Below are 268,409 nucleotides of genomic sequence, written 5' to 3' on the forward strand. Positions count from 1 at the left end.
ACCACATCTGGCCTTTTCTGTTTATGTGGTACTGAGTAATCGAACCTAGTGCTTCATGCATGCTAGGCAAGCACTACCACTAAGCAACATTCCCAGCCTGGAAAGCTGCCTTAACTCTGGGTCTGTCTGCTCTCTCCATACCTGAAACCATGGATCTTCATGGCTGCGGGTTTAGACAGGCCTGGCACTAAGGGGTTATAAAGTTGGGGAAAGAGCAATAGCCCGTGGGCCTGTGCGCTGCAGCTGTTGTGGTCCTCCTGGCATCGAGGGTACCCATTATGCTACCTTGCATGTCCAGACTTTACCCAGGATGAGGCTGAGGCCCCAAGGGTCATCAGCTGCCCCTGTGCCAATCCCACAATCCATCCTTCCTCACCCACCTGGGCTGGAAACTGGGCCTCAGCCCAAACCTGTAGCTCTAGGACAGGAACTGGGCTAGAGTTTGAAGTACAGCAATTTTTATCAGTCCCCTGGCCAGGTTCCCCAGCAGCTAGAAGGGGCACCTTACAAATGTTTTTGGAAAAGGGAGGAGGGAGCTCCCTGGGAGCCAAGGAGACTGGAGAGAGGGCCATTTCCTCCTGGCTCTGTTCTCCTGGTTCTTCTGTCTAGCCTCCATCCCAACACCCATCCACTTCACCACAGGTGGTCAGGAGCTCCTGTCTCCCTCCTTACCTAGGGCCAGGCACACACAGTCAAACAGGAGTTATTTCTGATTTTATTTATAATATAAAAATGTTCAAGTGTCAACAGTCAGGTGTTCGGACATTTCAGGGCAGAGTTCCCGTTTGTTTTTGTTTGGGATATATAGGTTTTTGTTTTTGTTTTAACAATTGCCTTTTTTTGTGTGTGACAAATTAGCATTGGATCCAGTTTTGGGGATGGGAAGGGGAAGGTTGGAGAGGGAGTGAAGTCATAGGTGGCCTGGGGGGTTGCAGGTGGGCTGTGAGAAGGAAATGGTGTTACTTTATTGCTAAAAGGGGGATCGAATACACTGTCCAGTGGCTCTTCTCGGTCCCAGCGTGACCATGCATCCAATCTAAAGAATCTGAAATGCAAAGGACATGCAGGCATAAAATAGAAAAGACGACCTGTAACTGTAAACGAAGGTGCTGCAGAGGACAGAGGGCGTCCTGGAGGCCGTAGGGGAGGAGGAGCCATAAACATTGGGCCCCTGGTAGAGCTGCCCCCTCCCTGGGCTGGGGCTGGTGGGGAGACCTTTTTCTCCGTGCTCCTCCCTTAGCAGCTGTGAGGGACAGGGGGAGTCTCTCCTCCTTCTGGTTGCCATGGGGAAGTCCTTTGCCTCCCCACTTCTCCCTGCCTGAAGTTACCTAAGCTCCCAAATCTGGCCCTAAGCCTAGGATCCTGCCTTTCCACTCCAGGTAAGGGCCAAGGACACCAGGTCTGGCCCAGGGACAAAGCTACACCTGCCATCATTTTCTTCCTCCCCAGCACCCTCGGCCTGACAAGAAGGGCCCCCTCCCGCCCCCCACCCCCACCAACCCCGGCTCTTCTTTGCCATTCCCCATCCCTACCAGTTCAGGATCCCGCAGACCCCCCCTCCCCCAACACACCCTGCAACCCAGTGTCTCTCCAGGAGCCCCAGATTAGCGTTACAGCAAAAGGCACCACAATATAGGTTTCTATTAAAGAGTCAAAAAATTGGCCCATCTCTCTTTTTTTTTGTTGTTTCTTTTTTTTTTTCCCGAAGCTGTAAATCAGGATGTTACATATAAATAGTTTCCCTATAAAAACGTCTTTGCCGTTAGCTATTATAAGACAATTTTTGCTAAAATGAAAATAAAACATTTTGTTATACTTTTTTTTCCTTTTATAGAAAATAAAAATATTTTTATTTCCCCCCCTCCTCTCTCCAGTCGGCAGTCTCTGTTCTCCTTGAAGACAGCGGGGCGGGCGAGGCGGAGGGGGCCCTAGAGGGGCGCTGAGTCCTGCTTGGCCCGCGGGGACGGCCCGCGGCTGTGTCTGCTGCTGGCCCGCGTGCTGTGGCTGTCCAGGGAGTAGTAAGTCCTGCTGTCGGCCGCCGGGCACAGCGGCGGCGAGTCCGAGCGCAGCGCGTCGTGCGCCGCGCGCAGCCCGAGGAACGGCGTGCTCTCGGCCGCCAGCGCCCCGTCCGCGTCGTCCGCGTCGTCGTCCGAGGCGGAGGCCGAGCCGCAGCCCGAGCCGCTGCTCAGCGACAGCGAGTCCCGCGCCGCGCGTGCGCGCTGCGCCGCTAGCCCGTTAAGCCGCGAGCGGCGCCAGCGCCGGGGCCCCGCCGACGTCCTGCGGGACGTGCCGCGCGCGCGCGGCCGCGGCGGCGGCGGGGGCGCGCACTCCTGCGTGGTCTCATACTCGTCGTCCTCCGGGATGCGAAAAGGACTGGCGGGCAGGCTGCCCAGGCTGCCTCCGAGCGCGCACGCTCCGCGCCGCGGCCCGGGCCCCGTCGCGGGGTAGTAGTAGCTGTCGTAGCTGCGCTGCATGTCCGCGCCAGGTCCTGGTCCCGGCCCGGGGCCCGGGGGCGCTGGGTGCCGCAGGAGCGGCTGCTGCTCCGCCAGGCGGTAGCTGATGGGCGCGGCAGGCGGCAGCGACACGGCGTGCGCGGAGTTGGGAGACGTGATCTCGAACGTGGGCACCTGCGTGGCCAGCGAGTAGTGGAAGTCCACGGGCGAGAGGCGCGCAGGCGTGGTCAGGGCGGACACGTACCTGCGGGGAGAGGCGGGAGGCGTGGGTCAGGGCGTGAGGAGGGGCGTGGGGAGATCCCTACCGCAAAGGAACTTCTTTTCGAGGGACCCTGTCCTCTGGAACGGTGCGGTTATTCTGACCTGGTGCCATTCCCTTCATCCCGCCCCGCTTGTATTCTTATGTTAGTGGGGATAAGCGTGGGGTTCACTGCAGTGCCACGTTGGGACCCTTCCAGGGAGGTATCAGGACCACACCACGTGTCCTACCCCCCCACCCGACATGATCTTTTGCCCGGGGGGGGGGCGGGTGATGCTCATAGTGCGGTCATTATGCACAGGAGACTGGCTAGGAATATCCAAGCGCCTTACTCAAAGTTCATGTATGGCCAGGAGATGTCAGAACTGGGGTTTGAACCCAGACCAGGAAGAACCAGGATGCAGACACCCAATTCCTAAAGCCAGTAGCTCCATTCAGATAACCTGTCACTTGGACTCACTGCCTCTGCAGGCATAGCCCATTCATGGCCTGATGGCGTCAGTGAGGGAGGCATTCCTTTTTATGCTATAGCCAAGAGCTGCTTCAGGAAAGTGACCATTTACATCAAGGGAAGTGTCTTCATTAGGACAGGGACCACCAACTTCCATGCTTTTCTTCCAGACTGAGGGGGCAGACTTAGACCACCCAAGAACCTGTTACATTCTGAATCACATGTGGATCTAACTACTGAATCCTACTTATTCCCCTCTCCTGGGATATGTCTTCATGCTGTTGTGCACTGCTATAGAGCCTCTCCCTCACTCCACTAAGTGAGTTCCAAGAACTTTTTTTTTTTAACTGGAGTTTGAACTCAGGGCCTCATTCTTACTAGGCAGGTGCTCTACACTTGAGGCATGCCCCTAACCCTTTTTTGCTTTAGCTATATTTCAGATAGGGGCTTGCATTTTTTTTTTTTCCAAGGCTGACTTCAAACCAAGATCCTCCCAAATAGTTGGGATTATAAGCAGGAACCATGGGCTGGGAAGGTGGCTCAGTGGTAGAGCGCTTGCCTTGCATGCCTGAGGCCCTGGGTTCGATTCCTCAGCACCACATAAGCAAAAAGAAAAAAGCCGGAAGTGGCGCTGTGGACCAAGTGGTAGAGCGCTAAGCCTTGAGCTGAAGAGCTGAGGGACAGTGCCCAGGCCCAGAGTTCAGGCCCCACAACCGGACCAAAAAAAAAAAAAAAAAAAAAAAGCAGGAACCATTGCTTCTGGTCTCCGGAGTATGTTTTCAAGTTGCAGCACTACTCAAGAGTCCCTTGATCCTTACCCACCCAGTCCTTACCACCCACCCAATTCTTACCACCCACCCCGCTCCATACCACCTTCCCAGACTGTTTGGGCCCAGTGCCACTGCTCCTTCTGGTCTCTCCTGCTCCTGGCACCTCACTCAGCTGCCATTGTCTTAAGTGCTTATGTTGGAACAGCTCCATTAGTTCATCACGTCTGTAGGCTTTCCTATAGTGAGAGTACCTCTCACTTTCCTACCACTCAAAGGGAACTTTGTGCTGGAGTCGTGATTGATGCCAGCAGGGGGAGACATGAGCTCTGCACATGTGTTCTCAGGCGGCCTTCACTGAACCATGAGTCTGGTTATTGTTCACCTTGATGTACTGAAGGAACAAAGTTCAAGGTAAGTAACCTGCTCCAGATCACATAAGTGTGGAATGGTCTTTGAAAGGTTGGTTTTAATAAAGCTAATCGCCTCCTGAAACTGGTAGTCAGTCTGTGTTTTTCTGTCTCTGGGTCTTCTCTCGTGCTTTGCTTTTTCCATAGGCAACTGTGACTTCTGGCTTGTCTCCAGGCTGTCTCCTCAGGAGCAGGAGCTCCTAGGGCCATTGCTGGCTCCCAGTCAAGCCTCTCCAGGCCTCGCCCAGAGTAGGCTGAGGGGAAAGGAGCAAAGTTTTCTCCTTCTCTCCAGTCTAGAGCTCCTCCTACAGTGCACCTTCCTTTGCTTTCCTCCCCGAGGCTGAGGGGCCACCGGAGGGCTAAGCAGAGTGGGAGGCTAGTCACCATGACTCCTAAGTTGGAGTCAGGGAAGAAGGGGCTTTCTTGGTTTCTTACTGCATCTGTTGCTTAGGAGCCTGACAACAACTTGAATACTGGGACCTTAATGCTGGTGCTGCCAGGGCCTGTGATCAGTGATCACTCTTGACTCATACCTTTCCTGTCTAGTTAGGAATATTGAGAACAAACTTCTGTCCTACCCTCTAAGCTACTTGGTCTTGGTGTCTTTCTGTCTCTGCTGGGATGTGGGCTCCCTGGTGCACTGGGCCAGGGCCCCCATAGGTCCAGGTTGCCTAGAACAGCACTCATGTCTAATATTTCAGTGCAATTATTCATATCCTCTTCTGTTCTGAAAAGTATCCAAGTAGAACAAGTAGATTAGGTGATTACTCCATGCCAGGTCCACTGGCCTAGCTGTAATCCCAGTCCCAATAGACCATTTAGCCTTTCTGGGACCTTGTTTGACCACTTGGACAAGAAGAGGATGCTATTTGCAGTACCTTTGAAGGGACCTGAGGGTCCCCTTGGATCAGTGGCACCAGCTTTCTGGTAGAGCCCAGGTCAGGGGGTAGGAACTGACCTCTCGCTGTGTGGGGAGTCACGCAGGGAGTCTATGGAGTCGTGGTAGGGTGGCATGGCAGCCCTGCGCCGCTCCTCCAGGCTGTAGGCTGCTGCCCGCCGGGCCCGGGCCTCCACACACGCTGGGCTGTTGCACTTGCTGGTGCCCACGGACGATAGCATGATGCCTGACTGGGAGTCAGAGGTCAGGCTCTCAGAACGTTCCAGGCTCCATGTGTGGCTCTCATGTCTGGGAGAAAGTCAGATGGGGGAGGGTAAGGCAAAGGTTCAGAAAAGGGACAAGATGTGGTCCTATGGCCACCAGTTCCCTGGTTCTTCATTCTATCTGTGGCTCCTTTAGTCATCGTCTTCTGGTGTAGAGTATCACAAATGTCCAACTCCCATGTAAGGAGGACTGGAGTCCCCGCAAGGTGTGAACTGTAACATGCAGAGAGCTCCCCTTCCGCACTAGGATTCTTCCACCCTGCAGTTCTTAGTCACCTAGCTCGGCAGCCCAGCCCTAGGGGTCCCAACTTTTCTATAGTGCTCGGGTCCAACCATGTTATCTATAGGCTGTGTGGATGGGCCATACTGGTTCTGGTGAGAAGACCATGCAAACTGTGTATGATTTGTATGGCAAACTCAGGAGAGAGTGTCAGATAGCTGTGGAGTATTGAATGAGATAAAGTACTGGAGTCTACAAGGTCCTGTAGGCTTTGGTGCTGCCCACCTGTGGCTGGAGGTGGGCGTGGCTGAGGAGCAGTGGTGAGAAGGAGAACAGGAGTGGCTCCCGGAGAAGGTGGTCTCAGTTTCCCTTCGGATGACGTGGTCGGTGGCTGGCACATTCTTGGAGATGTACTGGGACAGACAAAGAGTTGGGGGAGTTAGTGATGGGGACCGAGTTGACATTCTTTCTGGTTAGGGACAGACATGTACTGAGTGCTGAGTAGGGGTGATCCACTGGATGAGATAGATTTGGTGATGGATCAGTAATGATGGACCCAGCCATTCCACCCATCACTCTTCCTTATGGCAGGGGGCAAAGAAGATTCCAGAGAAGGCCAGCTGTCTAGTGAGAGCTCTGAGGGGGCCTGGGAACACCACTCACATCTGCCATCTGGATCTCTTCGGGGTCCAGCCGGGGATGGCTAGGCCCATTGGCCAAGCTCCGGTTCTGGTGTGCTGGGCACATGTTCTGGCGGAGGTGGTTGTGCATCTGCTTCCGCTGTTTTCTATACAGGGGGAAAGATGGGTGAGCCTGGCACCTTCCCTCTCAGAGCATGAACTTCCCAGGGGACCTAGGGTAAGGGAATGCATGGAACCCACTGCTTTCTAGCTGTGCCACTCTGGCAATTCTCAGAAGCTCTGCATGTCATATCACTCCTTTGTCTAACCCCCGTCCCCCCACTAGCTCTCAGTGCCCTATTTCTACCTCAGCCATATCTCTGCCCACCCTCCCACCACATTCAGCAACAGCTTATTTCTGATGCTCCATGATGCCCTGCATCTCTGGGCCAGAGGCTTGTGCCTGTGTGCTTACTAGTCCATTTATCTGAACACTTTCCCTGCTTCTACACCTATAACTTTCCTTCCTCCCTCCTCTTCTCTCTCCTTCCCTTCCCTTCTTCCCTTCTTTCTTCCTTCCTTCCCTCCTTCCATTCTTCCTTCCTTCCTTCCTTCCTTCCTTCCTTCTTTCCTTCCTTCCTTCCTTCCCCTTGTCTCCTCTCCTCTTCCCCCCCCCCCCCCCCGCTCTCTTCCAGTCCTGGGGCTTGAACTCAGGGCTTGGGTGCTGCCTCTGAGCTTTCTTGCTCAAGGCTAACTGTCTACCACTTGAGCCACATCTACTTCTGGCTTTTTGGTGGTCAACAGGAGATAAGAATATCACAGACTTCCCTGCCTGAGCTGGCTTTGAACTGTGAGCCTCACATCTCAGCCTCCTGAGTACTTAGAATTACAGTTGTGAACCACCCACATGCTTGGCTCACCTAGAACTTTTGCTGGCTTCTCAGGCCCTAGCCTAACTGCTCTTACCTCAAAGAAACCCCTTCCACCCTCCAGCTGAGCCTCGGTGCCTTTAAACTGTCCTATGACATTGAACCTCTTGCTTAGAGCACTGGCCACATGCCTGGGGGTAGGGTGTGGTATTTAGTAATATTTTAGCACTGAATGAGTATTTGGTGAAGAAATGAGTAAATGCAATGGGGGTCAGAGCAGTGGCTTGCTTCCTGCCCAATTTATGGCTTCAATTTTCCCTCTTGGACCTAATTTTCTCCCGCAGGCTTCCTGAGCTTCCACTCTCTTCTTAGTCTTGGCCAACTTTTCTGGTTCATTCAACATGAAGTTAGAAAGACACTAGGTCCCACTGATACTTCAGGAGTTCAGACTCAGGGGCTCAGTCCCTGAAATGGCTATTCCCAGACCCTTGATCTCCAGAGAGGAACATTTTTCTGTATTACACTACTCTACAGCCTTCATTAGTGCTCATTGTCTGCAGGACAAACACAGACCCTCTAGTTTGCAGTAAAACCCTGTGGTGGCCTCTGAGTCCCAGTTACCCCTTAGCTCCTCTGACTCCAGCCCTTTGTATCATGCAGTCTAGGTTGCAGTGCGGCGGGCTGCAGTTGCTGTATCTGCTCTTGCCTTTCAGTTTGTACTCCTCCATTTGACCTGTCCACTTCCCAAGCTTATACCCCTCCTGTCCTTGGTCCAGAGGTAGCCTACCCCTCCTCCTCTGTGCTTTTGTCTCAAGCACTCCCGGGGCAGGGGGTAAGGCAGTGCTTCTGTGGCATCTGCACTTGTTTGTTTTCTATCTTCTGCCTGTGTCTCCCACCAGACAGACCAGAGCCTGTGGGGTTCACTGTGCACTCCTCACGGTGTCTTCTGAGGTACACACTAGGCTTATTTCCATGTCAGCTTGGAGAGGTTCCTCAGTATGTTCAAAGCTCCATAAGAAATCTCAGATCTGGGTTTGAGACTTGTCTTCTTTCAAAGCCTGTGTCTGTGAGCCCCTTCCTTCATTCACCTGGGGCTGCTCGTCCCCTCCTTCCACCTCTGCTTTCCTAGCCAGCACCTTGGCTCCATAGAGAGGAGGCTGGAGTTGGGGGAGGGGCACAGTGGGGTGCTGGTGTCCTCACAGAAACATCTTGGAGGCCATCCTCTGGCTTGGCCTGGCCCCAGCCTGAGAGTTTGACACTTACTTGGTCTTGCAGTAAGCAACCACGCAGACGATGCCCACGACTAGCAGAGCCACGCAGATGCCAGTGATGGTCAGGACCCTCTTCTGGTACAGCTCCTCTGCCTCTGTAGGATCAGAGTATATGTGAACGGTGTAGATGTCCCCTGTCCCCAGCCTCAGGCTCCCTCAGGTCCTGCCATCTCATGCCTGTTTCCCCTGGTCCTGCCCACCCAAGGACCTGGCCACCCTTCCCCAAACTACATGCCTGCTCAGAACACATGAGTGGAAAATGCAGGGGAGAAATGGAAGACAATGGAGTGGAGGCAATGTCTCAAGGTCATAGAGAAGAAAGGCAAAGGCAGGACCACTGGCCAGCATTGAGCCCTGTTCCACAGTGGCCTGACAGGTCTTTTGGCCAGGGAATATGGACATCTTGGCCAAAGACCTGACTCAGCCACCTCTGTTTCCCTAAGAAGGGCTGGTGACAGGACATCAGACCCACACTTAGCAGGGAGGCTAGGGTCAGAAGCAAGGATAGAGAAGACTTGGGTGCAGGGGTGTGAGGAGAGAGGCCTTTACCCTCACAGCCTGGTCAGGATTCTGGCCTGGCCCATTAGCCCTTCCTGTCTGCTGGGAGAAGCTCAGAGGTGCAGCATATCCCTCTGGCATCTCAGGCTGTCTTTGGGCACCAGCAGCAGCGTCTACCCTCGCTGGCAAATTGAGACAGGGCCACCAATCTCTCAGAAAGGCCTGTCTTTTCTACCTCCTTGTCTTGTGAGGCAACCCTGCCCCTCTAGAATAGAAATAGGAGGCCCCTCTGCCTTGTTCCTGTCCCCCCCCCCTTAGCTCAGTGACAAATAGTGGCAGGACCATCACACTTGATGAAGCCCAGGGAAGCATCCCCAGCTCTTTGGCACTGAGGCATCTCCTCAATGTAGAGACATCACACCAGCACTCTACACTCATACACAGACTTGTATGTGTTCCACGAACGGACATCACTTTTCCCAGGTGTCCTGACCCATACTCAGGTAGAATCTTAGCTAAATATCCCTTGCAGCTCTGTCTCTATTCCTCATCCCCCTTTCACCCCTCAATCCTGTCCAGTCAGACATCATCGGTGTCTACTACTTTTGGTCATGATTATAAACGAATCCTATGGTGACTCCCTCCTGGCCCACTGTGCCAGGCCTTTGAATGGTGGCTCTCTCCTGGCCTCCTTCTACCTCACAGGCTGATCTTTCAGCCTCAGGACTGTTTCCTTTTCTCCTACTTGGGCTGAAAGTGGGAAGGGCTCAGGGCTCTCAGACATCTTTCTCTATATCACCTGCCTTCTCTCCCTTAAGGATATCATCCAGACAGACTGTACTATCCATATGCGTTTGCTATTTCTTTTTTTTTGGGTCCAGTCGTGGGGCCTGAACTCTGGGCCTGGGCACTGTCCCTCAGCTCTTCAGCTCAAGGCTAGTGCTCTACCACTTGAGCCATAGTGCCACTTCCGGCTTTTTTCTTTTTGCTTATGTGGTGCTGAGGAATCGAACCCAGGGCCTCAGGCATGCAAGGCAAGCGCTCTACACTGAGCCACCTTCCCATCCCTGCGTTTGCTATTTCTATCTCCTCCTCTGATGCCCTCTTGGTTCCGGACTCAGGTATCCGAAGGCCATGGCTGCCAGAATCACTAGTTACCCAGCTCTTTCCACACTCACTCTGCTACTTTTCTCTTCTTCTTAGTGTGACACCTCTTCTCCCGTGGTTCAGATTCCACGCCATAGACTCATTCTTCTTCACGCCTATCTTCTTACCTTGCCTAATATATGACCCATTACAAGTCCTTCCAGCTCTACCTTCTAAGCAGGTCTTAGAACTGATCACAACAGGAATGTTTACCACTCTCAACATGGTCCAGGATGATGGCTTCCCTCACCTGATGATGTTACCTTCTGACAGGTCTTTTTGCTTCCACCTACCCTGACCCTACTGCCAGCCCCAGGCTCTACCAGCAACAGTAATGGAGAAGATCTCACTTTAGTCCCCTGTTAGAAACTCATCCCATCAATTCAGATAAAATCCAAAGCCATGGTCTCCAAGGTCTCTGACTACCAAGTCCCTATCTTCCTTTTTGGTATCATCTGTCCTCGCCCCTATGTCCATGTTGCTCTGAGTCACTGACCACTGAACAAGCCTGCTCCAACACTGACACTATTCCCCAATTGTTTGCCAGATGTCCCCATGTGGGGTGAGACTTTTCTGATCACCAGTCCCAATAACTCCCCCAACTCCCACTCAGACACAGACACACATCCACATATACCCGCACTCACCTACATATACTCCATATTCCATCAGCCAACATTCAACTGCCTAACACAAGGCCTTGGTACTTCCCCTTTGTGCCCTCACATCTTGCCCTGGGAAATCTAGCAGTTTCCCCCTCCCCAACAATATCCATGTATTCATACCTGCTGGTTTCCTCCTGTGCCTGCCACAGTGCCCCACAGCTTCCACCCCTTCTCTCTACCCCAGCATAGCTCAAAAGCACAGACTCTGACTTGCAGACTCAGAGTTCTGTCTTTTACTGAGAACAGTTGATAGGAACTAACCAGGTGGTGGAGGCAGTAGGGCCTCCCAAACCTGGCAGGAGACTAGGTCTTTCCATATCTGCAGGCTGGAAGCTCTACCTTCTGAGCACCTGAAGGCCTTTGGCTATCATATATCTGGATGCTCGAGGCCAGAGTGGAGCCTCCAGGCCCAAAGCGAGAGACCTAGAATCGTGGATCTCCAAAGTCCCTTATATCCCAAAGAGTCTTCCAGGGTCCAGACAGAGAGCAGTTGCAGTGGGTTGTGAGGTAGGAGAGCACATGTAAGATTCGGAGCTGGAGGACAAGTAGCAGGCACCACAGGGCAACTCAAACTCTTGCTGAACTTACTGGCAGACATTCTCTGTCTGTCTGTCTGTTTCTGTCTGTTTCTCTCTCCCTGTCTCTCTCTTTCTCCCTCTGTCTCTTTGTCTGTCTGTGTCTCTCTCATACACACACATACACACACGCACACACACACACACACACACACACAAACACTTCATCTTGGGGACAGATCTTGGAGAGAGTGACAGTTTTAAGCAAGCCATGGAGACATACAGGGCAGGGACAGAAGCAAAGAGGAAGTTTTCAGCTACTATCCTGGTGCAGAATGAAAAAGCAATGGAAACGGATGAAAGGGAAGGAAGGAGTCAGATGGAAAGGGCTGGCTCTCTGCACAGCTCCCCAAGCCAGGCTTGTGTGATTTCCCGCCACTGGGTTTGAGGGAGCATGTCTTTTGTCTGGCCTGTGCACTTGTCCGCACAGCTCTGGAGGGACCCTCCCCTCTGAGACCTCTTAGCCATAGGTCTTCACCTCACACACCATGCACCAGGTCCCTACTGTTCATGAGCTTTGATTCTGTCCCCAAATCAACATAGTTTATGTTAAGACATCTTGACAGGGCCAGAGGAGATTTCTGGAATCATCCTGTTTCTATTTTTTGGAAAGGAAACCAAACATTCAGCACTCTGGTGTCAGATGCTGTGGAGAGGGATTGTGAAGATGGTACAGAGAAATACATAGAGGTTCCGTACCCTTTAATTCAAATCCAAGGTGCTCTGGCAGTGCAGAAGAGAGGGTGAGGGGCAGGAGCCGAGGGAAAGAGTAGAGAGAGAGAGAGATGGAAGAGGGAGAGGGTGGGGGAAAGAGAGAGAAAAAAGTTGGTTAGAACTCTTCAGACACCGGGCAGCCAGCCTGTGAGGTGAATGCGGGTTAGTAGTGAACCTCCCAGCTTCCTGAGCCTTTCCCCTGGTGCCAGTCCCCAAGAACCCCAAGAGGACTAGAGAGAGGCAGTTAGAATTGGTAGGCAGGGCAGGTTCTTAGGGGGAAGCAGTGGGGTTAGTACCTGGTTGGGGAGGCACAGGCACAAGAGTCAGTTGGCAAATGTTCCCTGGGAGAAAAGGGCAAGGAGGGCGGACTTCAAGAAGTCCCCCGTCCCCTTCCCAGTGCCCATTGTTCAGCACTCTCAAGCCCTCCTGGAGACAGCCTGCCCACCTTCTGACTCATACATAGGAAAACTTTCTTCTGTTCCGCACAGGCCTCTAGTCCCCAGACTGGACCCACATCCCTAGCTTACTCATCTCCTAGGAACCTAGTCTGGGGGACCAGGAGTAGGAGGCTCCAAGCATAGTCAATCCTCCCCTTGATATTCCCTCATACCCTGCATTGGAGGGGCCCCAGGGCCCTCCCGATCTCTACTTAGAGGAGCAACTGTAACTGTGAGAATGAGGAGGTTGGGTTCACGTGTGCGAGAGTGAGCTCCTTGCATGGTGAACAAATTGCAGTCTTGGATGTGAGGTCCTGATAGGAATGTGTGATTTAGAGTCCTGTGAGATGGCCATTCACACCATTGGGAGGTTAGATAAAGGGTCCTGATCCAAGGGTCAGCTCTACCAATGATGCTTAGCCTGTCCAGATCTCAGTCTCCTAGCTGTTAAGCGGGGATCAGGCCTGGCTAGGGGGGATCCTGGAGGTTTGCAAACCTGGCTGAGCTTCAGAAAATCATTCAGACTAATGCGATCAGGCTTGGGTGGGAGCCCAGAAATTTCAATAGCATTTTTTTTAAAAGCTCACTTCTCATTCTAAGTTGTAGCCAGCACTGGTATACAGGCCTCATTCTCATTTTTTTTGTCCCTAACTTGCTGCATGGATGTGGGTAAATCATGGTCTCAGTGTCCTCATCTGTCAAAAGCACCTCTGCACAGTCAGAGGCAGATATGAGCAGAGCTGGCCAGCAGGAGGCTCAGTGCACACATGGCATGTGGGAGCCCCTCTTCTGTGGCCCAGGCTCCCTCCTTCCCTGACTTTCACATCAGTAGGGTCAGCTTCTGAGACCCATGAAATAGCACGTGATGTTCCCATCTGCTGCAGAGGTAAGCAGCATGAGCAACCAGCAGGGAGTCCTGAGCATTATCCCTCCCTGGAGCTCTCTGTGTCCTAAAAGGGGTTCCAGAGGGTTCTGCATTTGGGAAAAAAAAACAGCAGGAAAACTGGGTGGCTCTGAGCTAGAGATCAAGATGGCTCTGACCCAAAGAGCCATGAAGAAAGTCCTGGGGCTTGGGCCCCTCCATTCTGTGTGGAGATCATACCAACAAAGCACTGATCCGAGCCTTTCAAGCATGAGTCCTTTGTGTTCTCCTGCTAACCTGAGGCCAGGGGATGACCTTCAGATTTTGGCTTCTTTGAGATTTTGCTCTGTTTGGAAGTAGAAGAAAGTTGCCACAAGTACAGCCTGTCCACTCCTCTCCAGGTCCTTCCAGGGCTGGCCAGCCATGCTGAGTAGATGTACAAAGTGGAATCAAAGGGTTTCAGGGCAGCGCATTGAATAGTTAGTCCTGGAGCCCAGGGACACTTTAGGCAGCTGGAGAGCACTCCCATTGTCTGGGTGTCCAGCCATGCTCCTCTAGGGAGAACAGACCAGCTTGGCCTCAGCACCTTGGAAACTAAGAGCTGGTTGTTATATTATGTGAGACAGCTGGGGCTCAGTGGTGCTAGGACACTTTCTCAAGGTCACTTTGAGAATCAGAAAGGAAACTGGGAAGGCTGGGTCTCTGGTCATTTGGGGCTAAGACATGGTTATTCCTGACAATTACGTCTCAATATAAGCATGTCTTGCCCCCTCCTCCACAAAGCTATTTAAGAGTTTTCTTTTGTGTCACTCTACTAGAGACTAAATTGTAGCAGCAGCAGCTTACAGGGCTCTTGATGTCATGCATTTTGAGTCAAAGGTTAGTACTGTTTAGGGTGGTCCAGTGGTGGATCCATAACATGGCTGGTGAGGTCACTGAGGGCCTGGCTAATGACTAGATAGGCACTCTTCTCCCTGGGAAGCATGTTGACAGATTCTGAGGGACCTATGGCTGCATCAGTCCCAGAGAAGAAAACAAATCTCTCACTTAGCTTTATTGCTTGCTTTTCAGCCAGGATGAGGCAGCACTCATTGAGCCACGGGAAAATCCTATTGGCCAGAAATTTGCATATTGTCTAGTAACCATGGCAACTGAATGCTGGACACCCAACAGGGCTAGGCTTCTCAGGCAATTTGTAAATTCTTCACCCTGGACATATCCTATGATGCAGTTATAGGGTGCCTGAACCAGGCGGCGGTGATGTGTGCACGGAAATAAGCACACACTCATCTTGTGTGTGCAAATGTGAGTGAATACTTGTGTGTTTGCTTCTGTGTGTCAATGTGTGTTTGTGAGTGTGCATGTGTATAAGCACTGCTCCTGTGTTTACATGTCTGTGGTGCTGGTGTTAGTAGATGCTTGTGTGTTTGTTCAGGTTTGCAGCATGTGTTTATGTGTTCATGCATATGTGTGTGTGGATACTCATGAATACATGAGGGATAGAGATGGACAAGCTTTGACTGCTGGGAGGGTAGGGGCTGTCAGTGGAAGTAGGAGAAGCTTCTGCAGACCACAGGCTCTGTTTCCTTGGTCTCTCCAAAAGGTAACCTGGTTTTGAGGTAGTCTGGGCATGCTGCCAGGGTCAGATTCTTTAACTCAGGAATCCCTTCTTCATGCCAGCTATAGCTGGGATGAAATACTAAATTTTCCTCCAATGAAAATGGCAGGCTGTGTGATGAACCCTTCGTACATCTTCTTCCATCTGCACAGCAAACCCTACAAGCCTCAATGTCTTCATCCCTACTTTGCAAATGAGAAAACAAACTCAGATGGGTTAGATGAGGCCCCAGAGCTGTCTTTTATACCCTGGTCTGTTGGCATGGGCAATTGAAGGTTTGTGAGCATAGTCAACTGTCTTTGTGGTCATTGTCTGCTGGAGCAGCACATGAAGGGCTTTCTTGAAAAGCATTGGAGAGCCCAAGTCCTTCACAGAGAGGTAACAGTAATGACACCAATGACACAGGTGGGCAGGCCCAGGGCTACATTTGTAGGCTCTTTTTTGGGTTTCTGGCTCCCTGTTGACCCTCTAAATATAAATGAATTGAAAGCTGAAACAGCACAGCTAGCCAAGAGGCCTTGGATATCAGCCTGAGTCCCAGAGCTTTACTGTTTTGATTCAGGATGGCCTGGACTATCTGTCCAGAACAGTTCCCCAAGCCAGGAAGGCTTTCTGCCAAAGGGTAGAAAGGAATATGACCCCACTGTCGCTCTTACCTGGCTCCCACTCTGCTTGCCTGGTCTGCCTCCATCCCTAGAGTTTCCTACCCAGGCTGTATCTGACTTTAAATTTCTTATCCTCACAGCCTTCTTCCATGGTCTTCCTGGGTGGGCCTGGAGAGAACACTGTCTCCCATACTGTGAAGATGGTTGAACAACTGGACCTACTAGTCTCCACAAGCTGTGGCACCTACACTCCTGCTGGGTTAGGCTAGATTTCTGGGCTTTTTCGCTGTGGTCTGAGGATAATGGAGAAGGCCCATTTCACTATACTGAGACTCAAACTCCAAAACTCCTTTTTTTCTATGAGCTATCTACATGGCTCCCTGGGTCCCACCTTTGGCATCTTAGAGTTCTATTTCCCAACCTTTAGGTACCATCTGAAAGTTTTGTTTCCTAACACCGCATAGGACTCAGCTGGCCTTCCTTGAGAGGAGAATGGGGTGGGGGTGGGGTGATAGGGCCTAGTCTGCTTTGTAGAATGGGATGACTAATGTGGTTTGGGCATCATAGGCAAAAGAACAGTCCAAGCTGGCCAGCCAGTGGCTTTTTTGCTCTGCTCCACCTCCACCTGGTGGTGCTTGAAGGAACTGCTCCAGGTTGTAAATGCATTCTTGGGATACAGAGCTTCTATTCCCCCCCCCCCCCCCCCAATTCCTTCAGACACAGTGGAGTTGTAGTGTAAAGACAAAGCTCTGACTTCAGAAGTTGAAGAAAGGAAGAGGATGAAATCTTGGTTGGGAATTCAGAATAGATTGGTCCTGGGGAGTCACCAATCACTGTATGCATTCTTTATCCCCTCTATCTTTTAGCATCTGTAGTAGCCCCTAGCCTATCTCCATCCTGAAGTCATCAAATGCCTTTGCATCTACAGAAACTGTTGTCCTGGGTCCTGATCTTCCTCAACCTCTACTCCTCCCACCCAGTCCCTGAACCCCAAGCCAAACACATTCTGGTCAGGCTTTTGAGACTGTTTTCTCTCTCACAAACACATCCGCATACACCAGCACACACTCATTGCTGGGCCCGCCAGCAGTTTGACACTCTCAAGCAGCTGTCAGGCAGGAGAAGGCTCTGCAGTTCCCTCTTCCCATTTGTGCCAGGATGCCTGGAGGGGGAAGAGGCCTGGGTGTGGTCTGCTGCAGAGAGAATCCAGCATTGCTGTATATATATCCAGGCAGTATAGCCCGACATGTTAGGGGGCAAGGGATGTATCGTTCTCCTCTGCACAGGCTTCTGGTGAGCATGAAAACTAAGAGGAGCTCAGGGCATTCCTGCTCCCCTTCCCAACCCCAATCTTGGCCCCATCCCTCCCACAGGGGGAGACTGCCAGTCATCAGGGAAGAGAAGAAATAGAAGAAAGAGACATACTGGAGAAGTTGACCATTGCGAACTGCTGACACCTGTCCCCGGTGTATCCCACAGGACACCTACCAAAAGAAAGAAAACCAGAAAGAGAGAGCCAGGATAGCAAGACACAGGCATTGCAACACCCCAGCATAGGCTCCTGCCAATGCCAGCTGGGTTCCTTGCCACCGTTACCATTTGTACTGGCCTTGCCATTCTGCCCCTTACCTGTAGCCCTGAACTTTAAACCCAAGGATTAGGCCAAAAAATGAATAACAAAGCAAAACAAAACAAAACAAAAAAAGAACTAACAAACCAAAATACAAAAAAAAAGAAAAGAGAAACAAAACAAAACAGCCAAAGATCAAAACAACCAACACCCCTGGTCCTATGCCCTACATTGGGATGGGGGGGACTGCACCCAGAAGCTTTCTAAGGAGCGGGGACTTGTGTTTGTATCTTCAAACATACTTTGCTTAGGATCTGGCATGTACAATCGCAAAGGCAGTTTCTCCAAACATCTCTGTCCGAAGAATCCGTTTGGACATCTGGAGAAGGAAAAGGGGAAAAATCACAGAACAAACTGGCATCATCCGCGAGGCTAAGGTTAGAAATCAAAGTGCACAGTGATGAATGAGAAAAACCAAGTCAGGCACTTGGGGGGGGGCGGTCACACTTGTAGCTGAAGGGGCTGGAGTTGGGGCTGGGTGGAGGGCTCTGAAATCTCCTTCCAAATCTCTCTAACAGATGTGGCTCCGTGGGTGGTGGGCAGGTGGGTTAGGGTGGGGAGGAGGATGATTTAGGGAAGTGGGGGTGGGGAGGGTGGGAGGTTATTGCCTAGTTGTCCTGCTGGTTGTGGAGCTTTCCTTCTTACTTGCCTGGTGCCCTGTGAAGCCACGCTGTAGTCCCTTGGCAGTCAGTCCTAAGGGATCCCAAGTTCTTGGGAGCCGCGCCTGGGCCCTGAAGGATTCTCTCCGGCCCTGGGCAGGTTTTTCTCCTCCATGGAGTAGTCCCCAGAAAGCTCAGAGCACAGAGCTCTGCTAAGCTGTTCCCACCACTGGGTATCCATGACAAAAGTGACCTAAGAGGTGTTGAATCTGTTCTCTTAAAGAAGGTTCTGTGGCCAAATAAGTTTAGAGAATCCTTTCCCAGTGTTCTTATAAAGCTACAGTCTCCTTTAGCATAGGAAGGGTTAGGAAAAGTTTTGGAAAGAAATAGCAGAAAGTTTAGTATGCTCTAAACTTATTTGACCATGGAAGACGTTCTTTTTAGAACACACTTTGGGAGAAGCTACCTAGAGCCACAGAGGTTGGAAAATCTTAGTAAGACAAGGGGAGCTGGAGAGGAGGTGGAATTACCAGCGTCTCAAAGCTGGCTTCCTGATGCCAGGAACGGGAGGAGGTTGGAGCAGACTCACTAGGGTGCCCTCCCTGAAGCCTGTTCTTCACCAAAGGCATGCTGGTAGCCAGCCTTGGCATGCCTGCCTTTTCTCCATGACCTGCTCTTCCATGGCAGCCTGGCTCTGCCCTGCATCTATTCTTCCATCTTGCCTTCCCTGAAGCTCTTGGGCAACACCCACTCCCTTCTCCCTGACCTTGCCCTTACCCCCACGGTACAGCTCCTTCTGTTCTCAGGCTGCCACAGCTCCCTTCCAACAAGTCTGTCTTTCAGATTTCTGGACATGTCCAGCCTTGTACTCTTTTTAGAATTCCCTCCCCCTGGCTGAAGTTGGTTACTTAAGCTTATGGACTAGGCTGGACCCTTCCCTGTGTCTCCCTATTCAGAGACTGGTTTATGTTGCCTTGGTCTGCTCATCCTTAGGAAGTCAGGTAAACCCATCACCACTATGCCCTCAAAACAGGCTACGGCTCAACTCAAACTTAAACTTCCTCAAAAGCTTAAGCAAGCATACACTACTTCTTATATCCAATAGTCAATCCATCAGCTCCTTGGGCTTAGAGTGGGCAGTGACAATTGGCTGTACTAGATTCTCATGAGAAGCCTACGGCCTCACATCTAGAGAAGTGGGGAACAGGAGTGTGTGTGTGGGCAGAGACCTAGAGTTTCTGTAGCTCAGATGGCATCTCCCTTGGGAGAGGAGGACGTTGTCACTTAGGTGGTGGGATATGCATTTAGGTGAGCCAGGCCAGGGGTGGGCACAGATGGCTGGAAAGTGGTGGGTCTGGGTAGGGTGGTGTGTGCTTATCCTGTTGCACAGGGAGATTTGGAGGAGTAAATCCCCTTTCACATCCTTTGCACATCCCTGGATCTTGTCCCTAATCCTTTCAGCCCAGAAAGATGGAGGCTGCCCAAGAGTTTCAACCAGGCTCAGTTCTTCCTCAGTTCAAGGACACTGATCTGGGGCAAGGGTTCTAGAGAGGGCAAAGTGAGTTTTTTAACAGAAGTACCTTTGGAGGATAAAGACCCATGAAGTTGCCAAAATGACTCTTGGACTTCACGAAGGAACAAGAAAGAAATAGATTAGTCTGTGTCCAAAGTCTGAGAGCATGTATATATATGCCATTGTGCGTGCACGCGTGTGTGTGCACGTGTGTGTGTGTGTGTGTGTGTGTGTGTGTGTGTGTGTGTGTGTGTGTGTGCATGTGAGAGAATGGGGAGAATGCAGGGGCAGGAAGGGACAGAAGGGAAATTTATTCCTTCCCATTACTGACAAGCAGGGCTGCTGTGCTGTAACTTTTGCAGACCAGTAACAGCTAAATACCTCCCTGCATGCCTGCTCCCACACCCTGCCTATACTCTGATTGCTAAGATCTGTCATGGCCACTGGGCCACACAACTCTGGCATGGTCTACAACGTGAATGTGCCCCCTGGAATGGCGTGACCTTCTGGTGCTAGCCTTGTGCCTGTCTTTGAGGGTGTGCCCATACCCCAACAAAGTGAAGTCCTGGGGGAGGGGTGTAGTAAGGGATGAGGAAGACTGATAGCTCATCTGTTCTTGGGGAGGGGGGTGGCACCAGTGTCTTCAGGGGCTCTCAGACACTCCTGTTCCTTTCCTTGACCTTGCTTGTTGAGGTGGGGGCTTCCCTAGCGGAGGCTCTGGGTGTGGGGCTGGGCTTACAGCCTAGTTAACCTGCTTCCAAGACTAGGGGAGCAGGGTCCAGAAAGCATCCACCTATCAATGAGATGGGGCACTAGGTGTGGCTGGCTGGTGGCTGTCAGTTCCCACTCAGATAGGGACCAACCCTCTGATGTTCAGGGCCATCAGGGACAGAAGGAGCGGTAGGTAGCAGTCCTTCCCAGCCCTTCCGGAAGTCATCAGCTGTGACTCTGGGCAGGTCTGTACCTGGGGCTGGAGAAGAGCAGGGGTAAGAGAGGGACATTGAGGAGAGCCCATGGGCTGCATCTGGGGGAACAGATAGGTCAGGACCTCTGTTGTCCCCTTTTCCCACCTGCCTCCTGGGCCTCAGTTTCTCCTTTTGGTAGCCTGGGGATAATGCCATGTGTGCTGCCCTCACCTGGAGGAGGAAGGATGAAGAATGAAGGTGTGCCCCAGGCACCAGAGGGAGTGAGGGTCTTGGAGTTCATGAAGGGCAGGTGGAGATGGGGCGAGGATGAGCAAGCAGATGGGGTGGGATGGGGGAGTTGCCTGAACATGAGTGGCTGGGGAAGCAGAGGGATGGGGGATGGGCTGATGGAAGAGGAAAGCATGCCACTGGTATGTGCACAGGGCTGGAAAGAGAGTCTTGTTCTGTCATCATCCCCTGAACCAGTCCCCAAGAGTCACGCACCAACCGTGCTCAACAAACACACGGAGAGAAGAGGAGAAAGCAGCAAGAGGAAGTGTGGAGGCCCCTGTCTAGCCCAGATAGAGACAATCACCTGGATTTGGCCCCCTCCCCATTTTCAAATCCCCTTAAGTTGTCTCTCTTTTTTTCTTTTTTTTTAAAAAAAACAAACAAACAAAATTCAGTATCAGTGACACGGTTTCTTTTGGCACTGAATTCCAGAAGAAAAAAAAAAGAAAAAGAAAAAGAAAAAGAAAAAGAGTTACGGAGTGCGCCTGCTTTTCCAACACTCCCTGCAGGGCCCTGAACCAATACACAACAACAAGTGTAAGAAAACCAGGAAGGAAAACTGATTTTTATCGAAACTGGAATGAAACTGACCAGTGTAGTTTCATTATCCAAGCTAAGCGGAAATGCAAAAAAATCAAAATAAAAAGTAAACAAACAGCACAAATGGTAAGACGTGAGTTCCGTTTCCTAAGTTCTTTCCTTTTTTTTTTTTTATTCCATTCAGGTGTCATCAGGAACCCCAAGAGGCCTACCCCCCTTCCCTCCCAGATCACCCACCCCCAGAATGGCCTCTGGGCTCTGCCCGGCCTCCCTCCCCCCTGCCCTTCTCCAGCACAGCGTCAAGGACCGCAGTCCAGCCAGGGTTGACCTTCTCCCCTGCAGGCTGACAGAGGGAGTTAGGGATGTGGGTTCCAGGAGCCCTGACTGGGGGCTGATCCAAGGGGCAAAGATGGGGAGGGGGTACCTAGTCACATTCTAAACAGGAAAGCCCAGTTGCCCTGGTGGGGAGGGGAGAGAGGGAACCCACCATGTTCATAAGGGCTCAGGCTCCTCCCTCTGTCCTCTGCTTCAGCAGGGCAGGCTCCCAAGCTCAAGGAATGCAGCCATGTTGGCAGGTTCCTTTGGAGGCCCATATAGCTAGCTCATCCCTCCCTTTCCCACAGTGGACCTGACACTGGAGCCTAGGTTCCAGGACTCCTCCTCATCCTGTCCTGGGAACCAAACCTTCCCTGCCCGGAGCCAGGGCTGATTTCAAAGACAATGCTGAATCTTTATGAAGGCCAGGGAAGAGGAAGGGCCTGTTGTGAAGGACAAGGAAAGGGGGAGTGGGGTCGGGCCATCCCTATGAGGAATTCTAGGACCCTCCTGAGTTTGTTCCAAAGAGCTCAGAGCATTTCAAGGCTGTAACACTGATGTGGCTGCCTGGTAGATGCAGAAAGTGGGAAGAATGAGAATGGAGGGCAGACCCAAAACTTCCCTGGAGGACAGGATGTTGCTTTTGGGACTGTTCCCTGAGGTTTAGGAGGGGAAGAGAGTGGGAAGGGGTGACAGCAGGTGAAGGGTGTGACTAGGGAGGAAGCCAGCAAGGAGGCCAGCCGGGGCCAGAGCCACAGGCCTTGCCTGGCAGTGCAGTCAAGCTACCTTACACAGGGTCACCAGCTTTGTGGCCTCCTCACTAGGTGGAGGGGACTTTAAAAGTGCTGGCTTCCTTGCCAGGCCTATGTTTCTAGAAAAGGCTGGAGCCAGGAACGGGGGTACAGATGTGGTCTGACAGGCCAGAGGCAGGAGAGCCAGAAGTATGAGTCTGCTTTGCCTAGGTGGAAGTCATCTCCCTTTCTCTGAATCACCATGAATACTTGGCTGGCCTTTGACCAGATGCCATGGGAATGGGACATCTTTGGCACCTTGCCAGGGCCCTAGGCCCCTTTTTCACGCCTCCCTAAGATCTAGCCAGAGCCTGTACTCCTTGTCAAGCTCCCATCACCATCCCCACACACTCACCAGAAAATCTGCCCAGAAGACTCTGGGGGCTCAACAGATTGGTCTGGGTGTTAATACATCCTCCTGGCCTGCCTCACTCCCACCTTCCCTATTTGCTAGAGGGAGCTGGTGCTTCTGAGCTCCTTGGAGTTCCTGCTGGGGCTACCTTGACTCCTCCAATGGGCCACACCCAGAATGGTGCCCTTAGGGAATCCCCATACCCCAGAGAGAGGGACTAGGTTTACAGGGGCATAGGCAGCACCCAGGCCATTCTTGGACATTGGGGGCCTTCACGGCAAGAAGAACAACAAGATCTGAGGTGAGCGCTAGGTTCTGGGCAGACACTTCCTGTACCCTCCAAACTTCAGGAGTGGGAGCCTCAGTTGCCAAGAGCTCTGGAGCCTGTGCCCTACCTGAGCTTGCCAGGCCCCTCACTGCTGGGGACATGTTCTTCCAGAACAAATATGGAGAGTTGCTGAGAGATGGGGAAGGAGGAGGAGGAAGAGAAGGAAAAGGAGACAGAGAGAGAGAGAGAGAGAGAGAGAGAGAGAGAGAGAGAGAGAGAGAGAGAGAGAGAGAGAGAGAGAGAGAGAGAGAGAGAGAGAGAGGCAGGCAGACAGACAGACAGACAGACAGATGGACAGAGAGATACAGTGAGAGAGAGAGAGAGAGAGAGAGAGAGAGAGAGAGAGAGAGAGAGAGAGGCAGGCAGACAGACAGACAGACAGACAGACAGATTGACAGAGAGATACAGTAAGAGAGAGAGAGAGAGAGAGAGAGAGAGAGAGAGAGAGAGAGAGAGAGAGAGAGAGAGAGAGAGAGAGAGAGAGAGAGAGAGAACTAGCCCAATGCCTAGACTGGCATTCCCATATCCCTAAGGGGTATTGGTAAGAGGTAGACATCAGAAGACAAAGTGTTAGGGGTCTAGGAAACTGGGACTGGAGGAATCTCTTTGCCCCTTAGAGCTTTTATCTTCTATTTCAGAAAGGACTAGGAAGTGGGCAAACTTCCCTGTCTAACCCTTGGGGGCCCCTTCCCAGTGGCTTGAAGCCTGCTCTTCCTAGAGCCCTCCACACCTGCCCCAGCTTCTCCTCCCCTGCTCTTGGCCCTGTGCCCGCCCCCAGTGGTCACTTACTTGCAGGACAGCTGGTTGATACCCTCGATGTAGTAGCACACGCCTCCATTGACACAATAGGACTTGGCTGTCTCGTTGCACTTCCGGGCGTGCCCGGACCAGGATGACAGGGTGGTGCTCACTGGAGGTACGAGAGACACGTGCTAGTGACCCACTGAGACCACCTCTGGGCCCCAGGGATCACATCTTCCATGACCCTTCATGTTCATCTCAAAGCTGGAAGATCTCAGATCCTGCAGGACTTGCCTGGGGAGGGAAGGTCTGTGGGTCCCTCTTGGTTGACCACAGGGAAATGAGCAGCCACTAGCAGCTCTGACCATCTGCCCATTATCATTATTAGCCTGGACCTACACTCTTGGCAAACCTCTAAAAGCCTTGGCAAACCTCTAAAAGCCTTGGCAAACCTCTAAAATTCTGCTTTACTGGAAGTGACTAGAATCAGAGTTACCTTCTGCCTGGTTCCTCCTGCCTTGCTGGGGGTCCATAGCAGGTAGGCGAGATGCTGATGGTTAGTGTGGGAAGTTAGGCAGAGAAGAGCACCTGCATCCATCTTTATTTTGAGTTCTCATGGTGGGCTTGGGGTGTGTGTGTGTGTGTGTGTGTGTGTGTGTGTGTGCGCGCACGCATGTGTGCACGCATGCGCGTGTGTGTGTAGCTGGAAGGGAACGAGGACTTCAGAGGGGTAGTACCTTTAACATACTGTGATTTTCTAATATCTCAAAGATGTTAGGGAACACTAGTTTCTGCTCTTCTCCCTTTACTCCAGAGTTGGGCCGGAATGCTATCAAAGTCACCAGGCTTTGCAGGATCTCTTCTAATGTCCCCTCATGCCAGGTAGCCTCCACCTTCCCAATCTTATCGGCTATTGTCTCTAGCCTGGGACAGCACAAGCTATAAATCATGGGTTTCCAGTTGGTGGGAAAGAAACAGGACTGGGGACAAGCACAGGGAAGGGGGCAGCTGGGATATGAAACAGAGTGAGAGAGAGCCTAAGCCTGGGTGCTTAGGCAGCTAACTCAAGACTACACAGCTTATTGATCAGACTCATTTGAAAAACTAAACAAATGAAAAGCCTTGCTCCCCCATCAGGGGGCAGCATCCAGATAGCTGATGTGGAGGGAAGATTCTTGCCCAGAAGGTCAGTTTTCATCCATAAGAGGATGCCCTTTGCTGTGTATCCAGACTGGGCCTTCAAAAAGGAATCCCTGCCTTTTCCCCACCTCCTAACTCCCAGGGGCTCCGAGGGTGGCCTTCAGACAGATGCGGCCCATCTCACTTTGGTGGAGCCTATCTCCTTAGGAAAATGAGTATCTATCTACTCTCCCCTCAGTAATGGGGAGGAGGTGGGAGGAGAAGGAAGGAACAGAGTAGGCACTCGGTGCCCTCAGTGTTTAGACATGTAGGGAGACGGATGGAGCGTGGGAGACTGGGAGTGTACACACAGCGCTGCCTCTGTATATGTCTGAGGAGCTCACTGATAAAACCCTCGTGGGCAGGGCCAGTTCCCAGCCTCCTCTGCACCCCATGCCTGCTGCTGAGCTGGCATCTGGAGCCCCACCCCCATGTCTCCAAGCAGGAGGCTCCTCCGAGCCTCCACCACAAACCCAGCTGGGACCCACATGCTGGCCTGGGAGAGGAGGCTGCTTGCTGCTGGTCTCTGCACCCCCACCCCGCCCCTTTCTGGGTCAGTGAGACCCAGGAAACCAAGAAAGGGACAAAGTTATATATATGCCTGCAAGTTATGAAGTCTCTGGCTAGATCCTAGAGGTTGTCTTGCCCTTTACTTCCCCTGGGAAGGAGGAGAGAGCAAAGAGAAGGGTGAAGGCCTGTCCAGAGTCACTATGTGTTGTGACAAGGTCTCCTGACTCCTAGTTGTGCATTCTTGTCAGCTACCCAACCTCTTGAGAAAGAACACGTCAGCAGCACCAAGGCTTGACATGAGCAGATGAATGCCAACAGCATGTGGACCACAGCCTGGGACCTCCTGTGGGCCTGGGCCAACCCAGAGAAATCTCAGCCTGGACCTTTGTGGCTCCCTTTACAATCATGGTGGAAGAGGCTACCCGCTGTGGTGCCCATATTGGGATTCTACCCACATTGGTTAAGCAGTGCACATCAGTGAGGAGGCTGGCATGGCTGAGACCATCGTGGCACATTTGGGCTTGCCACACATGTGTCTGTGCTCACCAAGGTAGGGTGGGCAGGGTGGGGAGGGGGAGGCAGGGGACAAGTGAAGAAAGAGAGAGACTGAAGACTCTCCTTCCCTTTGGCTGTGGTCTTTGGCTATAGTACAGTGAGTCTGGGCTGCTAATACCACAGCAGCATGAGAATGAGGCCAGGGGCTCAGAAAGGCCAGCCTTCTATATCCTTCCAGCCCAGGTCTGCAGGGAAATTTGCACAGGCAGAGGGGTGTTCACACCATGATATCATGCATGTGGGTCCAAAAGCAATCTGTCTACACCTCCTTGTCAGCAGGTCTGTATGTCTTCACTATGTTCCCTGTGTTTGGAGAAGCAGGGTGGCACAGATTCTAAGTGCAGGGTCTGACTATGCCTTTGAACCTTCCATTCATAGGGCTCATAGCTACTCCAAACCCAACATGTCCAAAACATGGCTCCAAGTCATCTACCCTAACCGTTGTCTTCTCCAGTCTTTCCTATGCCAGTGGCCACATGGAACCTGCCAAAGTCCCAGAGGGCATGGCTTGTTTCTCCTCAATTCCATTGTCATCTATCTCCAAGGGTTGCTACTGGTACCCTAAGAGACTTCAGCCACATCTACTTCCTCCCCTGGTCCAGGTCATGGTGGTTTCTTCCTTGGGTGATGACAGAAGCCTCCTTAAAGTCTTCCTGTGCTGACTTGTGTTTCTACTCTGACCTTTTGGATTGACAGCTGCTAGAGAAGTCTTTAAATATGTGAATTGGGTCAGTCCTTTCCTAGAGCAAAGTGCTGTCCCTTGGCTTCCCAACTCCTCACTATGTCTCCTCACCTTCCCTCATCCTCTCCTCTCCTCCCTTGCAGTATGTTACAGTCAGCTTGGCTTCTCCGGAAGCCTGGAGTCTTGCATAGTATATCCCAAATATCAGTGCCCTACAGCAGCCTCCTCCAGCTGCTCCAGTGGATCACACCCCTCCCTTACGCCTGCTCTTCACCTACATACCGTGCTTGTCATGCGTATTCTAACCTAAAATGACTACATGTGTTATAATAGCTCCCTGCTAGAAGTAAGTCCCCTTAGTGGGCCACATCTGTCATGTCTCACTGAACTCCAAAGTCTTAGCAGAAGGCCTGGAAAATGGTTGCCTGAGCAAATAAATATTTGGTTCTTCAGGGAAAAAGTGTCTCCTGCTGCCATCCCAGGACTAGTCTGGTGACTTTGGCTGATGGTGATATCTCTTCTATAGGGTAAAACATTGTCTCCTATTTTATGTAAGTATTCTTGTTAGAGTGTTAGGAACCTGAAACGAAACTCACAATGAGATAATACTTTACATCTGCTAGAATGGCTAAATAATAATAATAATAATAATAATAATAATAATAATAATAATAATAATAATAATAACACTAAAAGGATACTAATAACTGTTGGTGAGAGTGTGAAGAAATCAGAGGGCTTGTACATTGCTAGTGGGACTATAAAATGGTGCAGCTACATTGGAAAATACTCAGGTGGTTCTTGAAAAGAATAAACATGGGTTGAGAATATGGCTGAGTGGTAGAGTGCTTGTCTAGCATTCATGAAACCCTGGGTTCAATTCCTTGGTACCCATATAAACAAAAAATGAACTGATCTTAAAAATAATAGAAACATAGAACTACCATATTTCTACTCCTAGTTACATCTCCAAGAGATTGAGAAGCGATGTGCATACAAAACTTCTAGATAAATGTTCACAGCAGCATTATTCATAATAGCCAAAATGGAGCAACAAATGGCCCACTAACCCAAACTGAGAAATGATTAAGTAATATATGGTACATTCATTTGGGGGAATATTATTTTGCCATCAGAAGGAATGATGCTTGCTTGTAGCAGGAGATGCAGGAGCTCCTGCTATAGGAGATACCTGCTACAAATGGATAAGCCTTACAAACATGTTAAGTAAAAGAATCCAGCCACATACTGCATGACTGTTTTTATATAGAATTTCTACTATAAGTAAATTCCCAGGAGGAGAAAGATTAGTTGTTATTAGGGGCTGGAGAGAGGGGGCAATGGGGAGTGACTGCTAATTCATGTGGGGCTTCTTTTTGAGGGGATGAAAATGTTCTGGGATTAGTGGTGATCACAAAACTTAGTGACTAAACTAAAATCCACTGACGCATATGTTCCAATGGTGAATCCTATGGTATGTAAATTATATCTGAACTTAATTACAAATGTTAATTGATCAGGGCCTTGGTGAGTAGGAATGGAGCAAGATGGGCTCTGAGCAGGTGCTGCACAGCTGAGCTGCCTACTGCTGTACTTGATTTTTCTCTCTTGCCCACAGGCAAAAACCTCTACTTTTTTCAAGGCCTAGATCCTCAGTTTCCTGCTTCCTTACGACTCTGTCTCCTGGGCAGAATCCCCTTTTCCTTTGGTATGTGTGCCTTCCTACTTCTGTCTGTTAGGAGAGGCAATTATTTTCAAAATCCTATTTGTGGGACTTTGCTGGGGGGGGGGGCAAGACTCTGACTCCCCAGGGCTCAGAGCAGGGTCACACTGAAAAAGGTTTGCGGTGTGTGTGTGTGAGTTCATGTGTGCGCCCATGTGAATGCAGATTATGTTCACCCAGGTGGCCTTTTAAATCCCTGACTAGGGGACAGGCTTGCAGGACTCTCTGGGACTTCTATGGTCCTTTGACATTTCAGGGCAAACCTGCCTGTCCTCTGCCTGGTGCCTGGGATATCCCTGTGTGGCCAGCCACCTCAGCCAGGCCTGATTTTGCTAATGCAGAAGTGGGTCAGACTAAGCCAACTGTTTTATTACAAGCTCCACAAACTTCTGGGCTCCTCCTTCTAGGCAAGGCAGGGAGACTGGAGGCTTCTTGTGAGCTGCAGTGTGATGACAGCCAGGAAGGCCTGCTCTGATGTGGAGGACCAGACACCCCTCAAATTCAGTGGGAGCTACTGGAGAGCTGGGTGATACCACTAGAGCAGCTGGCTGCTCCTTGACCCTCCCCCCTCTCCCATGGCCCTGGCTCCCCTGAGGCCTGGGCGGGCCATACCAACCCACCTAGGGATGAGTCAGAGGGGGTAGGCCCAGATGCCCGCTGCCCGCCCTCCGCCCCCTCCTCAGGGTGTGGTTGCTGCAGGTCTCCTGGTTTCTGAAGGTAAACAAGGAACTCAGGCATCTCAGCCTGGGAAAATGTCACCAGGAGGGGCTTTCTGGCTTCCTGTCCCCTTTTTGGTCCATTTCTCACATCAGAAGTAGGTTCTTGCCTGCCATGGGCTGAAGAGGACACAGAAGAGGCATAGAATCGTGGTGTGTGTGTGTGTGTGTGTGTGTGTTTGTGGTGTGGTGTGTGTGTGTGTGTGTGTGTGTGTGTGTGTGTGTGTGTGTGTACATGTATATATGTGTGTTGGTGAGGCATACAGGATGTAGCCTCAACATTGAACTCAGAATCCCAGAATTTTAGGGAAAGGGGCCTAAGATCATAGCTCAGCCTATGAGAGGAATACTGAAGGTCAGGGAGATGGAATGAGGTGGGATTGCATGACCTACAGTTGAGCCTAGACTATATCACTGAAATCTTTCCACTAGCTTGTCGGCTACTCTCCTGTCGGGCTGTAGAAGCAAGAGGCAAGGAGCCCTATGGGTAGCTAGGATTCCAGCCAAAAGTTCTCCTGTCTGGCTCCTAAGCTGATCACAACCTGGCTTGCTGCTGCCTGAGTGAGCTGTGTATGGGATGGGACTGAAGCTTATCCCATGGGCCTGTGGTCCTAAGCTCTGTATGGCAGAAAGGGAACAGTTTGGCTTTCTGGGTGGCAACCATCTTCCCCTACTAATAGGCTCCTGTAGGAATGTTTCTCCATGTAATTCCAGTAGGCCATGGCTTAGGGATCTCTGTCTTGCAGGAGCTCCTCTACTTACAGACAAGCTGGCAAAGATGGCACTCCACCCTTCCAAGCACTTACAGGGGCAGGTGGGTACATAACCTTAGCAGGATCCTCAGTTTCTATCCTTATGACTAGATGGATGGTCACGGGGTAGAAGTAGCAGGCTGGGGTGACATGACCCTGGAGCTGTCTAAGCCATAACCTCTTCTCCTTTGCCCCTGGTCTCCCAAATGGGAGAAACTGCTTCATGGGAGAAAAGAACCAGTCCAGCACACAGTGGGGAAAAGTGCCCTGATCTATGCTCTCGTTATTGAATTGTCATGTCTAGTGCCACTCTGACCTCTGGACTTGTAAGTTTTGTGTTCTTGTCATTTCTTGACTAATATGAAAGGATCTCCAGATCCATGATGGATCAGAGAACATCTGCCAACCAGGACAAAGGTGGCAGGTGCTAGATCCCAGGATCATCTCACTTTTTCAGTCTTGGAGCAGGTAGAAAGATCCAGATATGCCTTCCGTATCATGCCCAGGAAGAGCAGGTAGTAACAAGGGCTTGGAGCTAGGATTATAGGCATAAGCAATAGGCTCATCACCTCTCTGAGCCTCTTCTAACTAATAAAATACATTCTGATCCTGGATAGGTATTCATGAGCTTATGCAGAGCCTGGCACAACAAATAATAGCTAGGGTCACAACTCCCAGGGAGAGGCATTGTCTCTGTGCCCCCCACGCTTGAGGCTCACCATCTACTGGATTGGTCAGACCCACAGAAAAAGTTCTGCAACAGCATGAAGTTGAAAATAATCTCAGGCTGGAAGTCAAGAGATGCCACCAGACTATGGTAGGCCAAGGAGTGGCCCCAGATGAAGGTAGGCATTGTGATGGGCTGAGTAGTGAGAGAGAGGAAGAATAAGGATGGGGTAACGAGGGGAGCAAATGCAGTTTGGGCCACTGTGGTGAGGACCAAGTCCTTGTCCTGTGGCTCCACAGCATGGGCATGCCTGGACTAATGGTGTAGGCTTGGCCAGATGAATGTGCTTTAAAAAGCCATTCCTTAGATATGTGAGTGAGTAGGGATGAAACCTGAGCCAGGGATACCCTTGAGATGGAAGGGATAAGTGTGAGAAAAATCCAGAAAGACTAACCAGAACAAGACTCAGACTTCTTAGACATAATGGCAAGGTAGCCCAAGGAGCCCAGAGAGCCGTGGAGATGGTCCCTTGCCAGTTCAAGAGCAGCAGGGTCTGGGCTGACTGTTCAGCCGAGGGTCTCGGGGCAGGAATGTTCTCTTTTAGATAGTGTTGGCTTTGGGAGTATGGCCAGGCTGTCGGGTGGAAATCCAGGCAGGTGATGACAGACATAGGATTAGATTCTGTTGGGGGCAGGACTGAAAGTGAATCTGGGTACCTCGGTAAATGGTGTGTTCCATCTGTGGGTGCTGGGAGGAGAAGGATTGGAGGTATATGTAGGGTATGGGGATGAGTGAAGGGATACTGCCTGGGGACGGGCAGCTTTGGCACAGAAGAGAGGTGAAAGGATGTTGCTAGTCTTAGTGTGTAAGTCTTCAAGGGAGGAGGACCAGTGGGGAAGTCTGATATCCCTAAGCAGGGGCTGCCCCAGCTCCCACCCTTCACCCCAACCCTGTCCGTGCCACAGGCCGGTGCTCAGGTGCCCTGCAATGCAGCAGACAGCTCTCCCCAGCCCCAGGCCTGTCTCTCCCCCAGCCCTGCTCCTGGCAGCCCAGCCTTCCATAATTGCCTTCTAAAAATATCCTTCCCTCCACCCCCACCTCTTGATTTCAAAATATTTAGTTTTCAGGGTATTTAAAATGAGAGCTGGCGGCTCTTCCAGGCCCAGATAACAAAGCTAAACATTTATGCTTCGACTGCATTTCTCTGAATTGCCTGAGATCTGGGGCCTGATATGGCAGCCGCAGGAGGGAGGAGAGTGACTGCAAGATGGATCATGTGCCGGCCTCTCTCCATGGGGCTGGGGTAACCGGTCTACCCTGCCCCCCCATACATCCCCCCCCTCCCCAGGACCAATCCCTTCCTTAAGGGGCCACCTACCGCTGTTGACATGGAGCCGGCCTCGGACAGTGTCCTTCCCCAGAATGTTCTCAGCCTCGCACACATACTCCCCAGCGTCTTCCACTTTCACCTTGTTGAACTGTAGCCGTGAGTTCTTTCTGGTTAGGGAGGGGAGAGAGTGGGAGAGGCATGAGCCAGGACACGTGGCTACTCAGCACTAATCAGCCACTCACCTCTCCCCACAGAGCCAAATGGCTGTGCAGGTGGGATGGGAAGGAGATTCTCTTTGCTGGGGTTCAGGTGGAATATGGTGAGCTGTGGAGCTGGAGGGAGACTTAGGTCTTTAGGCTAGCACAGGGTGGGGCCAATGGCTGCACACATGTTCTAAATCTATGAATTTTCACATCTCTCCTTTCCTAGGGCTGAGCTTTCTTTCTCACATTTTTCTAAGGAAGGAATAGCAGGTCCCTTAAGAAGTCACGTGTCCACATCCTTCATTCCAGCTGTCTCTGCTTTCCTTAGAGGTTGTGGCTTATTACTCTGGAAATAACCTATATTCGGTGTTATGGTTTGAATGTGTCTCCCAAAGCTCATTGATCTCCACTGAAATAGTGTTGGGGGGGGTGGGCTCTATATGCAAGATGTTTTGGTCATGACAGTTCCAACTCCCCGAATGGATTAATGTTATCACTAGAGTCATTATTGGGTTTGTTGTTCTGAACCCCTTTCCCCCACTTCGCTCTCTTTCATGCAAGTGTGCATGCATATGCACACCCCCTCTAGCTCCCTCCTGCTCTCTCACTCTCTTACTATGTGATGCCTTCTTCCATGCTATGATGCAGCAATGCAGCAAGAAGGTCCAAACCAGATGTCGCTCCTTGATCTCAAACTTCCCACTCTCTACAGACTGAGAACTCATGCACTCCCATTATTTATAAATAACCTGGTTCATGTATGTACTCTGTTATAAGAGCAAAGAATGGCACAAACATCCAAGTACTTGGGACAGCCATTGTTCTATCAGGTTCAGGTAGCAACTTGTGGCTCTCCCCTCAGCTCTGCTACCAAGGGGGCACTCTGTGACCTCTCTAAGGGGGTTTATTCATTCAACAGATGTTTCCTGAGTACCTTCTGTGTGAGGAGCAGGAGGGGTGCATAAAAAGATCCTGATTGGATCCTCAGGGCCAATATGGGTTCTCTCTTTTTCCAAATGGGAAAATTGAGTTCCTGCAGGGTTCCTGGCTTGCCCAAGGACACTTAGTTGTAGTTGGTGAGGGCATGGGCTGTCTTTGGGGATTTGAAGCTGGGGCTAGCCTCTTCTTCATCTAGTCCCTACATGTTGAGAGTTGTAGATCAGGCCTGGGCAGGACAGAATCCCCCAAGTGCTGTGACTGTAGGGCACCTGGCCCTGCTTCCTCTCTTCTTTCTGAAATCCTGGACAGACTATTCCTTCCTTTTCATAGCTTCCATGCACTTACCTCCGGTGCCTAGACTCTGCAAAGGGTTGTTTGTCACTCCAACCTTCCCTCTGCCCAGTGTTCTCTGCAATCAGCAAGAGCCTTATATGAAGCCCAGGATCTAGCCTGGCATTTATTGGGGAAGAAACATGGAAATGTCTTTTCATGTTCTAAGATTTCCCTTTTCAGTAAGAAATTTAAAAACCACAGTTTCCTGACTAGGCACAGTGGGAGAAGGGGTGATTTTTAGCAGAATTGTCAGGGTCCTGAGTCCCAAGGGGCTGTTGGCATAAGGAGGACAGGGGCGGTGAAGGAAGAGGTTGGACCAGGATTGAGGAAATGCAAACTAGACCACCATCCCTACTGGTGGCTTTATGCTTTATGAACCTCTCTCTTGGACTGGCCTCTGCCCCGACCCCTTCACCCCAACCCCTCCCTAAAAGAAGAGTTGTAATTATTGTGTCCATAGATCATCTTGCTTTCGTGATGTCCTCACTAATATGACAGCTGCTTGACTATTCCATACCCTTTCTGGCTCAAGCTGGTCTCTCTCCTTGGCCTGGTGCCTTCCCACAACTCTCCTCTGTCAATTAAAGTTTGTTCCCTTCATTAAGCAGAGCCCTGGAGGCCCCTCTGACGGAGACAGCATCTCCTTCCCTGCTGTAGCCTAATTAGATGCCACAAAGCCAGCTTCTCTGTGCACTGTGTGAACAGGGCAGGAAATCACCCGAGGGTCACAGAACTTGTGTGTGTGTGTGTGTGTGTGTGTGTGTGTGTGTGTGTGTGTGAGAGAGAGAGAGAGAGAGAGGGAGAGAGAGAGAGAGAGAGAGAGAGAGAGAGAGAGAGAGAGAGAGAGAGAGAGAGAGAGAGAGAGAGAGCGCCAGGCTCTCCTTTCACTTACAGCTACATTCAAAGTTATCATATGCAACAGGACAAGTCTGAGTAAGGCATGCAGAATATCAGAAAGGCAAAGCTGGAATTTGAAGGAAGGGCTCCTATATGAAGGTCTTCTAGACCTGGGCCTCTAAGGGAGTACCCCTTCATGGAGGAATAAAAAGAAGTGACAAAGTCCCTGTCAAGTGCAAGAGTCTTGGTTGGCCAGGGTGTGTGTGTGTGTGTGTGTGTGTGTGTGTGTGTGTGTGTGTGTGTGTGTGTGTGTGTGTGTGTGTGTGTGTGTGTGTGTGTGTGTGTGTGTGTGTGTGTGTGTGTGTGTGTTTCCCTTAAGGCTAGTGCTCTACAACTTGAGCCACAGCTCCATTTCTGGCTTGTTGCTGCTTGATTAGAGATAATATTCTCATAGACTTTTCCTGCATAGCCTGGTCTCAAACTGTGAGTTTTAGATTTTAGCCTCCTGAATAGCTAGGATTACAGGTGTGATAGCAGTGCTCAGCTTGACAAAGGTCTTATGGATCTCACTGAGGTAAGTTCAGAGACATCAAGGCTCTGGGGTGTAGCTGAGGAAGGGCCCAGTAGGTTTCTCGATTCTCAAAGTTACTGTCCCACTTTTTCTAGCTCCAGCTGGAAGCCCTAGTGATCTGAGCCTCTTTTGTAACTTCCCAGCAGGCATGATGCTGGGCTCCTGGTACCCCATCACTGGGTGACCCAGCTCTGCCCTGTGAAAGGTACTGTCCCTGCCTTCCCCCACTGCTTCTCTGCTTGCAGCAACGGGATCTAGGCGGCCACACAGTTTCCTCCCTGATCTGTCTCCTGAGGGGCCTGTCCTAGCCTGCCCCTCATAAATAAGGGAACATACGGTTCTTCAGGGGAGGGCTTGTGCCCAGGGCTCTGGGGGTAGCAGTTTTCTCCTGGCACAGGAAGTCCTGAGTAAGAAACCACAGTGTGTTGGAAGTGGCGCTGTGGCTCAAGTGGTAGAGAACTAGCCTTGAGCTGAAGAACTGGGGGACAGTGCCCAGGCCCAGAGTTCAACCAACCATCCAACCAACAAAGCAAACAAACAAACAAAAAAAAAACCCTACAGTGTGGTGGGCATGGGACAGCTAGCACCCTGCAGAGGTGTGTGTGTGTGTGTGTGTGTGTGTGTGTGTGTGTGTGACTCCGCAGGCCAACAGAGAGTCCAAGACCAAGGGCAACTTGGGCAGACAGAGCATGAAGGGGGCCATGGAGCATGCTGCATGGTAGGCAGGGAGGCCAGAGAAGGGTTGGCCAGAAAAGAAGCTTCTGGCCCAGGCCCCAGTGCTCAGAGAGTATGTTCTTACCATATAGACATCCTCACCATGGCCCATTCCTCCACCACTAGCAAGTTACTGCTGGAGCCTAGGGGCAGGATAGGAAGGACAAGGAGATCTCTGCAAGCAGGGCTCTGATTGGTAGGTAGGTAGGTACCAGAGACTCATTTCAGACTAAGGCTCACCACCCATGTCCTGTGTCTGGACTGGGCTACTTATTTGTCAGGTGAAACTAAAGCTTAAGCAGAAAGTACCTTGTTCCGAAGTCTGGACAATGCATAGGGCCTCCTGCCTAGCCTCTCTGTAACCTTGTACCCAGGACATGAGTGCTAGCCCTGCAAAATTTTTATCAATTCCATACAGGCAGTGGCTCTCTTCTCTGCTAGGCCTTCAGGGGAGAAGAGGGTGGATGGGAGAAGAGAGTAACTTTTGAAGCTCTTAGGAGTAACAGATCTACTAACAGTACCATAAAGCTATGTCTAACATATTATTGGAGGGGCAAGAGTGGTCTAGAGGGCTTGGCCTGGTGTTCACCCAAGCCTTGGAAGGTTTTGCCAGAGACAAATGGGATAAGCTACCCAGGGTAGGGAACAGCTTGGGCTCAAGTCCAAGGTCATGAAGAGGAAGATGAGGGGTCAGGCAAGCAGCAGGGTTAGGGAACAGCAGGGCACTGATCTATATCCCAAGAAGAGTTGGATGAGCCCAAAAGGTTGTGCCAGGTAGGTTTTCTAGATCAGTTAGGTAAGGAATGAATGATCACATGGTCCATGTTAGAAATCATCCCAGGCTACAGACATAGCCCAAATAGTAGAGACTTCACTAGTATGTGGGAGCCCTGGGTTCAATGCCCAGTACTGAAATATAAACAGACAAGCAAGCAATCCAGGAGTGGTGGCATATGCCTACAATCCAGCTACCCTAGCGGCAGAAGCAGAGGCAGAGGCAGAAGGAATTCAAGTGAGAGGCTAGCTGAGAACAGTTGAGATCTTCAAGTGAATTTGAAAATCTTAACTTGTGAGACCCTATGGCTCTGGTGAGGCTAAAAAAAAAATGGAAGAGCTGAGACCAGGGCTCAAGCAAGAAGTCCTAGGTTCAATCTCCTGTACCACAGAGAAGAAATCAGCCTCTGCAGGTACTTCTGGGGGTCAGTGGACCTCCAGAATTATAAAAACTGGGTGTAAAATGCCACTTTTCTGAAGAAACAGCCAGAATTTCACCAGATTCCGCACTGGAAGCTGACCTAGAGACTTGAGAAGGTACATGTCACAGTTGTTTTGTTCACTGATGTGTCCCAGCCTCTAGCAAGACCACCTGGAACATAGTTGATATTCAATATGTAAAGGGTAGATAGAGCTATGAATTCACAAAAGAAGCTGATTCCTAGAAAGATGGCCAAGAGTGGGACAGTGGAGGCGGGGAGGTCAAGGAAGAAACACGCAGAGCAAGAACGGTGCGTTCTGCCAGAGCTATGGTGTTACCTGAAGAGATGGCACGGGGGAGGGTAGTGCCACTCCTTTTGGGGTCAGGGACAGGTGCTGGGAGCAGGGAGGCTGGGGACAAAGGGAGGGAGATAGTAGGGAGACGCAATGTCAGGAGTTTGGCTTGGGGCATTTTGAATCCCAAAAGCTTGTTTCCAGACCAGTGACTGGCACTCAGCTGGTAGCATACATCTGGACCTAAGGTGACAAAGTCATTAAATCAGCCAAGAAGGAAAGTGTTCTGGATAAAAGTGGCAAGAGCAATGTTGCCAGGGGCTGGACTTTGTGGCTCAATAGTGGAGTATCTGCCTAGCAAAATGTGGAGATCTGGAGTTTCTAGCGCTACCAGAAAGTTAAAAAAAAAAAAAAAAAGAATGAGTTTGCTGAGATGAACAGGCTTAAGTTAGCAGCCAAATGATGGAGTTGGGGAGGGGGGTGCCAGGCCCTAGGAGAGGGATGTATATATGTGTGTCAGGAAGTGGGAGGTGAGTGTGGTGGGGATGGGAGGGTGTGTGTAGGTTGCTTGGGAATATTTGGACAGCACGGGTAAATTTCTCTCCTGGCTTCTTGGTTTTGGAAGTAGTGGAGAGGTCATTTTCTAAGACCGAGAACAAGAACCCCGTGAGCTCCAGCTCCAATAACCCATCACCCCTCCTTAGCCTGGAGCAGGTCTTCAAGGGGCAACAGGAAGGTGGCCTCCTGTGAGCCAGGTGGGCAGCCTGAACTTTCTGCCAGTGTTATAGAATGGGAACACACGGGACTCTCCCCCTACTCTCTACCTTCTGACAGCTACAAACCTTTCATCGAGACCAAACCCTCCCTAAATTATTTTCTGCTTTTGCTGCATACAGAGGTGCTTAGTTCTGTCTTTTTCCCAAAGTCAGAGGCTAAGAGAATCAGAACTAGTCTCTAACCTCCACACCTTCTTCCACGTAGTAAGGTGCAGAGGCAGGGCGTGCATATCAGACATACAGCCAGCAGGGGAGGCCTGTGTTGGCTCTCTTTCCATCACTTTCTGTTGTGGGGCAGACTGGAAATCCTCTAAAAGTGCCTTCATTTGCATTTTGGGGGGATGAAGAGAAAAAAAAGACATACTAGAAGGTGTGGTTGCAAGTTACCCTAGGGGGTGGGGGCAGAAAAGTCAGGGTGCACTTCCTCAGAGAGGGGTGCCACTTAGGCCCAACGGTTGACAGAGCAAGGCCAGGTAGAATATCTGCTTAGCAGGCAGAGAGAGGTGGGGAGGGCACAGGGGCTGCTCTTGAACTCCTGGCTTCCCTGGTGCCTGAAGCCCCTGCCTGACCAATCCAAGATGGACATGTGTGGCCATTGTCCCAGCCTGGAGACTCAAGGGTCACTACCTAGGAGCACAGGTTCACGGTGAAAGGATATACTCAGGATGGGCACTGGTGGCTCACACTTGTAATCCTAGCTACTTAGGAGATGGAGGTCTAAGGATCTCAGAGGCTCAAAACCAGATCATGAGATTCATCAAAAAGCCAGAAGTGGAGCTGTGGCTCAAGTGGTAGAGCAAAGACAGCCTTGAGCTAAGGGATAGTGCCTAGGGTCTGATAAGGCTGATAAAGGTCCCCCCCCCCCCCCCCCCCGCCGCATACATACACTTACACACAATTCTCAAGTCATAGGAGGAAACTGTCCGAGGTACTGACTCCCCTAACACCAATCAAGCCCATGTTCCCTGTCCCTTTCGCGTGCTCTGTCAAGTGTCAACTCCAAAGGTTTCTGGAGGCTGGGCCTTTTGCCAAAATTGGCAGTTGAAGGGGCTTCTAGATACCACATTAGGTCTTTCTGAGGAAAAGTTTTAGGGACAAGCAAGGACTTCGATTGGTAAAGCAGAACTTGACAATCAATTGCTTCCAACCGTTTGAAGATGTGAATTGCTTAATTCTTGTCTATGGTCCTCAATGCCTGGAGCTCACATAACCAGTGGAAGCCAGGCAGCCAGGATGGGGTTGGCGTGGCAAGGAAGGGGAGGGTGGAGAAGTGTGGAGCCAGTTCCACATTGATTCTGGGGCACAGCCCTGTGCGCTGCCAGCTCAGGCCTCTCTTCCAAAGAGAGGGCTCTGGGTGAGATGGAGGACATCACTCACCTGCCATTGCCATACTTGATTCGAATGTCACGGCTTCGATTCAGTTCCTTGCCATCCTTGAACCAGCGGTAAGAAGGCTGGGGGTTCCCTGCTGCTGCCTCACACTTCAGCGATTGTTTCTCACCCACCTGTCCTGTCTGGCTCTTCATCTTCTTCAGCTTGGGCCGAGTGGCTGTGGGTACAAGGCAAGTGGGTGAGTGTGGCAGCGGTGCAGGTAGCACAGACCAAACATGAACAACAGGGTCTCTGGTAGGCCCAGGAGTCGCACTCCTGGTGACTATTCTTTGTTTAATACAACCAGCATTTATAGAAAATCCAGCAAGATCAATGCACTGCTTATTTTTTTTTTTGTACCTGGAATGGTATTTGGAGCTTTATATTAACTTGTGAGTGTGTGTGTGTGTGTGTGCGCGTGCGCTCACATGCGTGCATGTGCCAGTAATACGGTTTGAACTCAGGGCCTGAGCAATGCCCCATGGGCTTTTTGCTCAAGCCACATCTCTACCTTCATATTTTTTGAGATAAGAATCTCATGGACTTTCCTGCCTGAGCTGTGATCCTCAGCTCTCACTCTCTTAGTAGCTAGGACCACAGGCATAAACCACTGGCTCCTGGTTACATTAACTTCTAAAACCTTCACAATAACCTGGTAAATTCACTGAGGTGTATAAATCCATTTTATCCATGGAGAGATTAAAGCTCAGAAGGTGAAGCTTCTTTCCTAAGGGGAAGTTCTTGCTCATGACCTCAATATTCAGGACCTAATTTTTGTCCCAAGTCCCTAGGCCTGTGCTGGGTGCAGAGGAAATGGGAGGCCCAACATGGTGGACTGAGCTACCACTCTCAGAAAGTGCAGCCCAGCTGGGGAGCTGTAACCATGAATTACCATCATAGCACAGCTCATAGATGACTAGCAATTTGGGAACCCAAAGGAGCCACCTTAGACCTAGGGTCACTCAGCTCAGAGCTAAAGGATGGAGCTAGAAGGGGTAGGAGATGTGCCAGGTAGCAGTTTAGGAAAATCACATATGGTCCAGAGCACCGAGTTGTCCAATGGGTGAGGTGAAGAGGCACAGGCTGTGCCTAGCATGGCACAAAGCTGTGAGTCCCAAGCTAAGAGGCTTTCCCCATTTTTTTTTTTTTCTAGTTCTGGGGCTAGAACTCTGGGCCTGGGGACTGTTCCTGAGCTATTTTTGCTTAAGGCTAGCACTCTCCCACTTGAGCCACAGCGCTACTTCTGGCTTTTTCTGTGATTTAATTGGAGACAAGAGACTAACAAACTTTCCTTCTTCAGATCTCAGCCCTCTGAGCTAGGTTACAGGCACGAGCCACAGATATCTGCCTCGTTTCCTATACATATATTTTTTGTAAGCACTATTCTGATTCCATTACCCAGGCTCCAACACACCCTGTGTTCCAACTCCTCACTCTTCTCCCCACCAATTAAAAAAAAAAAAAAGGAAAAGGAAGAGATCCGCTGCTGTGAGGAAGATGACGGCAAGTCAGGGTGAGCTGCTGAGGTACACACAGTTGACCCTAGTACTGCCCTTTATAGGTCACATAATGCTTTCATCCACACTCTCTTTTGGTCCTTGAACTCTGTGAGGCAAGTGTCACGCTCACATTGACTGCAAAAATGAGCCTCAGTGTTCAGAAACTTGACTGAAGCCATTTAACCAGGCAGCCGCAGGGCTGGGACCAAAGCCCAGATGTCTGGATTTGCAAGGTGTCCGACTGCATCCTGAGGACTGCTTTTACAACCACACCTCTCTCTGAAGGCTGGAGCCCCTGTACACATCTTCCAGTAGCAGAAGGCAGGGTCTGCTGGGCCAAGGAGGAGCTAGGGGCTCTGGGTCCTGTCTAAGCCATTGGTCCTTCTTTTGGTAGCCCAAAGACTGGCAGTGAGCTAGAAATGGCTCTGAAGGCCATTCAGGGTCTGGCTAGAGACAAAGGGATCTACTTTATACCCTGACAGTTGCTTGCAAGTAGGGAGGAGGGGAAGGGAAGTGCCAGGAACAGAGGGAGCATCACAAGAAAATCTTATTTAAAAAGATACGGTTTTATATGAAATAACAAAAAAATAGAAATGAGTAGAAAGAAGTAAACAAAATCATGCATTATTTCAGTAGTCAGAAATATCACACACACACACACACACACACACACACACACACACACACACACACACACACACACACACACACACACACACACCATTTTAAAAATATAGCTGGGTGCTGGTGGCTCATGTCTGTAATCCCAGCTACTCAGGAGGCTGAAATCTGATGATCACAGTTTGAAGCCAATCCTGGCAAGAAAGTCCATAAGACTCTTATTTTCAATAAAATAGTCAGAAAAAGCCAGAAGTGGTGCTGTGACCAAGTGGTAGCAAAAGGAACTTAGGGACAGTGCTTAGGCCTTGAGTTCAAGCCCCAGGACCAGAAAACAACAACAACAATAACAACAACAACAACAAAAACTGAAATGGGAACCAATAATATGTTTCTTTCATCTTCGTGTTAAATATTAATACCACAATTTTCCAAACTGAATTCTGTAAGACATGAGAATCTCAAGACATGAATATAGGTATTAGCAATGTAAAGGGTTTCCTGAGGAAATTGGTTTGAAGAACATGTAGATGAACACTGTTAATGAAGAATCTACATTATGAAGATACCTAGATAAATGAATCTCTAAGTAAAGACTCTAAGGATTTTTTTAGAATGTTTAATAGCATTTCAGGTGCTGTATGGAAAAAGTTTTATAACATAACATGTATATATATATATAAATGCATTTCATATATATGCATTTCATATATATATATGTTAATAGGTAATATCTTCACATTGGTGGTTTAGCACTTTCTAGGCAAGTGGTCTATGTCTGAGCCGCTCTTCTAGCCCTTTTATGTATGAATTATTTCTGAGATAAAATCTTGCTTTTTTTCCAGGGCCTGTGTCTGTGGTACGTGGGATGATAGAGGCATGTTGCTATGTCTGAACTTCTGTTGAGATGGAGACTTGTAAATGATTTTTGCCCAAGCTGGCCTGGAACTACACCCCTCCTGAGTGGCTGAGATGAGAAGCATGTGCCATTGTGCCCAGCTATCAGTTGAGAAGGGGGTCTCAGAACTGTGATCCTTCAGATATCAACTCCCTGAGTTAGGCTTATGAGTATGAGCCACCATGCCCAGCTTCTCTCTAATTTTTGGGCACAGCCATTCTGTTGCATTCTAGAAGACAACAGGATTAAAAAAAAATCAGCTTCTTTACTATCCTTTCAGAGATCTTCTATGCATACACAAAACCCCCTGGCATTCAGGCACATATTTTTCCAAAGAATCTTTTTTCATACTTGCATAATATTCCTGTGTAGGTGTATCATGATTTATGTAACTGATTGCGTTAGGAAGCACTCACTCTGGCTGCTGTTACAAACAACCCTAGGGGACCACTGTAGTATGGGTAGTCTGACTCTGGACTCAGACTGCACATGTTCAAATTCACATTTTGCAACTTGCTAGTTTGATTATCATCATGCCATGCTCTTCATTCTTTTGTGCCTTCACTGATGCATCTGTGAAATACAGATGATAAATAATAGCTCCCGCCTTGTGGGATGAGGGCTGCAAGGATTATATGAGATAATGCATGTGAAGCCTGGCACCCAGAGAGTATTTAATAAAGGTTAGCTCTTATTATTATTATGATCCACAATTATTTCCTAAGGCGATCTTCCTCAAAGTGGAATCACAACGTCAAAGAGTGTCCAATCTTCGGAGCTTCGCATGCTGCCAAATTGCCCTCTGGAAAGGCTGCACCAACTCACACTCCCCCTTAGTGAATGACAGGACCTGTTTTTTCCACACCCTCACCATCAGTGAGGTGTTTATCATGTGTTTAATCTCTGCCAATTAGGTAGGCAAAAGATAACGTCTCTTTGTTGTTGTCATTTGCATTTTATTTGATTACTGGTGAGGCTGAACATTTCTCTTAAGTGTATTGGCCCATTGTATTTCTTCCTTTGGAATTGCCTGTTCATGTCTGCAATCTGTTTTTCTATTGAGTGCTCATCTTAGTGATTTGTAAGAGCTCTTTATAAATATGAAGGCTATTGACCTTTTGCTAGTATGTTTTCTTCCCCCAAGTTATTGGCTTCTCATAGTTTCAAATGCTGCTTGCTTGCTTGCTTCCTTCCTTCCTCCCTTCCTCCTTCCTTTCCCTCCCTTCCTTTCCTCCCTCCTTCCCCTACCCCTTTCACCCACGGCCCCACACAGCTAGGTTATATGTGGTTGTATATGGAGGGCTGTGTGACTGGAGTCTTACCCCAGCACCCTTCCTGCACCTTCATCTGCTCTAGAGTCCCAGTAATGCCTTATCACCTTTCTCAGCCCAAGATGCTGGTGGTAATCACCAGGGAGCTCCAGAAGCTGGATAGGGACCTAAAATATAGCCATGAAGTTGTCAGACGTGTGGGTTTCAGACTCCTCAGATTTTTTTTTTTTTTTAACCTATGAAGTGCAGCAATGTGCATCTGTTATTAGTATACATCCCGGTGACTGATGACAAATGGGATGCGTCTGCACATCTGGCTTTGTTCTAAGGTTGGTGATCTCCTGGACAGTCCACTGGTGACCTCCAGCTATTTCCCTTCTTTGTCTTGATAAATGCAGACACAGACAGCTCTTCTCAGGTTTCAGAACACTCGGTCTCCTCACTGGGGTATGTTGCTCTTTTCTTTCTCATTCTTTTTTCTCTTTCCTTTGTGCGGCAAGATTGGGTCTTGAGCTTGGTACCTGACACTTTGGTAATTGGCTGGCATTCTACCAACTGATCTGAGCCTCCAACCCCAGTGTTGCTCTTTTTTTTTTTTTGGGTCCGGTTGTGGGGCCTGAACTCTGGGCCTGGGCGCTGTCCCCCAGCTCTTCAGCTCAAGGCTAGCGCTCTACTACTTGAGCCACAGTACCACTTCCGGCTTTTTTTTTTCTTTTTGCTTATGTGGTGCTGAGGAATCGAACCCAGGGCCTCGAGCATGCAAGGCAAGTGCTCTACCACTGAGCCACCTTCCCAGCCCAGTGTTGCTCTTTTTTATGGTTCTAACACAGGGACCCTCCTGTACCCCTCACCATGGCCACTGGGCTCTCAGTGAACAGGGCTGGGGAATGCCTGTTGGAGGACAGCAGTGCTCATTCAGGAGGCCTGGCAAACGATGGCACACTGAGCCAGTAGCCTCTGCTTCATGGCTGTGGTGATGGGCTGGGCGTGTCCCCCACAGAGACAGCCAGCAAGTAAGTCTGTCACTCAGAAGGCCAGAGGCTGTCGGAGGATCTGGGGTCACAGTCATTCTCTTTCCTCACGGTAAAGAGGATCAAATTTCAGACCACAACGAGCCCGCCTTATCTAGCAGGAACGCCTAGCCACTTTAGATAGTTTGCTTTCCTAAAGGATCACTTGTTTGCCATTCATTTCTTTCCAGTGAATGAATAGATTCAACTACTACATGCCAGGCACAGTTTTTGAACTGAGTAGAGAGAAATGAGCAGGACAGACAACATTCTGTTCTTTTGTAAGGCGCATAGACAATCAACAGGTAATCAACAAGGAAGACAAGGTAGTAATATACATTGGATAAATGCCCTAAGGTAGGAGTGAACTTGGTGAATTCATGGGCCAAAGGAGGACTATGTGGTTAAAGGTGAGTGGAAGATGAGAGTGGGGCAAGAGGAGAGGCAAGCAGACCCCAGATAGGGGGCTGTGAAAGCCAGGGTGAGAAGTCTGAATTGGCCTTACTCCCTTCCCTTCCCTTCCCTTCCCTTCCCCTCCCCTCCCCTCCCTTCCCCTTCCCCTATCCCCCTCCCCTCCACTCCCCTCTTTTTATGTGTCTGCTAGAAAAATCTCAGATTGTATATGTAGATCAGATTATATTTCCATGGGATAACCTTAAAAGATGACAAAATAAAAGTAATTATACAGAGCCAGGTGCCGGTGGCTCACGTCTGTAATCCTAAATCCTAGCTACTCCGGAGGCTGAGATCTGAGGATTACAATTCAAAGCCAGCTTGGGTGGAAAAGTCCATGAGACTCTTATCCCCAATTAACCAATAGAGAGCTGGCCTTGAGCTGAAGTTCTGAAGGACAGCGCCCAGGCCCAGAGTTCAAGCCCCATGGCCAAAAAAAAAAAAAAAGTATTTATACATTTGAAGCATGCCATGTTCCTTATAAATAAGAGTTTTCTTTTATAGCTCTTAAAGCTTTCTCACAAGTGTCAAGAAAGCCAGGGCCCAGCAAACCTTGTAAATTGCATTTTTCTTTTTCTTTCTTTCTTTCTCTTCCTTCCTTCCTTCCTTCCTTCCTTCCTTCCTTTCTTTCTTTCTTTCTTTCTTTCTTTCTTTCTTTCTTTCTTTCTTTCTCTCTCTTTCTCTTTCCTTTCTTTCTTTCTTTCTTTCTTTCTTTCTTTCTTTCTTTCTTTCTTTCTTTCTTTCTTTTTTTCTTTCTTTCTCTTTCTTTCTTTCTCTCTTTCTCTCTTTCTCTTTTTCTTTTTGCATGGAGGAAGTTCCTTGGTGGGAGCAATGGCAGCAGCATAATGGAAGGAAAGAGGAATCTCCACCAGCAATGCCCTGGACCTCTGCCCTGTCACTTGTGGGCCCAGAGCCTTGCCAAGAATTGTGTGGCAAGGACTGGAATGACCTTCTCAAGATGGTCCTGGATTCATTCTTTAGGTGTGATGGGAGGACCTTAGAAGCTTACAGATTGGGGAATGACCTGTCTTACCATCTGTATTTAAGTCCTTTTTCTATCTGAGCCCTTGTTACTCCTCCTTCTGTGACTTCTAGTACTGGGTCCAGCACCAGGCCCTGGGAGCCCCTGGAGACAGCTTTCATTTGGGCCTTATCTATGACTGGGATAGCTCTAGTTCCCTGCCAGGGTATGAGCTGGGTTCAGTATTATCTGTGTCTCTCTTATAGACCCCAAGCCCATATGCCATGTTACTGTATGGGAATGGGGACCATCTTATCAGGTTCTATGAGGGTCTTATGGCCAGAGCTGAGAAAGCAGAGGAGAAAAGCCCCCTTACCTCAACACAGAGGAGTTATGTTAGGGCGAGAGCCAAAGCCACACAGTGGGCGGCCACTTACCTCTCTTCTGTCACTGAGCATTTACCAAGTGCCTATGCCAGGTTCTGTGCTTTGTCTTAGACAGAAATGATTAGCTTTATAGGGAAGAACCAACCCCTACCCTCCAGAGTTCAGCTTGTTTCCCTCTGTCATTATTTTATTACATAAGAAACAATTTTTTTTTGCTTTAGAAAAATTATACAATACAAATAAGGAAAAAGAAAAAAAACCATATTTAAATCATTCAATTACCACCAGAGAGAAAACTACTGTTCATATTTTCAAATATCTCCTATAAAACATGTCTCTAAAATGCTTTAGATCTTATTTTTTCTAGTTAAAGCATTGTAAAATCATTCTTCTGAGACTGGAAAATACAGCTGTAAATCATTTTAATGGCTGCCTAATGTTCCATTGTTCAGATGAATTTGTTAAGCTGTCTCTAGTGTTCTACTAATATCAACAATATTGTGGTAAACTTCTCCATCAATCCAGCTTTGAAGCCAAAGGGACAAGTAGATCCCATGAGGGATATATGCATTTCCCCACAAAGAGGGGAGCCTCCCAAAGGCCCCGCAATCAGGAGACCAAGGGAAACTGTCACAGAGACTTTCCAGTACCCTGCCCTCTGTTGTTCACTGGTATGTCTTCCCTTTTGGCAGGAGAAGCAGCAGGTGGCAAATCAATGGCCTAAGTGAGCTGAGCCCTTGGCTCTTGAGCAGTGCATCCTTCCCTTCAGGTCTCCTCCTCAGACCAAGTCCTCTCTGCTGATCCCCCACACTCTTTAGGTTTAGCGGGGGGATTGCTTGGTCTGGCTCCCTTCCTCTTGGAGCGATGCTTACCTAAACAGCAGGAGCAGGGCTGTCTGTACTGGGAGCAAGGGACTTGGGGAGTTTGCCTTTGGAAACTCTGTAAGGACAGCAAGGATTCTTTAGGTGGAAAAATTTCCCTCCACGATGTGCTCCATAAAAACTCAGGATACATCCCATAATCCTGGGAGTGGGATATGTGGTGCTTCCGCTTCCTGCCCCCTAGTGCCAAACCAGGGCATCTGGCCTGCATTGTCTGTTTGACAGACAATCCCCAGAAAGCACCTCATTAAAGATAGCAACACAGCACAACAACTAAGTTGCTCCTTCTCCACATCCCAGCCCCGAGGCCAGGAGGTGCCGCTGTGCCAGCGCCTTGACCTCATTCCTCTCAGCAGTGGGCGGTGGGTGCGGAACCTACAGAGATCTGAGAGCAAGACAGACGCCCAGGCCGCCCAGGCCGTGGCCAGGCAACCCGGCCCCTCGGGAAGACCTGGCCCTGCCTCCCTCCCAGCAACCAGGGACAGGGGCAGCAGGCTCTTAAAAGGGTTAATGATTCTCACCTCATGACTAAGACTGAGCAGGCTCCTTGGCAGGCAACACCTGGAGACAAGTTGGCCAGTTTGCCTGGCATCAAAGTCTCCTACTGTCCTGCTGCTGGCGGGCTGTGGGCCAGCCCCCTCCCCATCCCCACCCCTCCCCCACCTACAAAGGGACTGCAACCCATTGGAGCTTAATTACAGACTCCAAGTTCAAATGAGAAAGGAAAAAAAAAAAAGTAAATGAAAAACACAACTGATTTAAGTGGGCCCAGAGGTCTGCTCTTGCAAATTGGGCAGTCAGGTGTCCTCTCATGGCTAGCAGAAGGGTGACTGGATGCTTATAGAACAGGCCTTACTAAAGGAATGTGTGCCCAGCTGGGCTTTTGATACCTCTGGGTCACATGTCCTTGGCCAACCAGGTTCAGGCTGGTGCCTAGACTTGCCCTGCCCTCTTCTTATAGACACCTAACAAATATTCTCATCCACAGGCCTGTGATGTGCCAAGCGTCCACTAGGCCTGAGGAATAGGAGTCTTTTATTTAGGGCTTCCACTGAGGCTGGGATGGGAGAATGCCTCAAAGAGAGATGCTTTCCTCAGGCAAGTGAGCGCCAACTAGACGCCTGGCGCCTCAGCTACAAGCAGCACTGCGGGGATGAAGCTCAAGAGGACAAACAGATGCTAGCCATGAGTGCAACAGGAGAGGGGTAACACCAAGGCTAACAGAAATGGTTCTAGTTGGGAGCCAGTAACACCACCCACTGACTGACACACAACCTGACCACCAGGGCCAGCCCTAGTTGTCTCCCTGATCCCTTTGCCTGGAGCCAGACATCATGAGGAAAGCATAGGTCCTAGATGCAGATGCGGTGCCCAGTTCAGGGGACCAGGAGTTGCAGAGGTAATGGGGACATGCTGTAGTCTGGGTCCTCAGAGCAGGGCACCGGTTGCTGAGTTGGGCTCTCAGGTGGTCCCCTGTGCTCAGGGCACAGGCATAGGTAATCAAGAGCTGCACAGCTGGAACTCTGAGGAAGCAGTACAGGTGCAGAGGAGAGAGTAACCCTGAGGACAAGACAGCTGCAGGGTCAGGAGGACAAGAGGCTTGATGGACATCAGATGGACCCAAGTTTGGGGAGAGTTAAGATAGACACAGCACTGACAGGTGTTGTATGCCAGGGTGACTATGAGGACACCCTAGTCTTTACACCAGTCTCCCAGTTTTTCAGTTGTCTCCCCTTAGGTGGGTGGGTCAGCCTCTTTGGGATTCAGTTGGCTCCTCTGTTAACCATGTCCTGACTAGTTTAGGGGAGAAAATAAGAGGAAACTTTCCATAGAGGTATCGAAGCTTCTGACCTTAACTGTCGCTTCTGCTGCTGGGGGCTGAGGTCTGGGACAAAGTGAAGATGACATCTCTCGAAGGCCACTACTACCCAGACCCAATCCCATGGAGCAAGGCTGGGCTTGGGGCAAAGTCTAGGCCAAGGAGAGCCCAGTATGCAGGGGGCTGGCCGAAGGTGGGCTAGGCCAGCTCTGGCCAGGGCCTGCTTCCTGTTTCCTCAGCTTGCCTGGGGAAAGTTGTTTCCGAACCTCTAGGTTTAGGGAATACCGTGGGAGGTAGTACCTTGTCTACCCAGACAAACAAGATTAGCTCTTCTGCTGGCATATAAGAACAGCCATAGGACAGTGTGGAGGCCTACAGTGCCTGTGGCTCATTAGTAAAGAAAAGCAGCATCCTGCATTCAAATAGCCAGAGGGTAGAGCAGCATGTCATGTTCATGGGGATTTTTAAGATAAAACAAGATCAGAAGACTTCAAATCAGTATTTGGCTTCAGAGAAAGGTCATTGCAGGCCTGACCCAGGGGAACGATGGCCATGTGCTTCCCAGTCTGTCTCTCCGAAGCTACCTACGAGTACAGGGAGCCAGGCACTCTGGGGTGCTGTGGTCTAGGCTGGGGAAAGTGAGTCAATGGCAACTCAGACATGACAGCTTCTCCACCTCCTCTCCCAAGGCTGCTCTTCCTCCTGGTGCCTTCTTTCAGTCACCTTGGCATGGCTGGGTACTTCTCTTGACTTTCCCCAAAGGTCAAATTTGTTCAACTTCCACGGTCTTGCCCTCCTAACCTTCTGTTGACCACCAAGCCCTGGTTGGAGTCACTGTCCCAGTACCCCAGGTCCACCACACCAGCAGAATACCCCTGGCCCACTACTTGCCACCATTTGGAAGTCTTCTTCAGTTCCTTGATGTCTAGAAAGGATGCTGCCTTTTGTGACTGGCAGCCGGGCCCCTCAGGGGACACCGGCTGGGTCTGCTGATGCCCCTTCTCAGGAATGACAGGCAACTACGTCATTGTTTGTTCTCCGGAGATGTACATTCTGCCCTACCTCTGTGCCCTCTGCTCATGCTTTCCTCAAATGCCTCTCCCCACCCAGAACACAGAATAGTGAGGGTCACCATGTAGGCTGGGGGAGGGGGTGTCACACCACAGCGTGACTTGTACAACCAGTCAAGTTACTTCGTCTGTCCGAGCCTTTAGCTCCATGTCTGGGAAACAGGGACCATCCCATTCACCTGTGACAAGAATCAAATGAAGGCAATAGATGTCAGAAACTTTGCCCAGCACCTGGAATGGAGAGATAGCAAATGACTGACAGCCCTTCTTAATCTAAATCCCTCAAGATCCCCTCAGATGCCACCGCCTTCTCTAATCCACCCAGCAGTCTCTGCCCCATGTAGATCTCTCCTCTTTCATCTGTTCGTCCCAAAGCTTCTTACAATTGCCTGGGTTCTTATGTTTCTAGTCTGTGGGGAACTTGGGGAGGGGATGTGTTGGGGTACAGTGATGTTCTTGGTGGCTGGCCAGAGTAGATGCTGTCCACATGCAAGCTGAACAAATCAGTGATGTAAGGCTGGACTGTGATGGACGGGTGCCTAGAGCAGCCCAGATGGAGACTCCTTGCAAATGCTAGGCGAGGGTGGGGCCCCCTGACATCTAATCCCCCCATCACTCTTCCCCATCTCATCCCTCAACCCAAGCAGGCCTGTGCCCTGGAAGAGCACAGGGGAGATGATGAAATCGAAGGCCTCATAAAAAGACTACCTTGGTTTAAGCAACCGCTGGCCCTAGCCCAGACACAGCAGCACATTTCTGGAAGACTGGCCCCCTTCAAAGAGGGGAGGGGGACAGGTAACTCTCCACATGCAGAAGGAAGCGGTTCCAGGATGTTCTTTTAAGTCAAGTATGGATCTGGTGTGTAACACATTTGTAACACACATGTGCAACACACAGTTGATGTGTGCTTGAAGCTGGTGGCGGGGATGCTGACATAGTGGGATGAGGTCTACGCTGTGGTGCCAGTCTCTGTGGAGTACAGGGGGGTCCATCCTTCCTCCTCACTCAAGAGAGTGGCAGGGAGTGCTCAGTGGGGCAAGTGAAGTTTATGCTGGGTTTGATGAATGAGCGATATTTGGTTAAGAGACAGAAGAGGGGGCCAAGTGCCTATAACCATAGCTCCTCACAAGGTTGAGATTTGAGGATTGCAGTTCAAAGCCAGCCTAGGCAGGAAAGTCCAAGAGATGCTTATCTGCAACTAACGCAAGGGGTAGAGTGGCAGCCTTGAGCAAAGGGACAATGTACAGATTGTGAGTTCAAACCCTGGGACTGGAGAGAGGGAGAGAGAGAGAGAGAGAAGAGAGAGAGAGAGAGAGAGAGAGAGAGAGAGAGAGAGAGAGAGAGAGAGAGACAGACAGACAGACAGACAGACAGACAGACAGACAGACAGACAGACAGAGAGAGAGAGAGAGAGAGAGAGAGAGAGAGAGAGAGAGAGAGAGAGAGAGAGAGAGAGAGAATAAGGAAAAGTTCTTACAGGAATAGGAATAGGCTCTAAAGGCACTAATAGAAATTTCCATCCAATTGGTGAGGCTGCAGTGGCTGGTGAGAGAACAGGCCTCAAGAGGCTGCTGTGCTCATTCTTGCAATGTATTTGTCAAGCCTTTTGTCTGGTTGGAGTGTGCACTTCCCTCTCTGGGCCTTAGTTTTCCCATCTATACAGTAAGCTAGTGAATTAGTAGCTCAGAGCCATTACTTGACTCACTCAGACCTCTGGCCAGGCTGAAACTTCTAGAAGTCCTTACAGAATGTTTCCAGTTTGGGGGGGGTATGTGGGATGATCCTGAGACACAGCCCATGGCTTTTAGCCACTCACTACTACACACATGTGCCAACTAGCCAGCAGGGACAACCAAGGGGCTTCTGCTAGCCCTTCCCAGCCCATCTTCTACAGACAGGGGGTGGTGGTGGAGTAGGTGGCTGGGGGATGCCTAAGGGCTCCAGATACCTCTGCTCCAGACCCTCACTCCTTCATGGTTCAGAGGAGACCAAGCTTCACTGTGGGGCTCTGTGGCCTCTCCCTTGAGCAGGTGGTATCAAGTGGCACAGGTTCAGTGCCTCTCTTTATTTCCCAAGCCCCTGGGCTCTCAACCTGCACACTTTGCTCAAGTCTGCCTCCTTCCCCAGTCCTTCCTACTCATTTAAGTCCTCTCTACCCCATCTCCTTCTTCTGGAGGCCTCTTCAGATGCTTCACATTGAAAAATAGTCTCTCCTCCCTCCTTTCCATGTCAACACTTTCTGGGGTCAACTTTGCCACTGGTATGATGCCCTCTGTGTCTCTCTTGTTAAACAAGGTGACAAGCCTATCTCTTAGCGACAAGGTTTCTTTCAGCACAAAGACCCTTGATTGTGGTGCACTGTACTTGCCAGGAAAATACATGTTGAAATGACTCCCCCTCACCCTCTTACCTTCCCTCCCCGCCATGGGGGCTCAACCAGGGATTCTCAAACTGGAGCATGCGTCCTAATGGACTGGATACACAGTTTCAGATCCAGTGGGTCAGGGTTTGGGCTCAAGAAATTTTTCATTTCAAGGAATTTTCCAGTTTATATGTTAAGTCAGGGCCACACCAACTTTTAACATTTATCTTTTGCACAAGGGACTCCACAGAATCAGCTAACTACCCATAATGGTAACTTAATCTGGCTGGACTTTGGATCTCCAGATTGCTTTCTGGCCAGGCTAACTTCTATCTTCCCGGGAACTCTTTCTTTCTTGTTGGTGCAAGTTCAGGGCCTAGGGCTGCCCTCCTGTGTCAGTGTCCATGGTTCCTGTTCATACCTGACTGCAGCCTTCATGCTGCAAGCTCCTTGTGAGGGCAGGGACTCAACCTGCTCATCTCTGTATCCGCTTTGTATCCACCCAAGGGCCCAGGAAACAAATACCTGACTGGTTGATCGGATGGGGAAGGCCTGCTCCAACAAGTGGACCAAAAAGGAGCCTCGGCCTCTTGCTGCTTTGTCATGAGGGGCACAGAAGGCAGAAGGCCCTGCGCAGACTTCAGTTCAACCTGCCCCACCACAAATTCATGGCTGATTGTATGAACTACCTCTGCCTCAGTTTCTCCATTTGGAAAGTGGGGATCATAAAATAATCTCTGTACTAGGTGTTACATGCAGAAATGCCTTGTAACTGGTAGCTGCCTCCCCTGCTTTCCTTGCATGTTGGCATGGTCATGATCCAACTTCTCACAGGGCTTGTTCTTTGTCTGATGTACTCCTAGTTATCATCCAGGCTGAGCTCAGATGCCACCTCCTCTGTGAAGTCCACCTTACTCTCTCCTAAAGAACAGGCTATCCCTCGCCACATCACACACTGCACATTTACATTCAATTCCAGTCACAGGTATTTGGGGGAAGGTTCTATTTCTCTGAGCTTCCTGAAGGCAAGGGATGTGGTTTATTCACACAGCAGAAGCTCAATTAATTTTTGCAGAACTGAATCTACAAAAGGGAGTGAAAGTGTCTTGTCATTTGCGTGATTACCGTGTGACTGGGGCACCGGGAACCTTGATGAATGGAGGGTGAGGCTGGGGGAAGGCTGGGAAGAGGGGCTATAACCTGCCTGCTGCTGCAAGGTGAAAGGTGTGCTATCAACTCAGAAATGGTAGGAACACAGGACAAGAGCATGGTTCAAATGGGGTCTGAATCTCACGTTTTGGCAAGCTTTTGTCAGAAGTTTAAAAATAGAAAAGCCTCCTTTCATCAACTGTCCTAAAAGCTAGCCTGCTGGCTAAAGCAGAGGAGTAAAGGGGAATAGGCCAGGGTAGCCATATGCAAAGCCAACTCTGTGGCCAGGGCTGGGGGCTTCCCACACAGGGACCACAGCATTTCCTCCATGGGCTTGTGGCTTTGCAGTTTGGGGCTGCCTTGACTTTGCCCTGAAGCTCCCAACACCTAAGGCAAAAGACAATGACAAGGATTGCTCTGGGATATGCCCATCTTTCAGTCCAAGGGACTTCCACCAAACTGCTGCTTCTGTCTCTAGCATCTTCCAGAGGGGCCCCCCCCCCCGCACCTGACCTGTGTGTGTGTGTGTGTGTGGCTGGTGCTCTACCATTTGAACCACAGCTCTACTTCCAGATTTTTGCTGGATAGTTTAGTTGGAGATAAGAGTCTATAGGATTTGTCTATGTGGGCTGGCTTAGAACCCAATCCTCAGATCTCAGCTTCCTAAGTAGCTAGGATTATAGCTATAAGCCACTGGTGCCTGGCTAAAAATCCCCTTAATTCCTCTTTTTCAAACAGTATTTGATGAGTTTCATAATGTTTTGGTACTTTGATCTTTTTACTCTAGCATTCTCTCTTTTCCTACTCTCACTCATTGCTCCCTCCAGAGTCCCTTTGTTACATTCATGTCCCCATTAACATCATCATCATCATCATCATCATCATCATCATCATCACCATCATCACTACCACCACTACCACCACCACCACCATCATCAATCATCAATCATCATCATCATCATCATCATCATCATCATCATCATCATCATCATCATCATCATTTCAGGTCTGGATTCTGTACATGAGAGAAAACATGATACTTGGCTTTTCGGAGCTTCTACTATTAAGCTATCCCCTCTGTTCGGAACCTGAAGCTAACATGTTCTACTTTACTTCTATCCCAGTCCTATTGGCCACCCCATTTGCCCATCCCAGGTGACTCACTGCCCTATCCCAGCTTCATTGCTGTGGCAATCTGGAAAGATGAGGGCTCTCTGTCCCCTCTTCACCCCGCCAAATGCCTGAGACCTGGGCTGAGGAACGATGAGTCCTGGTCTGTAAACTTCTTTGAGCTCCCGGGATGAAAGACTGCTGGGAAGTACAAAGTCACTCCCTGCTTGTTGTTATTGTTCCTCATGAACCTCGAGGTGCCAGGGAGCCAGAGCAGTATGTGAGGTGCAGACTGCACCCAAAGTAGCAGGAGGACCATTCCAGGTGCCAAGCTCGGCAGGGTTAGCCAGGGGTCAAGGCCAGAGAGTCTGCCAGCCCCCAGATGTGGCTCAGACACGTGCATTGAAGCACATCCCATCTCTGATCCAGATCCGGAAAACCAGTAGAAAAGAGTTTGTTCTACAAGTCCATACATTAGCTTTGCTACGTGAAGGGGATGAGAAATAAAGACCTTGCAAAGATTTCTTTGTGCCCAGGAAATTCAAATGAGAGGTGTTCAAGACCCTGAGATTAGGACAGCTCATCTACCTTCACCCTATAGGATACCTGGTGAAGTCCAAAACCCTCTGTGTTTTCCCACGGGAAATGCAGTCCCCAATCGCAAGGGAATTTTGGCAGTGGAGACATGTCCATCAAACTATGGCTGCTCTTTCAAAGGTTAGATAGAGAGAGTGAGTAACTTAGAACCAGATCCTAGAGTATCTCTTTAAAGCAACTCAGCACAGCATTAGCATTTTCTTTGAGGTCTATCCTTTATCTTCCCAGTTTCACAGTTCTCTTATGGTGTTGGTGGGGTTCTTGGGGAAACAGGGCCTGAAGGCTGGGGCTCCCTCACCACACAGAAGGTAAGAGCTGAGAGCTGAGAGCTGAGATCAGCCTCTATTTCTAGACAGCCAGAGAAGGGAAGCAGTGCTTAGGTCACACACAGCACAGCTGGGGTAACTGCCTGGTTTCCAACGGTGGCATCTTATGATGCTATCAGTGGACCCATAACCAACCCCCAACATGGATGCCAAGACTGCCCCTGGGGAAAAATGGGAGGTGGGGGGCGCCCCAGGTAGGGATACCAGGAGTCAGCCCCACAAAATCTCTGTGAGTCATGGAGCAGAGCGCACACACCTGCAGCTCAGGGCCCCACCCAGCCCTCCTGTGCTGAGGCAGGGGAAAAGTCCATTTCCCCATACTGCCTGGGGGAATGGGGATGGAGGGTACACCTTCTAGGACTAGCTAAGGAAGAGTTGGGGTATTGTTAGGTGTGTAGCCAAGAGCCAGGGGGTACTCAATGGATTGATGTCCTCTTCTCTTCTGCTTTCTCCCTCCCACACTCCAGATTCCCTCCTCACATTAAGCTGAAGGGTCTCCTGAATAAGTAGTCCACACTCTCCATATCTACATCTCTCCGTCACGCAACTAAGTATGGTGTAGTCTGGCTACGTCCCCTCGTCAATTGCCCAGTGCTCATGTTCTCCCCAGATGAGAATGCAATGAGGATCCTGGCAGTCTCAGTTGGCCTAGGCAGCTCTTGAGAGGAGAAGCCTCCAGCTCTGCAGACCACTGTCATCTAATCATTCATCCTGTTGGGCTTGCATTAGGATGCTCTAGTTACATACCAGGGGTTTAAGACTTGGTTCTCATTGCCATGGTTACTTTCTTTTTGCTATCTTGTTTTGAAGCATGATCCTCCCCCAATGCCTTCCACGTTATAGAATGTTCCAAACACCCTAAATTCCTCTAGCTCAGGCCTTAGGTTAGTTTGGTATCTTCCTTGAAAGAAAGCATTTTGAAGATCTGGATGGCCACTGGAAAACAAGGAACAAGAAGAGGCGGGAGTGGGGGGAACACAGCAGGAAAGATTATAGTGAGACATTAAGAAGAACTTTCTCACGGGGTAGAAGATGCTGAACAGATATTGAGAGGCCTATGGTATCTTCCTTCCCTCTCCACTTACAACCCATTCCCCTGATCTACTCTACCCTTGGCTACAGGCACACTCATTTTTTTTTGCCAGCTGAAGCCCACCAGTGGCTTGCTACTATCTCAGTTCTTAACATCCTTGATATTGGGAGTGTGCATTACCTAGCCAGCCTTTCTAGGTGCTCAAGTTAGGATGTGTATGTGGTGGGAGGGAGGAGGGGAGAACTAGGAATAGTTCCCTGAGTCAAATCTATGCATTGTTGCTTCTGCAGAGAGGAAGCCTTCATTCCCTCCGGTCACAGATTGGCACAGACTAGAAACCAATCCCACGCTAAGGCTGCCTATTGTGAGCTGACCACATCCCATTCACAGCCAACCAACAGCCCTTAGGGAGAACTTCTAGACACCTGCCCAGTAGAAAAGGGCAAGGAGGCACCTGGCCTTTAAATGTTCTTAGCTGCCAACGGGGCTGAAGACACCCTTTGATTCCTAGGCTTTTCCTAATAAAGACACCATAGCCTTACCACTTTCCTCCCTCACCCCATTCTACAGAAATTCAGGACAGGAAGAGATTTGGCTAGACTGTCAACAGCAATGGAAGCTTTTCAACTTGAATCAAGTGTTCTTTTGAAGCCAGTGTTCAAATGTTGCAGCCCAGGGTGGGATCTCCACAGAAGGAAAGCCATCCAGCAAGCTGGGCATGATTGCCCGGAGTGTGCTAACTTGCAGCCCAAAGTTTTAGTTCTGAAAAGTACTTTATGAGGACAGAACCACCTGCAACTCAGGACTGTGAAAAGGACAAAAAGGAGATGGAGCATTCAAACATGCCTAGTCTACTGGCCAGCCCGAAGGAGACATCACTAAAATGTTTGCCTGAAGAAGAAGAAAAAAGAAGAGAGAAGCCAGGTTTTCCTCAGACTGGGCCTTGAGTCAAGCCTGGGTCCACAGGGAGGAGGTGCATGCTCTAGGCCCATGCTTGGGAAAGCCCAAGACCCGGGCTCATTCCTTCACTCTGCAGGTGCCCAGGAGGGCATCCAAGTGGGTCTCAGCAGGTTGTCCTGCTCACACGGGGACGGATGCAAGAGTGTAAGGACCCAAGGGTGCTGAGAGGCACACCTATCCCAGGCTTGCTCCAGTTCCGAGGGGGAATAACTCACATCCAGTTCCCAGGGGCTCGCCTGCCACCTTCAAACCTTCAGGGGTGTCGGAGTGGAACCGAGGGAGGTGTGGCACAGGGGTCGGGGCACCTGGCGAGCACACGGGGGCTCTGCCCCTGAGCGCTGTACAGCGCAGGCCACCCTCCACCTCCCTACCCCCCGCCCCGTGCCCGTCGGTGGTCTCTGTCCGTGTGATCACCTGTGCCCGGTGCCCGCGGGGACTGGGCACCCCGGGAGAGGCGCGCGCTGCCACCCCGGCTCTGGGGGCGTGCGCAGTAGTCTTTGCCCACCCGTCGTGCCAACCCCATTGACCCACGCGCGCGCACACACACACACACGCACACGCACACGCACACACGCACACACACACACACACACACACACACACACACACGCCCGGTGCCCGGCACCCAGGCGCAGCTCGCTCAGCCCCAGACTCACCCGCGCGGCGCCGGGGGCGGGTGAGCGGGCGACAGGTTTCTCCCAGCGAAACGGGGTTTCTGGGCGCGCCGAGGTGCCCTACCTTTCTCCCCAAGATCGGGCTCTCGCTCCCGCTTCCTCCCCTCTCGTGGCTTCTTGCCGCGGCCGCGGCCCCTCTTTCTGGGCTCGGACATTCTGTCCCCGGTCCCCGGGACCCCGGCGGTGGGACGGCCTCGGTTCTCCGCTGCCGCGCTGCGCCCCCGCCGCTAGCAGCCCCAGTGCCCGAGCGCGGCGCCTTTCTTATAGGCGGTCACACCCTCCGGGGGAGGGGAGCGGCGAGCCTTAACTCTTCCCCTCCCGCGCCCGCCGCCCGCGTCCCCCCTCCCCACCCGCTCAGGCCTCCCGGGGACCGGGGGCGGCCGCTGTGCGCCCCGAGCCCCTTCCCCAGGCCCTCCGAGGTGAGCAGGTCAGACGCCCCAGCAGAGCGCCACAGATGTCCTCACCAGAGGACGGAGAGGGGGGGAAGGGGGGCTCAAGCGGGGTTGGGGGCCTAAATATGATTAGAGAGGGGTGGGAGTAAGAGATCCCCCAGCGAGGGCCAGGCTAAGGACAAAATGGGGGTGGGGAGAGAGGGAGAGAAGGGCCCAGGAAGGGACTAGAATGAGCCCGCTGGCCAGCCCAGCCGGGAAAGGCACCCTGGCTGCCTGCTGTTACTCTCCACAGCCTTGCTGGGGCAGCGAGCGCGCCCGCCGCGCCCCCCCTCCACCCCCCAATCTCCTGAAGGTCTGGCCGCAAGCCCCAGGGCCTGCCAGGATCTGGGAATACCCTTAGTGCACCTCCACTTGTGCCTGGTAGGAGGAGGGGCCCCTTCCAGCGGGGCTGGGCTGTGGGGGAGCCTGGGCACTCCAGGTGGCTTGGAGCCCCCTCCCACACACCCTCGCCTGCACTCCCTGCCCGGCCCGGAGCATGGCAGCTCCAGCTGGATCCTCTCTGCAGGGCCTTCGAGGTGAACTGCACAGCCTGCAGTCTCCCCCTCCCCTCTCATCCCACAAACCACAGGAGAAGGGCTGTGGGTAAAGACACCCTGGCTCCCGCCTCCTGGCTGGGTGTGGTACCGAAAGGGTTACACAGCAAAGGCTCTCCCTCTCCTGGCTCCCAGAAAGCCTGGGCCTGCGGTTTGCCTGCCTGGCTCTGCCTGAGGTGTCCCCTTACAGCCATCCCTACCAGAATCCCAGTCAAAGATCATCTCAGCCACTCCTCTGCCTCCTCAGCACAGGGTCCCATGGCCTCTCTGGACAAGGTCCTCAGGAGAATCTGCAAGACGTTAGGGCTGTGTGGGTCAAGGCCAGGGATTCTGGGGCTTTAGGACTTTTTCTGGATCCTGGCTTGAACGGGAGGCCAAACTTGGGTGTGTGTGTGGGAGGGTCGGAGCATAGAAAGAGAAGGTAGAGGTGATGTCCACACCGAGGGCCTATCTCTGGGGTTCTTGAGGCCTCAAGACCATCTGATCAGGGGCCAGCAACGCAGAGACCAAGTGTAAGAGACATCTGTGCTCAGCTAAGGTGGCTTTGCTGTCTGTGAGAGGGCAGCAAAAGAGCTGGGCAGAGCCAAGTCTCATTCCATCCCCTTTCTCTGGAGGTGCTGGGGATTACACTCAGGGTCTCATACATGCAAGTATTCTACTACTGAGCTACACCACCAGCCCCCAGGCCTCATTCCTCTAATCCCCAGACCATTCAGTTTTCAAAATGACACTCATAACCATCCCTCCCCAGCCATTGGCCGGTGTCTGGGTCCACTCCCTCCTCCTCTCTCCCAGTCTCTGGTCTCCCAGCTTAAAGTATTGACCTCTTAGTCTAACCTTTCCAAGACCATCAGAGCGTGCTTTCTGAAACCCAAACCAGATCCCTTCGCTCACTGTTATCCACAGGTTAAATCCAGACTCTTCACAGTTAGACAAAGTCCTTTTCTGCCAAATTCTAGCTCATAACCTCTAGCCCCCAAGCTCGCGCCTCAGCCACACCTGCCCAGGCCACACACAGCATGTGCTTACTCCTCTCCATAGCTTGCACTCATTACACCAAGCTCTTTGCCCAAAATGGCCTTCCTCCCTTCTTGCCTAGCCGAGTCCTCTGCTAATTCCTTTTGCAAATACGCAGGAAGACTCTCAGTGCTTCAGGCACAGTAATAGGTGTTAGGGCCATGCAGTGAACAAGACATGTGGTTACATGTCGTGGTGAGGATGGACAAACAACTAATTAAACAAATAATGGATTAAAACGGTGTCAAATTAAGAAGACATTTATTCAATAAGCATGACACACACACACATATGCAGGTTGAGAGGAAACATACTGCTTTCCCTAGGAAACATTTAAATAGGGATTTGCAGAATATCCAGGAGTTAGCCAGATAAAAGGTCTGCTGAGATGAGCATACCTGGCAGAAGCACAGTATGTGCAATGGCCCTGAGGCAGGAAGGACTTTTTGTGTCTTTGCAAAATCAAAAGAAAGTCATTGTGCCAAAGTGTGTATGAATACATGGGCATCTGTATTTCAGGCATGTTTGTGTGTGTGCATATGGGGTGTAGGGGGTGTAGAGGATTATACACATATTCTAAAAGGAGTTGGAGAAAGAGGAAAGCGTTGATCAAATCCACCAGGGAACTGCAGATCAGTAAAAACTTTTTTTTTTTTAATCTTTTGATGTTAGTCCTGGGGCTTGAACTGAGGGCTTGGGTGTTTTCCCTGAGTTTTTTTGTTTTTTTTTTTTGTTCAAGACCAGTGCTCTGGCTCTTGAGCCACAGTTCCATTTTTAGCTTTTTGCTGGTTAATTGGATATCAGAGTCTCATGGATTTTCCTGCCAGGGCTGGGTTTGAACAGTGATTCTCAGACCTCAGTCTCCTAAGTAGGTAGGATTACAGGCATGAGTCACTGATGCCCAGCCCTGGGTTTGCTTTATTTTTAAGACCAATGCTCTGCTTTTTGCATACAGTGTAGTGGAGGGGTGGGAGAGTGCAATGGTTAGAGCCTTTGCTTTCTGAATGCTTTTTGTGTTCTATATGTGTACTTTTGCTTCCTACTGTGGGTTGTTTCTGCCTCTATCTCTCCATTAGCTATGACCCCTTTAGGGCTGTGACCCCAGCACCTGACATGGGTAGGTGGTGGGTACCTGCCTATAGAAAAGGTAAGTAATTCCCTCCTTGACCCTCATACTAGTAATGTCTAAGGGCAGTATCTCGGCAAGCAGCTCTAAGTAGGGGCCTGCAGAGAAGACCCTAGGAACAGCTCTCCCTGAGGGAGGTGGGTCTAGAAAAAAGATCTGGAAGCATGGACAGGATTTTAGTGGGGATAGGTGAGGGGCTCGAGCTGGAAAAAAATGGCAGCCAGAACAGTTGTAGGCAAGGAAACCAAGCTCGGATTAGCTCAGTTCCTCAGCCCTCTGTGAAGCTGTTCTGGGCTCTTCATTTTGCAGATGTGAAGTCAGTCTATTATCCCTGTATTTTGCAGATAAGGACTCCAAAGCGCAGACAGATAAAATCAGTTATTTGTTAAGTCAATAATTGCTAAGTGGCAGAGCAGGGTTACAAACCCATGTATTTGGGTATCCACGGTCCATTCTTTCTTATGTACAGCCCTGTGGTTTAGCTAGAAAAGCAAGAAGACTGGCTTCTAGATCTGCATAGCACTTGCTGCTCTGGGGCCGATATTCAGTGCCCAGGTTGAACTGGTAGTCAGAGAAAAGCTGTGGCATGGGAGGGGAGCTAACAGGACTCTTAGTGCCGGGCCTTCCTACTCCCAGAGAAATACTGGGAGTAAGGATAAAAGGAAGACAACCACTCCCCCTCCCCCCCTACCCTCTCCGCCCCCTCCATGGGACCAGAACTCCTGTTGGGAGCTTAAATGACTTTATGGCCAGGCACTGTTGGTTCAGGCTTATAATCCTAGCTACTCAGGTGGCTGAGATCTGAGGATCATGGTTCAAGGCTAGCCTAGACAGGAAAGACCATGAGACTTTTATCTCCAATTAACCACCAGAAAGCCAGAAGTGGCACTGTGGCTCAAAGTGGTAGAGCACTAACCTGAGCAAAAGAGCTCAGGAACAGGGCTCTGACCCTGAGTTCAGGCCCCACAACTGACAAAAAAAAAGAAAAAAGAAAAAAGAAAAAGACTATATAGCATGCTTGTTGCCATGGGAAAGCCTTCCCCTAACCACAGTCTGTGGGATGTCTCTGCAGAGCCAGGGGAGAGCGGAGACCACATCACCCAGAAAAGAATCCTCCTCCTGCCTGTTGCACAACGGGACACTAATAGTAACACAAGTTAATTCAATTCCTTTAAGGAGCAAAAAACACAATGCTTCACTGGCTTACAAACTTTTTTTTTTCCTTTTTAACATTTTCCCTTCCACTTTGAGGCCGTGCCATGGGCAAACTTTGAAGTTTAGGAAAGTTTAGACTTGTTTAAGTCATGTGCAAAAATACCTTTGAGTGAAAAGAGGAAGGGAAAAAAAACTCACACTGTCCCTTCCCCCACCTAAGATTTGGGGCTCCGGAAGGGGCGTTCCTGTAAAATTGTCTTGCACTGGGGTCCTGAGAACCAAGATGGGATCTGACGATTGTCAAATCCCCTAGGCCTTACTGCCCCATGGGACTGAATCCTCAGGGAGAGCCTTAAGTAGCCCTTCCTACCCCAAATCCCCTAGGCCTTACTGCCCCATGGGACTGAATCCTCAGGGAGAGCCTTAAGTAGCCCTTCCTACCCCAGGAGAGGGCACTCTGAGGCAGCCCTGTCCCCCTACATGCTCCCCTGAGGGTTGCAGTTCCTGAGAGAAGATAAGGCCAGTATTACCCATTCAGTGCCTCCAAGTCATGAGGCTCCTCTCCCTTACTCCCTGCCCAATGAGGCTACCAGGGAGGGGACAGAGCACAATGCTATCCCCACAAGACCATACACATTTCCACTTACCCAGGGGAATAAGAACAACCTGGGAAAAGGATCAGAAGGACTTGGGATCCCCAGGATGAAGTGGTCCCTGGCTGGAGCCAGGCATGTATGGAGAAGTTTGTGGAAGCTAGGCCTGCCTTCTGGGCAAGGAGGTCCCCTTCCTCATCAGAGTTGAGGGACAGGCTTCTTCCCACACCTGGACCCTGGCCTGTAGCTTCAGTGTATGATAAACTACAATGGGTATCTTCTCTCACAGCTAGATTGTCTTGGGATGCATCCCTTGGCCAGAGGATTGGGCAGTCATGAAGGAGTCTATATGATCTGGATTAAAAAAAAAAAAAGACAGGCTGCGTGTTCAGACAGCAGGGCTTAGACCTAGGGTGACCCTGAGACTTGGTTCATTTTCAACACCAAGGACCCAGGGTATACCCAGGGAGATAAGGCTCTAGGAACATGGGTAGCTGAAGGAGTATGTGTGTGTGTGTGAGGGGCGGGGGGGAGTGAGGAGGTGGGGAGGCTGTAGAAAAGTATGAAAAAGCTCTTGATGACAGGTCAACAGGCTACTGGAGCCACACAGAGGCCTATAAACCCTGGCTCATCCCCTTTAAATGCCTGCCCACTCAACACACACACACACACACACACACACACACACACACACACACACACTCACACTCATGAGAGTATACAAACTCTATTGAGCCCAGAAACAGCAGAGATGATATCAGTTGGCTTATCATCAGGAGCTGAGGTTCTTTCCTTCATTTCAGACCCTCTGGAGAGAGGAGGTGGAAGGGAAGGGGCAGGCCCATCTCAGCAGCAGGCAGGGAGGGGCCAGGACAGAGAAGAAAGCATTGGCCAAAGACCGAGTGGGGAGCCTCCCCTGGCTCCAGGGGCCGGGAGAAGAAAGCCTTGCAGCAATGGGAGAGAAGATGAGGGGAGAGGTGAGGTGACAGGCAGGCCTGGGCAGGGCTGGGAGCAGGGCTGGAGAGGAAATGAGAAACTGGAGCGGGCCCCAACAATGGGCAAGGGTGGTGGTGGTATGTGAGCAAGGACAAAGGAAGAAAGCAGAATAGAGGCCAGGAAGGCAGAAGAAAGGCCCTTGGGCCTGCTGTGTGCCCTTGAACTGATCACTTTCCCTCTCTGGCCTGCCTCCTTGCCAGGAGATGTGGAAATGTGAGGTTGGAATAGATCATTAAGTACCTTCCATGAAAGAAATCTAAGAAATTTGGACAGGTGAGGAAGAACTCTTACCAGCCTCCAGGCCTTCCTCCCAGCCCCATGCTCTTCCTTGGCCCCTTCTTCTGTGGTTTCTTGGCCTGGCAGGAGCCCTTAGTTGTCAGCAATTGGAGTGTCTCCGTGAGACTGGGGGAGGCACCCAGGAGCTGGCAGAAAGCCTAAGGCCTGGTATCAGGCCTGGCTGCAGGTGAGTGAGTGCCTAAGTCCTGCTTCCAGCCTCTTCGGGGGCAAAGCCTTGACAGTACATTGTTGCATCTGAATGGAGACATCGGAGGGACACCAGCACTTGACTGGTGTGACCCAGATCCACTGTTCTCATTGTGGTGAGAAGTGGGGCCCCCCCCCTATTTTCTTCAGAGACAGTGTGTGTGTGTGTGTGTGTGTGTGTGTGTGTGTGTGTGTGTGTGATGTGTTTCAACCCTTTTGCCTGCCTTGCTCCACAGACTAACTGCATAATTACACAGCAATAATACTAAACTGGCACCTACATCCCAAGTCCCGGTGTAAGTACATAATTTATTTGTGTAACAACATAATGACTTCTTTGCTGGCCTGAGGGCTCTTGGGACCATACACAAGAGGATGGTATGGATTAGTTACCTTGGGGCAGACCCATGGTTCCAGAAGCAAATGTCTACTGCCCTGCAGTCCCCTCTTGTTCTTACTCAGATAAAGAAAGGCCAGCCCTCTCAGGTAGAATTTGCTTACATCTGTTCATCAGGTCGGTCTGGAGAAGCCAGCACCCATCTCTGTCCCCTTGAGGATTGTGGAGGCTCCTCCAGAAGAGTGCAATCCCTTTCCAGACAGAAGGAGACAATTCAAGCCTGGCTGGCAAATTTGGAAAGGCTCCTGGTCACCGCCCCAGGAAACCAAGAGGCCTTGCCCAATATAGGCATTTATGAACCTGCAGGGAAAAAATTCTCTCTCTCTCTCTCTCTCTCTCTCTCTCTCTCTCTCTCTCTCTCTCTCTCTCTCTCTCTCTCTCTCTCTCTCTCTCTGTCTGTCTCTCTGTCTCTCTGTCTCTCTGTCTCTGTCTCTGTTTCTCTCTCTCTCTTAGCCCTGCCCAGCCTAGCCCTACCCAACCCAGCCTTGCCTGACACCACAGTCTGGCTTCCCTGGCCTGGTCTGGGTTCTGGATTCTGGTTCCTGTGTTATCATCAGCTCTCTTAAGAATTCTCAGTGGACAACTGCACAGGTGCTAAGAGCTGTGGCTGTGACAGGTCTGGAGGATATTAGAGGCCCAACGTGGAGTCTGACCTCCTTCTTCCTTTCCTTCCCTCAGAGCTCCCACTCTGTTTATGAAAAGAGTCAGTCTAGCCATAAAGCACATAGTACTTGAACTTGGAGGCTGCTGGCTCTGGAAACCCCTGCGGCTGTGAATGTCACAACTCACCCAGAGCAGGATCTACCATGTCCAAGCAGATGTGACGACGCACGCTCAGGAAACTTGAGTTCCAGGAGAATTTCAGCTCGCTCAGGCTTATCCTGGTGCTTCTTGGGGGAAGTCATGTTTCCCCTTTGCGCCTCAATGGCTGCTTCCCTGACAACCAAAGGGAAATGGAAAAACTCTCCTAGGGAAATTCTAGCAATAAATCTTCAAAAAAAAATGCTGCATCTTCTAAGGCTGGTGCTCTGGGGTCCCTCTCCTGCAAGGCCTGTTTGTGGTGACCACAGGGAGTGTATGCGTGTACCTGGTCTCAAGAGATCTGAACATCTCCATCAGACCATACTGACCTTAATGTTCCTCTTGGACTGATACTCATCCCCTTGTCCTCAAATCTGCCTTCTCTACCCTCCTCCATCACCCTCTCCACTACTGGGGAACAGTGGCTTCTCAACACTGTGGTCAACGGGAGAGCCTACGGCAAGCCTTTGTCTAATTGCTTGCATTGTTTTGAGGTTCTGACTGATTGTCAGCTAAGTGTCTCTCTGATGTAATTTTATACATTTTTCCCTCCTAAAAGGTCCTGCAGCTCCAATGCCACCAGCCCACTCCCTAGCTAGTTCCTTTGAGGCTTTCCCCTGACTTGCATTTGCTTGCTCCTTCAGTCCTTGGGCTCCATGCAAGACAATACCTGCTCAGCACCTGTCCTCAAGGAGCATAAATACAAGAAGAAAGATGACACACACCACAATTTAGGATAGCAAAAGCTGAAAATTATGAATAATTTTCTAGGAGAGGATCAAGTTCAGTATCCTGGAAGTTCCTTGGAGGGAGTCAGGTGTAACCTGGGTGATCCATCAAGGTGGGCTTCCTGTAGAAGGCAGTAGAAGATTCCAATGAGCAGAAAGAGCTGGAGTTAGGATGAGAGCTGAGGATGGGAGTATGAAGGGGTGAATGTGTGTGTGTGTGTGTGTGTGTGTGTGTGTGTGTGTGTGTGCCTGCGCATGCGCGTGCTGTCTTTTAAAGGAGACTGGCACCCCAATCTTCACACTGCTGCCTGCTAGCCTATTCTTATCCCATGTCAGTACTGGGGAGCTCACACAGTGGCATATTTGCTGTTTTCCAGGGTTGCATATAGATGAATGACCCCTACCCCTGTGAGAGATCACACACACACACACATACACACAAACACGTGTGCACGCGAGCGATGATTCTTCATGCGCTGCTCTGCCAAATTCCCCATGTTCCTCCCACTCCATTCTCAATCTTGCTCTCTCACTCATTCACTCAAACCTGCGCACACTCCATGGCCTCATCCTCCCGCCCATTATATAACTTTGTTTGGGATTATTTTTGCCCAGAGGTATGAGCCACATTTCTGCATATTTAAGCTGTCCTTGATTCATTCCTGCCAGTTTCTTAGTTCTGTTTGCCCAGGTGCCCGCCCCACCCACTAGCTCTGAGGCCCCTGGGAACGTGCCCACATAGGGCTCAGCTTGCCCTGTAACTACCAGTTACAACCAAGGCAATGGACACAGGGCCACAGAGCTCCCCTTTGAGGGGGGGACCCCCGGCTGTGGCAGGTTGGTAGACCCCCCTCCCTCAACTCCAGGGGTGGTTCTCCTGGGACCTCCCACTGCTCTCCACTGCCATTTACTGGCTTATGGAGCTCCTGTCTTTTCCTTCCTGGGTGCACCCCAGCTGTATGGCCTAAGGGTGTGGCCCCCATAATTTCAGGGAAAGGGGCAGTGGGAGGAAATACAAAATACTAATTAATGGTTTGTTTCCTATTAGTGGCTTACAAATAGAAAAACCTTAATGTAATTACTGAAGTGGTTGCAGGGGGCTCTTGGTACATTGTGAGATAATTATCTGACAATCATTATTTTATTTTTAAGAGCTCATTAACAAATAAGCTATGAATGGCTTTCTCGCCTTCTCTCCTGCTGCGGTAATGGGGGTGATTCAGCGAGTAGAGGACAATGGCAGGGAGAAAGCCTTTCTGTCCGAGGTCACCAGTTGAAATGAGGATTCAGCTCATTTCAGTTTTCAGCCTCTGTGAGGAGCTGGCGCCAGCTGAGCTGCCAAGGCTTGACAGGCTTGGTGGTGGCCATGGCCCCCCGGGGTCCTGCCCACATTCCAGTGGTATCTGATGCAGGCCTCAGATCCCTGGTTCCCCAGGGAAGATGCTGACCTCCTTAAAAAGACTGTCACTAGAACTTTGCTCCTGGCATGCCAGCAGGACCATGGACACAAGCACATCCTGTGCATAGAAGGCTCTGTTTAAGTGCGACCTGAGCAGTTCCTGCATTCTGGCCAGGTACCAGGCTGCAAGGACGATCTACAGGCAAACTCTCCCAGCAACTCTGGGCATTGCTAGATCAACTGCAAGCAGTAGGATTGCATAGCTTCGGAGATGATGAAGCCCAGTGCCAGTGGCTCATCCCTGTAAGCCTAGCTACTCAGGAGGCTAAGATCTGAAGATCCGCATTCCAAGCCACCCCAGGCAAGAAATTCCATGAGACGTATCTCCAATTAACTAGCAAAAGGCTGAAAGTGGAGTTGTGGCTCAGGTGGTAGAGCACTAGCTTTGGAAAACACTAAGGAACAGTGCCTAGGCTGTAAATTCAAGCCCCAGCATTGGCACGTACACACAAAAATTTTATGGGATGGGTGAGTTTAGGAGGGATCAGGGAGAATGATGAAAGGGAGTGGTATTGATCAAGATGCATTGTACTCATAAACTGACATGTTGAATGGTAACCCCTTTGCACAACTACTTAAAATAATAACAATATATAGTTTCAAAAAGATTATAGGAGTCTGAAATAATCTCTAGAAGATTGGAAAGGATCATGGTGACATCCGTATTGCAAAGGAAAGGCTCGGAAGGAAAGGGCATGCTTTCCTGTAGTATTTGTGTGACAGCCTACAAGATTAGAGAATCACAAAGGAAGGCTCAGAGAGGAAGCTTCTAGCTTGATGGACATAAAGACACATGTAGGAATTATGGGAGGTAAGGCTGGGAAAAGTGTGTGGACAGCAGGCTGTATTGAGTGCTTGGAGCTTACCCCAAAGACATGGGGCGCTTTGAAGGGTTTTGGCACAGAGGTGAGTCAACCCAAGTTCTACACAAGGCGGTTCATCTGGTAGCAAAAAATAGGCAGAATGAAGCCAGAGGACTCTATTTTCCACAAGCAGCCCCCTGCTCTCCCCTCACTGGGGTGCTTGTCTACACATTTGAGTGCCAATCCCATCTGGAACACTCTGAATTAAAATCTCTTGGGTGGTGTCAGGATGCATGATGTGTTGCTATTTGGAAGCAAATGGTATATTTGATACCCATTTGAGAAAACTGGCTCTAGCTTGGCATTCAAAGCTTTCTGTAGCATCTCCCTGCAACAATTGCATTTTCAAGTTAATGGAGATAGAATCCACATACCACACAAATGACTCCTTTAAAGTATATGATTCAATTGTTTTTGGTCTGTTCATAGAATTGTGTAACATTACTACAATAAATCTTAGGATATTTCCATTACCCTAAAAGAACTCTGCGTGTTTGAGCACCCTTTCCTTCCACCCTAGACAATCACTGATCAACTTTCTGTCACCGTACATTTACCTGTTCTAGATATTTCATAAAAATGGAATTGTACAGCGTGTAGCCTTTTGTAACTGACTTCTTTCACTTAGCATAATATTTTCAAGAATCATCCATGTCGCAATACTCCATTTCTTTTCATGGATAAATAATATTTCATGTATATGGAATATAACATATATGATTTATATCACATAAGTACTGTGGTATTTATATACCATACCATATATGATTTACATATTTATTAATTGATAGACATTTAGGTCATTTCTATGTTTGGGGTTTTTGTAGGGGCATATGTTTTCATTTCTTTTGCACATATATAATATGTAAAATTCACACATATATGATGTACAATATATGAAATCCCACCTAGAAGAGGAATTTTTAGGTGATGACGTGGTAACTCAGTGTTTAATCCATTGAAGCACTGACAGTTTTCTAAAGCAGCGCACAATTGTACAGTTCTGTCTGCAATTTATAGCATTTCTAGTCTTTCTACATCTTTGCTTTGCTATTGTCTGATTTTTAAAGTCTAGCTCCCTTTGGGGACGTAAAGAACTATCCTGTAGATTTTCAAAAGGCAGCTATGATATAACTCAAACATCATACAATGCACTCATTTAAAGTCTACAACTAAATATTTTTGAATATTACATTATTTTATTGTGGTTTTATTTTGCATTTCTCTGATGACTGATGATGTTGAACATCTTAAAAATTTTTTGATGCGTATTGGCTATGGGCTTTGGAAATGTTTATTCAGATTCATGGCCTACTTTCCTTTCCAACTTTACTGAGGTATAATGAACAAATAAAAATTGTCTGTATCCATTTTTAATTGGGCCATTTATCTTCTATAGCTGAGTTTTAAGAGTTCTTTACCTATTGTAGGTACAAGTCTCTTGTCAGACACATGTATGATTTGCAAGCATTTTCTCCAATCTTTGAGTTGCTTTCTCTTTTCTTCTTTTTTTATCTTTTACTTTTTGTTAGTACTGAGGCTTTAACTCAAGGGCCTTGTACTTTTGTATGGCTTTCTTGCTGGTGCTCTACCACTTGAGCCACACCTCCAGTCTGTCTTTTTGTTGACTAATTGGAGAAAGAGTCTCAAGGAATTTTCTGTCTAGGATGGCTTTGAACCATGATTCTCCAGGTTTTAGCCTCCCGAGAAGCTAGGATTATAGGTCTGAGCCACTAGTACCCACTTTTTATTTTCTTGATAGTATCTTTTGAATCACAGATATTTATAATTTTGATGTGTGCTTATGGTGTCACATCTTAGAACTCATTGCCTCATCCAATGACACTAAGATTTCCAACTACTCTTTTTTCCTAAGAGCTTTTTTTTTTTAACATTAAGCTCAATGTTAAGCATTTGATTCACATTGAATTAATTTTTATAGATGATATGAGGTATTTTTATTTTTTATTTTGGTATTTTGATGTTTTGTTGTCTCAGCAACACTGCTAAAGTGACTACAGTTACATTTAAAAAATAAATTCCTCCTAATTATTACGTGGACTTCATTCTGGGAACTGGAGTTAGAGGATATAGAGCTAGACAAGGGAATGGGTGAAAAGGTTTGAACTCTAGTGGTCATATGAGGAACTGAGATACAAAGGTTGAGCACTGAAGGCTCACGGCTGTAATCTAGGCTACTTAGGAGGTGGAGATTGGGAAGACTAAGGTTCAAGGCCAAGGGAATGAAGAAATTCATGAGGTCCCATCTCAACGGAAGTTTGGTGTTGCAGTGTATCTGTCTTCCCAGCTATGCAGGGAGAATACATAGGGGATCACAGTCCAGGATGACTCTGATAAAGAATGAGATCTTATCTCAAAAACAACCAGAGCAGAAAGAGCTAAAGGCGTGGCTCAGTGGTAGAGAGCCCACCTAGCAAGTAGGAAGCCCTGAGTTAAAATTCCAGTGCTGACAATAAATAAATAAATAAATCTCGAGTGAGATACAGAGATGAAGGACACAGAAATATGAGGTGATGGAGTCTGTGGTGTCCCACAGACAGCCAAAGCTGATATAGCACAGCAATCATACCTATTTTCTGTGTGCCTTGCTATGGAAAAGCACACATCCATTTATCGTGTGCTATTCAGTGTTCTTGTGAAGTGGAAAAGGGCATTAGTATCTTCCTACAACAGAGGAGGAAACCAAGGAGGCCCTAGGTGGTTAGTAAGTTTCCCAGATAAGCCCCTGGGACTGGAACACTCATAGAAGTTGGTCAGAGGGGAATCTATTGAAGCTGATTAGAAAGGGTGGGCTTAGGGTTGCCAGCAGGACATGTCTAGCAGTCATCTGAAAATGTTGAAGATGGGGTTTGAGGGTGCCATTAAATCACCAGGGCAGGCAAAGCTGCCAGGAGAAAGAAGACAGAGGAAGGACCATGGGATGAGCCAGAGAAGCCCAACAGTGAGTGTGGGAAAAAGCTAAGGAGGCAAATTTTCTGAGAATAGAGTAAGTCAACTAGTATCATATACTAAATAAACAGCCAGTTCCAAAAGATAAGCAGTGGCTGACGGCAGAGGGTACGGGTATTGCAGATCTCTGCTCTGGCCATCATCCACTGGATGGGATCATATAACTTGGAGGAAATCCTTCCTCAGTTGTTTTGTAAAAAAGATGTTAACTCTCCATTGGAGGAAATCCTTCCTCAGTTGTTTTGTAAAAAAGATGTTAACTCTCCAAACTCTTGCAGAATTTTCACATCAAGGTTTTGCTCCCATGTAGCTGGGCCTGCCTGCAGAAGTGGCTATGATACGTTTCACAAATAACCAGCCTCCCTTGCTGGGAGCTACTGGCTCACACCTGTAATCCTAGCCCTTCAGAAGGCTGAGATCTAGGGATCAAAGTTCAAAGCCAGCTGGGTCAGGAAAGTTTGTGAGACTTATCTCCAATTCATTACCAAAATAAACCAGAAATAGAGCTCTACCCTTGAGCAAAAAAGCTCAGGGACAGTGCCCAGGCCCTGAGTTCAAGCCCAGTGCCCGTCCCCCCCCCCTTCCCCCCCCCTCCCCCCACACACAGTCAGGCTCCCAAAGGCCAGGCTCTGCCATCTGAGCTCAAACCAAAAACCAACAAATGCCTCGAGTTCAGAGCCTACTCTCAAAGTCAGGGAAGTGACAGATATGGGTCACTGACCCTTCTCACCCTTGGGTCTCCATATGGCCCAGTGGTACTGAAAGCAAGAAGCTCTTATCAGCGATTGGGTCCTATGTTATTTTGTGAGTGTTAGTGACTTCAGAGAATGATCTTCAAGGTTCTCTGAATCTCAGCAGATAAGTGGTGCTCTGGAAAGAGGAGGGTCTGGGGAAGGCAGCATGGTGTGTGCTGATGCAGCTGGAGAAAGTTCTGGACCCTCTCTCCTTCCATATTTTGGTCCTTAAGAGCTTAGTTTGGATCAGAGAAGAGGTGTATGTTTGCATGTGGGGTGAGTTTGATGGCTAAATGTCTGGCTTTGTGATCATTTGGATCAAAGGAGCAGGCAAGCTGGGATTGATGTGGGATATGGCGATATGGAAAACAGTCCTATCTAGAGAATCCTCCAGCCTAGAGGATCTCACAGACAAACAGATGAGAGGCATAGTGGTCTCTTACACAAATATTTGGGAGGGGCTGGGAAGGTGGCTCAGTGGTAGAGCGCTTGCCTTGTATGCCTGAGGCCCTGGGTTCGATTCCTCAGCACCACATAAGCAAAAAGAAAAAAGCCAGAAGTGGCGCTGTGGCTCAAGTGGTAGAGCGCTAGCCTTGAGCTGAAGAGCTGAGGGACAGCGCACAGGCCCAGAGTTCAGGCCCCATGATCGGACCCCCCCCCTAAAAAAAAAAAGAAATCACAACTATTTGGGAATATAAAATTGATTCAGAACACCTATATAGGGCTCTAATAGAGCAACAGTGGGCCTAGTACTGGTGGCTCATATCTATTATCCTAGCTACTCAGAAAAGTGAGATCTGAGGATTGTGGTTTGAAGCCAGACCAGCAGGAAAATCTGTGAGATTCTTACCTCTAATTAAACACCAGAAGCTGAAAGAGGATCTGTGGCTCAAGGAATAGAGCACTAGCTCAGGACAGTGCCCAGGTCCTGAGTTCAAGCCTCAGTGTCAGCACAAGAGACAGAGAGGGAGAAAAAAAAAACAAAACAGAAAGAGAGAGAAACAGATATAGAAACAGCTTGCCACAGGAGGTAGTAACCTCTTCAATGATGAATATATTGCCCCTGCCAGTGTTTGAAGAGTGTGAATAGAAGATAGCAGTCAAACAAGGCAGAGATCACATGAGAGAGAGCGGGCAAGGCTCTCAACCCAAACCTGAGACCGTGGAAGGTGGGAAGGACTTACTTGTTTACCTTAAGTTTTCATCTATAAATTTGCTTAAGTTCATGACAAAAATGCATGTCTAGAAAGCCTGTGCTGGAGATGCATGGAGGGCCCTGGAGGAATGAGGCTGCAGGGATACCCCAAACAGGAGACCAGCACGTGCAGAGTTCACAGGTCAGGCTGTGTAGGCTGGGATGAGACAGAGTAAGCAAACCAACTGGAGAAGTAGACACAGCCTGTTGTGACAGTCTGGAGGTTAATTAGGGTGCCTGGGTTCTATTTTATGGATTAGACCAGGAATTCTCATCAATTGTCACACCTGCAAGGATTAAATGAGTTAGTCCAGGTTAAATTCTTAGAGCTAAGTACTTACCATCATCATCACTGTCACCACTACCACCACCACCACCACCATCAACATCATAATTATCGTTATGGTTTGTCTCTCAAATGAGCTATAGGTTGCTCGAGGACAGAGACTGCATCCTTTATAGAGGCAAGAAAGAGAAAGCAGTCAGCTAACCTAAACATGTATATGAAAGAAGACTTCTCAGTGATGGCTCCCTTGAGTCCTGAAGATATTCAGGCTTCAAGAAGAGGGTATTTGGAGTGAAGATCGAGGAGAAGGAAAGGAGAATGTTTTAAAGAAAAGAGTGTCTAGGAAAGCCAGTAGGGACAGAAAGTGTGGTAACTTAATTACCATCCTTGGAGGGGATGTAGCAATCACACAGCAAGGTTGCATAGACAAGAGACATAGTGGTCTCTTGGACAGATATTTGGGAAAATAAAAATGAATTAGAATACGAATACAGGGCTCTAAAAGAGAAGTAGTGGGGCTGGTGGCTTACACCTGTAATCCCAGTATACTTGTCAGTATACAAGTCAACTGCCTTTCTATGTCAGCCATGAAATTTGAAATTAAAACATTATAATTTTGCATCAGCACCGTCCTCCTAGGATCCCCCAGAATACTCAGGTATATGTACAAGATCTATAGTAGGAAAACTATACAACTCTGATGAATAACATCAAAGAATTCAATAAATGGAGAGATAGATCATATTCAAGGGCAAGAAGGTTCATTATTGTCAATTCTTTCTAGGTTAATCTATAGAGATTCAATGCAATCTTAGTCAAAATCTTATGAAGTTATTTTGTAGATAGCAATACTGATTTTAAACTTTATATGATTTTATTCTAATTTTAAAATTTATATGGAGAGGAAAAGACTGAGAATAGCCAACTCAATACTGTTTTTGTTCTTTTTTTTGTGCCATTTACTGGCGCTTGAACTCAAGCTTGCTCAGCTTTCTCACTTATGGCTGGTGCTTTACCACTTGAGTCACACCTCTGCTTTCAGCCTTTTGCTGGTTAATTGGAGATAAGAGTTTCAGACTTATCTGCCAGGGCTGGCTTTGAGCGATGATCCTCAGATCTTATTCTCCTGAGTAGCTAGGATTATGGGCTGGTCATCAGTGCCTAGCCACCAACTCAGTATGGAAGGAGAAAAACCAAAGACAGAGGACTGTTACTACCTGACTTTAAGACTTAGTAAAAAGCCACAGTCATCAAGTCAGGTGATATTGTTGTAACAACATAGCAGTAGATCAGTACAATAGTGCTGAGAGTTCAGAATAGACCCATATAAATACACCTAGTTGATATTTGATAAAGGAGCAAAGGTGGTCATTGCCTGCCCCCACAAAGGTACTAAAATGACCATATTCACCTCCAAAAACTGAATGTCGATACAGATCTTATACTCTTCATAAAAATTAACCCAAAATCAATCAGTGTCATAGCTGTAAAATTCCAAACTGTACAACTCTTAGCAGATAGCATAGGAAAAAATCTAGATGACATTAGGTTTGGCAATGACTTTCTAGGTTCAATGCCAAAGGTATGATCTATGAAACAAATAGTGGAAAAGCTGGAATTCATTGAAATTAAAAACTTCTGCTTTAAAAAAAAGAAATGTCAACAACAAGTCAAGCTAAATCACCAATTTGGGGAAAATATTTGTGAATTACATCTAATAGGGGTTGGGGGTAAGTAGTCCAGTGTGCATGTGCACATGTCCTGGGTTGAATCCCCAGCACTGAAAAAAATGTGATAACAGAATGAACTCTTAAAACTCAATAAACAAGAAATAACCTTTTAAAAACTTGGCAAAATACATGAAAAGACACTTAACCAAAGAGGATACACAGGAGGCAAAGAGGCATACAAAAATGGCTCATATCATATGTTATTACAGAATTGCAACAATAAAATATCATTACATATTGATTAGAATAGCCAACACTTAAAAATTTGAAACAGCCAATGTTGACAAGGTCATGGAGTAATAGGAACGCTCCCTCATTGCTGATAGTAATCCAAAATGGGAGAGTCACTTTGTAGGATAGTTTGGTGTTTTATTTTCTTTCTCTTTCTCTTTCTCTCATTTTTTCTCTCTCTCTCTCTTTCTTTCTTTCTTTCTTTCTTTTCTTTCTTTCTCCTCCCTCTCTCCCTCTCTCTCCCTCTCTCCCCCTCTCTCTCCCTTCCTTCCTTCCTTCCTTCCTTCCTTCCTTCCTTCCTTCCTTCCTTCCTTCCTTCCTTCCTTCCTTCCTTCTTTTTGTGCTAGTCCTGGGGCTTTAACTCGGGGCCTGGGTGTTGTCCTTGAGCTTTTTTGGTCAAGGCTAGCACATTACCACTTGAGCCACAGTTCTTCTTCTGCTTTTTGCTGATGAATTGGACCTTGCTACCTGGGCTGGCTTTAAACTGTGATCCTCAAGTCTCAGTCTCTTGAATAGGATTACAGGTATGAGCCACCAAGTGCCTGGCTGGTAATTTTTTATTAAACGAAATATACTTCTACTATATATGTAGCAATCATGTTCTTTTCCTTGTTACTTTTCCAAATGAGTAAAAAATACTTCTCCAAAATCTTGCACACAGATGCTTACAACAACAATCTTTGCAAAAATTGAACGTGACCAAGATAGCCTTCAGGAGGTGAATGAATCATGCAGACAATCGAATAGTATTCAGCACTAATGAGCTATCAAGACATGAGAACACCAGCATACCTTAAATGCCTATTATGAGGTGAAATAAGCTAATCTTATCTCATAATGTGCAGTTATAAATATATGACATTCTAGAGAAGGCAAAAACTTTGGTCAGTGATGGTTAAAAAGTTGGGAAAGGACGAATGAATAGATGGAGCATAGGGGACCTTTAGAACAGTGAAATTGCCTTGCATGCTACCACAATAGTAAATACATGTCATTAAACACTTGTGTAAATCATAGCATATATACCCTCCAAAGTGAACCCTGGTGTAAATTATAGTCTTTGGGTGACAGTGATATGTCCACATAGGTTCTTCAGTTACCACAAATGTACTATTGTGGTGGGAAGGGCATGCTTGTGCGTGGGAGTGACATAGGAGAACTTTCTTACTTTCTACCCAATTTTGCTTTGAACCTAGAAAAAAGGTTTTTAAAAATTAAAAGCAATGATCAACAATGCTCTAAGTCCACATGCTCTAAATCCTATTAAAATATTCTTGTTCTTTAGGATCTTCTAGATGGACAGGCCAGAAACAGACCCACTGCTGAATGCAGGGTGGAAATAAGCTAGAAAGTCTTGTGGCAGAGCCTTGGCTCCAGCCCTGCTTGCTGCTAATTTTTTCTGTGGCCTCAAAAAGTTTCTGACTCTTCCTCTGTCCAGGCTTCTCCTTATCAACAAAAGGTTTAGAGGGATGGGGCACTGGTAATCCTAGCTAGTAATCTTAGCTACTCAAGAGGCTGAGATCTGAGGAACACAGTTCAAAGCTAGCCAGGGCAGGAAAGTCCATGAGGCTTTCATCTCCAATTAACTACTAAAAAAGCTGGAAGTAGAAATGTGGCATTAGTGGTAGCCTTGAGAAAAAAAAGCTAAGGGAGTGTGCCTAGGCCCTGAGTTCAAGCCCGAGAACTGGCACTAAGTAAGTAAGAAAATAAATAAATAAATAAAATGGGTTGGAGGCAAGGCTTATTCTATATTTGGGACCTGAAATCACAGAACTTAGAAACTCTAGCTTTCTTGTATCTTAACTTTCAAAGTAGCCTTTGATGGACAACTTCTAACAGCCCTCTTAATCCCAGAGCCTCCATTGTAATTTATAAGGTTTGACAAACAGGTCAGCAAAATCCTAAGAGCTGACAGGATCTGTTTGGCCTGTTGGGGACTGTCACACTTGGGATGTCTTGGTGCCTTGAAGAAAATAATTCCCTCTAAACCAAAGGAGTGGAGGCCCTTGGTGCAGTCATCCTGTTGTCTATTTGCCTCTTGTACTAGTTGCCAACAGAGCTGTGTAGGAGGATCATATCTGATGATTTCAGGGACTATTTGTAGTGCCAAGGGGTTCCCAACTTCAATAGGGCATAAGAGATTGGGAGGGGAAGGTGGCTAGCAAAATCCTCTAGGCCCAGCCCTCCTCAGGGAAGCCTACCCCACCTTGCATTGCCATTCTTTCTAACGCTGCAGTCTGGGTGCTGAAGGGTCTGACCTTTGAGGTTCTGGTCCCAGGAAAAGAAGCAACCTTGTCTGGGCTCAAGAATCTTCAGTGAATTTCCATGTCTTCTGATCAGAATTGAACTCTCTTTAACAGAACATATTGGTACTAACTAAATCAATTAGGTTTTGACAAGATTACATCTTTTTGGTTTGGGAGAAAATATCAAAAGTGCAGAATTTCTGGTAAATGAGAGAAAGAAAAAAAAAAAACCCTGGACATTTCTCTTAAGGGCAATGAATTATGCCTTCCTTGTTGTGTTCTACAGGCTGAATTACTCAACTGGCTTGTTCTGTTTTAATTAACCCAGCTAATAACTTCCCCGCTGGATTCCCTTGTTCATAACTTCTTGGTTTCACATAATAATGTGTTTGTTTCTTCCTTTGTGTTCTAATGAAATGATAATAACCTTCCCTGGCATTCATTTCATCCTCAATATCCGGAGATTTCATTAATCTAAACCCTCTTTCCATGTGCTCTTGCTCCCTTTTAAAGGAAATATTTCTGTGTTCTCTTCCCTTGTCTTCTTTGGGGAGGCTTAGCTAATCTCTTTCCTCTAGAAAGAATCTTTCTGTATAGCTTCCCTGAGCTGACAGGGCTTGGCACAGGCTTCTGGGGCCACTTCCCTTCCTGGGCCTTGCTGAGGTCTCTGCATTGCTGATTTTGGGACAAAGCCCATTGCGCACTTGAAGCCTGCCTCTGTGCGATCACCTGGGCATTAGGTTGCTAACACATTCTGCAGGTGAGGTCAGGGGACAAGGGGAGAAATGCCACTGGCATCAGCATCTTGAGAAGAGTTTCCTGTCCAGTGTCTTGAGAAGAGGTTCCTGTCCTGTCTCAGGATGGAAGGGCCTGTCTAAATCAGAGCTTGGAGGGGCAGGAGCAGGGGCTGACTTTGAGCTGAAGGAAGATGGGAAGTTAGTGAAAGGATTTGGATAAAGTAGGGCCATGGAGTCTATCAGCTCATCAGTTAATATCCTCTGTCTGTTTTCCTTTTTTTTTTCTTGATCTGGAGCAAAATCTTAACTACCAACTGGTGTCAAGGTAGAATATTCCTGCACAGTGATGGTCTGCATTCAAAATGACCCCTCACTGAAGACTCACTAGGCAGCTATGTGCTACACAAGTTCAGCCTTACTTTGAGGCTATCTTCTGTTCCTCAGTGGCACGAGGCCCCGAGCCTGTGCCCAGCTCTGTCCTCAGACAGTTCCACTCTGGGAAGCTGAGATGATCTTCCCCAAACACTGAGTTCCCACAGCCCAAGGGCATGCATTGAATGTGTCACGCCTGCCTGTGACAAGAAGGGAAACCTGCCACTCAGTGGCCAGAGATTTCAGTGACTTCCTGGTGAACATCTTCTTTGATTTCTACTGTTACAATAGACCACAGAACCTTCTGGGACCCTGTAATTCGGTAGTAGCCTAGCCCCCATAGGTAGTATTAGATGCCCTAGAGACAACAGAACAAGGGAACAAGCAACCACTCAGTGGCCCTGCCAAGACAAAGGAAGTATGCATGTGCTGGCAGAAGAGGTGGGTAGGGGCCTGTAGGTCAGGACTTCTCAAGGAATCGAGATCTTAAGAGAAGGCGGCAGGAACCTTTTCTGGTCCATCTTCTTTATCTGACTAATACTGCTCATCAGGAAGGCCTACCTCTCTTTCTACTCTATCTGTGGATGCAGGGAAGAGGCTCCCGCCAACTTCCAGGTCCCCTTCGGGTTGCCCAGGGCACCTTCCCCTTACTTCTTTCCACCTCAGCCCCTGCCACAGCACTCAGCACCTAGCAGCAGGTGTAGCAAGTACAGGCTTCGAGCCTCTGGGTCTCATTGCTCTGACCATGGCATGAGGGTATGGAGAAGACCAGTAATTATCCTCTGACTTAGGAATCTGTTATCATCCCTAATAGCTTTTCTGCTTCTGGTCCTCACATGCCACACATGCTCTGGCTGCTTTGGCAACATTGCTTTGGGATGGGTCTAGGCATCTTGGCTCCTTACATTTAGCACTCGACTCTATACTTTGTGAGCTTGGTATGGATGTTAGCCAGGGAAGATGATCCTACAGAGGCAGCCGGGGAGCATTGTTCAGAGAGGGTGCACACATAGGCAGATGTGTTTAGTCACCTATGGCCCTATTACTTGGCACTTGGTAGGCTGCCAGAGTAGCCACTCCTTTCTGATTCTCACCAATGCAATGAGTGATATTCTATGCAAATGGCCTCAGTAGTCTGTCCCCTGCTCCATGGTGAGTCAGAGGATATAGGCTCAACTCATATAAAAAATATGATGAAATGCAGGGTCCCTGTGTGGGGTACCTGTAGGTAGGAAGCTGCTCCCCTGTTATTGTTTTGGTTTTTGTTGGTTGTGGTGCTTGAATTCTGGTCTGGGCACTGTCCCCAAGCTCTTCAGCTCAAGACTAATGTTCTACCACTTGAGCCACAGTGCCACTTCTGGTTTTCTGGTGGTTAATTAATAAGAGTCTCATGGACATTGCTGCCTGGGCTGGCTTTGAACCACAATCCTCAGATCTCAGCCTCCTGAATAGCTACGATTACAGGCATGAGCCAACTGCTGCCCGGTTGCTCCCCTGTTTTTATCAGCCTCCAGGGTCCTGACTCAGGCAAGGCCTCTAACCCAAGGGTGACTTATGAATGCTCAGGAAATGTCTCTAGGATCAAAATCCCTACTTCTCTTTTGGGAGGGCTGATGAGGTATGGGATTTTTTTTTTGGTGCTAGTTCTGGGGCTTGATTTAAGACCTGGGTGCTGTCCCAGAGCCTTTTTACTCAAAGTTAGTGCTTCACCACTTGGGCCACAGTTCCACTTCCAGCTTTTTGGTGGTTAAATGGAGTAAGAGTCTTATAGACTTTCCTGTTGGAGCTAGCTTCAAACTGTGATCCATAGACCTCTGCCTTCTGAGTAGCTAGGATTATAGGCATGAGCACCTGGCTCTGGTGACTTTCTTGTAATTCTCTTTCCATTCTAAAAATGGCGCAATGGACCCTATCCATGAAATATATCACCTGACCTCACCTTGCAAGCACATTCCAAACAGACCTTCCTCCAGGCAGTTGAACATAGCACCCTCTGTGACCATGGAAGGAAGAAAAGCTTCCTGGCTCCTGTGGAGCCCAGGGCCTCATGCCAACCACCCACTACTAGTAAGTAAAGTACTCCCAGTAAGTACTCCACGGAGGAGACAGAGCTACTGTAACCAGGCTTTGGTTTTTTCTGCAGAGTCCAGTTTTTCATTGAGTCCTGGTCAAAAAGGCAAAGAAGAACTAAATAAAATGATGGGTACCTGGCAAGAGTTTCAGCTGGCTCCGGGAGACATGCTGGGAGGGTGTGTGAGTGGGAGTAGCAGGTCTTCCCTTCACCCCCCCCCCCTTTGTGGTTATTCTTGGCACATTCCAGGCCAAGATGCCTCACTCCTGCCCTATTGCCTCATTCTAGTTGGAACCTTCCCTGAAGTGAGTTCCAGGCAGCTATTTCCTCTCCATCCCCTCTGCTCCACCTTTCATCTCCCTCCTATTCCCAAAGAATTCTACTACCTGCTCAGAGGCTATGGATAGTTACTCAAAGACTACATATATATATATGAAAAAGTCTAAAAAGAAAGTTTGGTAAACCTACAGGACAAGTGTTGGCTCTGTTTGCCCCTTGTTCCATTTTCAAAGGAACAGGCTTTGGATTTTTCATGTTTCACTGGTTTTGGATGAATGGCCAGATGTGCATAGCTTGTTCTATACTCTCTCTTGGGAAACCAATATAGGGTCTTTGTAGAGATGGAGTACTATGTTCCTGATGCTGCTCCTTACCCCAGGTAGGGCTCTCTTGTCTTAGAAAGCCTGAACTCCTATTCCAATCCTTCCTTCTCCATCACCTTATTGCCTACATTCCAGTCTCTAAACACTGACCAAAGACAAGAGAAAGAAATTCCCTGGTCAGCTCTTTCTCACCAATACTTTTATAGCCATGATGACAAAACAGGAAAGATGACACAAGAGCATGGATGTTCAGAGACTGAGTCCCATCACATGACCTGCCCATTTCAGAGCAATGAAGCCAGTTATCCCAATGGTCTCCTCGGGATCTCCATTTTTCCAAATAGCATTGGACACGGTGTGCTACTTCCTGGTTGAAATAGTCCTTCCCTCTCCCTCTTCTCCTAGAGCCACACTCTTAGTTCTCCCTGCTTCTTTTCTGCTTCACTAATGATGGCTTGGCAAAGGTAAGTACTCTTCAGGATTCTGACCTTCACTGATTCATCCACTCATGTATTCCTCTCTTCTGTAAGCTTATGGACTCTGCTCTTGGCTAGGTATTAGACTACTGGCTGTTTATTTTACACTTTCCCCTCAAGGACTTCCACAACTCCCACAGAACAATCATTGCTAAGTCTGTCTCTAACCCTATCTTTTCCTGATGGACAACCTTGTGTTCATGACTAGATACTCAACTACCAATGGAGCGTGTCTTCTTCCTGAGACTGCTCTTCTGCTCTTGACTTTTATTTTTTACCAGTCCTGGGGCTTGAATTCAGGGCCTGGGCTCTGTCTCTAAGCCTCTCTGTGCTCAAGGCTAGTGTTTTACCACAGCATCACTTGAGCTGAAAATCAGGAGTAAAGTATCCCATTCAGTTCCTGGTTGTGTCTGGATAATTCTGCCTGCACAATGTTTGTCTCTTTGTGTCTTTTTTCTCTCCATTCATTCTCATGACTAACCTCACAAACAAGTCTTCTCTAACAGTTCCCAACTTTTCCCTTTCATCCTGGCTCTGTATTCTACTACCCTCACCCCCACCCCCCAAAAAAGATCCACACGAAGTTGCTGGATTAATCTCTCAAAACAACTTTTATCTTGCCATTCTTCAGTTTAAAAGCCTTGCTGAGCCCTTTATCAACTCTCCAATAGTGTCCAAATCCCCAGGCCTGTCACTCAGAAACCTACCTTGCAAGTCTATTCTCCAGCCACTTGGTTCTTCAACATAGGCTGCTTACTTATATTGCCTATTTTGGCTCTTTTTTTTTCCTCCCCACACATTGTATTTTATTATTTTCTAAAAGCAGCCTCTGCCCCTTTTTGGAAAATGAAATAAGAGAAGACAGTACACTGTGGTTTTTTTTTTTAACTAGAAGAAGTTCCCTGCCAGAAACAGGGCTGTTAACTTCTGCTTTGCAGAAGAGAAATCTGAATTTGATCATCTTGGAGGTCTTTTGAGCTTTATCAGGTGACAGCGAAAAAGTGTGGCTCTGGTTCACAGCTGTGGGTGGCTTTTAAGGTGTCAGATTTTGGGGGGAAAGAGGAGACAGAGCGCTGCAGAAGTTTATCACTATTCCCATCACATCCCGAGCCTACCTTCTGGTAGAGCCTTAGATCCTTTTTCTAGGGAGGCATTCATTTAGAAATGGTAAATGCCAAAAAAAAAAAAAAAAAAAAAAAAAAAAGAAATGGCAAATGCCACATGTAAGGCATTGCCATAATGCATGTTGAGCAAATAGATAGCAAACCTGCCATTTCGAAACCTATCCACATTGCTTCTCTCCAATGAAGTGTTCACTAAGCATGCCATAATGTCTCCTACAATTCTTGAGGTCTAGTTGCCTCCACTAGACCATAATCTTAACTGACAATGACCTCTCATTCCTGATTGGACTTGGCAGAGCCTAATGTAGCACTTGTCAGATGAATAAAATTGTAATTTTACAATAAAATTACAATTCCAGGCTGGGAAGGTGGCTCAGTGGTCAAATGCTTGCCTTGCCTGCACGAGGTCCTGGGTTCTATTCCTCAGCACCACATAAGCAGAAAAAGCCAGAAGTGGTGCTGTGGCTCAAGTGGTAGAGTGCTAGCTTTGAGCTGAAAAGCTGAGGGACAGCACCCAGGCCCAGAGTTCAGGCTCCATGACCGACAAAAAAAATACAATTCCCATTTCTGGGCTCCAGTGGCTCAAGTACCTATAATCCTAGCTACTCAGGAGACTGAGTCATGAGGATTGAGGTTAGAAGCCAGAAAAATCCATGATACTCTTATCTCCAGTCAACTGGCATAAAGCTAGAAGTGGAAGGTGCTAGCCCTGAGTGAAAAAGCTAAGAGAAAATGTCCTTGGCCCCTCTGCCTGGGGCCTGACACACAAGTTATTCATGTTAGGTCTCCCATCCGCTGCTGTGTCACCATATCAGTGAGAAGACCCATTGTAACTGACTGCAATTGCAGTCAATTCTGACTCTAGTTGGGTGGGGGGTGGGAGGGTGGGAGGCTGGGGGGGAGTATAGTTGTGGAGGTGGAGGGAAGGGATGTTAGGGGAAAAACAAAGGAGGAGGCAACAATGCTTGATAAGAAATGTACTCATTACCTTGCTCATGTAACTGTAACCCCTCTGTACAGTATTTTCACAATAAAAAACATAAAAATTCTGATTCTACATTGAGGAAAAAGGAAGAAAATCACTAACTAGAAGAGTATATTCCAAAGTGGGATGATCACTTCTCATTTGTCTGAATTCATAATGGTATTTGGCATATGCCACTTCAACATGATTAACCAAGACATTCCATTTAGCATGGTTGGTTGTGGGACAAATAAGAATTTCAGTATTTTCTCATGAATTCATCTCAATCCAAGTCAGGACTGAGTTTATTTCCTCTCAAGCGTAAGCAAAGGCCAGCCTAATGCAGAACTACCCTCTTTCTCCAAAGTGCCTGTTTCACACTTTCTCTAGGGTAAAGAAAGTACCTGAATTAGAGAAGGGGCGGGTGGGGGTGGTTCTCTTCCATTCTGCAGATGTTAGAATAAACCAAGGAATTTGGCTAGGCAGTAAGGAGCTGCTCATGTCTTTAAAGGCATTGAAAGAAAGATGTGTCCAGAAGAATTCCTGCATCAAGATGGTTTACATTTTATCTGTTTTAGCCACAATTCAACAAAGAGAACTAAACTCCTCCAGGTCTCAAAAGCAGAAAAAAAACAGGATTCAATTTAAACTTTCAGACAGGTACCCTTTGGTCTGTGATTCCTCTTCTGGCAGGAGGTCTGCTTTCCATCTGCAGAACACGCTTCTGCTTCTAAGGATAAAGAACATGCTCACTGGCTTCTAGTGTCTGCTGCTGTCCTAGCTCAGGGCTCCATTTGGCAAAAACCCACCAGAGGGAAGACAAAGGCCATGTGGGATGCTACTAAGCAGGGGTTCAGGAAACAGTAGCCCATGAATGGATCCCAGTGAAAAAACAACCTGGGCTAAAGCAGATAATGATGAAAAATCTACCATAGGCTGCAGCCTTCAGTGACAAGAAGTTGTATAGATCATGCTGAACCACCAGATACAATTCTTAGTTAAACAGTGTTATCTGAGTCTGTCCCACATGATGATAGATTGGTGGCCAGTAAGAGCACCAGGTTACAGGTCCAAGGAGAAAATAACATGAATAGGATATGTGCTATGATTCAGATGGCTTTGAGTTTGAACGTTCGTCTCATCAATTACTCTTCTTGGTGGTAACTTTAGATTCATCATTTGACCTTTCTAAACCTTAGTTTCCTCATAAATTTGCAAGGTGTTACAAAGATATCATGAAATAGTGTTTCAAAGTGCTCAGGCTAAGACACAAAACAGGAGGAATTCAATTTGCTGCAAGTCCAGAGAAAAGAGATACACACAGTCATTAGGAAAGTCAGTCTGGGAAAGATGGGATGACAAGGAGTCTCCAAGAGTAGAATGTGAGGAGAAGAAATAGAAGGAAGGCTTCTCCTCTGTTTCTAGGTCATAGGAAATGCTGGGGCACATTTAAAGAGTGAAACCCAAGGCTCCAGTGCAACCAAATAAATTTTAAAAAGAAAAAAAAACACCCAACAAACCAAAACCTTCCAAATGGACCCAGCTGTTAGAAGTTAGAATTGTTAGAGTTAACAGAGAATACAATGGATTCATTATAAATATGTTCCTATAATAATAGGAAAATATCAGTATCAATGAATGAACAGATAGGAATGTAAAAGGATTAGAATTTTTTTAATGAATTGTAGAGTTAAAAATTATAATAGTGGGGGAAAAAACATTGTGAGTGGAAGTATGGTTTAGTGGTATAGAGTTTGCCTAATGTGCCTTAAATTTGATTCCTCGCATTACACACACACACACACACACACACACACACACACACACACACACACACACACACACACACACACACACACACACACCATGATGGATTCAATAGAAAACGAAAGATGGCAGAAGAAATAATTGAAGATAGATTAACAGGAACTGTCTAATCTGATAAACAGAGAGGGGGGGGAATGAATAAAAATGAGAGGGTTAGGGCTGGGAAGTTGGCTCAGGGCCTTGCATGCATGAGGCCCTAGGTTCTATTCCTCAGCACCACATAAGCAGAAAAAAGCTGGAAGTGGTGCTGTGGCTCAAGTGGTAGAGCACTAGCCTTAAGCTGAAGAGCTGAAGGACAGCGCCCAGGCCCAGAGTTCAGGCCCCACAACCGACAAAAAAAAAAAAAAAAAAGAAGTGGAACTTCAGATCTATGAGACAATATGAAGCAAGTTATTAGACATGTAATTGAAATCCAAAAGACAGAGAGAAAAAGAAGAGACAATAATATATTTATTGAAATAATAGATAAATATCCCCTAAATTCAGTGGGGAAATATTAACTTAGAGAGCTAAAGAACTCGACATACTCTAAGGATAAACACAAAGAAAGCACTCCTAGTGACATTATAGTTGAACTGCTGAAAGCTAATGAGAAAAATAAAATCTTTATAGCAGTGAGAGGAAAATGACCTGCTACATACAGGGAACAATGATACCATCAATGGTTGTCATTGCATTGGACACTAAGGACACCAAAACATTTCTAAATAAAATGTACCAAAAAACAAAAACCTGTCAGCCATCACTTTGATATCCAATAAAGCTAGTCTTAAAAATTAAGAAAATATGTTTTTAGAAAACAAAAAATATTGTTGCCTGTGTTGGAGAAATACTGAAGTTCTTCTGTCTAAAATAAACTGATAAAGTATAGCAATGTAGACCTAAAGAAAAAAAAGAATGATATGCACAAAACAAAGTGCACACACATATGCAGATATATTTCCAATTTCTTTTAAATATTATAAATATTTAAAGCAAAATTTACAGTGCTGTATCATTAGGTTTATAATGTTTATGAATGTAATATATATGACCACAATAGCACTAAAGCCTGGGGGATTGAGGAACAGTAAGTAATTTATATTTTACCAGGCATCTGAATTTCACATGAGGTAATTCAGTATCACTTTTAAATAGAATGAGTCAGAATTTTAGCATGTACATTATAATCTCTAAAAATAAAGGAGAAAGACATTCTTTCTGATATTCCAAAATATATGATAAATGCAAAGAAAGCAGAGAAGAATGAAAGAATGAATACAGATGAGAAAAACTAAAGATCTAACTGCAAAAGGGAAGACCTAAATACACTCATGACAAGTTACAATAAATTCAACTGGGCAAAGCACTCTAATCAAAAGGCAAAGATTATCATTGAAAATCAAGAACAAACTATATGCTGTTTAGAAAAGGCCTACTTTAAGTACAAAAACACAAGTAGACTAGTACTACAAAGCTGTAAATTATACAAATCTTTAGGATGAGAAAATGTAATGGCTCTTAATATAAGCCAGGCAGTGGCCTAGCAAGCCCAAAGCCCTGAGTAAGTACTTCAGTACCACCAAAGGAAAGAAAGAGAGAGAAAGGCAGAAAGACAGAAAGAGAGAAAGAAAGGCTGTAGTAGGAATAAAGGATGCTTAATAATGATTAAAAAGGCCAAGAAAAATATATAAGAAATATAGAACATTTGAATATATAAAATATACATATACACATCAATAAATATAGAAACCAAAATGTATGAAGTAAGCTGTTACGGATTTAAAGGGAAAAGCAGAAAAATCCACAATTATAGCTGGGGATCTTAATATATGGTAATTGATAGACTAACAAGTTAAAACTCAGTAAGATGTAAAATAAGTGGATGGCATCATTCCATTACCTTAACCTAACTTATATGTAGAGAAAATTATATGCAAAAATTATAAAACAAATCTTTAAGCATACATAAAATGTTCACCAAGATTGATAACATGGTCGGTCACAAAACAAAATCATAGATTTCAAAATATATCTTATCTTGACCATGATAAAATTTACTTTAAAATTAAAGGAAACATTAAAAAACCCTTAAATACATTGTCTTATGTGTAAATATCTTTACAAGATAACAAAAAATAACAACGTATTGTAGAGTTTATAGACATATATAGAAATAAAACATTTGACAACAATAGCAAGGAGACTAAGAGGAGAAATCAAAGCATGTGATTGTGAAGTTTTTATATTTATCTGAAATGACATTGAAGCAGGATAGGTAAATAGATAGGGAAATTGTATTATTTTAAACAAATATAATAAGAGCCAGACTCAGAAGTTAAAAGTGAAAAAGCAGATAAGTTCTCCCTCCCATCATGCATTCTTTTCAATGTTAAATTGTAATATTAAGAGATCTAGGGGAAGTGGTACTGTGGCTCAAGTAGTAGAGTGCACACCTTGAGCTGAAGAGCTCAGGGACAGTGCCCAAGGCCTGGAGTTCAAGCCTCATGATCGACCAAAAGGAAAAAAAAAGATATAGGAAGAGCTATCAAAATCTGTCTTCTTTAAAATATTGGATAAACTAGCCATGCAAAATATTGAAGCAACTAATCATGTGTGGGTGGCTCATGTTTGTGATCCTAGCTGTGCAGGAATCTGAGAGCTGAGGATGGTGGTTTGAAGCCAGCTCTGGAAGGAAATTAATGACCCCAAAAGCTGGAAGTGGAGCAGCGGCTCAAGTGGTAGAGTGCTAGCCTTGAACAAAAATGCCCAGGGACATGAGTTCAAGCCCCAAGATGAGCACACATACACACACACACACACACACACACACACACACACACACACACACACACACACACACATTTAAAAAAACTAAAAACAAAAATGCCCAGGGACATGAGTTCAAGCCCCAAGATGAGCACACACACACACACACACACACACACACACACACACACACACACACACACACACACACACACACACACACACACACACACACACACACACACACCTATATTTAAAAAAACTAAAAAACTACCCCAAACCTAAACTATCTAAAACAACAATGGAGGAAAAAAAATCCCTATCTTTCTGAAATAGTAAAAGTCTGTGAATTCTTAATGACAGATACAGGAAGAATAAAAGGAGGTTGTCTGGCAAAAATAAGTGTTGAGGATTATCTATGTTTTGGGTGAGCCTCACACATTTTATGCCAAAACCATTGCTAAGTCATGGATTCCCCTAGCTCAAGAAATATAAAAGCTACAGAAAGGAGCTGCCATTTTGCATCTTGTCGGTCATGGGGCTTGAACTCTGGGCCTGGGTACTGTCCCTTAGCTCTTCAGCTCAAGGTTAGTGCTCTACCACTTGAGCTACAGTGCCACTTCCAGCTTTTTCTGCTTATGTGGTACTGAGGCATCAAACCCAGGGTCTCATGCATGCAAAGCAAGTACTCTGCCACTGGGCCACCTTCCCAGTCTGTGAATCTCCTTTTGTGAGACACTCTGAAATATTTTTCATGAGAGGATCTCAAGGCTCTGTGATTTGGGGCAGGAACTAAGAAGCAGAGGGATTCTCCTCATCCATTCTCCAGTGACATATTATTTTAAGATAAATTGTGATAAAGATATACACCATAAATCCTAAGGCAATCAGGAAAATAAATAAACAAAACAAAGAAGTATAGCTAATAAGTGAACAAGAAATATAAACTGAAATCATTTTAAAAGACAGAGAAGAGGGCAAAGTACAGGTGGACCAAACAGAAAATATATACTAAAAGTACAAATGTAAATTCATCTATACCAACAGTCACATTAAATGCAAATAGTGTAAAGATTCCAATTTTACAGGCAGTGATTTCAAACTGAATTACTCAGAGATATAGTTAAAAGATGGAAAAGGATATTAACATTAGTCAAAAGAAGGCTTGAATGGCTATATTTGTTCTAGACAAAATTCAGATCAAATATTACCAGGGATAAGGTAGGTCATTTTGACACAGGGGTCAATTCAATAATAAGACATAGCAATTTTAATAATAATTTTAAAGCACACAATGCAAAAGTTAGTAGAACTGAAGGATAAATAGAAAAATTCAGAACTAGAATTGAAATTTTAACACTTTCTCTCAATAATTGACAGATATAGCAGGCAAGAAATCAATTAGAATATAGAGGACCTGAACTGTCTTGAATCAATTAACATTCATATGATACTTCAGTGACCAAACCCAGAACATATTTGTGTCTAGTACATAGAGAACATTTACCTTGCTAGGTCATACAAAACACAAAATATTTTAAAAAGTTCAAATCATAGCAAGCCATGTCCTCTAATCACAACAAAATTGCATTATAAATCAATAATAGAAGGATGGAAAATGACCATGTACCTATTAAAATACAATTACAAATCAAGTACAATTAAAAATGCATTTCTGAATAACTAATGTGTCAAAGAAGAAATCACAAAACAAACCAGCATATACTTTGAACCAAGTAATACCCAGAGAAAAACTTATGGAACATAACCCTTATGTGAGAAAATAAGAAACATTTCAATCAGTGAAACAAATCCCCATTTTAAGAGAAAGAAGAGCAAATTACAACCAGCGTATAGAGAAAAGGGAAATAAGCAATAAAATCAATGATACAAAATAATAGAGAAGATCAATGAAACTAAAAGCAGACTTCTTAAAAAGATTAGTAAAACTGATAAGCTTGTCAGATCAATCAGGTTTAAAAAACGATGAACACTAAAGGGTAAAATAAGCAATGTAAAAAAGACTGTCACAGTTTACCCTGCTGACATCAAAAGGATGATAAGGGAATACCTTGAGCAATGTTAGTAACTTGAATAATGGAAAAACCTTGAAGCGAAGAGACCACCAGACTCAAAGAAAGGCAGATAAGCTAAACAGCTCTCTATCTGGCAGTGGAGTCTGTTATTAAAATCTTTCCCAGAAACAAAACCCCAGGCTCAGAAGCTTCTGTGATGAAATCAAACCAAAGAAAGAAATCAAACTAATTTTGGACACTCTTGCAGAAAATAGAAGACAAGGAAATACTTTCTAACTCATTGCCCTGATACTAAGACTAAAGATATAAGAAAACTATGAATTAATATCCTTCATGAATAGAGCCATAAAAATGATTAATTTTAGAAAATTCAACAATATTTTGAAAGGTAATGTATTAGGAACAAATGGAGGAAATTCCAGGATTATAAGATTGATTTAACATTTGAAAATGCATATTTATTCTATTAATGAATGTATAGACCACCTTTATAGAAGTAGAAATGCATTTGATAAAATGTAACATCTATTCATGACAAAAATAACCTCTTAGGATCAAAAGGGAACCTCTTCAATCTAATAAGGAGAAGCCATAAAAACCCTACAGTTACAGCAGCCTCAACGGCTTAAATGTAAGAGTTTTCCCCCCTTAAGATCAGACATAAGATTGGAAATCTAGTCTAACATTGTATTGGATGTATTGTTAGGACGAAAAAAAAGGATGAGGGAAAATGAATACAGTCTGAGAAATGAAGATGATATCACAGATGATATGCTTAGTAGGTAGACACTCTTACACAATCTACAAATAGCTGCTACACAATTAGTAAGTGGGTTTAGAAAGGTTGTAGGACATATATGGTCATTACACAAAAACAAAATGTGCTTCTGTATATACATACATACATACATACATAAAATTATGATTTGTATATAGCATCAAACATATGAAACCTAGGAAAAAGTGAACAGAAAGTATATAAAACACACTGAAAACTATGAAACATTGTTGAGAAAATTAAGTTGATCTTCAATTTTCCCATTAACAAGTGAATCACAATATGTTTATATTGTGATATGCCAAACAATAGAATACTACTTAGCAATGAAGATGAACTATTGATGTGTGCAAAATGGGGATGCAGTTACAATAGGTAATATACTTATAATACACTCTGTGATTCTTTTGTTTCTTTTGTATGTTCTTCCCCCATGGTATAACTCCTGGTTTCTCTGTATTTGATTCCAGTGTCTTGCCTCTTGTATATACATTTTTTATAATTTATGGAGGTGAAGGGATATAACAAACTGCTTAAATAAGGATACAGTTTGAACAATTGTACAATGAGATGTGCAAGACACTATGTTGAAAACAAACTTTTTAATTTGAAGGGAGGCAGGGAGTTGGGGAGGTGGGGAAGGAAGGAAGGGATGGTAGGAGAAAAACAAATGAGGGGGTAACAATGCTCGATAGGAAATGTACTCATTACCTTACTCATGTAACCCCTCTGTACAGTATTTTTACAATAAAAAAATGTGAAAAAAAGAGGCAGATCGTGGTCCAGCATGAAGCGGGAAAGAGGCAAGACCTTGTACCCCAGATAACCAGTATAAATAAAGGCAGAAAGTTGAGTGATAGACTGCCTGCCTAGAAAGTGTGAGGCTCAGAGTCCAAATGATACCATCACCAAAAAGAAACAAACAACATAAAATCCCCAACACCCTCTCCCCTCAAAAAAACCACTCATGGAATTGTACCCTAACCATGGATGAAGTTTTGCGTGTGTACGTAATGAAAAGCCAGTGGCTAATGCCTGTGATCCTAGCTACTTAGGAGACTGAGATAGGAGGATCATGATCTGAAGCTGGTCTGAGCAGAAAAGTCTGTGAGAATCCATCTTCAAAATAACCAGTAGAAAGCTGGGCTGGAGGCTCAAATGGGAGAATGCCAGCCATGAGCAGGCAAGCCAATCAAGAGTGCAAGGCACTGAGTTCAAGTCAATGTACTGGCAAAAAACCACCAATACCACCCAAACAAAAAACTCAGAGGGGGAGAGAGAGAGAGAATGAGACAAAGAACATATGAAATGAACTCTAAAGTTTATAGTAAAGTGAAAAAAAAAAAAGAAACTAGATGCAGAGCTATTTATATACAGCCATTCCCTCCTTATCTGCAGTTATACTTTCCATGGTTTCAGCAATCTAGTCACCTACAGTGAAAAATCCTTCAACAGAAAATTCCAGACATAATTTGCAAGTTTTAAATCGTGTACTGAGTATCATGATAAGAGGTTGCACCCCCCTGCTCTGTCCTAAGCAGGGCTTGAACCATTCCTCTGTCCATCATGTCCATGCCATGCAAACTGCTCTCCTGTTAGTCACCTAAAGGCCAACTCAGTTATTGGATCAACTGTCAAGGTAGCATTTTGTAATCTACGGGTGAGCCGAGTTTTCCTGTAATGAACAGCCAATAGGATAAATTTAGACTTTGGGAGTCAAGAGAAATAGATCAAGGAAATTTTTTTGCTTTTGAGAAAATAAATTTCTTGCTTTTTTAAACAATAAAAATGGTGGTACTGAGGTTTGAATTCAGGGCTTCACACTTGCTACATAAGTTTTCTACCACTTGAACCATGATCCCAGCCTTGTTACCGTTAGTTATTATTTTCCAGATAAGGTCCTGTGCTTTTGCCCTGGCTGGCCTTGAATGTAAATATCCCATTTCTCCTTCCCACAGAACTTGTATTATAGTGAGAGCCACTGTGCCCAGACCAATTTCTAATGTTTTTATTATCAAAATTCAAGATCTCATAATTACAATTTTTTTTACAATGAACCTATTAATGAGATCATGGAATCCTTTTTGCGAGAAATAGTGTTTTACTTTCCTGGGAGGACAAAGTCAATGTACTGGCTATCAAACTCTGTTGCAAATACCTCTAAATTTGGATCTGCAATGAGCTCTTAGGTATCATATCTTTGAAAATGTCTTTTTCACATGAATAGATAATGGCAAATATTGATATCAATCAATGAGCCTATGTTTTTAATTAAGCCTATTCAACACTTGGGTAGTATTTTTAGAATTCTATTTGATTCTGCCTTTTTGATCTTTGACTTTTTTTTGTCGAGGATTGGGACTCAAATTTAGTATCTGATGATTTCAATCATTGGCTGGCACTCTATCACCTAAGCCACATTTCCAACTTTTTGATCTTTGCCTTTAGCTTATCATTACATTGGAGATTAATCCTTTCCAATGGAAGGTTGGGGGGAAGCTCCTCAGATATACAGTTGAATGACTTTGGAGAACAGATATTTCATTTGCACACTGGGAAGAATAGTGCTAGATAATACACTTTGAGCTCTGTACATGTTTTGAAAATCCATACATTCTAAACTTGGTAACCACACGAACAATGATATACATTATATGTATAGACTTTTGGTACATTTTTGTAGCTCAAACTGTACATTCTAAAATGCATAGATTTGTGTGGAAAGGAGGCCTTGCTTATCATTTCAACTTGTGGTAGCAGGAGAAGTACATAAAGAAGCTTGCCATTGCTTGTGATGCAAACATTAATTGTACTAAAAATGTTTCAACTACAATAGAAATTTCACAATTATCCTGTCTTATGAGTTTAAGTTCAATTAATTAAGAAACATCAAGTCTGTAGCAAAAAAAAATCTCAACAAAACACTAATTTCTAAAGCTATTCAGTATTTGATAATAGTTGTTGAGGAAGGTTTTTATTAGAAAAATTTCAATCTGAAAATCTCAACACTGAGTTAAAAAAAATCACACTAAGCCAAGTACTGGTGGCTCACATCTGTCATCCTAGCTACTTAGGAGGCTGAGATTTGAAGTTCAAAGCCAGCCCAGGTAGGAAAGTCTGTGAGAGTCTTATCTTCAATTAACCAAAAAAAGCTGAAAGTGGAGCTGTGACTTAACAGGTAAAGCCTAAGCATTGAGCAAAAGTGCCAAAGGAGAGCACACAACCCTGAGTTCAAGCCCCAAAACCAGCATGCATGTGTGTGTGTGTGCGCACACACACACACACACACATCACATCACATCACATTAAAGTTTTACTACTATTAAGCCACCAAAGTACTATGTGAACAGACAAATGAATACCTTCAGTTACTCTGTGTGTGTGTGTGTGTGTGTGTGTGTGTGTGTGTGTGCGCACGCGCTTGTGCCAGGCCTGGGTATTGTCCCAGGCCTTTTAAGCTTTTTTGCTCAAGGATAGCATACTACCTCTTGAGACATAGCTCCATATCTAGCTTTTTGGTGGTTAATTGGAGATAAGATGTTCACAGAGTTTCCTGCTTGGGCTGGCTTTGAGCCATGATCCTGAGAGTTCAGTCTCTTGAGTAGTTAGGATTACAGGTGTGATCCACCAGTGCCCGGCTTCACCTATTATAGCTAACAAAAGTTCACAGAGATGTCAGTGTTGAAGTTCCCAGGAGTGAGTGGAATTCATTCTTGACTGCTGTTCATTACTGTAGACTAAGCTATTTTTCTCAAATCACCTATGGAAGAATAAAATCACAAATAACTCTGTGACATCTTTTCACAAGTTTGGTAGATATGCCCAAACTAAATCTTTCCTGCTCTGCACACATTTGTGTCATCATGAGTTATTCTGCATCTTAGTAGAGTCCACTTCCGGTTGTACTGACTGAGGGTTTTCTTAACTGTTCTCACCTGTGGTGGTCCTATCTCGCCTATCCATAGAAGCTAATTATTGAGTCGCTTCAAATTTGGGATTGCTTCCTCAAATAAACAATAAAACTAACCAAGATTGTTAACATCTGTTGACTCATCAAGCGCCAAGGAAAACCACTTGAAATCATTTGTCTTTAAATTTACTATTTATGTTGCTCCCAATGTCCTCAGCTTTTTGAACAACTATTCTTGCTGAAAGGCTAATAATCTGAAGTGAGTTTATTTTCTTTGGACACATTCTTCAGCTGCTACAATCAAACATGATTTAATTAACTCATCGTTTGTAAAACAGCTTTCCTTGCTTTGCAAACAAATGGGCTTCTTGGAAACTAACTTCAGTTGCAGTATGATTTTCATTTTTTTTCTTTGTGAAGAAATTCTGCTGTTAATGAGACATTCAACATAAAATTTTCTAGTATTCCTAACCATCACTATTCTGTGAGTTGAGGATATTGTGATGAAGTGTTAATTTAGTTAACTATTGATATATATTATGTTCTTCTAGTGCAGATGTGGTGTCATCATGCAATGAACATAATTAGTTGTTACCTAATTAAGTAATGAAGGAATTTTAATTCATTGTACCTCAAAAGTGTGATATTCAAGGTTCACTTCTTTTTTTGCTTGTTCTTACCTGCTGAGTATGCACTGATGACTAAAATAGCTGGTTGCTGGTGGCTCATGCTTGTAATCCTTCTCAGATCTCAGGACGCTGAGATCTGAGGATTATGGTGCAAAGTCAGTTTGGGTAGGAAAACTGTGAGATACTTATTTCCAATTAACCACCAAAGAGCTGAGAGTGGAGCTTGTGGCTCAAGTGGTAGAGTGCTAGCCAACACAGCCCAGGCCCTGAGTTCAAGCCCCAGGACCAGGACACACACACACATACAAAATAGTTTATTTTGAGCACAGTATGATACACGAATCATTATATATGCATGCTATTTATAGTACTATCGGGTTCTGTCACTGGGACTTGTAGTAAATCCGTGCAGTGATGACAGCAATAATACAGTCCTTATAGTAACCACTGTGACTAGAATAATGGGCATAGCTATGCATTCCAATAGAACTTTATACATACTGAATTTTTATTCTATATCATTTTCCAATGTCACAAATATTGTTCTTTAATATTTTTAACTAAAATGTATAGGCAAGAAAATGAAGTAAAAGAGATTCAGATTGGAAAGGAAGATGTAAAATGATTCACTATTCAGAGTGAGTGCGAGCACGTGTGCGCACACGCGCGCACACGCGTGTGTATATGTGTGTGTGTGTATGTGTGTTGGTCCTGGGGCTTGAACTCAAGGCCTGGACACTGTCCCTGAGCTTTTGTGCTCAAGACTAGCGGCACTCTACCACTTTGAGCACAGTACCCTTTTTGGCTTTTTGGTAGTTAATTGGAGATAAGAGTTCCACAGACTTTCCTGCCCATGTTGACTTTGAACCACAATCCTCAGATCTCAACCTCCTGAGTAGCTAGGATTATAGGTGTGAGCCGCTGATGCCCTGCATGACATGATTTTGAATACAGAAAAACTTAAGGGTAAAAACTTCTAGAATTAGTAAGTGAATTCAACAAGGCTGCAGGATACATGATAGATAAAAAATACATAAATTTGAGGGAATGATTTAGAAATTAAAGTAAGAAAATAATTTCATTTATAATAGTATCAACACATTTAGGAATAACTTTAACAAATGAATATAAAACTTAAATTTTGAAAACTACAAAATATACTGTCAAGGAAATAAATGGAAAGCTATTCTATAATGAATCAGAAGACTCAATATTGCTAAGACATCAAAGTTCTCCAACTTGATCTATAAATCTTATGAAATCTTGATTGAAATTCCTTCTGGCATCTTTGCAGAAATTTGACAAGTTGATTTTAAAATCCAGGAAGCCAAGTTGTCCAGAACAGCCAACACCATTTTGAATTTAATGAAAAATAAAAATAGAAGCCACAAATGCAGCAGTGGAATTCATTAGACACTAGCATTGAAAATGAACTGCACATCTCGTGGTGGGGACAGGAGGGAAAAATTGGGAGAGAGTGAGGGAAGGGGTGACATTGTCTAAAAAGAAACATACTCTTTACCTGATTTATGTAACTGTAACCACTCTGTACATCAGCTTTATAATAACATTTTAAAGAAAAGAGCAGAATCAACAAAAAATAGAACACTAATACTTGTCAACTTTAAAATATACTATAAAGCCATATTAATCAAGAGTGGATACTAGAATAAGAAAAGGAATATAGATAACTAGAATAGAATTGAGAATCTAGAAATAAAACCTTGGATTTACAGTTAATTGAATTTTCAACTGGGGCCTAAGATAATATAGTAATACTCAAAGAAGTTTTATTCTCTCAGTACTGAGGTTTCAATTTAGTGCCTTATGCCTGCTCAGCCTTCTCAGTTGGCCAGTGCTTCACCAAGCTTTCTGCTGATTATTTTGGATTTGGAAGTGAAGTCTTGTAGACTTTCCTGCTTCCTCCTGAAATCCTCCAGATCTCAGCTGCTTCTTGCTTTCTTGCTTTCTTGCTTCTTCCTCTTCCTCTTCCTCTTCCTCTTCCTCTTCCTCTTCTTCTTCTTCCTCTTCTTCCTCTTCTTCCTCTTCTTCCTCTTCTTCCTCTTCTTCCTCTTCTTCCTCTTCTTCTTCTTCTTCTTCTTCTTCTTCTTCTTCTTCTTCTTCTTCTTCTTCTTCTTCTTCTTCTGTTGATTGTGGGGCTTAAACTCAGGGCTTGGGTGCTTCTTCGTACTCAAAGCTAGCACTCTACCAATTGAGCCACAGCACCACTACTATTTTTTGGTCAGTCATGGGACTTGAACTCGGTCTGGGCGCTGTCCCTCAGCTCTTCAGCTCAAGGCAAACATTCTACATCTTGAGCCACAGTGCCACTTCTGGTTTTCTGGTGGTTTATTAGAGATAAGAGTCTCACGGACTTTCTTACCTGGCTGGGCTTTGAACCACGACCCTAAGATCTCCGCCTCCTGAGTAGCTAGGATTACAGGCATGAGGGCCTGGCTCACTTCTAGTTTTTGAGTGGTTAATTGGAGATAGGAGCCTCCCCAGGCTTTTTCTGCCCAGGCTGGCTTCAAACCAAGATCCTCAGATCTCAACTTCCTGCGTAGCTAGAATTACAGGAGTGAGCCACTAACACCAGCTGAATAGGTGTGTGTGTGTGTGTGTGTGTGTGTGTGTGTGTGTGTGTGTGTGTGTGTGTGTGTGTGTGTGTGTGTGTGTGTGTGCTGATCCTAGGGTTTAAACTCAGGGCCTGGGCACTGTCTCTGAGCTTTTCTGCCCAAGGCTAGTGCTCTTGATCCACTTGATCCACAAGCTCCATTTCTAGCATATTGGTGATTAATTGGAGATGAGTCTTACAGACTTTTCTGCCTGGGTGAACATCAAATTGCCCAGCTTGGATAACTTGTTTTTAAACAAATGATCCTCTAGGTGAAAAAGAATAAAATTAGATACCCATTTCACATCAGATACAAAAATAACTTACGCTAGGCATCAGTAGCTCACACCTGTAATCTAATCACAATGCTAAGATCTGAGAATCAAGTTCAAAGCCAGACCAGGCAGGAAAGTCCTTGAAACTCCTATTTCCATTGTACCACCAAAAAGCTGAAAGTGAGGCTGTAGCATAAGAGGTAGGGTGCTAGCTCTGAGCAAAAAAGCTTAGGGACTGTATCCAGGCCCTGAGTTCAAGCCCTAGGACTGAAAAGCCCTGCCCTAACCCCCTAAATTAACTTCAAATGGATCAAAGACTTAATAATAAAAACTAAAACTATAAAACTCTTGGAAGAAAACATAAGCGTATATCTTTGTGACAGTGGATTAGGCAATAATTTTTTTGGATATGACACCAAAAGCATGAGTAACAGAAGAAAAACGATAAATTGGACTTCATCAAAATTAAAAAATTTGTCCTTCAAAGGATACCATTAAGCCAGGGCACAATGGTATGCTCCCACAATCCCAGCACTCAGGAGGCTGAGGCAGCAGGTTTGTGAGTTCATCGCCAGCCTTGGGCTACAGCATGGGGAGACTCTGTCTCAAGATAAAACATGAAGAGGAGTTGTGTGTACCTAGGGGTTGTGTGTACCTAGTATGCTGAATGAGACCCTGAGTTTATTCCCAGTAGTGCACGTGCACATACACACACACCCAGAAAAGATTAAACATTTTCAAATAAGAAACTTGTATCTGTAATATATAAAGAATATAGATAACTCCATAACAACACGGAGGGGAACAAAATAGGGGCTGGAGTCAGTATTTTCCCAGCACAAACAAGTCCAGCTCCTATTCTCTAGTAAGGCCTCCAGACCAGATCATTCAACTCCCTGTCAGTAGATACCCAATATAGGCATTTCACAGAACACAACTGATGACTGACTAATTTGATCTCTGTAGAAATGTTCTCTTTCCTTTCCTCTCCCTTTAAGGGAAAATGAAGCTGTATATGGAAGGACCTTCAGGAAACCCCATCTTTCCTCTACCAGATTTCTTTCACTTCTACTTCTCTATCAGTCCTAAAAAATCAACTGCTCAATCTTCTGACTCTACAGCTATTCCATAGTGGTCCTCTGGGTACCACGTGTGACCGCACTATTTTGGGTTTAAGGACTCAGAAACGATCTTCCCTCCAGCAAATTGTGCTCGTAGGAAAAGAGCCAAGACTCACTTTTACTGAAGCACACACGTGATGTCCTTCATGTGAGCTTTCTGTAAGGGGACTCTGAAGTCATACATTATTCTTATTTCAAAAGTGATCTACAAGTAATTGCAGGTAAGATAGAAACATCAGTAGACTTACTACCCGAAGTTACTCTTTGAAAACCTGATTTATATCTTGTCAGACTTGAATGCGATTCTTTTCTTCTATGCATCGTCTATTTCTGCCGGGGAATTTACAGTTTACATAAGTAAAATATCTCAAGCTAAGGAATAAGTCAAGTATGGCTGCTGTTTGGTGTAGAGAACATTCTTTGAGCCTCAGGTTTACACATGGGGGTGGCCTCTGAGTCAGGCCCTGCTGAGTATCTGGCTAGGTGTTCACACGTACCAGTTTCCACCATATAAGTTCTGTTCACTTCTGTATTGGAATTAGATAGGAGAACTTACAGACACCCTGGAAGCCTGGATTATGGGTTGCTCAAGGAGTGAGGTCTCCCCAAAGGCAGCTAGAATTGCTGCATTCTTTGAGTGGCTCCTGCCTCTGTCTAAATAGCAAAAATCTGCGGAGACCAAAGTATCTGTGACAAAGAGACAAGTGAAAATTTGTTGAATGAGTGATGTTCCAGACCCTTTCTAAGGGAAAACTGATTAAAAGGACTATTTCAAAGGATTATTAGTAGAAGAGCTTCAAGCTTCCTAGAGTAGAGCTGCCTTTGAGTCAAGTTCAGTTTCAACACTTTTAATATGATCCCTAAAAGGTCAGCTTGAGTGAGCCACACACCAAGGACCCAGAGGCTCAATGTTGGCTCATTCTGTGACTGGCAGAGTCATCTCAATTCACTCCAGGGGAGAGCTGGAGGATTTTCCTATCCCAGAGAAGCTAGAATATGGTGCTGGGCACTAGCCACATCCAGAGGCAAGACTTCTATAGAACACTTAGCACTGTGTGTGTGTGTGTGTGTGTGTGTGTGTGTGTGTGTGTGTGTGTGTGTGTATGTGTGTGTGTTGCTGGGAGTTGGACTTAGGGTCTTCGGTCTCCTGCAGGCTAGGTAAATATTCCGCTGCTGGGCTCCATCTCCACCCTTAGCTTCTAGAAAACTTCCTGGTGGCTAGGAGAGTTATTGTCTTCCCTTTGTCCTGGAATGGAAGGAGCGCCTTCCCATTCCTCTCTTTAGGAAGATGGTATGACCTAATTTTTTGTGGAGAGCCGTTCTTGGGCTGACCATCCCTCTGGCAGATGCTTGTAATCACAGTTGGCCTGTATCCTGGAACAAATCCTCTCCATGTGCTACAAGTGAGGCTGGGTCCACACTCATAGCACCTGACATCTAGTTACAACTGGCTTCAGGACTCCTAATGCCAACTTTTCTTCCTTTCTTTGCCAGTCCTGGGGCTTGAACTCAGGGCCTGAGCACTGTCCTTGAGCTTCTTTTGCTCAAGGCTAGCACTGTACCGTTTGAGCCAAAGCACTACTTCTGGCTTTTTCTGTTCATGTGGTACTGAGGAATCGAACCCAGGGCTTCATGCCTGCAGGTAAGCACTCTACCACTAAGCCACATTCCCAACCCCTAATGCCAACTTTTCTTTGTGTAAAAGAAGGCCAGCTCTAGATTTCCTGGTAGCTCTAATATTTGTTACCATTACTTAGATGATCATTGCCATTATTCCAGTCTACCATGTCAGCCCCGCCTTATCCCTGAACCCTTGCCCAGCTGGCATCCTGGCCACCTCTGCCAACAACAGTTCCCATTTATTGAATACTTGCTAAACTGTCTCTAGTCCTCATTGCCAACCCCACAACTTCTCAGAGGAAATCATGGCTCCAAGATGCCAAGGGGTTGGGACTGAAAGATGGAGCTGGCTTTCAATAGAGTCTAGAGACTTCCAAGTCTTATCTGTACCATCCTCCTTCCCTTCTACCACTTTCCATTATGATCCAAGCTCTGGCAGCAGCAGCAGCAGAATAAGAAATGACTCTTCTGCCTTTGTGACCTTGGATGAGTCTCTTAACCTCTGTACTTCGGTAAGATGACAATGTGGGTTAAGACACCCACTGTATCTGTGGATGACTGTGCATTTCTGCAGCTTGGTATCAAGTGGTAGGGGTAGGCCATCCGCTGTTCCTGCTTTCCAGCCCAAGGCAGACAAATGCTGGAGCCGCCATGGAGAACCTGATCAGTCATGGCCAGGCTAGAGGACGCCTCTGGACGCCTCTCCATCCCCTGCTGCGTCTCTCGAGTACCATATTCTGTGGTCAGAAAAATGGCCCTTGGAGGGCTCTTGGAATATTCCATCTGCTGTGAGCCCTTTGGAGGGCTGATGGCATGATAAGGTAACAATAGGAGCTGGGGCTCTGTGGCTCCCTTCTTTCCCTCTAATGAGGTTCCTTCTGTTGCAGAGTCATGGAAAGCTCCCAGCACACCCCCGCCCCCCGCCATGCCTTCTTGGACCGTACGCCTGCCTTTCATCCTACACCACCCAGCTTTCTCAACTCCTAATTGTGTTTTTGAGACCTCAGTCCCCAGGCTCTTCAACAACCATGTAGAAAACCCAACTAGTTACAACACTGCAACCTCAGCTTCTTGTACCGCCTCCCCCTAGCTTGTCCCCCACAAGGCTTTCTCAGGCAGCCCTGCCTGATCTGGCCTGGCTGGAAGGACAAAACTCATAGCCCCATTGTCTTAGCCCTGGAAGACCCAGAGTAAACAGAGGCCAGGAAGGAGGATGTATGGATGGACAGAGGCATTTAGTAGCTCTGTTGCCAGGGAAACAGCATAGTACAAGGGCCTATTATTTGTAGTCAAGTAGAATGGGTTTGAGGTCCTGGTTCTGCTCCTTCTGGGACATGTGACCTAAGTTAGGGGAGAGAGGTAACCTTGCCGAGCCACACAAGAGAAAAATATCTACCTTGCAGGGAGGTTACAAGGATTAGTTGAGATCGATAATATATTTAAAGCACCTTGCTCAGTGCCTGACACATACTTGGCACACAATAAATGTGGTTTCCTTTTCCTCCCCCGCTTCCCCTGCCCAGCCTCTGCCAACACCAATGGGCAAACACACTTGGCAGCTCATGTCTCAATTATTTGAGGGTCCAGGGCCAGCCTCTGTACTTTCTGTCCTTTACACTGCACGATCTGTGGAGTATAGAAGGTGGGAAAAGAGAAAGAGGAAAATGAGGCAAGAGTGAGAAGAAGGTGGGTGGGCAGAAGGAAGGTGTGGAGGGGAGTCTCAGCATAAGACAGGAGAGCTCCGGGCCCCAGAGCAACCCCCCAAATAAGTGCAAGAGGAATTTGCTGACAACAGCCGGCCCCTGGATGGGGTGGGGATGGGCTCCAGATTCAGAGCCTGCTTTCCAGCACTCCTTCCCACTAGCCTGTCTGGGCTGGAAGCAGGGAACCTGATATTTACATACCTCTGCAGATGTGTCCCAACAGCCTGCCTGCCCTACCACGGTGGAGGAGGAATAATCACGCCAAGGCCAGGCTCTCCCCTCCCCCTCCCCCTCAGAAGGCCAGATGACCTCAGTGATTCAGTGCTCCAAATGGGGAGTGTGTGTGTGTGTGTGTGTGTGTGTGTGTGTGTGTGTGTGTGTGTGTGTGTGTGTGTGTGTGTGTGTGTAGCTCTAGTCCCTAGCAGAGGACTGGGTTCTGCAGGATGCAACATCTGGCCAGCTGTGAGCATGAGCCAGATGTGCGCCGGCAGATGGAGGGCAAGCTCCCCTGGGTGGGGGCTGCACAGGAGGGAGTCATAACCTCATTGTGCGGCCTAATCCTGAACATATTACTTTGGAATATGTGCACCATCAACAACATTGTCATAAAAAAAAAACCCAATAAAGAGAGAAGACAGAGCAAGGCCCCAAGAGTTGTCAGTGGGCCTCTGACACATTCTGGGCTGGTGGGAGGGGGCTCTGGGGAAGGAGTCTGGGCTAGCACTTGACCCTGGGCTCCAGCAACCCACGTGCTTCTGAGATGTGGGGGTTGAGCTGGGAGGTGTGTCCCCTGCTCTGCTGTGAGAGCTACTGGAGCCTCAAAGCCACGGACATAGCCCCAAAGAGCCTCTGTGAGCCAGGTACAAGGGCTAATGGACCTGGGAGGGCTCCTGTGTCTGGAAGCAGCTTCTTCCCTCTGCCCTGCTGAAACCAGGTATCCTTCATGCTTCCAGAGGGAAAGCACTAAACTGTCTTGTCTGTCTGCTGACCTTCCACTGTCCTCCATCCCATTCCCACACTGCCTCCAGCCCTACAAGAGAAGGAGCCACACAAGCCACAGAGATGCGAAGCAAGGATCTCAGAGACAGCTTGTCTTAGAGACAGCTTGTCTTACCGCCCGGGGCCACTGGGCAAGGGCCCAGCTGGGCTTTTTTTATTGTGGGGGGAACTCTCAGGTGAGGGGTCACAGCAGGCCTCAGGAGGGTGTGTGTTTGGAGGAGGGGAGTCTCAAAAGATGATGGGGATTTGGCTGAATGATGAGAAGAGAAAGGACAATGTTCTGTTGAGTCTCGGAGGGTCCCTGGGTCCTGAGAAGCTGAGGAGGAAAGGAGAAAACAGAAAAGATGGATGAGAGAAAAATCACCCAAGAATCTCAGAGCGCATGTGGTCCAAGCACTTCTGGAAATAAGAAGGAGAAACTGGAGGTGTGGTGAAGGAAGCTGTGGAAAAGACTTAACAGTGGACTCTACCTCCACCTTCGGCAGTTTCTCAGCTCTGGAAACCCAAAGAGAGGCAGGCAGAGTGGGCCACAGTTGAGGACTGGAGGATGGAAGGTTGGGGTGGGGCTATGTTAAAGCAGCTGAGAAAACCCTGGGGAGGGTTGGGAGACACAGAGCAGGCTGGGGGCTAGGCTAGTGGTTCTCTCCCCTCGCCTCCTACATGTTCGTGGCAAACACAACTGCTTCTCATTAAAGTGACCGCAGAGGAGAAATCCAGCCAGCCTAGGTCATGGTCAGCCCTGAGCAGTCAGCCTCAGCCAAGCCAGAGAGGAACAGGCTGGGGCCCCCGTGAGAGCTGCAGCTGCTGTCCAGCCCCAGGGTCCTGAGGTCACCCGTGTCAGTACCCATTGAGGGCAGTGATGAGAGGGTGGAGCAAGGAAGGAGGGAGACCATGCCTACACCCTCCTGGCAGTTCTGCCTGTTTTCTCTCTCCTAATTCATCTAGCACGCATGGCCAGATCCCAGCCCCACCAGTTTCTGCTCAGAAACTGGCAATGGCTTCTTCACATTTCAATCAAGATGTACATTAAAATCTAAGTCCTCAGTGACTTAGCAACCTGGATGTCATCATTTCCCACTCCCGTGGCTCTCTAAACAGAGTCCTCTGCCCCAGCTACTCCCCACAAATGTCCCTACAGGAAGCCAGCCACAGCCTTCTGCATCTTTGCTCATGTAGTTTTCTCAACCCAGAATGTCTTGTGTGTGTGTGTGTGTGTGTGTGTGTGTGTGTGTGTGTGTGTGTGTGTGTGTGTGTGTGTGTGTGTGTGTGTGTGTGTGTACCAACTCATTGTGATCTCTCTCTTACGTTTCACTCATCTGTGAAATTGGAACAGGAATAATGCCTGCTTCATAGAGGTTTTGTGAGGATAAAATTAGAAAGTGTTTGGAACCCAGCCTGGCACCCCATCAACCCTTGCTCCTAGGATTGTTATTATTGTTCCATTCATTACCTGTCTTGTCGGAGACCAGGTTCTACCTGACCTGCTCATTGTAATCGTCACTACCATCATCTTCCTTCTTACATTTACCACCTTAAAAATATTGTTCTATTCAAACAATCAGGCACCCTAGCCTTTGCTAGGCAGCAGGAAGGAAATGATGAATGAGTTATATCCCACCCTCGAAGAACTTACAGTCTGGCACAAGCCACAGTAAAAGGCAGGGGTAAGAGAGTGTGCCAAGGGCTGGGCTTAGAACACAGAGGGAGGCCAGCACTGAGGGCTAAGGAAGGCTTCTTGGAGGAGGCAAGGGACATGCAGGGACTTGAAGGCTGAAGAGGAGGCTGGAGGGAGGGAGAGGAGAGGTATTACAAAGAAGAGGGGTAGCATGGGCCCAGATGGGAGGGATGGAGAATGCATGTGCAAACATTCACTAGTCCAAGGGAGTTAAGAATGGACTGAGAGAGGAATGGGAAGCTGAGGCTGGAGAGGCTTGGCAGTAGCCCCATTGGAAAGGCTTTGTGAGCTGGGCTAAGATGTTGAGCCAAGTCCTGTGGGCAATGGGGAATCATGGGATGGGGATAGGAGAGGGAGGGCTCTAGCACTCACTTTGTCCCATAACACATTACCTTGGACTGTTGTTAACTGTTCGATGCCTGCCAGACTTGTCTTTCAGATGATCGCTCACCTCCCGCTTTGTGAGGTTAGACAGAAAGGAATTCTACCTGTTGGGACACTCTGGGAAGAAGACCATGGGCTGTACTGAGTGGTATACAGAGCAGGAGCCAGCCCATGTCTGAGGAAGTGGGGGAGAGAAGACCTGTACAATGTGGGAGGGGCCTGGAGGCGTAAGAAGAATGTGCTGCTTCCCGCCAGTGCTGCTGGAAGAGCTGCTGAAGTGCCTCATCCTCCGGAAAGTGAGAATCAGATGCTCTGTCTACCTGTTTGCTACACAGTACAGCCCAGGCGCCCATTCTGCCAAGGTGAGCTGTGACCAAAGGAGGAAGTGGGCATGGAGGCAGAGAGAAGACAAAACTGATGAAGGAAGAAGAAAAGGAAAGAAATGCAGAGCTCTCAGCAGCAGATCCACACCCGCACTATCCACCCATGGCCCATCTGTCCAACCCTCTCTCCACCTTGGAGAAATCCCTGTCAGCCATCAGCGATGTCCAGGTCCCTTCCTGACACACTCTATGATATGGGCACCTGAGCCAGGTGAGGAAGCTTCAGACTGTCCCTGTCCTAACTTGTGATCATCTCCCCAGGAAACCTTCCCTGACTTCTGACCCACAGAATTCCTCCCTCTGACTCTTTAACACTGCTCAGCAAAAGCACAGTTCTGACTTTAAGGGCTCTCAGGCCCTTGGGGCCCCAGCTCAGCCTCACAATGCTGAGGTCCTTAAGAACAGGGTCCAGTTGGTGTCTCTCCAGACCTTCCACGGCCCCCAGAACAGCCTTCCCCAAGGTTTTAGGTAGCTGGTTTCTGTTCCTTTCTCGCTGTAGGTATGAAGAGGACATAAGCTCTAGCTGGGCAACAGCTGGATCCCAGGGATAAAGGGTGGGAGAAGAGTGGCTTCTTGACATACTCCAATCCAGATGCCCCAGGCAAGGGCCATTGGCTGAGAGCTGTAGCCATGTGGCTGTCAGATGCAAAGGCTATGGCAGCTGGGCAACAAGTGCTGCAAGCCCAACAGACAGGACATGGAAATTCCAGAAGACCGGGCAGGGAGGCTAGCAGGAACTGTGAATGGACTGCAGATTCTAGTGCCTGACAAAGGTTCTGAACGAGGCCTCACCCTAGGGCAGTTGCCCTTCATCCATCCCGAACCCCATGGTACAGTGGGTGTGACCAGAGCAGCAGAGCTGAAAAAAATGGGCCACCATCTGGAGCAGATGACAGGGCTTGGAAGACCGTGTCACCAAATGGCTTTCTCCCTGAAGCAATCAAGGCAGGACTCATCAGCACTTTGAAATAAGCATCCTGGCTATTTCCAGATGTGGCAGCAGATGTGAGAAAATGACATCTTGGCGTTTGATAGGTAAGTAAGTTCAGGGTCCATCCTCAACCTTCTCAGCTAGCAAGGCCTTCTCTAGACCTTGCTGTCCATGTCTCTGCTTGCACACCTCTCATGGTTCTGTAGCTCCAGGCTGCAGGGCTCTTGCAATCAGCCAAGTACTTTCTCATGTCTGACTTGTTCTCTTGCTCAGTGGAGGTAGTAACTAGCTAGTTACCAACTCCAGTTTAAAAAAATGTGGGATGTTTGAGTGTTTGTTTTGACTTGTATATACACAAGGGTCCAAGAGCCAGAGGCAAGTCAGACCCATAACCTTTAGAAGGGCAGTGGAGAGGAGACATCCCACTTTCTTGCTACATAGGCAAGTCAGCCAAGAAGGAAAGGAGGGGAGGAGAGGATGTAAGCCTAGAGATAGAGAAAAAAAGGCTCCTCTCGTCTTGAAGGTGAGGGTAGTAGACTCCCATCAAGCACAGTCACTATGTTCCTGCCCCAGGACCCCCTAGCATGCCTCTCCTCCCTCTCCCCAGCCAAGGGAGGGAGGGAGTAGTACCTCCAGCAGGCCCAGAGCTCAGGCAGTAGGATGCCAGTGTTTCTTTTGCAAATCATTCTATTCACTCCAATTCCACTCAGATCCAGTGTCTGCCTTGACTTGCAATGTGAAGAATTCTCTTTCTTGGGCTGAGTGTACCTACCAAGAGCTGTAGGAAGAGGGATTGGAAAATGACAGAAGAAGCCGGGCGCTGGTGGCTCATGCCTGTAATCCTAGCTACTCAGGAGGCTGAGATCTGAGGATTGCGGTTCAAAGCCAGCCCGGGCAGGAAAATCCGTGAGACTCTTACCTCTAATAAACCACCAGAAAACCAGAAGTGGCTCTGTGGCTCAAATAGTAGAGTGCTTACTTTGAGCTGAAGAGCGCAGGGACAGTGCCCAGGCCCAGAGTTCAAGCCCCATGACCGACAGAAAAATAAAAAGGAAAATGACAGAAGAGAGGCCTCACACATGGGTCTCTGAAGGATATCACCCAGAGCAGGTGGCCTGAAGGAGGAAGGGCACTTTGCTCACCCAAGGGAGAGTGCCACGTTCTGTGTGCTCTTGAGCCATTGTGGCTTCATTCCTCAAGGGTCGGCCTTTCTGGATTCTCCCCTTGCTAGGTCCTGGACTCCATAACCAGGGATTTCCCTGGACTCTTGAGATAGTGTTAAGGCACTTCCTGAAAGTTTCCCAGGACAAGGTCCCAGATGTAAGCTTTCCAGAGCCCAGTTGAATTCACCTTATAAAGCAGCGCCAGGCTTGACTCCATGTTTATCCAACCTCAGTCTCTCAGTCTGGGAAACAGGCAAAGGTCACTGGAGGGGAAAGAAAAAGCGAGTATCTTCAAGCAGCATAGCCACCCAGCTCTCTTAGTCATTCTATACAAGCTACAGCCTTGGGTCTGGGAGACTGCCTCTGGCTTCCTAGGAAGGGGCTGCTGTATTGGGGTTAGGACCAGCAAGAAAGAAAAGAATGCAGAGCTTTATCATGCATTTTTGAATTTGAAACCTTTTCTTTTCCAAACTTTGCAGAGCACACGCTGTCCAGTTCCCTTCATTAAGGATTAATTACTAGCCAAAAGTCTTTGGAGTTGTTTGGGAGTCATTTGAGCTGAAAAGGAAAACATAACTATGTTGTTATTTCTTTTAACTGGAAAAAGGATATTTTTTGTGGGTGTTTGCACTGCTTACAAACAGCTGAAAGGGGGTTTCACTCTATCTTTCCAAAAATCATTGCTGTAGGCCACGACCAAATATGGAAAAAATGACCAAAATGTCAAAACCATGAACTTTTCCAGAAAATTACAAATAGCTGAAACAGAAGCATGTCATAGAAATGGCCAATGATCTTGCTTAGTACAGTTTCCCATTATTCCTGCCACCTGCCCACCACTGGAGGCTGTGATGTCTCAAGACATCTCTCAGGAACCTTTCTTTCTAGGCATCCTGGAGCCAGAATTGCTGGGGAGACCTCAGCCCTGGATTCACCTCCTCACTGTTCAGGCCAGGAAATTCAGGCCCACTCATGGCATAGATGATTTGCCTGGGGCCCTATAACAAGCTTTACCACAACGGATTCCTGGTCTAGCTCTTACCAGGCTGTGGCTTCCATCCCCATGAATGCTGAAGGTCTCGGAAGTCAGGATAACTAGCCCTCTGTTACTGAGATGAAGGTGGATATTGTGGAGGGGAGGAGTCCAGAGACAAACGTTTCTCCCCTGTCTTGGAAGGTAAAAGTGGTAAGCTCCCATAAAGCACAATCATTGTGTACTGCTACTGGTCACCCCAGAATGCCCCCCCCGACTTCAGCTCTTAGCTGACATTGAATGAAAGTTAGTAGGAGCTGGATGCTGTTCCTAGGTCCCGGCTCTGGTGCATCAGAACTGTCACACCAGGAATCTCACAATGGCCCTTATTCCCCAGATCAACTTCTTACAAATGAGGAAATAATAATGAAAAACAATAGTAAATAATAATAGTAAATAATATTGTGGCTAAAATGATGGCACCAAGTAGGGGTATGCCTATAATCTCAGCACTTGTGTCCCCATCTCCCCTCAAAATTAAAAAAAACCACAACAAAGCACTATGGTACCATACTTGCAAGTGTGAACCCCGACTCTCACTGACTCGCTTCCTTGATGAAGAAATGAGCATTGTTAGCACCAACATTTTCAGCCCCAAAGTAAGTGCAATATAAGACAGTGGAATTCTATGCCTCTATCAGAAAGAATGGCACAGCCCCATTTGTTAGGAAATGGAAAGACTTGGAAAAAATTATTCTAAATGAAGTAAGCCAGGCCCAAAGAAACATAGGTCCCATGAGTTCCCTTATTTGCAATAACTAGTTTATGTCTAGGCTAATCTTACCATACAAGTAGGAAAGGTCAAAAGCTATGCACATATGACCAACCCTGTAAGATGGTGCTAAGCAAAATGAACCCCAAAATAGGGACACAAGAGATTTTTTTCTCTGTTGCTGTTGTTTTTAAAGTACTTATATAATGTACTATGTGATTTCTTTTGCTTCTTTTATGTGTTCTTCCCCCATGGTATAACCCCTGTTTTCACTGTATTTGATTCCCGGACCCTGCATCTTGTATATACATTTTTCTAATTTGGAGAAGTGAAGGGAAATAACAAAAGGTTGAAACAAGGATACAGGTTGACCCATTGTAACAATGAGATATACAAGATACTATGTCGAAAATGAACTTTACAGCTTAAGGGAAGGGGAGGGAAGAGTTGGGGAGGTAGGGAGGGAAGGGATGGTAGGGGAAAAACAAAAGAAGGGGTAACAAGGGCTGGGAAGGTGGCTCAGTGGTAAAGTGTTTGCCTTGCATGTATGAGGCCCTGGGTTCGAGTCTTCAGCACCACATAAGCAGAAAAAGCTGGAAGTGGTGCTGTGGCTCAAATGGTAGAGTGCTAGCCTTGGGCTGGGGAGCTCAGGGACAGCACCCAGGCCCAGAGTTCAGGCCCCACGACTGACCCCCCCCCAAAAAAAGGGTTAACAATACTCAAGAGGAAGTGCATTCATTACCTAACTCATGTAACTGTAACCCCTCTGTACAATATCTTTACAATAAAAAATATTTTAAAAAAAGACTACTGCTGTGATTTGCTCAATATTGTCCAATTAGAAAAGATAAACAAGTAGCTACTTAGGAATCCAGGGCCTGACTCCTAAGTTGGACAGAGCCTCCCCAAACCACTGGGATGCAAATCTTCCCTACAAGTCAACATTGTCAGGAATGTGGGAGGAGAGGCCAAGGAGCCCAGGACCCCACAGCCTGCCCATCTCCAGCCTCCTGCAGTCTCCTCTGTAAGCCCGGAAAAAGTTGCCAGGCTCGTCCAGGCCTTGGTTTCTCCATTAGTAATAAGAAGATAATAGAACCTTTGCTACTCTGTCAAGCTCTTTGAGGGACCCGGATGAAAGGCACCAACAGCCTAGTGTGATGCTGCTATTACAGCTAATGACAGAACCTACAAGCTCGTAAGCTGCCACCCAGCTCTGAGTCAGGCTGTTTACAGTTCTGGGCCCTCATCTGGGGAAGTGGGAGAACTGAATGGGTTTTAAGGGAGAAGGGGTTCTGCCATCTCCCTCCTCTGCCCTCGTCTGGCACGACCTAGGTTTCCCTAACGCTTTCTCTTCCTGGTCCCATGGCTGCCTCTTCTCCAGTCCTCGCATTCCCTCCCACGGGGACTCAGGCTCCAGCCCTGTGTGTAACACATATGCCAAAAGACAATCAAGTTTGTTTGGAAACATGTGGAAGCCATGGTCTTAAGTTGCTGAAGCCAGAGGAATAAAACATTTCTCAAGGCCAGGCCCTCCTTCCCCTCCAGCCCAGGGACAGCAACCCAGAAGGGGCTGACTAGCACGGGACTGGACTCCTCTGTGACCTCCACATCTGCTTAGATGCTGCAGGTCCCCCTCCCCTGGGGACATCTAATGGGAGGCCATGCAGGGAAGGGAGTCTTTTACAAACAAGCCCCATCCAGAAGGCCCCACCTGGCCATCCCTGTTATGTATAACCAGTTCAGTTTCAGACTGTGCTTAGCTCCTATGCCCTTTGGTGAAAGGAGGGAGGAGGGCTGGCAAAGCAAGCAAGGCTTAGCTGATATCAGGCCATCCCAGACATCTAGTTCAATCAAGGAGGCCTCTGCAATGATGCCTGACCTGACCTTGGCACTGGCTTAGGGACATACAAACCCATCCAGCCTAGATACCAGCACCATGAAGTCCAAGACATCTCTAATCAAATGCTTCTTGGCCTACTGAAGTGTCTCTCCTTCACCCCAAGGACTCTTGTTCCCTTGACAACACAAAGAGGATGAATGACAGTCCAAGGCACTAGCACAAGGGACACCAACTTACCTTCCTTCCTTCCTCCCTCCCTTCCTCCCTCTCTCCCTTCCTTCCCTTTCCTTCCTTCCTTCCTTCCTTCCTTCTTTCCTTCCTTCCTTCTTTCCTTGTCTGTCCTTCCTTTCCTTGTCCTTCCTTCCTCCCTCCCTCCCTTCCTTCCTTCCTCCCTCCCTTGTCTTTCTTTCCTTCAGTGCTCCAAACCTTTGGTAGACACTGAGGACCAGAAATGGGAGTGCCTAGAGGAAAAATAGTCAAAGGAAAACTGTGGTAGAGAAATTATGGAAGGCAAGAAGGAGAGAAATCCAAATCTCTAATGAGAAAAGGACTGGCAGCATAGGATGGAATAGGATTCGCTTGGAAAAGTTAGGGGGAGAACATTCTAGATAGCAAGAAAGTACATGCAAGAAATAAGGGAGGAAAGGAGCTTGGCATCTTCAAGGGAATCAACTCCTGTGTGCATCTGAGGCTGGGAACAATGACAAGCAGCCCCAGCCTGTGCTTTGGGACACTGTGCAGAGGAAGAAACACACAGCCTCAGGGCAAGAGTGTGGGGAAGACCTGGGAACTTCACTCACACAATCATACAGGAGTTCCCTGAAGTTCAAGGGCAAGACCTCTTCCTCAAAGGTTGAAACAACCCTCCAGAGATGGGCACCTTCGTCCTTTCCAAGCTCTAGAAGCCAGGGAGGAACTGCAAGGAAACACTCTCATCACTGTTTAACAGAGAGGGAAACTGAGGCTCATTAGTGATTAGTCATCTAGGCAATGTCTTAGAATAAGCCAGCAACCAAGCCAATGGAGTATTCCAGACGCCCGGGTGTGGAGGGGTCCTTAAGAGGTCACCTGCTCCACCTCTTGCCCCAGGCAGGCTGGATCCCAACAAATGGGGCTTTTGACTATGTCCAACCATGTCAGGAAGCTTTTTTGGTTTCACAGCTAGTGCTGAATATTAACTGAATTTATATCTAGCCTGAGTCCTTCCTTCTGTGCTTTAAACTCACAATGTCTATGGGTTATAGACAAGATAGAGTAATAGCACAGCCCTTTCTCTACTTGATGGTCCTTCCCCATCTTCTGATTTCTCTTCTTCAGGTTCAGCCTCAACAGTTTCTTTCTCTCCCAAACCCAAACCTTCCATGGCTGATGTGGCACACATGGTAGGTATACCATATGCATCAAATAAGTGGATGAATGGTGATTAAATGAACAGATAATTTCCAGACAATTCATTAACCTCCATGAGTAGCTAGAACCCCTCTCTACCCAGCATGCCTAACTTCATGAAAAAAACATGTAGCCAGTATTCAGGGTGATATTCTTTGGCTACATTGTTACTTTAAAAACATGGAATGATTATCTCCTCATCTAGCCTTCCAGACATGAAATAAATGTATATTTGAATGTTCCTAATGCAAGCACCAGTACCCATAAGAAAACTCAGCCCCATCTCTGCTAAGATATTTGGTATACAGGGTAACTTCTGCTGACAACCAAGACTTTACTTAGTTCCCTGGGCCATCTTGTTATCGTCACCCCTGTAGTGCTCATTAGGAAAAGGACTGAGTCCTTCACACCGAGTCATTATCTCTGCATACTGTGAGGGCATACACTGTACCAAATGTGTTAGATGTGTGTGTGTGTGTGTGTGTGTGTGTGTGTGTGTGTAAGCGTGTGTAAGTGTTAGTACTGTGGTTTTAACTCAGGGCCTCATGCTCTTGCTTGGCTTTTTTGTTCAAGCCGGTGATCTACCACTTGAGCTACACCTTCACTTCTGGCTTTTTGCTGCTTAATAAAATTCTATGAATTTTTCTGCATAGGCTGGCTTCAATCCATGATCTTTAGATCTCATCCACCTGAGCAACTAGGATTATAGACATAAGCCAACAGCACCTGGCTTAGATGTATTTTTAAATCTGGTGCTCACAACCACCCTATCAGTGGAAGAAGAAGCAGAACCAAGGAGGAGTATTCTGGCTAGTAAACGGCTCAGACCCTGCTCTGCCTGACTATTGAGGCCATTCCTTCACCTACTCTTGCTGCCCTGACTTTCCCTAGGCCTAGTGGCCTTGAATGTCCCACAGCTCCCGCCCCACCCACCCCAGCATGCCTAACCCCATCTAGGTAAGAACATTTGGTTGCAAAGGGGGGCAGGTGTTCATGTCCAGCAGCTTGTCTTTGTTCAAACTGGTTCCTTTTCTGTTGTTTCCTTTTCTCCTAATCTCAGATTGAAGACCTATTATTTCCAAGCCAGGAAAAAAGAACAAGGGGAAAAAAGGGAGCTCTGTTCCAGGAACTGGCACATCTCTCTCTGAGCTGCCCGCTTCTTATTTCTTTGACACTTGGACAAGTCCAGCCGTGCCTGGCCCCCAAATTTGGCAGGACCATTGGTCACACAACCTCTTTAGGGTCCTCTCTTCTCTCCTGTACCTCCAGATCAAGGTTAGGGTGAGAGAATGAGGATTTATGGGGGGAAAAAAGCAGACCCAGGAAAGGTCCTAGAAAATGATCATAGATTCTAGTACCCGGCTTGGCCCTATAATGTGAGCCTCACTTTCTGTGGTCCTAGATATTCTCTTTCTGGCCTAGAGAAGAGACCTCAGGGAGAATGTGGTGGTTAGTCTCTGTCTCTCTGTCTCTCTGTCTCTCTCTCACACACACACATAATCACAGCCTGTCATAAACACACTGTCCAGCTTGTGTGATTCTCAGTCTCATTCACAGAGGCCTCAAGGACACAAACCCCCTGAAGCAAAGACATAATCATGAGCACATGCACTCACAATCACATGTTTCCAAACACTGCAAAACATACCCTTTCTCATAGGCACAAACATTATCACATGCACGCTCAAGGAGTGTGTGGCTGGATTTCTGGGAAGATGCATCTGTTGACAGGCCCAATGAACAAAGGATGCTGAGTGTTAGGGACCCCCTAAAAAAGGGGTTTAACAAAGCTCACTGGGCATCTTACTTCAGGGCCCCCTGCTCCACTCAATCTCTGCAATTCATGAGTTTATTGAGTCCTGTCTAGTCCAGGGAGGAGGTTAGGTCCTTCCCAACTCTTCCCATGGCCCCTGCTCTGACGTACAGTCTGCTCTGCCCTGAGTCACAGGAGGCTAAGCTTGTGTCAGGTGAGATGGATTGTGTCCAATTGTCTCCACAGACTCTCCCTGGGACAGAGTAGGGTTTCTGGCCTTAAGCCATCAGGAGACTCTAACCTGGGGCTGGCATCCATTCTCCCAGCTGAAGGGGAAACAAAGGTGCCTTGATACAAGGGCAACTAGAATCGTTGGTGGCAGTAGACACGTCAGCACTACCTCAGGGAGGGAACTCTGCCACTACCCTGTTAACCCCACATGGTCAGGCTGGCCATCTAGCTGCTTACCCAGACCCACCCAGCAACCTGCCCCGCCCCTGGGCACTGGTTAGCACACGCTTCCCTCTTGGACCTCCAGGAGCCTCATGAGTAGCCTGGGGTGGGTGGGTGGGGGGTGATGGGGCGAGCTGGGGAAGACAGGAGTATCTGGGTGGCTCACTATGACCCATCTTGTCAGGAAGAGATCACTCCAACTCCCTCAAGTTTATCCAAACTAAAGCCACAGAATGTAACAGCACCCCATACTAGTTTGCATTCTCCAGTTCCAGAGCACACCAAAGAGAATGGCAGTCTTCTCAGATAGAGGTGGTGGCGGCAGCAGCTCCAGTTGTAGCTTTGAGGACACCTCACATCAATATTGTTGATGCTCAATATAAAATGGGGGGGGCTGAAGATTCACCCAGATAGGCTCCTGGACAGAAGGACTGTCACCGCTGCCTATAGCTCCTGGTCCTGCCAAAAGCTTCTCCAAGGAACTATGCTCTTTCTCTGCCCAAGCCAATAGAGCTCATTACCTCAGACCTACACAGTGGTAAAAGGAAAAGCTGTGAGGAAAGCTCCTGCCAAGGTCAGGATATGGACTGAGGTACAGCAAGCAGAGATATGAATATGGGGACTCAAGGCTTGTGCAAAGACAGATGTGTGCTAGCCATAAGACAAGAGTGTCCAGGGACAAGGCCCCACCCAGTGTTTTGTCACATCATCCTTTACAGCTTAGTCTCTTCCTTTCTTGGACTTTTCAGTTTGTAATTAATTATGCCCTCATATTTGCATATTTCTTTCTTTCCTCCACTAGCCCAGCTCCATTAGTTTAGGGACCATGTTTATCTCATTTGCTACTGGAGTCCCGGCATCAGCGCAGTGTTTGGCACATAGGAGGGACTGGGCAATATGTTTTTTTGGGGTCCGGTCGTGGGGCCTGAACTCTGGGCCTGGGCGCTGTCCCTCAGCTCTTCAGCTCAAGGCTAGTGCTCTACCACTTGAGCCACAGTGCCACTTCAGGCTTTTTTCCTTTTGCTTATGTGGTGAACCCAGGGCCTCAGGCATGCAAGGCAAGCGCTCTACCACTGAGCCACCTTCCTAGCCCCTGGGCAATATTTGTTGAATGAATGAAAGGTCACCGGTTATAGAACCCTATACACTGTGCTCCATTACCCCCAGAAACACAGGAGTGACACACTGAAAGACCTAGAGAACCCAGGTCAGAAACGGCAGGAAATTCTTCAAGAAAGAACACTTCCCCTTCCCTGCTCTGCTGTCTTCCATCCAATACCTTCTGCCTCACAGATCTATCCTGAGCTCTCATTATGTGACAAGGAATTGAGAGGATATCTCCATGAAGTAAACAGATTGGTTCACTCCCTCGAGAAGATGCCCATTTGGAAAGGAAGGACTATCAACAAACACCTGGGACTCAAATTGACCAATAATCACTAGAAGGATAAGGCCATACAACATATTGGGAAGTCTTCCTGGGACTGGGGCACCTAAGATAAGCTCTAAGGGACAGTATGAATTAGCCATCAAAATAGAAGTAGAAAAGAAGAAAGAGAAGCGGGTTTCTTAAAAGTGAGATACTAACAATTAAAGAGCATGTTGCCTAACTAATGAGAGAAGGAGGAAGTCCAGAGTGATCAGAGCAGGTGAGAAAATGCTGAGGGGGACTGGGGCAGGCTGAGGCTCCAGAACACTGTGCTGAGCCATTGAAGGGCTATGAGCAGAAACAGAGAGCTAGGCCTATAAGTCCAAAACTGTCCCCGGTGCTAGGAAAAGCTGGGCCACTTGCTATGGCAGAAAGCAAGTGACCCTTCATCTTTAATGCAGGGGAAGGATATGGGAAATACTCCACAGAGGCTGGGAAGAGACAGGAATGGGGTAGTGACCTCAGTCATCCCCAGTGGTTTGAGGATAACCCGCTTACCCTCCACCCAGTGGGTGTTATCTATCCGACTCAGGTAGACACTTGAGGATGCCGGTCATGTGGGAACAGTCACCATACTGTATGGCCAACCATGTAACAGGAATCCATGGAGAGGAAGAGGAAGAAAGGGCAATGGTGGGGCTGAGAAATGAAAGAACTAGACAAGCCAGGGAGAATCAACCTCATCCCTCAGTTCCAAGGATCTTCATTCCAGGATCATTTCTATTTTTCTCTTATTTCCTGCTCAATCCTGGCATAAGGCAAGTACCCAGAAAATGTTCTTCCTGGGCAAACAGGATGCAGAATACAAATCCATTTCCCATCTTCATCTTCCTAATTAAAACCATGTTCCTTTTCCTTCGTTCCAAACTCTGCAACTCCCTAAATATGGCAAGAAGTGACCAAATTCCTTTGCCATCAGTTCAGAGAGCAAAAGTTGATAGCACACACTGCTGTGGGCCCAGAGGAGGGCAGTTAGTGACCAGTAAAGAGAGAAGAAGAGACACTTGTAAAGTGAGGCTAGTCACCTCAGGCTGGGACCAAGAAGGCCTGAGCACTGCTCAGAGTTGTGCATGTAGTTTTGGAACCTCATTCAACCTGGGCCTTAATTTCTTCCTTATGAAAGGAGAACAAGATCACTCAGGCCCTTTCCAGGAGAGAAGGGCCTGCCAGTTCCCAAGGCCTCTGAAGAGATGGCTTCTGCTTTTCTGGAGGACATTGGTAGCCCTGTGCCTGGCCTTTCTCTCTTGTAGCCCTTTCCCAATGACATATCAGATTTGGTCCCAGAATCACACGTGCATAGACCATCTGAACAAAATTCAAAAGGAAAAGGACTCCACGGTGGGGCCCTGCCCTGAGAGGGCCTCATGCAGGAACAGAGCAGCATTTGAACAACCTCCCCACAGAAAGGAGCCCTACAGACCTTGAATTTTTGTCTTCACCTGCTAGCTGGCCCAGGGCTGTCTTGACTCCAGTTGTGTGAGGGAAAGACCCTGGTAGAAAGGTTCATGCTAAAGGGTGAGGGCCAGAGAAACAGCAGTAGCCTCCTTCCAAGATCTGCAGGGGTTTGGAAGGAGGAAGAAAGGCTAGGAGGGCAGGAAAGCTGATGTACCAATCAGCTGTCTATCCCAGGGAGACCTTCATCCAACTTTATTCACTTTGGGCCTGTTCCTGTCAAGTTGTCTACGTACTGCTCTCAAGAGGCACATGGCAAAATCTCTGACAGGCAGGACAGGATTCAGACTGCCGGTTCGTCAAGAGCCTGACTCCATCCCTGCCACAAAGCAACAGTGGCTTCAGTTAGCCCTTGCTAGAGAGGAAGCAGGAACCACCTACTAGCCTGTAAAGCCTGGTAGGCTTTCCTGCCAGGAGGAGGGGCTCCCAGGAGGAGAGCTGGAGCTTATATATAGCCTGCCCTGCCACCTGGTGGGGTGAGAGTGAAGTGCTGGAGACCAAGCTTGAGCAGGAAATGGCCTGCCACCTGGTGGCAATTTAAATCAGAGGGTTCTGGAGCTCACAATCAGCTCCAGAGTGATGACCTGATGGCGTCTGTTCTAGGTGAAAATAAGAAGATCTAGCATTCTAGAGCCTGATTCTCGTCCTTAAGGACTTACAGTTCCTTGGGAGGAACTGAGACAATACAATTGCCTGTGTTAAGTCATGTGTGATTCACCTATCCACAGCCACACATCTACTCTACCAGGTACCTGGAAGCATTTGTTATATGTAAGGTGCTGTGAGTATCATGAGGGGGAAAAAAGTTACCAGACTTGATCCTATCCCTCAGAGAGCTAAAGCTTGATCCTTACCCGAATCAATCTCTCTCCCCTCTCTCCTCTTTATCAAGGACTTTCACACATATCATCTCCCTTAATCTTTACAAAATGTAGAGAAGTATATGTCATTATTCTCACCTTACACATGAAAAACATTCAAACTCCAAGAAGTTAGGTTAAATAATGACTTGCCACAATCTCACAGCTACTAATGGCAGAGCCTAAATATAAACTCAGGGCTTCTCTTTTCCTTACTTCTTTCCTCCCCTCCTTTCCCTTCCTTTTCTTCTCCTTTTCTCCTTCTCTCATTCTTCCTCCTTCTAGTCCTTTCTTCCCTCCCTTTCTCCTTTCCTTTTTTATGCTACTATGGATTAAACTCAGGACTTCCTCTTATGTTCTACTGCTTAGCTACCCTCCCCTCCACACACACACATACTCCTTTTGCTTTTAGGATTTTTTTCTCTCCCTAGAAAGAGTCTTGGGATAATTTTTCCAAGGCTAGCCTCAAACCTTAATCCTCTCTATTGCCTGATATATGTCAGGCACTGTGGCAACAAAAATGATTGAGAACTGATCAGGCATAGCCAGGTGAAGGACAACAAAAACTCTAATAATTACACAAAGGGTACTGGGCAGAGTTAAGGTACAGCACAGCACAAAAGAATAGCTACACTTTTAATAATGATGAAAATCAACATTTTAGAGTGTTTACTATATGTGAATGCTCAGTGTTATTATGAGTAAAACTAATTTAAATCCCTAAGAGGTATTTAGAGTTTAGTAGTTAGCCTCCAGCCTCTAGCCCCATCCCAGATAATGTATATTGACCGTTGGCTGCATTATTTCTCAAACTGGAAGGACAAAAGGAAATGTTGAGTAATTTTAAATCCTTTTGGAACCAGTTCCAAATATCAAATTAACATGTAAAACTAAATAATATTGCAAACTTTATGTGCCATCAAAATAATAATAAATAACAAAACATAACGATATAAGTAATATCAATAAAAAAAAATCTAACCTGGGATGGAGGTGTGGCTCAACTGGTAGAGCAAAATCCTTGAGTGAAAAAGCCAACCAAGAGCATGAGACCTTGAATTCAAGCTCCAGTACTAGCACCCCCCCCCAAAAACAAACAAACAAACAAACAAAACCCAAATCCAAACAACCAAACATAACCTCATGTTACTATTTGCCAGGCACTGTGACCCTCACTTTACAAGTACAATTTTTATCTAATTGTTCTGTCAAAACTTCAAAGCCAATACTAATACTCTTTAAATGCCCTACAGGGACACACACACACACACACACACACACACACACACACACACACACACACACACACACACAAAGAGGTGTCTTAATGTTCTCCTCTGTCTCTAATTCATGTCATAAGATAATGGTTTTATATCACAAGAGGACTAAGACAACTATAAAATAGAACATTCTGAGAACATGATGATCCAAAACCTTGGAATAAAATATCAACCAAGACTGTGATGTCTCCTTGTATGGGAGACTTCACAACCAGCATGGATTTCCATTTGCGCCAGTATGAAAAGAGAGCAGTGGGGTGAACAGGTTTGGACACAGTTTGGACAGTGAGAGATGGCAGTGTCCTGAGTAGGATGTGTAAAACCTAGCTTCTTAGCACAAAACTTTATCCAACATGGCTCGCTTCAGACTTGACAATGAGCCTGGTCCTCACTGAACTTTTGGGGACACATTCAAAAGCACTGCAGCAATTATTTGGAAGGACTACATTTGTGCTGTGTAACTCCAAGGGCAGACAAAAAGATAAAGAGATGGTGTCTTTTTAATTTTTTTTTCTCCCTGGGGATTGTGAAGGGTAATGAATGCCCATTCTTCCTGAAAGGGGCTGCCATTCTGGAGTCCATTGTATTTGCTCAACCTCAGGCTCTCTAACATAGACGAGAAATTGATTTAGCCCTGGCTTTGGGCCACACTGAAGACCACACCAGATGCCTTCATCTACTCCAGAGACTAAGCTGTGACATTTATAGGCCTTTTAGGGTTCCCTTAAAGCTCCTGGATTAGCACCAAATTTCACCTAAACAGCTACTTCCTCGGTGATCATTTGCCTGCCTCAGAATTGATTCATGCCCCCACTTTTCACTATCCTGGCATTGGGATAGGGCAAGAACTAGGTGGGCATTTGATTCATAACATACATATCCTTAGGAGGCAGCTAACAAGGGCTTGACTATGCTGCCCACCTTTCTCTAAACTCTTTTTACAGCGACAGGGAATGACAGGGAGGAGCCACAGCCCAGAACCAGAGGATAGTAAATGGCCTCAAATTAGGTCAAACCTGCCCTTGGCACAAACACACAGAAGGAGAAACCAGAAGAGAGCTCATTTGCCTTCCAGAGACAAAATCAACATATAAAACCATCAACAACTCTTATGTACATGAACAATACACAATAGAAAATATAAAAAAATATGATACCATTAAGGATGCCAATAAAAACATGAACGATAGGAATAATATTGCTCTACTAAATGCTCTAAGCTCTATGAAAGGAAACAAATAAAAAGATATACTGGGCAGAAAAATGAATAACTTTACAACAGAAATTTTTTCTCAAGCTAACCTCTAAATGTAACACTACACTGAGAGAAATCTCAAGGGCATAACTGATTCACAAATTCATCTAGAAGAATAAACATAAGAGAATAGCCAAGAAAAATGTTGATAAAGAAAAGCTGGACGCTGAGAAATGTGGCTTAGTGGTAGAGCACTTGCCTGGCATCTGTGAGGACCCCGGTTCCTCTCCAGCATGACCAAAACCAAAGTCTCTAGCAGAGGTGGTAGTGTACATATGTAGTTCCCTATACCAGGGAAACTGAGGCAGACGGATCACTTGAGTAAGTTTGTGGCCAGCCTGGACAGCATACTGAGACCCAGTTCCAAAAGATAAAGTGAATAGATCCATCAGTGGAATGAGGTATTAAACAGAGAAACAATCGGAAGTATTTAACAAAGGCTTCATTAACAGTGACAGTGTTTATATAAAATGTAATATAATAGATCCGTATAGGATGTTAAGTGACATTTCATATTACAAAAAAAAAAACATGAGTTATCTAATAATGTTACTGGAGCAAGAAGTTAACTACTGAAAGGCCAGACCTGCAATATATAAAAATAAATTGTTCATGGTTAAAAGACTTAAATATAACAATAGAACATTTAATTGGCTGCTTCTGTAACATAGGGATAGAAAAGTTTGTCTAAATATAGATAAAAAGGGAAGCCAAAACAAAATATTGATCTGATTACTGCATTAAAAATAAATATTTAGCCAGGCACTGGTTGTTCATGCCTATAATCTTAGCTATTCAGGAGCATGAGATCTGAGGATTATTGTCCAAAGCCAGCCAGGGCAGAAAAGTCCTTGTGAGACTATCTCCAATTAGCCACTCAAAAACCAGAAGTGGTGCTGTGGCTCAAAGTGGTAGAGCACTAGCCTTGAGTAAAAGAGTTCAGGGACAGAGACCAGGCCTTGAGTTCAAGCCCTACAACCAACAACAACCACCACCATCACGGCAAACAGTAAGCTGTAAAAGCTACATACAGCATTTATGAAAATAACTGTTAACAGCTTTTCTTTGTGAACAAATTTGTGAAATGATAACAAAGACAAATAAAAGTGGGTGAAAACATAAAAGAAATGTAAAATGCTAATCAGCAGGCATATTAAAGTGTTCAACCTAAATAACAATCAAAATAAATTAAGATGAAATAACATTTTGTGTTTCAGACTCGTAAAAGTGAGAAGGTGGTAGGGTTGCAGAAATTAGTGCTCATTGCCTGGAGATGAAGGGTAAATTGATACCATCTATTTGAACTGTAATTTAGCAATAGGTATCAAAAGCTTTCAAATAAACATGCCTTTAGTTCCTGTAATTCCATCTGGAAATTCTTCCTAAAGAAATAACAACATGTAAAGAACACATCCAGTACAACAAAAATCAAAAGGAAAAGAAACTAAATTTGTAATACTAAATAACTGAGAAGTTACAGATATATTCATACAATGAAATGCCATATTACCTTTTAAAATGATGGGATAAAAATCCAGCCATTATCACAGAAAGATGTTCCGTGTGTGTGTGTGTGTGTGTGTGTGTGTGTGTGTGTGTGTGTGTGTGTGTGTGTGTGTGTGTGTGTGTGTGTGTGTGTGGCTTGCACTCAGGGCCTGGCTACTGCCCCTGAACATTTTTTGCTTAAGACTAGTGCTCTGCCACTAGAACCACAGCTCTACTTCTGGCTTTTTGGTAGTTTATTGGAGAGGTAGTCTTATGAGCTTTCCTGCCTGGACTGGCTTTGTACCATGATCCTCAAATTTCAGCTACTTGAGTTGCTAGGATTATAGGTGTGAGCCACTGGCACCTGGCTTACACATGTTTTTTTTAATGAAAAAAAAAGAGCAGATATAATAGATATAGAATAATCTTTTATAATTACTATTATTGGTAGTGGAGTTTGAACTCAGGGCTTACAAGTGAGCCATACCTACAGTCCTTTTATATTTAGTTTTATTTTCAGATAGGGTCTTGTGATTTTGCCTAGATTGGCCTGGGAGAGTAATTCTACCACCTCCACCTCCCAACTAACTGAGACTAGAGGCATGTATCACGATACCTGCAGCTTCTTAACGTTTTGTCCCGTGGCTGGTCTCAAACCTTGATCCTCTTCCCTTGACCTTCCAAGTAGCTGCTATTGTGTACCACTATGTCTAGTTTACAACCCCATTTTGAAACCAATTTTTTTAATGTTTATATAAACACGTAGCAAAAGGTGTGGACATTTTTACTACAAAATGTTTAAAAACTTTGCTGCTAGATGATGAGATGACGAGTGTTCTTGCCTTTCTCTCTCTCTCTCCCTCTCTCTCCCTCTCTCTCTCTCTCTCTCTCTCTTTTTTGTCAGTCATGGGGCCTGAACTCTGGGCCTGGCCTATCCCTCAGCTCTTCAGCTCAAGGCTAGCACTCTACTATTTGAGCCACAGCGCCACTTCCGGCTTTTTCTTTTTTTGCTTATGTGGTGCTGAGGAATCAAACCCAGGGCCTCATGCATGCAAGGCAAGCACTCTACCACTGAGCAACCTTCCCAGCCCCTTGTTCTTGTCTTTTGATCATCCTTTTTCTAACTTGCCTATATTATAATATAATTTTTAAACTTTAAAAAAAGAAGGAGCTACTTGCAACTCCTAGATAGCCAGTTGTCTCAGCCTTGTTTGCTCTGAGATCTAAAAAGTCTTCAAAATGATCCCATGGTTTAGAAATGTATATCCCTCTAATTCCTTAGTAGTTTCATTCCAATTCCTTACTTGGTTCTTTCACTTTCACCCAGAAAATCTGTTGCAACATGACAAGGGGTCCAAGCTTGTCTTCCTTCCCTTTCTCTAGCTCCAGGAAAGAATACGAGTCCCTGGCTAACCGGGGAATGCTGGAGAGTGGTAGGGTACTTGCTGTCACATAGAGATGGCATGAGTGCCCAAAAGTTTACGTGCTGGGAGGAAGCTCGGACCCCAGTGTTGCAATGAAGTTTAGGTGGAAAGATCATGAGGAGTTAGGACTTAGCAGAAGGTGATCAGGTCCCCCGTCAGGGCCCAGCCCTGAGAAGAGATTAATTCAGCGCTCAAGGGACCCTTGTTAGTTCTGGACAGTGAATTATGAAAGAGCAGGACTGGACCTTCTTCCTTACTCTCTGGCCTTCTGTCTTACCATGTGCTGTTTCTCTTTTCCTTCCCTCTCACCTTCCTTCCTTTCTCAGAATTTCACTGAGTAGACAAGACTTGTCTCAAACATAGAATCCTCCCTCCTTAGCGTCCTGAGTGCTGAGATTACAGGTACAAGCCACCATACCCCTCAAGTATGCTCCCACTATGATGCTCTCTGCCACATTATAATGTGGGCCTTCAGAGAATGTTGGTGCCATGTTCTTAGATTTCCAAGGCTGTAGGTTGAGCTTTTCTATGAGCCTCAGATACAGGGGATAGCTTGCAATTGCGATTTGCTCCGGTTTTTGTTTTTGTTGTTGTTGCTGCTGACACTTTGGGCCAGGGGAAGGGGACAAGGTTCTGGGCTAGGAAAGATAGGCACGTGGGAAAGTCATTGATATGAATCTAAGTATCACAAGCTGCCACCTAGATGATGAAATAGCACATAGTGGGTCATAGGACCAAGCATAAGAATAGACAATCACAGATTCAACTAGAGTCATAATGATACAGTTTTTCCCCCCTGCAATTTAGAAACTAAATCACTTTTTAAAAAAATTCTAGCCCCCATACCTCCCTAGCTATAATCAGCCCTGACTTCTTTTCCCTGTGGACCCCAGAAAATAGCTAAGCCTCCTCCCTGATCTCAGGACTGGGACTGGACATAGTCTCAAGTGTCACTTGGGCTGCTTCTGCCTTTAGGGTCCTCCACTTCCAGTCCATAGCTTTAGGACACTTCCTCCCTAAACCCAGAGGAGGGCAGGCGGCCGGTAAGATGCTACGAGTGCTCTCTGGATGTGGAAAACCCATTTCCTGGTCTGTATGTGGGCCACAGCCACGGTGAGGGCCGGCTGCCAGCCCGCCTCTGGAAAAGAGGTTTTGTGACTACTGATACACGAGTGCCTCATGTGTGTTATAAACGTCTACTCGCCGTGCGCACCACATGTGTCCGACTGTCCAGGCCACCCCCAGTAATGTCCCTGGCGCCTCCGCATTCTTGAATCGCTTACAATCACTCAGCCAACTCCAGACTCTAGACAGCAAAGGATTTGGAATGAAAATCAAGTCCAGTTTTTGTGCTGCCATGACTTCGGGTGAAAGAGTGAGGAAAAAGCAATCTAACCAACCAACCGAACAACAAACAACAACAAAAACAGTCCAGACACCTTTACCAGCTCCATGAGCACTCAGATCAGACAGCTCTGTCCCCAGGGTCTGCCCGGCTCCAATGAGAACTTCCTGCTGGAAGAGTGGGTTGAGCTGTGTGGCTCAGCCAGGCCGAGGCCTTCCCCTCACTCAGGTCCTCTTATCCTGCAGGACCTGGACTTACCACATCTTCCCAAGCTTGAATCCAGCATCCCAGCTTTACTGGGTACCTAGTACTAAGCCAGAAAGGGCAGACACAAGGCCAGGTGACAAGTCTGGAAGGTACCCTTCTGAGAACACTGGGACAATCCAGCTCACTTCATTAGATGGGTGGGTGGCCTTCTGGAACTCTCGGGCCATCTGGAGAATATCAGCAGCACCATGGCAAGCTGAATAGGGCAGTCAGGGCTGGGCTGGGACTGTCCTGTCAAGACCATGAGCCTTCTCTGCAGCTGGCAGAGATCTGTGGGACCTGACCCACAGATCTTTACCTTGGTCCATGGGAAATAAGCCCTGAGTGTGAATCCTAGGGCTGAATGGCCTCCCAGACAGGCCTGTTCTCCAACAACTTGGGACTTTAATAGAAGTGGTCAGAGTCAAAGAAAGAATAATTTTCAGAACTGGAATTAAAACTGTCCTATTATTCAAATGGGTTCTAAAACTATCTGCCATTTATTGAGCATTTATTATGGGTTCAATTAAAATATGAAACAAATCCTTAGGACACCCCCATGGGGTGGCATCCTTGAGTTTTCCTTGTATTATTGATGTAGAAACTGAGGCAGAGAGAGGCTGAGAGATGGTCTGAGGTTGCCATTCTGTAAGTGACAAGCCAGAACTGGATGGCCCTCAAGTCCAAGTTTCCCTTCACTGCAGGACACTTTGGAGAGTCCTGCTTCTGACAAGCCAGAGTCACCAGAGATTCTCCGTCATTTATATGGGGAGAAAAATTCTTGCTATAATGCCTGTGCTCCTCAAAGACCAGGGTTCTGTCATGGTCCAGGAAAAAAAACATTGCTCAGAGTACCTACTTCAGACACCTTGTTTCTGGTGTCATTTACATCATTGTGGGTAATAACCTCCAACATTGAGCCAAGTCTTGGGACTCTTAATTTGATAGGGCTGTAAATTAATTCAGTCCAACCCTACAATTGATCTATTACTTTGTTCTGCAAAAGAAACTAGTGAGCTGGGTGATGGTGGCTCATGCCTTGTAATCCTACCTACTCAGGGAGCTGAGACCTGAGGATCATGGTTCAAAGCCAGCCCAGGCAGAAAAGTCCATGAGCCTCTTCAATAAACTACTCAGAAAAAGCAGGAAATGGTGCTTTGGCTCAAGTGGTAGAGCACTATACTTGAACATAAAGAGGCTCAGGGACAGCACTTAGACTCTGAGTTCAAGCTCCAAAGCTGCCAGAACTGGCACACACACACACACACACACACACACACACACACACACACACACACACACACACACACACACACACACACACACACACACACACAAGCTAGGGAGCTGGATGAGACAGGCTCATTCTCAAGGTAGCAATGAATCCCTCATCATGTGGAAGCAACACATACCTTTTCCCCAACTTTCCCAACCAGCAGCCCCCCGAATTGCCTGGACAAGAGCTCTGGGATAGCCTTGTAGAGTTGCAGAAAGTCAGAACCAGAGCCAGGGGAGAGCCAGGGCCCAGTAACCTAATCCTATGGGCTCATAGATGAGAGGCTGGGCTGAAGGAGGAGGTACTAAACTGTCAGTCTCTGGCATGTGCTTATCTTTTCCATAAGCTTAGACCCCAGGGGTAGAGCCAGATGTCGGATTAGTGCTGTGTGCTTCCTTTCCCTAAGCAGGACTCAGGGATGTGAGGGGATGAGAAGTATAAATAGTTAAGAGAGCTGCATGGGAGCGAGAGACCGTCATTCAAATGCTTGCTGTGCTTCTACAAGCTCTGTGATCTTGCCAAGTTATCTTAACCTCTTCATGCCTCACTTTTCTCTTCTGCAAAATAGAGATGATTACAGTCATAACCTCAAAGGCCTGGCCTAAGAACTAGTCAAAATAATGCCAGGCCTAGTGCCTGATATATTTTGTTAAACTTTACAAAGCACTGATAGGGAGATCCAAACAAAGTATAGACTTCAGTTCATAATCCTATATTGATATTGGCCCACTAATTTTTGACCATATTAACATCAGATGTTCCCAATAGATAAAAATGAGTTGGGAGAGATGGCAATTCTCTGGACTATCTTTGGGCAAACTTTTCTGTAGGTTTGAAATGCCTAAAATTAAAAGTTGATTAAAAATAAGTTTAAAAGTTGTTCTTGTTATAAAGTGGAATGATTCTGAGCTATGTCCTCAAGAATGGGGGTAGGGAGAGGGGAGGGGAGGGAGCCCACAGGGGAAAGGCAGAAAGGATCAAGTCAGCATCAAATAGTCAGCCAGCATCAAAGGCTCTCATGTTCAGTCCATAAGTCAGCTATGAATACCATCAGGCAGTAGGTTTTACAGGCATCCAGGCATCAGAGAGAGACTATAAAGCCTGAAATCAGACAGACACCCACATCCAAATCCTAAATTGACCACTTCACATCTTTGTTGTCCTAAGCACAAACCCTGACCTCTCCAGAACCCCCTTCCTCCTTACCTGTTGCTATGGTTTGCATGTGTGTCCCCAAAGGGTTCATGTATTGATGTTTGGTCCCCAGGGAGATCTTAAGAGGTCATGAGATCTTTAAAAGAAGGAAGGTATAGCCGGGAGCTCATAGCTCCTGTCTGTAAATCCTAGGTACTCAGGATGCTGAGATCTGAGGATCATGGTTCGAAACCAGCCCAGGCAGAAGAGTTTGTGAGACTCTTACCTCCAATTAAGAATCAAATAAGGTGGAAATGGAACTGTGGCTCAAGTGGTAGAGAGCTTGAGCAAAAAATGTTCAGGCCTTGAGTTTAAGCCCCAGGACAAGAAGAAGAAGAAGGAGGAGGAGGAGGAGGAGGAGGAGGAGGAGGAGGAGGAGGAGGAGGAGGAGGAGGAGGAGGAGGAGGAGGAGGAGGAGGAGGAGAAGAAGGAGAAGAAGAAGAAGAAGAAGAAGAAGAAGAAGAAGAAGAAGAAGAAGAAGAAGAAGAAGAAGAAGAAGAAGAAGAAGAAGAAGAGAGGAAGAGGAAGAGAGGAAGAGGAAGAGGAAGAAGAAGAAGAGGAAGAAGAAGAAGAAGAAGAAGAAGAAGAAGAAGAAGAAGAAGAAGAAGAAGAAGAAGAAGAAGAAGAAGAAGAAGAAGAAGAAGAAGAGGAAGAAGAAGAGAGGAAGAGGAAGAAGAAGAGAGGAAGAGGAAGAAGAAGAGAGGAAGAGGAAGAGGAAGAAGAAGAAGAAGAAGAAGAAGAAGAAGAAGAAGAAGAAGAAGAAGAAGAAGAAGAAGAAGAAGAAGAAGAAGAAGAAGAAGAAAGAGGAGGAGGAGGAGGAGGAGGAGGAGGAGGAGGAGGAGGGAAGAAGAAAGAAGTAGTAGTAGTAGTAGTAGTGACGACACCCACTAAAATGGGTGGCAGCCATTAAAACTTTATTTTTAGAGAACCTAGCCTTTGGTATTTTGTTACAGTAGTGGAAAACTACTATACCGGTGGACTTTTCTCTTTGTCTAAAGTATGTATTTGTTATGAAGCTAAAAGGAGAGATGCAGTTGGCAGGCTCTAAGAGAGCCCCTAATCATCTTCTCTCTTGGTATGTATATCTTGTGTAATCCTCTCCTTTGAGTGTGGGCTGGACTTACTGACTCACTTCTAACACAGAGAAAATGGTGAATGGTGAAATGTCATATCTGATATTGGGATGGGGGACTGGCATCCATCTTGGATTGTTTATTCCAGGAAAGCTAGCTGCCATGTATAAGCGAGCCCTGTAGGGAGGCTGCTGCCAGAGAGCTTGGAAGCATATTTGAGAGCTGCCAACAAATGTAGATGCCGGGAAGTTGTGCCTTTAGCCTCAGTTGAGATGACTGCAGTGCTGGATGACAACGTGATCGCCACCGCAATGAGATCTTGAGCCAAAGCATCCAGCCAAGTGGCACCTGGATTCCTGACACACTGAGACTGGGAGATAACAATGGTTTGTTGTTTTAAGCCGCTAAGCTTTGACGTGATTTTTTTTAATGCAGAAATATAGAACTAAACAAAAGACTATCCGTGAAAATAGTTCGTTGGAAACTTAAGACATTTAATAGAGCCAGAAACAAAATAAGATTCCGTGAAGGCCTCTCTATGGAGTCACATCTATGATATTTGTCTTCCTTCTTTTCTCTCCCTGAACATCTGGAGACAGCTGGGTTTGGTGATGACAGCCCATGTGATTCTCCCTCACACTGGGGGCCGGGGACACTCAGGTGAGGCAGTTTAGCTCTCCTCTGAAAGGCAGGGGCCCCACTTCAGACCAAGCCAAACGGTTTTCCTAAGATATATTTAGCCTCAGCTCTTTGGGGGACTTTAACTCACAGACTGTTCTCTGCATCATCAACAACAAACTATCCGCATTGTGTCCCTGTTTTGTTCCTTCTGAGGCTGTCTTCAGGACAGACAGAACTTCTCAAAATTACACTTTAAGCCTTCGCTCGTGGAATGTCCAGGCAAACCATCTCTGTTTTCAGCACAAGTGTAGATTTAGTGTGTCCTCTCCAGGATGAACACCCTACCCCACACCCACTCCTCAAGGGGGTGGTGTGGCGGGCAGGAGGCTATCCATCTCTGACTGGCATTGGGCATCTCCAAGCCTACTGATATTGGCGGAAGATGAGGGGAACAGGAGGAGGGTGGAGGGAGATGTCTATCCAGACAAGATGGGCTCTGCCTGAACACCAACATCCATCTTAGCAAGCATTTGGTTCCAACACAGAATATTCTCTCTCTCTCCCTCCCTCCCCCCTTCTCTCTTTCCCTCCCTCCCTCCCTCCCTCTCTCCTTTCCTCCCTCTTTCCCTCCCTCCCCTCCCCTCTCTGTCTCTGTCTCTGTCTCTCTTTCTGTTTCTTTCCATGTGCCTTTCTCCCATTACAAATCCTCCTCCCAAACTTTTCTGAGCTCTCCAGGCAGCTCCTGTTCCCAGGGGAATCTCCTTACTTCCTTGTGTTAAATCTCTATCTCTTGACTTGATCACCCCCTATAAGGAGCCTGGGAGGAGAGGTTTCTGTAAACACCCGTGGGAGGGGTTAGGCAGAGGGATGCAGATGAGAAGCCTTAGTTCCTGGGGTGCAGCTGTGGCTGCGAAGAGTTGGCGAAAGCATCCCCAGTAGCAGCAGCTCCCCAGGAAGGGCTTCCTGTGGTGTGACTGATGCAAAAAATGAGTGCCCAGAATAGAGGCAGAAGCATTCAGGCTGAGCTGCTGAACAGGCTCTGTCTGCAGCCAGGCAGCCAAAGCTGCTGCTGAACATAGACCACTGCTAACACTGGACACAGCCAGAAAGACCTGCTGATTGGGGATGAGGTGCTGTTCCTTTGCCATCTGTGCCCCCCCATGATCCCCTCCTCACTGCGGTGCCTTGGACTCCTAGAGGTGGCTGAAGTTCACCGGCAGGGAAATGGAACCCACTCACTGTGAACAGTCTTGAGGGGAGAAGTCTACCCAGAAGCCATTGCTCTCCCTGCTCGGCTCTCCCTCTTGTGGGACCCATGAAGCCCTAACCCACAGCTGTCTTGCCTTCCTTAATGAGGAGGCTAAGCTGGAAACAGTCTAGATGGCTGTGGAGAGGAGGCTGGCTGATGGTCTGGTTTTATCCTGTGCACAAAACACCTGGGATTCCTGTAGAAAAAAAGAAGTGAGTGGTCAAGGGACAGACCCTAGAGCTCCCAGAATGCCATCTTGACCTCCATAGTTCCAGGGGCATTGTGGGAAGACCTAGAGTTTAGCATTAGAGGCTGTAGACTGCCAGGAAGAGAGATGCTTGGTATGTGCCATTTAATCTGACTTTATTAGGCTATGAGCTTGGAATACAGACTAGATTTTGTTCATGTCTGGGCCCAGCATGGAGCAAGCTCCCAGTGTGTCTTTCTCTTTTGGCTACCCTGTTCCTCTAGACAGGATCCTGGTAAACTGAAGAAGGAAGAGGTGTCTAGTGGAAAATCAAGAAAGACACAGAGCTTGTTTGGGGCTCTAAGTAGAGCCCTAACGTGGCTCTGGACTTAGGCAACTTCACTGAGGGCAAAAGGAAGTGAGAGCCAACGGTAAAGGCTGTTTCCCACACTTCCCTCCCTCTGGGGCTTCTTTCTACTTCCTATTCACTTCGGAGTCAAGACTAAAGTCTGCCTGGAATTCAAGACAGTCTCCAGTCTGGCTCTCCCTCTGCCCCTCTATCTCCTCACACCACAGCTATCTGGGGTGGTTTCATCATTGTGTGAGTACATTCTCGTCTTTCCTAAAGTTGCTCCACATTACTGCCTCTCTTGGAACCTTCAGGGTTAGGTCGTGGCCTGTTTTCAGAACAGCTTGTTCTAATCACTTCAGCCCACACCAACTTCCAATGGCACCTTGGTCTGCCCCATACTACCCAGCATGCTTGTAGTTGGTCTGTGTTCCCCTGGCATGGAGTAGGCTGAGAAAATGACGGTAATGATTTCTTTATAAGTTTCAGGCCTGTCCTCTTCCCATCATCCCTTTGTAAGGTTCATTGCTATCTGTTGATGCAGACTGAGCAGGGGATAGTCTAGGAAGACCCGACTTTCTGCACAGAAGCCTGGGAGGAGTCTTGTTTGGAGCAGAGATCTGAGGTGCCTGCTTCATCTCTGCAGTTCCTCTTTCATGAGGCTTCCCATTATCAGCTCTTATCAGCCAAGCTCCCATCTCTACCAGACCAAACCCTGACATCTGGGGGATTAGCTCTTTCTGACTTCTTGGTACCACAGCTACTGTTTATAATGCAATGCTTCTGGCTGTGGGGGTAGGGGTGTTGGACATTCCTGTGGACTGGGAAGAACTGTTCATAAGGTTATTTCTTCTTGGTTCTCACAATCACACCACTGGAGGTAGACAGATGGCTGAGTGGCTTCCCTGTTCCCTCCCCCATTCCCACAGTTCAAGAGCCAGTCTGTCTTCAGATTTGGAAGAGTTTGACCAGATTTCCAGACAACTGGGTAGGCTGGCCCACAAGAGACCTCTGCCAAACGCCTTATGGTGTGAGACTCACCAACGCTGATGATGCCTCAGCCCACTTTCCCCAGTCCCTTGGACTCCTCCCTTCATGGCCTCCCTTTTCTGTGATTCCCGTTACCAAGGGAAGATGCAGGAATCTTGACCTGAAATGTTTCTTCTATCTATACGCAACTTCATTCATCCTCAGAAAGCCAGATAGGCCAAAATTAGCTTCCTTGTTTTATAGGGGAGTTCGCAAAAGTCAGAGAAATAATATGATCCATACATGTTCTCTCAAGATTAACAATATAGGGTTATATAAGGTTTGGGAAGGAATCCAGACTTTGAAGTATTTAGGCATGGCTTGTCTTTTCTTTCTAATTTTTAGTTTTCATTTTTATTATAAAGGTGATGTCTAGAGGGTACATTATAAAGGTGATATAGAAATGTACAGTTCTCAGAATACCATTTTGTTACATAAGTCAGGTAATGAGTACATTTCTTTTTGGACAATGTAGCTTGTCTTTTTGTGAATCTTCTTTTTTGTTGGGGGGGGGTGTCCAGTCGTGGGGCCTGAACTCTGGGCCTAGGCACTGTCCCTCAGCTCATCAGCTCAAGGCTAGCACTCTACAACTTGAGCCACAGTGCCACTTCCGGCTTTTTTTTCTGCTTATGTGGTGCTGAGGAATCGAACCCAGGGCCTCATGAATACAAGGCAAGCTCTCTACCACTGAGCCACCTTCCCAGCCCTGAATCTTCTTTTTGAGGATTAAACTCGGGCTCTTGAAAATACTAAGTGCATTCTGTATTCCTAAACTACACCCCCAGCTCTAGATTTGTTCTTTTCAAATGATACCTGCATAAACTCTCTGTGACCCCATACTGAAACTTTCTCCTCACAAGTGCTTTTTTTCCCCCCAGAACAGGACAATTCCAAAGGACAGAAACAGATACAATTCTATTGTACTAATGGAATGCAACTCCTTGCCCCAGAAAGATGGAAAATCCCGGCTTATACCCAGAATGTCTCAACTGCAGCAAGCATGGAAGATTTCTATTCATAATGAATGGGTCTTCATCATATGTGTTGTGTGTGTGTGTGTGTGTGTGTGTGTGTGAGAGAGAGAGAGAGAGAGAGAGAGAGAGAGAGAGAGAGAGAGAGAGAGAGAGAGAGAGAACGAGGGAGAGAGAGGGAGGGAGGGAGGAAGAGAAAGTATTTGTATTTAACTATAACATCTTTATTCTTTGGCCCAGAAATCTCAGTTCTAATAATTTATTTTAAAAAATTTATTTTAAAGCCAGGTGCTGGTGGCTCACACCTGTAATCCTAGCTACTCAGGAAACTCAGATATGAGGATCAAGGTTCAAAGCTACCCTGGGCAGGGAAGTCCGTGAGATTCTTATCTCCAATTAACCACCAGAAAACCGGAAGTGGCGCTGTGGCTCAAGTGGTAGAGCACTAGCCTTGAGCTGAAGAGCTCAGTGACAGCAACCGGGCCCCAGGGTTCAAGCCCCATGACCAACAAAATAAAAATAAAAAATATATATATTTAAGGCAGGAGAAATGAATACGAAGATTTATACAAGATTGTTCATCATAGCATTATATACAGTAGTAAATTTTTTGAAACAATCACTTCAGGATTTATTCTGGCATCTTTAAATTTGGTACTTTCAAATGATGGGACATCAGCCGTATATCAGGGATTTGTGTTATTGTTGTTGTTTTGTTTTGCCAGCCTGAAATGCAGGCTGTCTTGGCCTCCCAAGTGCTGGGATTACAAGTGTATATGACTATGCCCTGCTAAAACTCAGGTTTCTGAAGCACAATTAATGATACAGATAAATGGTAACCAAAATATTAGGTGAGAAAAGTAATATGTAAAATTAAATAGACATTAAGATCTAATAAGGAGAAAAATATATGTATGGGAAAATATTTAGAGAGAAAATTACCAAAACTTTTAAAGAGGATTACTTCAGCATGGTGAAATTATAAATGACTTTGCTTGTTTTCATGTTTCCAGATATTTTATATTTTCCATAATGAGTATTTGTTGACTTAAAAATAGATAACACAAGTCCAATGGTGTAGTTCAAGTGGTAGAATGCTTGCCTAGCAAGCAAAGGCCCTGAGTTCAAACTCTAGTGCTGCCTAAATAAATAAGGAAACCATCAGCCATGCTTATTTTTGCACAAAGAATCTAAGTGATCACCCAGGCTACGAAGTGATTTCAGGTCAAGGATATCAGGATATGGACACAGGTGTCTGGATACTCCCACCTCCACAGAGGACTGCTTTCCTATTCCTTAGTCATGATTTTCTTTCAGCCCAGGGACTCACGGAGTATACCACACACAGGCTTTTGCACTCCTCTTGTCTTCTGGGCTGTGCCCACACAGAATCTGACCTCACTTAAGGCCAAAAACATCTGGAGGATCAGACTCCAGGGGTAGAGAATGGGAGAGGTAGATGACTCAAAAAACCATTTACTTTCTACCCCAAGGGTCTAACTCAGTGCCAGGAAGTTGGTAGGAGAATCATTCAATATTTGCTGGACAGGTACTTATGCAAGGGTTCTAAACATTGTCCTTAGATCAACTGCCTCGTGACTCCCTGGACAAGCCTGCCCTTTGCTTTCCTTCCCTAGCATAAGCAGGTTCCCCTCTCCTTAGAATCCCAGGCATCCAAGGAATCAAACCTTCTAAGATAACGATTCAGAATCTTTTGGGGGTTATTTAACTTCTGAGAATCTCATGAAATAGGCCCTCCCCAGAAAAATGCATAAAGATTTATGCCCAAGCCCTCCATCCATAATTCCAGGACCTTCTAAAGCAGGCCTAGATACCAGTAGACAATGTGGTGTATCCAGGCCACCAAGTGGGAAAGCAGACCCCTCTTGGCTCTTCCCGGGAGTTGCTTCCTCATCGCCCTTTTAGCGTTCACCTCTTTGTCTCAGTCATCCCTAATTAGCTTCTTTCTTGGAGGTGACTCAGGGCCATTATCCTCCCTCTACTCTTGATGACCCATTGGGAGGAGAAGGGAAGTGACTTTCATACAGTCATACAATGAGTCAGTGTACAAGCCAGGACTAGAATGTGGCATCTGGGGCTCCTGGCACTATATTTAAGTCACTGACAAGCGCTGCTTCTCACTGCAGGGTCTGGACACAGGCAGACTATAAACACAGGTAATTGCTGACCCCAGCTTTGGGGTTAGCAGGGAGAATACAAAATCTGCAGCATAATTACCCCCAAACACTTTCTACAATTACATCATATTGCTCAAAAAATACACAATGGGAAAGAAGGAAAGTCTTTGAATTTCTAGATCCAAGCTAACATATATATATATATATATAAACATATATATAAAACATATATATATATAAAACATATATATATGTATATATAGCTAGAGGAAAATTGCTTTGGCTTATGTTGGGCTATGATGTGAACTGGAGATTAGCCTTCTCTTATAAAACACATATATGAAATATATTATGCCTATGTATAAAGATGGTATTAGAAATGTCACTGATAGCTATTAAACAGTAAGAGGTAGTGTGGAGAAAGAGAGCAATAGAGAGGTTATTCTGATTAACACACAATATATGCAAATGTGAAATACCATGGTAAAACGGGCTCTGTTGGAAGGTGGTATCAGTGAGAGGGGAAGGGGGAATGAGAAGGTGAATGGAGTGAATGTGGTTGAAGCATTTTGTATGCATGTATAAAAACAGAACAGTGAAACCAGTTGAAATTGATTTATGTAGGGGGAAGGGGGAACAAGAGAGATTGATAGTGTATATGAGATTGATGGGGGAAGTATATTATATACACGTATGGGAATATCACAATGAAGTCCCCCTTGTATAACTGATATACACTACTATCTCTCTCTCTCTCTCTCTCTCTCTCTCTCTCTCTCTCTCTCTCTCTCTCTCTCTCTCTCTCTCTCTCTCTCTCTCACACACACACACACACACACACACACACACACAGAGCTATAGTCCTTAAGATCCAAATGTCACAGAACCAGAGTCCCTTACTTGAGATCAGAGAAGAAGATGCTGGCTACACATCCACCACACTCTCTCCTCTACATCTGGTGAGTGACTTCCCTCCCCTCTAAGTCTGGTGAATAACTAGGAGCCCTCTCCTCTCTGTCTAGATCCCGTTTTGAGGATGCCTAAATTGGGGGATCTGACCCTCACTCTGGAAGAGGCACTGTATGTGAATAGGGATGCCTTCTTTCCATTTATAACCTCTTAACACTCACCAAACTCCTCCCTCCTACATTGCCCCCCTTCCCCCCCCCCACATCCTCATCAGATCTAAACGATCTTTTCACTAAAGAACTGAAAACACCGTATACTTTCTGCTAATGCAATGGTAAATGGTCAGAAGTTCTGTATGGCCAGGCATTCCTTACTCTCTGCATTTCTCTCTCTCCCTGCAAATCTTGTATAACTTTCCCTACCCCCCTGGCATGTGGGCAGCCCATCCCTGCCAAGTCACCAGAGAGCCTGGAGATTACCCAGGGACCCAATCACAGTGGAGAAGTCCAGGGTGTTTTTTTCAAGTCACTCATCTCTGCTGGTGGCCTCCCAGTCATCTCCTAGAATCTCCTCCTCTTTTCATCTCTCTACTTCTTTCTGTCTCTCCCTCCCTCCCTCTCCACCCCCCCCCAGTCTTGTCTGCTTGCTTGTTTACTCTGTACAACTCCACCTAGTCTTACCATCTCAATTTGTTTTCTGCCATCTTGGCTACATGGTAGGTTAAGGGTTTGGCCTCACCTGACCCTCATCCTTCCACCAAGCTTACTACTCCCACACCCATTTATTCTAATGTGCCTTGCTAACAAAGTTGCTGCTTCTTCACAGGCTCTGGAAACTAACCTGGCCATCCAATGTGCTTTGTTAGCAAAGATGTCTAACAATATTCTGTTGTCAAAAATTTTGAGTTCTGAGTTTTCCCTTGTTTTTTGTTTGGTATTCCCTGTTTTTCTGGCATTGACCATGTGGTTCTATCATACGATGGACAAAAATGTATTTTGTCACTGGAATTCCAGAAAATTTATGGCCAATTTTCATTTTTAAAAAATCTAAGTGTGCCTTAAAACTTGTGCACAATTGTGTATGTGTGTGTGCATGACCCTACATGTGTGTAAGTCTGAGTAAACTTGTTCAAGGTAATCTGGCACTGTAATCAAGTTATTTGGCTTAGCAAAATGTAAGTTTCTTGAGGACATAGGGTTTTATTTTCAATACTCCCCCTTATTAAAGGTTTATTTTCATCATCAAAAAAAGTTAATCTTGGTGTAATGTAATTGAGTTTCAATGTAAGTTAACATGTACCGTGGCCTAACATGGAACTTTAAATTTCAATACTATGTTGCAATTAGATGCATTTTGTAAAAAGCAAACAATGGTCTGAGATTGCTCGTTTGCTAAATATAGATCCTTAGTACAGTGACATCTTCATGTAATTCTCCTATTCTCCCTATTTTAAATGGGAAATATTAGCCTACAAGAAATGTATCTAAAGGTTATTACTAATCATTTAAGTTCCAAAGTTTTCTATAAAATAAGAGTAAAGTTGGTATGTAGCTAAGTCAACTGTGATTTAAATAAGGTCAAGATTAATACATTGATGTAGAATCAGCATCACATTCTTTATGTCCATCTATAAAAGTAATTATATAACTAAATGAACTGTGATTTTGATGTAAAATCAACATCTCATTCTTTATGTCCATCTATGAAAGTAATGTTCATTATTAAGTTTGTCAAGTTTTTAATATGTGTTTCCGGGATTGTAAGCCACCTTGGATACAGAGCTGACAATGGTTTTAATCTTAAGTAGTATCCTTAAGTGGCATATTCAGTTAATAAGTTGCTGTTTGAAAACTCATCATGTCTACTGAGTTTTGCATTGCAAATCAGCATTTCATTCTTTATGTCATCTATGAAATAACCATTGTGCAAGTGTTAGTATGTGTTTCCAAGTACACAGAGCTGACAATGGTTTCAGTACTCTCATCATATCTATTGAGTTCTGTTGTTACAGAGTGCAGATTTCACCTTCTGTAGTATTTGGCCTGACACACAGAAAAATAACTCTGGCAAGTATTTGTTGGGCAATTCTTGACAAGATGCAGATAAGCTATCATTATTTCTATTGGTCGCCTTGTTGCTTTAATTGGAAATAAAAAGTTTTTGTGGCAAAGACTTGTTTGATCTGAAGATTTCAGTTCAAGGCCAGCCTGGGCAGAAAAATCCCTCTGAGACTCCTTCTCCCAACTAACCAGCCAGGCGGGAAGCATGGCTCAAAAAGACTCCTATTTCTAATTAACTAGGCACATGCAAGAAGTGGCACTGTGGCTCCAAGTGGTGAGTGCTAGCCTTGAGCAAAAGAGCTCAGGGACAGTGCTCAGGCCAATGAGTAAAAATACCAACTGAGCCAAAGCCATCCCGGCAATGAGCACCAAGACCCCCAGGAGAGGAGTAAGAGAAGATGCTGTCACATCCTACATCTACATCTACACTTGCCCTTTCAAAATCAACCAGAACCAGGTGATCAACAGAAGTAGTTGATAAGCATGCCTAATGTTCACACCTGCCTTCTAACTGAACAGGAACATAAAGTGTGTCTTAGACTCAGGATAATTAGTCCTGGAAGCTTCCTGGGTCCCCTACATATACTCCATAGCCAAGACATCTACCAAAGCTTCCTGTAAGGCCCTTAACCACTCCGATCCAGCCCAGTTTCTGACTGCTTATTCTTAACCAGTCTAACATACTGTCCTCTACCTAGTTGCTAGATTTCAGAAGTAGTAGCTAGGGGCATTTTCCACCAATTCCAGGACCTCCTGGAATGCAGGAGATAGGAACTAGCTGAACTAGCCAAATCATCCAATTTTTAATTTTCTCCCCTGATCCCTTCCTTTTGCTGTATGTGTATCCTCTAATATTTGTTCTTATTGCTCACCCCTGGCTTGCAAGGTTTTTTTCAGACTTTATCGAAGGACACATACCACCAAAGGAACAGTTGCAGCTGCCTTCTTCTGTATTGGACCAGACATCTCTGCCTCCTACCCCTAATGTCAACACCTGTCTACATCCCTTCCATAATTATTTTAAAAGCCCAGAATGTTAGGTCTGCCTGAGTCTGTCTGTGTGTGTTCCCTCTCCCCCACTCCCCCCATTTTCCATGCAGGAAGTCTCTGCCCAGCACCTGCCTTGCCTCCCCTTTCTCTGAGGTCACATCCTGGACTGCCCTGGTCATGCTTCCTTCAGACTATGGGAGGTCCTCAGACTCCGAGGTCACATCTGCATCAGCTGTGGCCACTCCTCCCCCCTCACCCCTTCCTACTTAACTTAACCCAGCTCGGGGTCGGCCCTTTTTCTGTGGACCTCACTATGGGACAGGCAGGCAGTTTGCTGTTTTGTTAATAAACTCTTTTCTGCCTAAACCATGTGGTGGTTTCCTTTACAAACCTTACATGGTAAAGGCATAAACTTGAGTAATTGCTTAACTATTTTATAGGTTTGCTTCACATTTGCCCAACTGAGTCAGGAAAACAACAACAAATAACCCAACCAGAAGTTTGTTAGAAATCCCTAAAGCTCCTGGAGTTTGAGGATAGGATGAGTCTAAGTGAAAAAAAAAAAGTATAAGATCTCAGATTCATGTGTTTAGGAAACTTTTCTAAGGAAAAGATCATATTATCACATGTCTTGGACTGTGTAAAGAATACAATGTGGGGTCTAGCACTCTAAGGGAAATCCTGTCTGAAGACAAATGTACCAAGGCCAAATTAGATGCATATATACTTTGATATCAACAAAATCATTTCTGAAAGTTAACTTTAGGAAATAAATTTCCCAGTGCTTGTGTGCATTCCTGTAATCCTAACTACTTAGGAAGCTGAGAAAAGGAAGGTGGAAGTTATAGGCCAACCTGGGCAAAAGATGAAGGGAAACCAGATGTAGTTCTGCATGACTGATCTCAGCAACTACAGGAAGCTTAAAGCAGGCGGATTGTCATTGAGACCTCATTTCAAAAATAACCAGAAAACAGGACTGGAGGTATAGCTCATCAGTAGAATGCCTTCCTAGTTGTGTGAGGCTTTAACTGCAAATACAAGTACTGTCAAAAAATAAAGAAATTACTTCAAGATGTATTCATTCAAGATGTGTGTCTATTAGAACTATGAAAATCCAGAACCTTAACAATGTCAACTATAGCAACAAGAAGGCTTATTCATTGCTGGTTGTGTTGCAAAATGGCATAGTTATTTAGAAGGTAGTTTGGTAGTTTCTTACAAAACTAAATATAGTCTTACCATATGATCCAGCAATTATGCTCTTTGGTATTTATCTGAAGGTATAATCCTATCTACTCAAGAGGCTGTGATCTAAGGATTTTGGTTGGAAGCTAGCCTGGGCAGGAAATTCCATGAGACTCTTATCTCCAATTAACCACCAAAAAAAGCGGAGGTAGAATTTGGCTCAAGTGGTAAAGTACTAGCCTTAAGAAAGAAAAAAAAAAAGATCAGAGACAGTGTGTACAGGTCCTGAGTTCAAGCCCCGAAAAGGTGCGCGTGCACATGCACGCACGCACGCGCGCATGCACGCGCGCGCGCGCACACACACACACACACACACACACATGAACCCAAGCCAACACAACAACAACAAAACTACTAAACAAAATCATGTACATGGGTGATATTAATTGCCTAAAACCTGGAAATAAGCAAGATGTTCATCAACAGATAAACTCTGGAACAGCTAGACAATGAGATACTATTCAGTGTTAAAAAGAAATGAGCTATCAAGCTATCAATGAAAAGACACAGAAGAAACAACCTAAGTGCATATTACCAAGAGAAAAAGTTAATTTGAAGAGGTTAGATACTGTAGTATTTCAACAATGTGCCATTCTGAGAAAGGCAGAACTATGGAGATCATAAAAAGTTTAGCAGCTGCTAGAGACTGGAGAGAGGAAAGAGTGAATAGGCAGAGCTCAGACAACTGTTAGGTCGGTGAAAATACTTTATATATTACAGTGATGGGTGCATGCAGCTATATTTGTCTAAACAGTGAGCCCTATGTAAACTATGGACTTTGGATTCCTCCCTTTTTTATTTCTGGTCCTGCAGCTTGAACTAAGGGCCCAGGTACTGTCCCTAAGTCTCTTTGTGTTCAAGACTAGTGCTCCACCACTTGAACCATAGCACCACTTCTGGCTTTTTCTGAGTAGTTTACTGGAGCTAAGAGTCTCTTAGACTTTCTTGTCTAGTCTGGCTTCAAACCATGATCCTCAGATCTTAGCCTCCTGAGTAGCTGGGGTTACAGATGCCTTGTCTTCAGATTCCTTTGATGTGTCAGTTGGGGGTCATCACTTGTAACACATATACCACTCCTGTGGAGAAATGTTGAATACAGGGTAGGGACAGAGAATATACAAAAATTTGTACCAGCCTCTCAATTTTGCTGTGAACTTGAAACTGCTCTAAAAAGGAAGTCTAATAAAAAAAAACAAAACCTCAAGTCTCATACCATAAAAAGACAAGAAATTAATTCAAGTCATATGAAGATTAAGCTATAAAGGATGTTCATTTCAGACCTCTTGATGAAGCAAAAAATATTGTAAACAATCTGGATATACAGTAAGAGCATATTGTTAAATAAATTATGGTAGCTTCACAAAATAGAACATTTCTTACCTCCCACATGTAAGCTATCAGAACAAGTTCCCTACTGCCTCCAACGTATATTTTGATCCTGTACGTTACTCTTTATCTGAACTGCCACCACCTAAGTACAAAGCACCAGCCTCCCTTGCACCCAGATTACTAAACAGCCTCCTGAGAGATCACCCTGCTTCCATTTTTACCTTATCTACCCATTTTCCTCTAAATAGCCTAAGCTGTCTACTTGGCTGACTGGCTGGCTGTTAAAGTATAATCAGCACCCACAAACTCATCACCTGTAAAAGCTGAGATCTTGACTATCATCTCCATCTAACCATTTGGACTCCTACCCACACCAGCTCACCTTCTCCTAGCCCAGGCAGCTGTTACCTTGAACACTCAATGCCTTGTTTTCTTTTTATATACTGTTATTGTACCAATAATGATTCTCAAATAGGGATATTTTTATTAAAGCTATTTTTAATATAAGAATACTAAATCACATGGCATGCAATACTTTTTTCATCAATGGCCATTTTAACTATTATGCTGCCATGAGAATCTTGGTTCATATCCCTTAGAGGGTTTGTCTATAAAGAGGAGGAGTGAAATTTCTACGTTAGGATATGTCAGTGTTGAACTGCGTTTTTCCAACTTAGTTGCCACTTCTATCCCTCCTATTCTATTCATGGATCCACTCTCTTTACAACAGTTGATGCTATCAAACTTTAAGTTTTACCAATCAAATAGGGTCTCCAAGTTATCTAACTTTAGCCTTAATTTCCATTTCCTTGATCACTAATGGTGCTTGAAAATCTCTTTTTTTGTTGTTAATCTTTCTGTTCTTTGACATTCTTGTTGTACCATTTGCTTATTTTTTTCTCAATTGGATTGTGTATTTCTTATGTTTGTTAATGTATTCCTAACACTAATTTTTTGTGGGCTGAGTGCAAAACTCCTTCCTCAGTCTGTAAATTATTTTTTCATGTTCTCTAAAGTATCTCTCAGCATATAAAAATCCTTAATATCAGTATGGTCAGGTTTATCAGCTTTTCTTTTGTAGTCAACACTTTTGCAACAACTAATATTTTAAATAATATGTTAGATGTGTCTTTTTATGTCTTCTAACTTGCTGTTGGTATATAGAATGTAAATTATTTTAACATATCCATCTTATTCTGCCCTAAATTACTAAACTCTCTTATTATTTCTAATATGTTTGGGGGGTTTCCTACACTAATGCAGTAGTTTTACCATTTATCTCTGGGAGATGTGTTCTAAGACTCTTGGCAGATGTTTAAAACTGCAGATTATATATATATATACACACACACATATGTATGTATATATACAATGTGTGTGTTCTATGCTTTTCTATACATATATACCTGTGATAAGGTTGCATTTATAAACTAGTACAGTAAAAGGCTAATAATAAGCAATAACAAAAATCGAATAATTATAACAATATACTTTAATAAAAGAGATTTTTCATATTATTTAGAACAGCTTGCAGTTTTAAAATGAGTGGTTCCCCCCGGCCTGCCAGAATTTTCTATTTAATATTTTCACACTGCCGTTGGCTGTGAATAATAGAAATCGTAGAAAACAAAATTGTGGAAAAGGCAGAAGTAATCTAAAAACTAAGAATGGCCATTCTACTTTGCCTTTTCTGATTCTTATGCCTGCCTTCCTTCCTGTCTTCCTTCCTTCCTTCTTTCCTTCCATCCTTCTCTTACTATTCCCTTGTCTCTCTCCTGTCTCTTGCCTTTCTTCCCTCCCATCCCCGTACTGGTAGTAAGGGACATTTTTATTTTATTCCTGGTTTTAAAATGAATACTTCTGGGCTGGGAAGGTGGCTCAGTGGTAGAGAGCTTGCCTTGCATGCATGAGGCCCTGGGTTCGATTCCTCAGCACCACATAAGCAAAAAGAAAAAAGCTGGAAGTGGCACTGTGGCTCAAGTGGTAGAGCGCTAGCCTTAAGCTAAAGAGCTGAGGGACAGCGCCCAGGCCCAGAGTTCAGGCCCCACAACCAGACCCCCCCAAAACTAAAATGAATACTTCCTACATATTCCAATTTAGGAAGATGTTTGCTCTAGAATTTGTATAGTGATTCTGATCTGATTAGGAAGTTTCCTATCATTCCATTTTCTCAGAAATAGATATTGATTTTGAAAAGCCTTTTTTCATCAGTTGTGGAACTTGAACTGGGCACTGTCCCTGAACTCTTTTGCTCGAGGCTAGCACTCTACCTCTTTGAGCCACAGCTCCACTTCTGGTTTTTGATTGGCTAACTGGAGATAAGAGTATCATATCACATGGGCTTTTCAGCCTCCTAAGTAGCTAGGATTACAGGCAGAAACCACCAGTGCCTGGCTTGAAAATACATTTTCTTTTAAATAGATAAAAGGGCAGAAATTCAGAAACAACATAAAACAGAAGTTAATTATTATAAGACAACCACTTTGATGCCAGCAGCAATGAAAGGAAACAAAGTTAGCCATCTTAGAATCTCATGTATCCTCTGTTCCCAGCCCCTTCTCATCCCACCCAATAGAACTCACTTGCCTAATTGGCAATTGCCTCCTTACCATGTTTTTGTAGTTTTATCAACAAAACATGAAGCCCTAAACACTATGGCTTGGTTTAATCTAATTCTGCACATTCCTGCTGGATTTGTTTTGATCTATGGTTGCCTTTCTATCTCTTTCTCCCTCTCCTAAAGTCCATAAAGACATCAGATCATTTGTTTTGTGATGCTTTTTTTAGTAGGACATTTATAAATCTAATTAGGTGGTTGTGTGTGTGTGTGTGTGTCTGTTAATTAGTTGATAGAGATCAATGTTACTAAGACAGATCAGATTATGTCACTTCCTTTTTGCATCTCACAGACAGGATGAAATCCAAAGCTTTGGCTTTTGTCTCTAAGACTTAAAGAAGCCCTACATCTACCTCTGGGACTTAATTAAGTACCATCTACAATTTCCCCTTTTCTTTGCTTTTTTTTGTTGTTGTTGTTTTTTTGTTTTGTTTTGTGTTTTGCCTCAGTGGCTTTCCTACAATTTCTCAAACACACCAAGTTTATTCCCAAGCTTTGGTGATTGCACTCAGATTCTTTCTTCCTGGAATGTATTTCTAGTCTGTACACGAGAGTTCTATACTCTTATCAAAGCCCTGGGTAGAGATTTCTTTCCTCACATAGAACATCCAGAGTAACCCACTAGGCTCTCCTCAGAACTTGTTTTTACAAGCCTTATTTCAGTCACATCATTTCACATCAACCCATGCAAGCCTTTCTCATTGCTTTCTTCTTAATACCTAAATTGGTGCCTGGCACAGTTGCAGACCCTCAATAAATGTTTGTTCTATCAAAATTATAGGAACAAACATATCTATTGAGAGATAAATACATTCAAAGCATGTTAACCTGATAAAACTATGGAATGGTTTTGTTTTGTTAAAAAATTTATCTTTGTATATACATGTCTGAGTCTATATAGCTGATATCTAAAAAGAGAGAGAAAGAATAAATAGCAGTAATCTCTGAATGAGCCGGACAGCTACTACTGCTTTTCCTGTTCTTTTGCTTGTACATTTTTTTTCTGGCTTGTTTCTTTTTACTTTGACAAGCACATACTATATTTTATTATTTTAAAAATATAATAGAAGTAATATCATGATGAAAAAGTAATTTCTTTTTAAAATGCATGATCTAGTTGAGGCAACACAAAGACTCCTCACATACCCCCAGCACACATTTACATCAGCATACGAAATTATCACACAACACATAGTAATCATATGCTCATCCCTATCCTCGTGTCACAGGGAACACAGTCTGCCTTCATTTAATCTTTTCTTCCCTGTTCCAAAAGAGGAGATTGTGGCACCTAAGAATCATTCTCATCTATTTAAAGACATGAGACATGCACAAATAAAATGACAAACCCTTATCAAATAACACTTGTCATCTTTTCCCATTTGGTGAATGCGGCTTATCCAGTCTCATTTTTTCCCCAGAAACCTTCCCATAACTTACCTGGAACACTGATGCTCTCTGAATATTACCTCTGAATATTAAACAACATAGTCCTTAGTAAAATGCCAAATAAAGTGAAAGTCATTTAATGGGTATAGAGTTTTAATTTTGCAAGATGAAAAAGTTTTGGAGATCTGTTGTGTAACAATGTGAATATATTTAAAACTACTAAGCTGTATACCTAAAAATGATTAAGATGGTAAATATTATGTGCTGCCATAAATATTTCTTGGGAGTGTTGGGATTTGAACTCATGAGCTTGTATTTGTTAGGTAGGTGTTCTACCATTCAGCCACATTTCTAGCCAGAATTTTTGCTGATTATTTCTGAGATAGGATCTTGAAAACTATTCTTCCCATGATGTCGCTGCTCTCAGCCTTCCAAGTGGGCATGATACAGGTGTGAGCTACCTGTATCCAGCCATAATTCATTTTAAATGCAAAATAAAGGGTTAGACATGGTGTGTCATTCCTGGAACCCCAGCTACTCGGAGCTGAGGATAAAGAGGACAGAGGTTTGTGACCAACCTAGGCAAGACATTTGTGAGACTTGAATTTCAATCAATCTCTACATCTAATGGCACATACCTGTCATCCCAGTTGAATGCATGAGAAGTGTAAATAGGAGGATCATAGTCTAGGATCTCCAGAGCAAAAACATAAGATCCTGTCCAAAAAACAACTAAAGCAAAAAAGATTGGAGTGTGGCTCAGATATTAGAGCATCTGTTTAGCAAGTGTGAGGCTTTGAGTTCAAATGTAAAGTGGTACAGGGTGTTTTAGCTCATAGTCCTGGGATATTAGCTCCTGAGAAATCACTGTAACTAAAGAAGTCTGGGAAGAGTTTGGGATACTGTAACTGGCCAGGGAAAGGAGAATAAAATTGGGTTACATTCCAGGAAGGAGGGCAATTTGGGTGTGTATGGGGGGGGGGGCTCAGAAGCCAACAGGCAGGTGTATCTGGGGCCAGTGAGCAAACTGCGCAAGGTTTAAGGTGAGTGGCTTGCTAAGGTGTAGGGGGTCAAGTCAGAGAGTAAAAGGCTTAGATGTGGGCAGAGGACTCTGGACATGTGCCTAGAGGCAAAGAGAAGAGACAGAAGATTTTAGATACAGGAAATGTATGATAAGGGGGTATTCTAAAAATACTAATGAGCACTCAAACTAGAATATAGTACACATCAATCTCAACCTTGCTGAAAGGGACAGAAAAGGAAGCACCCAAATGTCCTAATGCGACATTCGTATGATGGCAATTGCTGAGGACAGACTCAGAGTCTAGACCAAGAAGTCATCTGAAGAGGCTTTTCGGGGAGCAGTCTGTCCCCCACACTAATGAGGAAGAAGGGACTCCATCACTCTGGTCTTGTAACATTTCCCAAAGACGCTCAGGCTCACGAATGCACTGTTTTCTTCCCAGAACTGTAATTAGATAGAGAGTTGACAGCAGTGACACCCTGACTAAAATACAAAGGATGAAGACTACATGTAAAAGAAAGGGTTCGAACATGTTCAGTGGGACTATCGAACCCTGACTTATGCGTACCCAGGAAACACAGATTCTCACAATTAGAAGGGCACACCACCCAGCCCTGCTTATAGGTCCTCCAGGCCTCCATCTCCAGCCAAATGATTGTCTTTCCAAAAACCAAGGACCAGAGTGAGTCCCAGGTGATAGATGCACAAAATAAGGTCCATGTGACTCTACTGGAGCTGACTGCCTGCAAGTACTGTGGGGGCACACCACAATTCTCTTGTATTGAGAAGAAAACACCAGGAGTCATTTGATTTCAAGCTAGTGCCAAAGTAACCAAAATTTTAAAATGGGAAACTAGAAAGATTTTATACTGCCATGCTACTGCATGCTACTATGTTAATCAACATAAATAAACACATTGTGCTACTTTAGAACCTGATTTTTTTAAAGTGGACAATCTATTGTAAATACTTTAAATTCGGGTCAATAAATAAACAACTACGAAAAAGAGATGTGGTGGTTGGATGGTATTCTACACTATGACAAATGTGGTCCACATATATCTAGTGAAGCACAATTGAGTTAACCAATGTTCCATTGTTGGCTATTTGAGACTCTATTGGAGTCTTGTGGAGTTGTGATCAATGCAGTGATGGACATCTAGGAAACAAATAATCCTGTTCTCAGCATCCTGATGTTTTTGTCAGCAAATGTGCAATAAATTTTCACCAAGAAGAAGACTGTTACACCTATCATCAGGAAGGGCCTCACTCATGCCATTTCTTCTTCCAGGAAGGCATCTCTGTACTAGACCAAATGACAGTGGTTTCTCAAAGCCCAACTACTCTGATGCCTATCTGAGCGGCCACGCTCTTCCTCTGCAACTGAAATCCACTTGGTCTTCTCATAGGTGTCTCCTTACTCTCTAATTATAGCAGAAAATCTTTGAAGGCAGAGATCACCCTGAGTACTTCTCTTGATGGCATATATGATTTGCATTCAATAAATATTATCCAACTTATTTCCTTTAGAAGCTTGAGAGGAAACGTGGCAGGGGAGGGGTGGATTGAAATTCTCTACTTTCATTTAAAATTTGGAGTTAGTCATTGGGATGGAATCATTGAAAATAAGAAAGTAGAAAAACAGCCACTTTGTTTTGCCCAACCCAAGGCGCCACTAATGCCCAGCACTCTGCTTTTGTCCCAGCCTCGTCTCTTTCACCCTAAACCATCAAAGCTCTGACTAATAATACTAGAACAGCAGGAACAAAGGGGATGATCTTATGGAGACATTTGACATATGTCTGCCAACGCTGGCTCTAAGGGTTTGCAGTAAACTGACTCTATCTCCAAACACTGCTTCAAATGCTCTTTAGAGAAAAAAGGGAAGAACAGAGGTCAGCCAAGCAGACCTAACCCCATGGGATAGGGGAAGATCCCACTGTCTAATCCTGGGATAAGGACAGACACGGTAAAGCCAACTCTGCCATATGGGATGTCATCTGCCAATACACAGAAATAGAAACAGCCGCCCCCCACCCCCAACCGAGACAAGGGTTCAGTAGTCAGTGAAGATACCCTCCCTTAGTCCTCAACCAGCCCAAGGATGTAGCAAATTCCCAGAAACAAGGAGCATGCAAATCCTGCTTATCAAGAAGGCAGAACTGCCGGGCACTGGTGGGTAATCCTATCTACTGTAATCCTATCTACTCAAAAGGCTGAGATCTGAGGATCAAGGTTCAAAGCCTGCCTGGGAAGGAAAGTCAGTGAGACTCATATCTCTAATTAATCACCAAAATTCCAAGAAATGAAGCTGTGGCTCAAGTGGTAGAGTGCTAGCCTTGAGCAAATAAGCTCAAAGACAGCACCCAGGTCTTGAAGTTGAGCCCTAAACACATCCCCCCCTCCTTCTCACACACACACACACACACACACACACACACAAAGCCTGCTACCCACAGGCTAAGACTTTTCATAGATAGACATTGTTCTTCTCTATTTGGAGTCTAGTCTAAGGAAGTTCCATGGCTCAGATTCCACCAGCAAGAGGGGTCAAAATTAGCTGGAGGGTTGAACTCCAGGTAAAGCAGGAACCTTTGTTAAACACCTGTCCTACTAGGCAGGAGATGAAGTATGGGCTTCCTCTTTATAGAGTGTTCGTCTGGTTAAACATTCCAAGTTAAGACAGAATCAAGAACAAGGGTGCTCTGTTATTAAGTTGTTGAGAGGGGGTGAAGAGGATGGAGAGTCAAAAGTTAAGAAATCTTGAAGAGTGGAAGTCAGAAAATGTAGGCTCTTCTTCTCTCCATAGCAGTGAACAATGACACAGCCTGTGTTAGTCACTAGCCTCCTTGGCTCTCAAGTTTCTACACTGGGGGGAAAAAGGCTAGTCTCAATATTGACCACAGAAGTTACCAGGTCAAAACATGATTCTGAAAATCTCTAGAGACCTGAAAAAAGCCTCTATTCTATGTGGAAGGGTCTATTGCATATTAAGACCAAACCTGGTATATGCAAGGGAGAATTCAAATAGTGTAATCCCTTAGAAAAACATCATAGTCCGACCAAATGGATATCAGCAAGTTGATGTTTGCAATGAGTAGGAATGCAAGTCAAGAAGGGGGGGGGGCGTGTAAACAAATGAAAAGAGGAAGGGTGAGATGCAGTCATAATATTGAATGTATATCCTGGTAAAACTAGGAAAATTAAGAGTTGGGTTGGGTGGGGAGGGAGGGATGGAGGAGAATGATGAAAAGGGTAATATCAGTCAAGATGCACTTTACTTGGAAACTGATTTGTTGAATGGCAATGTTAATCCCTTTGTACAACTAGATAGGTATGTGTGTATGTATACACACATATATTTATATACATACATATTTATACATATATATGTATGTATACCTGTGGATATATATGCATACATACACACACTCACACATGCATGCATGCACACATGTGCACACACCTGAAGCCAAAAAAGCTCTAGAAGACCAGACATCCACCAATCTCAGGTAGTCAGAAAACCTGTGTGAGGGTCTCCTGGCAGATTATCCATCGGATCTGGAGAAACACACTATTTATTCTGCTCCAATTCCAACCTGGAGCCTAATCCAGCTGGGAATTCAAAATACCCTGCCTCATCCCTCCTTCTTATCCCTCTAACCTTCCACAGGTGTTCTCCACTGTGGATGCCCAGGAAGTGCAGGACTTCACATCACCTAAGGTAGAGACTCTTAGTCCTCAGGGGGCCCAGAACTTGTTTCCAAGGCCGAAAAAAGCATCATAAAAGGTAAGAATCATGAGCTGAAGTTGTGGAGTAGTCTGGTAACAAAAGCTATATCTGCCATCCAAAGTCAAAGAAACATACTGTCACATGACACATGGGGTAAGACCAGAGAATTACAGGAATGGGAAAAGGAAGAACAGTTAAGACATTCCCTTGTCTTAACTGTTTAAATCAGAGAAACCAGGAAGGTCTCTAAATTACCTAAGTTATAACAGAAACCTCTGAGTCCTGTGCCATAACCCTTGGTCCCCTGCATCAGCCCTGGTGTCTGCTGTGAATGCAGATCCCTCTCTTGCCTGGGGCTTACACTTAAAGCACACAAGCTCTGAGCTTTCCCTGACACCCAAAGAAAGCAGGCAGCCAGAGGGAGAGAGAGCCTGCTTGCAGGTTGAGGGGCCTTATGCTGTCATCCAGACGATAGACAGTTCCACAAGATGTTACACATGACTACTAGAAAGTTCTTCTGGAAGCCAGAAGAGCTCTAATGGCTCACACCTATAATCCTAGCTACTCAGGAGGCTGAGATCTGAGGATCATGGTTCAAAACCAGCCAAAGCAGAAAAGTTCATGAGACTCTCTTATCTCCAAGTAACCATCAGTGCTATGGCTCAAAGTGGTAAAGTGCTAGCCTTGAGTGAAAAAGCTCAGGAACAGTGACCAGGCCTGAGTTCAAGCCACATGACCAACACACGCAAAAAAGTCCTGCTGGAATTGAATCCTCATTGCACATGGTAGGGACTTTAATAATAGTTCTCCTATCCCTGCTTCGTGCAATTGCCTGTCAATAAAGTCTCCACCTAAGTCTCACATCACATTCTGCTTTCAGCTGAACCTAAACCAAAATCTTAGTAGAATACCTGATACTTGCATATTGAGAGTTTGATGGTGACTTGGCCTGTGTTTCCAAGGGATGCTTAGTTGCTTTGAAAATTGTTTTCAATAATGCCCTCACTCTCCATTTACTGCCTAGTCTGGTTACCCAACTCAGTGGCAAAACTAGCCTGCATCATCCTACCCCAGAATTGTGTGAGGACAGGGAAGGGACTAGAGTTCATTATTAGTGTCTATAGCTCTTTGAAATCACTGTTCAGGAGGAAAGATTATTATACAACTTCAATCTTGTCTTTTCCACTGCATAGAGTCCCATGGTGAGCTCTTCCAAACATCATCTCCCCATGGCAGAACCAATAGCCTTTACAAGGACTGTGATTCCCCCCCTGCCAAAAGAAGAGAGTCACAGGAACACAGCCATCCAGACTACATGGGGGAGCATGCTCTTCCAGACCTAAAGGCACCCAGAGAAAGCCTGGGGAAGGATGATATACATGCATTCTCCACACAAACCTACACAGGACAATTCACACACATGTGCCCAGCAAAGAAAAAAGGCAGGAAGAAACAGTAAACTACCAGCCAGAATTTCTTTATTCTATACTCCCATGTACAGGCTGTAATGAACATATAATACTCTAATACACACACTCTCTTCTCTCTGCCCCCCCCCTTTCTCTCTCTCTCTCTTCCCAGTCCTGGAGCTTGAACCCTAGGCCTGGGATTGAACTCTGGGTCTGAGCTTTTGTGTTCAAGGCTAGCATTCAATCACTTGAGTCACAGCTTCACTTCTGACTTGTTTGGTAGCTAACTGGAGATAAGAGTCTCTGGGCTTTCCTGCCCTGGCTGACTTCAAACTGCTATCCTCAGATCTCAGGCTCCTTAGCAGTTAAGATTACAGACATGAGCTACTGGCTGAATGTGTCGTTCTTTTAAGTTTTTAATTCTAAGAGTGTCAGTGGCTTCTTCCGCACTATACTATCTGCAGAATCCTATCTATGGCCCACCCATAATGTCCCAAGATTCAGCTAATGGAGTTATCTGGGACAAAGAGCAGTGTGCCAAAAGGTTCTTAGACAGGGATGTAGAAACACAAAATATTATCATTATCAAGTATTTTCTCCCTCAGTAACTTGGGCTTTCAGAGGAAGTGAAGCACAGAAACACAAGTCAATTGCCCACACACCTCTGCGTCTGAACTCTGACATTCACCATCCCTGCCCCCATTGCTGCTACTTCTTAGCTACTCCTTCAGCCTCCCCTGCCAAAAAGCCACCCATGCAGAGGGGGCAATCTTCACACTCTGGCCACCCATCCCAGCAGGGGCTTGGGCCTCCTAGTGAATAGTGGGGGTGGGGCAGGGCTGAAGGGCAGCCATCAGTGAGCTGGGGAGCCCCTGAACCAAGCCAGTTGTTAAGTAGGCGTGAGAACCCATCAGCTGGAAACACCGAAGGCGGGCAGGCAGGCGGAATGATTCTGGGTGAAGGAACATTGTAAATGTTGTCACCCAAAATAGAGCTGAGCTGAACTTGGCTCCCAGGCACTGCAAATCTCCTTCCTGCTCCCTGTGGGCTCTTCGGAGCCCTCAGAGAGGCTCCCCAGGCACCACACCTCCTCCTGCTGCTGCCAGGATTGACTTGGTCTGTTCTGCCTCTCAAAAAACTGGGGTGTGTATGGTGGCGGGAGGGTGGGGGGCAGAGGGCAGAGGCAGAAGTTCATCTGGAACATCAGGAGTCAGCCCTAGGCATAGTTTGGAGCCCTTCTGGCCTAGAAGTCACACAGTGATGTAACCAAACACCAGGGGGGTGCAGAGTTCAAAGACACTCAATTGGGATGATGATATGGACCCTTGTTCTTACTATCTATCACTTTCTGCCCACCCTGCTGCTGCCACCCCAGGCCCCAGCCTCTCTCTTCTATGGTCCCAGAACTATCTGGTCAGGCAGATCAGTGATCAGAGAGCTGGTCAAACAGATCAGCATTGTCTTCAATTAAGCATTCTCTTACCCACAGGAAATAACTCACTTCTTCTGCATTTTCTCCAGCCCACTACATTCTTCCTTTCCTTATAGCTGCTGTTGTACTTCAGGCCTTCTGAATCTTTCCCCTGGACCACTACAAGGACTTCCAAACTGCTCTCCTGCTTCAGTGCTTTCTAAGCCTTCTCCACCAGCACTAAATGTGATCACTTCAATTCCCTCTTCAAATACTTTCAATCACCACCTAGAGAGAAGTCCAAACTCTAAGATGGCACTCAAAGCCCTTGACTATCTCTTTTGCTACTCTTGTCTTCTATCTTCCCTCCTTCTTCATGCCCCTCTTTGTGCAGGCCTCTCGGATGACCCTACAGTTTCCAGGCCCCATGCAGATGTGACCTTGGACAGGAAGCCTGTCCTGCTGCTGGCTCTGATGATGAGTCCCTGTCCTTCCAACTATGTCTGCATCCACATCACCTATTTGTCACTTGGCCCCAGTTAGTAGGTAGAACTTGTCTTCCTTTGTGCCATCACAATGAGCCTAAAAGAGCTAGAAAGAATGAATTAATATATTTGTCTCTGGTACCTATGGCTGTGTGTAAGAATCACAGCATGATGCATGTATAGCTTAGAATGATGTCATTAGTTAATTTTTACACATGGGTATCTCAGAATTCTAATAAAATTACAAACAACTTGAAGATACAGGTAATGTCTTGGATTTTTTTCTATCTCCTAACTATATAGCAGTGTAGCATGTGGTGAGCACTTGAGGTTGTATCTGGAAACAATTAGTCCAACTTAAGATGTTCCTTCACTCCACAAATACTTGCAAAGCACCTGCTATTTTCCAAGCACTACTCTAATACTAGAGATGTAGGAAGGGAAATAAAAAGACACTTCAGGGGCTAAGAAGGTGGCTCAGTGGTAGAGCATTTGCCTTGCATGTCTGAGGCCCTGGGTTCAATTCCTCAGCACCACATAAGCAAAAAGAAGAAAGCCAGAAGTGGTGCTGTGGCTCAAGTAGTAGAGTGCTAGCCTTGAGCTGAAGAGCTGAGGGACAGCGCCCAGGCCCAGAGTTCAGGCCCCACGACCGGACCCCCCCCCCAAAAAAAAAGGACACTTCAGAAAAAGGAGATGCTAAATATACAGTTGTTAGATGATGACTTGCGAAAGAAATAGAGACAGAGGAAATGACATGGGGCAGCATTTACAAAAGTGTTTTCCCCTCTTTTGGGCACTGGTGGCTCAGGCTTGTAATCCTAGATACTCAGGGAGTTGAGATCTGAGGATCATTGTTTGAAGCCAGCCCCAGAAGGAAAATCTTGAGACTCTTATCTCCAACTAACAATCAAAAAGCCAGAAGTGGGTGGTGTGGCTCAAGGGCTAGAGTGCCAGCTTTGCTGACAAAAGCTAAGGGACAGTGCCCAAGACTTAAGTTCAAGCTCCAGTACCAGTACACACACACACACACACACACACACAAGTTTCTGAACTTTAAAAGGTTGTAATATAAGGAGGTTACAATTAAATATGCCCATCTAAGTGTCCAGGGCTTTTTGATAAAAAAAAAAAAAAATCACACCCTTTCCATCATTCCCCTCCAATGGGATTGCATTTTAAGACAAGACAACCTCACTGGGGATCTAGGAGTGGAAGAGATGAAGGAAGGAAGGAAGGAAACAAGCCATGAAGATTTCTAAATGAAACATATTTCAAGCATCATGAAAAACAAATACAAAATCTGGAGACAGGGATGTGTCTGGCTGATTCAGAAAATAATAAGAAATGACAAATGGATAAAGTGGAGCGAAAATGGACCTGGGGTGAGAGAGGAAGCCACGGAGAATATGACAGTGAGTCCTTAGTCATCTTAATCTGAGGGTGAAAGAAAGCTACATGAGGCTTGGAGTGAAAGAAATTCATGAGCTCATTTATTTCTGATTGTTCAGTCTATCTTGCTGCTGTGAACTATGATGTAAGCAGAGAGACACATTTGAAGGCTACTAAAACAACAAGGCAAAAACCAGGTGCCTGTGGCTCACAACTGTAATCCTAGCTACTTAGGAGGCTGAGACTTGGAGAATCTCAGTTTGAAGCTAGCCCAGGCAGAAAAGTCTGCAAGACTCCATTTCTAATAACCAGAAAAAAGCCAGGCATAGATCTGGGTCAAGTGGAAGAGGGCCAGCCATGAGCAAGGGAAATCAAGCAAGGGCTTGCAGCCTTGAATTCAGACCCCAGGACTAGCAAGATACCATAGTAACTTGGACTAAATAGATAATTAAGGAAGTGATAGGGATAAGAGGCACTTGGATTCTGAATATACTTTGAAGGTAGAATTTATAGGATTGGTGAGTATGGAGTTAAAGAAGAGACAGGGAGTTGCAAGATGGTTCCAAGATATTTGATTTGAGCAACAACTCTGTTTTTTGAATTGGGGAAGCTCATAGGAAACAATGGAAAATAAACGATATTGCCATGAACCGACACACTTCCCTTTCAGCCATCGTGTCTGGCAACATGAGAGGAGCTAAATGTGTTGCTTCATAAACTGATTGATAGATAGTCAAAGGCAAATAGTTATTTCCTGACTAAAGAATGCGGGCAACATTAAGATATAATTATATAAAGAATGCAGTGGGCACTGGTGGCTAATGCTTGTAATCCTAGCTACTCAAGAGGCTGAGATCTGAGGATCGCAGTTCAAAGCCAGCTCAGGCAGGAAAGTCTATGAGGCTCTTATCTCCAATTAATTACTAAAAAGCCAGAAGTGGAGCTGTGGCTCAAGTGGTAGGGCACTAGCGTTAGCAAAAACACTCAGGAACAGCGCCTATGCCTGAGTTCAAGCTGTTGTGCTAGCATGCCTGCTCCCAAAAGCACATGCAGGAGTGAGCATGCACATGAGCACGTGTGTATACACACACACACACACACACACACACACACACACACACACACACACACACCTAAATTACCTGGTTGTCTCCACTGTAATCACAAAGTCTTTGTAAGAGGGAAGGAAAAGAGTGAGCATTAGAAAGAATGAGTAGCTGGACATGGTGGCTTGAGAGTTGGAAGATAAAAACAAAGGATTCAGAAAACCTCTAGGAAAGGCAAGGGAATAAATTACCAAAGTCTCCAGAAGGAATTCAGCCCTGTCCACACCTTTATTTCAGCACTAACTCTGATTTTGGACTTCTTGCTTTTAGAATTATCAGATAATAAATAAATGATGTTTAAATTGTAGTCTTTGGTTGTAGAAGTTTGTTTCAACATTGGCTGAAAAGGGAGTTGGTCAGTTAATGGAGAAAAATACTAGAGGCTTCATAACCTTCCCCAATTAAAAAAATGGCAAGACCAGTTGTTTAAGTCAAAAATCTTGGTGCCATCTTGGATTTTTCCTCCTTTCCCACTCCACAATTTAGTCCTGTTATAAACCCTGTAAAATTTCCCTTCACTTATATTCTAATTACTCCTCATTACCTCCCCCAAGTACCCACTTTGTCTAAATCACCATTATCTCTTGCTTAATTGTTACAGTAGTCTTCAAATAAGCCATGGATTACTATAACATGGTTATGTAATATGTTAATATTAGGAAGTTGGATGAAGGGTACTATTGTACCCTCTATCCTATTTTTGCAGGGTTTTTGTGAGCACTAGGAGTAATATATGAAGATATGAGATAAAGAGAGCTCATTTTGGAAAGAGCTATTGCTCCTAAATAAAGATCTAATCAAGTATTAATATCCTTTATGAAGATGATGGCTCTAGCTCTATCCTTCAGCATTTTACAATTCATAAATGTGGAAGGTCCACAGGGAGTAGAAAATTACCACCAGGCAGATACCACATTAACTGTTGCCAACAGGATTCACTAAAGGATGCTCCAATCAGTGGCCAAATGTCAGAAGAGTAAAAGGGTTTTTCACAGTTTTAAAGTATGTCCTCTAAGTTATTTTTAACTATAAAAGGAAAGGTAGTCCACTTTTCTATGGAGAAACTCGGCAGACACCACTTAACCAGGTGACCATGTTTGTCATCAAGATTGTATGATATCTGGAAAAGCACACAGCCTCATTTCTGTTAAAATCTTGTCAAAAGGCATAACCTCAATTTACTAATGAGTAACCAGTAGACAAACATAAACGGCCATTCTTTACATGTGTCAAGATCATAGAAAACAAGGAAAGACAAAAAAAACTGCTACAAAGTAGAAGAGGCTAAGGGGAATTACTCTAAATGGGGTCCTTAGAAGATACATAAGACACAAAATCCATGAGTGCAAGCCTGCTAAAATGCAAATCAGCTTCTAGTTCAGTTACTAGTGCGGTTCCCATGGTAGTTCCCTAGCTTCCATAATTGTACTATGGTTATGTAAGGTGGTAATATTAGGGAAGTTGGGTTGGGGGGTGCACAGAAGCTTGAACTATTTTTGTAACTTTCCTGTGAGTCTAAAATTAGTTCAAAATGAAAAGTTAAAAAAGAAAGATTATGTCTCCAGATCTACTGTTGATTAAACATCACCCTACAATTTAGGCACCTGTCCTTCAGTTTTACCTGTCAAACAGGATGAATGTGACATCCTCTCAGAGATTGTTTCCCCAAAACAATATCTATTAGGCCTTGAACTTCCCTTTGAAAGGGCTGACCTCACAGTGTAAAATACGTCTGTCCCCACACAAGAGTATAGAGCATCAAAGGACCCCATGATCGACCTGAAATCGCCAGTAATGACACCAGTTCGTTCACCAAGTGAAGTCTTTGCCTTTGATACCACTAGCTAAAGAAAAAACAGCTAGAGACTAGAAATCTATGTTCCTCCCAACGTGGTCCCCAACAAGGTGATCCTTGATCTTTTTCCCAGCACTCAGCTTAGTCTGGCTCACCTCTACTCACAGAGCTCCACTTTGCCTGGCAATGTCTGCTCCTCAAGAAAGCAGAAAGTTCTTGGTCTCCAAACCTGCCTCTCTGGCTGCATCCCTGCCTGCGTCCGTAAACACCTTCCAGTCCCCATAACATCCCTGATAGAGACAGCCATAGTAAGAGTGCTCCTGATTGCCAAATTCTCTTCAGGGCCCTCAAAATTGTATCCACATGGCCTAGGAATAGCATGTAGGTGCCATAAGCACCCACCGTGCTGCCTGGGCTAACCTCAGCTCTGCAGGATCCAGGCTCATGACTAGGCCCATAGGAAGGTACTGTATCCAACGATTGCCAGGAGAACCTAGAATACATCCGTGAGGGGTAGAGAAGAAGAGAGGGAACAAGGAATGATACACTGACACTAGCAGTAACTCCTGGCTGACTCCACCCCAGATGTGATCGTGTTCACCTTCCACAGTAGCTGGTAGATTTCTACATACCAAAGATGTCTGAGTCAAAGGCTCTGGAAATCAGTTAGAAAGGGGCAATTGGTACGTGTTTCATTCCTGGAGCCAACTCAAACAGAAAAGATTATCATATGGTGTGTGTCCTGAAGAGGGTTTTAGCTTTGGGTCTTCTGCAATAATACTAAAACATGGGCTGAGATGGTAGAACACTTGCCTAACACACAGGAAACAATGGGTTCTACTCCCAGTACTATAAAGAATGAAATGAAATGAAATGAAAATGTGTCATCTATCATTCAAGCTGGTCAGAACTTGTTTTGAAAACAGACCACCATTTGCTTGATAGGGCTCTTGTGTGGTGTTGCAAACAAAATGGAAGCTGTCTGGCTTCAGAAGATGGCCAAACTATCAAAATTGTGAAGCCCACACTGCCCGGATCTGCCTCTCATCCCCTGTAGCTGTGAAATGGCACAGTTATTCTGGAGGGCAACTGAGTAGCACGTGCCACAATACCTTGAAAATATTCTGGTCTTTTGACCTAGCAATCCTGTCTTGAGGAATTATCCCAAGGAAATCAAAGACGTACACAAGAACTATTTAACATACAGAGCTGGGCACTGGTGGCTCACTCCTATAGTATTAGCTATTCATGATCTCAGTCCAGTCAAGAAAGTCCATGAGACTCTTATCCCCAATTAACTACCAAAAAAACCCCAAACTGGAAGTAGAATTATGGCTCGAGTGGTGGAGCACTAACCTTGAACAAAAGAGATCAGGGACAATGCCAAGCCCTGAATTCAAGCTTCACGACCGGTGCATATTTGTGTGTGTGTGTGTGTGTGTGTGTGTGTGTGTGTGCCCACGTGTGTACACACACACACACACGCACACACACACACACACACACACACACACCATTAACTTACCAAGTTGTCATCTTGATTTTATCTTTAGCAGTATGAAAAGTATAGTGTCAATCAAATAAAGCACAAGACAATCTTTAGATGGTCCAATATATACCTATTAAAAATAATATTTTTAGCCAGGTACCAGTGGCTTAAGCCTGTAATCCTAGATACTCAGGAGGCTGAGATCTGAGGATCAGAGTTTGAGGGTAGTCCAGGCAGAAAAATATGAACTATTCTACCTCCACTTAGCTAGCAACAACTTGGAAGTGGAGGTGTGACTTAAGTGACAGAGCCTTGGTCATGAAAGGAAAACCTCAAAGCCCTGAGTTAAAGCTCTAGTGTCAACACACAAAAATTTATATTTTAAGAATAGATTGCTGTCTAGTAAGATATAATATTGATTTGGTGGGCATGTGGTGAGGGAGAAAAGACATGCTAGTAAAAGATGCAGGAAGAAAATGCACTACACGCGTAGTTATTTCTAGGTGGTTGAAATATTGACAGATGCTTTACATTTCTCTTTATATTTTCTTGTTGCTTTAAATGTTCTCTGGCAAACATATGTTACTTTTCTAATAAGGAAAACATAGAGCCCTCATTTATAAAATTTCATGAACTTGCCCTAGGGTCTTCATGAGTCAGAAGTGAAATGAAAAGCAAACACCAGGTCATCACAAGCCTAGCTGGGCTCCCAAGCTGCCTAAGTGTGTTGTGGCCTGGGGCAGAGGTTCTTAACTGGGGCGATGCTGTCCCCCAGGGACAGGTGGCATGTCTGGAGACACTTTTATTTGTAGTAACTGGGGGAATGGTGTTGCTGCAAGTGTCTAGTAGAGAGAGGCCAGGGATGCTGCTAAACACCCCACAATGCCTAAGATGCTGCAGCTAAATGCCCCATGACAAAGATATATTAGACTGCAAATGCAGAGTACTGTTGTGGAGAACCCTTGCATTCAGAGAGGGAAACCATGAATCTCTCCTGTCTTCTGGATCTTGCCAAGGCTCAGGTGCCTGGAAGGTAGAAACGGAAGCTCCAACGTGCCTCACATCCTATGTGAGCCGTAGTGCCTTCTGCTTCAAACAGGATCTGACTTGGCAGTTAATGGGCCCTGGGGCATAGAGCACAGAGGACTTTATTGCTTACATTAAGCAACCTTCCATTTCCAACTGAAGAAAAATAAATTGCTCATTTCATATCAGAGCTATAACAGATACAAACAGAACATGGCTTAGGACGGAGATCTCCACTAGAGGAGATGAGTGGGGAGCAAGTGGGGAGAAAAGCCAGAGCCTAAGGAAGGTAGAGAGAGGACAGAGCCCAAGTAACAGTGGCAATAAAGGAGCAAGAGGACTGTCTGTGTGTCCCTCTTGTTCATCTTCATTCCAACACCTCGTGATGACCATGCTAGGCTTCAGTTTCAAGTATCTTTCAGGTAACAGAAAAGGGAAGAGCCTCACCAAATTCTGAGAATGATTCTTCCTTTCAGCAACTCCTCCATCAAAGGGCTACATGTGTGGATATGTCCAGAAGCATGGAGGGGGTCATGATTCTGAGGCTCTAATTCTTCTTTCCCTGTGACCTTGGGCCCAATTTAGCAACTCACGAAGCACCAGAGCTGGAAAGAACCTTGACCTAATCTGCTCCCCTTCACAGAATTCTTAGGAGACCAGGTCCCAGAGAAATTAAGCATCAGTTCCACATCACATAGCACTGGCTGAGCCAGCACCTGAATCTAGATCTTCCATTCTAGCTGTTGTTGAATAACATCCTAGTCACTAAAAAGTCCACTGCTGTGGGATCCACAGGCACCAGGCCTGTTAGAGGCCAGCTGGCTCTCTCCAGTGGCATTCCATAAAAAAACAAACAAACAAAACAGATGTGAGGAAAACCATGCAGGCTGACATTTGTATGTCTCTACTGGCTGCAACCAGAAAGCAAACTCCAGTCGATGTAGAAGATACACTTAGAAAGCAGAGATATCTTCACAGGGGTGGAAAAGAAAGGAAACCTTATTTCGGCCAAATAAAAGGGTTGTTACTGGTCCTTTTATTAGATAGATGACCATACAACTACTTTCTGTATTGATTCAACAAACATTTATTTAACACCTGTTACATAGTCAAAACAGAGTTAAACAAAGGCCAGTTGAGTCTGATCTAGTCACCCAACCCTCCTCCGACTGCTTCAAAATCCCTATAACTCCTTACTCCTCTAAGTTTCCCTAAGGTAAGCTCATCTTTACCTGAGCTAGCTTGGAAAAAAACTGGCTGTTACCAAAAAGACCAAATTAAAACCAAATGCAATGTATATGCAATAAAATGAATTCCAAATGAGCATTCTATGTGAACTTAAAACCTAGAAGGAAAGAGAATCTGGACTATTTGCCAAAGTCTAGATTATTCAGACTAACAAATGATACAATCAGAGATAAGATGGATTAAACAACAACAACTACAACCATAAAGCCAGGCACTGGTAGTTCAGGCCTGTAATCCTAGTCACTCAAGAGGCTGAGATCTGAGGATCAAGGTTTGAAGCCAACCCAAGCATAAAAGTCTGTGAGACTCTTATATCCAATTAACCAGCAAAAACCTGGAAGTAGAGGTGTGGCTTAAGTGGTAGAGTTCCTGCCGTAAGCAGAAAAAGCTAAAACTTAGTACCCACACTCTAAGTTCAAGTCCCAGTACTGGCACAAAAAATAAAACAACAACAAAAGTGAATCCTGAGAGGTATAGTAGTAAGTTAGAATATGGGTTGCCTGTTCCTCTAATTGAACGGTTTATTTTTATTTTTATTTTTTGTCAGCTGTCGGGCTTGAACTCTGGACCTAGGTGCAGTCTCTCAGCTCCCAGCTCAAGGCAAGCATTCTACTACTTGGGCCACAGTGCCACTTCCAGTTTTCTGGAAGATAAAAGTCTTATGGAGGGGAAGGAAGGGATGGTAGGGGAAAAACAAGGTGGGGGTAACAATGCTCAATAGGAAATGTATTCACTACTTTACTCATATAACTGTAGCCCCTCTGTTCAGTATCTTTACAATAAAAATATATTAAAATAAAAAAAATAGTTTCATGGACTTTCCTGCCTGAGCTGGCTTTGAACCACAATCCTCAGATCTCAGCCTCCTGAGTAGCTAGGATTACAGGCGTGAGCCACCTGCACCCAACCTGATGGTATGGCTTTGCATAAGTTACTTAATCTTTCTGAATCTCCATTTCCTATATGAAACATGGGGTAATGGCAACAGCATGTGCAAAATGATCACATAGTATTAGTGCAATTCAGGATTATTATTTCTGGCATGTAGGACAATGCAATACTTGTCCTCCAATCTGATCCTACCTTTTCCCAAAAGATCCCACACAAATGGCACCATGAACTTCCCTGGGCTCATAGCTCACTGTGCCATGGATTTATAGCACTGGGTCTCTTTATCTTTCAGGCACAGAAATCCCTGTATTCATAAAAGGGCAACTGATGAACTCAGCAATTCTGGGTAACTGGTCTGATCTGTGTAAGGGGAAGATGGTAGCCCTTACTTAGTCAAGAGAAGCGGAGCTCAGCAGCCTATGAGGATTCACTACTCTTCAGAGCCCAAGGGAAGACCAGTGGCCTCAGGTTGCTGTAGCTGCAGAACTGGACCATGTAGTGTCTATTTCTGTTTCACTCAAAGAGAAAATGCCTGGGAGCCCAGGTCCTCAACCTAGGAACTCCACCTCTTCTTCTCTGCAATCAAGCTAAAAGCACTTGAAAAGTGGTGCCTTCTTTCTATTCTATGTTCCTCAGAACACTTTGAATGGGATCCTACACATGGAAGACTTTAAATAGAGCTGCTATAAATATTCTTGTACAGGTTTTTATGTGGATGTAAGTGTTTCTTTGGGTAAATACCAAAGAGCACAGTTACTGGACTGATTGTGTATTAAAAGGGAATTCGTTTTATAAGAAACTGTCCTTCTGTCTTCCAAAGCGGTTGTACCATTTTGCATTCCCACTGAGCATGAATGAAAGTTCCTGTGGCTCTACATCCTTACCAGCATTTTTACATCATCAGTACTTCTTTATATTTGCCAAATCTCGGAAAAGCAATCAATAGGTCCTTCAGTAAGGGAAAGGATAAAACAAACTGTGGAATATCTGGACAATGGGATACTATTCAGCATTAAAAACAAGTGGGGTTCAAGCCAAGGAAACATTGCTATGGTTTGGAAGTGGTTTGAATAACCCTCTTTTGTTGAAATTTAATCTCCAGTTTGAAATATTAAGAGAGTAGAAGCTGAGGACCAATGGCTCACACCTCTAATTGCTGCTACTTAGGAGGCTGAGACTTGGAGGATCAAGGTTTAAAACCAACCTGGGAAGAAAAGTACAAGAGATTCTATCTCCAAATAATCAGTAAAATGCTAGCCTGAAGGCATGGCTCAAGTAGAAGAGCATCATCTGTGAGCAAGAAAGCTGAGCAACAGTTTGAGGCCCTGAGATAAGCCCTGGAAAAATAAAGAACTTAAAATAACTTTTGGTATTTAAAAGTTGGACTTTTGAGAACAGATAAGGTAACTAGGATGGAGCTCCCATGGATGAAACTTGGTGGCTTTATAAAAAGAGGAAAGAGATCAGACACATATGGACCAGATACCTTATACTACCTCAGACTCTGCTACCAGAAAGGTCATCACCAAATGTGGCCCATAGACTTTGAATCTTTGGAATAAAAAGGCAAAACAAACCTCTTTTCCTGCCTCTGGTAGTTCATGATAGTAATGAGAATGGACTAATGAAAACATAGAGAACACTTAAGTGAATGTTCCTTAGTGAAAGAAGCCAATCCGAAAAAAGATGCCTATTACATGACTTCCAAGCACATGGCATACAAAAGGCAAAACCACAAAGATGCTGAAAAGATCAGTGGTTGCCAGGGTTTGTAAAGAACAACGGATGAACAGAAGGAGTGCAGAGGATTGTTAGAACAGTAAAAATACTCTTACAATAAGAAGGACTATATGTGTGTATACATAAATATATATCCTTATACACTTGTCCAAATCCATAAATTTTTACAACAGCAAGAGTAAACCCCAATGTAAAGTAGAACTTTGGGTGAAAATGATGTTTCAATGTAGGCTTACCAATAGAAACAAATGTACCACTCTGGTGGAAAAGCTTACACAGGGGGCCTGGAAGACTGTACATATATTGAGTCATATGGGATGTCTCTGACCCTCCTCTTCATTTTGCTATAAACCAACTAAATAAAGCAAAAAAAACCTAAAATACCCACATGGGAAAATGCTCTAAACTTTTCTTTTTCAGTAGTATTGTTTGAACTCAGAGTCTCATGCTTCTTAGATAAGTGCTCTTAAGCCTAGACCATATCTCTCGTCCTTTCTTGTGCAGCTTATTATCAAGATAAGGTCCAGCCTTCCCATCATAGTTAGAAAAACAGGCATGGATTAACATGGGTTACCAGCTGCACCCAGATATGGTTTGAGGTCTTGAGAATTATCTTTCCCTCTCCCCTTGCTGGCCTCAGACCACAATCCTCCCAACCTCAGCCTCCCAAGTAACTAGGATAATAGGGTTGAAGGGCGGGCATGCTTCCCACTCTCCTACCTTCCAGCTTATGTCCTGGATTTGGATGCTAGTGAGCCTCATATCATAATGGAATTACTATATCTTAAATAAAACCATCTCTTATTTTTTTCCTGGTTCTCATAATCAATACTATATTCTTTCTTTTGTGATCATGTCTTGATTACAGTCATAATCAATCCACTGCCAGGCACAGTGGATCAAGCCCATTAACCTAGATACTCAGGACGCAGAGATCAAGGATTGCAGCTAGAGGCCAGCCCAGGGGGTGGGGGATAGGGGAACAAAAGACAAAAAACTCAAAGAAACAAAAGCTAACACCCCACAAGACACCATCTAAAGTAATGGCTGGATGCAGTAGCATGTGCCTATCATCCTAATGATATGGAGAAATGCTAATAGGAGGATCAAAGTCCAGACCTAACCAGGCATAAAAAAAAACCAACTACCTGGGCACTGTTGGCTCATACCTGTAATCCTAGCTACTTAGAAGGCTGCAATCTGAGGATCATGGTTCAAAGCCAGTCTGTGCAGGAAAGTCTGTGAGACTCTTATCTCCAATTAACTACCAAAAAGGCCAGAAGTGGAGTTGTGGCTCAAGTGGTAGAACACTATCCTTGTGTGGAAAAGGTTATAGACAGCACCCAGACCCTGAGCTCAAGCATGCATACACACACACACACACACACACACACACACACACACACACACACACACACACACACACACACACATATCACCTAAAAACCTAATTCAAAAAGTGCTGGTAGAGTAGCTCACATATTAGGGCATCTACCTAGCAAGTGCAAGGCCCTTGAGTTCAAACTCCAGTACTGCCAAAATATATGTGTGTGGTTTTTGTTTGTGTATTTAAAAAAGAAAAATTCCCTTTCTTCACTTGGCACAATCACAATCCTAATTAGAGTCAACCCAGTACTTACATCCACGCAGTAGCTGGAGAAAACTGCATGACCATGTGGACTGGTCTCACTTTAAATTCCTGACCATGAGCCAAAGATAGCCCTTATTGTGCCTGTCAATCATACTCATCCCTAGTTTATTCTATTCATCCACTAACTCTCCAAGATGACTATTTTCACACCCTATTTCTCCTCAAACTTCAAGCAACTCCTCCCCTATACTCTCAGCTGATGACCTTGTTTCATACTTCACTGAGAAGCTGAAACAGTCAGAAGAGAATTTTACGACTCCCATCACATTGGTGTGCCCACCAGTATCCTACATGCAACGTGCTGTTCCTTCTATTGCTGTCCATTCATGGCCCAAGAGCCACTCCCTCTCTTCATGTACCAGCATTCACCCCTCCCCTGGTTCAGAAGAACAATTGGACAATCTCCCTCCCTTCTCCTACATCACTGATTTCCCCTCACCTTGATAACCCCACCAACATATACACATGTGATGCCTATCCCTGCATTAAAAAAATAATAGATTTTCATCTTGAGTAGATGAAAAAGCTCTAGAGCTGAATATTGGGGATGATTGTGCCAAAATGTGAGCTGTACAGTTCAAGTGGTTAAATGGGAAGTTTTGTATTAGGTGGGTTTTACCACAATACGAAAACATAATAAAATAAACTCTACTGATTGCATGTTCCCTAAAAGCTATCATCCTGTTAATCTCTTCCTATGTGTAGCAAATTTGTAAGTCATTCTTTTCTCTCCCCTTCCATACTCTGGTAAAGCCTCCCGCTACATGGGAACTGCTCTAGTGCATCCATCTTGCTCGATCTAGTGGTTAATAAGGTTATAGCACTTGTTGCTTGGTTCCCCAGCAGCCCAGGAACCAGTCCATCTCTCCCTCTCCTCACGCCTTTCTTCATGGGATTTCCAGATCTCCACATTCTCAGCTTTCTTCCTTACCAGTTAGCTGTCAGTCTTCTTTGTGGGCTTCTCCCCTTTGATATTCTAGCACACAGGGCTTAGTCTTTGCTAGTCTTTTCTGCTCTCCCGCCTATTCTCATTCTTTTGAAGATCTCAACCACTTTCAGAATTTTCATAGCTTTCAATATCATCTACATGCTAATGATCTTACCCCATATCTTACTTTCCACTTAACAGATCCAAACTATCCAAAATCAGAACCTTTAATGTCTCCCCAATTTGATCCACCCAGTCTTTCCCATCTCTTATGACAATATCATGTATCCAGTCACTCAGGTCAAAAGACCTGGGTTCATTTTTTAATTCTTTTTTTTCTCTCACTTCATACTTTATCTACCAGGAAATCATGTGAACGCTATCTTTTTTATGATGGTATATGTGTTCTTTATTTAACAAAGGAGTAATGATTAAACATTTAGCATTGACCATTTCATTGCAGTTGTAATGTTTATCTTTTTGGTAATTTTTAAGGAGTTCTACAAAGGGGTTATAATTTCATAAGTCAGATTGTGAACACAGTGCTTCTTGTGCAATTTTTCCCCTTCCTTTGCTTTCCCCCATTTTCCTCCTCCTTTCACTACTCACAAGTTACATAGTACATTTTTTTTTACAAAGTATATATTGAATACAATGCTTGCATTTGTTCACCCTTCTTCCCTCTATTCCTATGCCTTTCCCCTTAGCACACCATCAAAAAAAACCCAAAAACCAAAAATCATGTTTCCATTTCTTGGAATTTGTTTTGATAAATAGTACTTCAGATGTTCAGAGGTGTTATGCCTTTGAGTTCCTGCCCTATGTATAACCTCCTTAAGTCTGTGTGCAAATGCATAGAGCCCCATATAACTTATCATGTTTGATTGTACTGTAGATTTAGTTTCCATATATGAGAGAGAATATGTGCCATTTTGCCTCTCTGAGCTTGGCTTACCTCATGTAACATGATTTGTTCTAGGTCCATCCATTTCCTTGCAAATGGTATAATATTATTCTTTCTGATAGATAAGTAATATTCTACTTTCTGATAGATAAGTAATATTCTACTTTCTACTGAAGGGCATCTGAGCTGCATCCATAACTTAGCTGTTGTGAATAGTGCAACAAAGAACATGGATGAGCAAGTGTCTTTACCATATCTCAACTTGTAATGTTCTGGATAGATGCCCAAGAATAGTATCACTGGATCATAGGGAAGTTCTATATTTAGTTTTTTGAAGAACGTTCACACTGCTTTCCAGAGTGGTTGTATTAGTTTACATTCCTACCAGCAATGCAATAGGGTTCCTTTTCCCCACATTCTACATCCTAGCTCTATATTTTTTAAATATCTAAGATCCAGCCTCTTTCATTTATTCTTTCCAATCACAATACAACAAGCCTCTCTATCTCTCACCCAGGTTTCTGAAATGGCTTCCCAATTGATTTCCTGCTTCCATCTTGTTCCTGAAAGTCTACTCCCAAATCATGGGTTGTGTGGTCCCTGACAAATAAGGCAGCCTGTATTACTCTTCATCTCAAAAGAAAAAGATCTTGTGGATCTTTTTCTATCTAAAAGAAAGGCTAAATCTTCACAATGACTTATACGTCTCTGTATGTCTACCACCCAATTCACTCTCCTCCAGCTATGTGAGTGTTTATGCTGTGCCCCAGGCATGTCAAGCATGCCTCCATCCTAGGTAGAACCTTCCTTGACAGAAATTGATTTTTGCAAGTTATTCATGAATCTAACTTCCTCACCTCTTTCAAGACTCTGCTCTGATGTCACTTTATAAATAGGTGTACTGAGGCCACTCTATTTCAAATTATAACACACCACTTCTTGCTCTCATTCCTTTTTTCCATCCATAATGACAACTTCCTAAAACTGTTGATTTGCTCATTTATTATGCTCTTCTATATCATTGGTCTCTCCTCACCAGAAAGAAAATTCATGAGGGTGCAGACTATTGTCTGTTCAATATTCCAAATACCTGAAAGCAAATTTGAGGAGAGACTCAAATACCGCTGAATGCATAAATAATCCCAGTGTAATGCCTCACATAGAACGGATGCTACCTAATATTTTATAAAGGGATGAGTACATAAATGAATGGTCTAGCTATCACTAGACTTTGAGATTCTCATGAGTAAAGATGTGATGTCCTGAAAGATGTGATTCCCCAAATATTCAGGACATTAATTAGAATTCAAAGAATGTTGGTTAGATTGAAAAGGAAATGGAAAAGGAGTGATGTGAGACTGAAAACTGAGGTGCTAGCATTCTGGGGTTCCTACTATTAGTATCCTGTGTCTTCCATGGCACTCCTAGCCTGGCTTTCTGTTTCTGGCTCTTTTAGGATGTAAGTGTCAGTTACTAGAGATGAAGTGGTCAGGTTGGCACAGTAGAGGAAGGGACAACTTCCTGAAGAACGCTTAATTGAGGTGTCATCATCAGACCATCCAGACCATGGCTCCAGGTGGGCACACGTGATCTCTTAAGTACAGACACAAAAGAGATCTCCCTCATAAGCTTTAGCATCTATGTCAAATCTCCAGGTACCAAACTTTGATAACTCAGAAACTGGAAAATCAAGTTATTTTAAACAAACACATCCCTTGTGTTTCTCCTTTCAGGGCTCCACATCTCAATAGGTGGGGCTGGCACAGGCTCAGAGCCTTTATAGTCTGTCATTTACACTGACCCTGGGAGAGGGGAGTGAGGGGACTCCTTCTGCTATGGGATAGGCTGGCTTCAAATTCATGAGGAAGCAATCAGCCGCGCTGATTGTAAAGCCCTGCTTTCAACTTAGAGGCATAGAGGAGAGGCAGAACAGCGTGGTGGTGCAGGAGAGTTGATGTGAATCTGAACACCAGGCAAAAAAAGTTACAACTGGGGCTGGGAAGGTGGCTCAGCGGTAGAGCACTTGCCTTGCATGCCTGAGGCCCTGGGTTCGATTCCTCAGCACCACATAAGCAAAAAGAAAAAAGCCGGAAGTGGCGCTGTGGCTCAAGTGGTAGAGTGCTAGCCTTGAGCTGAAGAGCTGAGGGACAGCGCCCAGGCCCAGAGTTCAGGCCCCACGACTGGACCCCAAAAAAAAAAGTTACAACTGTACTGTTACTCTTTCTCTGAAAATTAATTTCCCCATTAATTAAAGTCCAAATTCTGGCATTGAGTATGGTGTCACACGTCTGTAAACTCAGCCCTTAGGAGGCTGAGGCAAAAGGATTTCAAGTTTGAAGCTGGCCTGGAATACATAGTAAGACCCTGTTTCTTTTTGCTTGAACTCAAGGTCTTGTCATTGTCCCTGAGCTTCTTTTGCTCAAGGCTAGCACTCTACCACTTGAGCCACAGCACCATGGCCTTTTTTGTTTATGTGGTACTAAGGACTCGAACCCAGGGCTTCATGCGTATTAGGTGAGCACTCTACCACTAAGCCACATTCCCAGCCCAAGAGACCCTGTTTCAAAAGGAAAAAATATTTAAAAATCTAGATCAGATAGTGTAACTCTAGGATTATTATTGGATTCTGTAAATTGATAGTTTAGGAGAACAGTACAGGCTGCATCTACTTCCATGAAGATTGATCTTGATTCCTTCTTCCCCAGCTCCACTGTCATTCACTCACAAAATTAAATGTATCTTGGGGCCAACTGTGTGCCAGGCATAGTGCTAGAGATGGCATACAGCAATGGCTATGGCCTCTGCCTTTGGGAACTACTGAACAACAGCATCAAATGAGCTTTTACTTACAGATGTGGAAAGCCTAAAGGCCCCATATGAACAAATGTAGCACATCTAAGGCCTAGTCCAGGACTCCAAAAGCCTTCCTTCTGGAAATAAAATCTGAGCTGAGCTCAGAACAGACAAGAATGACCTAGGGGACACAGAGGAAGGACATTTTGAAAGAACATATACAAATATCCTGAGGTAACAGTCATGTCCTGTCATGTCATATTGAAGTCAGAGTGGTCAAGGACAGAGACTTAAAGAACTATCACATTTTAAAACTTGAGTCATTATATTTAATGTTCACTTTATAAAAATTGAATCATATGCTGGGTGCCAGTGGCTCACACCTATAATCCTAGCTACTTAGGAAGCTGAGATCTGAAGATTACAGTTTGAAGACAGCCCAGGCAGGAAATCTACTGAGACTCTTATCTTCACTTAACTACCCAAAAAGCCGGAACTGGAACTATGGCTCATGTGGTAAGAGTGCTAGCCTTGAGAAAAGAAGCTTGGGGACAGTATTGAAACCCCAGGATGGGCCCAAAAAGAAAAAAAGTGAACCTTCTTAACTTGAGGATGGGAATGAGATAGAGAAAGGTGGGAAAGATGAAAGGGGTAACACTGATCAAGATGCATTATACTTACAGCTTGACTTCTGGAATAAAAACCCCTTTATACAATTAGTTAAGAAATAATAATTGTTCAAAATGAGTGAAGAGAAAAAAGCCAAAAAGCAGAAATGTGGAAAAAAAATGACTGGAGAGATGCAAGTTAAGCAACACTTAGATTAGTCCAAACTCCAAAATGATCCAAAAGTGGAAACTTCTTGAGGGCCACTATGATGCCATAAGTGGAAAATTCCTCACCTGACTTTATGTAATCAGCTCCAGTCAAAATACAATTTATACAAACTTACACAAATTGTATAGATTACCTTCGGGTTAGGTTTTAAGATATATATACATCAAATGGAATTGTGTGCTTAGACTTCGGGCCCATTTCCAAGTTACTTTATGATATATTCATAAATATACAACAATCTAAAAAAATGATATAAAATATGAAACGCTCCTTGTCCCAAGTATTTTGTTTAAGAGACACTAATAGGGAGCAAACATGAGGCCCAAGTTCATATTCTCCTCCTGCCCCCAAAATAAAAGTCAAAGGAACAATCCATCTCTAGTGCAGGGAGGTGAGATAAGATGTATTGAAACTTATCTATTCAGGTTAGGGACTGGAAGCTCACTTTGAAAAGTTTTGATGAAGTGAGAGATGGAAAAGAAGACAAACGGGTATAAGATGACATAGAAACAGAAATAGATGGTCTATTCTTTCAAGAAGTTTGGCTGCTAAAGAGAAGATAAAGATAGGTGGTAATTAAGATGGAAGAGACTTGAGTATGTTGAAAATGGATACAAAGGACTGTGTAGAGATGAAAAAAGAGAAAAGACAATAAAGAGCAAGGAACATTAGGTCTGGTGGTGTGAAGGCCAGAAGATCACTAGGCCAAGGCAATCGATAACACATAGTGAAATGCTGTCTCAGAAAAATAGGGCAAGAGAGCCGAGCGCCGGTGGCTCAGCCTGTAATCCTAGCTACTCAGGAGGCTGAGATCTGAGGATCATGGTTCAAAGGCTGCCCGGACAGGAAAGTCCGAGAGACTCTTATCTCCAATAAACCACCAGAAAACTGGAAGTGGCGCTGTAGCTCAAGTGGTAGAGTGCTAGCCTTGAGCTGAAGAGCTGAGGGACAGTGCTCAGGCCCAGAGTTCAAGCCCCATGACTAACAAAAAATATATATATAGGGCAAGAGGAAAGTCAATGGTGTCAGGTTCCCAAGAAGGTAGAAAGAAATGGACTATAAGAATGGAGAGGGAGGACTAGCTTCATACTCCGAGGCGCAGAAATTACATGAGAGAGGACGAAGAGGAAAGGATCAGTCAGTTTTTATTCAGTCCTCCAAATATGCAAAATCATAAAGTTAACTCAGCATTTTCCAGAGGAAATATCAAAATTTACAGACCCAAGTACAGATCACAGGGAACAAACAGCCTCTCCAGCCTCTATCCAGACACTGGTACAAAGGGCTGCACTATTCTTTGCACTGCTCCTGTATCCGAACAATTAAAATAAGAGCTGCTCTCATATCAAGCATCTCTGGAGATGTGTCAGGATCTGGGTGCTGGCTTCAGTATAACCAGGTCGAATGTGGGGAAATGCTTCAAAGTCACACATATAACTATGTTAGGGAGAGGGGAAGGGGGCAAAGTGTATCTACCTAACAAACTGAGGCCTTATTTTTGTTTCTACTAGTCCTTAATAAAGTGCCACCCATGTGATTGCCCTGCCATCTAACCCATAGATCTCAAAGGCTGGAATCCAAGGCTGCACCTCTAACTCACTGTCTCATTCCCATGAATGTGACTCTAGGGCCAGACTTCATCAGCATCTCTTAGCCTGACTTGCAAAATCAGCCTTCCTGTATAAAGATTTAAGAAGACAAGTTCATGGCAAGGTGACAGGAAACAGAACACCAAAACACAAAGGCTGCCAACTCCTTGCTCTTGGCCCCTGAAGATCCTAAGCAACACTCCTCAATCCAGGGCCCTGCTTCCGTAGTTTGCTCTCTTTTCAACCCTTTGAGGCACTCCTTCATCTGACCACACAGGGGCCACTCTCATTTACAGTACCAATATTTCTAACAAAAGCTTATCCTCAAGGGACAACAGGAGAAAAGCTGAATTCCAATATGAGGAAGAAATAGAGAAGGAACTCATTTAGAATACTGCCTCCTGGGTCCCTGGCCTCCCAAGCCTCCAAAGCATCCGGGAAGACAGAAGAAGAAAAGGCAGGGAATCACAGGGAGGTGGTAACTAACACCTAACAAGCTGCCTATAATAAGCAAATGACATAATAGAAATAAACACAGCTCTGAGTCTGCACTGCCCTAGCATGCCCTGGGGCTCAAGGGAGTCATGCTGGGCTAGAAACCCCGTTATTTCTAGGGCATCACACAGCACTTGACCTGAATCAGGAGCCACTGGAAGCAGGGGCCAGAGGAGACCCAATCAGAGGCTGAAAAATAGCACAGTTCCAACTAGGAGGTGGGCCTTGGGCATCACTATCTCCCCTAAGTTGGGCAGGAACCCCCACCCCCTCCACAAATCTAGCCATCTACTAAGCTTCCACACAGTAAGAGGAAATGACCAGGTGACTGGTAAAAGTCAACAATCCAGTGATCATGCTTCTTTGCTTTCATACTTGCTCTTCCTAGAAAGTGTGGATTCAAATAGCTCCATTATTTATAATTAGCATGACTGGATAGGAAATCACCTATCTTGGGGTCTGAGGTTTCTAGATATCCACTTGGGAAGAGAAGGCCCACTTCTTCAGGTTGTTGCAAGAATCAGCTGTAGTAATGCCTGTGAACTGTGAATGTGCATGCCCAATACATGTAAATGCCTTTCTTGTACCTGAGGATCTACATTGTCCATTACAAATCCTTGGTCTGTGTGCCCTGAACACCAACAAGAGGACAAGAGCAGAAGCAAGTGTCACTTTTTAACACTCAGATAATAAGTAGGAAAATAAAATAGCAAGAACTACTCCCGCATAGAAGTGCTGAATTTGAAGTAGAACCTGAAGAGCTTTCAAAGGGAGAAAAGGAAAGAAGAACAGAATTCATTCTGAAGAGAAGGTTCATGGAGAAGGGGTTGGTTAGCCTGTCACTCATGATTAGGAACTTAGGGGTAGAGGACCCAGTGCCTCATTATATCTTAGTGCCCCCAAATGGTCAAGCCCAGGGTAAATAAATGGTTGTCTCATTGTAATGCATCTTGCCTTCCACTTTTAAGAGGAAACAGAAAATGATGGTAAAAACTGTCATTAGAGATTTTTGTAAAAATCAATACACAGGGTATCAGGACATGTATGTTTCAAGCCATGTTTCCGGCCAAGAAAGGATGACTACAACATATCACACGATGCTCAAAAACAGACGAGTTTTATGTCTATAGTGGCAGCGAAAGGTCTTGATGCATTTCAGCAAGATTTCTGCTCGCAAAGTTTGAGATAAAACAGCTTTGACTGTCAGCATGGAAAAAAAAAAAAACAAGAAAAAAGAAAGCCTGAATATGTGCCCCACCTGATTTCAAGAACAGACATAGCTGCTCTTATGGCCACATTGTCATCAAACTTAAGGCACGGCCAGATTTGTCAATGGTTGGGAAGGAGGGATGGGGGGAGCAATCTTGGAACCAATGAAACAGAAAGCATTCTATATGGGGTCTCAAACTAGGTCTGTGGCCTTGCCCTTTAAATCTTTGGCAGAAGGACTATGGATACTACGTTATGCAAAAAGGCACTCCCAGAGCACTAATCTCTCAGTGCGGAGACTGGTTAGTAGCTGTATAAATCACAGCATGCTTTGATATAGCACTCTGCAATCTCAAAGCTCTTTCATGAACATTATCTCCTCTGATCCTCCCAATATCCCTGTTAGGTAAGAAAAGCAAATGTTATTAGCCACATTTTGAAGTTAACAAAACAAACTTGAGAAGGGCAATAATCCTAAGGCCACAGAGCTAGGAAGTGGCTAGTTGGAGTTTAAACTGACATCTCTCTCCTAGGACTATGCTCTCTGATAAGGCAAAGTCTGAGTTACAAGTACTGAAATATGTCCAGTATGTCCAGTGAACAATTCTGTAAGTAATGCCTGACCTCTGTGTTGTAATATTTTTCCACCTGCCACTATTTTTCTGAAGAGTGATCCATTAAGGTATAAAGCAGGGATGGAGGACTGGAATCGACCAGGCTTTGCCCATCTCCTAGCAGCCACTGCCCATGGCCAAGGACACAGCAATTGCCACTACCACTTCACAGAGGTGATATTTCAGGGAATGAAGAGTTCCTGTGTGCTTTCTCCACCTAAATCCAACTTGTCCCATTTACTAACATCTAGCTACAATTCCTTCTCCTTCTGTAAGTCATTTCTGATATCCCTAGCTGGATACATGTCTGTCCTGTTCTCCTCTGCCAAAGACTACCTCTTTCAAAACACACAGCTGAGTATGTTTAATAATAGTTAATAAGATCACTAGAGCTTTCTAAGATCCTCAATAGTGTGTCCATGTCAAACTCATTTCTACATTTCCTGCCCAGGATTCTGTCTGAAGGAAAAAAAAAAGAAAGCTTTTGATTTTTTTCATCAACCCAAAAGAGCCTTGTACAGCTAGCCCAGGCTCAGAATCTTGACTACAATTTATTCTGATCTTGGGCAAATCACTAACCTTCTTTGCTTCAATGTCCCTCTTTTCAGTAAAGAAGATAATAACACTATTTCACATGATTATTGAGGGAACTAAGTGAGTTAAATGTTTATAAAGTAATTAGAACAGTGCTGAGAACATAACAAATGTTATAAGTATCCTAAGTAAATAAAGTCATTGCCAAATTCATTATTTTCCCCCATAAAAATTACCTTTCCTTATTAACTTTTTCATTTATGTTAATGGCACTATTTGTCTTTGCAACTTTCCAAAATCAAAATCTTGATTTTTTTTTCCCCTTCGTACTTGCCACTCAACTCACTCTCAAGTCTCCCAGATTGTCTTTCCCTGGTTTTATAGCTTCTAGAACTTTCTAACAGAAAGTTAGTCTCCAGCAAATGGATCTAGTCCACTCTGAATTGTATATTTAAAGCATTTACAAACATTCTTCCCTTTGTAGTGAATCTTCTGCTCTAAAAACTACAATGGTGTACTATCACTTCCCAAACCAAGCCTATATTCCTTTGTCTACCTCCGGAGACCCTCTTTAATCTGGTCCTGCCCTACTTTTCTAATCTCAGCTCCCTGTATCTCTACCTCAACTATATTAACTTCCTCAAAATCCTGTAAAGACACCTTGCTTGTCTCCACCTCTGCTCATGTTGTTCTTTTGACCTAACAGACTTTCCCTTATCCTCCTATTAATACCAAACCAATTCATTCTTCCAGGCTAACCTCCAGTCCTAACTATGTCCATGGTTTTTCAGCCCTAATTGATCTCCATCTTCTCTGAATTCTATTTTTCTTTCAAACAATTAAATTACTATGTACCTTTTGCTTTATGTTACTAGTCTGATGTGCAACTCCTAGATCTTCCTAGCATCCTTCAAAGCAAATGCCAATCTGGGAGATTAAAAAATTGATTGCCAATATTTGGTATTAAAGTTGTCTGTCCTTTTAATTTGGAGGCAGGAAGTGAGTGAGAACGGATTGCTGTGTGCACCTAGCTGATCCTATATGCTGTGATCACAGATGGTGTGGCAACCCTACCTGCAAGACTTGCTATAGCCAAAAAGCCTGCTCTTGATAAATGCCAACAATCTCTGTAATCTAGGCTGCCATATGGTTCACTCAGCCTTGTAGCAAAATCAGTTTCTCAGGAATATCACAGAGATCAAGCAGGCTAGCTTGTCTATCTATGGAGTGCAGGGAGGTCACCTTGAGCTGGCCGTGGGGGGGGGCGGGGTGCCCACCAGGAAGAGATGACACCTCCAAGGACAAATTAAAGCCAACCAGATGCAAAACCAATATCCTCTAAGACGCAGCAACATAGGCCAACAAGCGTCCTTCCTCAACACTCTTGAGACTTCTCTAGAGAAATATGCAGCTGGGTAGAGAGGTACCCTGCCCTCAGTGTCTGGAGAGTGCTGCCCAGAGTCAGAGTTTAATTTCTGATTTCGTAACATCTGGTCCTGAGGGCTAGTAACAGACTGAAACATTTTTTTTCATTGAGCCAGCTGTCCTAATTTAGGAGGGACACGCCCCATTTTTGATCAACTATTCATCATTTCCCCATTCTCCCTCTATTGTAGATTCTGAAGGCAAGGGGAGGTCAGGCCCCTATCATCTTCCTAAATTGCCCCAACCCTCCCATCTAATTACCACAATCATAGATTCATGGATGCTGCTTGGATTTGATATTTAGAATGGAATACAGGGGAAAAATCTTGCTTCAGGAAGAAATTTGGTATCCCAAGAAGATATCTAGACTAAGAGTATTTCTCAGCCTAGGATTCTGCTAAAATTTTCAAAGGAAAACAATCAGCCCATCTAGTCTCTATTTTGGTGCCATGTCACTTACCTAATTGGCTTCAAACACTCTCTTCACCAGTTCTCGCAGATGAAGAAGGAACCACAGTTTTGCCTGCTGAAAACAAAAGCCTGAGTACAACCTGAACAAGGTCAGACCAAAGGCAGTGGCTGAGATGGGCCCCAGAGAGGCAGGTTTCCAGGAAGGACTGTCATCATTTCAAAACAAAACCAAACAACTGGCCAGACCTGAGTAGTCTTTTCCCTTGCCTAAAGATCTAGATCCCAGCTCTCCTCCTGTGCTGCCACTTCTAACTGCCTGATCCAGAATGCAAATCTGTCATCTATTTGCTGCTGATCACCCTGTCCATACATCTCTTATGCCTCTGCAGTGAAGCAGGAGGCTCAGGAAACTCTGAATATCAAATAGGCTATGGTATTGAACTAGGCCTTCTTGAAACTTGGACTTCTTCCTTTCCTTCATCTCTCCCTCCCCCTTTCCTCCTCTCTCCCTCCCTTCTCCTCTTTCTCTTCCTCCTCCTTTTCCTTCTCTCCCTCTTCTTCTCTCTCCTCCTCCTCCTTTCTCTTCCTCCCACTCCTTCCTTTCTTCCTTTTTTGAGACAACATGTCTCTATGTTTTTTCAGACTAGACTTTGATTCCTAGGCTCAGGCAGCCTGCACAACCCCCAAATAGCTTGAATTGCAGGTGTATGCCCCTTTGCCCAACGGGGTTGATTATGAACCTGCTTCTCTGGCTAGGCTACTTAGGTCTAACACATGTAACTCACAGAAGTGTACAGGAGAAGAAATCATTTCATTGTCCCTCTCAGCTTATTTATGGAGTGTCTGTTGCACACTATTACTGCCAAGAGGATAGGAATAGTGGACACGAAGCCACTGAGTTCCCCCATCTCTGAATAATGTTTTGAGGTACTGCCCATAGAAGCTAATGAAATGCATATTCTAACACACATATCAAAGATTTGGGTTGGGCAAGAATATTAAAAAAAAAAACTACAAGGATAGTAGAGTCCAGTGCATTACTTTGTAACTTACCTTCTTTTAATCCAAAATGACATTTCAATTTACTGTCTTCCTATCTTTTAGCACATTGCACCCTTAGAACTATGTCCTTCCACGAATAATAAGAGGTGTATCCCCTATAGAATAAGGTAAAATCCTAAGGTGATTCTCTTCAAGTCCTCAAACGGTTGTTATCCTTCTAACTTAAGTATGGCACAAAAAAGTCAAACAAGGCACATGGTTTGCTATAGGTCAATATTATACTCAACCAGGCTATGACATATACACAATATTCTCGTCCCACAATGCTTTTGAAAGATCTATGAACTGCTATGGAGACCTAGAGGAGGCCATGAGTCACTGTGCCAGAGGGGTCAGACACACTGTGAAATACTGCTAAGCCTAGCAGGACAATGAAGCTAGAAACTGCCTGAGCAGGAGAGGAGAGGCTCGCCAAGCAGAGGAAATAGAATGAGCAAAAGCACTAAAGAAGAAAAATACACAATTTGTTTGCAACTTTCAAGCAATATGGGTGGAAGAGTGGGCCCATAGTTGGGAAGGGGGCTGAACTGTGAAAGGTCTCACATGCCCTGTGGAAGAGTCTCACTTTATTGAGACAGTATTGAGGATTTCTGGGTTGGGGACAGATACCTTGTTTTAGAAAGCGAATTCCAGCAACAAGTAATAAATAGAAAACAGCCAAGACACTGAAGGCAGGGAATTCCATTTACAGCTTCAGTTTTGGGGAATCTACAGGACCCAACTAAAGTATCGTGAATAAAAAGAACTAGATAAAAGAGATTTGGCAATAGTAAAATCTGTCATGACTGGTCAAGATACCATATGAGGGATGGAGTAAAAAATAAAAAAAGGAGCCGAAGATCATTCTGACATTTCTAACAGCTTGGGAAGCTAGACAGATGTTGTTCTCTAAACTAGGAGAGTTCCATAAAGAATGGCATATGGGAAGAAGATACTGAGCTCAGCTTAAGAAAAGACTTATGCCATTGTTAAGAGCTCGGCAAGATTAAACCTAATAGGGGCTGGGAAGGTGGCTCAGTGGTAGAGTGCTTGCCTTGCATGCATGAGGCCCTAATTCCTCAGCACCACATAAGCAGAAAAATCTGGAAGTGGTGCTGTGGCTCAAGTGGTAGAGCACTAGCCTTGAGCTGAAGAGCTGAGGGATAGCGCCCAGGCCCAGAGTTCAGGCACCATGACTGGCCCCCCCCCAAAAAAAAAAACAAAGATTAAACCTAATGCCTCAAAGAATCTTGAGACAGACAAAAGAACCTGCATATCCTCAGGACATGTCTTGTAGCTTCTTCCCCATTAAAGATCAAGGATTTTGCTAGTCTTCAGGATATTGCCCTATCATAAACAGTCAAGGCAGGGAAGATTAACTTGATAAGATTTCTGGGCATAGCAACAAGATTCAGTGGGAAACTACACATTTTAAGAAAGAATTTATAAAGCAGAAACTCCACCAGCTTGATCTGAAGAGTGAGCTACCTGAGGAAACTGCTTAGTTGTCAACACAAGCCACATTATAGGAGAAAGCCAATTCAAAGGACAGTACCAAGAGTAGTAGGGCTTCATGCTGGGCAGTAGTTCTGAGTGCTGCATATGCTAGGCTAGATCTCAGAACTGCTCTGGACTAGTGACTGATCCTTCTCCCTTTCTAAATGGAAACATCTACCCCAGATAGAAAACTAAGGAGACATAATTATAATATGTAGTTACAAATCTTGAACCAGGACAAGGTTATTAGTAGGAAAATTGGTAAAATCCAAATAAAGTGTGAAGATTGGCTAATAGTTTTACATTTATACTATTAATGCCCTAGTTTTGGTCATTTTGAGAGTTATGTAATTTGGGGGTGCTGGGCCAAGGATATTTGATAGCTTTTTAATGTCTGAAATTATTTCAAAATATGCAGCTACTATATTCAATTAACATTATGTAAAGGCTGAAATATGTAATTTGAGGGTAGGCAGGGAAAGGGAAAATGATGAAAGGGGTGACACTGATCAAGAAGTATTGGATTTATGAATTTATGATTTATGACATGAAATTGTAACCTATTTGTACAACTATTTAATATAATAATAATAATAATAATAATAATTTTAGAGCTAGGCATGGTAGTATGCACCTAGCTATAAGCTTGGAAATTAAGAAGCTGAGGCAGGAAGATAGTGAGTTTGAGGTAAGCCTAGGCTATACCATAAGATCCTGACACATAGACAAAAAGTCATTTCAAGACCTTACCTCAAAAAAAAAAAAAGTAAGCACCAGGCACTGGTGGCTCATGTGTGTAATTCAAGCTACCTAAGCTGAGTATCTGAGGATCCCAGTTTAAAGCCAACCTGGACAGAAAAGCCCTTGAGACACATCTGCAATTAACCAGCGAAAAGCTGGAAGTGGATCTGTGGATCAAATGATAGATTGCCAGACTTGAATGAAAAAGCTAAAGGACAGTGCCCTGGCCCTGTATGCAAACTTCAGTATCTCTCTCTCTCTCTCTCTCTCTCTCTCTCTCTCTCTCTCTCTCTCTCTCTCTCTCTCTCTCTCTCTCTCACACACACACACACATACACACACACACACACACACACATACACACACACATACACATACACACACACACACACACACACACACACAAGCATGTAAGCATTACTATTTTATTTTTTAAAGATCCAGCTATAGCGTTTCCTCTGCATCTATCCCAGCACTGTATCCAAAGTAGAAGGAAGATAGCTCATCTCTTCAGATGGATTAAAGGGAGGAGCAGTATTGAACTTCAGGAACTGGATTAGAGGATCATATTCACCTAGATCTGATTTTCGTGAAAAGACCTGACTCGAGGAATGAATGGGATATGTAGTGACAGTGACTGAGAAGAATCTTGGGCAGGGAAGTTTGAATTTTCCATGTATGAAGCATCTAAGTAATTTTTGCCAGAGGACAGACTACAATGTCTATGAATTGTTTGACCCTCTCTCTATCCAGGAACAGAGTGTATGTCCATGAAGAACTTAGAAAATGAACTGAGAAACTTAGAAAGTTGGGCAGAACTTAGAAACGAACTTCACCTTTCAAGTATGACTAGGTCAACTGCAAGCCAACATACAGTCCCTCCCCCAAATTGTTTCTAACAAAATCAAGGAAAGTAATCTTCGAACCACAGAATGGAGAATGAGGTTCAGGGAGATTGCCCTGTGAGTCCTGCAGGACAGTCACACCACTTTTCAGTTCTTCCTTTTACAATGACACCATTCACTTCTTCGCTGGAATGACTAGGGTATTATTTAACTTGACAGATGAGAAAAGTAAACTCTTAAACTCACAAAGATATGGTTCCTGACTGGTCCTGTGAAGACTATGGAGCCCAGCAGAATGCTTTGTCAACTGAATGTTTTCTTTCAGACACACCTTTCTAGCATGCACTCCAGTTTTAAGAGATCTCTTCACAGAACTAAGCTAAAGACCAATGCTTTTAGCTTTAACTTCTGTGCAACAAACTCTGAGCTTAAGGAAGACCATTTGCCAGAGGCCCCAGGACTGCCTCATCTCCCAGAAGAAGGCCAGAGGCAACATGGTATAGAAACAAAGGTAGCAGAGGTGGAGCTGGCAGAGGTGGAAAGGGTCCTCTCAAGGGCATCTGTCTCTGCTCTAGCTCCCATTTGTCCTCTCAGTTAGCTGAGCACATACCAAGTACAGTGGAAAACTACCCAGTTAATTTCCAGTTAATAGTGAGAAAGAAGAGAGCAAGCACCCCTCCAGTCTGGGGCCACTCATGTGCCTCCTCCAAGCTACAGATCAATTCTTTCCAGCAGCAAGGGGTTTCTCTCAGGGGTGGCAATGTCCTGCTCTGCCCACCGGGCAATACTCCTGAGTTCCAGTTTAGGATTTTCTCAGTATTGGTCTGGAACCACCTGGCCTGAACACTGGATGGGCCACTGGGAAGAGACCACTATTAGTATTTGACCAAGACAACTTAATGAACATGTTATTCGGAAATTAGTGAATGTCATTAGAGGGTAGTCATTTTAGAGAGGGTATTCATTTTGGAATGATACCTGGAACTATAAGAGAAGTCTTCTTTTAAAAAAGCAAAAACAAAAACAAAAATAGGGCTGGGAATGTGGCTTAGTGGTACAGTGCTTGCATAGCATGCATGAAGCCCTGAGTTCGATTCCTCATTACCAGATAAACAGAAAAAGCCAGAAGTGGCACTGTGGTTCAAGTGGTGGAGTGCTAGCCTTGAACTGAAGAGCTGAGGGGTGCCCAGGCCCAGAGTTCAAGCCCCACAACTGACAAAAAAAAAAATTTCAGTTGTCAAGTGAGACTGTAAGTTTTTCACAATGCCAACTGACCAAAAAGAAAGAAAGGAAACATGGCCAAAATATTGGCATACATGAATAAAACTACCAAGGGATGCTTTTAAAACTTGGGAAAAGATAATTACTTGCAAGAAAATGAGAAATTATTGAACTGCAAAAATTTTACTTACTAGAGCATGCTTTAATATAGTGATTTTGGCCTCGGAGTTGATTTCTCTTTAAGGTAGCTTAGATTGTTTTTCAACTCTATTGTGTACATAAAATTGAGTTGAAATTTACTGTGTCTATTTTCCTTTTCCCAAATTTTGAGTTAAAGTTTCATCCGGCATTATCACACATTACTAAGTTTTTAAAACTGTGTGATATTCACTGAAGGTAAGAATAAGAAAGTCAAAGCAAAGGTCACAAGTTTTATGAAACCCTTAAATCCAAACCTTCTTAATATGGTGAATTGTTCCCCCTTCTGGGTTAAGATTCTACTGTGCTCTCCATACTTAACTGACAGTTACCTTTTAGATCTTGTAAACACCGAGATTAAGATTATGCCTCATCAGTGATGATTTCTATTTCCTTGAGGTGTTTTAAGTGCAAGCTAGCACAGGAGTATCAAGTAGTACAGATCTCTGCATGCATTTGCTTGATTCCATTTGTTGTGCCCTTACCAGTTTTTAATTAGAATTGTGTTCTTTGTCAGAGAGAGGAAACCAAGTGTATTACTGCATTTTGAAATTCTTAAAACAGTACTTCAAAATTACAGTGGTTTTCTTTAAAATAAATAAATAAAAGCAACTCTGTTAAAAAGGCCGACATTTTCGTGCTCGCTTCAGCAACACATATACTAAAATTGGAACGATACAGAGAAAATCAGCATGGACCCTGCGCAAGGATGACATGCAAATTCATTAATCGTTCCATATTTTAAAAAAATAAAAATAAGACCACATAAACAAGAAAAAAAAAGACCAACATTAGCATTGGTGGTTCCTACATGTAATCCTAGCTACTCAGGAGACTGAGATCTGAAGATCACGGTTCAAAGCCAACCTGGCCCAGAAAGTCCATGAGACTCTTATTTCCAATTAAGCACAAAAAAGGCTGGAAATGGGGCTGGGAAGTTGGCTCAGTGGTAGAGCGCTTGCCTTGCATGCCTGAGGCCCTGGGTTCGATTCCTCAGCACCACATAAGCAAAAAGAAAAAAGCCGGAAGTGGCGCTGTGGCTCAAGTGGTAGAGCGCTAGCCTTGAGCTGAAGAGCTGAGGGACAGCACCCAGGCCCAGAGTTCAGGCCCCACGACCGGACCAAAAAAAAAAAAAAAAAAAAAAGGCTGGAAGTGAGTTGTGGCTCCAAAGGCATAGTGCTAGCCTTGAGCAAAAAGCTCAGGGACAGCACTTAGGCCCTTAGTTCAAGCCCCAGGATAAGCATAAATAAAAGTAAATAGAATCATCATCATAATCATCATCATCATCATCATCTAACTTTTTTTTTTCAAAAAAAAGCATAGAATTGTGTACCTATTTTTTAAATGAGTGATAGGAAGAGTAAAGTTTCTGTTGATGAGAGCAGTAGTGGGGCATCAGGGCCAATAAAGATGGTTGAATGAGCATAAATATAGTCCATGTTGTTTATTTTCATGCATGAAAATAAAAAAAATACAATTAAATATGTTGAAACAGTTTTAAGCTGGGCGCTGGTGGCTCATGCCTGTAATCCTAGCTACTCAGGAGACTGAGATTTGAGGATCATGGTTCAAAGCTAGCCCGGGCAGGAAAGTCTATAAGACTCTTATCTCCAATTAACCACCAGAAAACTGGAAGTGGCGCTGTGGCTGAAGCAGTAGAGCACTTGCCTTGAGCTGAAGAGCACAGGGACAGCGCCCAAGCCCAGAATTCAAGCCCCACCACCAACAACAACAACAAAAAAATAGTTTTAAAGAGAGGAAGTGGGTTGAGGAAGTGACAGAGGGATTGAAGTTGATCAGGATACACTGTGTACATGTGAAAATGTCACAGATACCCTTGTACAACTAATTTAAGCTAATTTTAACAATAAATAAAGGAAATGTGCTCCTGTTTTTTCTATAGGGGCTTTGTTTTTTTTTTAATATCAAAAATAAGAAGCAAGCTACAAGAAAAAAGAAAAAAGGAGGGACGGAGGGAGGAAAAGAGGGGACAGAGGGAGGAATGGAAAGATGGGAATGTGGCTAAGTGGTAGAGTGCTTGCCTTGCATGCATGAAGCCCTGTATTAAATTCTTCAGTACCACATAAACAGAAAAAAAAAACTGGAAGGGGTGATGTGGCTCAAGTGTTAGAGTGCTAGCCTTAAGCAAAAGAACGTCAGGGACAGTGCCCAGGCCCTGACTTCAAGCCCCAGGATTGAAAGAAAAAATGAATGAAGGAAGAAAGGAAGGCAGAAAGAGATAAAGAAATTAAGGAAGTAAGGAAAGAAGGAAGAAAGAAAAGGAAAGGAAAGAAATAACAACTAAAACATGACTGAGAAACACAGTTTTTCACTTATCAAAATGTTTGAAGGGCCAGGCACCAGTGACTCACACCATAATCCTAGCTACTCAGGAGGATGAGATCTGAGGATCATAGTTCAAAGCTAGCCTGGGCAGGAAAGTCTGTGAGACTCTAATCTCGAATAAGCTACCAGAAAACCGAAAGTGGCACTGTGGCTCAAGTGGTAGAGTACTCGCCTTGAACTGAAGAGCTGAGGGACAGTACCTAGGGCCAAAGTTCAAGCCCCACAACCGACAAAAAAATTTAAAAATTTAAACAATTTTTAAATATATATATATTTGAAGGTACTTCCATGGTTGTTCTTGTCCCTTCTCATGGCCTGAGCTGTCATTTGAGAGATTTCAAAACTCATTTAAGAAAAAAAAAAAGGTCAATAGGAAAGGAACAGAATGTTGCTTTTTTTTTTTTTAACTTCTCAGTAGCCAGCAATCAGGTATTTACTTAGCCATATTTTAAAACAGTATTTATTGTCCCCATAGATCTTTCAATCAGATAAAGAGGATAAGCTAGTCATAGGAATAATCGCTAGTCATAGCATAAATGTGTCATATAAGTGATACACATAAATACAAGGACTCTAAGAATAAGAAAAATATGAATGAAGTCAGAAGAGTTATGGCCAGCCAAAGAATTGAGAGTTAGTCATATCCAACAAACAAAGAGGAAGAACCCAGAACAAGGAATCTTTGTCCTATAAGTATTTAAGGGACAATGCTCCATACTTCCATCAGGTTCCACATATCAAGTAATAAATGAATTAAAAGTAAACACACAAATTGGGTACTGGTGGCTCACACCTTTAATCCTAGCTACAAGGGAGGCTGAGATCTGAAGATCATAGTTCAATGCTATCTAGGCAGGAAAGTCTGTGAGACTCTTCAATTAACTACCAAAAAGCTGAAGTGGTTGAATTGTGGCTCAAGTGGTATAGTGCAAGTTGTATAGTTCAAACCACAGGACTGGTAAAACACAAACACACACACACACACAATCCAAAAATACTGCATATGTTTATACTATACCTCTCTGATCATAGTGGCTAGCAGATTCATCTCAACTCAATACATAAATAACTAAAGAAAGAATATGAACCATTCATTGTGAACTTATTCCCAAATCTAGAAACTATAAAATCAAATCAGGGTTGAGTCAGGGACACTGTTTTTTTGTTGTTTGTTTGTTTGTTTTTGAAGAAGTTTTAGCCATGTTCCAGCTCATTCTGACAGCTGTAAAAGGTACGCTGACCTGCTGATGTCAAAGCACAGGCCAGGTAGTACTACAAAAGGTGGTTTACCCTACAAGCCTGATGACACTTTGAAAGAAGACACTGAAGAATATGGATCTTAGTGTTCCCATATGGGAAACACAAAAAATCAATATTTACTGCAGACTTTTCAAAAAAATTCACCAACACATATGCATGGACCCATCAAGATTTGTAACTTAGGGGCTGGGAAGGTGGCTCAGTGGTAGAGTGCTTGCCTTGCATGCATGAGGGCCTGGGTTCGATTCCTCAGCACCACATAAGCAAAAAGAAAAAAGCCAGAAGTGGCGCTGTGGCTCAAGTGGTAGAGCGCTAGTCTTGAGCTGAAGAGCTGAGGGACAGCGCCCAGGCCCAGAGTTCAGGCCCCAGGACCGGACCAAAAAAAAAAAAAAAAAAAAAAAAAAAAAAAAAAAAAATATATATATATATATATATATATATATATATATATATATATATATATATATATATATATTTGCAACCTACAGAACTAACACTCAAACTCTCCGGGATGCCCTAAAATGAGACCACATATATAACCCATTTTCCTCTCACTAGCCCAGCTAGCAATTCTAATTAAAATTAGCAGGATGATCTTGGTGAAAATATAGTTGTTTGTAGAAAAACACTTTCTGTTTTCCATCCCCAGTCTATGTCTAGAACTTGAAATTTTCATGTACCTAATCTTCTTACACATTGACCTAGGTTAATAATATTTTGTCAATAACAAGTATTTATTGATAATTTATTGGTAATCACTTTGCATGCGCGATCTCATTTTAGCAATCAACGAGAAAAGGGAATTAAGAGAGAGTAATATAAATGAATGAATTTGATCCAAGCATATTATATGCTAGTTGTAAATATCCCAATGAAACTCCTTTGTACTATTAACTTATGCTAATAAAATATAATTTTAATACTGATAACAGCACTATTAAGTGTTGCTGCCTTCCTCATTTTATAGGACATTAGGACATAGTAAGTACTAACCCACAACACTCATCTGGAAAATACAAAAGATTGCTTCAAATCCAGATTTATCTGTCTATATAGCCAAATTCTTAGACATTACACCGTAGTAGACTTTTTTGTTTGGGTTTTTTTTTTAACGGTATTTTTTTTTTTTTTGTCTTTTCTTTTTTGGTACTGGGGATCGAACCCAGGACATTGCACTTGCTAGGCAAGCACTTTGCTACTGAGCTACATCCCAGCCCTGTAGTAGATTTTTTTTTTTAAATAGGAAAGTCATCTTTTTCTTTTCTTTTTTCTTTCTTTCTTTTTCTTTTTTCTTTTTTTTTTTTTGCCAGTCCTGGTGCCTGAATTCTGAGCCTGGGCACTATCTCTCAGCTCTTCAGCTCAAGACTAGTGCTCTACCACTTGAGCCACAGCACCACTTCTGGCTTTTTCTGCTTATGTGGTACTGAGGAATCGAACTCAGGGCCTTATGCATGCAAGGCAAGCGCTCTACCACTGAGCCACCTTCCCAGCCCCAGGAAAGGCATCTTTTTGAAAAACCTTTCAACTACCATCACAAATAACAGTGGAAGTCTGAATACTTTTCTTCATGAATAGAATAAAAATGTCTATTCTCATCACTCCTATTCAACATTGTATTTGGCAGTCCCAGCTAGTGCAATAAGGCAAGAAAAAAAGAAATGGCAAACAGAAGGAAAATGTAAAGTTTTTTTATAACTGACAACATAACCATGCACACAGAAAGTCCCAAATAACCTGCAAAAAGATGAAAAAGATGCTAGAATTATTAAGTGAATTTATTAAGTCACAGGATACAAAGTAAACATTAAAAACCCAAGGTCTGGAGATGTAGCTCAGTGGTAGACCACCTGCTAGCATGTATGAGGCCATAGGTTTGATTCCAAATCCTTTCCCCACCAAAAAAAAAGAAACTTTATCTATATTCTGTCAATCCTCCACACCTGTGGGCTCCATATACAGGAGATATTATACTCAGTCATTAGACTTATAATAGCCAAGCAGGCTTTTATCTTGTCATTCTTTGAACAATAACTATTGTACTATAAAGTCTGAATAAACAGAATTTACATTGTATTTGATACTAGAAGTAATCTAAAAATTATTTAAAGTATACAGGAGGATATATATGATTAAATGCAAATGCTATACATTTTATAGAAGACTTGCATATGCAATTGTTTTTGTATCCACAGTAGGCCTGAAAACAATCCTCCTTGGATACCAAAGGACAATTACACTAGCATCGAGTAATTGGAAAATTTAATTAAATTAATAATATTATTTATAATGGCATTCAAAAAACATAAGGCACTTAGGGATACATATAACAAAATATGTGCAAATTCCTTTTACAGCTGAGTACCAAATATTGTCAGGCTGCTTTTATTTAACCTAAGGCTTCAGATACTACTTGTATAATCATAGAGCTCCCCTATGATCCAGCAATCCCACTCCTGGGATTTACCCAAATGATCACAAACAAGGTCACACTAAAGCTACCAGCTTTATGTAACTGTATGTAAATGTAACCTCCCTGTTCATCACCATAACAATAAAGATATTAAATTTTAAAATTAAATAAATAAATAAAGCTACCAGCACAACTATGTTCATTGCAGCATTTTTTTTTTTTTTTTTGGTCAGTCATTTGGGCTTAAACTCTGGGCCTGGGCACTGTCCCTGAGTTCTTCAGTTCAAAGCAAGAGCTCTATCACTTGATCTACAGTACCACTTCCTATTTTCTGGTGGTTCACTGGAGATAAAAGTATCACAGACTTTCCTACCTGGGCTGGCTTTGAACGGCTGTCCTCAGATCTCAACATTCTGAGTAGCTAGGATTACAGGTATGAACCATCAGTGCCCTGTCATTGCAGCATTATTTACCATAGCTAAGATGCCCCGAAGTAGATGAATGGATCAAGAAAATGTGGTATATATACACAATGGAATTCTATGCTTCTATCAGAAAAAAAAAAATGACACCACCCCATTTGTAAGAAAATGGAAAGAGGGGCTGGGAAGGTGGCTCAGTGGTAGAGTGCTTGCCTTGCATGAATGAGGTCCTGGGTTTGATTCCTCAGCACCACATAAGCAGAAAAAGCCAAAAGTGCACTGTGGCTCAAAAGGTAGAGCACTTGCCTTGAACTGAAGAGCTGAGGGACAGCGCCCAGGCCCAGAGTTGAAGCCCCACAATGGACAAAAAAAAAAAAAAAGGAAAGACTTGGGAAAAAATCATATCAAGTGAAGTAAACTAGACCCAAAGAAACATAGGCTATTCAATTTCCCTCATTTGTAATAATTAGTATATGTCTAAGATAGTCCTAGAAGAGGATCACAATAACTCAATAGCTATGTATACATGACCATATAAAATGATGCTAATTGAAATGAACTCCAAGATATGTAAGCATGATTTTTTTAATGTACTGTATGAAGTTATTTCTTTTTCCTTTTTTTTCCATTTACTTTATCACCTAATGTCATTGTTTTTTATTTTGGTACCCTGTGTCTTGTATTTACATTTATCTGTTTTGGAGGAAGTGAGGGGGAATCACAAAATGATAGATAAAGGACAAAGGATGAATCAATGCAACAGCAATACTCACAAGACACTACACTAGAAATGAACTTTACAACTTGGGTGGGAGGGAGTCAGAGAGGAGGAAAAGTAAGAGAAAAATGAGGGTGGGTGTAACACTGTTCCACAAGAAATGTACTTATTACCTTACTTATATAACCATAATCCCTCTGTACATCACCTTTATAATAAAATTAAATAAAGAATAAACTCATCTATGCAGTGTTAAAGACTGATGGAAATATCACCCTAATCTACCTCTTCAGATGCCTTACCCATTTCTCCCTGTCCTTGTTATTTTTGCCAACCACAAATATGCCGTTCTACTACTGAGAATGATGGCCTTTCTTCATGGAATTGATTCTAATAGTCAAGCTGGACTATTAGAATCACATCTCAAACAACTGCTCTAAGAAACTTTCTTTAACTCTCTAACATGATACACTTATTCTTTCCTTTATGAATCTTCCCTTCACAAAAGCACTACTGGCATATCTTACGTATTTATCACAGTCTAGGTTGAATTGTTACATCTTTGTACTTTTGAATTGTAAACTCATTGACAATAGAGACTATGTTTGAAGCAAAGTCTCTGAAGTACCTATTTTCCCCCACAAAGCATATCATTAAATATTTGTTGAAGCAAACATCTAAAATTAAAAGAATGCTTTTTAAATAATAGGCCCTTTGGGATAACAAAGCACATTCCTATCACAACAGGATTAATTATGTCCTGGCTTTTACACATGCTAATCCAGGTATAGGATGACCTTCCTTTCATTCAGTTCTGAGGAATATTAGTTCATGTAGGCTTTTGTTAGTTGGGACAGCATCAAGATCAAGATCAAATAAAACATCTAAACCTAATGGAAAAAGACAGATCTTCAGTCTTTATAACAGACTAGGACCAGGTACTGGTGGCTCATGCCTGTAACCCTACCTACTCAGGAAACTAAGATCTGAAGCAGCCAAGGCAGAAAAGTCCATGAGATGCTATGTCCAATTAACCTGTTTTTTAGAAAATGGACTGGAGGCCTGGTTCAAGTGTGAGCAAAAAAGCTGAGTGAAAGTGTGAGGCCTATGTTTAAGCTCCAGTATGGGCAGAAAGGAAGGAAGGTGTGAAGGAAAGAGGAAGGAAGGAAGGAAAGAGAGGGAGGGAGGGAGGGAGAGAAAGAGAGAGAGGGGGATGGGAGGGAGAGAGGAGGGAAAGGAAGGAAGGGAAAGAAAGAAAGAAGGAAGAAGAGAAAGAAAGAAGGAAGAAGAGAAAGAAAGAAAGAAAGAAAGAAAGAAAGAAAGAAAGAAAGAAAGAAAGAAGAAAGAAAGGAAGGAAGGAAGGAAGGATGGGAGGGAGAGAGAGAGGAAGAACAGAAAGAAGGAAAGGTAGAAAGGAAGGGAGGGAAGGAAGAAGGAAAGGAAAGAAAGAAAAAAGAAAAAAGAAAGAAAGGAAGAAAGGAAGGAAGAAAGGAAGGAAGGAAGGAAGGAAGGAAGGAAGGAAGGAAGAGGGGAGAGGGAGAAAGGAAGAGAAAAAGAAGGAAAGAAAGAAAGAGAAGGGGAGGAAGAAAAGAGGAAAAGGAAGAAGGAAAGATAGAAAGGAAGGGAAGGAGGGAAGGAAGAAAGAAGGGAGGGAGAGAGAATGAAGAAAGAAAGAAAGAGAGAGAAAGAAAGAGAGAGAAGGGATAGGAGAAAGGAAGAAAAGAATGAAAGGATGGAAGAGAGGGGAGGGAGGGAGAAAGGAAAAAAAGAAAGACGGAATGACAGAAAGGAAAAGAAGAAGAAAGGAAGGAAAATAAAAGAACCCAGACTGGGAAAAGAAAGGGTAAGGGAGCTAACATCCTCCGCACAGGTTAGGGCATCTACAAATGATAAAGAAAAATCACAAAGTATTTTATTTCTGGAGAGAGTATAGAAAATAGCCTAGCCATTTCATCTTGGGAGGAATGTATATTGCTAGTCAACGGAGAACTTCTATAGGATAACCGTGACTCTGTCCCTCTGTAGACATTCCCAAGGGAAATATAATGTTGAGTACCACCCACCCCCTCAAGAGGCTAGCAACACAGTTAAGGCCTGAGCAGAGGCACACAGAAGAGCTAAAGGCTCTGGAGATACTGGGCCTCCATCCCAGAAAAGATCCTTGTGAAGGCTATCTGGCTCCTGCTGCATGTCCAAAGTGAGAGTGGAATGTGACTGCAGGAAGAATCTCATATGCCACACTCTCCTTGAAGCATCTAGGGAGAGAAAGATGACTCCTGAACTTCATAATTATCTAAAGCACCACGCCAATTAGCAGTAACTGAAATCCATCAGTGTGAATTTGTCTTTTGACTACAGATTGGCCAAAGCTTCCCAGTTCTGCCTAGGTACAGCATGCATTCTTCAAGACATCTTAATGTCTTTTAGCATCTTCTGACTTTGCTTAAGTTCTTATAGCTGTTCGTGGAAATTGAGCTTAGCAAGAGTCATCTGTGTACATTGTTATTATTAAAAATCTACTTTAATTTCACATAAGACAGTCACTTTTGAAACTTGTCATAAGTCAGCATTTCTAAGGTCAATTTATCTACTTTCTCCAATTTTCTGGAGTTCTTTATGTTATCATTTGGCATTCATAAGCTAGATTATTTCTGTATACATGTTCCAAAAAGCGGGAGAGGAGATTTAATTGGCTAGAAACAATATAAAAATCCCATCCCACATATATTCATCCAAATTAAAATTAAGGAGGGGGAGGGGATGACTTGTTTTTTTTTCCTTTTGTGCAAATTATACTAACCATATTACAGGCTTTGAAACAAGAGGCCCAAGAGCCAGTTATTAAAGATTGCACAAGAAAAACCTTACTGATGTCCACATCACCATTCCTTTCCTAAATCAATATTCAGAATTACCAAATTTCACTAAGCCAACAGGATTTAGAGGGCTAAGAGTTCCTGCTGTTTAGATATGTACATATTTACATTTTTCATACTTATCCAAATGACAATTCCCTGATCCTCTGAAATTTAAACATTGCATTGTATTCAGATATGTTAAATGAAAAACACAGTGGTTGATTATGGTCACAATCAAACTCTTCCTTGGCAACAAGGGTCTTTGGTTTCTAAATAACAATTTAAGCAATTATGCACTGAAGCTTTCTTTTTTCATCCATGGAATCTTGTGGTCTCCCACATGGATGCTACTGTAAGATTACCTAGCTCATGAATTAGTAGGAACTGCTGTCTGGGTGGAGCTGTGGCTCTAAATCTCAGTAACAAACCTTTGGATCTCTCCTTTGGGCATCTAAAAAGAGACTCATGCAATTTGTTATCGTGGAAAGTGTCTCAATCTCAAAATAACTGAAAAATAAATTGATACTTTCATTCCTGATCCTAAGATTATATTTGTGAGGAATGGATAATTTGAGATAGTAAAGGACCCAGGCTAGTCGCTGATGACTCACAGCTGTCATCCTAGCTACTCAGGAAACTGAGATTTGAGGACTAGGGGGTTTGAAGCCAGCCCAAGCACCAAAAAAGCCATAAGTGGAGATGTGGCTCAAGGGGTAGAGTGCTATCCTTGAATACAAAAGTTCAGGGGCAGCACCCAGGCCCTGAGTGCAAGCCCCAAGACTGGCACACAAAAAGAATAAGAAGAAAGTGAAGAAAAGGGCTCAGATATAGCAAGAATTAAGTTGTTGGGATCTTAGACTATTTACCGAGGAAGAATTTACTATAAACTGGCTTATCAGAAACATTAACATTCTCCATCTGTTAAAAGAAAATAGAAGAATACTTTGAAAAAAACATTTGTCAATATCTTTTTATTTGTTAATGTCATGTTTTGTATGTGTGGGTTTGTGCTGATACTGGGACTTAAATACAGGACCTGAACACTGCCTCTTAGTTTTTTCTCTCATGGCTGGCACTCTACCACATAGGCCACAACTCTACTTCCAGTTTTTTAGTAGTTAATTGGAGATAAGAGTCTCATACACTTTCCTGTCTATGCTGGCTTAAAATGGCAATCCTCAGATCTCAGCCTCATGAGTAGCTAAGATTATAGGCATAAGACAGGAGTGCCAGCTGAAAAAATACTTTATTTTTAGGTAAATATACATTTCAAGATTAAATTATTTTACAAATGTTTTAGAGGTAGGTGCCTGAAGAGAGGGGTGTGAGGGAAACTTTTACCATACAATCTTAGGTGTTTTCTAAATTTTGAGCCATGTAAATATTACATACACAAAAATATAAATACAATTTTATATGAAAATAAAATACTCCTATTTGGAAAGAGAATTAAAATGTCCTACATAATAAAGAATGGTTAAGGAGGAACCATACTTGCTGTGACTGGGGGTCAAGAGGAAGTTAGTTAATAAATCATGCTCCCTTGATCTCAAACTACTTGTTAATCCAAATTAATAGATGTTTTGTTTTCCTTTAAATTCTGGGGTTGGAGCATGGTAATCTACCTCCTCGCTCTCCCAGCTTTCCCCAAAACAGATCTTCTCTAGCAAGACTTTTTCTCCCACTTTTCAAATCCTATTAATACTAATCAGCATAATGATTAAGCATATTGTGGTTAAGTACTCTCCTTGATAAGGGTTCCTTTGGAAGAAAGGTTCCCATAGCGACAGGTAAAAGCTATCACCAAAGTCAGCTTTTCAGTATAGGAGTTGGTGTCACAGATCCTAGAGTTAAGAATGCTTCTGTATGAATATGGAGGCTTCCTTTTTGAACTTCACCTGACTTTGTCCATTCAAAAAGACCCTTAGGGGAGAATCCCCCTATAAACCACCATAGAAGGGGGGAGGTAGTTTGTGCAGGGGAACAGAGAAAAGACAAAAAGACCTCAAAGACAAGTTATTGTTCTTGCCACCAAAATTGCACTCTGCAGAGGAAAACAGTCACTACAAAGAGTAATGGCATTAAGATGGCAGCTGAGTCCCCTAATGTATAACCACTCCTGTCCTCACTGCTGGAGCTGGTCAGTTTCTAATCTAGTTTCACTTTCTTCAAGCTGTAGAACAGCTGGCTTTCCAGCTGGCTGGGGGTGGGGGGAGGGTGGGATAGGGGTGGGAGGGGGAGTCTTTAAATAAACAGCACTTTAAAATATGCAATCACTTTGGCTGTATTGAATTTTGTAAACTGCCTTCCTCTAATATGTGACTCTGGGTGCCAACTTAAAACTACCCTAAAGAATGTAAAGTCCCTAAGGAATATACCTTTGTCTATGTGTAACAACCCAAAGCACACTAAACATTGGAAAAGAAGAAATCTTTTGCTTCTTTCTTTCTAATGCTAGCCACTGCATCTATTCAATAAGGAATGGTCTTAAAAGCATGTATATAAGAAAACAACAAGATAGAGTATAGTTACCAAAAATATGTAAAATGCAGGACTATTTGCAGCACAAGACACTCTTGTAACATCACACAGAGTGCTAATCCCTGAAAGGTCTTCTAACTCTTTTTCCTCATCTTTCCACAGAAGACATATGTGTGTAATCAAATAATTTTACTCAACTCTTTACATGATACACATTAAATCTTTTAAGTGCCCCTCTAACAGACACTGCTATGCCAGCAAAGCCACTATCTGTCAGTTAAAATAAGCTGTTTATGAAGGTATGCATAGAAGCCCTGCATTCATAGTCTCCAGGCGTGTGCCAATTATAAAATACAATATAACCCTCCAAATAGTACCTCATCTCCAAGTCCTCCCAGCTCCAACACACTTGGAGATGACCTCCCTAGGAGCCACACCTCTAGAGCCGAGATATACTCAGAGCTCAAAGTGGCTAAACAAAGTAACAATTCAACCTGAGTTGCTCAATAGCACACACTACAATGACAGTTTCCAAGTGCCAGTTTCCCTATTTTGCAATGGACAGATCTGCTCCAAGGAGAAAATGTTCCCAATGACCCTGTGGCCCAGAGGGTTTTCTGTAGAACAGAAAACAGAAAATGAATTTGTTAGCTATTTCCTGCTGAGCACAAGGAAGGTGTTGTGGTTAGTTAGGATGACTTTGTTTCCTTAGTGAATATACCATTATCATACATGTTTTCTTTAACCACACAGTAGAAAAGAAGACAATGCAGTTTATTTTCTTTTGTCACATTATCACTAATTCCACAAGTCTTTTCTCATGAAAATACATTTAATTTCTAATCCCCTTATATAAAGCTCCCCCAAACTGACACTGATCTAAAGCAAAACCCTTGATATTCTAACATATTTACTGCCATACACATTCCTGCTCCTGGATAACTTATGATGTGTGAGGGCCTTCCCCATTCCCCATGATTACGGTCCTAAATTTATCTTTCTGAGAACTGTACTACAACATAAATAATATGATTTGACTGTAACCTAAAAGCTGGCTATATTTCTGACCCTCAAGTCTTTCATGATCTCAGCATTCAACTGTTAAATTATTAAATGCTCGCTAAAACAAACAAGGACAATTTATAGGGCATATGGGGTAGGGAAAAAGAGAAAGGAGGAAGAGAGGAACAAGCGGTAGAAAAGCCCATTACTCTATAGGATTATCTGACAATGACTATCAGCTCTTCTGAGGCCCACATTTTAGGGATCCTGTGGAGATGTGTGCTGTGCATATTCAGGAGAAATTCACCAACAACCAAAACAGAAGCTGTCCTTGGACAAGGTTCAATAAATGTTTTTACTATCTATTTCTCGCTGCACAATACAGTTCCTCCACTCCCCCAAGGGATCGTAGATAAAATACTTAATAGAATAAAAAAATCAGAAATTCTTAACTGGTCTTAACTTGTCATCATAAAACATTTTAGAGCATAAAAACCAACATTAAGGAATAGTGAAAAATATTCCTTAGAATAATGTCAGAGCCCAAAACTGCTGTTATCCTTAAAGGTTTTTTTTTTCCTCTCTTTCCTGTCAAGATTCTTCTCATTAAAGTGATCACATATTAACATAGTGCCTAGATAGAACTCCCACAACTAAACTCTTAAAAATTTGCCTCTTGAAGGAGTGGGAGAGGAAAACTCCCAAACTCAAAGGCATTGATCTACAAAGATGAGAGATGCAAAACTTCCAATATATATATTACAGCTTTGTAGATGTAATACTCAAGTCCACTAACACTACCCAGAATCAGCTGGTAAACTGGTAACCATACCAACTTCTATGAGAGTCCAGGACAACCAGTACAATTCGTAATTACACAGTTGAGATCCACACCAAATACCACCGATCCAGCCTCAAGTAGACAAAATGAAGCCCAATATAAGCACAGGATAGGCTAACACATAATACTCCAGTGAGGAGACAATTCAGCTAAACATCTCTTACTGAGAAACAGTGGATTTGGGGACAAGAAGGAAAAGGCTTAAACTGTGATGTGATGAAGATTGGTTTCTGACATGGGAGACCTCCATTCTTGGCTGGACAGATGGATAGGCTTTTGCTGTTTTATTTCTCGTCACCTGCATTCCTGTGCAGCACCCAACATAATGAAGATAGATGCGGGGATACATCCTGCCAGGAAGATGTCAGAGCTGAACTCAGAATATTCAGCACGACTGACTTAGTTTTTCTTCTTCCCCTTCTTCTTCCTCTTCTTTCTCCTCTTCTTCTTCTCCTTCCTCCTCCTACTCCACCACCACTTCTTCTTCTTCTTCTTCTTCTTCTTCTTCTTCTTCTTCTTCTTCTTCTTCTTCTTCTTCTTCTTCTTCTTCTTCTTCTTCTTCTTCTTCGTTCATCATCATCATCATCATCATCATCATCATCATCATCATCATCATCATCACCCAAAGACCAAGTAAGATCCTCCAGAACCTGCTAAAAGAGGTGTCCGTTCTCTTGTCCTAGAGGTTAAGAGGAAGCTGTGCTACCCGCATCGCAAAGACAGGCGATCACGACCCGAGAGGGGGGAAAGAAAAATCCGGAGCCACATGGAGGGCGAAAAAACAGTAGCAGAAAAAAGTCCAACTCTGCCTGCGCCAGCGGTGTGTATGAGCAGAGCAGCGAGCCCGAGAGGAGGGAGGGGGCGGGGGCGATCATTCCCTAGGAGAACTTGTAAGCGGAGGCCTTCACGGCCTGGGAAGCAGCCCAGCCGCTCCCGCAGACCCTGCCAGCCTGGGCCGGGCAGGCCCTCGGGAGCGGAGCGGCCAGGCCTCCGAGGGTCACTCCTGACTCACCGAGCCTCGGGCTGGCACCGCCGGACCTCTCCGTTTTTGTTTTTTGTGGGTTTTTTTTTTCTTCTGCTACTGGGCTATGATGGCAGCTGTCCAATCCCACATGCCATACATCAGCCGCAGATCCCTGCTGGCACACAGGCCGGCGCCTTCCCCCGCCCCTGGCACACTTTGAGCCTCATTCTACTGCTCCCCATCCCCAACCCTCACCCACCCGTGCCAGGCACCCTGCCCAAGGGCAGCTCCCCCCCCCACCACAGTCCCCCCGGCCCCAGCGGCCGGACGCTGCCAGGGCCTGGGCACCTGCAGCACCTCTCCGCCCCACCCCCATTCCCCACCACCTCCCCTCCCCCCTCCGCCGGCAGAGGGAGGGGGCAACTCACCGCAGTCAGTGCACAGGATCTTGCCCACCTCTTTCTTGATGTTTTTGCCGTTGGTGCCAAGGGGGGCAAAGGCCGTCTTAAAGACCAAGGGCTGCTCGGTGGGCTCCAGGAAAAAGATGTAGCGCTGGTTCCTCTCGAGCGGCGCGCAGGAGCCCACGCTGATCACCTGCTCGCGCTGCAGCCCCCCGCTCCGGAGCGGCCACTTGTCCAGCACCTTCACCAGCGCCACCCGACCCGAGGCGGGCGGCTCACGGGTGCTGTTGGAGCCGGAACCGCCGGCCGGGGCCAGTCCCTGGACCTTGCCCTCCACCACCACGGGTGCCTTGTACGCCTGGTCCTGCACGGACTTGAGGCTGGGCGAGTAGCAGGCGAGCGACACCCCGAAGAGCAGCATGGAGAAGCCGGGGGCCGGGTCGCGCCTCATGCCGCCGGCGGCTGCGGCTCGCGAGCGGGCGGCGGCTTTCCGGGCTGCGGGGAAGCGGGGCTGCGGCGGTGGCTGCGGCCGCGGCTCTGGGGGCGCAGCGGGACGGGAGATGCTGCTGCTGCTGCTGCTGCTGCCGCTGCTGCTGCTCCTGCTGCTGCTCTCGCTGCTGCTGCTGCTGCTGTCGCTGTCGCTGCTGCACCGAGCCTTCTCCAGTGGCGGCGGCGGCGGCAGCGCTGAGCAGCAAACCTGCCGCATCTGGCCAGGCCATTTGGGGGGCTCCGCCGCTCAGCCGCCGCCGCCTTGGGAGGGGAAACAGAGCCCTCTGGAAAACCGGAAACAGCGTAACGTTAGCGCCTTCGAGTCCTCCGCCGGCGGTCCGGGGAGGTGGCCCTGCGAGGGCAGGGGACCGGCGGCAAGTGGGCCGCGATGCGCAGCGCGGCGCAGCGCAGCGCTCCCTCCCTGCGCGCCGGGGCTCGGAGGAGGCTGCGGAGGATGGGACGCCCGCCCACTTGCTCTCTCGCGCCCCCTCTGCCCCCCGGACCGAGTGGGGAGCGTGGCTTCTGCAGGGGAAGCTTGGGACTGCACTGCTTTAGTGCCCGCCTTCAGCCCGCAGGGGCGCGGGAGGAATCGTGCCACCCTCGCCTCTTGGGATTTCTGGGCAGCATGACAGTGGGGGGCACGAGCGGGAGGAGACGGTGGCGGGGAGCGAGCGGCTCCTCGCCGCATCCCGGGATCGTGGGAGTGGGACACAGGGCGTGCCCCTTGCCCGGGGGTCATCAGCTGTGGTACCAGGGAGGGTGCCAGAGCCGGGATGACGCTCCGGCTTCTCGACCCCTTTCCCAAGAAGGACACTAGAAGCGCCATCTCTCTCCCACCCTTCTCCCCCCACCCCCATCCCGCCCGACCATGAGCCTCCTGTGCCCCGCCTGGCAATCTCTGGATGTTTGAGTTGGGGTGGGGGAGGATTACAGCCTTGTTTTGTAAAGGGTTGGGGTTACAAGGAGTTTTGCCTCAACGTTGAGAACACTTAAAAATCAACCAGAGGTGGTGGATTGGGACAGGTTCCAGTCCCCCCCAAAACTCCCGGCTCTTTCCCCAAGCATCATGCTACCCAACCCCACTTTCTTTTTAAAAAATCAGTTCTCACCGGAACCAGTGGAGAGACAGAGACTGTCAGGGCCAGAGACGGCTTCATAGATATGGTCTGGTGCCTGCCAGAAGCAGAAGAGTTTGCTCCACTGAAGCCAATGCCGGATTGAATACATAAATGACAGACAGACACAGACAGACAGACAGACAGACAGACAGACAGACAGACAGACAGACAGACAGACAGACGGATGGATGGATAGATAGATAGTGTTAGTAGCATTTTAATCTTTGAATGGTGTCAAGCTCAGGGATGGTAGCAAGATTTTTGAGGATTTTGTTGCTGGATAGGCCCTACAAGAAACTGGCCCAAGGATCATCAGATTAAAGATTGATACTTGGGAAAGGAAAGAAAGACACCTCAAAATGTATATCCTAAGCTAAAGTATTATTTCTCCCCCTGAATTCTGGATTCTCTATCTTTACTAATGGCACCATTTTATACTTGGCCAATTCTTCCCAGCATTCTTCCCCCCATATCCCTTAGTCTCATCTCTTATATTTCCCTCACCCAGTCAATTATCCAGACCTTTGACACTTCCTTTCAAAATCTTTATCTACTTCCTCTTCAACTCTGCTACACATATCCACACATTTTGCCCCCTTATCCAGTTCTACTACTGCCAGTGTGTGATCTTTCTAAAAAAATAAAGTAAGTAAAATGATGTGGCTCAGCATTGCTGTAAGGATTAAAGTCCAAACTCTTTATCAAGGCTCTGCCTAGGCTCCTTTTGATTAGTTAAGTCTCCTATTCTGAGAGCCAGCCTCTTCTCCTAGCAATACTCAGCACATTCTGCTGTTACTCCATGTGCTTCTGCACATGGTGTCTGGAGTCCAGGAAGCATCATTTCTACCTTCACATGGAAAACTACTCCTTTGCTATGCCCAGCTCAGAATTATACCTCATCTCTTGCCCCTTCATAAATATTCACCACTACTCCAATCACAATGAACATACATGATGGGATTCATGTCTTCCTCCTCTGTGTTACCAGGGGTCTCGAATATATTACTATTATGGCATTGACTCACATAGTACTTCAAGCAACTGTTAATGGAACTCCATCTCCCATTTATTAAAGTCAAGGACTACTTTCTATGTCTTTAGATCATGATTACATGTAACACCATGCTGGCATCAAATAAAAGCAGCAGATCTTCAGAGAAGGGAAGAGATGAAGAAGACATTAACTGATAGCAATCTTTTTTTTTTTTTGAGGTCTGGTCGTGGGGCTTGAACTCTGGGCCTGAGTGCTGTCCCTCAGCTCTTCAGCTCAAGGCTAGCACTCTACCACTTGAGCCACAGCGCCACTTCCGGCTTTTTTCTTTTTGCTTATGTAGTGCTGAAGAATCGAACCCAGGACCTAAGGCATGCAAGGCAAGCGCTCTACCACTGAGCCACCTTCCCAGCCCCACTGATAGCAATCTTAAAGATACCAAGCCAACTTTGATGGTCCCTTCATGACTCTTTTCATTTTCATAGATCTCCTAAATCACTAAATATAGCTATAGAAAAAGATGGATAACTTGTACTCTCTTTTTTCAATTAAAAAAAAAATGTTCCAGGGAGGAAAGGAGACTTGTGGTCACAGGCAGCCAAGAATGTACTCTGTCTTCTGTTTCTGAGGCCAGATAAATAAAGAACATTATTATTTCTTCACCTTTTGAGTCAAACAGAGATAGGTTTTTCAATGATTTGCAACTTGTTGACTTTAGAATATGTCTATCTCTTGAGGCCTCAGTTTTCTCATCAGAAAAATGGAGAATAGTATCTACCTCAGACAGATGAAGTTTGCTCATGATGGACTTATTCACTAAGTAACTCAACTCCTGGCTTATCCAGGCCGAAACACCTATACTTGTCACTGGGTGACACTATCACTGTTCTCAAAGCTCCTACTCTGGTTAGGGAGTCCACAGTAAACAAGTAGACAAATAGGTAACTAAGTGCTTCCAGTGATAAGCATTCTGAAGGAAATGATTCAGGATGAAACGATAGAGAATAATGGAAAGGGAGAAGGGAGGTCACCTTGGATAAAGAGAGGCTTCTCTGGGAGATAACATTTAAAGTGAGACTGGAAGGATGAGAAAGACGTGACTGATAGGAGATAATATGTATAATGCACTTAGAACAATGCCTGGCACAGAGCAAATACTAAAATCTGATGTTGGCTCTGATTGATAGTTGATTTATACCATAGATTTCCAACCAAAGAGTTGAGAATCTTGACATAGTATGTAGTTATTGCACACTAGATTTTTCTATATATTAAAAATGCAGGGTTCTTGATATAGTTATTCAATTAGTGGTAGAGTACTTTACCTAGCATGCACAAGGCCCTGGGTTTGATTCCCAGCACCAAAAAGAAGAAAGAGGAGGAGGAAGAGGAGGAGAAGGAGAAGAAGAAAGGAAAGAAAAGAAATCAGATTTCTAATGTTGATGCCATGGTAAATAAAAATATTCATTCTCAGGGCTGAGACTGTGGCTTAGTGATAGAGTGCTTGCCTAGCATGCATGAAGCCCTGGGTTTGATTCTTCAGTACCACATAAACAGAAAAAGCCAGAAGTGGTGCTGTGGCTCAAGGAGTAGGGTTCTAGCCTTGAGCAAAAGAAGCTCAGGGACAGTGCCCAGGCCCTGAGTTCAAACCCAGGATTAGCAAAAAAAAAAAAAAAAAAAAAAAATATATATATATATATATATATATATATAACTTGAGTAATTTAACCTCAAGTATGGCAACCTTCTTCTAAAGAAAAAAGAAAAACTTCTTTGTGTGTGTGTGTGTGTGTGTGTGTGTGTGTGTGCGTGCGCGCGCACGCATGCACACAAGCACACGTCACTTCTAGGACTTGAACTCAGAGCCTGGACACTCAAAGCTGGTGCTCTATCACTTGAGCCACACCTCTGTTTCCAGATTTCTGCTGGTTAATTGGAGATGAGTCTCATGGGCTTTCCTGCCCTGGCTGGCTTCAAACCATGATCCCCAGATTTCAACCTCCTGAGTTAGGATCACCAGTGCCTGTCTCAAAAACCTCTTTTTTTTTTAAGCACATTTTTTAAAAAGTACAAGATGTTAAGTTTAAAAATAAGGGAGAGGAGAAGATGTTTTACCAGACAGGCTACCAGTTCTCTCTTGTTAAAAAAAAAAAAAGATAAATACGTAAACGTTTGTAGTACATAAATTACCTTTGCAAGAACAAAGCAGAAATTGAGACAATACTTGGCTCTGGGGAAGTGAGTGTGAGACTGAGGGATGAGGAAGGATACTTTCATTTTATTCCCTGTTGTCTCTTGTGAATTTTGTCTCAAGCTTATTGCGCCAGCTATTTAAAAAAATAAAGAGGATGCTTACCTTTTTTACTATGTTGAATTTTTATTATGCTTCTCCCCCCCCCCCTTATTGAAAGACTACTTAAACCAGAGCAACTATTTTACAAGATTTCTTGAAATTTTTTAACTTTAAAATGAGATTATATAGTAAGGCACTGGTGACTCATGCCTATAATTCTAACTGCTCAGTAGGCTGAGATCTGAGAATCTCTGTAAAGCTGTATCTCAAATGATAGAGCAGCACCAACCTTGAGTAAAAAAGCTATGGCCAGGCCCTAAGTTCTGGCACAGTACTGGTACACATACACGCGCACATGTGCGCACGCGCGCGCGCACACACACACACACACACACACACACACACACACACACACACACAGATCCTTCTGCTAAACAGTACTAGAATTATTTTTCTATACAAATGTTCTATAAAATGTTCAGAATGTCTTAGAATGAAAAGGAATGCTTTTAGATTTCAATAGTCTGATAGAACATCACTAGAGTTCTTGTAGCCACAGAAGGTGGAAACATAAGCAGATATCTAAAGGAAATGACAGCACCTATCTGATTGTCCTCAAGGTGATATATATATATAAATATATATATATGGATAAGCTTCCAGAATTAGCTTTTGCCATTTAGTGTAGAAGGAGAGGGCATTTAGTATCTAAGAGCAGCCCAATTCCACACTGGCCTCTTCCTGGAGTTCAACATGAATTAGCAGCATGTCTTAGGGAATATGACCTCATGCTCTGAATCTTCTAAGTTTACATCATACTTCAATAATTGATAATAAAAATGGTAACAGCTACCATTTATTAGTTGTATATTCTGTGTTGGGAGCTCCATGATTATTGTTTCTATCCTTCAACAATGTTGCATCTTATAAAATAAAAAGACTATTGGGTACCTGTGCCTCATGCCTATAATCCTAGCTATTCAGGAGGTTAAGATCTGAGGATTGAGGTTCAAAGCCACTCTTGGAAAGGAAGTCCATGAGACTCTTAGTTCTAATTGACCTACACACACACACACACACACACACACACACACACACACACACACACACACACACACACACACAAAGTGAAGCTATGGCTCAAGTGGTAGAGCTCTCGTCTTGAACATAAGACTCTGGGACACCAGCCAAGCCCTGAATTCAAGACCTGGGACTGACACCAAAACAAAAAGAACCAACAAATAAAAATAAGAAATAAAAAGACTTACAGAGGTCTAGTAACTTGGTAAAATAATAGGCAAGGCCTAATTTGGCAAGCCAGAGTGGTTCTTCATGTCTACCACCCCTGAGTCTTCTAGATGACAGGCATCCTTTGCGTGTCTTGTTCACTGTCATCTGCAAGGTCTCAAGTCTCTCCAAACTACTTTAACATATGTCATACTATTTGCAATTTATAACACCAGAGAGTAAGTGGTTACATAACTCACATCATTACAAAAAGGTAAGGAACATAGAGAAACGAATTGAAATAATTGAAATCAGTTTCCCAAGATCACAAAGCTACGCTGAACTTTTTTTGGCCAAAAGTTATCACAAACTTAGGCTCACACTTTTGAACAGAACTACAGGAAGCCATGGAAGCCAGCCCTGTTCACTACACCATGGCTTACCACAGGGTTGTTTTAAAAAAATGGTTTATGGTAACAGTGGGCTGTGTCACTATAGAATGATCACTAAGAACAAAAACAGAAGTAGACAGAATGGTATAGACATTCTGAATTCAAGATAGAACACCCACATGAAAAGCTTGGCTGCTTCTCTCAGATCCCTCCCACACAAGATGGGCTTCTTCCAGCTCTGGCCAGTTGAGCAGACAAAAAGGATCACTGCCCCAGGTGACAAAACTTAACTGCATCCTGAACTGCCTAAGCAGGGAGAGATGCAGGGCCTGCATCTAGTCACCAAGTGCTACAAATCAAGCCAAACACTTTGCAGGACAGACTCACTTTCTAAATAAAGATATTTTGTAACCCCACCCCCTTCTCCTTTTGAGATCTGTTTTCTAAATTTGGCTTCCAGAGTCACTTTCAGGTTCTGTGTGGTTAATTTCTTTTCCTCTAGGGGTTTTAAAAAAGCAACTAATAAACAACGAATACCAAACATCAGAATTTCAGCACCAGGAAGAACTTTAGCACCCATGCAGCTCAATATCCTTCTTTTACAGAGAAATGCATGGAGACAATGATGGGCCCAAGGTTTACCACCCAATTACTGGCAGGAGGAGCCCTAAAATCCTGACTCTTTGAGCAGTACTCTTCTGTCTACTTTTCTTTGGTTCTACCTCCGCTGGCCTTTGAAGCTAAACAAGTCACTTTAGGCTTATTTATTTACTTATTTATTTATTGTGCTGATATTAGGGTTTGAACTCAGGGCCTGGACATTGTCTCTTAGCTTTTTTTCTCAAGGCTGGCAGTCTATGACTTGGGACACAGCTTCACTCCTAGCCTTCTGGTAATTAATTAAAGATAAAGGTCTCACAGACTTTCCTGTCTAGGCTGGCTTCAAACCATGATCCTCAGGTCGCAGCCTCTTGAGTAGCTAGAATTACTGGTGCCCAGCTAACTTCACCTTTCTAAGTCTTTGTTTCTTCTTCCCAATGAAATTGAAATAATAATATTTCTACCTCTTAGGAGTCTGAGAAAATTAAGTTTGATAATTTATTCAGAATGCTTTTCACAGTACTTGGCACATAGTACCCAGTTACAAGAAGGGATGGTGGAAACAAATTGCCTGCATTTGAATGCCATCTGTCACTTGCTTAACTAATCCTCTCAGTTTCCTCAACTGTAACATGGGTAAAATGATAATAGTACTTTATTAACTTTGCTGCAGATCTTAAATAAATTAATACTTATCACCCACTTAGGAGAAAGTTTGGTACAATGGCCATATTAGCCTATCATAACCACTTTTCTTATTCTAAGCAACCACATAGCCTAAAATTCAGTAGTTTTAAAAGCACTCATTTTCTATGTTTTGGACACATACTAAAATTCTTAAGATTAGAGCCTGGTATCACACAGACACACAGACACAGACACAGACACAGACACACACACACAGACACAGACACACACACACACACACACACACACACACACACACACACACACACACACACACACACACATCATTATTAGTAGTTCCAAATCCCAGTCAGGAAAGTCTATGATTCAATAATTTATAGTGCAGGGCTGGGTTCTGAATCCAAGTGCTTCCATTTCCCAATTTGCTGACAAGGGCAGTAGCCCCTTTGTCTGACTTGCTGCATCTGGGATAATAATACTTATTTCTTTACACAGTGTTTTGCGACCTTTGGATGCAAAATGCTATGTGAGCACAAATTATTATCTCTTTTCCAGATATCACTTTTAGATTCAAATCTAGAAGCTTCCTAAAGTAGATCTCAGCAGAAATAACCTGTGAACACAGATGTATCTGTTCTATATTGTGGTAACTAGATAATACATACATGCACAACAATATCATTCATTTTCTTTTGTATACTGGATTGGGGAAAAATGAGATGTCCTCAGGATGGATGGTTCTGTCTCAAAACCCCTCCCGTCCATCTTCCTGATCTATGTATTTGGCTTCCTGTCTTGAGGTCAACAGGAACTCTGAGGTTGATTTGACTCTGGAGGCATGAAGAAGGACAAGAAGAAATTATTTTCTTATTCCCAAATCCTCAGGCAGTGTCAGTTTGCGTATCCAATTTGATCATCTTTCTACCTTGGAATCCATTTGCATTCATTTACATTTGGTTCCTAGACACTTCCAATAGTACCAGAGATTAGTAATTTTAAGTCTCTACCTTTCCTAGACTCTCTTTACAATTCATAAATTTATTTGTTTATCTACCAAAAAGCATTTATTGAAAATCTACTATGCATATCACTGACCTAGATTCCAAGTAAATTATAGAGATGGTTTCTGCTAGAGCTAAAATCTAGGCAAGATTATTTGGGTGAGCTATTATCTTTTGAGCACCAGCCTTGAATTTTTCTCAACATACACACACACACACACACACACACACACACACACACACTTTTCTTCTTTAATATACCTTTCACCTTTGCCTCTTATTCCACTCTTCCTTTGGGTCTTCCAACTCTAATGGCAGAGTTAGTGTCTTCTGCAAACAATGTATCCTTAATATTTCAATATATATCTTCAAATTTTTGTTCTATTGGTGAGAGGACAAATTTAATCATACTAAGGGATTAAAGATACCTATTAGGGTTAATTTATAACTCTGTTAATTATGATTGAGTTTCTAATTTATTCTTTCTTTTCTTTCTTTTTTTTTATTTTTGGGTCCGGTCGTGGGGCCTGAACTCTGGGCCTGGGCACTGTCCCTTAGCTCTTCAGCTCAAGGCTAGCACTCTACCACTTGAGTCACAGTGCCACTTCTGGTTTTTTTTTTCTTTTTGCTTATGTGGTGCTGAGGAATCAAACCCAGGGCCTCAGGCATGCAAGGCAAGTGCTCTACCACTGAGCCAACTTCCTAGCCCCTAATTTATTCTTTCTTATTTATTCCAAAATGAATCCATTCATCCCCAGAATACCTTTACTCATTCTTTCTTGTTAAAAATCCTTTGGGGGGGGTGGTCTGGGAAGTTGGCTCAGGCTTGCCTTGCATGCCTGAGGCCCTGGGTTCGATTCCTCAGCACCACATAAGCAAAAAGAAAAAAAAAAGCCGGAAGTAGCACTGTGGCTCAAGTGGTAGAGTGCTAGCCTTGAGCTGAAGAGCTGAGGGACAGCGCCCAGGCCCAGAGTTCAGGCCCCACAACTGGACCAAAAAAAAAAATCCTTTGGGGGCTGGGAAGGTGGTTCAGTGGTAGAGCCCTTGCCTTGCATGCATGAGGCCCTGGGTTCGATTCCTCAGCACCACATAAGCAGAAAAAGCCAGAAGTGGTGCTGTGGCTCAAGTGGTAGAACACTAGTCTTGAGCTGAAGAACTGAAGGACAGCGCCCAGGCCCAGAGTTCAGGCCCCACAACCAATTAAAAAAAAATTCTTTAGAGGGTAAAGGATGTATGTAGCACAGTAATAAAGAACTTAAGATGTTCAATCCTCAGGATCACAAATAAGCATAATTTTATTTTTGAAAAAAGTTTTAAGCCAGGCTTCAGTAGTTTATACCTGTAATCCTAGCTACTCAGGAGACTGAGATCTAGAGAATAAAGTTTCTAAGCCAACCTGGGCAGATAAATCTAAGAGACACAATCTTTAAAGTAACCAGCAAAAACTTCAGCTAGAGGTATGGCTTGAGTGACAGAGTGCCAGTTAGGGAAGTGTAAGGACCTGAATTCAAATTCTGGTACCAACAACAAAAAAATTAGTGCCTACTATGGATCAAGCTTTGTAGAAGACAATAAAAGTGCAGGTCTTTACTCTTGAAGTGTTAACACTCTTAAAGAAAAAACACTCTTAAAGAAAGACAGATACTAACAAGAAAACAATAAATAAATGAAGCAAAACATTTCAGTAAGACTATGGTGTGGGTATGATTAAAAAATGACCAGTGATTCATACCTATAACCCTAGCTACTCAGGGAGACTGAAATCTGAGGATGATGGTTCAAAGACAGCATGGGCAGATAAATCCAAGAAACTCTTATCTTGAATCAATCAGCAAAATTCTGGAACTGGAGTTGTGGTTCAATTTGTAGAGTATCAGTTATAAACAAAAATGCTGAATGAGAGTACAAAACTATAAGGCCCTGGATCCAGGCCCAAGAGGAAGAAGGAAGAAAGGAAGAAAGGAAATTACTAGGATAAATTGTCACTAGAAAAGATATGCCAGGCACTGGTGGCTCACACCTTAATCCTAGCTACTCAGGAGGCTGAGTTCTAAGGATTGAAGTTTGAAGCCAGCCCAGGGAGAAAAGTCTATGAGACTCTTATCTCCAATTAACTAGCAAAAATCTAGAAGTGGAGGTGTGGCTCAAGTGATAGAGTGTCCGTCTTGAGAGAAAAGGTGAAGCAAGAGTGTGAGGCTCTGATTTCAAGCCCTAGTATCAGCACCAAAAAGGAAGGAAGGAAGGAAGGAAGGAAGGAAGGGAGGGAGGGAGGGAGGGAGGGAGGAAGAGAAAGATAGAAAGAAGGAAAGAAAGAAAAAAGGAAAGAAAGAAAGAAAGAAAGAAAGAAAGAAAGAAAGAAAGAAAGAAAGAAAGAAAGAAAGAAAGGAAGGAAGGAAGGAAGGAAGGAAGGAAGGAAAAACAGAAAGAAAGAGAAGGAGAGAGGAAAGATAATTTCTACAAGGAGACAATGTTTGAGCTAAATCACAGAGAGGAGTCAACCATCTGTAACTCGAGGAGTAGAGCATACCATAGCAAGGGCCTGAAGCAATAATAAACTTGACCTACTGGGCACATGAAAGGAAGGGCGGTGAGACCAGAGAATGATAGCAAAAAGGAGAGGGGTATGCTTTTCAATCTAGGGTAAATTTTGATTTATTCTAAGTACCAGAGGAATGGTCACAAGAGTATTTAAATAGAAGGATGACATAATCCAGCATATATCCACAAGAAGTCAGTCTGAAATAGGGAACAGACACTGTAAGAATCAAAACATCCAGCTGTTGCCACAGTCTAGGTGATAGGTCACCAAAGTTTAGATTTAAGTAGCTGTGCAGGTGAAGAAAAATTGATGAAACTCAGGATATAATTTGAAGATAGATTTAACAAGATTTACTGGGAGATAAACTGATGAGGGTGAAGAAAATAGAATAATCAGGAATGACTCACATTTTTATCTTAAGCAATTGGATAGATGATGGCACCAATGATTGAGAGGGCAGAGTAGCAAGTAACATAATAGAGCTGGAAGAAATGAGAGCATTTTATTTAGTACATACTAATACTGACATACTTGAGAATGTATGACATGCTTGATAAATAGAAATTCAAGCCAGGAGCCAGTAGTTTATTCCTGTAATCCTAGCTACTCAGGAGGCTGAGATCTAAGGATCTCAGTTTGAAGCCAGCCCAAGAAGGAAAGTCCATGAGACTTTTATCTCCAATAAACCATTCAGAAAAAGCAGAAGTAGGGCTGTGGCTCAAGTGGTTGAGTACAAAGAGTCTCAGGGACAGCGCCCAGGCCCTGAGTTCAAGCCCCAGGACTGGCAAAAAAATGAAAAGAAATTCAAGTACCAGGGGTATAGGTTAAGTCTGAAGTTCAAATGAGAGGTCAGAGTTAGATATCTAAATTTGGGAGCCAATATAGATGGTAGGGCTGAAAGAGATAAAGGTGTAGAACATCTCTGTCCAGTGGCAATATGAATGAGCCACACATGTGAGCTACATTGGTAATGTTAAATTTCCTAGTTTATAAAATGTAAATATCTGAAATAGTATGTCAACATGTCCTCATATAAAGTTATTTGTAAGATAGTTTTTATTTTCTTTCATACTTAGCCTTTGAAATCCAGTGTATTTCTACTTTCATTTTACACTAGCCACATTTCAAGTGCTCTTAGCCACATATGGATGATAGAAGTCTAGAACTTAGCCAACCTCAAGAAGTTGAAGTTAGGTGCTGATGGCTTTTATCTGTCTTTGTGGTTTCTCAGGAGGCTGAGATCACAGTTCATGGCCAACCCAGGCAGGAAAGTCCAGGAGTCTCCGATTAACCACCAAAAAGCTGGAAGTGGAGCTTTGGCTCCAATGAGAGAGCAGCAACCTTGAGTGAAAAAAGCTAAGACACGAGTTCAAGCCCCAGTACACCACACACACACACACACACACACACACACACACACACACACACACACACACACACACACACACACACACACACACAAAGAGGTTGAATAGAGAAGGAGTTGGACAAAAAGACTGAGAGAATGGTGCCATGCAAGCCAAGAGTAGAAAGTGCTTTTAAAAGGGACTAGTCAACTGTGTCCAATGCTTTTAAGAGACTGCAATAGAATTCAGCAACATGGAGGTCACTGATGACCTTGGCTGAAGCTATTTCAGTGGAATGATGACTTCCTGGAAGGCAGCCAGAATGGCATCGATGAGAGGTAAGGCACGGGTGACAATCAGTACAATAAACTTTTACAAAAGGTTTTTGCTATGCAGAATAGAGGAAGGAATCACTAGGTGGGTGTGGGGAGTTGTCAAAGGAGGAAATTTTCTGAAATAGGAATGTGCTTAGGTAATGGGAATGTCCCCAGTAGGAAGGAAGAAATGGATGTAGAAGAAAGGAAATAATTAAGAATGAAAATCCTTCCAAAAACAAGAGCAATGAGTACAAGAGCACCAAGAAAGGAGCTTGTGTTTGACAGGAAAGAATGACTCTATTATAAAAGGAAGAAAAAGAGTGTAGATACAGTATCAGGGAATGGATATAGATTAGTCAGTCTATTGATCTGGGTGGCAGAAATTTTCACTTTAACACAGTGCCAAATCAATAAGCAAAAATACATAAGTAAATAAACATTCAAGGTTGAACACATTTGTCTTGTAATGCCAACTAGTTTAGAAGCAGAGTCAAGAGAATTACAAGTTCAAAGCTAAGCCCAGAGGAAGTTATTGAGAACTTATCTCAGAAACAAACAAAAAATATAGACAAAAGGACTTGAGGATTGGCTAAAGAGGCACTTGCTTAGCATGCAAGAGGCCCTGGGTTCAACCCCTAATACTGCAAAACAAACAAAAATCATAATAGGCTGGGAGCTGGTTGTGTAAGTCTATAACCTTAGCTACTCAGAAAGCTGAGATCTGACAATCATGGCTCAAAGTCAGCCCAGGCAGGAAAATCAGTGAGGTTCTTATCTCCAATTAACCATTAAAAAAGCAGAAGTGGAGCTGTGGCTCAAGTTCCAAAACACTAGCCTTCAGCAAAAGAGCTCAGGGACAGCACCCAGGTTCTGAGTTCAAGCCTCAGGACTGGCAAAAAAAAAAAAAAAAAAAATCCACTGGATGGATGTAAGAGTATTCTTTTCCAGTATCTGAAATGTTGGTGGTTACTCTCCAAGATATCCCTTTCTCTGGATCAAGTTACCTACCAGGCAATCAATTCAGTACTTGCAAGGTTGTTTGATAATCAGAATATTGAGGCAAAGGAAATTTCATTCAAGCCACAATAAAGACTGATGCACAATCTCAGATGTATATAACAGAGTACAATGTCTGACACTGTCCTTAAGTGATGAAATCTCATATTCCAATTTGGGGAACAGCCTACCTATTTAAATGTATATATGGAAGTTGAATCCTCTTCTATGCCTGTCCTGTTTAATGAGGAGCAGAGTCCTAAGCAGGAAATGGCATTCTACTCAAAATAGTTTACTGAAAATAATTTAGTCAAAGGCTGATTTACAAGATAGTGGACAGAGTATGCAGATACCCAGGGTTAGCAAGAGAAGTGAAACTTCCCCTTCTCCAAATATTCAGGGGCAGGTGAAGAAAGTGTCATGGGATCCTAGTAAGTGCTTCAAAGGTGCTGGTTTAGCTGCTCAAGCTCCTGGTATGAAAGTAGGAGGATGTGGAAGGACAATACGCCCCAATCTCTTTTTCTTCCTTTACTTTCATGTCAAATTCTGCTAAGCCCATTGAAACCAGAAGTTGAGAAAATCCATGTAACTCAGAGAAGGTCAATGTTCTTGGGCAGAGATCAGGAAAGGAAAGGGCAGATAGAGTCTGGGGGTGGGAGTTGGCAATCATCAAAGAGATAAGATATCCTTAGATGAGATAATTAAAAAAGAAAGTAAAAAAGAATGTCTACTGTGGACTATCTAAATGCTTGATAGAGATGAGAGGAAAGGAAAGAGAAAGCTAATTCACAGTAGGATTCCAGTATCTCTAAGCTTTCATTCAGCTTTCTTACTAGTCCAAAGACTTAGAGAGTAGGAGAAGAATGATTGCTTTGGGTTTTGTTTTATTAAAGGAAAGCTTTTATTTTCCCTTTCTTATTAGGAGACCGAAAATCCTAGTTAGAGAAAAGAAATCCTGTGCAGATTTTCCTCTTGTATTATCCTGAATATTGACCCCCACACTTGCCACCCACCTCCACCACTGGAAAGAGGCCTAGCCCTCTAGGAGACACTGGCTTACAGAGTTTAAATTTAGACAAAAGCCTGAGGCAGACATTTGAGGTCACTAAGCTTTTGTCACCATATGGACACAATCAAACAGAAAGCAATACAACATTATGTTTTAGAAGGTAGGCTCTGAAGTCAGATTGCCTGGGTTTAAATGCTTACTCTGCTACGTATTAGCTATATGACCTTGAGTAAGTTCCTCCTGTTGTCCTCTATGTCACTTGGAAAATAATAGTATTTACACTACACAGCTATCTTCTGAAGATTACATAAGCTACTTCATATAAAGTTTTGCATATAGAAAATTCCTTTTTAAAAAAGTCTTATTGCTACTAAAGCCATTTTGCCTTTTTTCTGATTTGGAAGTATTATGTGGCAAATGATTTCTTGTTAATAACCAGATCTTATTTCCTTTCCAAAATATTTAAATTCCTCCCTTTCACACAGACAGACAGACAGACAGACAGACAGACAGACACACACACACACACACACACACACACACACACACACACACACACACACATAGCAGAGAGATCAGAGTTTTCTTTTATATCAAATGACTATGGATGCTCTCTTTTGGGGGTGGGGGAGTAGGAGTTGGTACTAGGGCCTCAAGTTCTTGCCCAGCTTTTTTGCTCATAGCTAGTGTTCTACCAATTTGGTTCCCCTCTAGCCAAACCTTTTGCTGGTTAGTTGGAGATATAAGTCTCTCAGATTTGTCTGACTAGACTGTCTTTGAACCTTGATTCTCAGATCTCAGACTCTTGAGTAGCTAAGTTTATAGATGTGAGCCAGGGGTGCCCGGCAATCCACAAGTGTTGATTTATATTTTAGTTGTAAGTAATTAAAACCAACTATAAAACTTCAAATAGTAAAATTCTGTTTCTCATTTCCACTCACTATATTTCAAGTGCTCAGTTATCCTCTGTGACTGGCGCCTACTGTGAAGAGTGAAAAATATGGAAGACTTCATCACTGTAGAAAGTTTTATTGGGCAGCCCTGCAGGGAGGCCTCAGATAGCAAGAAAAATTCCCATGGTCTGAAAAGGGGAAGTCATGAGGGGAAAATGCTCTAAAAGCAGAAACCCTAGCGAAGATAAAGTTTTCCAACTTGGAATAATAAATTTTCAGTAGAGGTAAGGAGTGATTAATAGTATGTTTATAGTATCACATGGACTGATTTCCCTACCAAGCACTTCCTCACCAAAAATACATTCCCCCTACTCCCCACCAGTGGAATTTGTGCTCAATTTCAGGTATTGTGTAGTGTTTCATTCTATGATGTAAGTCTAAGAGGAAACAGAATTTACTGAAAACATACATGTTAACTTTTCTGGCATGGAAAACTATCGTGTTTCTATAGATCAAGTGGCTTTTTCCCATAAATGTAGCTTTTCCAAAACTCTCTTTTTTTAATCTATCAGCTTTCATTTATCTGACCTCATCATTCCTTTCTCTTAACATGCTGTTTTTCTAAATCTCCTTATCTCCATTCTCCCAGGAACACAAGTTTTAAGTATAATTTCACATTGATCGTATTTACATCCAGGAATCAGAAAAAAATGTTCTTCATTTCCCCTGAGAACATCAACCCTTTTCCTTCTCTTTCCTTCTCTTTTTCTTCCTCCTCTTGTTCTTGCCAATACCAGGACTTGAAGTTAGGGTCTCAAGCTTGCAAGGCTTACTTGCTCACTGCTGGTGCTCTACCATTTGAGCCACATTTTAAGCCTAGTTTTTTGCTGGTTATTTTGGAGATGGGATCTCTGACTTTTCTGGCTTCAAATGCAATCTTCCAGGTCTCAGCCTCCTGAGTAGCTAAGATTACAGGTGTGACTGGAGTCCAGCTTTTTTTTTTTTTTTTGACTATGCATGAGAAAAATGTGATCACTACTACTGGAGGCAAATGGGACTTTTTACTCCTACACCAGGGATAAATCTTCCATGTGGACATGAAATAGGTGTTTTAGTGACAGATGGCAATTTTCTATAAAGAAAAAACACTCAAGTCCCTAAAGGGGAAATGAAACTTCTATTTTCTAAGTCTAAGAAAAATCACAGCTGTTGCTGTTAACAATTCTTATCTGACAGGGTTTGGGAGGTGTGACTTAGTGGTAGAGTGCCTGCCTAGTAGGCTTAAGGTCCTGAGTTCAAAACTCCAGCACTGTCAAAAATAAAAAAAAAAAAAATAGCAAGACAAAATATGGATATGGGGTGGGGGGGGGGGCGGGGGAAGGATGGGAAGGGATGGGAAGGGGATACAAAGGAGGAGGCTACAATGCTTGATAAGAAATGTACTTATTATCTTGCCCATGTAATTGTAAACCCTCTGTACAGTATTTTCACAATAAAAAAAGAAAAAAATATGGTTATGGCTTGCCAGTTATTGATCACATTGGTAGATGAATTTGGCTCCCAAAGCTGTTCCTAAACTAATAGTAAATATCCTTCAAACATGTACTCATTACCTAACATGTAACTGTAACTCCTCTGTATATCACTTTTGTTGTTGTTCGTCGTGGGGCCTGAACTCTGGGCCTGGGCGCTGTCCCTCAGCAATTCAGCTCAAGGATAGCACCCTACCACTTGGGCCAGAGCACTACTTCTGGCTTTTTCTGTTTATGTAGTGCTGAGGAATCTAACCCAGGGTCTCATGCATGCAAGGCAAGCACTCTACCGCTGAGCCAACTTCCCAGCCCTCTGTATCAATTTTATAATAACAATTTAAAAAATTAAAAACCAGGAAGTGGCGCTGTAGCTCAAGTGGTAGTGCTCACCTTGAGCTGAAAAGCTAAGGGACAGCACTCAGGCTCAGAGTTCAAGCCCCACGACCGACAACAAAACAAAACAAAAAATTAAAAAACAAACAGCTGACTGATATGTAAAGAGTCCTCTCCTCTCCTGAGATCATCATGTGGTAAGGAAATCCAACCATCCATGCAGAAAGGCAAATGGAAGAAAATCAGTGCCACTGGCTCACAGCCACAGCTGACATTCTCAGGAACTACTAGCATAACTGCCAGCCTTTTGTACAGTACTAGGGCTTGAACCCAGAGCCTCTGGCTTGTAAAGCAGTCTCTCTGTAATTTGAACCACCCTACCCCCTCAGCTCTCATTTATGCATCTTACATATAATGGTAATGTGTTGTTTTGAAGAACTTAATAGGATATGATAGAAGAAAGAAAACTATCAGATGTGTTCCAAAGCTCACCTTTCTAGCTTTTCTAAGGATTTATTTGCTTGATGATCTCTTTCTTTTGTTACATCATCAATTTTTCCTGTCTGATGACTCATTCCCATCAGTAGGTAAACCTGTGTAAATATCCACTGAAAATACTCCCTTGCTCCATTATCTCCTCCAACCACTGTCCCATTATCCTGACTGCTTTCATAGCAACACTTCCTGAATCAGTTGTCTTGTCTCTACCACCACTGTTCTCTCAGCCCACTCCCACTGGGCTTACTGCATAGTGAAGGGCACCAAAAACTTTCTGGTTTCTAAATTCAGCAGTGGTCCCTATCCTTACCTTCCTCCATCGCTCAACTGTATTTGGCATAGTTCATTACTCCTTTCTTCAAACGATTTCTTTTTTTGTTTTCTGTTACATCACATGGTTCTGATTTTTATCTTATCTCACTGGCCACTCTTTTAAAATCTTCTCTTCTGGGTAATTGTCAGGTCAACCTCAGGTTTTTTGTATTCCTCGGGCCTCAGTACAGAAGCCCTTCTTTTCTCCATCCAGCTTCACTCTTTAGGTAATCTCATCCACTCTCATGCTGTAAATCCATAAGACCTAATGACTTCCACACTGATACATCAAGACCTAAACCCCTCTGTGAACTCTAAGAGCATATATCCTATTGCCTACCTAACATCTCCCCTTGGGAGCCTAACAGGCAACTCCAATTTAACATTCACAAAATAGGGCCTGGATTTCCAATCCCATCTCCAAACCTATTCCTTCCCAGTTCAGTCAATTGCACTACTCTGCTGCCAAAAATGCTACAAGACATAAAATCCCCTCTGTCCCTAATCACCCACATCTAAACCTAACCTAATCAACTCTACCTTCAAACTGCAAGGCATTTTGTAATGCTACCATTATTTAGATAAGTTATCATCTTTTCTGCCTAGCATTGTCATACCTCCTCTTAGCATATTCTCTCTACACAAGAGGTTTTTTTTGGTTTGTTTTTTAAAAAAATTTCTCCAAGATTTGCTATTACAAAATGCTTAAATAAGGATACAGGTTGACCCATTGTAACAGTGAGACGTACAAGACACTATGTTGAAAAGGAGCTATACAATTTAGGTAGGGGAGGGGGAGAAGTTGGGAAGGTTGGAAGGGAAGAGATGGTAGGGAAAAACAAAGGAGAAGGTACAATGCTTGATAAGAAATGTACTTATTACCCTAGTCATGTCACTGTAACCCTTTTGTACAGTATTTTTACAATAAAAATATATACCAAAAAAAGATTTGCTATTACATTTAGAATAAAATAAAAATTCTTTACCTGACCTACAAGTTCTTACATTACTTGGCCTCTACTTACTTTTCAGTGCTCTATACACTTTTTGTTGTTTTTTTTTTGTCGGGTGTGGGGCTTGAACTCTGGGCCTGGGCGTTTTCCCTCAGCTCTTCAACTCAAGGCGAGCGCTCTACCACTTGAGCTACAGCGCCACTTCTCTACTTACTTTCCAAACCCTAGCTCTTGCCACTTTCTTACTACTTTAATCCAATTATGGCCACATATACCTAGTTGATTAAACACCTAGTGTTTAAAGAACACATCAAGTTTGCACCAGCCTCAAGACCTTTTCATTTGCCATTTGCTATGCCTAACACATTTTCTCCCCAGATCTTTTTCATTACTTAATCCTTCTGTTTGTTAGGTATCAGTTTGAATTACATTTCCTCAGGGAGATTTTATATGGCTTTCCACCTAACAAGTGGTCCCCAAATCAATCTCTAGCATATGTTATCTTCAGTATGGCAATTCTCACTGTTACTTGTCTTTGTAAGGTCTCCCTGAGCCAAGCAGGTCCTGTGCATACAGCTCCCTAACTCTTGGCTAAGTTTCCAACCAGTATCTGTTACCTAGGTAACTGGCACACTTAGAAGCAGTTACCTCACCCTCCTGCTAGGTTATATCTTGGGCCCTATGGCCTTCCATAGGCAGGTCCCAGGCCCTTAGGACATATCCAGATCTAATGTGGCCACACCTTTCCCCCACCTGACTACACCTCTTCCCTGTCCCTGGCCTGGGGGTGAGTCTCCCCTTTTCGGCTATGCCTCTCCTCCATGTACAGCGGAGGCCACAAGTTCAGTAAATAAACTTCTTTTCCTGCCTGAATAGCTCGTGGTGCTCTCTTCGTGGCCTATCTAATGAAACCTCCTTACTTAATTTACCTTACAGTCTTCATATTCATAGTATCTGCTTTTCCCACTACAATGTAAACCTCAGTTGAAAAGAGACTTTTGGGGTTGAGAATGTGGCTTAGTGGCAGAGTGCCTAGCATGCATGAAGTCCTGGGTTTGATTCCTTAGTACCACATAAACAGAAAAAGCCAGAAGTGGTGCTGTGGCTCAAGTGGTAGAGTGCTAGCCTTGAGCCAAAGAAGCTCAGAGACAGTTCCCACACCTGAGTTCAAGCCCCAGGACTAGCAAAAAAAAAAAAAGAGAGAGAAGATATGTTTGTAGTTTTGTTCAGTACTGTATTCTCAGAGGCTGGAAGAGTGCCTGGAACCTCATAAGTACTCAAAAGTCTGTGTTAAATGAATAATGCTAAATAAGAATAATAATTATAATAATTGGGACTGAGGTATAGTTCAGTGGTAGAATGCTTGCTCGTCTGCACAAGGCCCTGAGTAAAATTCTACCACAACAACAATAACAATAATAAATATTATGTCATTCCTTAAACCTTATTTTTGTTCAAGACCTTTATGTAGATAGTGACATAAATGTTTCCCAGGAAATTTACATAATTGCCTATGAGTAATTTCTATATACTCTTGTACACAGGGAAGTTTCTATACAGGAAGCTTTCACTATGACTTTGCTAGATTACAGTCTTCTTAAAGGTGGAGATTATTTTTGACTCAGAGCTTATATGGTGTCTGAAATTTAAAAAGGCTGTCACAATACTTTGTGACTTAGATACTATCAATCAAGTATTTGAATATTTACTTTGAGCTTGAGTAGTAGGGTTGATGAAAGAGTGAGCCCTCTTATGAAAAGATTTTAAACTTAAAATCAGGAGAGGTAGTTGTACAAAGTTACAATATAAGAAACAATAAATTGTTTTATTTATAGAATCAATCCAACAGTTTAAGGCTATTTCCAGTAACAGAGTTGATGAGTTTTATTTTCTTTGAGACAGGGTCTCCCCATGTTGCCCAAGGTGCCCTCACAATCTCTATCCTCCTAGTCTCTCAAATGCTGGAATTATAGGTATGTACCACCATGTCCAGTGAGTCCATACTTTTCTTTTTCTTAACTCAAACTCACACTTCCTTGATTTGCTTCTCTGGTTGGCTTTCTATGACTTGAACCATGCCTCCAACCCAGATTTTTGGTGGCCATTGTGAGGATGAAGTCTTTTAGACTCTTCTGCCCAAGCAAGCTTCAAATCCAGCACTTAGCTAGTTCATGAATTGATATTAATCCTGTGTGTAATAATTTCTTAAGTTCTATGAATTATTAGTATAATCTTATCTATGTAATGAAGTCTCAAGAATTCTAGAAAACCCATATTGTCTCCCATTTAGAATTTTCACAGAGTAGAAAGATGAGAAACTCCACTTCCCAGGGAGCTACAAGGATTTAGTGTATCACCAACTTCTAACATTTCCTACCAGGTTCCTGGATCTCCGGAATTTTTCTACCACTACCAGGTCAACTAAGCAAGTTTATCCTGAGGATGTGGCTCTGTAACCAACAAGTAAACAGGTAGAGGAAACATAGGTATAAACATGTAAAAGCAATGTAAGAGACATGAACAAGAACCAGATGCACTAATGCTAAGCACTTATTAATTTCATCCAGAAATATATCACAAAGGAAGAGGTAATGATGAATTAAGGTTTCCAAATGAACTGGAATTCACCAAGAAGACTTGAGGTGAAGATAACCGCAAGGTGGTATTCCAGAAGGAGGACAGGTTCCTGGATAAATCACACTGCAAGTCTACCTCCCTAAAATTCTTCCTAGGTAATATCATCTTTGAAGACATAGCAGTGAAAATCTTGGAGAAAAGGTATAAACTAAACATAAACTTTGAGTTAGATTTGTAGGAGGGGAAGAAGCAGTCTATTTCTGGTGGTAGACTGTGTGTATGCATTTGAAGTTTTATGCACGAATACATGCACTTATATTTTATTAATCATCAATTAGCCAGCTTTGAAATTATTATACAACTAATTAAAAATTATTACACAAATTTTTCTAAGATGCATTTTTTATAAAGCAAACTATAAGCAAATTTAAATTTCTTTTGTAGCCAGTTAGGAATCAAAATTTAAAGCTATTTAAACTACTTCTCTCACTTTTTTGTGCCCATATTGGGGCTTGAACTCAGGGCCCCACACTCTCATAGTTTTTTCTCATAGCTGGCACTCTACCACTTGAACCACACTCCACCTTGTGGCTTTTGGCTGGTTAACTAGAGATAAGAGTCTCAGGTTTTGACTGGCTAGGCTGGCTTTGCACCTCAGCCTTCAGATCTCAGCTTACCGAGTGTCTAGGATTACAGGTACAAGCCACTGGTGCCTGGCTTCTACCACTTTGTAGATCTCCATATTCTCATTTGTAAAATTATGTTGATTAATGTATAATTTCCCTATAATGACTGGAATCTGTACAAAACTTGTTTACAGTCAATATCCATTTTGTCTTAGGCTGGAATATCTAAATCAACTAATAAGCATCTAATTTATACACAATACTGTTAGAATCAATGAACTATTCAGTGTTGTGTAAAAATAATCTTAATATATACTCAAATAAAAATCAGAAAACATCACTTGGAAGTATAGGTCCACTTCCAAGATGTGTGGTCCCTTCGTTTAACCAGTAGTTTTTGTTTTAAGATGTTTACCATCTAATTGAGGAGAAAATATTCACATTTCTGAAAACAGAAGTAACACATAAAGATATAAATGAAGCTCTTAACTGCCCTGTAAGCCCTGGAGGTGCCATCAGCTCTGAGGAGGAAAGCAAAATTAATGGGTCTCATTAATGTTAATGATTTTAAAATGCCAGTGCTTGCCACAGCTATTTCTTTGTTTTTGTTGTTGTTGTAACATATTCTAACTATACATTGGGGTTTTGTTGTGATTTTCTACACATGCATGTAATGTAGTTTGATCAAATTCACCTCTGTTGCTTTTTTTGCTCCCTCATTTTAAGTACTTTCTTTATTTTTATTGTTATTACAAAGGTGATGTACAGAAGAGTTATAGTTACATAAGTCAGATAAAGAGTACATTTCTTTTCTGACAATGTCATCCTTTCCCTAGTTCCCTCCCAGTTTTTCCTTCCGGTTCCCCCACACACATAGTATAGTTCATTTTCAGCACAGTGTCTAGTGAGCACCACTGCCTTGTTCCTTTATCCCTCCATTCTGTGCCCCCCCCACCTTCCCAAAGACACATAAATGAACTAACAAGATTAAAAGGAAACAAAAACAAAGAAAAAACCCTCTTGTTTCCATTTCATTTTAGCCAATTTTAATGGGTTTCATTATTCTATTTTCAATACATGCATATAAAGTTCTTTGTTTATACTCACCCCATCACGCTCTCCTTTTGTCTTCCCTGAGTCCCCTTCCAGCTATTTTCTTTTATTATTTAAAATTTTTTATTATCTTTAAGTAGTTGTACAAAGGTATCATTTAACAAAGCACTTTATAAATACAATGTATAATTTTTTCCCTGAAAACAAAGTTTAAAAACAAATAAAAGAAGAAAATAGAAAATGAAACAAGTAAACTGAAGATATTTATATCCAAGAATCTAAAACCATTTATTATAAACATTTCAGAGAATTACCTTTTATGCTTTATAAAAAGGTCATTGAGCCATTTGAGGGGGAAAAAGAGACTCATTCCTCATATCATGTACAAGAATAAATTTTAAATGAATCAAAAATTTTTATGCAACTTTTTTCTCTCTCTGTTCGTTTCTAGCTCTTGCTGCTCTTTTCTTGCTCTCTTGCGCTCTCTCTTTCCCAGCCACGTGGAGTGCCAACCTTGCCTGGTCCCAGCAGGTCTACCCCTTCCAACCTTGCCTGGTCCCAGCAGGTCTACCCCTTACCTGAATACCACGTGAGTGCTACTGTTCTTACCCCTCTCTCTGCTCTTTTCTCTCTCTTTCCTCTCTTCCCAGCTCTCATTCCCAGGCCTTTCCCAGCCACGTGGAGTGCCACCCTTGCCTGGTCCAAGCAGGTCTACTGAATAAACCTACCCCTTATCTGAAAAAAAAATTTTTTAATGCAAAAAAATTTAATAAATTACACTAGAAAAAGATTTGGATGAGTTCTTCCTTACCTTTTTTGTGAGGAAAGACTTTGCCACTGCAATTTGAAATATAAAAGCAAGAAATATAACAAAAAAGTAAGTTTAGTTTGACTATAAATTTTTTTAAATATTGTATCACAAAACACCATAAAAAGTCAAAAGACATGTGAAACTAAGATGCAGTGCTCATAATATGCATCAACTTTTAAAATCTCTTAAACTTGGGATAAAAATAGTCAAAAAATTCTAAGGAAAATAGAAATGACTACAAGAATCCACAGGTTCCCAATACATAGAAATACTAAATAAGCAGGGTGCCACGGTAGCTCATGCCTGTAATCTTAGCCACTCAGGAGGCTGAGATCTAAGGATCAATGTTTGAAGCCAGCCCAGACAGAGAAGTCCCTGTGAGACTCTTATCTCCAATTAACCACTCAAAAACAATAAAAGGAACTGTGGCAACAAAGTGGTAGAGAGCTAGCCTTGAGCAAAAGAGCTCATGGACAGCTCCAAAGCCTGACTTCAAGCCCCATGACAAGCACAAAGAAGAAGGGAAGAGAAGGAGAAGGAGGAGGAGGAGGAGGAAATAATAAGTATTTGAGAAGATGGAAACGCTAATTACCCTGATTTGATACAGTAAATTGTTTGAATGTACCTGTCATAGTATACTCCATAACAAAAAATAAAATATACATTCCCCAAACTGAAAGGTGGATGAGTAAAATCAATAATCCAATTAATAAATGGGCAAAGGAGCTAATAGAGACTTCTCAGAAGAAGTAAGAAGAAGCAAGAATGGGCAGTAAACACCTGAAGGAATGTTCAACACCCATGGCGATAAAGGAAATATAAAATCAAAACAATATTGAGATTCCATCTTACCCCAGTAAGGTTAGCTATCATTAGAAATATGAACATATGAGCGCCAGTAGCTCACATTTGTAATCCTAGCTACTCCGGAGGCTGAGATCTGAGGATCAAATTTGAAGTCAGCCTGGGCATAAAATCCATGATTTTGATCTCCAATTAACCAGCAAAAAGCTGGAAGTAGACAAGTGATTCAAATGGTGAAGCACCTGTTTTGAGAAAAAGACAAATGAGAAGGGGATACCCTAAGTTCAAGCCCTAGTGTCGTCATTAAATAAAACATTAATACATAAAGAAATGCCTCTATATGGAAGAAGATGCCTATGAAGACAGACTCATCATTACAACGCATCTCTGGGAGAATGACTTTTGGAGGGCAGTGCGCCCGAGCTAGAAATTAATTTTGCAACCTTTATGGTAAAGATTAGATCAAGTAAGAATAATTTATACAGGGCTGGGAAGGTGGCTCAGTGGTAGAGTGCTTGCCTTCCATGCATGAGGCCCAGATTCGATTCCTCAGCACTACATAAGCAGAAAAAGCCAGTAGTGGCGCTGTGGCTCAAGTGGTAGAGAGCTAGACTTGAGCTGAAGAGCTGAGGGACAGCGCCCAGGCCCAGAGTTCAGGCCTCACAACTAAAAAAAAAAAAAAAAAAAAAAAAAAGAATAATTTATACATGATAGATCTGAGGGAAATTTTTGGCGAGGTATAGGATACTTGCATCATCGTAAAATGTCTGGCCCCCACAGACTTATTACTGTAAGTGGGTAACCAAAATTAATGTCATCTGGGAGAGACAGATGGTCTTCATGCAACACCTTAAGCTATATTCCTGTTCACACATAAACTCATCCGTCAGGAAAAAACATCAGACAAACAGAAGATGAAGTGTGTGTTTAAAAAAAAAGGTAAGAGAATCATATTAAAAAATATTGATGTCACCGGGTGCTGGTGGCTCATGCCTGTAATCCTAGCTACTCAGGAGGCTGATATCTGAGGATCACAGTTCAAAGCCAGTCCTGGCAGGAAAGTCCGTGAGACTCTTCTCTCCAATTAATCACAGAAAAAGCTGGAAGTGGCCCTGTAGTTCAAGTGGTACAACACTAGCCTTGAGTGAAAGGTGCTCAGGTATAGTGTCCAGGCCCAGAGTTCAAGCCCCAGGACTGGCAAAACAAACAAACAAACAAAAATATTGATGTCAAGAGTGCTGCTGGCTCATGCCTGTGATCCTAGCTATTCAGGAGGCTGAGATCAGAGGATTTAAGTTCGAGGCCAGCCTGTGCATAAAAGTCACTCTGATTCCAATTAATCAGCAAAAAGCTGGGCTGGAGGCCCAGACCCTGAATTCAAAAGCCCATACAACAACAACAACAAGTCAATGTAACAAATGACAAACACTATGAAAATATTCCAAATTTAAGGTAACTAAAGAGACTAGACAACTAAATGCAATATCTGACACTAAAATTGAACCTGTACTGAAGGAAAAAAAGTCTAGGAAGTGGCGCTGTAGCTCAAGTGGTAGAGCACTCGCCTTGAGCTGAAGAGCTGAGGGACAACGCCCAGGCCCAGAGTTCAAGCCCCACGACCGACAAAAAAAAAAAAAAAAAAAAAAAAGTCTATAAAGTACATTATTAGATCAACTAAACATTTTATAAGACAAATAGCTATTTGTATAATTTTTTTTGGGGGGGGGGGTTCGGTCATGGGGCCTGAACTCTGGGCCTGGGCACTGTCCCTCAGCTCTTCAGCTCAAGGCTAGTGCTCTACCACTTGAGCCACAGCACCACTTCCCGCTTTTTTCTTTTTGCTTATGTAGTGCTGAGGAATCAAGCCCAGGGCCTCATGCATGCAAGGCAAGCGCTCTACCACTGAGCCACCTTCCCAGCCCCTATTTGTATAATTTTTGTGCACTAAGATTCTCCTGTTTTTAAAGAACCAAAGACAGTATGGTGTTTGGGGACATGTAAAATACATTAGTGTTGGGATAGTAATGAAAATATTCTAAACAACAACAACAACAAATGTTTTTATAACCCTTCAAAAAAAAAGTGTCCAAGGATCTTCTGATAAATCGCTTGCTATTTGAAAATGCACCACTAGGTGGAAGCATATCCAATCATAGGCAGTATTAACTTACTTAATTCATGATTTTTCAAAATCAGACTTTCAAGAACCCAAAATAGACAAAAAATTGCCTGAGAGAAGTGTGGTCCCAGCAGATACACATGGCTGGTGAGCCTGTTGTATTTCACCCAATTTCACTTGGTGTTGGTTGGCCTGAGATCTCTGAACTGATTCATCCTTACTTCCTCTGACTCCATTTCTATACAGCTTAGAACCCTTCCTTCCTTCATTCTTTCCCATCTCAGTAAGTGACACACATGCCATCCAGCCAGTTGATTAAGGCATAAACTGAAAGTCATTCTATTGTGGGGTTTAGGGTTTCTGTTGTTGTTTCATAACTTTATTATAATATTTTAAAGGAATCTGATCTCAATTCCTGATATTTTGGGAGACTGGCATTGTAGCCATGTTTTGTACATTTTCCATGTCTACATAAGAGGAACACACATCGTCTATTAGGTAAGGAATTGTGGCTGTAACCAAGCTCATTAACTGTTTTTTCATGTCTTCTGTGTTTTGATTACTGTTTTGGCACTCTTTTCATTTCGGAAGCAAAGTAAAGAAAGATCTCTCACTATAACTCGCTTTGTTAATTTTTTACAAGTAAGTTGGTAACATTTTGTTTTACATACTAAAGGGGTATGTCAAGTTATACGTTTTTTGGTGACTTATTCCTTTATTATTTCTTTTCCTTTCCTTTTCTTTTCTTTTTTCTTTCTTTCTTTCTTTCTTTCTTTCTTTCTTTCTTTCTTTCTTTCTTCCTTTCTTTCTTTCTTTCTTTCTTTCTTGTCAGTTGTGGGGCCTGAACTCTGTACCTGGGCACTGTCCCTGAGCTCTTCAGCTCAAGGTGAGCACTCTACTACATGAGCCACAGCGCCCATTCTGGCTTTTTCTGTGTATGTGGTGCTAAAGAATCAAACCCAGGGCCTCATGCATGCAAGGCAAGCACTCTACCACTGAGCCACCTTCCCAGCCCTCCTTTATTATTTCTTTTAAATAAAAGTCAGCAAGGCACCAGTGGCTAGCAACCATATTCCTAACTACTCAGGAGGCTGAGATTTGAGGATCACAGTTCAAAGCCAGCCCAGATAGGAAAGTCTGTGAGATTCTTAGCTTCAATAACCAGCAAAAGCCAGAAATGGATATGTGGCTCAAGTGGTAGAATGCCAATCTTGAGTAAAAAAGCTAGGAGACAGCGTCCAGGCCCTGAATTTGAAACCCAGTACTGGATACACACACACACACACACACACACACACACACACACACACACACACACACACACACACACACACACACACACACACACACACACACCATTCCTAAAAAAAAAAATTTATATTAAAACTTCATTTGTCTGGCTTTACCATGTCTATGCTAATATTCTTTTGGATAACATTTGCCCACCATGTACTTTTCCATTTACTTCCTTTCTTTATGTTTTAGCTATGTTTATGGTTAAAAGTATATAGCTGCCAGGCACCGGTGGTTGCAATCCTAGCTACCCAGGAGGCTGAGATCTGAGGATTGCGGTTCAAACCCAGCCCGGGCAGGAAAGGCCGTGAGACTTTTATCTCCAATAAACCACCAGAAAACCAGAAGTGGTGCTGTGGCTCAAGTGGTAGAGCACTCACCTTGAGCTGAGCTGCTCAATGACAATGACCAGGCCCAGTTCAAGCCCCACGACTAACAGAAAAAATTAAAATTAAAAAAAATATATATAGATTATATATATATATATATAGGATATATATAGAGAGAGAATATATATATATATATAGAATATAATCTGAGAAGCTCTGACTTTAACTCACAAATTTAGTCTACTTATATACTGAAATTACTAACATAGTGGACTTGTTCCTACAATTCTATTATGCTTTTTATTTATAATGCTAACCCCCACCCCATACACAGTCTTTGCATGTTTTCATTGGACTTAGTTTTATTTATTCCTTTCTTTAACTTTACTTATGTATTTATAAAAGCTTGGAGTTGCTATGATTGGAAAGTGTCCTCTAGAGTTCATATATTGGAAATGTAATCTCCAGTGCGAGGATTGAAAAGTGAGATTTTAAGAGGTCATTTGTCATGAGGCCCATGTGGTTATCATTAGACTGGTTGGGTTCATTACTACAGTATGCTTGTTAGAAACGCTAAACATAATCCTGTTCCTCCCTCTCCTCTTGCTCTCTCATTCTCACCCACCGCCCTTTCCCTTCTGTTCTTCTGCCATAGGATAATAGAGCAGCACAAAGAGCCCCAACCCTACTTGAACTTCCCATTCTTTGCCATCAAAGTTCAATAAATGTAATATAAATCATTCAGTTTAAAGTATTCTCTCATAACCACAGGATAGATACTATGAGAATAGCTTTATTGAAGTACTTATAAAGGTTTAGTTGTGTTTTTTTTAAGATTGGAGGTTTTGCTTTGTTTGGTTTGGGTTGGGTTGGGTTTTGTGGATGAGATTTCCCTATGGTCTCCCTGTGTCCAGATGGTTCTCAAATCCCTGGCCTCAAGCAAGCCTCCAGCTTCAGCACCCCAAGAGCTCAGACTTTCTGTTAGAAAAATTTAAAATTAATCAGTTTATCTAGACTCTTCTTGAAAGGGCTCAGAAAGTTTTATCTCCAATCATTCTCACTCCCATCTGGCTCATTATCTGTATTGAGTATTTTATTTATTTATTTATTTATTTATTTATTTATTTTGCCAGTCATGGGGCCTGAACTCTGAGCCTGGGCGCTGTCCCTCAGCTCTTCACCTCAAGGCTAGCGCTCTACCACTGGAGCCACAGCGCCACTTCTGGCTTTTTCTGCTTATGTGGTGCTGAGGAATTGAACCCAGGGCCTCATGCATGCGAGGCAAGCACTCTACCACTGAGCCACCTTCCCAGCCCTGTATTGAGTATTTTAGATTTATCCTATTCTCAGTTTTAGCACTAATATAATTGTTTTGTTGTTCATAACTAATGTGTCTTTAACTATGCTCAAGAATTTCTCTTGTTTACCATAATTCAAGCCCCCGTACTAGCACACACACACACACACACACACACACACACACAGGTACTAGAGCTTGAACTCAAGACCACTTACTCTCCGCTTTTTCATTCAAGACTGGTGCTTTACCATTTGAGCCATACCTCCCCATTCTCTTACCATTGCTTCTTGCATTATACTATTCTCTTCATAAAAATCCCCTGGTGGTTTTACACTAGAAAAAAATAATTTCTAAGCCCAGTGTTGGTGGCCCACACCTATAATCCTAGCTACTCAGGAGGCTGAGATGTGAGGATCACAATTCAAAGCCAGCCTGGGCAGGAAAGTCTATGAGACTTATTTTCAATGAGCCATCAACAGAAGTGGAGCTGTGGCTCAAGTGGTAGGGCATTAGCTTTCAACAAAAAAGCTCAGGGACAGTGCCCAGGCCCTGAGTTCAAGCCTCAGGACTGGCGCATGCACGCACGCACACGCATACACACACACACACACACACACACACACACACACACACACACACACACACACATACTCACTCCAAACTCATGCCTTAATCCTAGGAGGTCTGAGATCTGAGGATCAAAGTTCAAAGCTATCTCAGCAGACAAGAACACCAGCCTTGAGTGAAAAAATCCAACTAAGAACTTGAGTCCCTCAGTTCAAACCCCAATACCAGAACAAAGAAAAAAGAAAAGAATAATATCCAAATCCTTTGCCATAGTGTACAACTCATACACAGCTCATACCTGTTCCTGCTCCAATCTCTTCTCAGGTTACCTTCCCACTGTCCACTGTCTTTAGGCTAAAATCACTTTGCTCAGTTCATTGAACAGAACATAATTGATACCAGTTTCTTTCCCATCCCAAAATCTTTTCATGTTTTTTCCCCTTCAACTCATTACAACTCATTATGGTCTTCTTTCGATCGCTGGCTTTCTCTCATTCTTCTCAACTTAAATGTAATCTTCTCAATGAAGTTTTTTTATTACCCTCTATAGATCAGGCCCTTTGCCATCTCATAATGCTATAAAACAGCCCCAGTCTATTTCCTCCATGGTACTTAGCACAAGTGGCAATTACATATTTGAATGTGTGGTTCCTTATGTAGTGCCTGTCTCTTGGACCAGATTTGCCCTGAAAGAAAATCAGTGAGAATGAAAAAGCATATGTGAGTAACATTTTTTTAAAAAGGACCTACACATTTTAATATCAAATTCTATGAGGAGAGGAGAGCAGGTACAAGGAAAAGTTCAATATAGTTTCAAAATGCTAGATGTAGTGCTACATATCCCTATTCTCAAAACTCAGGGGGCTAAGGCAGCAGAATAGAGTTCAAGGCCTTCCTAGGCTACATGACAGAACTGGTATAAAAAATTAATTTGTATAAGAGATAGATAGATGAATGGATAGATAGGTAAGTACGTAGACAGACAGCCAGACAGACAGCCAGCCAGCCAGACAGACAGACAGACAGATAACTGGGAATATAGCTCACGTGACAGAGAATGGGTAAGGTACCTTCTATCTCAGCTTCTATCTCAGCTTCCCAAGTGTTGGGATTATGGGTGTGTGCCACCATGCCCAGCAATATAATACTTCTTAGAGTTATTGTTGAAAGTATTGGTAGTTTGTTCCTTTTGGGGGGGGGGGGGGAGTCGGTCATGGGGCTTGAACTCTGGGCCTAGGTGCTGTCCCTCAGCTCTTCAGCTCAAGGCTAGTGCTCTACCATTGAGCCACAATGCCACTTCCGGTTTTCTGAGTGGTTTATTGGAGATAGGTGTCTCACAGCCTTTCTTGTGCAGGCTGTCTTTGAACTGTGATCCTCAGATCTCAGACTCTAGAGTAGCTAGGATTACAGGTATGAGCCACCAGTGCCTGGCAGTTTGTTCCTTTTTATTATTCCCCACCAATTGATGAACATTTGGCATATTTCCATTTGGAGAAAAATATAAAGTTGCCACAAATATCCCCATGCAGGCTTTTGTGTAGGTATTACTTGTTATTTCCATTGAATACTTAGGGGTAGGATTGTTGGGTCATAGAGTAGAATTATGTCTAGCTTTCTAGGAAGTTTCCTATCTGGGGGCCAAAGAGACTGTACCATTTTGCATTCCCACCAGCAATATATAAGAGAATTCTAGTTCATGTTTTAAATGTAAATAAACCAAGCATTGCTGTAAATTCGGTAGGTGCTGTGAGATTCTGTGCAAAGTATAGGAGAATTCTCCCTTAAGGATTTCATTGAATCAGTGAGGATCAACTGAGGAACTCACAGAAGGCTATGAAGGATGGGATCTCCTGCATGGTGACCCTGCTGTACAGTTCCACATCCAAGGACTGGCATCAGGATCCAAGGCTGAGGCCAGAAACCTCACCAACATTTGACATTAAAATGATATTTTTTCATGTATATGTATATATACATATATGTATATATATATGTATATATATATATACATATATATATGTATATATATATGACTATTCTAATAGGTATATAGTGGTATCTCATTGTTATCTTAATTGCATTTTCCTAATGGCCAAAATGATGTTGAGCATATTTGCATGCACTTGCCATTTTCTTTTGGGTAATATTTGTTCAAATATTTTCCCTATTTTCATTACTGGAATTTTTTAAATTTTTTTATTGTGAAAATACTGTACAGAGGGTTTACAATTACATGGGCAAGATAATGAGTACATTTCTTATCAAGCATTGTAGCCTCTTCCTTTGTTTCCCCTTCCCATCCCTTCCCATCCTTCCCCCGTCCCCCCTCCCTCCCCAATCCTCCCCACTTCCCCCCACCCCCCCCACACCAAAGTTGTAAAGTTCGCTTTCCACATAACGATTTGTACATCTCATTGTTGCAATGGGTCCACCTGTATCCCTATTTAAACAATTTGTTTTTCCCCTTCCCCTCCACAAATTATACCGACATCAAATACAGTGAAAGCAGGGGACAATGTCATTCTTTCTGATGGAGGCATAGAATTCCATTGTGTATATATACCACATTTTCTTGATCCATTCATCTACTGAGGGGCATCTGGGTTGGTTCCATATCTTAGCTACAGTAAATAGTGCTGCAATAAACATAGTCATGCTGGTAGCTTTAGAGTGGGATTTTTTTAAAGTTCAGGTTACAAATACCCCATTTGAAATGTATTTTGTAGATGTTTATTCCCACTGTGTGACTTGTTTTCTCATTTTCTTAAGATTTCTTTCAAAAATAGAAAACTTTATTTTGGGGCTGGGAAGGTGGCTCAGTGGTAGAGTGCTTGCCTTGCATGTGTGAGGCCCTGGGTTCGATTCCTCAGCATCACATAAGCAGAAAAAGCCAGAAGTGGTGCTGTGGTAGAGGACTAACCTTGAGCTGAAGAGCTGAGGGACAGCACCCAGGCCCAGAGTTCAGGCCCCACAACTGACAAGAAAGAAAGAAAGAAAGAAAGAAAGAAAGAAAGAAAGAAAGAAAGAAAGAAAGAAAGAAAGAAAGAAAGAAAGAAAGAAAGAAAGAAAGAAAGAAAGAAAGAAGAAAGAAAGAAAAAAGAAAGAAAGAAAAGAAAACTTCATTTTTTAAAGTCCAATTTCATAATTTTTCCTTTTCTGTCCACTCCTCCCAAATTGGTAGCATTGGGTTTTGAACTCAGGACTATACACTTGAGAGACAAGTACTCTGTCACTTGAGCTATGCCTTTAGCCCTGTACGTAGCCCTTTGATGTTTCTCTTTCCTATCCCTATCCAATACAATCTTCTTCCTCTGCCTTTCATCTTGCAGAATTCTCTCATTTTTAGGGGGTAAAAATCTCCATGCACTTTATCCTCCTCATATTGTTACTGTTCTTTTCCTTCTTCATTTTCCTGCCATATATCTGGAATGGATAACTTCTAGAAGCCTCCATTTCCCTACTACTAGTCATTTCTTACATCCCTGAAATGTTTCCATTCATCCCACACTACCAAAACTAACCTCTTGATGTCACCAAAAAACCTCTTACATGCTAATTCTCATACTACTTTCTAGACTAATTCTCTTCTACTTCCTTCTGGCATTTAAAATCTCTGATGAACCCTTTCTTTTTTTAATTTTTATTTTTTTATTGTGAAAATACTGTACAGAGGGGTTACAATTACATGGGCAAGATAATGAGTGCATTTCTTATCAAGCATTGTAGCCTCCTCCTTTGTTTCTCCTTCCCATCCCTTCCCATCCTCCCCCTGCCTCCCCTCACCCAACCCTCCTCCCCCCCACCAAAGTTGTAAAGTTCGTTTTTCCACCTAACGACTTGTACATCTCATTGTTGCAATGGACCCTTTCTTCTAAAAATTATTTAACCTCTTATGAACTTTAATCACTCCCAAAAAGCTGGTCTAAGGTGTATATTATTCTCTTAGAAATTAAATTGTTATTTAATGTCATGTAGACAAGAGTTTCTTTAAAAATTCAATTTTTGCCATTCTAATTCAGGCTGTAGGTACACACACACACACACACACACACACACACACACACACACACACACACACACACACACCTCATTCTATTATTCACAGTTCATGAATTATCCCTTAAATGACCTATCATTTTTTGTTCAACGACATCATAGTCATGTGTGTGTGTGTGTGTGTGTGTGTGTGTGTGTGTGTGTGTGTGTGTGTGTGTGTGTGTGTATTAGGGCTTGATCTTAGGGTGTAGACATAGTCTCTTAGCTTTTTGTTCAAGGCTGGCACTCTATTATTTGAACCACAGCTTTACCTCCAGCTTTTTGGTGGTTAATTGTAGATAACAGTTTCACAGACTTTCTTGCCCAGGCTGCCTTCAAACCTTGATCCTCAGATCTCAGCCTCCTGAATCACCAGGATGAGCCACCAGCACTCACAGACAACATTGGTATCTCAAAACTTATATTTCCAATGGTAGAAATTTCAGGATAATCTGAGTAATTTTACTATGAATTTTGTATTCCTAATGAATGTAATTTATGTTTTTCATTATATCATAATATTTATTGTATATGTTATGTAATAGGAAGAAATATAACCCAGACACAATCTCCTAGAATGGGGAGAGAAGTAGATACTAGAATCACCAAGTTTGTTTCTACTATTTCTTAGGCAAAGAAACTAACATAAAGGAAAGCAGATTTTTCTCCTCTAAAGTAAGATGAGAAGAAGAGAAGCAAGGTTTCCATTTGATTTTTGTCTCAGTGGGCCTATAATTAACACATACTTTCACTTTTCTCAAGTGTTCTCCCACAACTACCATCCTTTTCTTTCTATCTGTATTCTCTTTACTTTTCCCTTTTCTTTTAATTAGCATAATGACCAAAAATATGGTTACATTGAATCACTGCATTTTTCTCAGCTCTATGTCAAGAGAACTGAAGCCTTTTATCCCATCTCTTCTTTTCCTGACCTCCTTTGTGCCTGCTAAGTCTTCTGCTTCTGATAGACAGCTCCTGCCTCCTTAATCTTAGACATAACAAATGAGAGAAATGACAGAAAAATTTACTGACTTATTAGCGCCATAAGGCTAGTGAGCAAAGTCTGTGCCCTGGAGTCTTCTATATCTCTCTTGGATACCAATGCATTCTGAGCATATTGGGAGGCAGTATTACAGAGTAGAAGGGCTTTGGTATTTTAATAACTTGAGTTCAAATCAATCCTGACCATCACTTAATAGCCGTGTGAGCAGGAAGCCAGCAACTTCTGCATGCACATCTCCTTGCCTGTAAAAGGAAAGCTGGAAATACATACCTTAACAGGAAGCACAAGGAAAGAATGTAGCACTTATTTCATAGTTATCTTAGTAAGTCCCTTCTGCCTCTCACAACAGCTGTCCTTTTAGAAACCTTTCTTGATGCTCTGACGCAAGGCCAATCATTTGGCTTTTTCCATATATCACTAGCATGGTAGAGAGATAAAGTGGGGGTGCATACTGAATATATTTATATTTTAAATAAATACTTTGGGCTAGAAAATGTGTGAGAGTGTGCATATGTGTGCACACATGTTTCAGTACTGAGGTTTGCAGTCAGGACCTTGAGCTCTCATTTGGCTTTCTCACATAAGGTTGGTCTTCTACCAATTGAGCCATGCTTCAGCTTCTGGCTTTTTGCTGGTTAAATGGAGATAAATGTCTCTTGGGTTTGGCTTCCCATGCTGGCTTTGAATCATGCTCCTCATATCTCAGCCTCTTCACTACTGAAGATTATAGCTATGAGCTAGGGGCATCTTGTGGATAAGAATTTTTTATACAGGAAGCAGCACTATGGCTCAAGTGGTGGACTGCTTGCCTTGAGCTGAAGAGCTCAGGGACAGCGCCCAGGCCCAGAGTTCAAGCCCCAGGACTGACAAAAAAAAAAGTGTTTTTTTTTTTTATATAATACATGGTTGTTTCTATACTGTGTTCTGGAATATATATATATATATATATATATATATATATATATATATATATATTCAATTGTATTAATTTTGTAGAAAAACATACTAGGTTCTATAAAGATAGCATTTAAATAAAGTTCAAAACATATTGTTCTTTTGTTTTGAGATATTGTTCACACATGAAATAAATAGAACATTAACTTTAATTTGAAACTCTTTGCCAGACTAAGAGTTTTCATAATCTTGGCTCAGCACTTATATTTCTAGGAATCTCTTCTAAAATATATTCATATGTGTCTAAAGATGTGTGTATAAATATAATAAGTGCAGCCTCTTTGAACTAAGAAAGACCAGAAATAATTGGTTAAATAATAGAGAATAAGAATATAATGGAATACTCTGAACCCATGAAATAATGAGTAAGTATTAAATAAATAGCAAATGCATTCCCAGAACCTTGGTTAAGTGCTGAAAGAAAAATAAAAAGAAATATTCTAAGATGTACAATTTGTATAAATGAACTTATATTTAATAAATATTTACTTATTAACAACCTAGGCTGGGGTGTAAATCAGTGTCAGCAAGGGAATGTGCTTAGCAAGGGAATTCTTAGCATGAGCAAGTCCCAGGATTCAATTCCCAATACCAAAAGAAAAATTATAAAACTCTTGTAAAGAACACCCAACTAGTCCTAGCTATTCAGGAGGCTGAGATCTGAGAATTGCAGTTTGGAGATACACTAGGCAGACAAATCTGAGGCTTTATCTTCAACTAACCAGCAAAGAGCCAGAACTGGAGACCTGGGTCAAGTGGTAGGATGCCAGCCATGAGTGGATGGTGAGCAAGAGCTAGAGACCCTCGTTCAAGCCCTAGTACTGGCACAAAAAGAAGGAAGAAAGGAAGGAAGGAAGGAAGGAAGGGTGGGAGGGAGGAAGGGAGGAAGAAAAGGAGGAAGAAAAAAGGAAGAAAGGAAGGAAAGAAGGGAGAAAATACATGCAAGGCGCTGATGGCTCATGCCTGTAATCTTAGCTACTCAGGAAGCTGAGATCTAGAATCATGGTTCAAAGCCAGCCCAGGCAGGAAAGTCTATGAGACTCTTATCTCCAATTAACCACCTGAAAACCAGAAGGATGCTATGGCTCAAAGTGTTACAGTGTTATCCTTAAGCAAAAAAAGGGATAATGCCCAAACTCTTGAGTTCAAACTCATGACCGACAAAAACAACAACAAAAACTTTCCCATCCTCAGTTTACAAATGGAGAAACTGAAGCTTAAGTAAGATCAATAACTGGATTAAAAAATTAAACTAGTATAAATAAATAACATGTTTATAAATTCTGACATTCCTTCCTTAAAAAGTAAGGTTTTAGCTAGGTTCTGGTGGTTCACACCTGTAATCCTACTCAGGAGGCTGAAATGTGATTGAAGTTCAAAGCCAGCCCAGGCAAGAAACACTGTGAGATTCTTTTTTTTTTTTTTTTTTGTCGGTCGTGGGGCTTGAACTCTGGGCCTGAGCGCTGTCCCTCAGCTCTTCAGCTCAAGGCTAGCGCTCTACCACTTGAGCTACAGCGCCACTTCCGGTTTTCTGGTGGTTTATTGGAGATAGGAGTCTCACGGTCTCTCCTGCCCGGGCTGGCTTTGAACCGCGATCCTCAGATCTCAGCCTCCTGAGTAGCTAGGATTACAGGCGTGAGCCACCAGCGCCCAGCCACTGTGAGATTCTTATTTCCACTAAATTACCCAAAAAGCTGGAAGCTGTGACTCAAGTGGTAGTCTACCCTTGAGCAAAATGAAGCTCCAGGACAGTGCCCAAACCCCAGAAATGGTACAGATTTTTTTTCTTTTTTTGGTGGGGGGAGAGTTCCAGTCGTGGGGCCTGAACTCTGGGCCTGGACGCTGCCCCTCAGCTCTTTCAGCTCAAGGCTAGCACTCTACCACTTGAGCCACACTCGCCACTTTCGGCTTTTTTTTTTCTGCTTATGTGGTTCTGAGGAATCGAACCCAGGGCCTCATGCATGCAAGGCAAGTGCTCTACCACTGAGCCACCTTCCCAGCCCCAACACAGATTTTTTTTAATTAAAAAGGTAAGGTTTGGGCTGGGAAGGTGGCTCAGTGGTAGAGCAATTGCCTTGCATGCCTGAAGCCCTGGGTTCAATTCCTCAGCACCACATAAGCAAAAAGAAAAAAGCTGGAAGTGGTGCTGTGGCTCAAGTGGTAGAGCGCTAGCCTTGAGCTGAAGAGCTGAGGGACAGCGCCAGGCCCAGAGTTCAGGCCCCACGACTGGACCCCCCCCCCATCCCACCCCCCAAAAAAAGTAAGGTTTAATTTCTTTACTTTAGTATGTGCTAGACTAGTAACTTCCTTTTAACAAGTACAATTTGGTATAAATGAGGCTATGTCACTTTTGCAACTAGATCATCAAAAATGGTGCTCCCTCTGTGCTGGCCCTTGGATCACTTGGGCCATGCAGCCATAGACAAGAGGTAAACAAACAGGCATAGCCTAATTGCAATAAAACTTTATATATAGAAGTATGGATTGTTGGGCTGGAATGTGGCTTGGTGGTAGAGTGCTTGCCTTTCATGCATGAAGCCCTGGGTTCGATTCCTCAGTACCACATACACAGAAAAAGGCGGAAGTGGCACTGTGGCTCAAATGATAGAATGTTAGCCTTGAGCAGAAGAGGCTTAGGGACAGTGCAGGCCCAGAGTTCAAGTCCTAGCACTGGTTAAAAAAAAAAAAAGTATGGGGGCTGGGAAGGTGGCTCAGTGGTAGAGTGCTTGCCTTGCATGCATGAGACCCTGGGTTCAACTCCTCAGCACCACATAAGCAGAAAAAGCTGGAAGTGGTGCTGTGGCTCAAGTGGTAGAGCACTAGCCTTGAGTTGAAGAGCTAAGGGACAGTGCCCAGGCCCAGAGTTCAGGCACCATGACTGGCAAAAAAAAAAAAAAAAAAAAAAAAAAAAAGTATGAATTGTAGTTTGCCAGTGCTCCTCTGGAGACCAGGGATGATATGATATGAAGCATTGGTTAGAAAAGAGTGATATTGGCCATCCTTCTTTCCTCTTCAGAGAAGTTTCTCTTTAAGTCTTTAGCCCGCTTATTTATTGGGCAGTTGTTTCTTTGAAGATTTGTTTTTGGGGGATTTAATTTTTTGAGTTCCAGGTATATTTTAGATATGAGACCCTTGTCCATTGTATGGCTAGTGAAGATCTTCTCCCAATTCATGGGCTTTCTATTGATCTTGCTAGCTATGTCCTTGAAGTAAGCCAGGTCCAAAGAAACATAGGTCCCATGGTTTCCCTTATTTGCAATAACTAGTATATGTCTGAGTTAAGCAGAAAAGGTCAGATAGGTTGATGTTAGGGGAATGGAATGAACCCCAAGTTAAGTATTCAAGTTTTTTTTCTTTTATGCAAATGTTTCTAACATATTTATAAGATGATTTCTATGTTGCTTTGTATGTCCTTCCCCCATGGTATAACCCCTGCTTTCACTGTATTTGATGTTGGTATAATTTGTGGAGGGATTAACTAGGGATACAGGTAAACCCATTGTAACAATGAGATGTACAAGTTGTTATGTCAAAAAACGAACTTCACAACTTTGGTGGGGGGGGGGAGGGTCAGGGGGTGTGGGGGGAGTATGGGAAGGGAGGGGAAGGGGAAACAAAGAGGAGGCAACAATGCTTGATAAGAAATGTACTCATTATCTTGCCCATGTAATTGTAACTCCTCTGTATGGTATTCTCACAATAATAAATAAATAAATAAATAAATAAATGAAAAGAGTGATAGAGACCAGGGGATTTCTCAGCTTAAGGCTATAGACCCAACTACCAAGGAAACGCCTGATTAGAAAAAAGCTGAGTACAGTAGAGTAACAAATCCCTCAGTATCTTTCCCTCTATTCTTTTGCCCAGAAGAAAAGAGAAACAAGATCATTGGAAGGGTAATGGGACTTTCCTCCTCCCCCAAGAAATCTGATGGAATGAAGACTAGCAGCAACCAGACTCAGAAAACTGAAAATAAGGACAAAACTGCTAGCTGGGTCTATTTTTCAATTCGAAAAGACCTTTGACCCTAGTGTCAAAGATGATGTGTGAAAGAAACCAAGCAAGCTTATTTAGGAGAGAAGGAGAATAATGTCCTGTTAACATAAGGAAACAGAACCAGGAAGTAAAAAACTATCAATGACAGTAAAAATTAAAAGGGAACTTAAAGTTTATGTGAGTCTATGTCTTAACAGTAGGCCCTAACTGTAACACTTCTGCTTTGTGATCCATGCAGTTAGTAATTGTTCAGTCAGTAAGTTCACTAAACATATTATTATGGAAAAATCCCTAACTATCTAGAATTCCATGCTGACTGCATGTCTGTTAGAAGAAAGGTTGTTTGGACCTTACTATTATGGTCACCATTTTTAGTGACCAAATCCCAAACTGCAGACTTACTCTGCAGCATACAACCTCACACCTAACATAATACATAAGCTAATGTGTATTGAGAACCTACTAAACATCAGGCACTAAGCTAAGTACCTGATCTGCATTATTTCATCTCATCTTTCCAATAGCCATTTGAGAATGATATTATCACCCCTGTTGAGAAAAGCTGGGGCCCGCTAACTCATTGGTCCAAGGTCATTCAATAAGTGACAAAGCTGGAAATTGAACCCCAGAACTCTGTCTTCAGAGCAGAGCCCATGGTGTTCCTTGATCTGTCTGCAAATCTTGAAGAGAAAAGCCTACGGATAACACTGTGTAATGGTTATGACTTCACATTATCATTCACAAAAGGTCAATATAGTCAAGTGACGATAATTCAAATGTAGTCAACAATTGAAACATGCTCTTAGGAAACTCCATAGCAACAATGACACTTCACTATACAATGGATTGGTATCTAGTGGAGGTGGATCCCAAATCAATATGTAAGGGGGGAGGAAACCAGCTGTGGACAAGTTACCCTCAGATTCCTTTAAATTACCCATGAAGCACATTTCCAGGGACATACGTTTATAAAGAAAGAATAGATTTACATTGTGTTCTCACTCTGGGATGTATGCTTATCTAGTAGAATGGCTGAAGTTTATCTTGGGTATTTGTATTTAAATTCTCTTTCCCCCTTTTCTCTCTCTTGCTCTTATTGGTTATGGACAGTTGGTTGTACATAATTCTAAAATTCTCATGGTTTTACTCCACTGTAATACAAATCTAGAACAGCCTATAAATTTCAAGGCAGGCTTAAACAAAGAACATGAATAAATCCTCTTATATCAAACATAACACAGGAGGAAGGACCTCAGTGTTGGGGACACCTGGCCTGTTTCTGTCATGGCATATCCACAATATCCCTTCTCCTAAGGAAGCATCTTAGCCTACCTGGGCATTGACAGGACTTAGTTTTTGTTTTTGTCGGTCATGGGGCCTGAACTCTGGGCCTGGGCACTGTCCCTCAGCTCTTCAGCTGCAGATTAGTGCTCTACCACTTGAGCCTCAGCCCCACTTCCAGCTTTTTCTGCTTATGTGGTGCTGAGGAATCGAACCCAGGGCCTCATGCATGCAAGGCAAGCATTCTACCACTGAGCCACCTTCCCAGCCCCGATTTGACAGGACTTAGGCATAAGAACTTGCCAGAAGCAGTGCAAATTGCTCTTTGCTCTTACTTGTCTAAAATCACTGTAGAAATTAAAAAGACTTTTTGAGATGATAGACCAAGCTGTCAAGTTCAGAAGTCAGAATTCAAACAAGTGGATTATGAAATTTGAGAGAACAAAAGGAGTTAAACAACAAGAGGACAGGAAAGAACAATTAAGGCAGCTCTGCACAGAGCATGATGGTTATACTTGCAATCCTATCCCTCAAAGGGAGGCTAAGGCATCATCAAAGCTCACCATCACTCCAGGTCATACATAGCAAAATCTTTGTGTGGGCGGGGGGGCTTGAACTCTGGGCCTGGTGCTGTCCTTCAGTTCTTTAGCTCAAGGCAAGCGCTCTACTACTTGAGCCACAGCACCACTTCCAGCCTTTTCTGTTTATGTGGTGCTGAGGAATTGAACCTAGGGCCTCATGCATGCGAGGCAAGCACTCTATCACTGAGCCACCTTCCCAGCTCCATACATAGCAAAATCTTGTCTCAACATTTTTTTTGCCAGTCATAGGGCTTGAACTCAGGGTCTGGTACTATCCCTGAGCTCTTTTCCTCAAGTCTAGCACTCTACCACTTTGAGGCACAGCGTCACTTCCGGTTTTCTGGTGGTTAATTGGAGTTAAGAGGCTCTTGGACTTTCTTGCCAGGGCTGGCTTTGAACCATGAGCCTCAGATCTCCACCTCCTGAGTTAGCTAGGATTATAGGTGTAAGCCATCAGATCACTTTTTTAATTTAATAATTTTAATTAAAAATAAGATTTTGCTAGGAAATAGTTTAAGAGGAAGAAGTAGAAAAAGAAGTTGGGGTGAATAAATTTGTGCAGAAGCTGCCACACCCTCCTTATCTCTTCACTACATTAAGCCAAATTCAAGAGGGTGTTCACAAGCAGAATCTTCAGAGATGTTTAATTTTTTTAATTAAAGAATGGGTTGAAACAGATGTGATGGCTCACCCCTGTACTCCTAGCCACTTGTAAGATTGGTGGAGTATCACAGCTTCCCAGGACCAGTGGGTCTCAAACCCACAATTGGCTAAAGAGTCACCAGCACTCAGTCAATCTCGCTGGAAGTCTTTTATGAGCCACGTGGCATTGTCTCCAGCTTGCTGAGCTTCAGAGAACAGCCCCATTTGCTTTTCATAGGGGATTTTTAAAGGAAGGGGTTCCACATAGGTGATGTTTACCAAAGCAAGCAAGCAAAGTTATAGAAACAAAACATAGCCTGAGTCACAAGAGCATAGGCAAAACATAATCTTGACTTAGCATGTCCAGTACTATTAATGTTATTGACACTATTGATACTTGATTACAAAAAGTCAAAACATATGCTTGGATTACAGTGTCAAAATACAACCTTGGGTGGGGGCAAGCTTCTGACTTGACATAGTAGTTCAGTTTAACCCATGATAACTCTCGAGGCTGTTTGCAGTTTTAGCAAAGTTTGGAATAAACAGCAAAGTTGTCAGCCTGGGAAGCCTGAGAGAGGGAGAGATGTTCTTTTGCTTTTTAGCAAGGATGGTCAACCTTAGCCTGGAGTTTTCCTTTATCAAGAGGTTTTGCCCTTTATCAATACTTTTGTTCTGTTTTCTGATTTTACACTTTTGTTCTCATGGATAGCCTTCTTTTCCAAAGAAAAGGGACTCAGGGGAGAAAGCAAATTTCTGGCAGCAGGAGGGACTGAGGCCAGACAATAGAAGGAACTTTTCTGCTAGTGAATAGTAACTCAGAAACCTTGAATTTTTGGTGGGGATTATCACAATTGGGAGGATCAAAATTTGAGGCTAGTCTGGGCAAAAAAAAAAATTTGAGACCCCCCCCATCTCAACCAATAAAAAAACTGGATATGGTAGTATATACCTCTCAGTCCAGCTATTCAGGAAGCACAAAAAGGTGAAGGAATGTAAACATGAGACTCCATTCAAAAATATAAAATAGCTAAAGCAAAAAGTGCAAGAGATATGGCTTAAGTGGTAGCGTGCCTACCTAGCAAGAGGAAGACTCAGAGTTCTAATCCCAGTACTGGGAAGGGTTGGAGTGGGGGTGGAGGAAGTGGTAAAAATCCAGATCCAGTCTGGTGAGTAAGGCCTTCACTTCAGGCATCAAATGAATGGAAGCACCAAAAACTCAGTAACCAAGTTAAACAATGTGAAATATCAAATTGGTGACTGCTACTAGACACCAACTTTGCAGTCTGGAACCAGGGTCAAGTCTAATTGAAAAAATATTGCAGTAGCTAAGTGTCAGCAGCTCAAATCTGTGATCTTAATTTCTCAGGAGGCTGAGATTTGGAGGATTGCGGTTTGAGAGCACGGTAGGCAGAAAAAAGACTCCATCTCCCAAACAACCAGCAAAAAGCCAGGTTGGGAGCATGGCTCAAGTGGTAAAGCATCAGCCTAACAATCATAGGACCCTGAGTTCAGACCCAAGTACTTTTTCTCATCTCAGTTACTGAGCTTGATTTTGGCTCCCCATAAATTTTGTGCCTTATTTCACTCTAGTCCTGGCCTAGAATGTAGAGAAAAGAAGCAGGGAGCAGGAAGGCATAATCAATGGTTTAAAGATTTCTTCAGGGGCTGGCCACTGGTGGCTCATGCCTTTAATCCTAGCCACTTAGGAAGCTGAGATCTGAGGATCATGGTTGGAAGCCAGCCTAGGCAGGGAAATCCATGAGACTCATGTCCAATTGACCACCAAAAAGCTGGAAGCGGAGCTGTGGCTCAAATGGTAGCCTGCCAAGCCCTGAGTTCAAGTTCCAATACTAGCCCCCAAAAGTAAACAAATAAATAAAAACAAAAAGATTTCTGTAGATATTGTGGGTCAAGACCTCAAGCAGAGAAGTTGAAGATTCAATTTTAGCTCACTGAGTGCACACTGGGCCTTGGGCACTCACTCCTGTGCCAGTGAAGGCGGGACTTTCATTGAGTGCCTTCTCTTGCCTGGCAGCTGCACTAACTTTTATGTGCAGGTTCTGGAATGCTGGGAGCTGTATGGCAGCCAACATCCTTCTCCCTTCTCAAACATGACAGTTCTCTGTAATTCAGTTACAGACACCTCTTTCCTTAGCCTTCTCACCCAGGGAGTCGGATCAACTTAAATCCCAAGAAGAACTAAGCCTCATTTGCCTTCTCTGAGTATGCAAGTAAATTTGCATATGTCTTGTGTCCATTTGCATTCTCCTCACATGGAGCATTTAGAATAAAAACAACATTCATGAATCAAAATGAAGCTTGTTCCATTCTTCCTCTGTCAAAGTATAGAGTAAGTAAAAGGAATAGCACAGTGTGAGAAAAGAGCTGAAATTATATTTGCCAGGGTTAGGTGTAGTTTTAAAAGCAATGCAGTTGGGTAGCATTTACCACCACAAAACTGCCATTTAATATTTATAGGTTCAGCATTGGAGAACACAATCTTTCATGACTGAAAGAGCCACCCCCTTTCTTTACCACTCTTCAGAAATTTAAGCCAAAGAGTCACTAAAACTACTTTCCCCCTCTCCCTCTCCCTCTTTCTTTTCCTCTCCCTCCCCCTTTCTCTCTCTCATCCCAGTCACCACTTCAGCCTAAAAAGCCTGGTGGTTCCAGATGGCTGAATTCTCCATTTAAGACAAGGTGGCTGAAGAACCAATTAAAAGTAGAAAGAGGAGGGTTGTTGCACTTCCTTCATCCCCTTTGGGAGTTGGGAAAAAATGAAGGAAAGGAAAAGAGTATCCAGATGACAATGTTGCACAGCATTTTCTCCAGAGCAACCAATTGGTGGATAAGGCACTACAGGTTCCAAAGTGAGTTTGAGCCCAGATAATGAAAACTGGTATTATAAATAACAAATCCAAGTGCAATAAAACTGAAATAAGTCTATGTTGACATGCCTCCAGCACTGTCTGAAAGAAATGACACCTAACTAGATGTTGCAAACCTTGAAATCTGGGTGACAGGTTCAGGAAAGAAAGATGACTCAGTCCTTCAGGGCTTGAAAAAAGTCTTTTGAATATACAGTGTAGAGCCTTCCTGTTCTCAGATACTCAGTTACCAGTTAACTTTCTAGTGATTGGGTAATTGGTAACCAAGGAGTATGCTAGCCAATGGATTTCCATTTCCAAATAAGCAGGTAATACATGCTATAACAATGCAATGAAGTAGCATCCTGGTTTATAATTAAGTTTTGTGAATTTGGTTACTACCCAATTCAACTTTTGGTTGAAATGACAAATTAAGCTTCTAACTTGTCACCAAATCTTATCATTTCTTCCTTTAAAATGTCATATGTGGAAGTAGAATGTAGCTCAAATGGTAGAAGGTTACCCTTGAGCAAAAAAAGGTAAGGGACAGTGCCTAGGCCCTGCATCCAAGCCCCAGTACTGGCACAAAATACATGTTTTTTAATTAAAAAAAAAAAAAAGACAAAGTGATCGTGCCTGGAGCAAAGTTGGGGCTCAAGAAATTTAAATATTTTTGCTTCAAGAAATATTTCCTTTAGGCTCATACCTATAACTCTAGCTACTAGTGGCTAAGATCTGAGCATTCCTGGCAGCTCTTTCCAGCAAGAAAAGTCCATGAGACTTTTTTTTTTTTTAATGAGTCATGGGGCTTGAACTCGGGGCCAGGGTGCTATCCTTGAGCTTTTTCACTCAAAGCTAGTGCTCTATCATTTTGAACCATGGTACCATTTCTGGTTTTCTGGTGGATAATTGCAGATAAGAGGCTATGAACTTTCCTGCCTGGGCTGGCTTTGGGAACCACAATCCTCAGTTCTCAGTCTCCTGAGTAGCTAGAATTACAGGCATGAGCCACTGGCATCTGGCTGAGATTCTTATTACTGGATCATATAGTGATTTTCAATTTAATTGGCTGAGGAAACACTAAATTGTTTCTCACAGTGGTCTGCATTACTTTTTATTCCTTCTAGCCAAGAGCAAGAGTTTTAATTTCTCCTGATATTTGCCAATGTATCATTTTTATTTATTTACTTATGTATTTATTTTGTTGTTGGTCATGGGGCTTGAACTCTGGGCTTGGGCACTGTCCCTGCATTCTATAGTTCAAGGCGAGTGTTCTACCACTTGAGCCACAGTGCTGCTTCTGGTTTTCTAGTGGTTTATTGGAGATAAGAGTCTCACAGACTTTCCTGCCTGGGCTAGCTTTGACTCATGATCCTCAGATCTCAGCCTCCTGTGTAGCTAGGATTACAGGCATGAGCCACCCGTGCCCAGCTATGTTTTTGTTTTTCAAGTGGCCATTCTGTTGGTGTGAAGTAGTATCTCATCTTGGATTTGGTTTGCCTTTCCCTAATGACTAATGAGGTTGAGCTTCTTTTCATGGACTTATTGCTTATTCTTTAGAGAAATGTCTAGGAATGTTATTTGCTTGTTTTTAAATTGTTTTTTAATTGTGCTGTAAATGATCTTTGTATGTTCATGACTCCTAATACTCATGAATACTAGACCCTTTTCAGATATATTACAAATATTTTCTTCCATTTTCTAAGCTGTTTTTCATGTGCATGATAATGTCCTTTGATGGCAAAAGGTTTTCACTTTAGGACTGGGAATGCAGCTCACTGGTATAGCACCTGCCTCACCATACTCTAGTTACTCACAATATAGAAGAGGAGACAGTTAAGAAAAAAGATATAATCTAACAAGCACAATAATGAAAGTGTCATTATAGGTATTTATTTTTACTTAATAGATCTGTTAAATTGCCACTATTATTGTATAGACATATCTTTTCCCCCATCACTGATGGCTTATCTTTTAATTCACTCATTTACAAATGTGTATCCATTGTCTACTTAATTCACCAAAGATATTGCTAATCTGGTTGGGACTGAGTTGTATTACAGGGAAAGTAATATAGCTACAAAGTTTTAAGTAACATTTTCCACTTTGGTAATATTTTTTAATGATGTAAAATTAATTTTTAAAACTGTAAAAATATAATGTGTTGGTAGCTCACTCCTGTAACTATTCTCGAGGCTGAGACTTGAATGATCACATTTCAAGGCCAGCTCAGTCAGAAAAGTTCATGAGATGCCATCTCCAATTAAATAGCAAAAAGCTGGGCTGGAGGCATGGCCCAAGTAGTAGAGCAATGAGAGTGAGAGGTCTTCAGTTTAAGTCCCAATACTGGCACAAAATAAACAAATAAATTGATAAAAATAACAAAAATATAAAGCAGGCCAATAGTACAAGACCTGACTGACCCAAGGTATGAATCTGGTGAGGAATCCAAATCAGCTGTTCCCAGCCTGGTACTTCCATATGGTGGCATGCCACTGTAAGCTGAGAGCATCTTACAGTAATATGCATATCTAATGGTAAAGGCATTAATAGGACATCATTTTACACACACACACACATTAAGAGGAACTGAAGCTTATTCTTATATTTTCATGTATTTACATTCTATAAAGCCTACTTAGATGAGATCTCAAGAGAAAAAGGCCAATATATCCAGAAGAAACTCGTTGAAGAATTCAATATTGGCAATATTCAGAAAGCTGAAAAAACAGGAATATAAGAAAGATGTAGTGGAGTGCCAGTGACTCACACCTGTAATCCTAGCTACTTAGGAGGCTGAGATCTGAGTATTGCAGATTGAAGCTAGCCCAGGTAGAAATATATATGAGAATCTAGCTCCAAAAAGCTAGAAGTAGAGCTGTGGCTCAAGTGGTAGAGTGTTAGATGAGCAAAAGGACCAGTACCCAAAACAAGAAAGAAAGAAAGAAAAGAATGAAAGAAAAAGAAAGAAAGAAAGAAAGAAAGAAAGGAAGGAAGGAAGGAAGGAAGGAAGAATGAAAGAAAGAAAGAAAGAAAGAAAGAAAGAAAGAAAGAAAGAAAGAAAGAAAGAAAGAAAGAAAGAAAGAAAGAAAGAAAGAGAAAAAGAAAGAAAGAAAGAAAGGGAGGAAGGGAGGAAGGGAGGAAGGGAGGAAGGGAGGAAGGGAGGAAAGAAAAGAACTGAAGAAAGAAAAGAAAGATGTGACTATATATAATGTATTGGGAAAAAAGTAGATTGATAGATTTAGTTGAGAAGAGATTTATGAAGAGGAATACAGCAGCAAACGAACTAGAAGGTCTTACTTGTGGGCCATTGTTTTTACCACTCAGCATCCTTTAACTTTTTTCTAGTAATAAGTCCCTAATTTCCTCTTGCAAAACTCCTTCTTTTTCTTTTCTGACTGAATGAATTTTGGGTAGAGTGGACTCTTCCATAGTTCAGAAGTTAATGTGTGACTCAGACCTGGTGAGTCATTGTCATATTCCCCTGGATGCCAGGATGGCTAAGAAATGGACAAAAAGACACAGTGAAATGATTACTGAGAGATGTATGGTATTTTCTTCTAGAATTGCTAATAGGAAGGGGAATATAAGCTTGACAAGGCTTAGAGGTCAGCACTTTGTGGTAGGAAATTATTGTGATATAGCAATAGTAAAAGACAGAACTGAGAGTTAAACAGGGAAATTCCCAGTGATACTGCCCCACCCCTAGATCAAGGCTTGATTGAGATTAATGACCCCTTAGAATTCTCAATTGTTACTCATTCCATATGTACTTAAACTATTTGATGTTAGATTTTTCTGTCACATATAACAAAAAAGTCCTTAATAATCAGACACATAATAGATCCTGAACAATCAAGTGGAATTACTTAGTGAATATCATTTTTTCACAATCAAGGAAGCAAATGACTAGCAAAAGTAATTTGTTATGTCAGAAGAGCCTAACAAAAGGAGAAATGAGATTAAGTCACAGGCTTGCTAAGCTCCAGATTTAGACTACTTGTTTTCCATGAGGTTCTGCTGTAGTTAGAACTCAATACTTCTCACATGCATGGTCCTATTTTTTAATAAAACCAAGTTTGACACAAAAAATATAAGACTCGGAGCTGGGTAGGTGGCTCAGTGGTAGAGCGCTTGCCTGGCATGCTTGAGGCCCTGGGTTCGATTCCTCAGCACCACATAAGCAAAAAATAAAAAGCCGGAAGTGGCGCTGTAGAGCGCTAGCCTTGAGCTGAAGAGCTGAGGGACAGCACCCAGGCCCAGAGTTCAGGCCCCACAACCGGACCCCCACCAAAAAAGAAAAAAATATATAAGACTCTGAGCAACTAGACATCTTAGAGGAAGGTTGCCTGTTCATAATATTTTTTTTCAAAATTTTTAAATTTCACAGTATTGTGGGATAGTGATGCTTAAAGTCACAAACATGTTCTTAATATATTGAAGGTAATATTGATTTCTTATGAATATAGTACTGACAGTATGGTCTATTTTAACAGACAAAAAGATATGGCAAAATATATGTCACATATGGAGAGTACATCTAAAGTACTGGATATGAAATCTATTTTCAATGTATATCAATAATTACTTGATATTTATAACTGATTTGTGAGAAAAGTTCAAAAGAGAAAACCAAATAGCTGGTTCTTATTCATTGTTCCTTAACAGTATTGTTAGAATAACTCACTTTTCATCTTATGGCTTAATTTCCTTATTTTAAAAAATAATTCTTCAGGAGTCTGAAGAATGAGGACTGAGATTGAGTTCAGCTTGGGCTACATTACAAGTCTCTGTCCCAAAAAAAGAAAATAAAACAACAACAAGGAAAATGGTACTACTGAATCTATACTCCTAAAACAATGATATGTATATGTATGTACTACTGAACCTATATTCCTAAAAGAAGAATACGTAAATATCTTCATCTCTATTCATCAGGCACTTGAAGAACCTCAGGGAAGGCCACACTTAGATTGTAGATTAAATGACAAAAGCCAAAATTTATTGATCATTTACTATGTTCCAGACACTATTCCAAATATTTCTTATGTATAATTCCTTGTATGCCTCACAACAACCTTGAGATAAATGTAATTATTATCTGCATTTTGATGAGGCTTGAAAGTTATGATTCTTGTCCCAAAGCCAGAGAAAAATCATAATTTGAATGCAGACAACTCTATATTTTCTCTCTATGTGTATATAATAGTAAGTAATCCAGAATAGAATTATGAACATGGATAAAAAAGACTGAGTAGTCAAAGATATGGTAAAAGGTTTTGTTTTGTTTTGTGACAGGGTCTTCTTATGTAACCCAAGCTGGCCTCCAATTCAAAATCTTTCTGTCAGACTCACAAATGCTGGGACTACATACACAAAAATCTGGCTTTTCAAAAGTACTTAATATTGTGCTGGGAATGTTGCTCAGTGGTAAGGCACCTAGATGGTTTAATGTATAATTTTAACAAGCATATTGATGTTTTAAATGCCCATGGGATGATAAGGAACAAATAAAAATCTGATTTGCAAGAGAAACATCAAAAAGAAAATAAGAAAATGAGAAACAATGATAAAATTAGAGGTGCACAAGAAGTCTGGCTCTCTTTAAAGAAAGTGACAAACATACTTAACTCAGCAGTAGCCAATGAGAAAATCTCTATATTACAGTATTTATAAGTGATGCACCCTATAACTATCCTGAATCAGCAATTAAAAGTTAAAGGTGCCAGTGGCCAGATGCCAGTGGCTCACACTTGTAATCTTAGCTACTCAGGAGGTCTAAGGATCATGGTTCAAAGCCAGCCTGGTCAGGAAAAGTCTATGTGAGACTCTTAGCTCTAAATTACCCAATTAAAAAGCCGGAAGTGGAACTGTGGCTCAAGTTGTAGAGTGCTAGCCTTGAACAAAAAATGCTCAAAGATAACTCCCAGGCCTTGAGTTCAAGCTTCAGGACTCGCACATAAACACATAAGTTAAAGCATGGCCAACATTTAAACTTGAGGTCAAGTTCAGATCAGAGACCTCTCTCCCAGAAATACTCCAGAGATAAAATTCTATTGAAAGAAATCCCAAGGATTCTAGAAAGACTGCTCATAACCAAGCAGATGGGAAGTTCAGAACTCCTAAATAGGAGACAAAAAAGGCTGAACTAACCTTGGTTCTTTTTTTTACTTTTTTTTGGTGGTGGTACAGAGGTTTGAATTCAGGTCCTCATGCTTGCTAGACTGGCATTCTACTATGTGCCAAGTGCAATATGGCAGTAGCAAAATATCCAATCAACTATAAAATCATATTATATATTAATCTATGGTATTCTATATTACTATCTAGGAATAATAAATACTAGTACAAAACTAAGGCAAGCTATGGGCAAAAGAATGATGGGAAAGATTCTGCTTACTTCAGGGGACCAAAGGAAGCTTTTCTTAGGATTATTATATTTTATTGCATTTTGATTAATATACATGATAGAAAGGAGTATTCATTGTAACATTGCCACACATGAATACACGTATCTCACCCAAATTTACCCCCTCTATCATTCTCCCTTACTCCTCTGCTTCTTAAAATTTCAACAGGTTTCATTGTTCTCTTTTCATAGATGCAAAAAAGTACTTCAACCATATTCATCCTCATTCACTCTTTTATTATTTTCTATTAAGTAGTTGTACAAAGAAGTTCCAATTCAGGTTATGTGTACAAATGCATCTTGATCAATGTCACTCCTTTCATCATTCTACCCCATCTTTCCCTATCTCATCCATACCCTTAAGTCTTCATTCCCTCTTTTTAAGATTAAATTTGAGCTGGATCTTAGGAGGGTGAGGGGGCTAGCCAAGGGAACATCTGGAGGAAGAGGGTCTAGGATGACAGAGCACCAGAGACAAAGACCTAGAGGTAGAGGTAGGAGAATGCTTAACATTTTCAAGGACACCAACATGGCTAGAATAAACAAAACAGAGACCAGAAAACAAGGTCAGATAGACAGAGGACAGACATAATAATAATGACATTAGCTTCTATTTTGATTGAGACCTATAGTTCCTAGGTTTTGAATAGAAAAATGATGTGAAGACCCAATCTGCCTCTACTATAAAAAGATTATTCTGATGGTTAGGTTAAGAATATAACCAGGTGCTGTTGGCTCATGCCTATAATCCTATCTTCTCAGGAGGTTGACATCTGAGAATGGCAGTGCAAAGCCAGCCCAGGCAGGAAAGTTTGTGAGACTCTTCCCTCCAATTAAGCACCAGAAAACCGGCAGTGGCTCTGTGGCCCAAAGTAGTAAAGCACTAGCCTTGAACAAAAGCTCAGGGATAGCTCCCAGACTCTGAGTTCTATCCCCATGACTGACAAAAAAAAAGACTCAGTTGAGCTTAGTGGTAACATCTGTAATCCCAGAAGTTAGGAGGGTAGAACAGAAAGAAGGTGAATTCAAGGCCAGCCTGGGCAACATAGTAAGTTTCAGAACAGCCAGAACATAATGACATCTTCTCATTAGGAAACTCTCAATAACCTTCCACCTCTCCCCCAAAAATGAAGCATATGTAACCTGTAGAAGGAGGTGATAAGAGGAAGATGCTGCTGGGAGACTGAGATTTAAGAATCTTATTCAGAGCCAGCCTGGGAATACAAATCAAGAGACTCCTATCTCCAAATAACCAGCTCAAAGCTAGAAATAGAGACATGACTCAAATGATAGAGCACCAACAGTGAGCAAATATAAAATCAAGTGAGAGTGCGAGACCCTGAATACAAGCCCTAGTACCAGATCATGTACATACAAAGGTAGTGAAATGCTGGGGGCTAGCTAGAGTACAGTGGTAGAGCCTTTACCCTAAGATTGATCCCAGCATCACAGAATTGAAATATGCTGCAATAGACTGAATAAGGAATCATGGTTACTAGTGTCAGGATGTCAGTAGTGAATGTGGTTAAGAGGTGGTTGCATTCTGGATATATTATGAACTTGTAAAACTTACAAAATTAGGGATCATCAAAGGCAAGTATATGTGACTATTTTCTGTTATTCAGTTTCTCCAGAGATCGATCCTCTTACCCGCTGCCTAGGGTTAACAACAGTCTGGCTGCTAGCATTCTGCTGGGTGTGTTTAGATTACAGACTTTCGGGTCCTCATATCTTCTTTTCACACTCATTCCTCAGAGTTTCCTATGGTTTAGTCCAATTTGTTTAAGATGATGCCATCTGTCCTGACTGCTTCAGGTAGGAGTGGGAGCTCGGAGCTTGGTTGTACTTGATCCTAATAGAGACTTTTAAATAACTTACTCCCTTTGAGCCCCTTCTCTATTTCATACCCTCTGTTTCCTATGGGTTTCAGGTGACTAGTATTCTCTCCTGGTAATCTTCCTCTGCTTTGTTATTTATCACATCATCACCTTTAGCTCTCATGTACTAAGCCTTGGACTTAAAGATGTGTCCTAATGTTATTGAATATGGAGCTTGTGCTTTTATTTCTGGTCTTCCTCCTACAAATATCTTTAAACATGTTAAATAGGCCTCATATCACTCCCAATTTAAAACTTTGTAAGATACTACTTTCCACCTATCATGAGTAATCAGCAAAGACCATTAGGTTACTGGCAACCACAGACCCTCACCGGCTATTACTAGAAGCATCAATTCCTTGCTATATATGTCTTTTTATAGGTTTTAAGGATGTTCTGGTGACCTACCTATGACCTGTCTAACACACATTAAAACCAGCTGAGGTTCTAATCAGGCCTATGATCCCTAGTTCCTTGCAATCTTTTATAACATAATCCAACAGATAACATATCATTATTTTTTTCTATACACTGTATGACTAATCTTCATTGAACATGGGAAAGAACTACATAAGGGTATGAATACTACAGATCATCTTAGACGCTGGCTACTACAGTAAGCATGTTTTGGTCTTGTTATAATCCATGTAAAGATTCAGTCATGGGGCTGGAAAGGTGGCTCAGTGGTAGAGCGCTTGCCTTGCATGCATGAGGCCCTGGGTTCGATTCCTCAGCACCAAATAAGCAGAAAAAAAAGCCGGAAGTGGCACTGTGGCTCAAGTGGTAGAATGCTAGCCTTGAGCTGAAGAGCTGAGGGATAGCGCTCAGGCCCCACAACTGGACCAAAAAAAAAAAAAAGATTCAATCAATTTGATCTTTAGCTATACCTATATCATAGACCACAACCTAAAAAATAACAGAAACAAACAGCTCACTTGTACTGTATCATTTTTTTAATACCATCACTTTGAGGGAGTTTTGGGGGTTCTTTTGTTGTTGGTTTTTGTGTGCACATGTGCACTGATACTGGGGCTTGAATTCAGGATGTGGGAGCTGTCCCTTAGCTTTATCCCTCAAAGCTGGAGCTCTACTGCTTGTGCCACAACTCCACTTCTGGCTTTTTGGTGGCTAATTGGTCATAACAGTCTCCCAGACTTTTCTGTCTGGGCTGGCTTCAAATCACTATCCTTAGATCTCAGCCTCTTAAATAGCTAGGATTACAAGTGTGAGACACTGGCTCCTAGCATTTTGAGGAAGTTTGGCAGGAATCATTCTTGCTCCATCTACACTTGATATCTTGAATGTCCAGCATTACAGGAATGAAGAAATGAGGCTAAGCATTTGTCTTTAAAAAAGAACACTGTAGTTGGACACTGGTGCTCACACCTCTAATCCTAGTTATGTAGGAGGCTGAGATCTGAGAAAGCTAGACTAGGCAGGAAAGTCTGTGAGAATGTATAACTAACCACCAAAAAGCCAGAAGTGGAGCTGTGGCTCAACTGGACAAGTGCTACAGTGTCCAGGCCCTGAGTTCAAGCTCCAGGAAATAAAAATTAAAATAACATTGAAATAAAACAATGGCTTATCATAACTTAACTAAGCACAGTGTAAGTTGTATGAAAAAGGCTTAAAACTCTTTGACCTAACATATATGTCAGTGAATAATTGTTTCTAAGAATGAGCTACAATACTGTAATAGTTAATCTTGTCAACTTGATTGGATCAGGCAGCAACTGAGATCACTAAAGTGTTACTTCTAAGAGTCTATCAAGGTGTTTTCCAGAGAGGAATAAATCAGGAGGAAAGATTCATCCTAAATGTTGGTGGCACTACCTAATAAGCTGAATGTCTGATGTAATAAAGGGTACAGACATCCTCTCTGTTTTCTGGATGCCATAATGTGAGCTGCTCAGTTCCACCACACTCTCTCTGCCATGAACTGTGAGACTACTGAAACCACAAGCCAAAATGTTCTTTCTTCCTATAAGTTGTTTTGCTCAGGTATTTTGCCACAAGAATAAAAATTGACTAACATAAATATTATAGAAATAAGTAATTGCAGCTTTCTTAAGGTTTGGCCATGAATATTCATTCAGTCTTTGGTTATTCAACAAATATTAATGGTACAGAGGGATTTTTATATTCAATTAATATTCTCTGAATGTGCCTTTGGGCTATGACACTATAATTAACAATATAAGAGACATATAATAAATACACAGTCCCTTCATTTAAAATTCTTTCATTCAAAGGCAGAAAACACAAGTCACAAACCAGTATTTCTTTGTCTTTAAGGATAATCAACACAAATAGCTATAAAACTTCTTTAAAACTATACATACACATTGCCATTTTTCTTGAATCTCTTTTTCCATCTCCACGTGTTTTTAGTTATCATTGAAAACTGTTTATATACAAGATGGCCTTTTCAATTTAAAAAACACATTTTAGGGCACAATGTAGCAGAACCATCTGTTGAGGATTATTTTTATGGTTAATGTGTGGGTTCAATTCACTAAACAATGATAAGATGGAAATTTGGGTCTTTGAAATTCCATTGAGAGATTAATTTGTGTTGGACTATACAGTCATGTCAAAGGACAATATATTAAATCTCTTTTATACAATTAAAATACAGGGGAATGTATAAATATATCTTTACTAAACTTGGTTCCATGGAAATAGTCCAGATCAACAGATTGAAGAAGTCTTTTCTCAAAATAGTTTTGCAGATTGGTATAAGCTCTAGATCAGATTAATTTGTGATAGTAAAGAATAGTGAAGAACATAATTTTACACATTTTCAGTGTATTAAGAGTAGATTTTGGAGTACACACAGTTTGATATTATTTGCTGGATCAACTTAGAAGCAACATTCAAAAAATCCAGTCTTTATAAAATCTAAATTTTTATATACTTAGCAGAAATGATCACACAAACAAATGACTTTCTAAAGAAACTCCTAGATACTGGAATAGCAAATGAGTCTGTAAGCTCTTGATATAGAAAGAAGAGGATATTTTTAAAATTTTAGGCAAAGATGACTTTTTCATTATATAAAAAATAGATATATACCATTTTAACCCTACTAAATTGACAAAAATTAAGATGTATAACAATTCCAATCATTCAGGAGTATGTAGAATTCTTGTAAATAATAGGACAGTGAAAATGATTTCCTATATATTATTCCAAAAAGCTAAACATTTTATAAATACTAAAACCCAACAATTCTACTCATTGCTGGAAGAAAAGTATGGTTAGAGATATACATTAGAATATTTATAATATCAATATTTATAATCATTTTCAAAGGCTAGCTAGAAGTATCCCACCTGTGTATCAACAGAAGAATAAATTGTGGTATATCCACACAATAGAATGCTACATTGTACTGAAAATGAACACACTATCATTTCATGCAGCATGGACAAATCTTAGAAATATGTTGAGCATACAAATTAAACAATATTATTTTGGCATATGTACAAAATAAGCTCAAGCTCTATAACTTGAGCTAGAGCGCCACTTCTGGCTTTTAGGTGGCAATTAGAAATAGGAGTCTCACAGACTTTCCTGTCTGGGTTGGCTTTGAATTGCAATCCTCAGATCTCAGCTTCCTGAGAACCACAGGCAACCAGTTACATTCTTTTTTTGGGGGGGGGGTCTGGTTATGGGGCCTGAACTCTGGGCCTGGGCGCTGTCCCCAGCTCTTCAGCTCAAGGCTAGCACTTGAGCCACAGAGCCACTTCCGGCTTTTTTCTTTTTGCTTATGTGGTGCTGAGGAATTGAGCCTAGGGCCTCATGCATGCAAGGCAAGCGCTCTACCACTGAGCCACTTTCCCAGCCCCATTTTTTTTTTTTTGGTCAGTCGTGGGGGCTGACCTCTGGGCCTGGGCACTGTCCCTCAGCTCTTCAGCTCAAGGCTAGTGCCCTACCACTTGAGCCACAGCGCCACTTCTGGCTTTTTTCTGCTTAGTGGTACTGAGGAATCAAACCCAGGGCTTCATGCATGCAAGGCAAGCACTCTACCACTGAGCCAACTTCCCAGTCCAGTTACATTCTTGATCAAACTAAAACTTAAAAACACAACTTTGAGCTGAGCGTGGTGGTACTTATTTATAACACCAACACTCTGGAGGTTGAGACAAGAAAGTTCACAAGTGTGAGGTCAGAATGATCTACATGTGAACTTTCTCACCCCCCCCCAACCCCCATAAATCCTGGAATGGAATGACAGTCACACAATTTACAATATTAATACCTTTGCGTCAGGAGGAAGAGGCAGCAGAGAAATACAAAGGTAAATGTAAGTAACTTCAAGTTTTAATTTTTGGATTGGGTAAAGGTCCATGAGTATCCATTAGATCACTAAACTTTATACTTAAAACATGGGTTACATACATATTTCTTATGCATTAAAAAGCAAATTTGTAGGAGATTTGTCTGATTCATCCTCAACAACTTTGAGTGGCTCATGACTGTAATCTTAGCTACTCAGGAAGCTGAGAACTAAGAATCACTGTTAAAAGCTAACCTGTCAGACTCATCTCCAGTTAACAACAAAAAAGCCAGAAGTAGCGCTGTGCTCAAGTGGAAGAGTATTAGCCTTGAGCAATAAAAGCTTGGGAAGCTCAAAGCCACAGAACCAGAAAGAGAAAAAGTTAGAAAGAGAGAAAGAAGAAAGAAAAAGAGAGGAAAGAAAGCAAGAAAGAAAGAAAGAAAGAAAGAAAGAAAGAAAGAAAGAAAGAAAGAAAGAAAAAGGAATGAAATGAAAAGAAAGAAAGCTATTTCTTACCCTATATTTAAAGAAACTGAAGGTGGTATAACCCCCATTCCCAAATAAAAAATGGAACAAAGCTGGACACCCGTGGTTCATACTTGTAATCCTAGCTACTCAAGAGGCTGAGATCTGAGGATTGCAGTTCAAAGTCAGACCAGGCAGGAAAGTCCATGAGACTCTTATCTCCAATAAACCACTCAAAAAACTGGAAGTGGTGCTGTGGTAAAGTGGTAGAGCGCTAGCCATGAGCTGAAGAGCTCAGGGACAGTGCCCAGGCCCAGAGTTCAAGTCCCACAACTGACCAAAAAAAAAAAAAAAAAGACCAATTAGTTCTGCAAAACAGAGCTCCTCCCACAGCTACTGACAGATTTTATTTATTTTATGTTTTTAAACGGGCTCTCAATATGTAGCCAGGCTGGCTTCAAACTCCCAGCTTCCTGTACCAGCCTTCAGATTTCAAGCATGCACCACCATGCCCAATCTCTACGACAGATTTTAGAGACTCATCAGTCTCACAGGAGCCAAAGGAATGTAACCAAAGCTAAATCCAAATAAATTAAATTATATTCCCCCACCAGCATGGCAAGACAGTATGCAGAACCTTTTAACTGCCAGTTAGGAAATACATTGTGCTGATGCAGGCTAGGATCTCTGTGAGGTTAAAATTTCCAGAGACAAAGGAGCAGGAGAATTTTCAGGAAATCAAAATAGAATACCCGGCAAAAAAAAAAAAATTTTAATGAGCAAACACACAAAGGGGAAATGAATTTTTTACTCAACAAACCTTTCTTTAGAATAGACTGCACATGCCAGGGGCTGGTGGCTCACCCCTGTATTCCTAGCTACTCAGGAGACGGATCTGAGGATCACCGTGAGAAGTCAGCCCAGACAGAACAGTCCCTGAGACTCTTATCTCCAACTAATCACAGAAAAAGCTGGAAGTGGTGCTGTAGCTCAAGTGGTAGAATGCTAACCTTGAGTAAAAGGAGTGTAGTGACAACACTCAGACCTAAAGTTCAAAGCCCAGGACTGGCAAAAAAAAAATAGAACTCACTTGGTAGTACTAGGAGAAGTTCTATAGTATGTATAACAGAGGATATCATATTTCTGAATTCAACACATAAAGAGGTATCCACACAGAGAAAGAGTCAAAGGGCTCCAAACCAAGAAAAGGAAAGAATACTTGGACATTTTCAAAAACAATGTAGTTGATAAGTTGAGTAATATGGAAGATGCCAATTTTAAGAGTAGACCAAAAGATAGTAATAAATAGCAGCCCAAGCCAGGAGCTGATGGCTCACACCTATAATCCTAGCTATTCAAGAGGCTGAGACCTGAGGGTAGCTGTTCAAAGCCAGCCTGGGTAGAAAAGTCCATAAGACTCTTATCTCCAATAAACTACTCAGAAAAAGCTGGCTCAAGTGGTAGAGCACTAAAGCCTCTACTACTACTCAGGGACAGTACCCAGGTCCTAAGTTTAAGCCCCAAGTTCATGCCCCAGGACCAGGAAAACAAAAAACAACAAATAGCCAGGTGCTGGTAGCTCATGCTTATAATCCTAGCTGCTCAAGAGGCTGAGAGCTGAAGATCACAGTTCAAAGCCAGCCTGGGAAGGAAAGTCTGTGAAACTCTTATCTCCAATTAACCACCAGAAAACTGGAAATGGTGCTGTGGCTCAAGTGGTAGAGTGCTCACCTTGAGCTGAATTGCTCAGGGACAGTGCCCAGGCCCAGAGTTCAAGGCCCGCAACTGACAAAAAAAAAAAATTAGCACAAACACCAAAGTCAAAAAAAAATATTTCTGGGATCCAGAAATATTTGAGAGGGGGGGAAGAGAGAGAGAGAGAGAGGGAGAGAGAGAGAGAGAGAGAGAAAGAGAGAGAAGAGTCTTAGCTTCGATTTGAAAGAAGGGCAAGAAAGGGTGGTGTCACATTGCAATAGGAAGTGACATTTATTTAACTATTATGTGCTAGATTATCTTCTGAAGGCTTCTTATAAACAAAAATTGAATCTTCATAGTATATCAATGTGGAAGTGATATTATTTTCATTTGATAAAGAGATTAAGAACTATAGAGATTAAGTAATTTTTCCAAAGTTACAGTTATATTGTTGCCCAAAGTTATAGAATTTTAAAGCTAGGAACTTAATCTTCAGAGCCACAGTCTTGTCTACAATATACAATAGAAGAGGCAAATATTAAGTTTCTACTCCCTAAGACATTGCTACACCCTGGTAACTATCACTGGTATGCCCTAAAAGTTTTTACTGGATCAAATGAGGGTATAATGATGCAGAGGAATTAGTGCACAAGAACCATCTATGGAGCATGGTATTAGGAGAAAACTTCTCTATCTCCTTCCTCCATGAGTAAAGGCAGAAAGTTACTCAAGATTAGCATTGGCAAAGCTCTCAAGTTGGCATATAATAAACTGTTGTACTTTATAGTCAGTCTCAATATATAACCATATAACTTAAGTCTCTTCTTTACTTTTCAAAAATTTAATAACTGACTTGTTAGTACATATGGTTCAGCATTGTGTTAACAATGTAAAATAGATGGGTTTAATTCCTTTTTAGCTCTGGTGGTCATGAACTGCACTCCTAAACTGAGCAAATGTGAGCTGTGGAACAATCCCAGAGAAACTGTGTTTAGTTCAAATTAAGTCTATGAACAGTACACAAAAGATGATGTTCTGCAAAGTATATCAGAACCTTCATCTTTAGATTCAAGGAAAAACTATTATTTTTAACAGAGAACAATTAAGGAATTTGGAGATTTAATTCAGTGAAAGAATGCTTGTCTAGCAGATGAAAGGCCCTGAGTTCGATCCCCACCACCACAAAAAAAAGAGAGCTAAAAACTGCATAGAATAACAAAGGTGATTTGTTTAATGCCTCACGCTTCATGGTAGATCCCTGGGATAATTAAGAAAAAGACAATTGGGAATTCAATACAGTATATTTATCCAAACTGATGTTATACAATCATAATAATGTTCGTCCAATCTCATGATACAGAATCCTACCAGTATATCTTGCTTTTGTGTAGCCAAAACTTATTTTTAATTAAAAAAATCTCAGTTCAAGGACAAATTAATAACAACTTGTAATGAAAATTAATCCCAACTTAAAATGCAAATTTAGTATGTTTAGAATAAAGTGATCTCGCGCTGGGAAGGTGGCTCAGTGGTAGAGCGCTTGCCTTGCATGCCTGAGGCCCTGGGTTCCGAATATTCCTCAGCACCACATAAGCAAAAAGAAAAAAGCTGGAAGTGGCACTGTGGCTCAAGTGGTAGAGCGCTAGCCTTGAGCAGAAGAGCTGAGGGACAGTGCCCAGGCCCAGAGTTCAGGCCCCACGACCGGACCCAAAAAAATAAATAAAGTGATCTCCAGCAAATTATGCAATTCATTAAGTGAGAAACCTATAAAGCAGGAAGAGAACTTTAATAGGTGCCATTGTTCAACAAACCAGATCCACTTTTTTAAAGTTTTCTTACATCTGACAAGGCCACAAAAGATTCTTCTTAATTATCCAAAGTATTCAGAGCACAGGAAAAAGATGAAGAGGATGAGGCTAACACAAAAACTTATCTAAAGACAAGGAGAATAAGGATAAACAAATATCTGATCTCAATTTAAAACCAAAAAGGCTGACATTATAGTGAGAGTAAAGAATCTTCCCACCCGCAAAAAGGAAAGATATTTGTAAAGAAAATGTGACGGTTCAACATTTAATATTTCAGTGTAGAAGGAAAAATCATGTTCTTGGAAAGGGTTGATACTTTAACATCTCTCCAAAGTAGAATAAATAATAGAAATACCATAGCAATAGTGAGCATAGAAAGGAAGAGCAGAAAGGAAAAGGAGAGATAGTTGGGCAAACAGTTCTAACTACAGAGGAAAGCTGTCGAGGTAGAATTCCTATGTCTGCTTCCCAGTAACTGAAACTTTTGCAGGTTTCATAATCTCTCGGTGCCTCTGTTTTCTCATTTGTAAAATGAGAATGCTAGAAGTTAGTTATAAGATTGTTGCAGGAACTTCATTTAACTAGTTGTACAAAGGGGTTTCAATTCCACTCATCACATCATGAATGATGAATAGCAATCCTCCCATCATTCTCCCCCATCTCTCCCCATCCCATTCTTACCTTCAAGTAACATAGTTCAACTTTTACATAATGTACATTGAATATAATGACTGTATTTGCCCACTTTTCTCAACTCATGTAATCCCAACTCCTTGCCCTCCTTCTCCCATTGACAGAATATTTTTCAGCTCTCTGGTATTCATTTTGTTAAACAGTTAATTGTTCAGACAAGTTGCGTCATTCTTTAGTTCATTATTTGTGTGTACATATATATATATATATATATATATGCATAAAACCCTGTATATGTTTTCATGTATGTTTGTATTTTTTTTAATTTTATTTTATTTGAGAACATACTGTACAGAGGGGTTACAATTACATTGGCAGGATAATGCATACATTTCTTACCAAGCATTGCAGCCTCCTCCTTTGTTTACCCTTCACCTCCCTTCCCAGCCTCCCCCCTCCCCCCCACCCAATTATACCCCCCTCCCCCCCCCACACCGACATTGTAAAGCTTGCTTTGACATGACATTTTGTAATTCTCCTTGTTGCAACAGGTACACCTGAATCCTTAAACGACTTGTTTGTCCCCATCTCCTCCACATGTTATACTGATATCAAATAAAGTGAAAGCGGGGGTTACACTGTGGGGGAGGGACATACAAAGCAACAAAGAAATAATCTTATAAATGCGTTAGAAACACATGCATGAAAGAAACGAAAACATTAAAATACATATTTAAGGGTTCGTTTTCCTAACATCACATTATCTGACCTTTTCCGCTTGACTCATACCTATACTAGATATTGCAAATAAGGGAAACCATGGGACCTATGTTTCTTTGGGCCTGGCTCACTTCACTTAATATAATTTTTTCCAAGCCTTTCCATTTCCTAACAAATGGGGAAATGTCATTCTTTCTGATGGAGGCATAGAATTCCATTGTGTATATATACCACATTTTCTTGATCCATTCATCTACTGAGGGGCATCTGGGTTGGTTCCATATCTTAGCTATGGTAAATAATGCTGCAATAAACATAGTTGTGCTGGTAGCTTTAGTGTGGTCTTGTTTGTATACATTTGGGTAGATGCCCAAAAGTGGGATTGCTGGATCATAGGGGAGATCTATGTGAAGTCTTTTGAGGAACCTCCATACTGCTTTCCAAAGTAGTTGAACAAGTTTACATTCCCACCAACAATGAAGTAAGGTTCCTTTCTGTCCACATCCCCTCCAGCATCTGTTGTTGTTAGAGTTCTTGATTTTTGCTGTTCTAACTGGAGTGAGGTGATATCTCAATGTTGTTTTGATTTGCATTTCTTTTATGGCTAGGGATTTTGAACATTTCTTCATGTGTGTATGTTTGTATTTTAGATCTAACTTCCACATATGAGAAAACATAAGCCATTTGTGGCCCTGAGCCTTACTTACTTCACTTAACATATTTCTTCTAACTTTATTCATTTCCCTGAAAATAACAATATTATTCTTTCTGATAGATGAATAAGATTCTATTGTATACACCACATTTTCTTAATTCACTTATCTATTGTAGGGAATCTGGGCTGATTCCATAACTTGGCTATTGTGAATAGCGTTGCAAGAATTTTTGAGTGAACAGGTAGACAGGGCTTATGTAGTGCAAGGTATATAACAAAAGCACTATATAAACATTATTATACTTTAGCTGACTGCCAGTGCTCACGCCTGTAATCCTAATTACTCAAGAGGCTGAGATGGGTATCATAGTTAAAAGCCAGCCCAGGCAGGAAGGTCCATGAGAATCTTATCTCTATGAATCACCAAAAAGCTAGAAGGAGAGCTGTGGCTGACATGGTTGAGAGCTAGCTTTGAAGGAAAGGCCCTGAGTTTAAGCTCCAGTACTGGGGGCACACATGTGTATGCAGGCACACCACCCTTCCCTCTACCTACCCACACCAAACACACACTATCTAAAGCTAGCTAAAGCCAGACTGGTGGGTTGAAAGGGTCAAGAGTTTGAGATCAGCCTGGTGCCTGTGGTTCATGCCTGTAATCCTAGCTACTCAGGAGGCTGAGATTTGAGGATTACAGTTCAAAAGCTAGCTAGGGCTGTAAGGGCAGTGAGACTTTTTTGGGGGCGGGGGGCATCTGGTCATGGGGCCTGAACTCTGGGCCTGGGCGCTGTGCCTCAGCTCTTCAACTCAAGGCTAGCGCTCTACCACTTGAGCCACAGCACCACTTCCAGCTTTTTCCTTTTTGCTTATTTGGTGCTAAGGAATGGAACCCAGGGCCTCAGGCATGCAAGGCAAGCGCTCTACCACTGAGCAACCTTCCCAGTCCAGTGAGACTCCTATCTCCCATAAACTACTCAAAAAGCTGGAAGTGGTGCTGTGGCTCAAGTGGTAGAGCATTCGCCTTTAGCAAAGGAAGCTCAGGGATAGCACCCCAGGCCCCAGGAGGCTGAATTCAAGCCCCAGGAGGCTCAGTCTGAGGATCATGATTTAAAGCCAGCCCCAGTAGGAAAGTATGTGAGACTCTTATCTCCAGTTAACCACCAGAGAACCAGAAGTGGTGGAGTCGCTCAAAGTGGTAGAGCACTAACCTTGAACAAAAGAGCTCCAGGACAATGCCAAGGCCCCAAGTTCAAGGCCCATGACCTGAAAAATAAAAACAAAACCTAAATTTGTTAATATTTTACCAGAAATAAAGAAGAAACTGGTTACAGACTATCATCTTTTATCTTTTATTAGGCTAAATTATTCTATTTTTATTTTTTCATATTTTAGTAATATAGTATATTTTCTATATTTTACTTAACATATGGTATCCTGGGCAACAGCTCTTAATAAAATACGTTATTATTTCTACAATGAAATGTAGAAATAGGCACACCAAATGGAATGAGTGAAGATTTAAAGTAGACTGTCGGTTCTGATCTCATTTTACTACAAATGAATTTTTTTAAATAGGTGCTTCAGAATTACAGATAAGGTATTGTGAAGTTGTATATATAGAGAGTCATAAATTGTATATTAAATAAATAGTAGAATGATCATTGGAGAAATATAGAACAATGGTGAGACCAGATAAAAACTTGTGAAAACATGAGGTCTTAGAAAACATAATGATCTTTTTTCTCTCAAAAGAATATGTATAGAGGGAAGGGATGACATTGTCAAAAGAGAAATGTACTCTTTACCTAACTTATATAACTGTAACTCCTCTTTATAATAACACTAAATTTTTTTAAAAGAACATATATGTAGTTACCATACAGGAAGGTAGCTGGCTTACACGTGAGTGACTTCATTTGGCATAAACTGTTCACAATGTCTGGAACATCTCCCTTGATATTTCAATGACTGTTTCAGATCTCTGTTAAATGTTACCTTTTCAGAGAGGTTGCCTTGATCAATCTATGTCAGATGGCATCACACACATATAATCACACAGAAACTCTTTTCCCTTTTCTATTTTCTTTTCTTCTTAGCATTATTATATTATTTATTGGCTTAGTATATATTTACTTACATAAACTGAAAACTCCATGAAAGAAGACTTCATTTTCTTTGAACATCTCTAACAATGTTTGGAAAACAGACATTTAAGAAACATTGCTCAATGAATGACTTGAGAATAACGCTTAATGAAAAACAGCAAAGGGGCCCAAGAACTAATTCTGATATTATAGATTATATTTACTTTCCAGAAGGAAACACACACATACCATCTAAATATCTGCTATAGTATGTTTATATGTTTATTAATGGAATTCCAAAATAGTAATTAAAAACACCTCTTCAT

General features: G+C 43.7%; 1 protein-coding gene, 1 long non-coding RNA gene and 1 other non-coding gene across 5 annotated transcripts; 1 reads left to right on the forward strand and 2 right to left on the reverse strand.

Moving 5' to 3' along the window:
* Nucleotides 1-1,548: 1,548 nt before the first annotated feature.
* On the reverse strand, nucleotides 1,549-201,836 carry Nrg2 (neuregulin 2). Of its 3 annotated transcripts, XM_070035989.1 has the most exons (11): nucleotides 201,158-201,836; nucleotides 38,959-39,130; nucleotides 31,769-31,887; nucleotides 23,655-23,775; nucleotides 17,027-17,085; nucleotides 12,065-12,088; nucleotides 8,474-8,576; nucleotides 6,385-6,508; nucleotides 6,007-6,134; nucleotides 5,299-5,526; nucleotides 1,549-2,697 (listed from the first exon to the last, which is right to left on the reverse strand). In XM_070035989.1, the coding sequence occupies exons 1-11, from the start codon at nucleotides 201,834-201,836 to the stop codon at nucleotides 1,929-1,931; spliced, it is 2,526 nt and encodes an 841-aa protein (XP_069892090.1). In that variant the 3' UTR covers nucleotides 1,549-1,928. The 3 variants fall into 3 exon arrangements, with proteins under 3 accessions (XP_069892090.1, XP_069892092.1, XP_069892091.1); XM_070035991.1 differs by lacking the exon at nucleotides 12,065-12,088; XM_070035990.1 differs by lacking the exons at nucleotides 12,065-12,088; nucleotides 17,027-17,085 and adding an exon at nucleotides 17,474-17,550.
* LOC138837521 (U6 spliceosomal RNA) lies at nucleotides 186,065-186,171 on the forward strand. Its single transcript, XR_011375327.1, has one exon. It is a non-coding gene; the product is annotated as a U6 spliceosomal RNA (small nuclear RNA).
* An 8-nt stretch (nucleotides 201,837-201,844) lies between the features above and the next one.
* LOC138837304 (uncharacterized) lies at nucleotides 201,845-209,605 on the reverse strand. The gene is made up of 3 exons (XR_011375296.1): nucleotides 209,554-209,605; nucleotides 202,729-202,792; nucleotides 201,845-201,903 (listed from the first exon to the last, which is right to left on the reverse strand). It is a non-coding gene; the product is annotated as an uncharacterized lncRNA (long non-coding RNA).
* Nucleotides 209,606-268,409: the final 58,804 nt, after the last annotated feature.

This window comes from Dipodomys merriami, unplaced genomic scaffold (assembly GCF_024711535.1).
Source record: "Dipodomys merriami isolate MVZ:Mamm:240054 unplaced genomic scaffold, mDipMer1.0.p SCAF_27, whole genome shotgun sequence".
NCBI classification, from domain to species: Eukaryota; Metazoa; Chordata; class Mammalia; order Rodentia; family Heteromyidae; genus Dipodomys; species Dipodomys merriami.

Bases quoted from the DNA above. Each gene is read 5' to 3' on its own strand.
- Nrg2 (XM_070035989.1), bottom strand. From the start codon at position 201,836: ATGCGGCAGGTTTGCTGCTCAGCGCTGCCGCCGCCGCCGCCACTGGAG. The intron at 17,086-23,654 runs GTAAGTGACCAC...TTCTTTTGGTAG, and splicing joins ATCAACCAGCTGTCCTGCAA to GTGTCCTGTGGGATACACCG. The intron at 12,089-17,026 runs GTATGTCTCTTT...CTGCACTGCCAG, and splicing joins CGCAATGGTCAACTTCTCCA to AGCACCTTGGATTTGAATTA.